Source organism: Triturus cristatus, chromosome 2_1 (assembly GCF_964204655.1).
Source record: "Triturus cristatus chromosome 2_1, aTriCri1.1, whole genome shotgun sequence".
NCBI lineage: Eukaryota > Metazoa > Chordata > Amphibia > Caudata > Salamandridae > Triturus > Triturus cristatus.
The window spans coordinates 72575867-72864224 of record NC_140581.1 but is presented as its reverse complement, the minus strand read 5'-3'; positions in this window follow the sequence as shown (position 1 = coordinate 72864224).

The following is a 288358-nucleotide window of genomic DNA, read 5'->3' as shown; positions in this document are numbered from 1 at the left end:
AATGACCCTTTTTTGGAAAAATGACTAGCTGTAGTTTTTGAACCCTAGCTCTGCGGGCACCTTGGGAAACCTAGCAAACCTATACATTTTTGAAAACTAGACACCCAGGGGAATCCAGGATGGGGTGACTTGACTGCCTCCCACCAGGGTCTGTTACCCAGAATCCCTTGCAAACCTAAAAAATTGGTAAAAAAACCACATTTTCCACACATTTCTGTCGTGGAAAGTTCCGGAATCTGCGTGGATCCACAAATTTCCACCCACCCCGCGTTCCCCAAAGTCTTACGAGAAAAACGGTACCTCACTTGTGTGGGTCGGCCTAGTGCCCGCGACAGGAAACGGCGCAAAAAGCAACCTGGTCACACCTCAATTTCGCAGTGAAAAAAGACCCTTTTTTGGAAAAATGACTAGCTGTAGTTTTTGAACCCTAGCTCTGCGGGCACCTGGGGAAACCTAGCAAACCTATACATTTTTGAAAACTAGACACCCAGGGGAATCCAGGATGGGGTGACTTGACTGCCTCCCACCAGGGTCTGTTACCCAGAAACCCTTGCAAACCTAAAAAATTGGCAAAAAAACCACATTTTCTCCACATTTCCGTCGTGGAAAGTTCCGGAATCTGCGTGGATCCACAAATTTCCACCCACCCCGCGTTCCCCAAAGTCTTTCGAGAAAAACGGTACCTCACTTGTGTGGGTCGGCCTAGTGCCCGCGACAGGAAACGGCGCAAAACGCAACCTGGTCACACCTCAATTTCGCAGTGAAAAATGACCCTTTTTTGGAAAAATGACTAGCTGTAGTTTTTGAACCCTAGCTCTGCGGGCACCTGGGGAAACCTAGAAAACCTATACATTTTTGAAAACTAGACACCCAGGGAAATCCAGGATGGGGTGACTTGACTGCCTCCCACCAGGGTCTGTTACCCAGAATCCCTTGCAAACCTAAAAAATTGGCAAAAAAAACACATTTTCCCCACATTTTTGTCGTGGAAAGTTCCGGAATCTGCGTGGATCCACAAATTTCCACCCACCCCGCGTTCCCCAAAGTCTTACGAGAAAAACGGTACCTCACTTGTGTGGATCGGCCTAGTGCCCGCGACAGGAAACGGCACAAAACGCAACCTGGTCACACCTCAATTTCCCAGTGAAAAATGACCCTTTTTTGGAAAAATGACTAGCTGTAGTTTTTGAACCCTAGCTCTGCGGGCACCTGGGGAAACCTAGCAAACCTTTACATTTTTGAAAACTAGACACCCAGGGGAATCCAGGATGGGGTGACTTGACTGCCTCCCACCAGGGTCTGTTACCCAGAAACCCTTGCAAACCTAAAAAATTGGCAAAAAAAACACATTTTCTCCACATTTCCGTCGTGGAAAGTTCCGGAATCTGCGTGGATCCACAAATTTCCACCCACCCCGCGTTCCCCAAAGTCTTTCGAGAAAAACGGTACCTCACTTGTGTGGGTCGGCCTAGTGCCAGCGACAGGAAACGGCGCAAAACGCAACCTGGTCACACCTCAATTTCGCAGTGAAAAATGACCCTTTTTTGGAAAAATGACTAGCTGTAGTTTTTGAACCCTAGCTCTGCGGGCACCTGGGGAAACCTAGCAAACCTATACATTTTTGAAAACTAGACACCCAGGGGAATCCAGGATGGGGTGACTTGACTGCCTCCCACCAGGGTCTGTTACCCAGAATCCCTTGCAAACCTAAAAAATTGGCAAAAAAAACACATTTTCCCCACATTTTTGTCGTGGAAAGTTCCGGAATCTGCGTGGATCCACAAATTTCCACCCACCCCGCGTTCCCCAAAGTTTAACGAGAAAAACGGTACCTCCCTTGTGTGGATCGGCCTAGTGCCCGCGACAGGAAACGGCGCAAAACGCAACCTGGTCACACCTCAATTTCCCAGTGAAAAATGACCCTTTTTTGGAAAAATGACTAGCTGTAGTTTTTGAACCCTAGCTGTGCGGGCACCTTGGGAAACCTAGGCAACCTATACATTTTTGAAAACTAGACACCCAGGGGAATCCAGGATGGGGTGACTTGACTGCCTCCCACCAGGGTCTGTTACCCAGAAACCCTTGCAAACCTAAAAAATTGGCAAAAAAAACACATTTTCTCCACATTTCTGTCGTGGAAAGTTCCGGAATCTGCGTGGATCCACAAATTTCCACCCACCCCGCGTTCCCCAAAGTCTTTCGAGAAAAACGGTACCTCACTTGTGTGGGTCGGCCTAGTGCCCGCGACAGGAAACGGCGCAAAACGCAACCTGGTCACACCTCAATTTCGCAGTGAAAAATGACCCTTTTTTGGAAAAATGACTAGCTGTAGTTTTTGAACCCTAGCTGTGCGGGCACCTTGGGAAACCTAGGCAACCTATACATTTTTGAACACTAGACACCCAGGGGAATCCAGGATGGGGTGACTTGACTGCCTCCCACCAGGGTCTGTTACCCAGAAACCCTTGCAAACCTAAAAAATTGGCAAAAAAAACACATTTTCTCCACATTTCTGTCGTGGAAAGTTCCGGAATCTGCGTGGATCCACAAATTTCCACCCACCCCGCGTTCCCCAAAGTCTTTCGAGAAAAACGGTACCTCACTTGTGTGGGTCGGCCTAGTGCCCGCGACAGGAAACGGCGCAAAACGCAACCTGGTCACACCTCAATTTCGCAGTGAAAAATGACCCTTTTTTTGAAAAATGACTAGCTGTAGTTTTTGAACCCTAGCTCTGCGGGCACCTGGGGAAACCTAGCAAACCTATACATTTTTGAAAACTAGACACCCAGGGGAATCCAGGATGGGGTGACTTGACTGCCTCCCACCAGGGTCTGTTACCCAGAATCCCTTGCAAACCTAAAAAATTGGCAAAAAAAACACATTTTCCCCACATTTCTGTCGTGGAAAGTTCCGGAATCTGCGTGGATCCACAAATTTCCACCCACCCCGCGTTCCCCAAAGTCTTTCGAGAAAAACGGTACCACACTTGTGTGGGTCAGCCCAGTGCCCGCGACAGGAAACGGCGCAAAACATAGTGAGGTGACATCAAAATTGCCTATCTCAAAACCACCTGGTTTTGCAAGGGGGGTCTCTTGGCTTTTTGGCCCGGGGCACGGCGGCCATCTAGGGAAACCTACCAAATCCATACATTTCTGAAAACTAGACACCCGGGGGAATCCAGGATGGGGTGACTTGACTGCCTCCCACCAGGGTCTGTTACCCAGAAACCCTTGCAAACCTAAAAAATTGGCAAAAAAAACACATTTTCTCCACATTTCCGTCGTGGAAAGTTCCGGAATCTGCGTGGATCCACAAATTTCCACCCACCCCGCGTTCCCCAAAGTCTTTCGAGAAAAATGGTACCTCACTTGTGTGGGTCGGCCTAGTGCCAGCGACAGGAAACGGCGCAAAACGCAACCTGGTCACACCTCAATTTCGCAGTGAAAAATGACCCTTTTTTGGAAAAATGACTAGCTGTAGTTTTTGAACCCTAGCTCTGCGGGCACCTGGGGAAACCTAGCAAACCTATACATTTGTGAAAACTAGACACCCAGGGGAATCCAGGATGGGGTGACTTGACTGCCTCCCACCAGGGTCTGTTACCCAGAATCCCTTGCAAACCTAAAAAATTGGTAAAAAAAACACATTTTCCACACATTTCTGTCGTGGAAAGTTCCGGAATCTGCGTGGATCCACAAATTTCCACCCACCCCGCGTTCCCCAAAGTCTTTCAAGAAAAACGGTACCTCACTTGTGTGGGTCGGCCTAGTGCCCGCGACAGGAAACGGCGCAAAACGCAACCTGGTCACACCTCAATTTCGCAGTGAAAAATGACACTTTTTTGGAAAAATGACTAGCTGTAGTTTTTGAACCCTAGCTCTGCGGGCACCTTGGGAAACCTAGCAAACCTATACATTTTTGAAAACTAGACACCCAGGGGAATCCAGGATGGGGTGACTTGACTGCCTCCCACCAGGGTCTGTTACCCAGAAACCCTTGCAAACCTAAAAAATTGGCAAAAAAAACACATTTTCTCCACATTTCCGTCGTGGAAAGTTCCGGAATCTGCGTGGATCCACAAATTTCCACCCACCCCGCGTTCCCCAAAGTCTTTCGAGAAAAACGGTACCTCACTTGTGTGGGTCGGCCTAGTGCCCGCGACAGGAAACGGCGCAAAACGCAACCTGGTCACACCTCAATTTCGCAGTGAAAAATGACCCTTTTTTGGAAAAATGACTAGCTGTAGTTTTTGAACCCTAGCTCTGCGGGCACCTGGGGAAACCTAGCAAACCTTTACATTTTTGAAAACTAGACACCCAGGGGAATCCAGGATGGGGTGACTTGACTGCCTCCCACCAGGGTCTGTTACCCAGAAACCCTTGCAAACCTAAAAAATTGGCAAAAAAAACACATTTTCTCCACATTTCCGTCGTGGAAAGTTCCGGAATCTGCGTGGATCCACAAATTTCCACCCACCCCGCGTTCCCCAAAGTCTTTCGAGAAAAACGGTACCTCACTTGTGTGGGTCGGCCTAGTGCCAGCGACAGGAAACGGCGCAAAACGCAACCTGGTCACACCTCAATTTCGCAGTGAAAAATGACCCTTTTTTGGAAAAATGACTAGCTGTAGTTTTTGAACCCTAGCTCTGCGGGCACCTGGGGAAACCTAGCAAACCTATACATTTTTGAAAACTAGACACCCAGGGGAATCCAGGATGGGGTGACTTGACTGCCTCCCACCAGGGTCTGTTACCCAGAATCCCTTGCAAACCTAAAAAATTGGCAAAAAAAACACATTTTCCCCACATTTTTGTCGTGGAAAGTTCCGGAATCTGCGTGGATCCACAAATTTCCACCCACCCCGCGTTCCCCAAAGTCTTACGAGAAAAACGGTACCTCACTTGTGTGGATCGGCCTAGTGCCCGCGACAGGAAACGGCGCAAAACGCAACCTGGTCACACCTCAATTTCGCAGTGAAAAATGACCCTTTTTTGGAAAAATGACTAGCTGTAGTTTTTGAACCCTAGCTCTGCGGGCACCTGGGGAAACCTAGCAAACCTATACATTTTTATAAACTAGACACCCAGGGGAATCCAGGATGGGGTGACTTGACTGCCTCCCACCAGGGTCTGTTACCCAGAATCCCTTGCAAACCTAAAAAATTGGCAAAAAAAACACATTTTCCCCACATTTTTGTCGTGGAAAGTTCCGGAATCTGCGTGGATCCACAAATTTCCACCCACCCCGCGTTCCCCAAAGTCTTACGAGAAAAACGGTACCTCACTTGTGTGGATCGGCCTAGTGCCCGCGACAGGAAACGGCGCAAAACGCAACCTGGTCACACCTCAATTTCGCAGTGAAAAATGACCCTTTTTTGGAAAAATGACTAGCTGTAGTTTTTGAACCCTAGCTCTGCGGGCACCTGGGGAAACCTAGCAAACCTATACATTTTTATAAACTAGACACCCAGGGGAATCCAGGATGGGGTGACTTGACTGCCTCCCACCAGGGTCTGTTACCCAGAATCCCTTGCAAACCTGAAAAATTGTGAAAAAAAACACATTTTCCACACATTTCTGTCGTGGAAAGTTCCGGAATCTGCGTGGATCCACAAATTTCCACCCACCCCGCGTTCCCCAAAGTCTTACGAGAAAACGGTACCTCACTTGTGTGGATCGGCCTAGTGCCCGCGACAGGAAACGGCGCAAAACGCAACCTGGTCACACCTCAATTTCGCAGTGAAAAATGACCCTTTTTTGGAAAAATGACTAGCTGTAGTTTTTGAACCCTAGCTCTGCGGGCACCTGGGGAAACCTAGCAAACCTATACATTTTTGAAAACTAGACACCCAGGGGAATCCAGGATGGGGTGACTTGACTGCCTCCCACCAGGGTCTGTTACCCAGAATCCCTTGCAAACCTAAAAAATTGGCAAAAAAACCACATTTTCCCCACATTTCTGTCGTGGAAAGTTCCGGAATCTGCGTGGATCCACAAATTTCCACCCACCCCGCGTTCCCCAAAGTCTTACGAGAAAAACGGTACCTCACTTGTGTGGATCGGCCTAGTGCCCGCGACAAGAAACGGTGCAAAACGCAACCTGGTCACACCTCAATTTCGCAGTGAAAAATGACCCTTTTTTGGAAAAATGACTAGCTGTAGTTTTTGAACCCTAGCTCTGCGGGCACCTGGGGAAACCTAGCAAACCTATACATTTTTGAAAACTAGACACCCAGGGGAATCTAGGATGGGGTGACTTGACTGCCTCCCACCAGGGTCTGTTACCCAGAATCCCTTGCAAACCTAAAAAATTGGCAAAAAAAACACATTTTCCCCACATTTCTGTCGTGGAAAGTTCCGGAATCTGCGTGGATCCACAAATTTCCACCCACCCCGCGTTCCCCAAAGTCTTACGAGAAAAACGGTACCTCACTTGTGTGGATCGGCCTAGTGCCCGCGACAGGAAACGGCGCAAAACGCAACCTGGTCACACCTCAATTTCCCAGTGAAAAATGACCCTTTTTTGGAAAAATGACTAGCTGTAGTTTTTGAACCCTAGCTCTGCGGGCACCTGGGGAAACCTAGCAAACATATACATTTTTGAAAACTAGACACCCAGGGGAAGCCAGGATGGGGTGACTTGACTGCCTCCAACCAGGGTCTGTTACCCAGAATCCCTTGCAAACCTAAAAAATTAGCAAACAAAACACATTTTCCCCACATTTCTGTCGTGGAAAGTTCCGGAATCTGCGTGGATCCACAAATTTCCACCCACCCCGCGTTCCCCAAAGTCTTACGAGAAAAACGGTACCTCACTTGTGTGGGTCGGCCTAGTGCCCGCGACAGGAAACGGCGCAAAACGCAACCTGGTCACACCTCAATTTCGCAGTGAAAAATGACCCTTTTTTGGAAAAATGACTAGCTGTAGTTTTTGAACCCTAGCTCTGCGGGCACCTGGGGAAACCTAGCAAACCTATACATTTTTGAAAACTAGACACCCAGGGGAATCCAGGATGGGGTGACTTGACTACCTCCCACCAGGGTCTGTTACCCAGAATCCCTTGCAAACCTAAAAAATTGGCAAAAAAAACACATTTTCCCCACATTTTTGTCGTGGAAAGTTCCGGAATCTGCGTGGATCCACAAATTTCCACCCACCCCGCGTTCCCCAAAGTCTTACGAGAAAAACGGTACCTCACTTGTGTGGATCGGCCTAGTGCCCGCGACAGGAAACGGCGCAAAACGCAACCTGGTCACACCTCAATTTCGCAGTGAAAAATGACCCTTTTTTGGAAAAATGACTAGCTGTAGTTTTTGAACCCTAGCTCTGCGGGCACCTGGGGAAACCTAGCAAACCTATACACTTTTAAAAACTAGACACCCAGGGGAATCCAGGATGGGGTGACTTGACTGCCTCCCACCAGGGTCTGTTACCCAGAAACCCTTGCAAACCTAAAAAATTGGCAAAAAAACCACATTTTCTCCACATTTCCGTCGTGGAAAGTTCCGGAATCTGCGTGGATCCACAAATTTCCACCCACCCCGCGTTCCCCAAAGTCTTTCGAGAAAAACGGTACCTCACTTGTGTGGGTCGGCCTAGTGCCCGCGACAGGAAACGGCGCAAAACGCAACCTGGTCACACCTCAATTTCGCAGTGAAAAATTACCCTTTTTTGGAAAAATGACTAGCTGTAGTTTTTGAACCCTAGCTCTGCGGGCACCTGGGGAAACCTAGCAAACCTATACATTTTTGAAAACTAGACACCCAGGGGAATCCAGGATGGGGTGACTTGACTGCCTCCCACCAGGGTCTGTTACCCAGAATCCCTTGCAAACCTAAAAAATTGGCAAAAAAAACACATTTTCCCCACATTTTTGTCGTGGAAAGTTCCGGAATCTGCGTGGATCCACAAATTTCCACCCACCCCGCGTTCCCCAAAGTCTTACGAGAAAAACGGTACCTCACTTGTGTGGATCGGCCTAGTGCCCGCGACAGGAAACGGCACAAAACGCAACCTGGTCACACCTCAATTTCCCAGTGAAAAATGACCCTTTTTTGGAAAAATGACTAGCTGTAGTTTTTGAACCCTAGCTCTGCGGGCACCTGGGGAAACCTAGCAAACCTTTACATTTTTTAAAACTAGACACCCAGGGGAATCCAGGATGGGGTGACTTGACTGCCTCCCACCAGGGTCTATTACCCAGAATCCCTTGCAAACCTAAAAAATTGGCAAAAAAAACACATTTTCCCCACATTTTTGTCGTGGAAAGTTCCGGAATCTGCGTGGATCCACAAATTTCCACCCACCCCGCGTTCCCCAAAGTTTAACGAGAAAAACGGTACCTCCCTTGTGTGGATCGGCCTAGTGCCCGCGACAGGAAACGGCGCAAAACGCAACCTGGTCACACCTCAATTTCCCAGTGAAAAATGACCCTTTTTTGGAAAAATGACTAGCTGTAGTTTTTGAACCCTAGCTGTGCGGGCACCTTGGGAAACCTAGGCAACCTATACATTTTTGAAAACTAGACACCCAGGGGAATCCAGGATGGGGTGACTTGACTGCCTCCCACCAGGGTCTGTTACCCAGAAACCCTTGCAAACCTAAAAAATTGGCAAAAAAAACACATTTTCTCCACATTTCTGTCGTGGAAAGTTCCGGAATCTGCGTGGATCCACAAATTTCCACCCACCCCGCGTTCCCCAAAGTCTTTCGAGAAAAACGGTACCTCACTTGTGTGGGTCGGCCTAGTGCCCGCGACAGGAAACGGCACAAAACGCAACCTGGTCACACCTCAATTTCCCAGTGAAAAATGACCCTTTTTTGGAAAAATGACTAGCTGTAGTTTTTGAACCCTAGCTCTGCGGGCACCTGGGGAAACCTAGCAAACCTATACATTTTTGAAAACTAGACACCCAGGGGAATCCAGGATGGGGTGACTTGACTGCCTCCCACCAGGGTCTGTTACCCAGAATCCCTTGCAAACCTAAAAAATTGGCAAAAAAAACACATTTTCCCCACATTTTTGTCGTGGAAAGTTCCGGAATCTGCGTGGATCCACAAATTTCCACCCACCCCGCGTTCCCCAAAGTTTAACGAGAAAAACGGTACCTCCCTTGTGTGGATCGGCCTAGTGCCCGCGACAGGAAACGGCGCAAAACGCAACCTGGTCACACCTCAATTTCCCAGTGAAAAATGACCCTTTTTTGGAAAAATGACTAGCTGTAGTTTTTGAACCCTAGCTGTGCGGGCACCTTGGGAAACCTAGGCAACCTATACATTTTTGAAAACTAGACACCCAGGGGAATCCAGGATGGGGTGACTTGACTGCCTCCCACCAGGGTCTGTTACCCAGAAACCCTTGCAAACCTAAAAAATTGGCAAAAAAAACACATTTTCTCCACATTTCTGTCGTGGAAAGTTCCGGAATCTGCGTGGATCCACAAATTTCCACCCACCCCGCGTTCCCCAAAGTCTTTCGAGAAAAACGGTACCTCACTTGTGTGGGTCGGCCTAGTGCCCGCGACAGGAAACGGCGCAAAACGCAACCTGGTCACACCTCAATTTCGCAGTGAAAAATGACCCTTTTTTGGAAAAATGACTAGCTGTAGTTTTTGAACCCTAGCTGTGCGGGCACCTTGGGAAACCTAGGCAACCTATACATTTTTGAACACTAGACACCCAGGGGAATCCAGGATGGGGTGACTTGACTGCCTCCCACCAGGGTCTGTTACCCAGAAACCCTTGCAAACCTAAAAAATTGGCAAAAAAAACACATTTTCTCCACATTTCTGTCGTGGAAAGTTCCGGAATCTGCGTGGATCCACAAATTTCCACCCACCCCGCGTTCCCCAAAGTCTTTCGAGAAAAACGGTACCTCACTTGTGTGGGTCGGCCTAGTGCCCGCGACAGGAAACGGCGCAAAACGCAACCTGGTCACACCTCAATTTCGCAGTGAAAAATGACCCTTTTTTGGAAAAATGACTAGCTGTAGTTTTTGAACCCTAGCTCTGCGGGCACCTGGGGAAACCTAGCAAACCTATACATTTTTGAAAACTAGACACCCAGGGGAATCCAGGATGGGGTGACTTGACTGCCTCCCACCAGGGTCTGTTACCCAGAATCCCTTGCAAACCTAAAAAATTGGCAAAAAAAACACATTTTCCCCACATTTCTGTCGTGGAAAGTTCCGGAATCTGCGTGGATCCACAAATTTCCACCCACCCCGCGTTCCCCAAAGTCTTTCGAGAAAAACGGTACCACACTTGTGTGGGTCAGCCTAGTGCCCGCGACAGGAAACGGCGCAAAACATAGTGAGGTGACATCAAAATTGCCTATCTCAAAACCACCTGGTTTTGCAAGGGGGGTCTCTTGGCTTTTTGGCCCGGGGCACGGTGGCCATCTAGGGAAACCTACCAAATCCATACATTTCTGAAAACTAGACACCCGGGGGAATCCAGGATGGGGTGACTTGACTGCCTCCCACCAGGGTCTGTTACCCAGAAACCCTTGCAAACCTAAAAAATTGGCAAAAAAAACACATTTTCTCCACATTTCCGTCGTGGAAAGTTCCGGAATCTGCGTGGATCCACAAATTTCCACCCACCCCGCGTTCCCCAAAGTCTTTCGAGAAAAATGGTACCTCACTTGTGTGGGTCGGCCTAGTGCCAGCGACAGGAAACGGCGCAAAACGCAACCTGGTCACACCTCAATTTCGCAGTGAAAAATGACCCTTTTTTGGAAAAATGACTAGCTGTAGTTTTTGAACCCTAGCTCTGCGGGCACCTGGGGAAACCTAGCAAACCTATACATTTGTGAAAACTAGACACCCAGGGGAATCCAGGATGGGGTGACTTGACTGCCTCCCACCAGGGTCTGTTACCCAGAATCCCTTGCAAACCTAAAAAATTGGTAAAAAAAACACATTTTCCACACATTTCTGTCGTGGAAAGTTCCGGAATCTGCGTGGAACCACAAATTTCCACCCACCCCACGTTCCCCAAAGTCTTACGAGAAAAACGGTACCTCACTTGTGTGGATCGGCCTAGTGCCCGCGACAGGAAACGGCGCAAAACGCAACCTGGTCACACCTCAATTTCGCAGTGAAAAATGACCCTTTTTTGGAAAAATGACTAGCTGTAGTTTTTGAACCCTAGCTGTGCGGGCACCTTGGGAAACCTAGGCAACCTATACATTTTTGAAAACTAGACACCCAGGGGAATCCAGGATGGGGTGACTTGACTGCCTCCCACCAGGGTCTGTTACCCAGAAACCCTTGCAAACCTAAAATATTGGCAAAAAAAACACATTTTCTCCACATTTCTGTCGTGGAAAGTTCCGGAATCTGCGTGGATCCACAAATTTCCACCCACCCCGCGTTCCCCAAAGTCTTTCAAGAAAAACGGTACCTCACTTGTGTGGGTCGGCCTAGTGCCCGCGACAGGAAACGGCGCAAAACGCAACCTGGTCACACCTCAATTTCGCAGTGAAAAATGACCCTTTTTTGGAAAAATGACTAGCTGTAGTTTTTGAACCCTAGCTCTGCGGGCACCTTGGGAAACCTAGCAAACCTATACATTTTTGAAAACTAGACACCCAGGGGAATCCAGGATGGGGTGACTTGACTGCCTCCCACCAGGGTCTGTTACCCAGAAACCCTTGCAAACCTAAAAAATTGGCAAAAAAAACACATTTTCTCCACATTTCCGTCGTGGAAAGTTCCGGAATCTGCGTGGATCCACAAATTTCCACCCACCCCGCGTTCCCCAAAGTCTTTCGAGAAAAACGGTACCTCACTTGTGTGGGTCGGCCTAGTGCCCGCGACAGGAAACGGCGCAAAACGCAACCTGGTCACACCTCAATTTCGCAGTGAAAAATGACCCTTTTTTGGAAAAATGACTAGCTGTAGTTTTTGAACCCTAGCTCTGCGGGCACCTGGGGAAACCTAGCAAACCTTTACATTTTTGAAAACTAGACACCCAGGGGAATCCAGGATGGGGTGACTTGACTGCCTCCCACCAGGGTCTGTTACCCAGAAACCCTTGCAAACCTAAAAAATTGGCAAAAAAAACACATTTTCTCCACATTTCCGTCGTGGAAAGTTCCGGAATCTGCGTGGATCCACAAATTTCCACCCACCCCGCGTTCCCCAAAGTCTTTCGAGAAAAACGGTACCTCACTTGTGTGGGTCGGCCTAGTGCCAGCGACAGGAAACGGCGCAAAACGCAACCTGGTCACACCTCAATTTCGCAGTGAAAAATGACCCTTTTTTGGAAAAATGACTAGCTGTAGTTTTTGAACCCTAGCTCTGCGGGCACCTGGGGAAACCTAGCAAACCTATACATTTTTGAAAACTAGACACCCAGGGGAATCCAGGATGGGGTGACTTGACTGCCTCCCACCAGGGTCTGTTACCCAGAATCCCTTGCAAACCTAAAAAATTGGCAAAAAAAACACATTTTCCCCACATTTTTGTCGTGGAAAGTTCCGGAATCTGCGTGGATCCACAAATTTCCACCCACCCCGCGTTCCCCAAAGTCTTACGAGAAAAACGGTACCTCACTTGTGTGGATCGGCCTAGTGCCCGCGACAGGAAACGGCGCAAAACGCAACCTGGTCACACCTCAATTTCGCAGTGAAAAATGACCCTTTTTTGGAAAAATGACTAGCTGTAGTTTTTGAACCCTAGCTCTGCGGGCACCTGGGGAAACCTAGCAAACCTATACATTTTTATAAACTAGACACCCAGGGGAATCCAGGATGGGGTGACTTGACTGCCTCCCACCAGGGTCTGTTACCCAGAATCCCTTGCAAACCTGAAAAATTGTGAAAAAAAAACACATTTTCCACACATTTCTGTCGTGGAAAGTTCCGGAATCTGCGTGGATCCACAAATTTCCACCCACCCCGCGTTCCCCAAAGTCTTACGAGAAAACGGTACCTCACTTGTGTGGATCGGCCTAGTGCCCGCGACAGGAAACGGCGCAAAACGCAACCTGGTCACACCTCAATTTCGCAGTGAAAAATGACCCTTTTTTGGAAAAATGACTAGCTGTAGTTTTTGAACCCTAGCTCTGCGGGCACCTGGGGAAACCTAGCAAACCTATACATTTTTGAAAACTAGACACCCAGGGGAATCCAGGATGGGGTGACTTGACTGCCTCCCACCAGGGTCTGTTACCCAGAATCCCTTGCAAACCTAAAAAATTGGCAAAAAAACCACATTTTCCCCACATTTCTGTCGTGGAAAGTTCCGGAATCTGCGTGGATCCACAAATTTCCACCCACCCCGCGTTCCCCAAAGTCTTACGAGAAAAACGGTACCTCACTTGTGTGGATCGGCCTAGTGCCCGCGACAAGAAACGGTGCAAAACGCAACCTGGTCACACCTCAATTTCGCAGTGAAAAATGACCCTTTTTTGGAAAAATGACTAGCTGTAGTTTTTGAACCCTAGCTCTGCGGGCACCTGGGGAAACCTAGCAAACCTATACATTTGTGAAAACTAGACACCCAGGGGAATCCAGGATGGGGTGACTTGACTGCCTCCCACCAGGGTCTGTTACCCAGAAACCCTTGCAAACCTAAAAAATTGGCAAAAAAAACACATTTTCCCCACATTTTTGTCGTGGAAAGTTCCGGAATCTGCGTGGATCCACAAATTTCCACCCACCCCGCGTTCCCCAAAGTCTTACGAGAAAAACGGTACCTCACTTGTGTGGATCGGCCTAGTGCCCGCGACAGGAAACGGCACAAAACGCAACCTGGTCACACCTCAATTTCCCAGTGAAAAATGACCCTTTTTTGGAAAAATGACTAGCTGTAGTTTTTGAACCCTAGCTCTGCGGGCACCTGGGGAAACCTAGCAAACCTTTACATTTTTGAAAACTAGACACCCAGGGGAATCCAGGATGGGGTGACTTGACTGCCTCCCACCAGGGTCTGTTACCCAGAAACCCTTGCAAACCTAAAAAATTGGCAAAAAAAACACATTTTCTCCACATTTCCGTCGTGGAAAGTTCCGGAATCTGCGTGGATCCACAAATTTCCACCCACCCCGCGTTCCCCAAAGTCTTTCGAGAAAAACGGTACCTCACTTGTTTGGGTCGGCCTAGTGCCAGCGACAGGAAACGGCGCAAAACGCAACCTGGTCACACCTCAATTTCGCAGTGAAAAATGACCCTTTTTTGGAAAAATGACTAGCTGTAGTTTTTGAACCCTAGCTCTGCGGGCACCTGTGGAAACCTAGCAAACCTATACATTTTTGAAAACTAGACACCCAGGGGAATCCAGGATGGGGTGACTTGACTGCCTCCCACCAGGGTCTATTACCCAGAATCCCTTGCAAACCTAAAAAATTGGCAAAAAAAACACATTTTCCCCACATTTTTGTCGTGGAAAGTTCCGGAATCTGCGTGGATCCACAAATTTCCACCCACCCCGCGTTCCCCAAAGTCTTACGAGAAAAACGGTACCTCACTTGTGTGGATCAGCCTAGTGCCCGCGACAAGAAACGGTGCAAAACGCAACCTGGTCACACCTCAATTTCGCAGTGAAAAATGACCCTTTTTTGGAAAAATGACTAGCTGTAGTTTTTGAACCCTAGCTCTGCGGGCACCTGGGGAAACCTAGCAAACCTATACATTTTTGAAAACTAGACACCCAGGGGAGTCTAGGATGGGGTGACTTGACTGCCTCCCACCAGGGTCTGTTACCCAGAATCCCTTGCAAACCTAAAAAATTGGCAAAAAAAACACATTTTCCCCACATTTCTGTCGTGGAAAGTTCCGGAATCTGCGTGGATCCACAAATTTCCACCCACCCCGCGTTCCCCAAAGTCTTACGAGAAAAACGGTACCTCAATTGTGTGGATCGGCCTAGTGCCCGCGACAGGAAACGGCGCAAAACGCAACCTGGTCACACCTCAATTTCCCAGTGAAAAATGACCCTTTTTTGGAAAAATGACTAGCTGTAGTTTTTGAACCCTAGCTCTGCGGGCACCTGGGGAAACCTAGCAAACATATACATTTTTGAAAACTAGACACCCAGGGGAAGCCAGGATGGGGTGACTTGACTGCCTCCAACCAGGGTCTGTTACCCAGAATCCCTTGCAAACCTAAAAAATTGGCAAACAAAACACATTTTCCCCACATTTCTGTCGTGGAAAGTTCCGGAATCTGCGTGGATCCACAAATTTCCACCCACCCCGCGTTCCCCAAAGTCTTACGAGAAAAACGGTACCTCACTTGTGTGGGTCGGCCTAGTGCCCGCGACAGGAAACGGCGCAAAACGCAACCTGGTCACACCTCAATTTCGCAGTGAAAAATGACCCTTTTTTGGAAAAATGACTAGCTGTAGTTTTTGAACCCTAGCTCTGCGGGCACCTGGGGAAACCTAGCAAACCTATACATTTTTGAAAACTAGACACCCAGGGGAATCCAGGATGGGGTGACTTGACTACCTCCCACCAGGGTCTGTTACCCAGAATCCCTTGCAAACCTAAAAAATTGGCAAAAAAAACACATTTTCCCCACATTTTTGTCGTGGAAAGTTCCGGAATCTGCGTGGATCCACAAATTTCCACCCACCCCGCGTTCCCCAAAGTCTTACGAGAAAAACGGTACCTCACTTGTGTGGATCGGCCTAGTGCCCGCGACAGGAAACGGCGCAAAACGCAACCTGGTCACACCTCAATTTCGCAGTGAAAAATGACCCTTTTTTGGAAAAATGACTAGCTGTAGTTTTTGAACCCTAGCTCTGCGGGCACCTGGGGAAACCTAGCAAACCTATACACTTTTAAAAACTAGACACCCAGGGGAATCCAGGATGGGGTGACTTGACTGCCTCCCACCAGGGTCTGTTACCCAGAAACCCTTGCAAACCTAAAAAATTGGCAAAAAAACCACATTTTCTCCACATTTCCGTCGTGGAAAGTTCCGGAATCTGCGTGGATCCACAAATTTCCACCCACCCCGCGTTCCCCAAAGTCTTTCGAGAAAAACGGTACCTCACTTGTGTGGGTCGGCCTAGTGCCCGCGACAGGAAACGGCGCAAAACGCAACCTGGTCACACCTCAATTTCGCAGTGAAAAATGACCCTTTTTTGGAAAAATGACTAGCTGTAGTTTTTGAACCCTAGCTCTGCGGGCACCTGGGGAAACCTAGCAAACCTATACACTTTTAAAAACTAGACACCCAGGGGAATCCAGGATGGGGTGACTTGACTGCCTCCCACCAGGGTCTGTTACCCAGAAACCCTTGCAAACCTAAAAAATTGGCAAAAAAACCACATTTTCTCCACATTTCCGTCGTGGAAAGTTCCGGAATCTGCGTGGATCCACAAATTTCCACCCACCCCGCGTTCCCCAAAGTCTTTCGAGAAAAACGGTACCTCACTTGTGTGGGTCGGCCTAGTGCCCGCGACAGGAAACGGCGCAAAACGCAACCTGGTCACACCTCAATTTCGCAGTGAAAAATTACCCTTTTTTGGAAAAATGACTAGCTGTAGTTTTTGAACCCTAGCTCTGCGGGCACCTGGGGAAACCTAGCAAACCTATACATTTTTGAAAACTAGACACCCAGGGGAATCCAGGATGGGGTGACTTGACTGCCTCCCACCAGGGTCTGTTACCCAGAATCCCTTGCAAACCTAAAAAATTGGCAAAAAAAACACATTTTCCCCACATTTTTGTCGTGGAAAGTTCCGGAATCTGCGTGGATCCACAAATTTCCACCCACCCCGCGTTCCCCAAAGTCTTACGAGAAAAACGGTACCTCACTTGTGTGGATCGGCCTAGTGCCCGCGACAGGAAACGGCACAAAACGCAACCTGGTCACACCTCAATTTCCCAGTGAAAAATGACCCTTTTTTGGAAAAATGACTAGCTGTAGTTTTTGAACCCTAGCTCTGCGGGCACCTGGGGAAACCTAGCAAACCTTTACATTTTTGAAAACTAGACACCCAGGGGAATCCAGGATGGGGTGACTTGACTGCCTCCCACCAGGGTCTATTACCCAGAATCCCTTGCAAACCTAAAAAATTGGCAAAAAAAACACATTTTCCCCACATTTTTTTCGTGGAAAGTTCCGGAATCTGCGTGGATCCACAAATTTCCACCCACCCCACGTTCCCCAAAGTTTAACGAGAAAAACGGTACCTCCCTTGTGTGGATCGGCCTAGTGCCCGCGACAGGAAACGGCGCAAAACGCAACCTGGTCACACCTCAATTTCCCAGTGAAAAATGACCCTTTTTTGGAAAAATGACTAGCTGTAGTTTTTGAACCCTAGCTGTGCGGGCACCTTGGGAAACCTAGGCAACCTATACATTTTTGAAAACTAGACACCCAGGGGAATCCAGGATGGGGTGACTTGACTGCCTCCCACCAGGGTCTGTTACCCAGAAACCCTTGCAAACCTAAAAAATTGGCAAAAAAAACACATTTTCTCCACATTTCTGTCGTGGAAAGTTCCAGAATCTGCGTGGATCCACAAATTTCCACCCACCCCGCGTTCCCCAAAGTCTTTCGAGAAAAACGGTACCTCACTTGTGTGGGTCGGCCTAGTGCCCGCGACAGGAAACGGCACAAAACGCAACCTGGTCACACCTCAATTTCCCAGTGAAAAATGACCCTTTTTTGGAAAAATGACTAGCTGTAGTTTTTGAACCCTAGCTCTGCGGGCACCTGGGGAAACCTAGCAAACCTATACATTTTTGAAAACTAGACACCCAGGGGAATCCAGGATGGGGTGACTTGACTGCCTCCCACCAGGGTCTGTTACCCAGAATCCCTTGCAAACCTAAAAAATTGGCAAAAAAAACACATTTTCCCCACATTTTTGTCGTGGAAAGTTCCGGAATCTGCGTGGATCCACAAATTTCCACCCACCCCGCGTTCCCCAAAGTTTAACGAGAAAAACGGTACCTCCCTTGTGTGGATCGGCCTAGTGCCCGCGACAGGAAACGGCGCAAAACGCAACCTGGTCACACCTCAATTTCCCAGTGAAAAATGACCCTTTTTTGGAAAAATGACTAGCTGTAGTTTTTGAACCCTAGCTGTGCGGGCACCTTGGGAAACCTAGGCAACCTATACATTTTTGAAAACTAGACACCCAGGGGAATCCAGGATGGGGTGACTTGACTGCCTCCCACCAGGGTCTGTTACCCAGAAACCCTTGCAAACCTAAAAAATTGGCAAAAAAAACACATTTTCTCCACATTTCTGTCGTGGAAAGTTCCGGAATCTGCGTGGATCCACAAATTTCCACCCACCCCGCGTTCCCCAAAGTCTTTCGAGAAAAACGGTACCTCACTTGTGTGGGTCGGCCTAGTGCCCGCGACAGGAAACGGCGCAAAACGCAACCTGGTCACACCTCAATTTCGCAGTGAAAAATGACCCTTTTTTGGAAAAATGACTAGCTGTAGTTTTTGAACCCTAGCTGTGCGGGCACCTTGGGAAACCTAGGCAACCTATACATTTTTGAACACTAGACACCCAGGGGAATCCAGGATGGGGTGACTTGACTGCCTCCCACCAGGGTCTGTTACCCAGAAACCCTTGCAAACCTAAAAAATTGGCAAAAAAAACACATTTTCTCCACATTTCTGTCGTGGAAAGTTCCGGAATCTGCGTGGATCCACAAATTTCCACCCACCCCGCGTTCCCCAAAGTCTTTCGAGAAAAACGGTACCTCACTTGTGTGGGTCGGCCTAGTGCCCGCGACAGGAAACGGCGCAAAACGCAACCTGGTCACACCTCAATTTCGCAGTGAAAAATGACCCTTTTTTGGAAAAATGACTAGCTGTAGTTTTTGAACCCTAGCTCTGCGGGCACCTGGGGAAACCTAGCAAACCTATACATTTTTGAAAACTAGACACCCAGGGGAATCCAGGATGGGGTGACTTGACTGCCTCCCACCAGGGTCTGTTACCCAGAATCCCTTGCAAACCTAAAAAATTGGCAAAAAAAACACATTTTCCCCACATTTCTGTCGTGGAAAGTTCCGGAATCTGCGTGGATCCACAAATTTCCACCCACCCCGCGTTCCCCAAAGTCTTTCGAGAAAAACGGTACCACACTTGTGTGGGTCAGCCTAGTGCCCGCGACAGGAAACGGCGCAAAACATAGTGAGGTGACATCAAAATTGCCTATCTCAAAACCACCTGGTTTTGCAAGGGGGGTCTCTTGGCTTTTTGGCCCGGGGCACGGCGGCCATCTAGGGAAACCTACCAAATCCATACATTTCTGAAAACTAGACACCCGGGGGAATCCAGGATGGGGTGACTTGACTGCCTCCCACCAGGGTCTGTTACCCAGAAACCCTTGCAAACCTAAAAAATTGGCAAAAAAAACACATTTTCTCCACATTTCCGTCGTGGAAAGTTCCGGAATCTGCGTGGATCCACAAATTTCCACCCACCCCGCGTTCCCCAAAGTCTTTCGAGAAAAATGGTACCTCACTTGTGTGGGTCGGCCTAGTGCCAGCGACAGGAAACGGCGCAAAACGCAACCTGGTCACACCTCAATTTCGCAGTGAAAAATGACCCTTTTTTGGAAAAATGACTAGCTGTAGTTTTTGAACCCTAGCTCTGCGGGCACCTGGGGAAACCTAGCAAACCTATACATTTGTGAAAACTAGACACCCAGGGGAATCCAGGATGGGGTGACTTGACTGCCTCCCACCAGGGTCTGTTACCCAGAATCCCTTGCAAACCTAAAAAATTGGTAAAAAAAACACATTTTCCACACATTTCTGTCGTGGAAAGTTCCGGAATCTGCGTGGAACCACAAATTTCCACCCACCCCACGTTCCCCAAAGTCTTACGAGAAAAACGGTACCTCACTTGTGTGGATCGGCCTAGTGCCCGCGACAGGAAACGGCGCAAAACGCAACCTGGTCACACCTCAATTTCGCAGTGAAAAATGACCCTTTTTTGGAAAAATGACTAGCTGTAGTTTTTGAACCCTAGCTGTGCGGGCACCTTGGGAAACCTAGGCAACCTATACATTTTTGAAAACTAGACACCCAGGGGAATCCAGGATGGGGTGACTTGACTGCCTCCCACCAGGGTCTGTTACCCAGAAACCCTTGCAAACCTAAAATATTGGCAAAAAAAACACATTTTCTCCACATTTCTGTCGTGGAAAGTTCCGGAATCTGCGTGGATCCACAAATTTCCACCCACCCCGCGTTCCCCAAAGTCTTTCAAGAAAAACGGTACCTCACTTGTGTGGGTCGGCCTAGTGCCCGCGACAGGAAACGGCGCAAAACGCAACCTGGTCACACCTCAATTTCGCAGTGAAAAATGACCCTTTTTTGGAAAAATGACTAGCTGTAGTTTTTGAACCCTAGCTCTGCGGGCACCTTGGGAAACCTAGCAAACCTATACATTTTTGAAAACTAGACACCCAGGGGAATCCAGGATGGGGTGACTTGACTGCCTCCCACCAGGGTCTGTTACCCAGAAACCCTTGCAAACCTAAAAAATTGGCAAAAAAAACACATTTTCTCCACATTTCCGTCGTGGAAAGTTCCGGAATCTGCGTGGATCCACAAATTTCCACCCACCCCGCGTTCCCCAAAGTCTTTCGAGAAAAACGGTACCTCACTTGTGGGGGTCGGCCTAGTGCCCGCGACAGGAAACGGCGCAAAACGCAACCTGGTCACACCTCAATTTCGCAGTGAAAAATGACCCTTTTTTGGAAAAATGACTAGCTGTAGTTTTTGAACCCTAGCTCTGCGGGCACCTGGGGAAACCTAGCAAACCTTTACATTTTTGAAAACTAGACACCCAGGGGAATCCAGGATGGGGTGACTTGACTGCCTCCCACCAGGGTCTGTTACCCAGAAACCCTTGCAAACCTAAAAAATTGGCAAAAAAAACACATTTTCTCCACATTTCCGTCGTGGAAAGTTCCGGAATCTGCGTGGATCCACAAATTTCCACCCACCCCGCGTTCCCCAAAGTCTTTCGAGAAAAACGGTACCTCACTTGTGTGGGTCGGCCTAGTGCCAGCGACAGGAAACGGCGCAAAACGCAACCTGGTCACACCTCAATTTCGCAGTGAAAAATGACCCTTTTTTGGAAAAATGACTAGCTGTAGTTTTTGAACCCTAGCTCTGCGGGCACCTGGGGAAACCTAGCAAACCTATACATTTTTGAAAACTAGACACCCAGGGGAATCCAGGATGGGGTGACTTGACTGCCTCCCACCAGGGTCTGTTACCCAGAATCCCTTGCAAACCTAAAAAATTGGCAAAAAAAACACATTTTCCCCACATTTTTGTCGTGGAAAGTTCCGGAATCTGCGTGGATCCACAAATTTCCACCCACCCCGCGTTCCCCAAAGTCTTACGAGAAAAACGGTACCTCACTTGTGTGGATCGGCCTAGTGCCCGCGACAGGAAACGGCGCAAAACGCAACCTGGTCACACCTCAATTTCGCAGTGAAAAATGACCCTTTTTTGGAAAAATGACTAGCTGTAGTTTTTGAACCCTAGCTCTGCGGGCACCTGGGGAAACCTAGCAAACCTATACATTTTTATAAACTAGACACCCAGGGGAATCCAGGATGGGGTGACTTGACTGCCTCCCACCAGGGTCTGTTACCCAGAATCCCTTGCAAACCTGAAAAATTGTGAAAAAAAACACATTTTCCACACATTTCTGTCGTGGAAAGTTCCGGAATCTGCGTGGATCCACAAATTTCCACCCACCCCGCGTTCCCCAAAGTCTTACGAGAAAACGGTACCTCACTTGTGTGGATCGGCCTAGTGCCCGCGACAGGAAACGGCGCAAAACGCAACCTGGTCACACCTCAATTTCGCAGTGAAAAATGACCCTTTTTTGGAAAAATGACTAGCTGTAGTTTTTGAACCCTAGCTCTGCGGGCACCTGGGGAAACCTAGCAAACCTATACATTTTTGAAAACTAGACACCCAGGGGAATCCAGGATGGGGTGACTTGACTGCCTCCCACCAGGGTCTGTTACCCAGAATCCCTTGCAAACCTAAAAAATTGGCAAAAAAACCACATTTTCCCCACATTTCTGTCGTGGAAAGTTCCGGAATCTGCGTGGATCCACAAATTTCCACCCACCCCGCGTTCCCCAAAGTCTTACGAGAAAAACGGTACCTCACTTGTGTGGATCGGCCTAGTGCCCGCGACAAGAAACGGTGCAAAACGCAACCTGGTCACACCTCAATTTCGCAGTGAAAAATGACCCTTTTTTGGAAAAATGACTAGCTGTAGTTTTTGAACCCTAGCTCTGCGGGCACCTGGGGAAACCTAGCAAACCTATACATTTTTGAAAACTAGACACCCAGGGGAATCTAGGATGGGGTGACTTGACTGCCTCCCACCAGGGTCTGTTACCCAGAATCCCTTGCAAACCTAAAAAATTGGCAAAAAAAACACATTTTCCCCACATTTCTGTCGTGGAAAGTTCCGGAATCTGCGTGGATCCACAAATTTCCACCCACCCCGCGTTCCCCAAAGTCTTACGAGAAAAACGGTACCTCACTTGTGTGGATCGGCCTAGTGCCCGCGACAGGAAACGGCGCAAAACGCAACCTGGTCACACCTCAATTTCCCAGTGAAAAATGACCCTTTTTTGGAAAAATGACTAGCTGTAGTTTTTGAACCCTAGCTCTGCGGGCACCTGGGGAAACCTAGCAAACATATACATTTTTGAAAACTAGACACCCAGGGGAAGCCAGGATGGGGTGACTTGACTGCCTCCAACCAGGGTCTGTTACCCAGAATCCCTTGCAAACCTAAAAAATTGGCAAACAAAACACATTTTCCCCACATTTCTGTCGTGGAAAGTTCCGGAATCTGCGTGGATCCACAAATTTCCACCCACCCCGCGTTCCCCAAAGTCTTACGAGAAAAACGGTACCTCACTTGTGTGGGTCGGCCTAGTGCCCGCGACAGGAAACGGCGCAAAACGCAACCTGGTCACACCTCAATTTCGCAGTGAAAAATGACCCTTTTTTGGAAAAATGACTAGCTGTAGTTTTTGAACCCTAGCTCTGCGGGCACCTGGGGAAACCTAGCAAACCTATACATTTTTGAAAACTAGACACCCAGGGGAATCCAGGATGGGGTGACTTGACTACCTCCCACCAGGGTCTGTTACCCAGAATCCCTTGCAAACCTAAAAAATTGGCAAAAAAAACACATTTTCCCCACATTTTTGTCGTGGAAAGTTCCGGAATCTGCGTGGATCCACAAATTTCCACCCACCCCGCGTTCCCCAAAGTCTTACGAGAAAAACGGTACCTCACTTGTGTGGATCGGCCTAGTGCCCGCGACAGGAAACGGCGCAAAACGCAACCTGGTCACACCTCAATTTCGCAGTGAAAAATGACCCTTTTTTGGAAAAATGACTAGCTGTAGTTTTTGAACCCTAGCTCTGCGGGCACCTGGGGAAACCTAGCAAACCTATACACTTTTAAAAACTAGACACCCAGGGGAATCCAGGATGGGGTGACTTGACTGCCTCCCACCAGGGTCTGTTACCCAGAAACCCTTGCAAACCTAAAAAATTGGCAAAAAAACCACATTTTCTCCACATTTCCGTCGTGGAAAGTTCCGGAATCTGCGTGGATCCACAAATTTCCACCCACCCCGCGTTCCCCAAAGTCTTTCGAGAAAAACGGTACCTCACTTGTGTGGGTCGGCCTAGTGCCCGCGACAGGAAACGGCGCAAAACGCAACCTGGTCACACCTCAATTTCGCAGTGAAAAATGACCCTTTTTTGGAAAAATGACTAGCTGTAGTTTTTGAACCCTAGCTCTGCGGGCACCTGGGGAAACCTAGCAAACCTATACATTTTTGAAAACTAGACACCCAGGGGAATCCAGGATGGGGTGACTTGACTGCCTCCCACCAGGGTCTGTTACCCAGAATCCCTTGCAAACCTAAAAAATTGGCAAAAAAAACACATTTTCCCCACATTTTTGTCGTGGAAAGTTCCGGAATCTGCGTGGATCCACAAATTTCCACCCACCCCGCGTTCCCCAAAGTCTTACGAGAAAAACGGTACCTCACTTGTGTGGATCGGCCTAGTGCCCGCGACAGGAAACGGCACAAAACGCAACCTGGTCACACCTCAATTTCCCAGTGAAAAATGACCCTTTTTTGGAAAAATGACTAGCTGTAGTTTTTGAACCCTAGCTCTGCGGGCACCTGGGGAAACCTAGCAAACCTTTACATTTTTGAAAACTAGACACCCAGGGGAATCCAGGATGGGGTGACTTGACTGCCTCCCACCAGGGTCTATTACCCAGAATCCCTTGCAAACCTAAAAAATTGGCAAAAAAAACACATTTTCCCCACATTTTTGTCGTGGAAAGTTCCGGAATCTGCGTGGATCCACAAATTTCCACCCACCCCGCGTTCCCCAAAGTTTAACGAGAAAAACGGTACCTCCCTTGTGTGGATCGGCCTAGTGCCCGCGACAGGAAACGGCGCAAAACGCAACCTGGTCACACCTCAATTTCCCAGTGAAAAATGACCCTTTTTTGGAAAAATGACTAGCTGTAGTTTTTGAACCCTAGCTGTGCGGGCACCTTGGGAAACCTAGGCAACCTATACATTTTTGAAAACTAGACACCCAGGGGAATCCAGGATGGGGTGACTTGACTGCCTCCCACCAGGGTCTGTTACCCAGAAACCCTTGCAAACCTAAAAAATTGGCAAAAAAAACACATTTTCTCCACATTTCTGTCGTGGAAAGTTCCGGAAACTGCGTGGATCCACAAATTTCCACCCACCCCGCGTTCCCCAAAGTCTTTCGAGAAAAACGGTACCTCACTTGTGTGGGTCGGCCTAGTGCCCGCGACAGGAAACGGCGCAAAACGCAACCTGGTCACACCTCAATTTCGCAGTGAAAAATGACCCTTTTTTGGAAAAATGACTAGCTGTAGTTTTTGAACCCTAGCTGTGCGGGCACCTTGGGAAACCTAGGCAACCTATACATTTTTGAACACTAGACACCCAGGGGAATCCAGGATGGGGTGACTTGACTGCCTCCCACCAGGGTCTGTTACCCAGAAACCCTTGCAAACCTAAAAAATTGGCAAAAAAAACACATTTTCTCCACATTTCTGTCGTGGAAAGTTCCGGAATCTGCGTGGATCCACAAATTTCCACCCACCCCGCGTTCCCCAAAGTCTTTCGAGAAAAACGGTACCTCACTTGTGTGGGTCGGCCTAGTGCCCGCGACAGGAAACGGCGCAAAACGCAACCTGGTCACACCTCAATTTCGCAGTGAAAAATGACCCTTTTTTGGAAAAATGACTAGCTGTAGTTTTTGAACCCTAGCTCTGCGGGCACCTGGGGAAACCTAGCAAACCTATACATTTTTGAAAACTAGACACCCAGGGGAATCCAGGATGGGGTGACTTGACTGCCTCCCACCAGGGTCTGTTACCCAGAATCCCTTGCAAACCTAAAAAATTGGCAAAAAAAACACATTTTCCCCACATTTCTGTCGTGGAAAGTTCCGGAATCTGCGTGGATCCACAAATTTCCACCCACCCCGCGTTCCCCAAAGTCTTTCGAGAAAAACGGTACCACACTTGTGTGGGTCAGCCTAGTGCCCGCGACAGGAAACGGCGCAAAACATAGTGAGGTGACATCAAAATTGCCTATCTCAAAACCACCTGGTTTTGCAAGGGGGGTCTCTTGGCTTTTTGGCCCGGGGCACGGCGGCCATCTAGGGAAACCTACCAAATCCATACATTTCTGAAAACTAGACACCCGGGGGAATCCAGGATGGGGTGACTTGACTGCCTCCCACCAGGGTCTGTTACCCAGAAACCCTTGCAAACCTAAAAAATTGGCAAAAAAAACACATTTTCTCCACATTTCCGTCGTGGAAAGTTCCGGAATCTGCGTGGATCCACAAATTTCCACCCACCCCGCGTTCCCCAAAGTCTTTCGAGAAAAATGGTACCTCACTTGTGTGGGTCGGCCTAGTGCCAGCGACAGGAAACGGCGCAAAACGCAACCTGGTCACACCTCAATTTCGCAGTGAAAAATGACCCTTTTTTGGAAAAATGACTAGCTGTAGTTTTTGAACCCTAGCTCTGCGGGCACCTGGGGAAACCTAGCAAACCTATACATTTGTGAAAACTAGACACCCAGGGGAATCCAGGATGGGGTGACTTGACTGCCTCCCACCAGGGTCTGTTACCCAGAATCCCTTGCAAACCTAAAAAATTGGCAAAAAAAACACATTTTCCCCACATTTCTGTCGTGGAAAGTTCCGGAATCTGCGTGGATCCACAAATTTCCACCCACCCCGCGTTCCCCAAAGTCTTACGAGAAAAACGGTACCTCACTTGTGTGGATCGGCCTAGTGCCCGCGACAGGAAACGGCGCAAAACGCAACCTGGTCACACCTCAATTTCCCAGTGAAAAATGACCCTTTTTTGGAAAAATGACTAGCTGTAGTTTTTGAACCCTAGCTCTGCGGGCACCTGGGGAAACCTAGCAAACATATACATTTTTGAAAACTAGACACCCAGGGGAAGCCAGGATGGGGTGACTTGACTGCCTCCAACCAGGGTCTGTTACCCAGAATCCCTTGCAAACCTAAAAAATTGGCAAACAAAACACATTTTCCCCACATTTCTGTCGTGGAAAGTTCCGGAATCTGCGTGGATCCACAAATTTCCACCCACCCCGCGTTCCCCAAAGTCTTACGAGAAAAACAGTACCTCACTTGTGTGGGTCGGCCTAGTGCCCGCGACAGGAAACGGCGCAAAACGCAACCTGGTCACACCTCAATTTCGCAGTGAAAAATGACCCTTTTTTGGAAAAATGACTAGCTGTAGTTTTTGAACCCTAGCTCTGCGGGCACCTGGGGAAACCTAGCAAACCTATACATTTTTGAAAACTAGACACCCAGGGGAATCCAGGATGGGGTGACTTGACTACCTCCCACCAGGGTCTGTTACCCAGAATCCCTTGCAAACCTAAAAAATTGGCAAAAAAAACAAATTTTCCCCACATTTTTGTCGTGGAAAGTTCCGGAATCTGCGTGGATCCACAAATTTCCACCCACCCCGCGTTCCCCAAAGTCTTACGAGAAAAACGGTACCTCACTTGTGTGGATCGGCCTAGTGCCCGCGACAGGAAACGGCGCAAAACGCAACCTGGTCACACCTCAATTTCGCAGTGAAAAATGACCCTTTTTTGGAAAAATGACTAGCTGTAGTTTTTGAACCCTAGCTCTGCGGGCACCTGGGGAAACCTAGCAAACCTATACACTTTTAAAAACTAGACACCCAGGGGAATCCAGGATGGGGTGACTTGACTGCCTCCCACCAGGGTCTGTTACCCAGAAACCCTTGCAAACCTAAAAAATTGGCAAAAAAACCACATTTTCTCCACATTTCCGTCGTGGAAAGTTCCGGAATCTGCGTGGATCCACAAATTTCCACCCACCCCGCGTTCCCCAAAGTCTTTCGAGAAAAACGGTACCTCACTTGTGTGGGTCGGCCTAGTGCCCGCGACAGGAAACGGCGCAAAACGCAACCTGGTCACACCTCAATTTCGCAGTGAAAAATGACCCTTTTTTGGAAAAATGACTAGCTGTAGTTTTTGAACCCTAGCTCTGCGGGCACCTGGGGAAACCTAGCAAACCTATACATTTTTGAAAACTAGACACCCAGGGGAATCCAGGATGGGGTGACTTGACTGCCTCCCACCAGGGTCTGTTACCCAGAATCCCTTGCAAACCTAAAAAATTGGCAAAAAAAACACATTTTCCCCACATTTTTGTCGTGGAAAGTTCCGGAATCTGCGTGGATCCACAAATTTCCACCCACCCCGCGTTCCCCAAAGTCTTACGAGAAAAACGGTACCTCACTTGTGTGGATCGGCCTAGTGCCCGCGACAGGAAACGGCACAAAACGCAACCTGGTCACACCTCAATTTCCCAGTGAAAAATGACCCTTTTTTGGAAAAATGACTAGCTGTAGTTTTTGAACCCTAGCTCTGCGGGCACCTGGGGAAACCTAGCAAACCTTTACATTTTTGAAAACTAGACACCCAGGGGAATCCAGGATGGGGTGACTTGACTGCCTCCCACCAGGGTCTATTACCCAGAATCCCTTGCAAACCTAAAAAATTGGCAAAAAAAACACATTTTCCCCACATTTTTGTCGTGGAAAGTTCCGGAATCTGCGTGGATCCACAAATTTCCACCCACCCCGCGTTCCCCAAAGTTTAACGAGAAAAACGGTACCTCCCTTGTGTGGATCGGCCTAGTGCCCGCGACAGGAAACGGCGCAAAACGCAACCTGGTCACACCTCAATTTCCCAGTGAAAAATGACCCTTTTTTGGAAAAATGACTAGCTGTAGTTTTTGAACCCTAGCTGTGCGGGCACCTTGGGAAACCTAGGCAACCTATACATTTTTGAAAACTAGACACCCAGGGGAATCCAGGATGGGGTGACTTGACTGCCTCCCACCAGGGTCTGTTACCCAGAAACCCTTGCAAACCTAAAAAATTGGCAAAAAAAACACATTTTCTCCACATTTCTGTCGTGGAAAGTTCCGGAAACTGCGTGGATCCACAAATTTCCACCCACCCCGCGTTCCCCAAAGTCTTTCGAGAAAAACGGTACCTCACTTGTGTGGGTCGGCCTAGTGCCCGCGACAGGAAACGGCGCAAAACGCAACCTGGTCACACCTCAATTTCGCAGTGAAAAATGACCCTTTTTTGGAAAAATGACTAGCTGTAGTTTTTGAACCCTAGCTGTGCGGGCACCTTGGGAAACCTAGGCAACCTATACATTTTTGAACACTAGACACCCAGGGGAATCCAGGATGGGGTGACTTGACTGCCTCCCACCAGGGTCTGTTACCCAGAAACCCTTGCAAACCTAAAAAATTGGCAAAAAAAACACATTTTCTCCACATTTCTGTCGTGGAAAGTTCCGGAATCTGCGTGGATCCACAAATTTCCACCCACCCCGCGTTCCCCAAAGTCTTTCGAGAAAAACGGTACCTCACTTGTGTGGGTCGGCCTAGTGCCCGCGACAGGAAACGGCGCAAAACGCAACCTGGTCACACCTCAATTTCGCAGTGAAAAATGACCCTTTTTTGGAAAAATGACTAGCTGTAGTTTTTGAACCCTAGCTCTGCGGGCACCTGGGGAAACCTAGCAAACCTATACATTTTTGAAAACTAGACACCCAGGGGAATCCAGGATGGGGTGACTTGACTGCCTCCCACCAGGGTCTGTTACCCAGAATCCCTTGCAAACCTAAAAAATTGGCAAAAAAAACACATTTTCCCCACATTTCTGTCGTGGAAAGTTCCGGAATCTGCGTGGATCCACAAATTTCCACCCACCCCGCGTTCCCCAAAGTCTTTCGAGAAAAACGGTACCACACTTGTGTGGGTCAGCCTAGTGCCCGCGACAGGAAACGGCGCAAAACATAGTGAGGTGACATCAAAATTGCCTATCTCAAAACCACCTGGTTTTGCAAGGGGGGTCTCTTGGCTTTTTGGCCCGGGGCACGGCGGCCATCTAGGGAAACCTACCAAATCCATACATTTCTGAAAACTAGACACCCGGGGGAATCCAGGATGGGGTGACTTGACTGCCTCCCACCAGGGTCTGTTACCCAGAAACCCTTGCAAACCTAAAAAATTGGCAAAAAAAACACATTTTCTCCACATTTCCGTCGTGGAAAGTTCCGGAATCTGCGTGGATCCACAAATTTCCACCCACCCCGCGTTCCCCAAAGTCTTTCGAGAAAAATGGTACCTCACTTGTGTGGGTCGGCCTAGTGCCAGCGACAGGAAACGGCGCAAAACGCAACCTGGTCACACCTCAATTTCGCAGTGAAAAATGACCCTTTTTTGGAAAAATGACTAGCTGTAGTTTTTGAACCCTAGCTCTGCGGGCACCTGGGGAAACCTAGCAAACCTATACATTTGTGAAAACTAGACACCCAGGGGAATCCAGGATGGGGTGACTTGACTGCCTCCCACCAGGGTCTGTTACCCAGAATCCCTTGCAAACCTAAAAAATTGGTAAAAAAAACACATTTTCCACACATTTCTGTCGTGGAAAGTTCCGGAATCTGCGTGGAACCACAAATTTCCACCCACCCCACGTTCCCCAAAGTCTTACGAGAAAAACGGTACCTCACTTGTGTGGATCGGCCTAGTGCCCGCGACAGGAAACGGCGCAAAACGCAACCTGGTCACACCTCAATTTCGCAGTGAAAAATGACCCTTTTTTGGAAAAATGACTAGCTGTAGTTTTTGAACCCTAGCTGTGCGGGCACCTTGGGAAACCTAGGCAACCTATACATTTTTGAAAACTAGACACCCAGGGGAATCCAGGATGGGGTGACTTGACTGCCTCCCACCAGGGTCTGTTACCCAGAAACCCTTGCAAACCTAAAAAATTGGCAAAAAAACCACATTTTCCCCACATTTCTGTCGTGGAAAGTTCCGGAATCTGCGTGGATCCACAAATTTCCACCCACCCCGCGTTCCCCAAAGTCTTACGAGAAAAACGGTACCTCACTTGTGTGGATCGGCCTAGTGCCCGCGACAAGAAACGGTGCAAAACGCAACCTGGTCACACCTCAATTTCGCAGTGAAAAATGACCCTTTTTTGGAAAAATGACTAGCTGTAGTTTTTGAACCCTAGCTCTGCGGGCACCTGGGGAAACCTAGCAAACCTATACATTTTTGAAAACTAGACACCCAGGGGAATCTAGGATGGGGTGACTTGACTGCCTCCCACCAGGGTCTGTTACCCAGAATCCCTTGCAAACCTAAAAAATTGGCAAAAAAAACACATTTTCCCCACATTTCTGTCGTGGAAAGTTCCGGAATCTGCGTGGATCCACAAATTTCCACCCACCCCGCGTTCCCCAAAGTCTTACGAGAAAAACGGTACCTCACTTGTGTGGATCGGCCTAGTGCCCGCGACAGGAAACGGCGCAAAACGCAACCTGGTCACACCTCAATTTCCCAGTGAAAAATGACCCTTTTTTGGAAAAATGACTAGCTGTAGTTTTTGAACCCTAGCTCTGCGGGCACCTGGGGAAACCTAGCAAACATATACATTTTTGAAAACTAGACACCCAGGGGAAGCCAGGATGGGGTGACTTGACTGCCTCCCACCAGGGTCTGTTACCCAGAATCCCTTGCAAACCTAAAAAATTGGCAAACAAAACACATTTTCCCCACATTTCTGTCGTGGAAAGTTCCGGAATCTGCGTGGATCCACAAATTTCCACCCACCCCGCGTTCCCCAAAGTCTTACGAGAAAAACGGTACCTCACTTGTGTGGATCGGCCTAGTGCCCGCGACAGGAAACGGCGCAAAACGCAACCTGGTCACACCTCAATTTCGCAGTGAAAAATGACCCTTTTTTGGAAAAATGACTAGCTGTAGTTTTTGAACCCTAGCTCTGCGGGCACCTGGGGAAACCTAGCAAACCTATACACTTTTAAAAACTAGACACCCAGGGGAATCCAGGATGGGGTGACTTTACTGCCTCCCACCAGGGTCTGTTACCCAGAATCCCTTGCAAACCTGAAAAATTGTGAAAAAAACCACATTTTCCACACATTTCTGTCGTGGAAAGTTCCGGAATCTGCGTGGATCCACAAATTTCCACCCACCCCGCGTTCCCCAAAGTCTTTCGAGAAAAACGGTACCTCACTTGTGTGGGTCGGCCTAGTGCCCGCGACAGGAAACGGCGCAAAACGCAACCTGGTCACACCTCAATTTCGCAGTGAAAAATGACCCTTTTTTGGAAAAATGACTAGCTGTAGTTTTTGAACCCTAGCTGTGCGGGCACCTTGGGAAACCTAGGCAACCTATACATTTTTGAACACTAGACACCCAGGGGAATCCAGGATGGGGTGACTTGACTGCCTCCCACCAGGGTCTGTTACCCAGAAACCCTTGCAAACCTAAAAAATTGGCAAAAAAAACACATTTTCTCCACATTTCTGTCGTGGAAAGTTCCGGAATCTGCGTGGATCCACAAATTTCCACCCACCCCGCGTTCCCCAAAGTCTTTCGAGAAAAACGGTACCTCACTTGTGTGGGTCGGCCTAGTGCCCGCGACAGGAAACGGCGCAAAACGCAACCTGGTCACACCTCAATTTCGCAGTGAAAAATGACCCTTTTTTGGAAAAATGACTAGCTGTAGTTTTTGAACCCTAGCTCTGCGGGCACCTGGGGAAACCTAGCAAACCTATACATTTTTGAAAACTAGACACCCAGGGGAATCCAGGATGGGGTGACTTGACTGCCTCCCACCAGGGTCTGTTACCCAGAATCCCTTGCAAACCTAAAAAATTGGCAAAAAAAACACATTTTCCCCACATTTCTGTCGTGGAAAGTTCCGGAATCTGCGTGGATCCACAAATTTCCACCCACCCCGCGTTCCCCAAAGTCTTTCGAGAAAAACGGTACCACACTTGTGTGGGTCAGCCTAGTGCCCGCGACAGGAAACGGCGCAAAACATAGTGAGGTGACATCAAAATTGCCTATCTCAAAACCACCTGGTTTTGCAAGGGGGGTCTCTTGGCTTTTTGGCCCGGGGCACGGCGGCCATCTAGGGAAACCTACCAAATCCATACATTTCTGAAAACTAGACACCCGGGGGAATCCAGGATGGGGTGACTTGACTGCCTCCCACCAGGGTCTGTTACCCAGAAACCCTTGCAAACCTAAAAAATTGGCAAAAAAAACACATTTTCTCCACATTTCCGTCGTGGAAAGTTCCGGAATCTGCGTGGATCCACAAATTTCCACCCACCCCGCGTTCCCCAAAGTCTTTCGAGAAAAATGGTACCTCACTTGTGTGGGTCGGCCTAGTGCCAGCGACAGGAAACGGCGCAAAACGCAACCTGGTCACACCTCAATTTCGCAGTGAAAAATGACCCTTTTTTGGAAAAATGACTAGCTGTAGTTTTTGAACCCTAGCTCTGCGGGCACCTGGGGAAACCTAGCAAACCTATACATTTGTGAAAACTAGACACCCAGGAGAATCCAGGATGGGGTGACTTGACTGCCTCCCACCAGGGTCTGTTACCCAGAATCCCTTGCAAACCTAAAAAATTGGTAAAAAAAACACATTTTCCACACATTTCTGTCGTGGAAAGTTCCGGAATCTGCGTGGAACCACAAATTTCCACCCACCCCACGTTCCCCAAAGTCTTACGAGAAAAACGGTACCTCACTTGTGTGGATCGGCCTAGTGCCCGCGACAGGAAACGGCGCAAAACGCAACCTGGTCACACCTCAATTTCGCAGTGAAAAATGACCCTTTTTTGGAAAAATGACTAGCTGTAGTTTTTGAACCCTAGCTGTGCGGGCACCTTGGGAAACCTAGGCAACCTATACATTTTTGAAAACTAGACACCCAGGGGAATCCAGGATGGGGTGACTTGACTGCCTCCCACCAGGGTCTGTTACCCAGAAACCCTTGCAAACCTAAAATATTGGCAAAAAAAACACATTTTCTCCACATTTCTGTCGTGGAAAGTTCCGGAATCTGCGTGGATCCACAAATTTCCACCCACCCCGCGTTCCCCAAAGTCTTTCAAGAAAAACGGTACCTCACTTGTGTGGGTCGGCCTAGTGCCCGCGACAGGAAACGGCGCAAAACGCAACCTGGTCACACCTCAATTTCGCAGTGAAAAATGACCCTTTTTTGGAAAAATGACTAGCTGTAGTTTTTGAACCCTAGCTCTGCGGGCACCTTGGGAAACCTAGCAAACCTATACATTTTTGAAAACTAGACACCCAGGGGAATCCAGGATGGGGTGACTTGACTGCCTCCCACCAGGGTCTGTTACCCAGAAACCCTTGCAAACCTAAAAAATTGGCAAAAAAAACACATTTTCTCTACATTTCCGTCGTGGAAAGTTCCGGAATCTGCGTGGATCCACAAATTTCCACCCACCCCGCGTTCCCCAAAGTCTTTCGAGAAAAACGGTACCTCACTTGTGTGGGTCGGCCTAGTGCCCGCGACATGAAACGGCGCAAAACGCAACCTGGTCACACCTCAATTTCGCAGTGAAAAATGACCCTTTTTTGGAAAAATGACTAGCTGTAGTTTTTGAACCCTAGCTCTGCGGGCCCCTGGGGAAACCTAGCAAACCTATACATTTTTGAAAACTAGACACCCAGGGGAATCCAGGATGGTGTGACTTGACTGCCTCCCACCAGGGTCTGTTACCCAGAATCCCTTGCAAACCTAAAAAATTGGCAAAAAAACCACATTTTCCCCACATTTTTGTCGTGGAAAGTTCCGGAATCTGCGTGGATCCACAAATTTCCACCCACCCCGCGTTCCCCAAAGTCTTACGAGAAAAACGGTACCTCACTTGTGTGGATCGGCCTAGTGCCCGCGACAGGAAACGGCACAAAACGCAACCTGGTCACACCTCAATTTCCCAGTGAAAAATGACCCTTTTTTTTGAAAAATGACTAGCTGTAGTTTTTGAACCCTAGCTCTGCGGGCACCTGGGGAAACCTAGCAAACCTATACATTTTTAAAAACTAGACACCCAGGGGAATCCAGGATGGGGTGACTTGACTGCCTCCCACCAGGGTCTGTTACCCAGAATCCCTTGCAAACCTGAAAAATTGTGAAAAAAAACACATTTTCCACACATTTCTGTAGTGGAAAGTTCCGGAATCTGCGTGGATCCACAAATTTCCACCCACCCCGCGTTCCCCAAAGTCTTACGAGAAAACGGTACCTCACTTGTGTGGATCGGCCTAGTGCCCGCGACAGGAAACGGCGCAAAACGCAACCTGGTCACACCTCAATTTCGCAGTGAAAAATGACCCTTTTTTGGAAAAATGACTAGCTGTAGTTTTTGAACCCTAGCTCTGCGGGCACCTGGGGAAACCTAGCAAACCTATACATTTTTGAAAACTAGACACCCAGGGGAATCCAGGATGGGGTGACTTGACTGCCTCCCACCAGGGTCTGTTACCCAGAATCCCTTGCAAACCTAAAAAATTGGCAAAAAAACCACATTTTCCCCACATTTCTGTCGTGGAAAGTTCCGGAATCTGCGTGGATCCACAAATTTCCACCCACCCCGCGTTCCCCAAAGTCTTACGAGAAAAACGGTACCTCACTTGTGTGGATCGGCCTAGTGCCCGCGACAAGAAACGGTGCAAAACGCAACCTGGTCACACCTCAATTTCGCAGTGAAAAATGACCCTTTTTTGGAAAAATGACTAGCTGTAGTTTTTGAACCCTAGCTCTGCGGGCACCTGGGGAAACCTAGCAAACCTATACATTTTTGAAAACTAGACACCCAGGGGAATCTAGGATGGGGTGACTTGACTGCCTCCCACCAGGGTCTGTTACCCAGAATCCCTTGCAAACCTAAAAAATTGGCAAAAAAAACACATTTTCCCCACATTTCTGTCGTGGAAAGTTCCGGAATCTGCGTGGATCCACAAATTTCCACCCACCCCGCGTTCCCCAAAGTCTTACGAGAAAAACGGTACCTCACTTGTGTGGATCGGCCTAGTGCCCGCGACAGGAAACGGCGCAAAACGCAACCTGGTCACACCTCAATTTCCCAGTGAAAAATGACCCTTTTTTGGAAAAATGACTAGCTGTAGTTTTTGAACCCTAGCTCTGCGGGCACCTGGGGAAACCTAGCAAACATATACATTTTTGAAAACTAGACACCCAGGGGAAGCCAGGATGGGGTGACTTGACTGCCTCCCACCAGGGTCTGTTACCCAGAATCCCTTGCAAACCTAAAAAATTGGCAAACAAAACACATTTTCCCCACATTTCTGTCGTGGAAAGTTCCGGAATCTGCGTGGATCCACAAATTTCCACCCACCCCGCGTTCCCCAAAGTCTTACGAGAAAAACGGTACCTCACTTGTGTGGATCGGCCTAGTGCCCGCGACAGGAAACGGCGCAAAACGCAACCTGGTCACACCTCAATTTCGCAGTGAAAAATGACCCTTTTTTGGAAAAATGACTAGCTGTAGTTTTTGAACCCTAGCTCTGCGGGCACCTGGGGAAACCTAGCAAACCTATACACTTTTAAAAACTAGACACCCAGGGGAATCCAGGATGGGGTGACTTTACTGCCTCCCACCAGGGTCTGTTACCCAGAATCCCTTGCAAACCTGAAAAATTGTGAAAAAAACCACATTTTCCACACATTTCTGTCGTGGAAAGTTCCGGAATCTGCGTGGATCCACAAATTTCCACGCACCCCGCGTTCCCCAAAGTCTTACGAGAAAAACGGTACCTCACTTGTGTGGATCGGCCTAGTGCCTGCGACAGGAAACGGCGCAAAACGCAACCTGGTCACACCTCAATTTCGCAGTGAAAAATGACCCTTTTTTGGAAAAATGACTAGCTGTAGTTTTTGAACCCTAGCTCTGCGGGCACCTGGGGAAACCTAGCAAACCTATACATTTTTGAAAACTAGACACCCAGGGGAATCCAGGATGGGGTGACTTGACTGCCTCCCACCAGGGTCTGTTACCCAGAATCCCTTGCAAACCTGAAAAATTGTTAAAAAAACCACATTTTCCACACATTTCTGTCATGGAAAGTTCCGGAATCTGCGTGGATCCACAAATTTCCACCCACCCCGCGTTCCCCAAAGTCTTACCAGAAAAACGGTACCTCACTTGTGTGGATCGGCCTAGTGCCCGCGACAGGAAACGGCGCAAAACGCAACCTGGTCACACCTCAATTTTGCAGTGAAAAATGACCCTTTTTTGGAAAAATGACTAGCTGTAGTTTTTGAACCCTAGCTCTGCGGGCACCTGGGGAAACCTAGCAAACCTATACATTTTTGAAAACTAGACACCCAGGGGAATCCAGGATGGGGTGACTTGACTGCCTCCCACCAGGGTCTGTTACCCAGAATCCCTTGCAAACCTAAAAAATTGGCAAAAAAACCACATTTTCCCCACATTTCTGTCGTGGAAAGTTCCGGAATCTGCGTGGATCCACAAATTTCCACCCACCCCGCGTTCCCCAAAGTCTTACGAGAAAAACGGTACCTCACTTGTGTGGATCGGCCTAGTGCCCGCGACAGGAAACGGCGCAAAACGCAACCTGGTCACACCTCAATTTCCCAGTGAAAAATGACCCTTTTTTGGAAAAATGACTAGCTGTAGTTTTTGAACCCTAGCTCTGCGGGCACCTGGGGAAACCTAGCAAACCTATACATTTTTGAAAACTAGACACCCAGGGGAATCCAGGATGGGGTGACTTGACTGCCTCCCACCAGGGTCTGTTACCCAGAATCCCTTGCAAACCTAAAAAATTGGCAAAAAAAACACATTTTCCCCACATTTCTGTCGTGGAAAGTTCCGGAATCTGCGTGGATCCACAAATTTCCACCCACCCCGCGTTCCCCAAAGTCTTACGAGAAAAACGGTACCTCACTTGTGTGGATCGGCCTACTGCCCGCGACAGGAAACGGTGCAAAACGCAACCTGGTCACACCTCAATTTCGCAGTGAAAAATGACTCTTTTTTGGAAAAATGACTAGCTGTAGTTTTTGAACCCTAGCTCTGCGGGCACCTGGGGAAACCTAGCAAACATATACATTTTTGAAAACTAGACACCCAGGGGAATCCAGGATGGGGTGACTTGACTGCCTCCCACCAGGGTCTGTTACCCAGAATCCCTTGCAAACCTAAAAAATTGGCAAAAAAAACACATTTTCCTCACATTTCTGTCGTGGAAAGTTCCGGAATCTGCGTGGATCCACAAATTTCCACCCACCCCGCGTTCCCCAAAGTCTTACGAGAAAAACGGTACCTCACTTGTGTGGATCGGCCTAGTGCCCGCGACAGGAAACGGCGCAAAACGCAACCTGGTCACACCTCAATTTCGCAGTGAAAAATGACCCTTTTTTGGAAAAATGACTAGCTGTAGTTTTTGAACCCTAGCTCTGCGGGCACCTGGGGAAACCTAGCAAACCTATGCATTTTTGAAAACTAGACACCCAGGGGAATCCAGGATGGGGTGACTTGACTGCCTCCCAACAGGGTCTGTTACCCAGAATCCCTTGCAAACCTAAAAAATTGGCAAAAAAAACACATTTTCCCCACATTTCTGTCGTGGAAAGTTCCGGAATCTGCGTGGATCCACAAATTTCCACGCACCCCGCGTTCCCCAAAGTCTTACGAGAAAAACTATACCTCACTTGTGTGGGTCAGCCTAGTGCCCGCGACAGGAAACGGCGCAAAACGCAACCTGGTCACACCTCAATTTCGCAGTGAAAAATGACCCTTTTTTGGAAAAATGACTAGCTGTAGTTTTTGAACCCTAGCTCTGCGGGCACCTGGGGAAACCTAGCAAACCTATACATTTTTGAAAACTAGACACCCAGGGGAATCCAGGATGGGGTGACTTGACTGCCTCCCACCAGGGTCTGTTACCCAGAATCCCTTGCAAACCTAAAATATTGGCAAAAAAACCACATTTTCCCCACATTTCTGTCGTGGAAAGTTCCGGAATCTGCGTGGATCCACAAATTTCCACCCACCCCGCGTTCCCCAAAGTCTTACGAGAAAAACAGTACCTCACTTGTGTGGGTCGGCCTAGTGCCCGCGACAGGAAACGGCGCAAAACGCAACCTGGTCACGCCTCAATTTCGCAGTGAAAAATGACCCTTTTTTGGAAAAATGACTAGCTGTAGTTTTTGAACCCTAGCTCTGCGGGCACCTGGGGAAACCTAGCAAACATATACATTTTTGAAAACTAGACACCCAGGGGAATCCAGGATGGGGTGACTTGACTGCCTCCCACCAGGGTCTGTTACCCAGAATCCCTTGCAAACCTAAAAAATTGGCAAAAAAAACACATTTTCCACACATTTCTGTCGTGGAAAGTTCCGGAATCTGCGTGGATCCGCAAATTTCCATCCACCCCGCGTTCCCCAAAGTCTTACGAGAAAAACGGTACCTCACTTGTGTGGGTCGGCTTAGTGCCCGCGACAGGAAACGGCGCAAAACGCAACCTGGTCACACCTCAATTTCGCAGTGAAAAAAGACCCTTTTTTGGAAAAATGACTAGCTGTAGTTTTTGAACCCTAGCTCTGCGGGCACCTGGGGAAACCTAGCAAACCTATACATTTTTGAAAACTAGACACCCAGGGGAATCCAGGATGGGGTGACTTGACTGCCTCCCACCAGGGTCTGTTACCCAGAATCCCTTGCAAACCTAAAAAATTGGCAAAAAAAACACATTTTCCCCACATTTCTGTCGTGGAAAGTTCCGGAATCTGCGTGGATCCACAAATTTCCACCCACCCCGCGTTCCCCAAAGTCTTACGAGAAAAACGGTACCTCACTTGTGTGGATCGGCCTAGTGCCCGGGACAGGAAACGGCGCAAAACGCAACCTGATCACACCTCAATTTCGCAGTGAAAAATGACCCTTTTTTGGAAAAATGACTAGCTGTAGTTTTTGAACCCTAGCTCTGCGGGCACCTGGGGAAACCTAGCAAACCTATACATTTTTGAAAACTAGACACCCAGGGGAATCCAGGATGGGGTGACTTGACTGCCTCCCACCAGGGTCTGTTACCCAGAATCCCTTGCAAACCTAAAAAATTGGCAAAAAAAACACATTTTCCCCACATTTCTGTCGTGGAAAGTTCCGGAATCTGCGTGGATCCACAAATTTCCACGCACCCCGCGTTCCCCAAAGTCTTACGAGAAAAACGGTACCTCACTTGTGTGGGTCAGCCTAGTGCCCGCGACAGGAAACGGCGCAAAACGCAACCTGGTCACACCTCAATTTCGCAGTGAAAAATGACCCTTTTTTGGAAAAATGACTAGCTGTAGTTTTTGAACCCTAGCTCTGCGGGCACCTGGGGAAACCTAGCAAACCTATACATTTTTGAAAACTAGACACCCAGGGGAATCCAGGATGGGGTGACTTGACTGCCTCCCACCAGGGTTTGTTACCCAGAATCCCTTGCAAACCTAAAAAATTGGCAAAAAAAACACTTTTTCCCCACATTTCTGTCGTGGAAAGTTCCGGAATCTGCGTGGATCCACAAATTTCCACCCACCCCGCGTTCCCCAAAGTCTTACGAGAAAAACGGTACTTCACTTGTGTGGGTCGGCCTAGTGCCCGCGACAGGAAACGGCGCAAAACACAACCTGGTCACACCTCAATTTCGCAGTGAAAAATGACCCTTTTTTGGAAAAATGACTAGCTGTAGTTTTTGAACCCTAGCTCTGCGGGCACCTGGGGAAACCTAGCAAACATATACATTTTTGAAAACTAGACACCCAGGGGAATCCAGGATGGGGTGACTTGACTGCCTCCCAACAGGGTCTGTTACCCAGAATCCCTTGCAAACCTAAAAAATTGGCAAAAAAAACACATTTTCCCCACATTTCTGTCGTGGAAAGTTCCGGAATCTGCGTGGATCCACAAATTCCCACCCACCCCGCGTTTCCAAAAATCTTACGAGAAAAACGGTACCTCACTTGTGTGGGTCGGCCTAGTGCCCGCGACAGGAAACGGCGCAAAACGCAACCTGGTCACACCTCAATTTCGCAGTGAAAAATGACCCTTTTTTGGAAAAATGACTAGCTGTAGTTTTTGAACCCTAGCTCTGCGGGCACCTGGGGAAACCTAGCAAACCTATACATTTTTGAAAACTAGACACCCAGGGGAATCCAGGATGGGGTGACTTGACTGCCTCCCACCAGGGTCTGTTACCCAGAATCCCTTGCAAACCTAAAAAATTGGCAAAAAAAACACATTTTCCCCACATTTCTGTCGTGGAAAGTTCCGGAATCTGCGTGGATCCACAAATTTCCACGCACCCCGCGTTCCCCAAAGTCTTACAAGAAAAACGGTACCTCACTTGTGTGGGTCAGCCTAGTGCCCGCGACAGGAAACGGCGCAAAACGCAACCTGGTCACACCTCAATTTCGCAGTGAAAAATGACCCTTTTTTGGAAAAATGACTAGCTGTAGTTTTTGAACCCTAGCTCTGCGGGCACCTGGGGAAACCTAGCAAACCTATACATTTTTTAAAACTAGACACCCAGGGGAATCCAGGATGGGGTGACTTGACTGCCTCCCACCAGGGTCTGTTACCCAGAATCCCTTGCAAACCTAAAATATTGGCAAAAAAAACACATTTTCCCCACATTTCTGTCGTGGAAAGTTCCGGAATCTGCGTGGATCCACAAATTTCCACCCACCCCGCGTTCCCCAAAGTCTTACGAGAAAAACAGTACCTCACTTGTGTGGGTCGGCCTAGTGCCCGCGACAGGAAACGGCACAAAACGCAACCTGGTCACGCCTCAATTTCGCAGTGAAAAATGACCCTTTTTTGGAAAAATGACTAGCTGTAGTTTTTGAACCCTAGCTCTGCGGGCACCTGGGGAAACCTAGCAAACATATACATTTTTGAAAACTAGACACCCAGGGGAATCCAGGATGGGGTGACTTGACTGCCTCCCACCAGGGTCTGTTACCCAGAATCCCTTGCAAACCTAAAAAATTGGCAAAAAAAACACATTTTCCCCATATTTCTGTCGTGGAAAGTTCCGGAATCTGCGTGGATCCACAAATTTCCACCCACCCCGCGTTCCCCAAAGTCTTACGAGAAAAACGGTACTTCACTTGTGTGGGTCGGCCTAGTGCCCGCGACAGGAAACGGCGCAAAACGCAACCTGGTCACACCTCAATTTCGCAGTGAAAAATGACCCTTTTTTGGAAAAATGACTAGCTGTAGTTTTTGAACCCTAGCTCTGCGGGCACCTGGGGAAACCTAGCAAACCTATACATTTTTGAAAACTAGACACCCAGGGGAATCCAGGATGGGGTGACTTGACTGCCTCCCACCAGGGTCTGTTACCCAGAAACCCTTGCAAACCTAAAAAATTGGCAAAAAAAACACATTTTCTCCACATTTCTGTCGTGGAAAGTTCTGGAATCTACGTGGATCCACAAATTTCCACCCACCCCGCGTTCCCCAAAGTCTTACGAGAAAAACGGTACCTCACTTGTGTGGGTCGGCCTAGTGCCCGCGACAGGAAACGGCGCAAAACACAACCTGGTCACACCTCAATTTCGCAGTGAAAAATGACCCTTTTTTGGAAAAATGACTAGCTGTAGTTTTTGAACCCTAGCTCTGCGGGCACCTGGGGAAACCTAGCAAACATATACATTTTTGAAAACTAGACACCCAGGGGAATCCAGGATGGGGTGACTTGACTGCCTCCCACCAGGGTCTGTTACCCAGAATCCCTTGCAAACCTAAAAAATTGGCAAAAAAAACACATTTTCCCCACATTTCTGTCGTGGAAAGTTCCGGAATCTGCGTGGATCCACAAATTTCCACCCACCCCGCGTTCCCCAAAGTCTTTCAAGAAAAGCGGTACCACACTTGTGTGGGTCGGCCTAGTGCCCGCGACAGGAAACGGCGCAAAACATAGTGAGGGGACATCAAAATTGCCTATCTCAAAACCACCTGGTTTTGCAAGGGGGGTCTCTTAGCTTTTTGGCCCGGGGCACGGTGGCCATCTAGGGACACCTACCAAATTCATACATTTCTGAAAACTAGACACCCGGGGGCTTCCAGGGAGGTATGGCTTGCGTGGATCCCCCAACGTTTCCTTACCCAGAATCCCCTGCAAACCTCAATTTTTGCTGAAAAAATCACTTTTTTCAAACATTTTGGGGTGGGAAAGTAGTGGCATCACCGGGCTCACACAAATTTACCAACACCCAGCGTTCCCCCAGGTCTCCCGGTAAAAATGGTGCCTCACTTGTGTGGGAGGCCCAAGTACCCGCCGCAGGCAAGGGCCCAAAACGCAGTGAGGCGACATCAAAATGGCCTGTCGCAAAACCACCTGGTTTTGCAAGGGGGTCACTTGGGTTTTTGGCCTGGTGCTCGGCGGCCATCTAGGGAAACCTACCAAACCCATGCATTTCTGAAAACTAGACACCCGGCGGCTTCCAGGGAGGTATGGCTTGCGTGGATCCCCCAACGTTTCCTTACCCAGAATCCCCTGCAAACCTCAATTTTTGCTGGAAAAAATCACTTTTTTCACACATTTTGGGGTGGGAAAGTAGTGGCATCACCGGGCTCACACAAATTTACCACCACCCAGCGTTCCCCCAGGTCTCCCGGTAAAAATGGTGCCTCACTTGTGTGGGAGGCCCAAGTACCCGCCGCAGGCAAGGGCCCAAAACGCAGTGAGGCGACATTAAAATGGCCTGTCGCAAAACCACCTGGTTTTGCAAGGGGGGTCACTTGGGTTTTTGGCCCGGTGCTCGGCGGCCATCTAGGGAAACCTACCAAACCCACGCATTTCTGAAAACTAGACACCCGGCGGCTTCCAGGGAGGAATGGCTTGCGTGGATCCCCCAACGTTTCCTTACCCAGAATCCCTTGCAAACCTCAATTTTTGCTGGAAAAATCACTTTTTTCACACATTTTGGGGTGGGAAAGTAGTGGCATCACCGGGCTCACACAAATTTACCACCACCCAGCGTTCCCCCAGGTCTCCCGGTAAAAATGGTGCCTCACTTGTGTGGGAGGCCCAAGTACCCGCCGCAGGCAAGGGCACAAAACGTGGTGATGCGACATCAACATTGCCTATCCCAAATGTTGCATCACTACGTTTTGTGCCCTTGCCTGTCGCGGGTACTTGGGCCTCCCACACAAGTGAGGCACCATTTTTACCGGGAGACCTGGGGGAACGCTGGGTGGTGGTAAATTTGTGTGAGCCCGGTGATGCCACTACTTTCCCACCCCAAAATGTGTGAAAAAAGTGATTTTTTCGGAAAAAAATTGAGGTTTGCAGGGGATTCTGGGTAAGGAAACGTTGGAGGATCCACGCAAGCCATACCTCCCTGGAAGCCGCCGGGCGTCTAGTTTTCAGAAATGCATGGGTTTGGTAGGTTTCCCTAGATGGCCGCCGAGCACCGGGCCAAAAACCCAAGTGACCCCCCTTGCAAAACCAGGTGGTTTTGCGACAGGCCATTTTGATGTCGCCTCACTGCGTTTTGGGCCCTTGCCTGTGGCGGGTACTTGGGCCTCCCACACAAATGAGGCACCATTTTTACCGGGAGACCTGGGGGAACGCTGGGTGGTGCTAAATTTGTGTGAGCCCGGTGATGCCACTACTTTCCCACCCCAAAATGTGTGAAAAAAGTGATTTTTTCAGCAAAAATTGAGGTTTGCAGGGGATTCTGGGTAAGGAAACGTTGGGGGATCCACGCAAGCCATACCTCCCTGGAAGCCGCCGGGTGTCTAGTTTTCAGAAATGCATGGGTTTGGTAGGTTTCCCTAGATGGCCACCGAGCACCGGGCTCAAAACCCAAGTGACCCCCCTTGCAAAACCAGGTGGTTTTGCGACAGGCCATTTTGATGTCGCCTCACTGCGTTTTGGGCCCTTGCCTGCGGCGGGTACTTGGGCCTCCCACACAAGTGAGGCACCATTTTTACCGGGAGACCTGGGGGAACGCTGGGTGGTGGTAAATTTGTGTGAGCCTGGTGATGCCACTACTTTCCCACCCCAAAATGTGTGAAAAAAGTAATTTGTTCAGCAAAAATTGAGGTTTGCAGGGGATTCTGGGTAAGGAAACGTTGGGGGATCCACGCAAGCCATACCTCCCTGGAAGCTGCCGGGTGTCTAGTTTTCAGAAATGCATGGGTTTGGTAGGTTTCCCTAGATGGCCGCCGAGCACCGGGCCAAAAACCCAAGTGACCCCCCTTGCAAAACCAGGTGGTTTTGCGACAGGCCATTTTGATGTCGCCTCACTGCGTTTTGGGCCCTTGCCTGCGGCGGGTACTTGGGCCTCCGACACAAGTGAGGCACCATTGTTACCGGGAGACCTGGGGGAATGCTGGGTGGTGGTAAATTTGTGTGAGCCCGGTGATGCCACTACTTTCCCACCCCAAAATGTGTGAAAAAAGTGATTTTTCCAGCAAAAATTTAGGTTTGCAGGGGATTCTGGGTAAGGGAACGTTGGGGGATCCACGCAAGCCATACCTCCCTGGAAGCCGCCGGGTGTCTAGTTTTCAGAAATGCGTGGGTTTGGTAGGTTTCCCTAGATGGCCGCCGAGCACCGGGCCAAAAACCCAAGTGACCCCCCTTGCAAAACCAGGTGGTTTTGCGACAGGCCATTTTGATGTAGCCTCACTGCGTTTTGGGCCCTTGCCTGCCGCGGGTACTTGGGCCTCCCACACAAGTGAGGCACCATTTTTACCGGGAGACCTGGGGGAACGCTGGGTGGTGGTAAATTTGTGTGAGCCCGGTGATGCCACTACTTTCCCACCCCAAAATGTGTGAAAAAAGTGATTTTTTCAGCAAAAATTGAGGTTTGCAGGGGATTCTGGGTAAGGAAACATTGGGGGATCCACGCAAGCCATACCTCCCTGGAAGCCGCCGGGTGTCTAGTTTTCATAAATGCGTGGGTTTGGTAGGTTTCCCTAGATGGCCACCGAGCACCGGGCCAAAAACCCAAGTGACCCCCCTTGCAAAACCAGGTGGTTTTGCGACAGGCCATTTTGATGTCGCCTCACTGCGTTTTGGGCCCTTGCCTGCGGCGGTAACTTGGGCCTCCCACACAAGTGAGGCACCATTTTAACCGGGAGACCTGGAGGAACGCTGGGTGGTGGTAAATTTGTGTGAGCCCGGTGATGCCACTACTTTCCCACCCCAAAATGTGTGAAAAAAGTGATTTTTTCAGCAAAAATTGAGGTTTGCAGGGGATTATGGGTAAGGAAACGTTGGGGGATCCACGCAAGCCATACCTCCCTGGAAGCAGACGGGTGTCTAGTTTTCAGAAATGTGTGGGTTTGGTAGGTTTCCCTAGATGGCCGCCGAGCACCGGGCCAAAAACCCAAGTAACCCCCCTTGCAAAACCAGGTGGTTTTGCGACAGGCCATTTTGATGTCGCCTCACTGCGTTTTGGGCCCTTGCCTGCGGTGGGTACTTGGGCCTCCCACACAAGTGAGGCACCATTTTTACCGGGAGACCTGGGGGAACGCTGGGTGGTGGTAAATTTGTGTGAGCCCGGTGATGCCACTACTTTCCCACCCCAAAATGTGTGAAAAAAGTGATTTTTTCAGCAAAAATTTAGGTTTGCAGGGGATTCTGGGTAAGGAAACGTTGGGGGATCCACGCAAGCCATACCTCTCTAGAAGCCGCCGGGTGTCTAGTTTTCAGAAATGGTGGGTTTGGAAGGTTTCCCTAGATGGCCGCCGAGCACGGGCCAAAAAGACAGTTGACCCCCTTGCAAAACCAGAACGTTTCGACATTGTTTCTACAACGTGAGAATTTTGGAACAATATTGCATGGACAATGTGATCTATATTTTGAGGTTTGCAGGACATTGAGATAAAAAACCTTTTTGAAATTCACAAGAGAGACATCACCATGAACTCCCATGGGTTTACCACAATATCTACAGTCGGTGGGTTATTTTTACATGGAACATACACTTTGGCAGAGAAACTAAAAAGACAAAGAATCCTGCACAGCCACCTATTCCTCAAACACACACACATACTGGTTGGATTTGGCACGAGGGCGAGTGATGGTTCAGTATATTAAATTTTATTAACAAGAGATTTCACAAAAATGAAATGCACTGTCAATAATTCAATGGAGAAAAAACTGAACCAATGACTCGCAGCTCGTGAGCTGTAAAGCCACGGCAAGGCACCAACCGCTTTACAGGCCATTCACACATCTTTCATACGTGATACACACAAGACCATTCACACCACCAGGCACAAAAAAAACACATTTCAAAATTCACAAAAGGGACAAGGTACACCCTGCTTCAGAAAGGCAAATATTACTGCACAGCCATCTAATCCTCAAGCACACACACATACTGGTTGGATTTGGCACGAGAGTGAGTGATGGTTCAGAATATACAATTGTATTAGCAAGTGATTTCACAAAAATGAAATGCACTGTTAATAATTGAAAGGGCGAGAAACTGAACCATTGACTCACAGCTCGTGAGCTGTAAAGCCACGACAAGGCACCAACCTCTTTACAGGCCATTCATACACCTTTCATACACGTGAGACATACAAAACCATTCATACCGCCAGCCGCGGGCCCATCACATAACAAAACTCCCACCAGCACACAGCGCCATTCAAGGGCCCATCACTTTCACACGCCCACATTCCTGACACAGCAACTACACAAGCAGATGGATTGCGTGGAGTGGCACTCAGCTAGCAGTGTGTGTAGTGACCAGCAGCAAGTCACTACTCACACAGCCAGCCGAGCGCCAGTCCACGCACACCGCTAGCCGAGCACCAGTTCACGCACACCGCTAGCTAAACACCAGTCCACGCACACCGCCAGCCAAGCACCAGTCCACGCACACCGCCAGCCAAGCACCAGTCCACGCACACCGCCAGCCAAACACCAGTCCACGCACACCGCCAGCCAAGCACCAGTCCACGCACACCGCCAGCCAAGCACCAGTCCACGCACACTGCCAGCCAAGCACCAGTCCACGCACACCGCCAGCCAAGCACCAGTCCACGCACACCACCAGCCAAGCACCTGTCCACGCACACTGCCAGCCAAGCACCAGTCCACGCACACCGCCGGCCAAGCACCAGTCCACACACACCGCCAGCCAAGCACCAGGCCACGCACGCCAACAGCCAAGCACCAGTCCACGCACACCGCCAGCCAAGCACCATGCCACGTACACCGCCAAAGAAGTGCCAGTCAACACACACTGCCAACACATTTAGGATTTTTTTAGACAAAAATAAAAACACAAACAAATCACAAATAGATAAAAATCTACAAACACAAAATCAGAAACTTAACACATTGCACTAAAGCCAACCTTGAAACAGAATCACATTTTCCAAAGAAAACAAACCAATCAGTTAACTTTACCACTCATGATTGCTCCCAAAACTTCTTTTGGGTATGGTACGCTCTAAAACAAGCAGGGACACACAGCCCAGGTTTAGATGGACAGTCGGAGCAGTACATACGAGTCTCCTTCCGCTTATCTCTTCGCCAACAGACTCTACATCTCCTAGTGGGAAAATCTTTTGCCGATGTGGGAGGGATGAAATCCGGAAAGTGGCGATCTTTCAATCGAACCACATCCTCCACCACTCCAAATCTAGGAACACTTGCCTGTTCCACAACAACAAGGCTAGCTATCACAGAGTGCTGAAACTGAATAAATGTCAACTTTGACGCAGGAGAACACTCCTTGAACACAATAAAAGCATTGAACATTGCTAATTTGAAGAAATGGATGGCCAACTTCTTATACCAAACATAAGCCTTACGAATAGCAGAGTAAGGTTCCAACCTCTGATCTACTCTGTCAACACCACCCATGTGCTTATTGTAGTCTAGAATGCACACAGGTTTGCGCACTTCAGCAACCTGACCCCAAATAGCCACAGGTGAAGTACTCTCATCATGGATGGTAGTCAGCATGTACACATCCCTCCTGTCCACAAATTTCACAGCTAGTAGTTCATCACTACGCAAGGAACTGCACTGACCCCTCTGAAGTTTTTTGCAAACAAGCTCTTTCGGATAAGCTTTACGGTTAGAGCGGATTGTGCCACATGCAAAAGTGTCCACTTTATACAATTCCTTAAATAATTGCACAGCAGTATAGAAGTTATCAAGGTACAAATGGTGGCCTCTGTTAAACAGTCTCCTAGCAAGATCCCACACAATTTTCTCTGCAACTCCAAAAGTGGACGGACATCCTGGGGGGTCAATGGCAGAATCTCTACCAGTGTACACACGAAAATTAAATACATATCCTGTCCTACTCTCAGACAACATATACAGCTTAATTCCATAGCGTGCCCTCTTGCTAGGGATGTACTGCCTAAAAACCAAACGGCCCTTGAACAAGACCAAAGACTCATCAATAGATATTTCTTTCCCTGGAGTATAGATCTCAGAAAATGGATCCACAAAGTGATCAAGAACGGGCCGAATCTTAAAAAGACGGTCACAGTCAGGGTGATCTCGTGGCAACGCCATTGAATTATCAACAAAAAGCAGCATACATAGCAAAAGTAAATACCGATTACGAGTCATAACTGCAGGAAATATGGCAGTTGCAAACAAGGGGCTAGTAGACCAATATGAAGCCAAGGTTGGCTTCCTTACCACACCCATCAATAAAGTCAAACCCAAAAACTTCTTAATCTCTTCCAGATATGTGGGAGTCCACCGGGTAGCTCTAGACTGGGGCCTAAGTTTGTCGCTGTTGATCCTCAAAAACTGTTCAGCATACAAATTCGTCTGCTCAACAATCTCACCCAAAAATACATCATCCATAAACAACTGAAAAAACTGAATAGGCAAAAAGTTTTCACAATTCACTGTACACCCTGCAACACCACTAAAGGCAGGCAACACCGGCTGCACCATGTTTGGATCAACCCAAAGTCCAGCACTTCCAGTAGGAAGCCTAGCAGCCTCAGACTGCAATCCAGATGCCTCTTGCACCATCGGCACAGCAGTTTCCTCCTCTAAGACAGGCACTTCATCCGCACTGAGAGTTGCTTCATCCACACCAAGAGTACCTTCATCTGCACTGAGAGTACCTTCATCATCCGATGATTCCATGTTGAGTGAAAACTCACTGCCAGAATCTTCCCCTCCCTCCTCTCCCTCAGACGCACTGTCAGTCTCATAATCATGATCAGAGGAAGATTCAAGAAGCATACCGACCACCTGTTGAGCAGTCATTCTACGGCTAGCCATATTGCTTACTAATAAATGTAACTTGTCAACAACAACAAACTCTTTGTAAAATAAGTAATAAGCAAAAAGCACCTTTATCAAAAACTCAAATATACTCCAAAACAATACCACTCACTTGCCAGAGGCAGCAAAACTACTCACCACCACCAACTCTGTACAGACACAGTATGGATCAACAATATCCCACTAAAAAAGAAAGAGAAAAACAATTACACATAAGACTATGCAAAACACATCGCAAAGATTTTCATGCTCAAACCACTAACTAAATATGCCGCCATTATGACATCACTTACAAACAAATTCATTCGGACATTATATTATTACTCATTTGGTGTAAATACAACAACAAAAAATTTCTTACCAACACAATGCAACTACACAAAACTGCAGAACAGCCACCGTTGAAAAGCTTTAGTCTAGAAAAAAAAGAGGAAAAAAAACTTTATTGTAACATATGCATATAATGCTCTAGACCATCACGTACTGCGCAAAATGTATTGCTTGACCCTCCCACTTTCAAAAAGGAAAGATTGATGGCCCAATCCTTTACAAGCAACGCGGCGAGATTCTGGAACTGAGCCTCAGCTCCGGACCACCCCCTCCCTCTTCCCAGTCCTTCAAAACTAACCTCAAATTTCTCCTCCTGCAAAGACACTTCCAAACTTAATTCACACCCTCTCTATTGTGTGAAGTAATTCTTTACATTATAGGAAATTCTGTTCTCCATGCCCGTAGAAGTGCCTACCCAGTGTGTTCCTGTGTTTTGCGTGTCTGCCATTTATTGCACTTTTATACCTCTACTTGTACTTTGTACTCTTTGTAAGTTGACACCACTACATTACACCTGCTTGTGCTAAGACATCAAGCCTTCTAAGGTCCAGTGGGGCCTTCTACGGTGTACCATGGGAATGCGCTCCCTCAGTACAGTGGTGTGGTGGACTGGTCATGAATGCTGAACCCGGTTCCCCATTTCCAAATTCAACAGCTCCGGCCATAGTGCCACATCCCCACTGAACGCCATACTTGCCCACTGAGAGAAACTCGCACTGCCTTCAGCTATAACCTAATTGTGCCCGCTACAAACACTTGGATGTGGCTCAATTCAAATTATGCACTTGATAAGAGTAATACGCAGACAAAAAAAAAAAACTCCTAGGGAATGCCAAGCATGTGAAATGTAAGCAGAAACAACATGGTTACCTAAACGATCTCTCACTACCTATTCAGAAATCAGCGAGTGGTTTCACCGGAAAAGTTATGGACATGACTAGAGGGCCCTGAAGGGAAACGTTTCACTGTCCATTGCTTACATCCTTACAAAACATAAGCAGTATGGTAGACCACATCCATAAACACAGAACCATGGTGCACATTGTGTTTTCCAATTCACCCATCAACCAGGTATTGCAGTACCTACAGAAATGGTAACCTCTCCCACCCTAGAAACAACAATGCTGTTCAAAGGAAGACGAGAAAACGAAAGTAGCAATACACTGGCAAACTCTGACGCTGGTGTACTTGGATGCAAATGAAATCAATCTGGCCACTTTGCAACCCCTCTGTCTTACATTATTTCGCCCCCCCTGGAAACAACAATGCTGTTCAAAGTTAGATGAGAAAACGAAAGTAGCAATACACTGGCAAACTCTGAAGCTGGTGTACTTGGATGCAAATAAAAACAATCTGGCAACTTGGCAACCCCTCTGTCTTACTTTATTCGCTCCCCCCCTGGGAACAACAATACTGTTCAAAGTTAGACGAGAAAACGAAAGTCGCACTGCACTGGCAAACTCTGATGCTGGTGTACTTGGATGCAAATGAAATCAATCTGGCCACTTTGCAATCCCGCTGTCTAACTTTATTTTGCCCCCGGGGAACAACAATGCTGTTCAAAGGAAGACCAGAAAACGAAAGTAGCACTTCACTGGAAAACTATGTGATGCTGGTGTACTTGGATGCACATAAAATCAATCTGGCCACTTTGCAACCCCTATGGCTTACTTTATTTCGCCCCCCCTGGGAACAACAACACTGTTCAAAGGAAGACAAAAAACCGAAAGAAGCACATCACTGGCAAACTCTGATGCTGGTGTACTTGGAAGCAAATAAAATCAATCTGGCCACTTGGCAAACCCCTCTGTCTTACTTTCTTTCAACCCCCTTGGTACAACAATGCTGTTCAAAGTTACACGAGAAAACGAAAGTCACACTGCACTGGCAAACTCTGATGCTGGTGTATTTGGATGCAAATAAAATCAATCTGGCCACTTTGCAACCCCTCTGTCTAACTTTATTTCGCCCCCCCTGGGAACAACAATACTGTTCAAAGTTAGGCGAGAAAACTAAAGACGCACTGCACTGGCAAACTCTGATGCTGGTGTGCTTGGATGCGAATAAAATCAATCTGGCCACTTTGCAATCCCTCTGTCTAACTTTATTTCGCCCCCCCTGGGAACAACAATACTGTTCAAAGTTAGGCGAGAAAACTAAAGACGCACTGCACTGGCAAACTCTGATGCTGGTGTGCTTGGATGCAAATAAAATCAATCTGGCCACTTTGCAATCCCTCTGTCTAACTTTATTTCGCCCCCCCTGGGAACAACAATACTGTTCAAAGTTAGGCGAGAAAACTAAAGACGCACTGCACTGGCAAACTCTGATGCTGGTGTGCTTGGATGCAAATAAAAGCAATCTGGCCACTTTGCAATCCCTCTGTCTAACTTTATTTCGCCCCCCCTGGGAACAACAATACTGTTCAAAGTTAGGCGAGAAAACTAAAGACGCACTGCACTGGCAAACTCTGATGCTGGTGTGCTTGGATGCAAATAAAATCAATCTGGCCACTTTGCAATCCCTCTGTCTAACTTTATTTTGCCCCCCATGGGAACAACAATACTGTTCAAAGTTAGGCGAGAAAACTAAAGACGCACTGCACTGGCAAACTCAGATGCTGGTGTGCTTGGATGCAAATAAAATCAATCTGGCCACTTTGCAATCCCTCTGTCTAACTTTATTTCGCCCCCCCTGGGAACAACAATACTGTTCAAAGTTAGGCGAGAAAACTAAAGACGCACTGCACTGGCAAACTCTGATGCTGGTGTGCTTGGATGCAAATAAAATCAATCTGGCCACTTTGCAATCCCTCTGTCTAACTTTATTTCGCCCCCCCTGGGAACAACAATACTGTTCAAAGTTAGGCGAGAAAACTAAAGACGCACTGCACTGGCAAACTGATGCTGGTGTGCTTGGATGCAAATAAAATCAATCTGGCCACTTTGCAATCCCTCTTTCTAACTTTATTTCGCCCCCCCTGGGAACAACAATACTGTTCAAAGTTAGGCGAGAAAACTAAAGACGCACTGCACTGGCAAACTCTGATGCTGGTGTGCTTGGATGCAAATAAAATCAATCTGGCCACTTTGCAATCCCTCTGTCTAACTTTATTTCGCCCCCCCTGGGAACAACAATACTGTTCAAAGTTAGGCGAGAAAACTAAAGACGCACTGCACTGGCAAACTCTGATGCTGGTGTGCTTGGATGCAAATAAAATCAATCTGGCCACTTTGCAATCCCTCTATCTAACTTTATTTCGCCCCCCCTGGGAACAACAATACTGTTCAAAGTTAGGCGAGAAAACTAAAGACGCACTGCACTGGCAAACTCTGATGCTGGTGTGCTTGGATGCAAATAAAATCAATCTGGCCACTTTGCAATCCCTCTGTCTAACTTTATTTCGCCCCCCCTGGGAACAACAATACTGTTCAAAGTTAGGCGAGAAAACTGAAGACGCACTGCACTGGCAAACTCTGATGCTGGTGTGCTTGGATGCAAATAAAATCAATCTGGCCACTTTGCAATCCCTCTGTCTAACTTTATTTCGCCCCCCCTGGGAACAACAATACTGTTCAAAGTTAGGCGAGAAAACTAAAGACGCACTGCACTGGCAAACTCTGATGCTGGTGTGCTTGGATGCAAATAAAATCAATCTGGCCACTTTGCAATCCCTCTGTCTAACTTTATTTCGCCCCCCCCTGGGAACAACAATACTGTTCAAAGTTAGGCGAGAAAACTAAAGACGCACTGCACTGGCAAACTCTGATGCTGGTGTGCTTGGATGCAAGTAAAAGCAATCTGGCCACTTTGCAATCCCTCTGTCTAACTTTATTTCGCCCCCCCTGGGAACAACAATACTGTTCAAAGTTAGGCGAGAAAACTAAAGACGCACTGCACTGGCAAACTCTGATGCTGGTGTGCTTGGATGCAAATAAAATCAATCTGGCCACTTTGCAATCCCTCTGTCTAACTTTATTTCGCCCCCCATGGGAACAACAATACTGTTCAGAGTTAGGCGAGAAAACTAAAGACGCACTGCACTGGCAAACTCAGATGCTGGTGTGCTTGGATGCAAATAAAATCAATCTGGCCACTTTGCAATCCCTCTGTCTAACTTTATTTCGCCCCCCCTGGGAACAACAATACTGTTCAAAGTTAGGCGAGAAAACTAAAGACGCACTGCACTGGCAAACTCTGATGCTGGTGTGCTTGGATGCAAATAAAATCAATCTGGCCACTTTGCAATCCCTCTGTCTAACTTTTTTTCGCCCCCCCTGGGAACAACAATACTGTTTAAAGTTAGGCGAAAAAACTAAAGACGCACTGCACTGGCAAACTCTGATGCTGGTGTGCTTGGATGCAAATAAAATCAATCTGGCCACTTTGCAATCCCTCTGTCTAACTTTATTTCGCCCCCCCTGGGAACAACAATACTGTTCAAAGTTAGGCGAGAAAACTAAAGACGCACTGCACTGGCAAACTCTGATGCTGGTGTGCTTGGATGCAAATAAAAGCAATCTGGCCACTTTGCAATCCCTCTGTCTAACTTTATTTCGCCCCCCCTGGGAACAACAATACTGTTCAAAGCTGGGCGAGAAAACTAAAGACGCACTGCACTGGCAAACTCTGATGCTGGTGTGCTTGGATGCAAATAAAATCAATCTGGCCACTTTGCAATCCCTCTGTCTAACTTTATTTCGCCCCCCCTGGGAACAACAATACTGTTCAAAGTTAGGCGAGAAAACTAAAGACGCACTGCACTGGCAAACTCTGATGCTGGTGTGCTTGGATGCAAATAAAAGCAATCTGGCCACTTTGCAATCCCTCTGTCTAACTTTATTTCGCCCCCCCTGGGAACAACAATACTGTTCAAAGTTAGGCGAGAAAACTAAAGACGCACTGCACTGGCAAACTCTGATGCTGGTGTGCTTGGATGCAAATAAAATCAATCTGGCCACTTTGCAATCCCTCTGTCTAACTTTATTCGCCCCCCATGGGAACAACAATACTGTTCAAAGTTAGGCGAGACAACTAAAGACGCTCTGCACTGGCAAACTCAGATGCTGGTGTGCTTGGATGCAAATAAAATCAATCTGGCCACTTTGCAATCCCTCTGTCTAACTTTATTTCGCCCCCCCTGGGAACAACAATACTGTTCAAAGTTAGGCGAGAAAACTAAAGACGCACTGCACTGGCAAACTCTGATGCTGGTGTGCTTGGATGCAAATAAAATCAATCTGGCCACTTTGCAATCCCTCTGTCTAACTTTATTTCGCCCCCCCTGGGAACAACAATACTGTTCAAAGTTAGGCGAAAAAACTAAAGACGCACTGCACTGGCAAACTCTGATGCTGGTGTGCATGGATGCAAATAAAATCAATCTGGCCACTTTGCAATCCCTCTGTCTAACTTTATTTCGCCCCCCCTGGGAACAACAATACTGTTCAAAGTTAGGCGAAAAAACTAAAGACGCACTGCACTGGCAAACTCTGATGCTGGTGTGCTTGGATGCAAATAAAATCAATCTGGCCACTTTGCAATCCCTCTGTCTAACTTTATTTCGCCCCCCCTGGGAACAACAACACTGTTCAAAGGAAGACAAAAAAACGAAAGAAGCACATCACTGGCAAACTCTGATGCTGGTGTACTTGGATGCAAATAAAATCAATCTGGCTACTTTGCAACCCCTCTGTCTTACTTTATTTCACCCCCCCTGGGAACAACAATGCTGTTCAAAGTTAGATGAGAAAACGAAAGTAGCAATACACTGACAAACTCTGATGCTGGTGTACTTGGATCCAAATAAAAACAATCTGGCCACTTGGCAACCCCTCTGTCTTACTTTATTTCGCCCCCCTGGGAACAACAATACTGTTCAAAGTTAGGCTGAGAAAACGAAAGTCGCACTGCACTGGCAAACTCTGATGCTGGTGTGCTTGGATGCGAATGAAATCAATCTGGCCACTTTACAATCCCTCTGTCTAACTTTACTTTGCCCCCTGGGAACAACAATACAGTTCAAAGGAAGACAAAAAAAAGAAAAAAGCACATCACTGGCAAACTCTGATGCTGGTGTACTTGGAAGCAAATAAAATCAATCTGGCCACTTTGCAACCCCTCTGTCTTACTTTCTTTCGCCCCCCCTTGGTACAACAATGCAGTTCAAAGTTACACGAGAAAACGAAAGTCACACTGCACTGGCAAACTCTGATGCTGGTGTTTTTGTAAGCAAATAAAATCAATCTGGCCACTTTGGAACCCCTAGGACTGACTTTATTACGCCCCCCACCCCCATCCCACGCTAGCAGCACCCCCCAGGTGAAAAACGACAAAGAAACGAAAACGAGCGTTTTTTTTTTTTTCACAATTCACATAAAATCGCCTGCGCTTGGACGATCCAAGCGCAGGAACAAAGCAGAGTTTTCAAAAACCCATTTCCTCCCCCCCCAACATTGTGCCCCCACCCTACCTACCGCACAGATCCACTAATACCCCCTCCCCAGCCACAAAACTGACCTTTACTCTCCGACGCGCAGGAAGCAAATGACTTCCAGCGCCTCGGAGAGCAAAGGGGAAGCCTCCGGTGACGTCAGCGCGGCTCCCGCGCTGACGTCATTGATGACGCGGGTGGGGGGGGGGTGGGGGGAGGCAGGGGAAGGTCTTCCCCTGCCTCCCCAGCAAAAAAAAAAAAGATCGCGGAATCACGGGGGGAGCGCCAGCGCTTCCCCCAAGGGTGGGTCCCATGACGAGCTGGACTCGTCATGGGCACAGCGCGACTGTGCTCCATGACGAGTCCAGCTCGTCATGGGCACTGAAGGGGTTAATGAGTTCTTGGCCCCAGTTATTGCTTTGGCCATCCCAGTGGGATATACAATAGCAAGGGCAGACCGTGAAGTAGAAAGAGGAGGAGGGGTAGAAGTAGTGTTTAGGGATACTTGGGTTTTCACGCAAGGTGAGACTCAGGGCATCGATGAGGGGGAAGCTCTCGACTTCTCCTTCACCATATCCCCTCACTTTACGTTGGGGTCTCTCTGGTTTATTGTCCCCCTGGTCCCTTTGGCGCCTTCTTGAAGGCTTTAGATGAAGTTATTGTGCTCAGGGCCCTGCCCTTCTCAAATTTTTTACTGCTAGGGGTCTTTAACATTAATTTGGACTGTGTTGAGGCCAACGACACGAGGGAATTATGCAACTCGTTAAATCTGACTCAACTGTCCCAATGGATCAGTTCCCCATCTCATACAGGGGGGGCATACTTTAGACGCAGTCTGCTCTAATTTCCCTCTATGTGTTCAGAAACCTCTTCCAGTCTCTTGGTCTGATCATTTTTTAATTCACTTTTCGTGGACCATTCAGGTGCCTTATCCTTATCCTATCTCTTCAGGACAGACCATCTCCAAGAATAGAGCCTGCTTCATTATGCAGAGTCCTGTCCAAGGATTTGGCGGGCGCTGTAGGGAGCTTTAATAACTAGATCTCACAGGCTTTGGAACATCTTTCCCCACCTCTCACCTATAAGCGAGTGAGAAACACACCTTCCAAACCTCGGTTCACCAGACAGCTCAAGGAGCTAAAACAACCCTGTAAAAAACTGGAACGCAGCTGGAGACAGGCCTACTGCCCTTTAGCTAAAATAGTGCTAAGGAAATCCCAGAGTACTATGCTGCTATGAAGAAGGCTAAAGGCAACTTCTATACACAGCACATTGTTCAGTTAAAAAATAACTCAAAAGAAATCTTTTCTATCGTACAGAGTTTTCTGAATCCTTGTGCCGAACATTTTGCCTTTCCTGCCTCCAACTCTTGGTGTGAGAAGCTATCTGGTTTCTTTATAGATAAGATCCAAACGATCTAGGACAGTTTCGGGACGATTATTCAAGGGCAGGCAGAGCATGTTACTCAGATTGCCCTGGTCTCTGATTCAACCCTCACCTCTTTGACGGGTTTCTCTCCCATAGCCCTGTTGGATTCTCTGTCCATTCTCAAATCCCTGAAATCGGGTTTACCAGCCGATCCTTGTTCGGCCAGGCAGTTAGCAGCAGCTGCTGAGGTGGTCAACTTCGAAGTTAATAATATTATTAATATATCGCTTCAGACCGCCACAGTGCCATTCGAGTGGAAACAGGCTAAATTGCTTCCGCTGTTGAAAAAGCCCTCTTTAAAACCTGCTATGTTAGCTAGCTACCGACCCATCTCACTCCTCACGTCAGTGGCGAAAGTGTGTGAAAAGGCAGTCTATAACAACTTTCCAAATTTGTTGAGACTTTCGGTGTCCTCCACCCAGCCCAGTCGGGATTTAGGGCCACATATAGCACTGAAACAGCCCTTGTTGAGATGTCGGAGGCTATCAGAGAATGCTTGGATGCAGGCGGCAAAGCGGCCCTGATTTTATTGGATCTCTTTGCCGCCTTCGATACAGTGCATCATCGTCATCTCTTGGCCCGTCTCTTTAATATTGGAATCTCGGGCTCAGCATGGGATTGGATTAAATAGTTTTTAGAGGACAGAACACAGTAGGTTTGTCTGCCCCCGTTTTCCTCAGCCCCTAGAAAGGTGATTACGGGAGACCAGCAAGGCTCCACTCAGAGCCCCCTTTTCAACGTATACATCACGCCTCTAATCTACCTGTCGGAGGAGCTGGGAGCTAAGATCCGGGATTTCCATTGGCTCCCTGTGGCGCAACGCATTTTGTTCAAGGCCCTCACCCTGGCCCACGGGGCCCCATATGGGCCACCATATCTTAGGGGACGCTTTGACTTCTATGCGCCCCGAAGACATCAGCGATCAGCAGCACAATGCCTTGCAGTCATCCCCCATTTTCGTCTTGCTCGAAAGGGGGGGTAGGTCTCTCTCTTTCAAGGCGGCCAAAGCTTAGAATACCCTCCCATATGAACTGCGAAACACTCAGGATCTCAGGCTTTTTAAGAAGCAGTTAAAGACCTTGCTTTTTAACTAAAGTAGAGCTTTTCCTAACGCCTTTTTCTCCAGTCTCCTGTAGTTGGCTCTCGCGCCGGGACACTCTCGAGTATTCATGCGCACTATAAGTGCTGTATACCATAACATACCATAAATGTCAAATCTGCAAATTCGATCTCAAAGAAACCTTTAGGGAGCAACTGGGTCCTAGGAAATCCTGAGAAGACCCGATAGAAAACGTGGAGAGGCAGGAGTCAAGGAGGTAGGTCTTATGTGTGCTTCTTGACACAAGATCTTTGATAATAAACACACATATAAGTTTGCTGTTTTTATGAAGCAATACAATCCAGATCTAGTTTTTCTTACAGAAACTTGGACTGACAACTCCTCTGACCCTGACCTAAATAACGCAATTCCCACTGGCTATATTATCGAACAGATGGACAAAATAGGCAAGAAAGGGGCTGGGATTGCGATTGTGTTTCGCAATTCAATAAAGGCAAATTTTCAGGCAATGCTCCATCTGGATTGTGAGGCGCTTGGATTTGCATTAAAACTAGATAACAAAGTGACCTTCTAAGGCCTATTGATTTATCGCCCGTGAGGCCCAAAGGCAGATTTTATTCATGGAATACAGGATTTTATGGAATCCTGTATAAATTACCCTAGTTTTACGCTGGTAGGCGAAATTAATTTACATTTGGAGTTGCAGAATAATTACCAATGTTACCCTATGGAAGAAAAATGAGTTATCGGCTTTTGGGTAAGAACTCGACTGGCAGAGTTAAGGTTCTGGGCATAGACTCAGGGGTCTCCCAGGGTCAGGTAAGTACAGTTGTTACACCCTCAGCGGCACTGGGGCAGCCGGGTGCATAGAGAGTTAGGCCCAATGTTATCCTATGGCGGGCAGGGGGCCTTTGGTTGGTGGTTACTGGCTACCAGGCCACGCGGCTGTGGGTATGGGCTCCTGCTCACTTGCTCTGGGCAAGTGGGGAAGTGAGATAGAATAGAGGTTGCACTCTCAGGGGCACTCCGGCAGCTGGGTGCAGGGTGCTTTTGAGCCGCCGGGCGCTCAATGTTATTCAATGGGAAAGCTGGAAGTTGAACAAAGACCGCAGGCTCGGGACGGAGATTCTTCAGGTGCGATCACCACTTCGAGAGGTAAGTTGAGAAGCTGGAGGAGGGGTGGACACCCAGAAGTTGGACACCGGAGGCCGTGGGGCGCCGGGTGCAGGGGTGTCCTTTGGCGTCGGGGAATCTTACCCTCAGCTAGTTGCGGTAGGGGGGTCCCTGGTTGTGATGCTGCAGGCGTCATCCGGGTCATCGCAGTGGGTCCTTGGGCACTGAATTTCAGGTCACAATCGCCGTGGGGATGTCCTCGTGGGGTTTGTCCACTTAGGCACAGGCCAGGCTTGGTGGGTTCAGAGTATGCAGGGTTAGTGGTTCCGGGCTGGTGCCAGGGACTGCTACTGGTTGTTTGAGCAGGACCACTGCACGTGGGGGTCCCTGAGTCTCTAGGCAGTCAGGTCCTCCGGGGTTCTTAAGGTTGCTGACTACTGGATCTACCGGGGCTTAGCAGGAGCAGGTTTGAGGGTTGACAGGCCTGTAGGGCTGAGGCCAAGTAAGTTGGTGTTGTCCTCTTCTTAGCAGCTGCACGGCAGATTTTCTTATTTCTTGATCTTCTTGCTGTTTTTGGATCAGGATCTGAGGAAGGAAGGTTAAGCGTGCTCCTAAATACTACATTTAGGGGTGTTACAGGTAGGTAAAGGGCAGGGACCAATGGATCCCTTCCCTGGGGTGAGTACACCCCTTTCCTGCCACTCACCTGTGGGAGGGGGGCAGTAGCCTAGTGCTGATTGGCAGGTCTTCCCATCTTCAAGATGGCGAATGCCCGGAGATGTGCTTCACCTCGCTTCCCCCACCTGAGGGGTGGGTTTGGCAGAGGCTGGCACACCCCCTTTCCTTCCTTGGGGTTTCCCACCAGTCTCCCCACCAGGGTCCATTTGCTGAGTACAGCAAGTGGCCTGGAGAAGCTCACAAAGGCGGCATGCCTTTAAAGCTTCCCTTGCCCATTCTGGGGGGGAGACCTAGCACCTTGCCCAGGATGTGCATTGTTGCAGGCCCAGGAGAGCGGATGGCTCCCTGCCCAGGGGCCCAGCAAAATGTCTGTGGTGTGGCTGACTTGACAGCCCCTCAGACAAGACGTGGATTGTAGGTTAGGTTCAGGGGAAACTTTAAGTTGTCCTCTGTCGTGCATTTTACAGTGGATCCCACACTGGCATCAGTGTGGGTGTTTTGTGCTGAGAAATTTGATACCAAACATGTCAGTCTTCAGTGTAGCCATCATGGTGCTGTGGAGTTCGTGTTGACGACCTCCCAGCACCATATACTCTTAATGGCAGCACTGCACTTACAGTGCCCAGGAATGGACCTGGGTACTGTAGGGGCAAAGGGCTCATACACCTGTGCCCACACCACTGGCTTAGGGCACCCAGCTAGAGGGGTGACTGAAGTATACCAGTGCTGTGTGTGTTGTGGGCATGGCACACAGGGTTTTGTGCCATGTCGACTCTTTGTTTAGTTCTGCACCAAGACACTCAGTCTACAAAGGCAGTGTGTGGGTGTCAGGGTACAGGGCCTCTAAGGGTGGCACAATATTTGCTGCAGCCCTTAGGGGCCTTCTCTGGTCACAAGGTCCTGGGTACCTAGGGTAACATTTACCAGGGGCTGACATGTGGCCAATTGGGTTTAGGCTGTCATGCAGTTCTAGGGTAGGAACACAGGCCCTGGGCACCTGATTGGCAGGAGCCCAGGGCACACTCAGTCAAAGTACATCAGCAATTCAGCAAAACGTGGGGGCATACTATGCAAGAAAGATGGCACTTTCTCATACGATCCCCCCGAAATGAAAGGTGATGAGACTAACCTTGCCCTATGAAGTCTTCATTGTCTAAGTGGAAGAACCCGGAAAGTCCATCTCCATTGGAATGGCAAGTCCCTGTTCGGTGTTCCACTTCGAAGTACATTCCCTGTAGGGAGATGGACCACCTCAGTAGTTTTGGATTTTCCCCTTTCATTTGCATTAGCCATCTGAGAGGTCTGTGGTCAGTTCGAACCAGGAAGTGAGTACCAAACAAGTATGGCCTCAATTTCTTCAGGGACCAAACCACAGCAAAGGCCTCCCTATCAATGGCACTCCAATGCTGCTCTCTGGGGAGAAGCTTCCTGCTTATCAAAGCAACAGGTTGGTCTTGGCCTTCATCTTGGTCTGGGATAGGACCGCTCCTATCCCAAGCTCAGAGGCATCAGTCTGCACTATGAACTGCTTGGCATAATCTGAAGCTTTTAGAATTGGTGCTGAGCACTTTGCTTCTTTCAAGGTGTCAGAAGCCTTTTGGCAACTAACTGTCCAGTTAACCTTCTTGGGCATCTTTTTGGAGGTAAGCTCTGTGAGGGGAGTCACAATGGACCCATATCCCTTCACAAACCTCCTGTAGTACCCAGTTAAACCAAGGAATGCCCTGACTTGAGTCTGGGTTGTTGGAGCTGCCAAGTCCAGGATGGCTTGGATCTTGGGCTGTAAGGGTTATACCTGGCCTCCACCAACAAGGTGGCCCAAGTATACCACAGTGCCCTGCCCTATCTGGCATTTGGATGCCTTGATAGTGAGGCTTGCTTTTTGCAGAGCCTCTAGAGCCTTCAGAGCCTTCCCAAGGCGAATCAGGTGATCCTGCCAGGTGGAGCTAAAGACAGCAATATCACCAAGATAAGCTGCACTAAATGACTCCAACCCAGCCATGACTTGGTCCACCAACCTATGGAAGGTGGCAGGGGCATTATTTAACCCAAAAGGCATCACAGTGAACTGATAATGCCCATCAGGTGTGGAGAATGCTGTTTTCTCTTTTGCTCCTGGGGCCATGCCAATCTGCCAGTACCCTGCAGTTAAGTCAAAGGTACTGAGAAATATGGTTGCTCCCAATTTGTCTATCAATTCATCTGCTCTTGGAATAGGGTGAGCATCTGTCTTGGTGACAGAGTTGAGCTCTCTATAGTCCACACAACACCTCGTTTCTCTCTTTCTACCATGTGGGTGAGGTTTAGGGACCAGGACCACTGTGCTAGCCAAGGGGCTCTCAGAGGGTTTAATAACCCCTAACTCCAGCTTCTTGCTGACTTCAGCTTTGATGCTTTCCTTGACTTGGTCTGACTGATGATAGATCTTGTTTTTGACAGGTGCACTGTCACCAGTGTCCACATCATGGGTACACCACTTTGTCAGACCAGGGGTCAGGGAAAAGAGGATAGCATACTGTTTCAAGGCTTGCTTTCAGTCAGTCTGCTGTTGGGCAGATAGGGTGTCTGAAAAGACAACCCCATCTACTGACCCATCTTTTGGGCTGCAGGAGAGGAGATCAGGGAGAGGTGCACTCTCTGCTTCCTGTTCCTCATCCGTCTCCATCAGCATGGTGATGTCAGTCCTGTCATTGTAGAGCTTAAGGCGGTTCACATGGATGACCCTTTTGGGTGTCCTGCTAGTGCCCAGGTCAACCAAGTATGTGGCCTCACTCTTTTTTTCTAGGATAGGGTAAGGGCCACTACATCCATCTTGGAGTGCCCTTGGTGCCACTGGCTCCAAAACCCACACCTGTTGTCCAGGTTGAAATTCAACCAGTGCAGCTTTTTGGTCATACCAGTGCTTCTGAAGCTCCTGGCTGGCCTCAAGATTCTTGGAAACCTTTTCCATGTACTCAGACATTCTGAACCTTAGGCCAAGCACATAGTCCACAATGTCTTGCTTGGGTTCTTGGAGAGGCCTCTCCCAACCCTCTTTTACAAGATAGAGTGGTCCCCTCACAGGATTACCAAACAGAAGTTCAAAGGGGGAAAACCCTACTCCTTTCTGTGGCACTTCCCTGTAAGCGAATAGCAGGCATGGCAACAGGACATCCCATCTCCTTTTGAGTTTTTCAGGGAGCCCCATGATCATACCTTTCAATGTCTTGTTGAACCTCTCAACAAGACCATTGGTTTGTGGGTGATATGGTGTAGTAATCTTGTACTGCACTCCACACTCCTTCCACATGTGTTTCAGGTAAGCAGACATGAAGTTGGAACCTGAAACCACCTCCTTAGGAAACCCCACCCTGGTGAAGACACCCAGGAGGGCCTTGGCTTCTGCAAGAGCTGTAGTAGTCCTAAGTGGATTAGCCTCAGGGTACCTAGTAGCATGATCCACTACTACTAGAATTAATTTGTTCCCTGAGGCAGTGGGAGGTTCAATTGGACCCACAATGTCCACACCTACCCTTTCAAAAGGCACTCCCACCACAGGCAGTGGAATGAGGAGGGCCTTTGGGTGACCACCTGTCTTGCCACTGGCCTGACAGGTTACACAGGAGCTGACAAACGACTTCACCTTTTGGTGCATCTGGGGCCAGTAGAAGTGACTAACTAGCCTTTCCCAGGTTTAAGTTTGCCCCAGATGTCCAGCTAGGGGGATGTCGCAAGCCAAAGTTAGGAGGAACTCCCTGTACTTCTATGGCACTACCAACCTCTTGGTGGTTCCAGGAGTGGGGTTTCTTGCCTCAGCATACAGTAATCCCTCTTCCCAATAAGCTCTGTGGGTACCACTGACATCTCCCTTTGCTCCTGAAACAGCTTGCTGCCTTAGGCTTTCAAGAGTGGGACAGTCTTGCTGACTCTGGCACAGCTCTTTCCTAGTGGGTCCCCCTGGGCCCAAGAGTTCGACCTGTTAAGGGTCAAGCTCCATGGGCTCTGTTCCCTCTGGGGTATCCAAGTCCTCTCCCTGTGGAGAGGGATCCTGAGTGGTTTGATGTACAGAAGCTGGTTCCCCAGTCTTCTTACCTTTTCTCTTGGTTGGTTGGGCCATACTTTCAGGCTCCAAACCTACTTGTTCACCGTTCCTCTTGCTCTGGTTTGCACACACACCAATTCAGGGATACCCAGCATGGCTGCATGGGTATTTAGCTCAACCTCGGTTTCCAGATCATTCCCTAGGAGACATGCAGCTGGTAGCTTTTGAGAGACCACTACCTGTTTCAGGCCAGTAACCCCCCCAGCCTAATGTCACCATAGCCATGGGATGACTAGTGGTAATACTGTCAGTATTGGTGACTGGGTAAGTTTTCCCAATCAAATATTGCTCAGGGGAAACCAGTGCGTCTCTCACCATAGTGACACTGGCACCTGTATCCCTCAGAAGTTCTACCATAGTCCCATTCACCCACGGTTATTGCAAATACCGCTTTAAGCTGGGTGGCCACACAGCTATAGTGGCAAACTCAACTTCCCCCATTGAAACTAGACTTGCTGCAGTGTGTGCCCAGATTTGCTCAGGGCACTCTTCTGATCCTAGCTGTAGACTTGCTGCCCCAGAAGTAGCTGTACTGGGTGCCTTAGGAGCCTTGTTGTGGAGGCAAGATTCATCTACAGTTAAGTGTCCCAACTTCTTACAGTTGTTACACCAGGCCTTTAAAGAATCATAGTTCGCCCCCTTATAAGGTTGAGGTGAATAGGGAGTAGTTTTGGACCTACCCCCCTGAACAGGTTTTTGGGGCTCTTTGGAAGACTCAGACTTTTTATCTTGGGGATTCTCACCACTTTTCCCCAGGGGAGGTTTTGTAACCACCTTCTTCTGGTCACCCCCAGTGGTTGTCCTTGCCACCCTAGTCTTGACCCAGTGGTCTGCCTTCTTTCCCAATTCTTGGGGAGAAATTAGACCTAGGTCTACCGAATGCTGATGCAACTTTTCATTTGTGCAATTACTTAATATATGTTCCTTCATACACACATTGTAAAGTCTAGTAAAATCATGTACATTATGTCCAGCTAACCAACCATCCAGTGTCTTTACTGACTAGTCCACAAAGTCAATCCAGGACTGCGTCTGGGTCTTGTGAGCCCCCCTGATTCTAATTCTATACTCCCCAGTAGTGAATTCAAATCCTTCAATCAGAGTCTTCCTCATGAGGTTATAGGAACCTGCATCTGGCCCAGAGAGGGTCAGAAGCCTTTCTCTGCAGTTACCAGAGAACAGTTCCCACAGGAGTGCCCCAGAGAGGTTTTTTTACTCTTCTTATTTCACAAGCCCTCTCAAAGGCTGTGAACCATTTAGTAATGTCATCACCTTCCTCAAATTTAGGGACAATCCCTTTTGGGATTTTAGGTTCAGAAGTTTCCTCCCTATCCTTATTTTTGGTATTGCTGCCACCATTGATGGGTGTTAAACCCATCTCTTTCCTTTCTTTCTCTAGAGCTAGGAGTCTGGACTCTAGATCCAATCTTTTGGCCAGCTTTGCTAGAAAGCTGTCCTCTTCACTGGGGGGTCCCCCAGGGAACTCTCTGGTACCTTGTCCACCTATGTGGTCTCTAGGTTCCCACATGCTGATTCTTGGATTCAAGGGTATGGGGGCCCTTTCCTCCCTAGGGATGACTGGAGGGGGTTCATTATCCTCGTCTTCCTCTTCCCTCTCCTCATCTGACTGGTCATCACCATGTTCAGATGGGTGGCCCTTTGCATAACAGAAAATGAGGTGGGAGGTAGAGGCTAACACAGAAAATGAGGGGGGAGGTAAAGGTTAAAGGGTTATAGGTTCAGTATTGATTAAGGAGGGTGGCCCTTTGCATACTCAGCCAGGAGCTCCTGAAGCCCTTGTTTGGTTGGATGCAGGCCCATTGGTATACTTTTTAGTTTGCAGAGGGACCTCAGTTCATTGAAAGACAAGTGTAAGTAAGGTGTGAGGTTGAGCTCCTCCACCAGGCCCTTCATGGTATTACTTTCACTAATAGCTGGGTTTCTTTGCGTCATTCTAACCTGACAGTTCTAATCCTCTACCCTTGACTATAGTGACTTTTACTTTTCTGAAATTCTAATGGGACTTAAGCAAGGCCCTGACAGGACTTATAGTGTTTTGGAAAGACCAATCAGAATTCTAAAGGCAATTTTAGGAGTTCTGTCGTGTGATCAGATGGTAAACAAGTAGTCCAACAAATGCAAGTTTGTATCCTACGCTCATCCACTTATGTAAGAAAGTGGCTTTGTATATACTGTTCCCAAATAGGTGAAGTGTGCACAGTCCCCAGTGGTTTGGCAGAGGCTAAAGTTAGACATAACCTTACTCTCTTAAATTGGTAGCTTGATCGAGCAGTAAGGTAGTATCAGAGGGCAGTGTAAAGCATTTGTTGTACACACTCAGTCAGCAAATGGTCTCACACACTCAAGAACTGAACTCTAGGCCAATGGTTTGGCATCAAAATATATAGTTGTTTTATTTTAGAACCAACAATTGATTTCAAAATATATACTTTCTCAGAATGAGATGCTTTGGATAAATACTTTCAATAGGTAATAAGCTTTTGGGTATAATAGTTACAGTGGTTGCAATAGGCAACACAATTTCAAACACAATAATACATTGAACTCAAAGGGAATTTCTTGTTATATGAAATAGAATTCTTTTAGGATTTGTTTTGTAACCTCAAGACTGGATCCTGGATTCAGTCCTGGGACATCTCCTGCAAACAGTTGAGTATAAACATTTTTGGTTACAGTAGTGATTTTTAAGGAATTTATTGTATTTTAAAGGTTGACAATTACAAACTTTTTCACACAAAATCACCAATGTTATCCTAAGGAAGGAAATTCACTTAGCAGGTAAGTGGGGTTATGGTTACTTTTTCTAACTCAGTGTTGGATCCTAGATCCAGCACTGGGGCACCTCCTGTAAACAGTTGAAAGAATGTGTTTTTGTTATACAGGTGATTTTTAATGAATATTTGTAAGTTTGCAAAATCAACACAGAAACTTTTTCAGCAAAAACCAGGCAATGTTATCCTATGGAAGGAAATTCAAGTTACCGGTAAGTACAGTTATGATTACTTTTTAGGGTCAGTGCTGGGCACCAAGATCCAGCACTGGGATCTCTCCTGATAACAGGTGAGTAAATTCGTTTTCGAAGTTTGGCTGATTTTAGATGAATATTTAGTTTAGAAACTCCATACTTAGAAGAATGTCCAAGTGAACCCATTCAATGTTACCCTAAGGTAGAAAAGTGAGTTATTGGCTCTTGTGTAAGTACTCGACTGGCAGAGTTAAGGTTCTGGGCATAGACTCAGGGGTCTCCCAGGGTCAGGTAAGTACAGTTGTTACACCCTCAGCGGCACAGGGGCAGCTGGGTGCAGAGAGAGTTAGGCCGAATGTTATCCTATGGCGGGCATGGGGCCTTTGGTTGGTGGCTGCTGGCTAGCAGGCCACGTGGCTGTGGGAACTGGGCTCCTGGTCACTAGCTCAGGGCAAGTGGGAAAGTGAGATAGGATAGAGGATGCACTCCCAGGGGCACTCGGGCGGCTGGGTGAAGGGTGTTTTTGAGCCGTCGGGCACTCAATGGGAAAGCTGGAAGTTGAACAAAGACTGCAGGCTCGGGGACGGAGATTCTTCAGGTGCGACCACCACTTCGAGAGGTAATTTGGGAAGCCGGAGGAGGGGTAGATACCCAGGAGTTGGGCACAGGAGGCCGTGGGGTGCGGGGTGCAGGGGTGTCTTGTGGCGTATGGGAATCTTACCCTCAGCTGGTCGCGGTAGGGGGGTCCCTGGTTGTGAGGCTGCAGGCATCGTCTGGGTCATTGAGGAGGGTCCTTGGGCACTGGATTTCAGGTCACAATTGCCGGGGGGAAGTCTTTGTGCAGTTTGTCCACTTAGGCACAGGCCAGGCTTGGGGGTGCAGAGTATGCAGGGTTCACGGTTCTGGGCTGGTGCCAGGGCATGCTACTGGTTGTTTGAGGAGGACCACTGCTTGTGGGAGTCCCTGTTTCGCTAGAGTCACCAGGCAATCAGGTCCTCTTGGATTCTTGAGGTTGCTGACTACTGAAGTCGCCGGGGTTTAGCAGGAGCAGGTTTGAGGGTCGACAGGCCTGTAGGGCTGTGGCCAAGTCAGTTGGTGTTGTCCTCTTTGTAGCAGCTGCGCGGCAGGTTTTCTTATTTCTTGATCTTCTTGCTGTTTTCGGACCGGGATCTGAGGAAGGAAGGTTCAGGGTGCCCCTAAATACTAAATTTAGGGGCATTACAGATAGGTAAAGGGCAGGAACCAATGGGTCCCTTCCCTGGGGTGGGTACACCCCCTTTCCTGCCACTCTCCTGTGGGAGGGGGACAGTAGCCTAGTCCTGATTGGGCAGGGCTTCCCATCTTCAAGATGGCGAATGCCCGGAGATGTGCTTCACCTCGCCTCCCCCACCTGAGGGGTGGGGTGGGCAGAGGCTGGCACACCCCATTTCCTTCCTTGGGGTTTCCCGCCAGTGAAGTACTGGGTTTTTAAAACCCAGCGGTGCAGGGGAACACACCCTAAGACTTTGAGTTCTTCCTGTTTCAGACCCACTGAAACACAGAGTCTTCTAGGTGAAGTCAAAGATGTTGTTTATTGGCTGCAGACCAATTACAGGTGTCCTGCCTCCTACGCGGTCCCAAATTTTAAAGTACCACACCAGTCTTCCCACCAGGGTGGGGGTCAGAACCGGTAAGGGCCAGTTGCTGAGTACAGCAAGTGGCCTGGAGAAGCTCACAAAGGTGGCATGCCTTTGAAGCTTCCCCTGCCCATCCTGGGGGAGAAAACCTAGCACCTCGCCCAGGATGTGCATTGTTATAGGCCCGGGAGAGAGAATGGCTCTCGGTCCAGGGGCCCATCAACATGTCTGTGGTGTGGCAGCCTAGGTAGCCCCTCATACAAGACGTGAATTGTAGGTTAGGTTCAGGGGCAACTCAAAGTTGCTCTCTGTTGTGCATTTTACAGTAAATCCCACACTGGCATCAGTGTGGGCTTTTTGTGCTGAGAAGTTTGATACCAAACTTGTCAGTCTTCAGTGTAGCCATCATGGTGCTGTGGAGTTTGTTTTGACGACCTCCCAGCACCATATACTCTTAATGGCACCACTGCACTTACAGTGCCCAGGAATGGACCTGGGTACTGTAGGGGCACAGGGCACATGCACCTGTGCCCACACCACTGGCATAAGGCACCCAGCTAGAGGGGTGAATTAAGTATGCTAGGGCACTGTATTTTGTGGGCATGGCACACAGGGATGTGTGCCATGTCGACTCTTTGTTTAGTTCTGCACCAAGACACTCAGCCTGCAAAGGCAGTGTGTGGGTGTCAGGGTACAGGGCTTCTAAGGGTGGCACAATAAGTGCTGCAGCCCTTAGCGGCCTTCTCTGGTCACAATGCCCTGGGTACCTAGGGTACCATTTACCAGGGGCTGACATGTGACCAGAGATGCCAATTGGTTGTCATGCAGTTCTAGGGAAGGAACATAGGCTCTGGGCACCTGATTGGCAGTAGCTCAGGGCACACTCAGTCAAAGTACATCAGCAATTCAGCAAAAAGTGGGAGCATACCATGCAAGAAAGATGGCACTTTCTCACAGATAGGTACCAATTTTCACTGATACCTCTTCTGTCAAAGGGTTTGTCATTCTTTTGTTGGAGACTCCTACAACTTGGATCAATTTTCCTGAAAGGGGCAGGATTGGGACTACTGCAGATCTCACAGTAGAACGGGTGGCACCAGTATCAACCAAGAATGTAATGGGATGACCATTTACGTCTGCTTCTACATATGGTCCATTCTGGTCTACCTCTAGAACTGCACCATGTGTACAATCTTCCCCCTCCTTCAGGCATTGTCATTAGACAAGTCCTGCTCAAAGCCATCCAGAGCTTCCATTAAGGGCATCTGATTTTAGGTTTGATTACCCTGCGAGATTCTTGGAGGTTGAGGCACTTGAAATGAATGAAATGAAATGAATGAAATGAAATTATATTTATATAGCGCGTAGCTACCCGGAGGCCTCCTAGCGCTTAAAGACGGCGATTGGAGCAGAAAAAGAAAGGGTTACTGAAAAGTTGAAGGAAAGAGGTAGGTTTTAAGGTGTTTGCGGAAGAGACCAATGTTGGGTTCGCTACGGAGCGTGAGTGGGAGAGCGTTCCACAGATTGGAAGCATTCAGAATGAAGGACCGTCCGCCCCATTTTGCTCTACGGACTTTTGGGGGTGCGGTAAGCAAGGTATTACTGGACCGAAGAGCCCTAGTTGGTTGGTAAGGTACGATCAAGGATTGAAGAATTTGAGGGCCATGTTTCCAGAAAGCTTTGTGTGCCAGACACATGGCCTTGAACTGGATCCTAGCACGGATGGGCAGCCAGTGTAGGGACCTCAGGGCAGGTTTGGCTGACTGTCTACGAGGGATCTGTGCCAAGTGACGTGCCGCACAGTTTTGGATCACCTGTAATTTATTTAAGGTAGATTGGGGAGCGCCAAGATAGAGTGCGTTCCCGTAGTCTAGGCGGGATAAGATTAATGCTTGGACCATGATTCTCCTGGCTTGAAAGGGAAGTAAGGGGAGAATTTTTCTGATCAGGCGTAACAGACCGAAACATGTGGCTGAGAGCTTCGTGGTCTGATAGTTGAAGCTGAGAGTATTATCAGGCCAAATGCCTAGACTTTTGATTTGGTGCTTTGGAGGTGGCAAAGGTCCCATGCAAGGGGGCCAAGTGATGGGGGAAGAGGGAGAGGGTGACTTTCCCAGGAACATGAGTTCAGATTTTTCCCCATTTAATTTGAGGTGTGAACGGTGCATCCAATGTGCAACTGCCTCTAGGCAGAGGCCAAGAGTGTCCGATGAGCCCTCCGGATGGTTAAGAGCCACCACTAGCTGGGTATCATCGGCATAGGTGATTATTTTGATGCCGAAGGGAAGTACTACCTCAGCTAGAGGGGCCATATAAGAATTAAAGAGGGTGGGACTAAGAGAGGACCCCTGGGGGACCACGCACTTAAGAGGCCATTGCTTGGAGGTGGTTGTCCCTTCAAATACCTGATAACAGCGGTCCTCTAAGAAGGATTGAAACCAGGTATGAGCATTTTTCCCAATCCCCAGATTGGATAGCCTATCGAGCAAAATGTTGTGTCGAAGGCGGCACTGAGGTCGAGCAGAATGATAGCTGCTGATCCGCCCTGGTCAAGAAGTTTCCTGGCTTCTTCCGTAACAGCCAGTAGCGCAGTTTCTGTACCTCGCTGAGGACGGAAGCCTGTTTGGGAGATATGCAGTAAGTTGTTAGATTCAAGGTAGTTAACTAAAGTGGAGTTGATGTGGCGTTCGATCAATTTGCTCAGCCAAGGAAGAAGGGAAATGGGCCGATAATTGGCCAGGTTTGAGGGATCCAGATTAGGTTTTTTTATAAGCGCTCTGACCTGGGCGCATTTCCACGCGCGGGGAAATCTACCAGAAATGATAGAAGAGTTCAGTATATTCAAGATGACCGGGCCAACCATGTGTAAGACCAGGGATAATTGCTGAGGGGGGGCAGGGTCAATAGGAGTGCCAGAAGTAACACTGGAACAAAGAGTGTCCAGAGTTTTAGCGTCAAGCAAGGGAAAATTCTCCAGGGTTTTTGACGACTTTAAACTAGGGCTGGGGTCTGAAAAGTCAGGCACATAGGGCGAGAAAGACTGGCGAATGATCTGAATTTTTTGGTTAAAATATTCCGCCAGCTTGTTGCAGTGGAGAGAGTGGTCCTTGATTTTAAGAGGTTCCGTAGGAACGGATGAGAGGGATTTGGCAATTTTGAAAATTTCCCTGGGAGCGGAGGCGGCGGCATTGATCTTCTCCGCATAGAAGCGTGTTTGGGTGGATTTGACCTCTGATTTATAATGTTTTATTGCTTCTTTATAATCATGTTTCCTGTCAGCCTCATAGTTCTGTCTCCAGCTTCTTTCTAGGCGTCTACATGATTGCTTTATTTTCCTCAGACTAGGGGTGTACCAAGGCGCCGATTTCTCCCTAACTTTTTTTTGGGCTGGAACCTTAGGCAGGAATGAATCTAGCGAGTTACAGATCCAAAAATTAAATTTATCATTCGCTAGCTCAGGGTTGGGGTCATGGGTGGGTTTGCTGATGGCTAGTTTAGTGGACCAAGTAGTGGTCGAGAGCTTAGCCCATTGTCTCTGCAATGTGTTTATCGGTGGCTGGGGGGGGTTGGATTTCGCGGGCTCCCAGACCATAGGCACTAAGAAGTGGTCAGACCACGGGAGTGGGATGGGAGTAGCCACATACAGATTATGTACATTGCTCAAAACAGGGTCAAGTAGGTGGCCTTTATCGTGGGTTGGACACAGACTCTTTTGAATAATTTGTTAGGCAGAGAGGCCAGTAGCCAACTCTATAGTAGTCGAGTTAGAGACATCATCCAGATGAATGTTTAGGTCACCGAGCATGGTAAAATTTGAGATATTTATAGCCCGTTCTGCCACAAATGATGGGTGGGACGAGAGAAATTGACCCAAAGGGCCGGGGGGTCGGTAGATCAAAAGGCCGGAAAAGGTGCATATAGGGGAGAATTCCAAGGCGAACTGCATACTTTCGCAGTCGGGAAGGCCGTCTGAGGGGAAGTTGCGGCAGCTTATATATGCTTTATATATTATAGCTAAGCCTCCGCCTTTGGCAGTTTTCCGGTCCAACCTGCAAATACGATAGTCCGGGGGAAGAGTCTGGACAATATCCGGTGCAGAGTTGTTGTGGAGCCAGGTTTCGGTTAAAAATAAGACGTCAGGTTGACGGTCTTCTAGAAGAAGGTGGAGTTCTGTGGAATGTCTGGGCAAGGAGCGGCAATTTAGCAAAAGTAACGTAAGAGGTGGGGTGGGCATGTGTGATTTTTTGAGGAGGGATAGCAGTGAAAAGTGACAAGAGGAACAGGTGTACTGTGTGGCACTTGCACTTACTGGTTCTGATTCCCTTTAGCGTTAAGCGATCTCAGCCTAGTCACCTTCTGTAACTGATTTGTTCCATTCTCTACCTGCACGAGTTCTCCTCCCTGGACTTGATTTGCAGGATTAAGACAACACTCATGCTTCCAATGTCTGATATTGTGTCAAAAATGAAAGGCAGTGGTCTTTTTCAGGGTTTCAACATCTACCCCTGTATAAGAATCTATTGGGGCACTTCTTCCTCTTCCCTGTCCGCTCGACCCAGCGACTATTGTCACTTGGACACCTCCTGTAACATTCCCTTGGGAGCAACAGTTCCCATTCTTGCCTGCACTTGCTCTCCTTTCAGTGCATTTTTTACATTTGAACCAGCATCAATTTCTCCCTTATCCTCCTATGCTTAGAATGAACCTCATCACTGCAGTCCCTGCATACCATAAGATCTCATCTACGGATTTGTTTTGCCAGATTAGTGCTGTTGGATCATGAGGCTGATCTCTGTCCTCAATCCAGTAACAAATTTGAATACAAATTGCTTCATGTCTTAGGGTTGAGCGTATTTAACCCACTGTACTGTTTAAAGGCTGGTAAAGGCCTCTCCTAGTTAACATGTACTGACTCTTTAGGTTCTTGGATTTTTCGATCTATCTTAACCCAATCAATGTCTTGAGGGGCTATTTTGTACTGAACCATGTGATGATCACCTGATTGTACTTCTTCATCACCAATTTCGAAGGACCATGAGTTACTGTTTCCTTCTCTGGTTTAGGCCACCCAATAGAGATTTTGCAAGCAGACCATAGGTCACTATGAACCTCAATTTCAAACAAGGTATTTAAATCAATCCACAGCAATTTTGAGATTTTAACAAAGTGATCGACCACTCAGCTGGCTTCTTCCTCAACCTGGGAAAATCATTTGTGAAGACAGCTAGGTCACCTCTACTCCAGGGAACATGCACAAACCCTCCACCGGGTACTTCCTGTAATGGATATGCCTCACTCCCTGTGTTCCCACTCCTAGAGGTGGTGTCTCTCCTGTTGCTATTCTTACACTCTTCTTTGACAATCCCTCTTTCCACTTATCCGGCATACTCCAAGCCTTTATTACTATGACCAACTCTTAGATATGGATTTTCCATCAGCTCATGATTACTGTAGATATGCCTATGATTTCCCTGTAACATTTTAGTTCAAGACAGGTCTACTCCATGCCTCTTAGCTAACTCTGACAACTTCTCATGTGCTCGTCTTGCTCTACGGGTCAATCAATCAAAAAGTCAATCAATCAATCAGGAGATTGTATAGTGAGGCTACTCAGCCGTGAGGTTCTCTAGGAGCTGGAGGTGGGGGGCAGGTGGTCACACTGGTTGGAGGATCATTCAAAGAGCCAAGTCTTGAGATCCTTCTTGAATTAGGTCAGCAACACTGATTGACTGAGGTGGAGGGGCAGGGTGCTCCAGGTTTGAGCTGTGAGGTAGGAATACAAACTTCCTCCAGTTCTGGACTTGTGGATCCTGGGGACAGAGGCTAGGGCAAGTTGGGAAGAGCTGAGTTTTTCACACAGGTACGTGGAATGCAAATTAGTGGTTCAGGTATGCTGGTCCTTCGTCATGTAGTGCTTTGTAGGCGTGAGTGAGGAGCTTGAAGGTGATCCCCTTGTTGGCTGGGAGCCAGTGGAGTTGTCAAAGGTATAAAGTGATCTGGCTGCAGCAGGGGATGTCGAGGACCAGTCTGGCTGCAGCATTTTGAATGTCCTACAGTTTCTTGAGCTGTTTGTGAGTGGCGCTGGCATAGAGTGTGTTTCTGTAGTCGAGTCTGTCGGTGATGATGAGTGCATGGGTAAACATTTTTCTGGATTCTGTGGCGATCCTTCTGAATGTCTTTCAAAGCAGGTGGAGCATGAGGAAGCAGGCTGAGGAAACTGTGTTGATTTGGCAGTTCATTGTGAGCAATGAATCCAGTATGATGCCAAGGTTACATGCGTGGTCCGTTGGGGTGGGGGATCCCAGAGCAGCTGGCCACCAAGAGTTGTCCCAGGCTGAAGGGGTGAGTCCCAGGATGAGTACTTCGGTCTTGTTGAGTTGAGCTGGAGGCAGCTGTCTTTCATCCAGGGAGCAACGACCTACATTCCATTGTAGAAGTTGGTTCTGGCAGTTGTGGGTTCATTTGTAAAGGAGAAGATTAGCTGGGTGTTGTCAGCATAGGAGACAATGTTGAGTCTGTGCCCTCTGACGATGGCTGTGAGGGGGGATATGTAGAGGTTGAAGAGGGTGGGGCTCAGGGAGGAACCCTGGGTGACTCCACAGCTGATCTCTGTGGATTTTGAGAGGAACTGTGATAGTCTAACTCACTGAGTCTGGCCGGTGAGGAAGGAGTAGACCCAGTCCAGTGCCTTGTCGTGAACGTCGGCGTCATGGAGTCTCGTAATTAGGGTGCGATGGGAGACTGTGTCAAAGCAGCTGAGAGGTCTAGTAGAATGAGGGCTGCCGTCTCGCCCTGGTCGAGGAAGGAGCAGATGTTATTGGTGATGGTGAGGAGTGCAGTCTCCATGTTGTGGTTGCTTAGGATGCCAGATTGAGAGATGTCCAGGAGTTGGGCATTGATGGCCTTCTCGATGAACTTGGTTGGTAAGCGGAGGAGGGAGATGGGTCTGAAGTTCTTGAGGTCCGTCGGGTCTGGGAACGGTTGCTTCAGCAGGGGGATTATCTTGGCGTATTTCCAGTCGTCGAGGAAAGTGGCGGTTTCGATAGAGCAGTTGATGGTGCGGCAAAGCTGGCGGGTGATGAAGGTGGCTGCTCTGTGGAAAATGTGGTACGGGCAAGGATCCGTTGGGGATCCTGTGTTGATGTTCTTCATGGTCTTGAGTATGTTCTCTGTTGTGAGCATCGTCCAGCGGAGCAAGGTCTGCTGGGGTTCGCTGTGGTTGTGTGCGATGGTGGCAGGCATAGTAGCCAGGTCTAGGGTGTTGAAGTTGTTGTATATCTTCCTGATCTTGTGGTTGATGAAGGTGCTATCCTTCACTACAAACAACAGGTCATCTGGCTCATAGGTCTCCATTCTGTCCAATGGTAAATTCCCACTAATGATCTTGTCTACCTCAGATTTCAGCCTCACCACATCCAATAGTTTTGCCTTCACCACAGCCTTGATGGTACCCTGACTCGATGTACCACTCTGACACTCCTTGCTGGTATTATGGTCTCTCAACCAGGAATCCAAGTCCGCAACATCCAAGACATTTTGGTTTCCAGAGGCTCCCTGACTTGTGCTTGCTTCTAAAACCATACCAATTGGGTTTGCCACCAGAGTTTCCCACATCTGTAGGTTTGAAGTAGTGCTTGATATGGGTATAGACAGTACAGTGCTAGAACAGTACAGTGCTAGGTCTGCTGGGGTTCGCTGTGGTTGTGTGCGATGGTGGCAGGCATAGTAGCCAGGTCTAGGGTGTTGAAGTTGTTGTATATCTTTCTGATCTTGTGGTTGATGAAGGTGCTATCCTTCACTACAAACAACAGGTCATCTGGCTCATAGGTCTCCATCCTGTCCAATGGTAAATTCCCACTAATGATCTTGTCTACCTCAGATTTCAGCCTCACCACATCCAATAGTTTTGCCTTCACCACAGCCTTGATGGTACCCTGACTCGATGTACCACTCTGACACTCCTTGCTGTTATTATGGTCTCTCAACCAGGAATCCAAGTCCGCAACATCCAAGACATTTTGGTTTCCAGAGGCTCCCTGACTTGTGCTTGCTTCTAAAACCATACCAATTGGGTTTGCCACCAGAGTTTCCCACATCTGTAGGTTTGAAGTAGTGATTGCTATGGGTATAGACAGTACAGTGCTAGAACCAATACGTATTCCAGAAGGATCAGCAATAGCTGCTAAAGGGGTACTAGATTCCATAGGCACTAAAGACAGACAATTCCCACTCATGCTCTCTGTCCTTCCCAATCCTTTTCCTTCAGCCGTACAGCCTGTCTCTGACCAAGACTTCCCACTGGGCTCGGGTCATACACAGGAACAACAGGACCAGTAGTGACCAGTACTGTAAGTGCTTCTGGCTATCATGAAGCAATGTTAACCCCATTCTGTTCCATGCCTTTCCGAGGCGGACGCTCCTGTCTCTCTTACTCCTACTTATATCCTTTCCATGAGCCCCAAATCAGGGCCTACCTGAGCTGTTACAGTTCCAACATTCTCTGCATCTCCCGAGACTCACCCCCGTCCCCTGTCTGCAGACTGCAAGGTGGAGGATGCTCAGATAACAATCCATCCAACAAGCTATCTTCATTGTCACTACTGTCACTCCCATTTGTCTTTTTACTCCTATCCTGGGATCCTCCCTCTCCTACCAACACTGGGTTCAACCTTTGTCCCTCAATAGTATCCACACTCCATCTCTTAAGCTATGTGTCCCCTTGTGTATCCTGATATGCCCTCACAGCTTTCCGCAATCTCACTTGATATTTCTCCCTCTGCTTAGCATGAGCTGCACGCACCCATTCATCTAACACTTCAAACTGTGTTTTTCTTGGCAAAGGTCGCAATGCAAACATCGCTCCTCTGAGCTGATGCAGTACATCCAACCAAAATGAACCAAAGCATAGAAATTACACCTCACCCTCCTTTTCAGTGATGGTATGCCAATTTTGAAGCCAAAATAAAGTATTTTTTGTCTTGTGAAATATTTTTATTGGTTTTTGTATAATTTAAAAACACAATAACGTCGCATTCATAATGGACAGCAACATTATGATCATTTCAGCCTTTTGCTGTAGATGAACACTGATTAATTATCTCCCTTTGCGATACCACTTTGAGTGTGAGTGATTCTTGTAGCAAACAACCTTCTAAGGGAGCATATTCCGGAAGTGTGGACTTGTGAAGCTGAAAGTCAGTGCACAGGTCAGATAAGGTTTTGAGGTAGCCCTGATGATGATGTCCCACACTGTCCAAATTCCCGTCAAAATTCCCAGGGTGTCCCACGGGACAAATCCCCTCAGTTTGCTAAGCTCCTTTAGCCAGTTCTCATCCCAGAGCGGGGTCACTCTGGTAATCTTGCTTTCCCAGCCTAATGTTCTGGATGCCCTTTCCCAGGCCAGTAGAGTAGTGCAAGTGGCTGAGATTAGCCTATGTTTCTCTTTTCTCCCATAGAGGTAGTGCGTAAATGTGTGAGGTACCAGTGTTTCCCATTCTAATCTATATGTGGGATGGTCTCCTGCCACATGTATCCAGTCATTAATGTGCATATGGTGTTCTTCCCAATAATACACTACAATGTCCGGTAACACCAACCCCCCATTGTATGGGTTTCTTTGCAGTGTGCGTAACGCAATCCACAGGTGTTTCCACAGCCACAACAGTGTGCGTAGTTCGGCATCTATCTCTCTGGATATAGTGCATGGAAGGGGGTAGTAGGTATTCTGCAGTACTTAGAGAAACTGGGGCAAGGTAATCATTTTAAACTTTGCAGCTCAGCCCATAATCGTAAATGGTAGGGTTTTCCATCTCTCCACCTGCTCTTTAAACTGGCTTAGTATTCATTGTACATTGTGTTTATAGGACAATCCCTCATCAGTCGTAAGGAATATACCCAAATATTTAAACCCTGCCTCTACTACCTTTAGGTCTCATGGCAGGGGCGGCCAGGTTCTTATGGGTCTGGGGCTGTAACCAAGTGACTTGTGCCAATTTATCTTGCAGCATGAGTGTCATCCATGGTCTTCTATAGTCTGAAAGAGTAGGGGGATCATGTTGTCAGATTCCGTTATATACAGTAGGATGTCGTCTGCATAGAGGGCTATATTTTCCCCTTATTCGTATCTCTCTGAGTGATCCTGTAACCCGGTGTTGCCTAACACGGCATGCTAGTGTCTCTATCGTCAGTGCAAACAGCAATGGGGACAGGGGGCAGCCCTGCCTGGTCCCACGTCGAATAGGAAGTCCTGTGATGTTCTACCATTTACCCTTACTGTCGCCCTGGGGGAGCTGTTCAGCAGTGCCACCCACTTTCTGAACTTCGGACCGAAACCAAACTTAGACAAGGTGGTTTTCAAGAAGGGTTGGTGTACCACATCAAATGCTTTCTCTGCGTCAAGGGACAGGAATATGTGGGGAGTGTCTCGATCTTTAGTCTGCATTAACCAATTGTGGGTTCTGCATAGATTCCATTGGCGTTGCCCCACCAGGCATGAATCCCGACTGGTCACAGTGTACCAATGTTGTTATGACCTCCAATAGACTTGTGGCCAGGATGGTCGCGAGGACCTTTACCTCCAATTCAGGAGGGATAACTGGCAGTAGACTCGCACCAGTCCTTTGGCTTGCCCTCCTTGTGGATTGTGACTATTGTGGCCCTATGTAAATCTGGTGGGAGAGCCAATTCATTGTATGCAACAAGGAAAAGGTTCAGCAGATGGGGGCTGAGGAGGTCTGCACACATTTTGTAAAACTCTGCTGGCAGGTCGTTTGGGCCAGGGGTCTTACCTGAGTAATTGTTTCGTAATTGCTGCCTTCCCTTCATCCAATGTCAGGTCGGCATCCAATGCCTGTGTGTCAGTCTCATCTAGGATATGAGTTTGTATTTCAGTCAAGTAATCCTCTTTCTCTGGGGTATCACTAAGGGGTTTGGCCATATCGAAGCCTCTAAAATGTGTAGCGAACATCGTCGCTATTTATTCGTCCATGGAGTGTACCAGTTCTTGCGCATCTACTATTGACCAGACCCATCTGCTCTCTATTTCCTTTTTACTTAGCCAGCCTAATACCTTTTCAGCCTTCTCACCAACATCATATAGATGATGGAGGGCGGCTGCATTTTGCTCCCTTGCTGCGTCTCGTGCCAAGTCCCTGTATTCCTGTGTTATATTTTCCAGCTGTTGAGTGGTTTGTGGGTCTGGCCTCACAACATTCTTTTTCTCCAACATTTGGATTTGTTTTTCCAGATTCACTATCTGTTCAGAGCCTTTTTTCTTTGCCCACGTCAGTTGATCTTGCGCCCTGTCTCTCAACATCGTTTTCTACGCCTCCCAGAGTGTTGGTCCAGATTTCACCGTTCACCCATTTTCTCTAAAGAAGATATCCGTGTCTGCCCATATTCCCTTGATAAAGTCTCCCTTCTGCAGATCCCATGCCGTGAGTCTCCATTGGGGTTAGGGTTTCCTGGCCCTGCCTCCTATTTGTGTCCATAATGGTGAGTGTTTGTATTAATCAAAAGGGGGGAGACACTGTTCCAAAAAAAAGGAGGGAATAAAGAAAAACCCAAAAGGGTTTTAGGGAGATAAAGTCCTAGGCTATTATTGGGCCCAATTACGAGAAAGGGGGAAGCAGAGCTTAATTTCTCTTGTTGCCCTCACACACCCCGTAGGATGTCATGCTTCATCATTGGGCGTTTTGCTCCTCGTCGGGCCGGCGCTGCAATGCCCTACGGGTCCCCCGTAGGGTCACTTTACCGGAGATCTTTTAAGAGAAAAACGCCGTTTGGTGCATGCGGGTGTGTGAATTGGATCCTAATAAAAGGCAAAAAGTGATGCAATATGTGACGTGGTGAGTTAAAAATGTCTAAGGGTTGCTTGTAGAATGAGCTTTAATAAGACAAAAAGGGAATGGCACCCTTGACACACTAAAAAAACCCGTGGGTTAGGTGTTACCTTAACGGTAATAATGTTCCATCAGATAACATAAAAAGTGGTCAAAATAGTTGACATGTTTCGCGCCCTGGCGGTCCAGAACGGATCCGTGGCGCTTCCTCAGGACCAACTGAAGGTTAAGTGAATTGTGAAAATGAACTAGGGGATAGTACCCACAGTATATATCCGGGCGTCCAGGGTATAAGTGGCCCTGCTCTCTGTAATGTCAGAGTGAGGTTCGCTCCTGGATATAAGCCTAAGTATGGGGAGAACGATGCTCCATAGACTAGGGGACGAGCGTACACACCTTCTTGTGGGTTTTGCTCCGGTGTGATCTCTCACACACCTACCCCAGCCGTCCTCCTGTCTGGTGAGTGGTCAGATAATCCCCTTGTTACTTATTCTGCCTCAACTATCTCTCCTAATTCTTCTGCTGGGATGAATATGTTGTCTAGACATGAATGGACTCAATGTGCACTGGAAAAGTAGGAGTTTTGGTTGGTGTGTGGGTTTCATTTCCTCCACACATCGGTCAGGCCCAGTGTGTCCGTGAATTGTGCCAATAGGGTGGTAGTGACTGAATGGCAGTGATCTCCGGTAGAGTCTCTTGACATGTCCATTACATCATTAAAGTCACCTCCCATGACATGACGAGAGTTTGGGGATTCTAACAGAATTTCTGTTATTTTGGTCAGTGTGTGTGCCTGTATCCTTGGTGGTGTGTATACACACATCAGGGCCAGTTTCATTCTACCCCACATTCCTGACGCCTTGGCATATGTACCATTTGAATCCACCCACATGTGCGATATCTCAAAGGGATGTGTTTTTGTTTTCATGACCACTACTCCTCTGGCTGCGTCAGCCTATACCCTTTATACCCCTCTCCCTAGAAACCAACATCTAGTTCCTTGTAGGTGTGTCTCTTGAAGCATCACAAAGGTCCAGGTATAATTGTTTAATGAAACGCAAGACCAGCCCTCTTTTAATCCTGTCTCTCAGGCCATTCATGTGCCATGTTAGGCATGTTAGAGCCATAGTGTCTAAGGGGGTCGACATGGTTATGATATTTTCCCCACATGCTAAGAGTGTGTGTGTCATGTACCTAGGTTTCCCTTTCAGGTTGTAATGCCACTGCCCGTCGAGTCTGGTGCTTTATATCTGCATCTGAAGTTGCAGAACAACATTTACAGGTCCCTCCTGACCTGTCCCCCACCACCCCACCCCCTCAAATCCTTCTCACATCACTCAACCTCCACAACATTCTGTTTACGGGCATAAGAGGAGAAGGAAGGGTCTGTCGACCCTCTCAAACTAATAGAACCTTATGCTATGAGTTCAAACTTTTTCTGCATGCAAACAAATAAAAATAGAAGGAAAAAGAAAAAAACAACAACTGCAATAGTTCAGTCTTTTAAGGTCCTTCTCTGGTGCAATCCCTTGTTATTCGGGTTTTCAGCATCAAGGGGGGTGGCCAGTGTGCTATTCCTTCCATGGCCACAGCATCAGTTATAGTTTGTTTCCATGATTAGGTTGTTTCTACAGTTTCTTCTTTCTACGATGGATGTTCTGGTTCTGTGGTGCATTCCATTGTTAAGATTTCAGTGAATAATGGGTGCGGGGCTTAATTTTCCGAGGACATCTATCTCGGGGTTGTCAGAATCAGAGATGGAGTCTCTCAAGCTAGAGTAATCAGTTGTTTTTGGTTTCCTCTTGAGGGGGAGGGTTCTCCATTAATTTGTTATCTTTTCCACTACTTCCTCATCCCCGTAGCATGTATGGGGTGTTTCCTATGTTTTGCCTTATTTGGTGTTTCCTATGTTTTGCCTTATTTGGTGGTCCAATGATGCTTCCCACTGGGCCCAATAAAAAGCCTATCGGATGGGCATGTTTGAGCACATCGTTTCTCTGGTGGGCATAGGGACGGCCTCTCCTCCTCCCATGCTCATGCCTCCTCTGGAGATTGAAAAAAGGATGTTTTCCCCATGAAGATGACTTCAAGCTTTGCTGGGAAAAGGAGCATGTATTGTATTTCATGAGCCCTGAGTTTAGCCTTCACTGAGTCAAAAGTGCTCCGTAGGTGCTTCACCTCGCGGCTGTAGATCGGAAAGATAATTTTTTAGAGTTTTCGTGTCTTATCTCTACCCAATTTCCTAGCTTCTCTGAGAATCATGTCTCTGTCTATAAAGATCAAGATTTTTGCTATTATGGGCACCTGGTGGGGGTCTCGCCGTCAATGTCCGGTGTGCTCTTTCAATCACAAAGCATACAGAGAATTTGTCCTGAGAGATTATGTTTCTTAGTCATTTGGTCAGAAAGTCTGCTGTATTTCTGTCCTCGACTCCTTCTGGGAAGCCCACGAAATGCAGGTTATTATGCCGTGCCCTTTTTTCTGCATCGTCAATACGCCAGAGAGCATCTTTACCGGATTCCCGCAGCTCCAGCCATCCTGGTGCATAGATCTTTTAGTGTCTCCTCAGCTTTAGTGATGTGGATTTCGGCCGTAGTGACTCTTTCCTCAACATTTCACAGTCCTTGATGCAGTAGGGTCACCTGTGAGTGGACTTCCACGATTCTGTCTTCCAGTACCGTCCTCAAGGATTGTATCGCCTGCAGCAGTGTGGCCATATCAGGCATTGGGGGTTGTGTAACTTCCAGTGGTGAGACCGGTTTTGTATAGAGATCCATTTTTCCTTGTCTGGGAGGTTTGGGATTCTTGTCTTTTCTCATCCTTGGATACCAGTAGGGGATGACAATGAGATCTCTCCCTTGCCTCTGGGTGTGACTCAGATGTTTCCAGTGTCTCCTGCCTCTTTAGCCTACAATGTCATTCCCACCTCTCGATGTCCCCAGTGCAGGTCCTTCAGTCTTCTTATGTACGCTAGTTGGGCCTGACCTGATTGCATCCACTTGGTATGCCTCAACCCGGTCCAGTGGCCGGCGCACCTTTTGACTTGTTTTGTGGTGTCTCTCTCCTCCACCCCTGGGGACCCCTTCCCTTTTGCGAGTGAATTACCACCCTCTTGAAGAGGGTGGTAATTTGTGAGTGTTTTGCGCCCGCAATTGTGGACGCAAAACATTTTTACGTTGGGTTGCACTCACTATTAGGAAGGGAACGCTTCTACCTAATAGCAAGACCCAAAACCCTATTTTGCGAGGCGCAAAAAATTGAGGCTTGTAAAATAGGATTTGTACATTCCCCATCCTGTTTTTGCATGCGCAAACAGGTTCGCAAACCCATTTGCGCATGCAAAAATGGTCGTACATCTGGGCCTAAGATCATCTAATTTTCATAATTTCTAATGAAAATGCTTCAGGTATTACAGTTTTGATTGCATCAAGATGACGTTAGGCATGCCACAATGATGTTTCTTAGGCAGATGTCAGGGGCACAGACTCAAGATAATTGAGGGTTAGGAGGAGGGTGCAGGGGCAACAATTTGACCATGCTGAGCAGGTGTTACGGGGAGTGGCAGAACAATAGACCATGGAGAGAAGTAGAAAGGGGGGCAGGGACAACAAACCAATCAAGTAGACCAGAGAGGTTATGGGAAGATAATAGACCATTGAGGGCTGAAGGTAGAGGCAGTGGCAGTTGAACAATACATGGCAACAGTCCCAATTTGGACACGAGACCTCCGGTTTTTTTAAGCCCAAGAGGGATTTATTTTATCTGACTAGTGCTTAAAATCTCCTCTTTTTGAATGTAAGTAAATGGGGAAAATCAATTCCTCATCTTTTTTCAAAATCTCCCTCTTACCACGTTCAAAATGTTGGCAAGTATGGTACATTGGATCACCGAGGGCAGGATGAATGAGGTAGGGACATGGACTTGGATAAGAGAGGGCAGCAGTGAGATGGGCAGGGCCACCAAAACTGACCTTACAGGGCAGGCGTCGCAGCAGCACAACAAACCACACAGGGCAAGTAGGACAGCAGTGCAGCACAATGACAATGGAAAGCAATAGGGAGGGGACAAGGCCATGAATATGGACAACAGGGGGCAGAAGGTAAGAGGCAAGGACAACAAGCTGACCATACCGTACAGAAAGGAGGGACAATTGCAGCATAACAGACAATGAAGGTAAGGAGGGAGGGGCAGGGGCACAACAATGTACCAGGCAAGTCAGGAGGGATGAGATAGGGGCCTGCACATGGAAATGGTAGGGCAGGTGACAAGGGGCCAGGGCTGAGCACTGGAACCACAGCACACCATGGAGGGCAACTGTAAGACTATAATGGCAACACAGAGACAAAAGGAGGAAGGTGAGAGGGGGTCCGGGAAGAAAGCTGACCACAAAAGGTAGGTAGGAGGGGCTATGGCAGCACAGAAGGCCATGCATGGCAAGCAGGAGGGTCACTGGCAGCACCATAGCCATGGTGGACAAGAGGGAAGGGTAGGGGCATGCACAAAGGACCATAGGTGACAGAATGGCTGAATAGGGGCTAGACAAAGACAAGACAAGGCAGGGGTAGGGGCTTCACAACAGACCACATGGAGTAGGCAGTGGAAGAAGTTGCAGCACAAAAGAGCATGGAGGGTAGAAGGGAGTTGCACTAAAGTGAACAGTGGAGGACCACCCAAAAACCCATACACACTCTAAACCGTAAAACCTTTTTAGAAACATCAACATGTGACTGTCATCTCCGCACTATTCCTGGGTTCATATGTCTGCAATGAAAATGTGTCAACATTTAGAAACATTTACAACCTTTTTTTTAATAAATGATACAAATGTCAGGGTTTGCTAAAAATATATAAAGTTCCTTAACATAATTTCACAGAACATGTAACATTGACATCCTTTATTAACAAGCAACATTTTGAAGTGTTTATTATTTTAACTACAAGAATGTTTAAATAGTAAATTTTAAATGTATTATTTACACATTTATTTTTTGGTATTTTTTTAACCATAAGTCCATCAACGGAAGTGTGAACAACACCAAACAACTATCGCATTTCACCACAGTTATACATAAATATATATATTTTTTAATAAATGAATAAGTTACTTGAGTATTATGCAAATATAAACAAAGAAGTCAACATTTTGAGTGGTGGTGACACACTACACATTGACTAACACACTATTTGACCATCTAAAATAGCAAGAGCCTGACCGCGCCATCAGGACATTTGGAAGTAGGCAGCCGTGGCATAAGTTGACCACCTAGTGGTTGTGAAACTCCACAATGGACACCGTCATAGGCTAACATGTGTGAAAGCAACATATATGTGTCCATGACTGTTGTCGATCACGTCAATTTGTATGTTTGCAACATTGCAAAGAAAGCTCACTTGCCTTCCAACACTGCAGCCACCAAGGCCTCCCCAATGCTTGCTGCTGTTTCTGAACTCTGGGAGTCACGGTGCCAGGCAGAGCAGGTGACAGGTCCCCAGACTTCTTGCCAGAGGAGCTGAATTTGCTTTCAACGGAGGGCAGGCTCTCTGCAAGCAACTATATGGCGCACTGGAGGAACAGGTACACAGTTAAAATTTCTTTGTGAATCTATGTAAGTGGTTATTTAAAAAAGCACATGCCAGAATGACCCTTTGATTTCCTGAGTGAAGTGTAGTGATTGAAGTGGTGTCAATGAACTGGAATGGCATGGAGAGCAAAATACGATGGATTTAGGCCCAGATTTCTGTACTGGGGTGAAAGTTGTTCAACATTCTGTCCATCAAGTGCTCTTTTTGCATATTTCACCCCCAGTGGGGTGGGTATGCCCAGACGTGGGTTCCGTACTCTCCATGCCACTGGAGTCAAGCTAGCCTGGCTAAAGAGGGATGAAACCCCGATACCGATCCCAGGATCCTGGTTTCCGGTCCAGTGAGAACCTGGACTGACAGTTCAGCTGGACTGCTCCCATGGGTAGCAGCATCAAAACTGATTTGCATATGTTGGGTTTAAACTGGAATGGCATGCATGGGGAGCAAAAAAATGGATTTAGTTCCAGATCTCTGCACTGGGGTGAATGTTTGACATTGTTCAACATTCTGTCCATCGATTGTTCTTTTTGCATTTATTTTTTACATGACATTAAACAATGATGGTGTGAATTTGTAAGCTCATTATGATTTGAGAAAACTACATTAGTATGTGCTGTGTGTTTTGAGCCCTACATTTTATTTCGTGGGAATTTGAGATATATCCATGGATATGTATGATTTGCATGTGAAATGTAGAAATTTCACATCATGTAAAAATAGGAAACACATTATATCTTATTTACAACTGTACAAATATAACTTTTCACATGCCAAATAAAAATGATGTTTGCTATGTGTGTTATCCCACATATCACTCTCCAACTAGATGTTCAGTAACCCCCAGTAACTCCCAAACACATTCAGAGTAGCTCACTCCCTTGAGTAATTGTGAAAATGAGAACAATGTATTATTTTTGCATCAGAGTTAAGGGAAGGATGTGTTCATGTGACATCCTAATCACCAGGTTGCAGATAGCAGGGTCTGACAATGAGCAATGCTCAGTCAGATATTTCGTCCAGGCTGGGGCTGAGTCACAGAGGTGAATGACTGAAGCACTGAGGTACTGTACTCTTAGAAAATATTCCATGTTAACTCAAAATTGGAGAACTGAACAAAATGATTCTTTTAAATGCTTTTAAATTGAAAAATATAGAAATTAAGAGTTATTAGCGGGCAGGCAGATCTTGATTTCCCCGGCAGACAACATGGCTGTACTCCCTCTGACAGCCGCTTTTGACAACAACTCGTCAACGCATGACAACATATATGGAAGAGTCGGTGGCACTCCGACGGTCTTTCATCCATGGACCCATCAGCATCTATATAGAGTGGACAGGGAGTTGACCAAAAAGTGATGGTGGGACAATTACCGTCAAGATCTAAATCAGGCCCTATATCTTCACATTGGATTTAGCGTCCCAGTTTGTAGTCGAGGGAGAGTATGTCCTTACAACATACTATGACGCGGAGGCTCAAAGCCATCAAGGGTCTCTCACGGTAGATTCATGAGATCTTTGGAATGTAGCCCACACTATATCATCAACACAGTGCGCTTATTATGTGGTTGCATCATGTTACATATAAGACTGAGAGACTTGCTTAGAGCCTGAAGGCTCCCTGATGAAAAGAGACATGCTCAAGAGAAAGGACAGTGCCTAATCTCCTCAGCTCCTTTTTTGTTTCAATTGTTGGATTGGCTGGATTTTGACTCCTAACTTTTGATGATTTTCATTTTCTTTATACTTTCTGTTGTCTGAGTATTCCCCTTAGCCCAAGTGCTGTTAATTCCTTATTTGTATCCTGATCAGAATCATTGACTTGACATATATTAAAATCTATCACTGAGCCCAAACTACTCCTTTTCTTAAACCTCATGCCCAATATTACCAGTGGGTTTATGCCTGTATAAAAACCCCACTGCTATTAATGTATGTCTCCCAGTAAGTTCCTAATGCATCCCTACCACTCTCATCCATGGAGCAGGGTACCATGAGTGCTCTTTCCTTTAGTGTTTTTCTATTCCAACATAGTAGGTATCAGATTTTTCCTAATATCCAAACCCCATATATAACATGTTCAAAGAAAGGCCAACAACGATCTGCTTTTGTTTGCCAATAGCTTACAAAAATGGACTGATGCCTTAAGATGAAGTGTGTCCTCATTCCTCTGCCCCACCATTCCCCTAGATGTCAGCATGAGGTCACAGGGCTATATGCTTGCTTGTTACATGCTGCTTTAAGTTGCCCAGATCATGAATAGATAACAGTCCTTATCCCAGAAAAGCACCTCATGTGATAAATTAATCTGTAAAAGAACCACCAGCTTTATGTGTTCCTATTTACATGTCCTTCATAATCAATCTCTACCTTCTGTAAAAGCTTAAGTATCTTGATACTCTTTGGAGCTGAACCTGAAAACAAAGATGCAGGGTCAATAGACAGAGCTGCGAAAGTGTTAGTGTCAGGAGGTTTAAAGAGATTTAGAGGGGGTATAACCAAATCTCGTAGGTATGCAGATGTTGCGTGAAAGCTAGTCGATGTATGTAAGAGAAGGGAAATTCCAGTAACATGGTAGGTGTAGGAAAGGAAGCTGTTGTAGGATCACAAAGCAGAGGTGTTCAAGACTTTTCAGGGAAGCTAATGAACTGAAAAGATAAATTGGTCTGAAAAAGATCGACCCCAGATGTACTAATCCTCTGTATTGGCCTTTAGTCACATAAGTTGATGGAAGGCAATGCAAAGGTGTAAGTAAGACTTACTGAGACATGCAAGGGGCAATTTGCACTGCCTTGCGCAACTTTGGAAATAAATGTAATGCAATGGAGCAACGTGTGCCGATTTGTGTTATATTTCATATGAGTACTTGATACAAACCCAGATTTAATAAAATCAGTAAACCTGAGCTAATTAGTAAACCTTGGCTCCATAATGGTACACCACCTCAGCCATGGTGTATCAATGAGAAATATGTTTATTTCTCCCTGTTATGTCCTCTTTCTATGCATGATGCATTTCAAAGGGTAAGGGGAGGATGGTAAGAACATTTCTGCAGATGGAGAAATGCATGTCAAGCGATAAGCAGAGTGGAAACTTGACCATGATATAACCTATTGACTCCTATGAGACACAGTGGAATGTCTATGAACCCACCACCTTTGGCTTTGCTTAGGTGCTATTCAGCTATTTTAACTGGAAGGAGAGGAACAGCTGCATTGGTATTTGCTTAAGGGCTGTTTCTTTGTTCAAATTTGCATTAATAAATACTTATAACCAGAGGGGATCTCCACCTGTCACTTATTTAGCTGGAAACATACCATTCAAAGAACATGTTGCGAATTGTGAGCAGCTGTTACAAAACTGTGATTCCACTTGTAAAAGGTAAGAGATGTATGAATCTGTCCTGTCATTTTTCTCATTGTGTTGCTCCATGACACTTGTCCCAGCACATAAAGTCCCCAGAAAATGACCCTTCATCAGTCTTCTGCTGCTCATTCACTATTGAGTCTCACCTTCAGCATGTAATTCAAAACACATCTGAGTTAAAGCAAGGGCTACACACAGCAGAGATTAGAAGCATTGGACAATAACTGCCTCTTTGTGTTTCTAAGCTCTACTCTCAGCATAACATGAATTAACTTAAAGATATTTTGAGTTAATAGATGCACTCAAGATGAGTAAAAGAAACAAAACAAAAACAGCACCAATCTCTGGTCACTGTTTCCGACTTGTTCTGATTAAATTTCATACATTAACTCAGAGAAATTCAGAATTATATGTTTGAATTTAGCGATTTCAGATGCAGAAACAGTTGTAATGCGGTCAGTCAGTGAACCGGATCATGACACGATCCTATGTATCGAATTGTAGCCATACATGCAATAGAAGCACCTCTTTAAAGACTCCTCATCAACTAAGTAATTGCAACTACTTGTATGTAGTTGCAAATAATTGTTAACACAATATTGTGGTAAAAAACATCTTTAACAAAAATCTTGTGTCAAAAATATTTTTATGACAAAATATCGGGAAAAAATATAGTTGACACTAATATCATCCAAAAATATACAGAAATATAGATTTTTTAAAATATAAATAAAATTGAAAGCAGTGAATGCTAAATATATTAATATATGCATACAATATAATGTAATAAAAAAAGGCGTAATACTATGTATAAATATATATTATAAACTCACATTCCAGTCTGTCCAACAGTAGGGAAGGCATAGAATATCAGATGGGTATAGATTTATTATCCCCACTCCAAACAGCACAACAATATGGAAGGTGTTAGACTTTGGAGGTGTAAAATATACTATTTTCACTCCAGTCTGTGCAACTGTGCTAGCTGGGAGGAGACTTCATGTTTGTACTCACTTAATGGGAGCTTTGAAATTGCTTCTGGCAAGCAAGAGAAAGCACAGGTTTCCCTACATGTGCCATTGTGGACAGGGGGTGGGACCCCAGGACATAGCAGGAGCTGTCCCTGGGGGATGGGATCCCCAGATTAATAAATGTCTCCAGGAGGGGGGGGGTCACGTGGCACTCATCCCCTTTATTATTGCGACCATGCCCTGGGGGATGGAGTCCACAAGGCTGAAATCAACCGGGGTAGGGGGCTGTACATCCCTCTTACCCATTACAAACACAGCATGGCCCCAGGGGATTGGGGACCCGGGGCTTAAATCGGCCCGGGAGTGGGCTGGATGGCCTACTAGGCCCCAGGGGATGGTGTCTTCGAGGCCAACATTGGTCCAGGGAGGGGGGCCTTGTGCATCCCCCTCCCCCATAATAATATATGGAATTACCTCTGGGACCTGGCTCACCTGGGAGGCTAATTAAAAACAAGCACAAGAGATAGCACTTGTTCTTAAAAAAAATATTACAGATCCTCCACAAATTTGTGGCAACATTTTTAATAAAGAAAACGTTTTTGGCCTCCAGCGGGTTGAGTCTCTATATTGCTGCCACCATTTCCTGGATGAAGTGGTGGCAGTCAATCTCTCAACATGAGATCTGTTGGATCCACGGACCTTCCACATCCCTGCATATAAATAAATACATCTTCTTTTAATGAGTTAAAAACTACTGAATGGCTTTAAACTAAATTACAAAAAGAGATTTTTCTGGACCCAATTTCAAGTAATTTTCCGCTCATCTGTTCAGGCTGCAGTTGTGTCTAAAATCCAGATAAGAAATTGCTTGGGGAAAATGCATTTTGGGACCTGCCCTTTTTCTGGGCCCCCACTTGACGAATCACCCCAACACTTTCAAGACAGCAGTTGAAGTGAGAGGTAAACTAGTTTTGACAATTTCATGAAGATTCATAAAACAGTACCAAAGTTATTAGCAAAAAAAAAAAACATTTCCTATGGAAACTAGGTCCTAACTGTAAATACCTACCAATACATGTATTACCTTCTGGTGGTCACCAGTAGGTAGTTCGATTTAGGACCTAGTTTCAATAGAAAAAGCATTTTTTGATTTCCCTTTGAGGAATCCGTGTGAAATTTTTCCCAAAATGTCTCATAGTGGGTCTTGTTGTGTATTGGAAAGTTCTGGTGTGAGCAGTTAGGCAGGGGCCGAGAAAAAGACACGGTTCAAAAAATATGATATCACATGTTCATTTCCATAGGACCTTTGAACATGACTACAGCCTGAACCGCTGGAGGGAATTACACCAAATTTGTCAGGAATGTAGATTTTGGTTCACTGATCACACTTTCAGTTATTCGATGTAAATATGTTCAGTAGTTGTTGAAGAATTTAAGGGAAAGCAATTAAGGAGTTCTCATGGTCATCACTTCAACCAGAAAGTGATAGCAGCTATCTTGGGACCAACATACATAATTGCACAGCAGGTTTTGAGGATCACAAAAAGGAGGACATATAAACTATTTTAGCAGATTTTAGTTACAATATAAATTGTTTGTTGCTTAGGTAATTATAGTAATCTGCTAACCTGCTTGCATTAACTGTGATGTCATCTTACCAGCTATGGACTTTTGTGGATTGAAATCCAGGGTCTGATGTCACAGTTCCATGGAGGCTGTGGAGATGAACGGACAGTCATTAAACCTAGTGGTTGTACACATTCCTGACTATGTGTACTTATTTCAAATATGGCGACAAGTTGGTCTAACCGTTCAAGATGTCCATCCATGCGTGCAGCAGCCCTGTCTGGTTCCAGTGGAGCAGCAGCCCTATCTGGTTCTAGTGGTGTAAAGATCACAGTATCAGAAGTTTCCTCGTTATTCTCATTGAGGTGTCTACAAAGGGTCATTTTTGTTTTGTTATCAGTGGGATGTCGGTCTTGGTGTCTTAAAGATGAACCCCTTAACGGTTGTAGAACTGTGGATTTGAGCTGCGCACCTATGAAAGCCTCGTAAGACTCCGTTCCACTTGTGTGTTAAAAGAGTCTTGTATCCTGCTGTACAGCCCTTCTCTGATTTTGTTGGGCGTTGTTTTCATGCAGAAGAGGGAAGCAAACCTGGAACATTACTGACGTACTCTTATTTGTTGTGTCTGAAGTGTTTCTGCCTTTTTCTGTCGTCCCTCGATCTTTCCTCATCGGCACCCAGCTACCTTTGATGACATATTGGAATGTTGTTCTGCATGCCTAACATGTGACGTGTAGTCAGCGTCCTCCCGGCAGAGCGTGGTGTGTTTCCCTAACAACCAGTGACTTTAACTGTCACGTTTGATGTTTCTGAGTTTTCTGTCAAAGTCTTCGCCTCTCCGGTGCACCGGTAGAGTGAGTGTGTGAACACAAATTGCTGTGGGGTGACTGATACCATGTAAGAAGGTTTACAAGAGCGGCAAATTCACTAAAGGACCTGTTCACAAGTACTTTTGCTTATCATTTGCTGCACAATGTATTTGGTTTCGAATGTGAGATCAGCTTTTGGTTCAAGGCATTTGTTTCCTTGTGGAAATACGTGGCGTGTAACTATTTTTAGTCAGAGTATTTTTATTATTATACTTAATGTTTACCATCTACATTTATTAACAAACAGTGACATTGCAATTTGTTTGGACATTTTCTTTCATGTTGTGCATTTTTTTTACAGGGTAACACTGGTGCTCGCTTATTCCGCCTCATTGATGGTTTTTACTTAGGACAGTTACATGTTGTGTGGTTTATAATTTATAGTACAGTCTTATTTAACATGCTTAGTGTCCAAGCTCCTCCTCCATTTTTACAGCTTCCAGAAGACCCTCCGGTGAGATGGAAAGTTTGGTATAGAGCATTCACAAAGTATTTAGGAGCTATTGGGGCTTTAGGTACAGAGCAGAACGAAGGAGGTTTATTCTAGAACACAACCTAGTTTTAGAGGAACAAGCTGTTTTAGAACACTTACCTCCATTGGAAGTTCCTGAAGGAGAGGAACCACTCTATGTTAGAAGTATAGCATTGTCTCAGTTAGCTTCTAAAGAACTGAAACCTGATAAAATGAGTGTTGGGGTGGTAAAAGAACACAAAGAGCAAACGGAAAAACAGGTTAATGTAATGCATGGTAACAAGAACACTTCTTACAGACCAGAGAAGAGGTTTAGCTTACAAAAGAATGTGTGCATGAAATGTGGTTGTCCTTCACACTATCTTAATTCTTGTATTTGCCCAGCTAAAAATGCTTTGAGTTGCAAATGCGGGAAGATTGGGCATTTTGCCAAGATGTGCATGTGTAAGGGTAATATTGTCAATAAGTTCATGATGATGAAGACAAAGGTGAACAGAGTGAAATGGTGAGTTCCTTGAGGGATCCTATTGTTGCTAAAGATGATGTTGATGAGTGTGTCGATCCGGTCGTGGAGGTAATTGTTGATGGAATGTCCATTCAACTCTTGGTCGATTCAGGGGCGTGCATGACCATGATCACAGAAGAATTATTCGAAAGTGTTTGGCAAGAAAAACCTTTGGAAGCTCCTGTAGGAATCTTATATCATATGAAGGCAGGAAAATTGAGCTTAAAGGGTTTTTTAGAAACTAGTTTGATTTTCAAAGGGAGGTGTATTTCTGGGAAGGTGTATGTGGCAAAGAAAGGACTCAACATTTTAGGGTGATATCACCAGGGACTATTTGGTATGACGCTTAGACCAGGAACAAAGGAACAAGTGTTGGTTGTGGATGAACCTGTACAGGATGAGTGTATGGTGGAGTGGTGTGACAAGTTCAAGAGTGTATTTGATGACAAATTGGGGTGCATTAAAGGATTTAAACACTGTATTAAGGTGAAGGATCAGGCTATCCCAGTCAAGCACAAACTGCATAATGTGCCGTACAGTGTGAGAGATGATTTGTCGGATGAACTTAAAAGGTTATGTGAGTCAGGTGATATCGAACCTGTGGAGTCTTCCTTAATGTTATCTCCATTGGTCGTGGCCCGAAAGAAGAATGGAAGTCTGAGGGTGTGCATTGATTTGTGCAGTCTTAATAAACAGATTTGGGTTGACTCCCATTCTCTTCCTCAAATTGATAACATTCTTGCCAAATTCTCTGGATGTAAGTTTTTTTTTAAAATAGATCCTTCATCCGCCTATCATCTGGTGGAGTTGGACCTGAATTGTAGGCATGTGACTGCGTTTGTTTCACCTATTGGCACTTTTCGGTTTAGGAGAATGAATGTTGGGCTTGCTTCCACTGCATCAGCCTTTCAGCGCATTATGGAAAGTGTTCTTGAGGGTTTGCAGGATACTGTCGTCTTCCAAGGTGACATTCTGGTTTCTGGCAGGTGTAAATATTCTCATGACAGACAGGTTTATAAAGTGCTACGTAGGTTACAGGAAAGAGGTATTGTAGCCAACAAACTTAAATGTGCATTCAGTCAAGAGTCCATAGAGTACCTGGGGCCTTGGATTTTAGGTGAAGGTATTCACCCAAGAGAGGGGTTGATTGAGGCCATTCGGAATGCTCCTTGTTCTAAATCAAAAGAACAAGTTTCTTTATTCTTGGGTGTATGTGAGTTCTATTCCAAATGTATTGCAGCCGAGCCACCCTGAGACGCACCCATGGACCCTTCACCTGCCAAACCTTCAAATTCACCTGTATCCGGACCTGCACCGCACCCGCCAAGCCGAGCACCAGCAGCAACCACCTGAAGTGCATCCTGCTCAACACCTGCTCCGTCCACAGACACGCCGTGGAACTCTGGAACCTGCTCGACACCACATCCCCAGACGTTGCCTTCCTCACGGAAACATGGATGAACGCCTCCTCAGCGCCCAACATCGCCATCGCCATCCCGGGCGGATACAAGATCACCCGGAGGGACCGCGTCAACCAGACTGGAGGAGGCATCGCCATCGTCCACAAGAACACCATCCGCATCACGACCAACTCCAACGACACCCTCACAGCCGCCGAACATCTGCACTTCCAGATACACACCGACCCCAAGACCACACTCAGAGGCACCCTCATCTACAGACCCCCAGGACCTCGCACACAATTCAGCGAAGACATTGCAGACTTCATCAGCCCGCACGCCCTCTCCTCCGCTGACTACATCCTCCTAGGAGACCTCAACTTCCACCTGGAGAACAACAATGACAGCAATACCGCCGCCCTACTCGGACTCAAGCAACTGGTGAACACCCCCACCCACTATGCCAGCCACACGCTCGACCCCATCTTCTCCTCCAGCAAGCACATCTCCTTCAGCCACTCAACCGGACTACACTGGACAGACCACAACTGCGTCCACTTCAGCTTCAGGAGAACCACGACCCACCACCACCCGCAACAGGTTTCCCGCAGGAGCTGGAACAAGATCACCACCAACCAGCTCACCACATCCCTGAGCCAGAACCCTCCCCCGAGCAGAACGTACCCCAACCAAGCAGCCAACAACCTCACACAGTGGATCGCCAACAATGTGGACGACCTCGCACCACTGAAAAACCATCCCAGCAGGCCCGGCAGTAAGATAGCCTCTTGGTTCAACGACGATCTCAAGAACTCCAAGAAGAACTGCCGTACCCTTGAGAAAGCCTGGCGCAAAGACCCGACTACAGACAACATGAGTGACCGCCCTCAAGCACGCCACCCGCAAACACCACCAGCTGATCCACACCACCAAGAAGACAGCATTCAAGGAACGACTAGACAACAACGCCCACAACAGCAAGGAACTCTTCAGCATCGTCAAAGAGATCTCCAACTCCAGCGCCGGAAACAACGACATCACTCCCTCACAAGACCTCTGCGACTCACTCGCCTCGTTCTTCCACAGCAAGATCGCCGACATACACAACAGCTTCGGCACACAGACCACGCACCCAACCGCCGAACCGACACCCCCCACTACCATCCTCCGTGCCTGGACGCCGGTCAGCACTGAAGACACCATCCACACGATGAACACCATCCACTCCGGATCACCAACCGACCCATGCCCCCACCACGTCTTCAACAAGCAGACTCCGTCATCGCACCCCAACTCCGGGACATCATCAACTGCTCCTTCAACACCGCCACCTTCCCGGAGAGCTGTAAGCATGCCGAACTCAGCGCCCGCCTGAAGAAACCATCAGCGGACCCCACCGACCTCAAGAACTACCGCCCCATCTCGCTCCTCCCTTTTCCTGCCAAAGTCATCGAGAAGACCGTCAACAGACAGCTTTCTGCCTTCCTCGAGACGAACGGATCCCTCGACCACTCGCAGTCCGGTTTTCGAGCAAACCACAGCACCGAGACCGCCCTCATCGCAGCCACTGACGACATCCGAGCCCTGCTCCACTATGGGGAAACAGCGGCCCTCATCCTCCTGGACCTCTCCGCAGCGTTCGACACTGTCTGCCACCGCACCCTAGTGCAGCGCCTCAGCAACGTCGGAATCCAAGAGAAGGCACTGGAGTGGATCATCTCGTTCCTCGCCTGAAGAACCCAGAGAGTCCGCCTCCCCCGTTCAGATCCGAGGCCACCGAAGTCATCTGTGGCGTACCACAAGGATCATCACTCAGCCCCACTCTCTTCAACATCTACATGAGCCCCCTCGTGGCCATTGCACGCCAACACAACCTCAACATCATCTCCTACGCCGACAACACCCAGCTGATCCTCTCCCTCACCAACGACCCCGACACCGCCAGAACCAACCTGCACGAAGGGATGAAAGAAGTAGCCGAGTGGATGATGAACAGCCACCTGAAACTGAATTCAGACAAGACGGAAGTCCTCATCCTTGGATCATCACCCTCTGCCTGGGACGACTCCTGGTGGCCCCCTGCCCTGGACAGCGCACCCAAACCAACGGACCACGCACGCAACCTGGGCTTCATCCTTGACTCCTCCCTCTCGATGACCAGACAAGTCAACGCCGTGTCATCGTCATGTTTCAACATCCTACGCATGCTCCGAAAGATCTTCCAATGGATCCCCACCGAAACCAGGAAGACAGTCACCCAGGCACTCATCACCAGCCGACTGGACTACGGAATCACCCTCTACACCGGAACCACAGCCAAACTCCAGAAAAGACTCCAACGCATCCAGAACGCCTCCGCACGACTCATCCTGGACATCCCCCGACACAGCCACATCTCCGGACACCTGAGAGACCTGCACTGGCTCCCCGTCAGCAAGAGAATCACGTTCCGACTCCTCACCCACGCACACAATGCCCTCCACGACCTGGGCCCCAGGTACCTCAACGACCGCCTGACCTTCTACACTCCCACCCGCCAGCTACGATCGAACAGCCACGCCCTCGCCGCCATTCCACGCCTCCGAAGAGCCACCACGGGAGGAAGATCCTTCTCCTACCTGGCAGCCAAGACTTGGAACTCCCTCCCCATCCACCTCCGTCTGACCCAAGACCACCTCTCCTTCAGTTAGCAACTCAAGACCTGGCTGTTCGAGCAGTAGCGGACCCCCCTCCCCCAAGCGCCTTGAGACCCTCCGGGTGAGTAGCGCGCTATACAAATTTCTTGATTGATTAATTGATTGATTGATTGATTGATTGATTGATTCCCAATTTTGCAGCTAAAACGGTTCATCTGCATGAGCTTCTGAAGAGAAAGGTTATTTTTGTGTGGGACCAGGTGTGCCAGGACAAGTTTATCCGCATCAAGGAAGAAATAGGTATGTGTAAGATTCTCACACCTTTTGATCCACTATTCCAGTTTATTGTGTCAGTGGATGTGAGCTTGGATGGTTTGGGTGGCATGATTACCCAAGTAAGACAAGGTAAGGAGCATACTATTGGGTTTGCTTCTCAAGCTTTGCGGCCAAGTGAAAGGAACTACTCGGTCATAGAAAGGGAGTTGTTGGCTTGCTGCTGGGCCGTTGAAAGGTTTAAGTGTTTTCTTTGGGGAAAGTCTTTCAAATTATTAACGGACCACAAGCCACTTATTCCTATTCTTAATGGTCACATTGTCAAGGAACATACACCAAGGATAGCAAGATTGAGTTCCAAGTTATTACAATACAACTTCGATGTAGAGCACATCCCAGGAGGAAAAAATACTAGGGTGGATTTCCTTTCCAGATCACCTATTCCTCTGACAGTAGAGGAGTCGTCTGTCTGTGATGATGATGAGGAGGGTTTGATTGCTGCAGTTGATGTTTGTGGTGTGGGAGGCTTCTCCGAGAAAGAGTGATTTGATGCCATGCAATGTGACTTGGTTCTCAAGAGAGTAAATGAACACATTGTTTTAGTTTGGCCTAAAGGGATGCATCTAGAGGCTGAACTTCAACACTTTTCCAAGATTTCTGTTTAACTCACTTTGGAGGGGGTAGAGTTAGTTTTGCGTGGTGACAAATTTGTACCACCTGAATCCTTGAGGTCACGCATAATTACATTAGGTCACAAAGGTCACTTTGGGCAAACCAGCACTAAGAGAAGAATTTGCTCTGTCTATTGGTGGCCTTCGATGGACAAGCAGATTGATGATGTTGTCAAGGGGTGTGTGATTTGCTGCTTGAGTAATAAGGTTATTAAGATTGCTACACCTCCTGTTCAAGTTGTGGTACCACCTACTGAGCCATGAATGAAGCTTGCTGTAGATTTTGTAGGTCCTTTTAATGCTCTCCTGCACAGATACAAATTTGTGTAAGTTGTGGCTGATTATCATAGTAAGTGGTGAGATGTCTATTTTATGGTTGATCCCAATACAAGAGAGGTCATTAATTTTTTTCAAAGCCTGTTTGCCAGGGAAGGCTTTTCCAAAGTGATTGTCTTGGACAATGGTGCGCAATTCACATCGAATCAAATGTCTGAGTTTTTATTCCAGTCTGGCATAGGGCACTGCCGTGTGACCTTATATCATCCCCAGGCCAATGATTTCATTGAGCGCATGAATTGCATTCTGGTTGAGTGTGTGCTATGGGCTTTATCTAATGGTGTTGACATCAAGGAAGCTGTCCAGAGTAGGTTATGGGCTTATCGCACAACTCCTAACCAAGCTCTGGAAAAGAGTTTGTTTGATTTGTTGCTTGGAAGAATTGCAACGTTTGACATGTGTCCAGCGAGTATGAGAAAGTGGGGTTTCCATTCAAGGGTTGGTGGATCGGACAGTGCTATGTTTGCTTGCTGATTCGGGTTTGGGTGCTAACAGTACCACATCTGGTGCAGCTAGTAATTTGATCAAGAATGTTTTTGATTCCACATCTGGTACATCTAGCAATTTGATCAAGATTGCCTTTGATTCCAAGATTTCTGTTGGTGATTGGGTTAAAATCAAGCTTCCAATTAACATGCCCAAAGGGTTGTCCTCCTGTTAAGGTGGATGCCATTTCACGTTTTGCTGTAAGAGTCAATGGAAAGAAGTGGTGGAATTGGTCCAGGATTTACAAGATTCCCCAAAAATTGGTTCTCAAACTGGGACTTGAGAGTGGTGTTGGGAAAGATGGTGAAATGGGTCAAACTCAATCGAATTCTCCTCTGTTAAGCAGGAGTTTTAGGAGAAGTGTTCCTCCTAAACGCATGGATTTGTAGATGTTTTCAGTTTTGCTGATGATTTGGAAATTCACTTTTTCATACCAATTCGTGTTTAGTATGATATGTTTTTTTTTCTTGTTTTTCTCATTTTATTATTAATTTTTGCATAGTTATCTTTATTGTTCTCTTTCTTCTGCTTTCTCTAATACTTTTGCAATTCTTTATGAAAGAAGGGACATGTTGTAGTAATCTGCTAACCTGCTTGTCTTAACTGTGATGTCATCTTAACAGCTATGGAATGTTGTGGTTTGAAATCCAAGGTCTGCTGTGACAGTTCCGTGGAGGCTGTGGAGACGAACGGTAAGTCATTAAACCTAGTGGTTGTACACTTTCCTGACTACGTGTACTTACTTTAGTAATTTTACCCTGTTAAAAATCCTTCTGCTGTGATTTCAAGAATCATGTTTGAGAGAAAAGAGTTTTCTAATAGACCTTATAGAAGATACTCTAGAAGCTGAACTGAACGCATATTTTTTATAATTTCTCACAATGTTTCTCAGCCATATGAATATGAAATCTGACATTCTCAGTAAAAAATGTACTTCCAACAGAATAAGCCTGTCAATTGATTCCCTTGTTTTCTACTGCAGCATCCCAGGGTGTTCTAAAGAACAACTAGAATGCTAACAGTCTTACTTATGACAAATGTGTTGCACACCGAAAGCTATCTTGATTGAGTCAAACTGGTAAAACTTAAAACATTTAATTTAGAAAGGAGCAAAATAAGCTGGTTCATTTTTTCATAAACATTATGGTTAGTGCTATAGAAAGAAAACATAGGACACTGTAAAGTGAGTTCTCAAATATTTTCCTCTTCTATTTCTTTAAAACATTTTGACATGCAGACTGAAACATGCACTTTCAACACCAGCAGCCGATTGCCAGTTAACTCCTTGTTGATCAGCAGTTTACTACAGTGTTCTGATGAGCAACTAGAGTGCTAAAATTCTGAATTTATGTCAAAAGTGTGGCACATCTGCCCGCCATCTTGATGGAATCAAAGTGGAAAATTGAAAGCATTTTCTATAGAAGATACTGCAGTAAATGAGGAGATTAGGAAATAGATAGGCCTCCCAATATGACCAAAAGAGAGTAAAGAGCCCAAATGTAGCACAGATATCACCCAAATGTAGCTCAAGTATAGCCCAATGTCAGATGTGCATAAAACACTTAATTAAATTGTTTGTTTGCAGTTTTATATAGCACAGACTTGACCCAAAGATATTGGAGTAGTTTACATGAGTATCAGTTACATTACACAAGGACACATTTCTATTGGCCTTAAGGCATTGAGAGACTGAGTGATTTTCCCAGAATCACAAGATGTCGAGCTGAGGCTGAAACTCAAACCTGGTTCTCAAGTTGCAATGTCTGCACCTTTCGCCATAACACCACACTTTTTCACATAAGTGCAACATATCCACTGGATAAAAAACATCAAGACAGCAAATAATTTAAAAGTGCTTTGTTGCTATCTGACAACTCAGAAAATATGTTCCCATTTTAGTTTTTTAGAACACTAACCATAATTTCTATCGGAATAAGATCCTCTCCTTGTTACAATTTCTAAAAGAATTACAGATTTGATTACATTAAAATGACGTCAGGCGTGCCACAAATTTGTAAGAAATATAGAATGTTAGCAATCTATTCGTTGATTAGAATACTGTGGGGAGGCAATTGTCAGAGGCACAGACTCAGATAATCGAGGGCATGGAGTAGGGTGAAGAGGCAAAAAGTTGACTACACTGGACAGGTGGGAGGGGCAGTTGCAGCATAGTGGACCATTGAGGGGGAAAGAAAGGGGGCAGGGGCAAAAAACCAACCAAGCAGCACAGGCAAGAGAGGCTGTGGGATGATGACAGAATAGTGAGGGCAGAAGGTTGAGGCAGTGGCTTTACAACAATACATGCCAACAGATTTGATTTAGGGAGGAGACTCCTGATGTTTTTAAACCAAAAGGGATTTATTTTTTCTGTCTCCTGTCTAAAATCTCCTCTTTTACAATGTGAGTCAAGGGAAAAATCAATTTCCCCATTTTCTGTTCAAAATCTCCCTCTTACCAAGTTCAAAATGTTGGCAAGCATGGTACATTGGATCACTGAGGCAGGAGCAATGGGGTAGGGACATGGACTTTGATAACAGAGGGCAAGAGGGAGATGGGCTGGGGCACCAAACTGAACTTACAGGGCAGGCGTCAGGGGTTGCAGCAGCACAATACACCACACAGAGCAGACAGGATGACAGTGCAGCCCAAGGGACTATGGAAAACAATAGGTAGGGGACAGTGCCATGCACATGGACAACAGAGAGCAGAGAGGAAAGAGGCAAGGGCAGTACGCTGACAATACCATACAGATATAAGAACAATTTGACCATGGAGGGTAGGTGAAATGTGCACTGGAACTACGACACACCATGGAGGGCAACAGTGAGACTATAATGACATAAACACAGACAACAGAGGGAAGGTGGTTGGGTGAGAGTAGATCAAAGCAAGCTGACCAACAGAGGGTAGGTGGGAGCAGCACAGAAGGCCATGTGTGGCAAGCAAGATGGTTGGTGCAGCACAATTTCCATGGTGGGCAGGAGGGGAGGGACAGGGGCTTACCCAAAGGATGGAGGACAGGAGAGATGGGTTGGGTCTGGAAACAGGCAAGAAATGGCAGGAAAAGAGGCTTCACAAAAGACCACATCTAGTAGGCAGGAGGAGAAGTTGCAGCAGAGCATGGAAGACAGAAGTGTGTGGCAGCAAAATTAACCATGGAGGAGAGGAGGGACGGGATAGGGGCATGGAACTCGGACAGGCAGAGTGGAGGTAGCAGGGGCTGACAGTGGTCATCTGACCATGCAAGGCGGATGGGAGGAACAGTGGTAGCTCACCAGAACACTCATATTACATAGGAGGAGCAGTGACAGGTCCATGGAACATGGTGAGTAAAAAGCAGGGAGCATGGGTAGGCAAACAGACATCGGTGGGTGGGGAATGGAGGGTAGGGGCAGCAAGCTAAGCACAGAGGCTAAGCAGGAGGGCAATGATGGGACATAGAATTGGGCAATGGAGGGTGGAAGGAGTGGGCAGGGAAATAAAGCTAAATGGAGGGAACAGCTGGTAGGAAGGAAGTGGATGGGGCATCAAGCTGACTGTTCATGGCAAGTGGGAAGGGGAGTAGAGGAACAACAACAACATAAGACTGTGATGAGTGAGCAGGGGCATGGACTTGCTCAATGGATGGCAAGAAGGTGGGGACATAGGAGCATCAAGCTTGGGTAGGGCATCACAATGCCAGGCCAGGGCTTGCGTACAATGCCACCCCCCACCATGCTTTGCGATGGGCATTTTACTTGACGTTAGAAAATTCACGGAATAAACCAAAGGTAACATGAACGTTATAGTTAGGAAATGGAATCAAAATAAACCTTTGAAATTCACCAAAAACACCAAATGTTACAAGGAATTTATAGTTAGGTTCCTATTTCACACGCACAAAACCATGGAAATCCAGCTGTTCGAATTAGAGCTATTTTTATACCTATATTTTATATATGTATAGTAACTATAAATTGTGCCCTGAGGTAACTATAACTCTCGCCCTCGCCATCCTCTGCTTATTACCCCAAATATTACATCACTCATGACAAGTTCTATGACATCTTCTATGTCATCATTGATAAAATCACTGTCACATTTGCAGTAAAATTATTGATGAGAAAACTGTGCATACCAAATCCAAACCTTAAAAAAAGCATCCAAAAATCAATACCCACCCTAAAAAATCCCTTACCTCGTAAAACCCAAACCCACTCTGAACCCTAAAAAAACCCTTGCGACACAAAAACCCATAATCAACCCAAAACCCTAAAAATTCTAGGCCCAGTCGGTAAACTCTGCTCAACTCGCAGAATTTGTAGAATTCAGGCATTCCATGCTCAATGGAGGAGCACAGCGCTCATGAACTCTGCATTCCAGGGTGCAAAGCAGAGTTTTTTTGTGTGTTCAGGATTTGTTTTGGTGCTGGCTCTCGAGCACCACGATAATGCTGGGCCGCTAGCGAGCTCATGCGATTCTTCTAACTCGCTTGCATGCCTTCCGGCCGTGGCTGCACCAACGTAGTGGCGGTCGCCGTCACGTAATGCCCCGCTCAAGCAGGTTTTTTGCTCAAGAAGCATCAGCAAGACTTTTCAAGTAGATTTTCTTTTCCAACTGGCCTTTTCTTTTTTTATTCTTTTTTCCAACAGGAAGGAAATGCCCCAAAGACTCCAACTGCCGGTTCTCTATGTTTTGTAATACGTTTGTAATATTCATTTAATTCACTATGTGTCCTAGTCTGCCAATGGCTTTCCAGCCAGTAGGCCCGGTTCTAGTCATGGGTACATAAACCAATATTTATGTGGAGTCTGTTGAATTGTAACATCACATAGGCCATGGATGACAGTGCTAGTGCTTATATTTTTTATTCTGCACCTCCAATAGGTTTCTTCTCACCCTCCCATATAAACATTAGCATTTATTAATGTTTTTATTATATATATATATTTTATTTAACATTATATAATGACATTTTAATTTCACTTATTTTAAATTATTTAAATTTATTTTGTAAATTTCTTTTTAGTCTAATGTTTTTTTTAGATTTTTACATTTCAATTGTTTTGAATTGTTTCTAATTTTTAATTTTTGCATTTGTATTTATTTTTTAAAATTTCATTTCTAAACATTTCTTTCCCGTTTTGTCTCAGTCGATCCACCATCCATCCATCCATCCCCTGGCTGCTGTGCACTTTAGAAATTAATTGGGTTAATTTGTTAAATGTCTTTTTTGGGGTATTTCACATTTTTGTTCTGCAAACAGTGTATAGATGGGAAAATATATTTGATGCCTTTGGAGGATGTGTGTTGTAAATTTATTTAGCCCAGTTAATTTTCATTTTTGGCATTGCTGAATTAATGCTGTTTTCTTCTCTGTTACCATGCCTCCTTTGTCTGGCCAGTGTGTGAGTGTATTTGCCATATGCCATTTGTCTTTGTTCCCCATGCCATGTGTCCAGGACCCCTTTATTTATATAGTCAGTGTGCTTTTGCCATAGGCCTGCATGTCTTCTTTGTTGTGGCCAATCCTTCTTGCTGGTTGTTGTTCTGACCAAGTGGCTGGAGGCCATTTTGTGTAGCCAGCTAGTGTGAGTTAGCCATAGACCTGCATGTCTTGTTTGATGGGGTCATGGCTTCTTGCTGGTTCTGGTTGTGACCATGTGGCTGATAACCATTTCGTGTAGCCAGCCAGTTTGATTTTGCCATAGGCCTACATGTCTTGTTTATTCCACATGCCTCCTTGCTCAGTGTTATTGTTTGACCATGTTGCATGGGCTGGCAGCCATTTTGTGTGTCCAGGCAGTGTGCCTTTGCCATAGGCTAGCATGGATGGATGAGATATCATTTTAATAGTATGCTTGAGGATAATTATAGCATAAATATTAAGAATAAGAATTTGATGAGACCCTTACCGGTGAATAGTCGCTCTTAATTAGTCACTGATTGATTGATTGATTAATTGATTGATTCATGAACAGTGCTAGTGCTTATATATATATATATATATATATATATATATATATATATATATATATATATATATATATATATATATATATATATATGGTTACTTGATACTTTGGTTATGTGGCAGCAACGTTCATTCCTACAAGTCCCAGGATACCCTCAGACTGAATACAGATCCAACCCACCTGGGGGCAGTCAACTACTACTTAACAGGGGCTTGCCGAGATGACGTTATCACCGCCTCCAACCAGCCGGTCCGTGAACAAGAAGCAGGAGCTTTGAAACGCGTTGGACCTTTTTTGCATAAATTGAAATGAAACCCGGTTTGCGATGAAATAAAGGACCTTCTTGAAAGCCATGGGGGCCCGCTTTTGTCTCTTGAGTGCATCTCCGACCATGTGGCAATTTTTATGGTAATATATTACGGCCAGCCTCGGTCGTGGAGCTTGCACCACCACATACATAATGGACTGTAGCGATATACTTGCATTTCGCTTAACACAGAAGAGACAAAGTCATGCTTTAAACTTAAACCGAATTTCATCTCTACCTACTACAGGAAATACTTGATACTTTGGTTATGTGGCAGCAACGTTCATTCCTACAAGTCCCAGGATACCCTCAGACTGAATACAGATCCAACCCACCTGGGGGCAGTCAACTACTACTTAACAGGGGCTTGCCGAGATGACGTTATCACCGCCTCCAACCAGCCGGTCCGTGAACAAGAAGCAGGAGCTTTGAAACGCGTTGGACCTTTTTTGCATAAATTGAAATGAAACCCGGTTTGCGATGAAATAAAGGACCTTCTTGAAAGCCATGGGGGCCCGCTTTTGTCTCTTGAGTGCATCTCCGAGCATGTGGCAATTTTTTTGGTAATATATTACAGCCAGCTTCGGTCGTGGAGCTTGCACCACCCACATACATAATGGACTGTAGCGATATACTTGCATTTCGCTTAACACAGAAGAGACAAAGTCATGCTTTAAACTTAAACCGAATTTCATCTCTACCTACTACAGGAAATACTTGATACTTTGGTTATGTGGCAGCAACGTTCATTCCTACAAGTCCCAGGATACCCTCAGACTGAATACAGATCCAACCCACCTGGGGGCAGTCAACTACTACTTAACAGGGGCCTGCTGAGATGACGTTATCACCGCCTCCAACCAGCCGGTCCGTGAACAAGAAGCAGGAGCTTTGAAACGCGTTGGACCTTTTTTGCATAAATTGAAATGAAACCCGGTTTGCGATGAAATAAAGGACCTTCTTGAAAGCCATGGGGGCCCGCTTTTGTCTCTTGAGTGCATCTCCGAGCATGTGGCAATTTTTTTGGTAATATATATATATATATATTACATGCATTTTTTTATTCTGCACCTCCAATAGGTTTCTTCTCACCCTCCCATATAAACATTAGCATTTATTGATATTTTTATTATATATATATATTTTATTTAACATTATATAATTACATTTTAATTTCACTTATTTTAAATTATTTGCATTTATTTTGTAAATTTCTTTTTAGTCTAATGTTTTTTTTAGATTTTTACATTTCAATTGTTTTGAATTGTTTCTAATTTTTAATTTTTGCATTTGTATTTATTTTTTAAAATTTCATTTCTAAACATTTCTTTCCCGTTTTGTCTCAGTCGATCCACCATCCATCCATCCACTGGCTGCTGTGCACTTTAGACACAACAGTATAATTCATTTGTGTAATGATGATTATTCCATTTTCATCTAGAACACATTGCCTGCAATAGGCTCACATTTTTAAAAAGATCACTATTCCATTTACCTATGCAGTTCCCTGAGTGCCACAGGTGTTTCCTTTTGAATATATGGATATAAAGGAAGAGCTCTGTCATTCTGCATATTGTGTGTTATTCTGATGGGAAAATACATTTATGGTATGGTGGTGTGGTTTCAGATTAAAGTGGTAATATTTACCTAAGTAAGCGGATATTAGCGCTGCCGCGGGACAAACCCCAAAGTCCTTTGCCGCCATTCCCGGTGAGCCCACAGGCCACGCCCCTTATGAGAGGCCACGCCCCCTGACTCCACTATTTAAGGACGTTGATTGCAAGCGCCACTTAAAGCACTGAATCTCCTGAGGCGGAAGCCGGGAGCACGACCGTAAAAGCACATTTTTTAAAATTTGAGTGTCACGATTATATTGTTTTTAATCCTACCTGCACTCTGTTTTCGGGGCTCTACCACGCTCCTGTCACACCCACGCGGCGGATATTAGCGCTGCCGCAGGACAAACCGCAAAGTCCTTTGCCGCCATTCCCGGCGAGCCCACAGGCCACGCCCCTTACGAGAGGCCACGCCCACACCGACCCTCCCCCTCTCTGTATAAAAATGTGCATCTTCCGGAAGCGCAGCGGACGAGCGCAGCGGGAGCGCCGTTTGCGCGCCGAAGGCGCACCAAAGGAAAGCCCGTCTGCGCCCGTCCGTGCCAGGCCGGGCCCAGGGCCCGTAACCCCTGGAGGAAACTCCAGTATAGTTAACATCTATACGCCTGAGCTGCTACATTCACTGCGACCCCCTGTTAAACATAACTGTGAAATCTTACCCAACTATAGGAACACCTGTATTGCATGCCCTGCATGCAACTTTCAACCTGATGTCCCGCAGCTCTGTCGGCCCGGATCCAATGGCGGTAAGTCGGCACACACATGCCGTCTTGGTAGCCTGAACTGCAGGTCACTCAGCAAACACAAAAGAGATATATTTGACCTCCTGTCCGACAACTCACTAGACGCCCTTTTCCTCACTGAGACATGGCTACACGTCAGCTCTGGCCCAGACATTGCTGAAGCCCTACCATCGAATTATGCAATCATCCGAAAAGACCGAACCACCGGCAATGGAGGTGGGATAGCAGTCATTTTCAAAAAATCGCTGCAATGTACTTTGGAACCCATTCCCTTAACCGCCTGTGAGATGGCCCTTTTTAAACTCCAACTCCACCCAAATTTCACCTTCACAGGTCTCCTGATTTACCGTTCACCTGGCCCTATACAACCTTGGTCCACCCAACTAGTGGATTGGACCGCTTCAGTAAGGGTAAACAACAACAACCTATCTATCGTAGGCGACCTGAACATTCATTTCGACGACCCAACAAACAAACCAGGAAACAATTTAGTTCATGACCTGGCCGCCATGAACCTCACCTTATGGAACTCGGGCCAAACACACAAAGGGGGCCACCTCCTGGACCCTGTTTTTTCCAGCCTTCCCCTGCTACTCTGCCAGCCTGCTCTGCCCCTAGACTGGTCAGACCACTTCCTAATAAAATTCAACGTGGATGATCATACGACTTCTAGCCTTCCGAGCGGGACAAGCAAGTCCTTCACATGAAATTGGAAAAAACTGGACATAAACCAATTTGCGTCCGTCCTAATCGCTGCCCCTCTGGATGAAATATTTGACACCGAAGACATAGAGATCGTAGCCACCAAAATTAACAAATGGCTCCTAGGTGCCCTAGACATTTGCCTGCCCCAAGCTCACAAAAAATCCACCCCTCATATTTCCCCTGCCTTATGGTATAATGAGCAACTGAAGGCTACAAAATCCAAATGCAAACGCCTAGAACGCCTTTGGAGGAAAGATTACTCCCCGGTTGCCAGCTCGAACTATAGAAATAAGCTCAAGCTTTATCATAAAGCCTGTAACACGGCAAGAGCCAACTATGTAGCCAAATCTATCTCTGAAGCTACAAACAAATCTAAGACTCTTTTTAACCTTGTAAAAGAGTTAGCAGGCTCTAATACATCAGCCAAACCTCTTCCTCTGAACAGTTTCCAGTGTGAAGAACTAGCGAAATATTTCACAACGAAGATTGAGACAATCTACCAGGAGATATTAAAACAGAACCAGGTTCATGCTAAAAGGGTGCAAATCCCCGGCCCTAACGGAGAGGACATCTCCTCTCAACCTCATCCGTCCTATGAGCCACTTACAGTGTGGCCCGGGATCGATGTTCAGGGTCTGCGAGACATCTTAGGGAAAGTAAAATCTGGTTCGCCCGCCGACCCCCTCCCGATCTCAATACTCAGACTCCTGGACACCCCACTACTTGCCGTGATATGTCAAACATTGAACTTATCCCTCTCCACAGCTAAGGTCCCGTCATCCTGGAAACATGCCATGGTCTCACCTCTACTCAAGAAACCATCGGCTGATCCAAAAATCCAGGCAAACTTCCGTCCAATATCCCTCCTGCCCGTCTTCTCCAAAATCTTGGAGAAACATGTCCATGAACACCTCGCAAGGTTTGCGGAGGCTAACGACATCCTGCACCCCTCCCAATCGGGTTTCCGCCCCGGTTTCTCGACGGAGACAACACTACTCGGAGTGATGGAAAATCTCCTCCTACTGGTCGATAATGGGGACTCAGCTGCGCTGATTCTACTCGACCTCAGCGCAGCGTTCGGCACCATCTCTCACAACATACTACTTGCCTCACTCTCCAACATGGGCATTAAATGTAATGCACTAGACTGGATCGCATCTTTCCTGACTCTCAGGACATTTCAAATCTCCTCCAGCAGTGCGGCATCTAATGTGCATCTTTCCCCCTATGGAGTGCCACAAGGATCGGTGTTAAGCCCCCTGCTTTTTAACCTCTATGTAACCCCGCTCGCCCAGATCGCTGAAGCAGCTGGTCTTAAAATGTTCACATACGCCGATGACTCACAAATTGTATTTTCCCTTTCTAATAGTGAGAACGATTCCCCCTCCCTCCTGCAGACAGGCCTCAGGAACATCGCCACCTGGATGAGCACTAATATGCTTAAACTCAACGGCAGCAAAACAGAGGTCTTAATAGTGGGTCCTAACCAAAACCTCTGGAATTCTAGACACTGGCCATCTGAAATGGGCCCCTTACCAACCCCGTCGCAACAAGTCCGTAATCTTGGCATTACCATTGATAATGGCCTAACTATGGAGCCCCAGGTCAACAACCTCACAGCTACCTGTTTTACAATTCTGGGATGGCTCAGAAAAATCATTTGGATGCTCCTGGACGATACACAAAAGACTGTGGTCAACGCACTAATCACCTCCCGTTTAGATTACGGTATTGTCCTCTATTTAGGGGTATCACAGGCAGTCATGCGACGCCTCCAACTGGTACAAAACGCTGCAGCCAGACTGCTATGCAAATGCAATAGGAGGGAACGCATGTCCGGTCACCTTAAAGCGCTCCACTGGTTAAGAATCGAAAATAGGGTCAAATTCAAAACTCTTAGCCTCATGCATAGAATAAAATGGGGCAATGCCCCCGGATACCTCCAAACCCTTGTGCACACTTACACGCCTGCTCGATGCCTGAGGTCCTCCACTCAAGGCCTTTTCTGTGTACCCAAAACACGCCGAGCGAGGATGAAAGGAAGATCCTTTTCCCTTCTAGGCCCCAAGCTCTGGAACTCCCTCCCGCAACCTCTCCGTTTGGAAACTCGCTATACTCATTTCCGCAAAGCCATTAAGACCTGGCTTTTCAACCAGTAACCTGCTCCGGTCTCTTTCCTGAGACTTTCTCTTGCCTTTATGGTTCAGTATCTTCTAGCACCGGGAAACCCTTTTTGGGCAGCTGTCGCGCTCAATAAGCCCAATAAATAAAAAGAAAAGTAAACAACCACACTAATATTGCATTTGTCTGTACTAATTCAAACTTCAAACTATGCCACATTTCATACTCATTGATTTTCTTGCTTGTTTGCTTTTAGGTACACAAGAGAACAGACATCACCTGCAGTGCTGCCAAAAAGAAGGCCTGTGCAGTCACACATCAGTCCTCCATTCTCTTCCACTTTTGCAGCTTAGTGCAACTGCCAACTCAGAGCTTCAGATGTCCCCAAGAAAGATACTTCCAAGAAAGTGGTCAGTGAAAAGAAGCAGCTTCCCACCAGTGGCATGTCAGCCCAAACTGTTTTTGGACCACCACATTGTGTGCCTGCTGCACAGTCCTCTGGGGAGTATGTGGAGAGCAGCAATCCCACATCAACAGCTGCACCCCAACCTAAGCACAGGACCATGTCTGTCCCTCCAATCCTGATGACGCCGATGAACAATGACAATGAATTTGATTTGTCCCACTCGTGAAGTAGTACCCAATCATTTCAGGAAACAGAGCAATGTGGACAGCAGCCACTGACAGCAATAATACATTTTCCTGATGTTGGAGCAGAACAGGAGGTTGAGCTTCCTTCCCGAACAAGAACTTCCTCTGTTAAAATCATTGGCTCCCAGATCTCCAGCAAGAAAAAGGAAGACTACTACTCCACCATATTCGTCAAGCACCACTTCAGATCATGGTGATAGGGACATGGAGGGTATCTCGGCAGAGACCAGGAGACAACTGGAGAGGCAAGGGAAAAGAAGAGTTCCAGAAAGCCTTATACTTATGGAATGGGATGAAGAGGAGGATGACACAGTCACATTGGAAGGTTACACGGAGAAGACTGACATTGCTATTCAATCCTGCTCATTCCTGGGAGCAAAGCAGTGTTTATTTCCGTGTGTATGCTCGAGATTTGTTTTGGTGCTCACTCTCAAGTGCCGCAATAATGTCTGGCTGCTAGCAAGCTAGCGTGATGCTTCTCACTCACTTGCATGGCTTCCAGCGGTTACAGCACGAATGTAGTGCCAATTGTGATCACAAACGCACTGCTCGAGCAGATTTTGTGCTCGAGAAGCAGCTGCAAGGCTTTTCAAGGGGGTTCTCTGTTCCAACTGGTCTTTTCTTTTTTTATTCTTTTTTCCAACAGGAAGGAAATGCCCCAGTGTTGTGTAGTTCCTATAAATCTATATAGGATCTGCGCATGTAGACAACATAAACTAGGGGATTGGTGTCCAGACTAATTCAAGACACCTCAACAGGATATGTTAGTCTGTGAACCATATAGCTCACAGTGCCCCCATAAGACCCTCACCCTTACCAGGGAGTGAATAGTTTCTGGCATTTATTGAACATGACAACCCTGACCCCTCGGGGATCATGGAAACAGTACAGTACATTTCGCTCAGTCGCTCATACTCATTTGATCTCAGAGAAATATATATAATTTACGGTGGGGACATTTTTAATAAGTATTCACTGAAACATGTGCTACAACAACCACTAGACATAAACAGATGTATACAGTTATAAGCACCAACAGAGTAAAGAAAAGGCAGAATTCTACCATGGTGCTTGAACAATGAATATATGCAGACATATAGATACATAGCAATAACCATGAGTACTCCTAAGATGCAAATCCTAATTAGATGTACATAAGTGTACCTAGCATTTAGGTAGATGTATAGCCAAAAATCCCATGTAGGTGGGTGTATAGCCAATAATCCACCTAGGAAAGACTCCACGAGGGATGTCAGACCACTGCTTGCTGGAGTGTCTGCGTGCAGGTGCTGCAGATCAGAGCATATAAATTCTCCCTACTTCCACGGACAGAGTAATTCCACAGTCATACGCACATACACTCACCATACGCTAGGGCCCATCACACTAACATTCATTCTATTACTCTATCCACACTGAATATACGAGAGAACTCCTAAATCAATCTGCATCTAATTTGAGGTCAATGCAACCTAATTGAATTGTCTCGAGTCATGATTTAAACAATAAGAACACATTTGAGATCTCAATAAAATGACAAAGAAATAATCACCCGACACTGAAATTCAAACAAAAGTTATTTTATCTAAATTAGTTCAAATGAAAAGTCATCCAATAGCAAAATCATTATTCTCATAGTTACCTATTCAAGCTAAATGTCGTATTTAGGTCAGGACAGATCTCTCAAAGTCTCTTGAGTCGCCGTCCTCTCAATCAGCATCAATCCTCTTGAGCATAAGTTCAGGAAGAAGTGGCCTCAGACCCTCTCTAGTCTAACAATATTTATACCAAAACTTACACATTAAAAGTTACAAACAAGCTCTAAGCGTCCGTTGAGCAGAGCGAGCAGGAAAGGATGTTAACTCGTAACATTAGAAAAATCTCCGCTCTTGAATATCTCAAAAATAAAAACACGGAAAAAGGAAGCACAAACTAAATTCGCAACATCCATGGATGCTCTTCTCCGGAATTATAGTGAAGCCACCGCAAGTTTATCAAAATGTTCATTTGTGACAATTGTTCTCCTCCAAGGATATCTGGCGACCAGCCCACGGCTGCTGTCCTTTCATAACTTTTAGCTCAGTCAGAGGCTGAGGTCATATTTTCAACCGTATTCAGCAAGGCCTCTCTTCGTATTTCATCTACTCAAATGCAGGCTGTAGATGTCGGCCATTTCCCAATAGGCCAAAAATGGACAACTTAATTAAAAAGAAACACAAAACAACATTACTACATCGTATTGATTATACAGTGTTAATTCCCACTAATACCCTTATGTGTATGTAATTATCTAGCCATTTGCGACATAAAGAAGCGTTAAAGCATATTATTTTAAAGCGCAAACACATAACAAATAGCACTTTAGCCACACTTATTTAATTAATTTGCTCACCAACTTAGTTCACTTATTAATTAAGCCATGCAATTGCATTCCCACGTGTAATTCTTTCATTAGTAAGGTTGATTAATTAAATCACTCGACAAAAATTAATACTTAATAATTAATTCTTAGTAATTTTAATTATGACATATAAAAATATAAACTGAAGTTTGAGTTTAAATAGAAAACCCTGCTCCAGCAATCCCCCTTTGGTGATATATCATCACCACAAAAATCCAACCCAAAAATGTAGTCCCCTTTTTCTTAGGAGAAATTCAAATGTCTTTTTGCATTTACATTACACACCAGTTTCTCTTTCATCATCTCTTTTAGTTTCTAAATACATGCTCTCTCTAAATTCTTCCAATTCTATTTCTTGTGGGTCTCTTTTTGACCTCTTTTGTCTCTTTTCAACATTTTCTTCTATCATTTTCTTTTTACCTCTCCTGTATCTACAACATAAACACCCTAATCTAAGAATCAAAAAAGCAACAATCACACATGTCAATGGAAATAATATCTTACCAAACATGGTACTACCTATCTTAGCTATAAAATTCTTAACAGCAATCATCTTATTAGCCATTTTAGTCCAGATACTTCCAGCTTCCAGTGGTATTAATTCCTCATGCAAATCAGTAATATTTTTGATATAAACCTTTAGATCCTTGCTTTCATCAGGAATGTAAGTGCAACAATGTTGAACTTTCAGCATTCCACAGACTCCACCCTCCTTTGCCAATAGAATGTCAAGGGCAAGTCGATTTTGCATAGACATGGCGGGTAAGGCAACCATTTCTGTATTTACCAATAGAAACCCTCCAGCGGTGCTTGTCGATAAGCGATCCACCACTGTTGACAGTTTCCGAATTCCATATGCATTTAATGAAATTTCCACTGCTGGTATCAATGCTCCAAAAATATCTCCTACAATTTCTGTCCAAGTTTCTCTTTTAAAGCGTGTTAGTAAATTAATTTGTTCTGCATCTTCTATTCTATCCATATGGAAAATCTTTGGAAAGACCAGGCCAACATAACATGTGCCATACCAATGATCAGGCAACTTGTAATAAGCCCTATTCCCACAAATATAATACACTCCCGGGAAAACAGGATCTTCTCCTCCCTTGAATCCCCATCCTGTTGCAATAAAGTATGTATCATGACACTCACTAGTCCCAACGAAATGATTATCATATTGGGATTTCCTTCTGGTAATGCATAGTTTACCCTTCTGTGGTGCATCTAAAGCCAAAGTTGGACTGGCCCCATTTTTCAACTCCTTTCCCATCTCAATGTCTCACACTGTCTTACTCATTTTATATCCTCCTGCCTTTTCATGCATGCTCATTCTCCTTTTCTCTACCATGTCTAGAAAAGCTTTTTCTTCTTCTTTCAAACTACATGTTAAATTGTTTCTAAAAATGTAATCTAATGTTAATTCTTCTGTTTCAATAAAAATCTCACCAAAAATGTTAGCTTCTTTAGCAGGATTCAGTTTCTTATTCATAGGCAATTGCCCAAAAATGTTATCCTTATTAGACATCTCATAATCTATTTTCCCTAACAAATAAAAAACACTACTCAACACACTACATGAAATCCCATACGTAGCCGGAAGATGATGATAAGTAACTCCCTCTGAAACGGATGCAGGTAATTGCATACAGGCGTAGCAATCCATTACCTCCATTGTCTTTACGTATTCATACAACAATTTTGAAAAAACATTGCTAGAAAAATCATTAATTGACCTATCCTTATGTATGTATATATTACTAATTCTAGTTGGTACTACTTTCTGTGAACTCTTCCCTATGTTAGTCATATTCTCAGTATATATTCCAAAAGTATCTATTGTAACTCTAAAAGTAACCAATAAAGCAAGCACACGCCATAGTAGCATCAATAGTCCTGTACAGCAGCAGCACATTCTGCACCATCTTTTCAGAAAGGTACATCTACTTTGATTATTTTCTGTGTTAGCCATTTTACTACTTTGACTGTGTCTTTTGACTTAGCCTCTACTACTCCACTATTGAATCTCTAGAACACTAGATTATTACAATCTGTTAATTTTAGTTTCTTCTTCTTCACTCTTCTCCAAGTGACTTCTCTAGTTCACTCAATTTGGATTTTCATCACGTTTTACTTCTTCTTCAGCAACATCAAATTGTATCAAATCCTGAACATCTGTCTCTTCTCCAATGTCAGTCAAGATAACTTTCAGGATTCCAACAGTTTTCTCCTCCTCAACCACTCTCCGTAACGTCCCCTCTGGATTTCCTTGACTTTCTGCCTCTTCTTCTTCTTCAGACAGTGCCACATACGTCCATTCCGGTGACCTATACTTCTGGTTGGGTTTTCTGATTCTTTTGATCTCCTCTGGTTCCTTTGGTTCTTTTCGTTCTTCTTCTTTTGCCTGATTTTGACTTGACACCTCGTTCACCTGTTCAGCTTTCGATGAATTCACTCGTGTCAGTCGATATCTCAGCCTCTTTATCTTGTTAGGCCAAAGATCTCCTTTTACACTTCTTTTCTGTTTCACTTCTCTATTGTTTCTTTCTCCAATCCAAGTTCTCTTTCTCAGAACTCGACCCTCTGGTATCTCATTCTCACTCTCATCCGATTCTGTCTCATTTGCCTCTTGTTCATCAACAATTTTCTCTTTTTCCACAGTTTTCTTCTCAACCGATTGAGATTTCCCTTCTATTGTCCCTCCTCGGGTCTCCGACACGCGATCTTCTTGCTGTCTACTTGTCCCTTCACCTAGCTTATCAGGAATGTTCCCTACACCTCCTCGGGGGTCTTCCGCAATCTGTCCCTCTCTATCTTCTTCTGACCCTACTTCTTCAGAAGTTATCTCAGGTGGATTTCTCTCAATCTCTTCATCTGACTCAGGTGTAGTCTCTGTGAAATTGTTCTTTTCTTTTCTTTCTTTATTTTTATCTTTTTCACTGTTCGTTGAAACTTCAGGCACTTTTCCAGAATCTGAACTCTCTTCCGAGGTTCTCAATGTTCCTCTTGAAGCCTCTCCTGGTAAGAAAAAAGAATCACCTGACTCTCTTTCTGACTCTCTTTCCCCCCTTTCAGGATTCTTTTTTCTTCTCACTGTTTCAGTGTCTGTATCATCACTGGAATCTGACTCTTCAAAGTACTCTTTCCCAGTCCCATCCTTTGGATTTGGAACTCTCAGAGTATGACTTGCATGATCCCAGTTCTTCACTCCAGCACACTTCACAGCAGTCGTTGTAGTCAGAATGACTTGTCTTGGCCTTCCCCACCTTGGAACGAAACAATTTCTTCTTCTGTGCACTTTTATTCTCACCCAATCCCCTGGACTCAGATCATGGGCTTGCTTCTTTTCAAGTGTAGTGGCGTCTTCTCCAACCTGGTGAAAGACAGAATGAACTGCGTCAGCCAGGCCTTTACAGTAATCCAAAATCATGTCATCAGTTATTGTCATCAACTTGTTGACAGGCACGAATGCATGTCTCATTGCACGTCCCATCAATATTTCATGTGGACTCAACCCCGTAGTTCTATCTGGAGTAGATCTAATAGTCATTAGCACTAGAGGCAAGACATCAGGCCATTTCATTCCAGTAGCTAAGCACATCTTGCCAATTCTGTTTTTGATTGTACCACTCATCTGTTCAACAACGCCAGAAGCCTCTGGCCTGTATGCACAATGTAGCTTCTGCTGTATGCTCAATTCTTCACAAATTAAACTCATGAGCTCATTGTAGAAATGCCCTCCTCTGTCTGACTCAATTGTCACTGGGAACCCGTACCTAGGAATCAACTCTCTTAACAGCAACTTGGCCACTGTTATTCCATCATTTCTCCTTGTCGGATATGCTTCCACCCACCTTGAAAACAAACAGACTACCACTAAAACATACCTCAATCTATTCACCTTGGGCATTTCAATGAAATCTATTTGCATTCTGGTAAAAGGACCTCCTTCTCTGCCTATTGTTCCTAGACTCACCACTGTTTTCTTACCAGTATTGAACTGCTGACAAATCAAACATCTTTGACAGATGCTCTCTGCAATCAGTCTGAACTTTCCATTGTACCAGGTCTGTTTAAAGGACCTAATCATAGCATCCCTCCCCAGGTGTCCCTGGCCATGATACATTCTTGCCATTGTTGACAACATAGAATTTGGCATGACTGGTCTTCCATCTCTATAAATCCAAACATGATCTTTTTCTCTTGGTGCACAACCTGCTTTGATCCAATCTCTCATTTCCTCATCTCCTGCTTCATCCTGCAACTGCCTCACCTCATCCCATGTTTCCAGTACATTAGTCAACATCACAGTACAAAAAGACATCTCCTTCTCTTTTCCCCTGTTAATCGAATGATTGTTCTTTGCACAATACTGTACTATGTCATTTGCAAATCGATTACCAAGAGTAACAAAATCATTTCCCTGTCCATGAGCAGCACATTTTACAACTGCTAGTTCTTTAGGCAGCTGTATCGCCTCAAGCAATTTCCCAATCACTTCAGCATTCTTTATAGGAGTTCCACTCGAAGTCAAGAAACCTCTCTGTAGCCAAAGCTGGCCGAAGTCATGAACCACTCCAAATCCGTACTGACTATCAGTCATTACAGTCACTCTCACATTTTTCCCAATCTTGCAAGCTTTTGTCAGTGCCACCAATTCCGCTACTTGAGCAGACTTAACTCCCTTCAAAGGTGAAGCTTCCATAACTTCTGAAACTTTGCACACTGCATATGCTGCATTCAGCACACCTTCTTCTGTTCTCAGACAAGATCCATCAACAAACAGCACATGATCACTCTCAGGCAGTGGCAGATCTCTTATGTCTTGTCTCGGTTTTGTACAGTAATCAAGCACATCCAAACAATCATGATCAACATCATCTCTCACACTCACATTTTCAGCATCTGGCAAAAGTGTCGCTGGATTCACATTTACACATCTATCAAGAGTCACATTTGATGCTCCCAGAATGATTTTCTCATATTTAGTCAGCCGACTATGTGACATATATTGAGATCTGCTTCTTGTCAAAAGAATTGCCACATCATGTGGTACGAACACCCGTACAGGATATCCCATTATTCTACCCTCACTCTGTTCCAAGCTTCTGCATGTAGCAGCTACTGCTTTCAGACAACCTGGTAAACCCACAGCTACTGGGTCAAGTGTGGATGAGAAGTATGCAATTGGCCTTCTCAGACGTCCATGTTTCTGGATCAACACTGAAAGTGCATATCCATTCCTCTCACTACAGTACAGTTCAAACTCCTTCTCATAGTCTGGCATTCCTAGAGCAGGAGCTGCACATAATCTGCTCTTTAATTCTTCGAATGCTGCCATTTGTTCTGCATTCAGTTCCAATGGGTCTTTCACCTCACTTTTGGTCAATTTAATCAGTGGCTTTGCTATCAGGGAAAAGTTACTTATCCACTGATGACAATAACCCACCATTCCCAGGAACATTCTTACTTCTCTCTGGGTCATTGGGGCTCTCATTCCTCTGATAATTTTGATCCTATCACTGGTCACTTTTCTTAGACCCTTCTCAATATTGTGTCCAAGATAATGTACTTCTTTCTTACAAAATTGCAACTTGGCTGGAGATACCTTTAACCCTCCATCTGCCAGATGATTCAGTAAAGCTATGGTATCTACCTCACAGGCTTCACGTGTCTTTGATGCCACAAGTAGGTCATCAATATACTGTACTAGTAAAGAGCTTTCAGGCATAGTCAGACTCTCCAAAGAATTTTTCAGCAACTGATTAAATATTGAAGGGCTCTCTGTATACCCCTGTGGGATTCGGCACCATGCCAAAATACGCTGTCCAAACCGAAATGCAAAAATCGGCTGGCTGTCATGATGCAATGGAATTGAAAAGAAAGCATGGCACACATCAATTACTGTGTACCATTCAGCATTGTGAGGAATCTCATACAAAATCACTGATGGATTTGGCACAATGGGACAGCATGATACCACAATTTTGTTAACTTTTCTCAAATCTTGTACAATCCTGAACTTCCCATTAGGCTTCTTTAGCCCCATTATTGGTGAATTACATGGGCTACTCAGTAACTCTCTCAAAACAGCTTGCTGAATCATTTTATCAATTATAGGTGTTATTCCTTCAATGATCTCTGGTGTCAATCTGTATTGTGGGATATTAGGGTAAGTGATTCCCTCTTTCACTGTAATCTTTACTGGATCTATATTATTCATCAATCCCACGTCCTCTCCAGTAAAATCCCAAACTGCTGCCTTTACTGTGTTTCTCAACTCTTGAGGCAAATCATCTGGATTAAATACAGCATATGTTCCAACAATTTCACTTTCTCTATTATCTAGAGTCATCCTGTATAAGACATCCTCATCCGGTGTCTCAAAGGCTATTCCATCCGGAGTACAAAAAATGGTGCAATTCATTTTACACAATAAGTCCCTACCTAACAAGTTCACTGGACTAGTGTCGCACACCACAAATCGGTGCATATCTGAAAATTTCCCTATCCTTACCCTTACTGGTTCAGTAAGACGAGTCTTAATCTGTGTATTAGCTACACCAACCACTTGGATTGCTTCGTCCGAGAGAGGAAGATTTCTTATATCTGCTGACCTGACAGTTGATCTCGTCGCTCCTGTGTCCACTAAAAAAGTAACACTTTCCCCATTTATTTTCCCATCTACAAATGGTCCTGCCTGGTCTATTTCTAGAGTTGCTCCAAGTATGCACTCTTCCTCCTCTCTTCGGCACCGTCAATAGTCCCCTTCAGACTCACTCCCCTCATTCTTTAGCCAGTATTGTTGTACTGAATTAGTACGTCTCGGTTTGTTTACCTGTTCATCATTGTAGAATCCTGAGTCCTGGTTATATTTCTGAGACCCTCTGTTCTGTGGCAACGGCGGTTTCGGCTCTTGATTCTGCTGCTTAACAACCTTCTGCTGTTGCTGCTGATGATTACACCCCTCGTTCTGCACCTGTTGATTCAAGGATTTATTTTCATTACTCACTAATGGTGGATTCGTACACTCGGATCTCCAGTGCCTCAATTGTCCGCAGTTGTGGCACGGGAATTTTTTCTTCGCCTCTTCCATGTTCCCCTCTCCTTTTCCTGTACCATATCTGGGCCTATTTCCTGGATTATTCGCTTGTTCAACCAGCTGTGCTTCTTGTCTTTCTGCAACTTTCACCTGTGCCCACATTGCTTTCTCCTTCAGCTTTCTTTGTTTTGCCTCAATTTCATCACTGAAGTACTTCGCATGTCTCAAGATCTCATCAATCTTCTTACTCTGCCAATCAACTGTGTGCTCACGAATCATTTCACTGATTTCAGGTCTCAAGCCATATACAAACATGTATACAAAATGACTCAAATCCTTATCACCCAGATGTTCATCTCCACTGAACTGTTTAAAAGCCAGTATCAACCTCTCATAGAAAGCATGAACTGATTCTTTTACTTCCTGATGTGTTCGATCTATCTTAACCCAGTCTGTCTCTTTAGGGGGTACCTTATTCTTCAGGAACACAATAACCTGTTCGTATTTTCTCATAACCTCCGGGTCTGGACCTCCTGTTTTCTGATCTCTCGGGTATTCCTTAGCAGGCCAATCTACAACTATTTTACACTCTGCCCACAAGTCTGCTGGAACAATTATATCAAACAGACTATTTAGATCAATCCACAGCACTTTTGACAATTTCACAAACCTATCTACCTGCCTATACCACTCGACGGGCTTTTCTCTCAGTCGAGGAAAATCATTCGTAAATGACAAAATATCCTGTCTAGTCCATGGGACATGTACATATCCTCCTCCAGGAATCTCTCTCATAGGATAAGCATCCACTGTTTTTACTTTTTCTCTCATGGGAAATGCTGAGTAAGTCCTGTCCACTGAATCTTCTCTTTTCTTATACCACCTATCCTTCCACTTTTCCACATCACCCCAATTTCGCAATAAGGAAATCATTTCTTTAATTTGTACTGTTCTGCCAACATCATTTAGATTTTCAATGTCCTTGTCAGAAAAATCCACTCTGTAAGGCTTCTGTAAAGCTTTCACCTTGTCCATGTCAACTCCCATTTCACTCGCTATTCCCTTTAACCTGTCATGTGTACTCTTAGCCCTCCAGCTGATACTCTTACACATAAATAACAACTCTCCATCATGATGATTTTTCAACATTTCTGTAGGAATTGTTCCCGCTATAAGCTCCTCCAGTTCTATACGCAACCTAGCTACATCAATTGCCTGAGAATCTTTATCCTTCTTTTGAAGAACTTTCAACCAATCATTCAAATCCTCAGCCGTTATTTCTGTAGACTTTTTCACTGTACTCACTTTTTCTGCCATCCTCTATGGTTCCAAAATTGATCCTCCCACACAACCAGTATTCAATCCTGAATTAGGCTGTACATTTGACTCTTCATCACATATATCATGCCTCAACTGTCTCAAATGACTCTCTTCCGTCCTCATTCTTGACTCTGAACTAACTAGTCCATTTCCCACATATGGAACTGTCAAACCATTTTCACCCATTCTTTGCTTTTCAAAAATAGGCATAACCGGACCTATGGTTACAGGCACTGTAACTGCTTCTAGATTCTTGGTCAATTCCCTAATCTTCTCTGTCAACTCAGATGTGGTTCTTGCTAATTCTCTTGTTTTCTCATCCCCGATTGCATTCTCTCTCTCTCGCTCTCTCTCTCTTTCCCTTTCCACGAAAGAGCTACCACTTTTCAAATCAGGTGTCGCAACTTCTGTTTTAATAATTTGCAAAGTATCTCTTATTGGAGTAGCAACTGGTGTTCTCACTTCTGGTTCTGGTCTATATGGAGGTGGTCTTTTGTAAATCATGTCATCCAAGACTTCATCCTCATATTCATTAGCCCCATACCTTCTCAATTCATGTACCTTTTCCGTACCTTTCCTCCCTTCCGTTTCTTCAACAGTTCTCATAGGATACAATCCCTCTGACATACTAGCATCTCGCCATCTCCTCATTCGATCATGATGAGTTTCACGATCATATTTCCTCCCAAAAATATACCTATAGTAACCTCCACTCCTCTGCTTTTCTCGCTCATGCACCTCATCTTCCCATTCTACCAATGCCTCAAACTGTGTCGGCCTTGGTCTAGGCTCTAGACACATCATCTTTTCCCGTAAATTTCTCAACACGGCCAGATTAAATGAACCATGTTCCGGGAACGCTAAAACACCATCTTCTCTAGTGTACTTAGCCCAATTGTCTAACCAGATACAGGTATGATACCCATATTTCGCAACCATGAAGGATGCAGGGGTTCTTGTCGGAGGTAGTAACTCACCCTCTCTAGTTATTATGTCCTTATCCTTGTCAAACCACTTTTTAATTTTACTGAACAAGGATTTCTTCTTCTTTTCCTCCGTTTGGTAATACATTTTTTGCGTTTACTACAACCCTCTAGTCCTTTCCGCAACTATATGATCTTTTGTCCAATAACAGCGCGACTCACACTAACGCACCAATCCCGGAGCGTCTACGTCACCCTGTACTTCTTCCAATCCCTGCGCGGCTCACACCAACGCACCAATCATAGCGCCTTTGCTGTTCTAACCCACTGTCCAATCACAGCGCGGTCTTTCTGACGTCAGTAGTCGCTGCAGTCGCTTCTACCCCTGTCTCCTGTCACTCGTCTACCCCTCCTTTACAAAGCCTTCTTAGTAGACTCTGTTTCAGATTCTAAAAATCTATTAGTTACAACATAAAAACATCTCCATCGTTTGCTTCGCTAACCACAGAATAGTAAAAGACCTTTCCCACGAGAATCCCGCTTCTCTCTAGAACAGCGCTTACCTCTGCTCTACTACGGAATTATTACTTTCGTTGACACAGTAGCACATCCCTCTACTCTGCCCTTCTAACATGCATCCATTAACTGTTTCCTCCCAGAATACTCCAAAGAGTTTCACAATCAACTAAATGCTCATACATTCACACACTTTCACACCAGAAAATGTAGTACATCTACACAGAATCCTGCCTTTCCCGAGAACAGCGAACAGTCTGTCCTACTACAGAATTATAGCACACGTTAACCAAGCAGCTCCTACCTCTGCCCAGTCCTTCAAACAAGCTCAGAGAATACCTATTACTTCTCCAGCGGTAAGCTTTAACGGCGAACCTTAGGGATCCCTGGGACTTAAGACCAGAGTTTCACAGATAACCTTTGCTACCATACACACCTCTTTTACACAGAAATACGTCTCTAGTAGTAACACACGGCGATGTCATTGAATCCGAACCCAGACAATGCGACGCGCAACTTCAATTGTCACACGCTTTTCCCTGCATTCGTACAGGGCCAACAATCCCATCTTTCCCGAGAGCAGCACTCACTTCCCTCTGCCCTACTACGGAACCGTCACCGACTCCCTACGTCCCAGAAGCCGTACACACTACATATAACTCAATACGACAACTTCAACATTTAGTGTTAGTACATGTATCAACATCAATCAATAAATCAATAAATCCAAAGCCTATGTACAAGCAATTTATCAGATCAAGACAATAATCAAAACCATTATACTGCTACCAGGAAACTGAAGTTTATCAAAATGTTCATTTGTGACAATTGTTCTCCTCCAAGGATATCTGGCGACCAGCCCAGGGCTGCTGTCCTTTCATAACTTTTAGCTCAGTCAGAGGCCGAGGTCATATTTTCAACCATATTCAGCAAGGCCTCTCTTCGTATTTCATCTACTCAAATGCAGGCTGTAGATGTCGTCCATTTCCCAATAGGCCAAAAATGGACAACTTAATTAAAAAGAAACACAAAACAACGTTACTACATCGTATTGATTATAAAGTGTTAATTCCCACTAATACCCTTATGTGTATGTAATTATCTAGCCATTTGCGACATAAAGAAGCGTTAAAGCATATTATTTTAAAGCGCAAACACATATCAAATAGCACTTTAGCCACACTCATTTAATTAATTTGCTCACCAACTTAGTTCACTTATTAATTAAGCCATGCAATTGCATTCCCACGTGTAATACTTTCATTAGTAAGGTTGATTAATTAAAACACTCGACAAAAATTAATACTTAATAATTAATTCTTAGTAATTTTAATTATGACATATAAAAATATAAACTGAAGTTTGAGTTTAAATAGAAAACCCTGCTCCAGCAATGGGACTTCAGCATCTTGCGTCAGTGTGTCAACATGGAAGCTTGTTCTCCTCTGGTTTGCCCAGTGAAGAGGTGATGTTGATATACCCAAAAGGTACCCTCAAGGGCTTTCCATAAATGTGTCATTGTACTGTGGGCATTTTGGCTAAGGATGACATTAGTGATGACTCTTATACAGAGTTACTATTCAGACGATGGTAATCCTGCTGTGATACTAAGAATCCTCATGCATAATAAATGAGACTAGTTTTTGGGAGAAAACCACACACCATTTATTCAGCACTTAACTAGGTAAAAGGTCAGAGCCAGAACCGTTTGCAGCACAATGTAGGACAAATGTAGGTAAAAGGTTGTGCAACTACCTAGGCCTATATTGGGGTACTTTGGACTAATAACAGCCACTCCTCATCCAACTGGATGACAAATTACCAAATGCTAATACATGCCTGTTAAAAATCATAAAAGACTTTGTTAGAAATATGAGTATGAAAACATCTAAAAACATGTTATGTGTTAAAAATGATGTGAAAGCAAAAAAGTTCTGAAAGTCTTCTAAATAGTCAATATACTGTTAGACTAAACAAGCACTCAGAAAGCCATAGTGCTCAGTGAGAAACACATTAAAAAAAATGATGTTGTCATATTCCAATTTGGGTTGTTTTGGAAAAAGGCCAAATTGGTCCCAGCACACTGATAGCCGAAATGTTTATATTTCCTGTGTGGGAGACGCAACATAACTGTTGCTTGCTTTAACGGATGATGTTCCCGGTAACACCTCTTTGATCAGGTCAATAGAGCAAAGGTAATCTTCTCCAGTTCGCACAGCCGTTGCTGAGTAAGTACTTGTAGCCTGTGAGAACCAGTGTCAATTCCGACAGGAGCTAAAGCATCCTGGGGTGACTCTAAGAATGCTGACATTAACATTATGAAGTACTGGGTTTTTCAGAACCAACCCAGCGGTGCCAGGGGACACACCCGAAGACTTTGAGTTCTTCCTGTTTCAGACTACAGAAACACAGAGTCTTCTAGGTGAAGTCAAAGATCGTATTTATTGGCTGCAGACCAATCACAGGTATCCAAGAAGTACAACACAATGTATGTTCTCAGGAGACTGCCCCCAACCAAAAACCAGTCTTTTCTTATATACAGAATATTACGCTCTGGGCAACACCGCCCCCATTTTACAAGTGGTCATTCACATATTTTCGCTTCAAAGAAACAGCAAAGTCATGATGACAATCCCACATTTCAGCTCGGTCAGCCCACAATTATTTACCCAGCGTGGCTCAGAACCTTCATCAGATTTCAACAGACCCCAATAAACGGGCACCTCCTTGTTGCCGTTACCACTTGTAAGGCCACTGCGCTCAATCCACAGGAGCGACGAGAATGCCCCACACTCCCAAAGCCCTTCCCTGGATGAGCCCTAGGCAAAAGAAAACACACCCACAGGAGAACCCTCGGAGATGTGGGGCGGAAATGTGAAGGCAGCTACACTTCGGAACCCCCAGTTGGTTGTAGTCTGAAGGAACAGGATGGCACAACCTACAGAGGAAAGAATGAAGAGACGTTAAAGATATCAGTCCCTCCCTACGTTAGAGACCCACCCACCTCGGTTAATTACTTAATGCTGGCGTTATGTCTGATACACAAAAACCATGTCCCTTATCAACTGACATCTCCTTTAGGCATAGGGGGATCTGGAGGACACAGCAGGCATCCGCAGGTAAGACTTCTAACAGCGTGCACAAAGGAACCACCAGCGTGGACTTGAAACAGGCATCAAAAGGTAAGCCTCTAACAGAGTGCACAAGGAACAACCAGCGTGGGCTTAAACAAAAAAGGCAACACTGCCCCACTAAAAATATAACTGGATGCCTCTGAGGGTACTGCGCCACAACAGTGTTTAACAACAATAGAATCCAAGTAGGGCTAAGGGAAAATAGACCCTGCTGATTTCACACACAAGAGGGAAACATAAATACACAGGAAACTCCTGCAAATCTGGAGAGCACAACACTCGCTGTACTATTTCAGTGGCAAGGGTCAAAAGAAACGCGACCACAATCTGGGTAAGATTACAGTCGGCTAATTTTAGGCTAATTTTAGGAACAGTGAACGCCAAAACTGCGCTCTCCTATGTCTGTACAGAGAACGGGGAGAAGACGCCGAAGCACGGCAGAGGGAGAGATCAAAGGCTCACCAGGAAGGCGGGGCGGCAGACAAACGCGGATCTCCAAAGCAACCCGGTTCGTAAAGTCACCGCCGTAAATTCTCACTGAAGGGGAAAGCCTCACCCAATCATACACGGGACCAAACGAGGGCGAAGGCAGCACTAGAACCAACAGGAACAACAACTTCTCAGGAATCAAAGGGGGCGTGGACTAGGGTCGGAACTCCGAAAGCCAAGCACCGGCTTCGAGTTACATCCGGGTTTATATGGAGGCAACTAACGAGACTCCACCTCCTCAAGGGACCATCATAAAATTATGTATCAGCAAAAGGCCAGCAACCGATTCTTTACTTGCCAGTCGATCCCCAATAAAGAACCGCTCAAGAACCTCTACCTCTAACAGTTCTCCCACCCAAAGGCCGACTGACAGGGCGAGGTTTAGTAGGATGGAGGGCATGAAACCTTCGGACCAAAACAGGGGCATGTACATTTTCAGCCGGTTCCCAAGAGCGATCTTCAGGAGAATAGCCCACCCAGTCGATTCAATACTGTAATTTACCCCTATATCTACGGGAATCCAGGACTCGATTTACTTCGTATTCCGTGTCCCCACCCACTAGGATAGGAGGAGGAGGCTGTTCAGTATTCAGAGAGGGTTTGTATGCTTTGAGTAAGGAGGTGTGGAATACAGGATGAATCTGCATGTCTTCGGGTAATTCAAGTTTAATGGACACAGGAGTGATAATCTTTATGATTTTATACGGACCCACATAACGAGGTTGTAATTTTTTATGACCCGCTAACCTTAAATTCTTGGTGGACAACCAAACCTGATCGCCTACTTGATAATCGGGAGCAGGTTTGCGATGTTTGTCAGATTGTGTCTTCATAGCTTCCTTGGTCTTTTGTAATTCTCTGGTTGCAGTTTCCCATATCTCCAATAGGGTGTCATGATGTTGTTGGACAGCAGGAATATGATCTAAATGACTGGTTACTGAGAAAGGAAGAATTCTAGGATGATGTGCATGTGCAAAAAAGAAGGGAGATATCCCTGTAGAGGAATGTGTAGAATTGTTGTATGCGAATTCAGCTAAGGACAGGGCCTGTACCCAATTGGACGTGATAGAGGCTAGTAAGCATCTAAGGAATTGTTCCAGTGTCTGATTGGTTCTCTCGGTTTGCCCATCAGTCTGGGGATGATAGGCTGTAGACAATCTGTGATCTATGCCTAAGGTTGAACATAATCCTTGCCAGAAACGGGAAATGAATTGTACTCCTCTATCAGTGATTATCACCGACGGTATTCCATGCAACTTCCCTATGTGGTCAATAAACACTTGTACTAATTCCTTGGAGGACGGCAATTTCCTTAAAGGAATAAAGTGAGCCATCTTGGTGAACAAGTCTACTACCACTAGAATAGTGGTGTAACCCTGCACAGGAGGCAAATCAGTAATAAAATCCATACTAAGGGTATGCCACGGAACTGAAGGTATGGGGATAGGCTGTAACAATCCTGCAGGAGCAGTGTGTGATGTTTTTTGTCTGGCACACACAGGACAGGAGGAAACTTAAGCCAGCACATCTTGATTTAAACCTTTCCACCAAAACCACCTCTGACAAAGCTGTATGGTCTTTTCACCCCCAGGATGACCTGTTAATGAGTTATCATGACACCATTTGATGATTTGTTGTTGCAGAGGTGTTACAGGCACATAGATCTTACTATCGTGCAGATATAATCCATCTTTGATCGTGTTTTGATGCTCTTTCATCCATTCTATTGGTGATATATTTTCATAAGCTGTCATCAAGTTAGTTAAAAAACAAGTGGTTGTTGGAACCCTATCACTGACTCCCACAATCTTATGGCAAGGAATGAGAGGAGGGGGTTCACAATTCACAATTCTTTTGTCAGCTCCCAAACGAGAAAGTGCATCCACTTTCCCTTGTTGTGGTCCGGGACGATAGGTAATTACAAAATCATATTCACTGAAAAATAAAACCCATCTCATTTGTCTTGGTGTTAAGGCTTTAGCGGATTTGAAGAACTGTAAGTTACGATGGTCTGTGTAAATTGTAACTGTATGTGGAGAACCCAATAAATAATGTCTCCATTCTTGAAAAGCAAGTTTTATAGCTAGGAGTTCCCTTTCTCCTATAGTATAATTCTGTTCCACAGGGAGAAGGGTTTTAGAAAAATATGCAACAGGATGTAATCTACCAGTTGCGGGATTTCGTTGAGATAAGACACCACCTACTGCATATTGGGACGCGTCAGCCTCTACATAGTAAGGTTGTGTGCTGTCGGCATGCCTAATGATAGGCGCTGTAGTGAACCTACTCTTTAGCTGAGAGAATGCCTCTTCCGCCTCAGCAGACCAATGAAAGATAGCACCTTTACGTAACAATTTGGTAATGGGAGCAATCAGGTCTGAAAAATGATCAATAAAGCGTCTCTAAAAATTCGCAAATCCTATGAAGGATTGGACCTCCTTTACAGTAGAGGGACTAGGCCAATGGAGCAATGCCTCTATCTTTTTTGGTTCCATATGTATTCCTTCAGGGGAAATGACGAATCCTAAAAAGTCTACTTTCTTTGTGTGGAAGGTGATTTTATCCAATTTCGCGAATAAATGGTTTTCCTTTAATTTTAGCAAGATCTTTTTCACATGTTCCTCATGTTCTTGTTCTGAATTAGAAAAAATCAGGATATCATCTATGTACACTATTACGAAGAGATCCAAATATTCACGCAGTATGTCATTTATGAAAAATTGAAAGGCAGCGGGGTCATTGCAAAGACCAAAAGGCATGACGCAGTATTCGAAGAGACCGAATTTAGTTCTAAAAGCGGTCTTCCATTCATCTCCCTCCTTGACTCGTATCAAGTGATACGCCCCTCTTAGATCGAGTTTGGTAAATATTGTGGCTCCTCTCACTTGATCCAATAGGACCGAAATGAGGGGTAACGGATATTTATTTTTGACGGTTACTTTGTTTAAGGCGCGATAATCTAGGCACGCTCTTAACCCTCCTTCACGTTTAGGGATGAAGAAGAGAGGGGATGAAACAGGAGAGGTGGAGTGTCTGATAAACCCCTTCTCTAACATCTCCGAGATGTATTGTTGGAGATATTCTGTCTCAGGTTCAGTTAAGGCATATACGCGACTCACTGGCAAATCGGCCCCAGGAATTAAATCAATTCTGCAATGATAACTCCTATGGGGAGGTAAGGCCGAAGCCTTTTCCCGGTCAAAAACTTCACGAAATTCACTATACATGGTAGTGACGCCCCTTTCGGCTGCTTCTATTACACAACACAAAGGGGTATCCCACTCCTGGGCTTCTTGATAGCAATGTAGCATGCAATATGCAGATTTCAAAGTGATTTTCCTTGCATTCCAATCAATATGTGGATTATGAACCTGTAACAAAGGCACCCCAAGGATTGCCCCGAAATTGGGGGTGTCAATTAGATCCAATACTATGTCCTCTGAATGCCCATTGTTACAAACCATGGTCAAAGCAGGAGTGTGGTACGCTATTAACCCAGAGGACAATTCAGTTCCATCCACCGCTCGAATGGGCTCCGGTTTGCTCTTAGGAATAAAAGGTATTTTCAATGTCTGAGCCAAATGTATGTCAAGAAAGTTACCTGTAGCGCCTGAGTCTAGCAGAATGGGTAGTGTCTTGCGACCCTGTGCAGAGACTATCAAAGTAACAGAGATAGTAAAATGGCGAGCTACAGGAGACGTAACGCTAGCTATGTCAAAGGAGACCCTTGTTTGTGAACAACTTGGAAAAACGGTCTCTCTATTCTCCAAGTTCCCTAGTTTCCCTCATGGTACTCAGATTCCTGACAAAGGGCCACCACCTTAGAACTTGGACAGGTCTTGGCAGGACAACTTCTGGCATAATGACCACTTTTGCCACACTATAAACAAAGATTTTGCTTTCGTTGTCTCTCTTTTTCTTCGCTAGTCAATGGATTTCTCATACCGCCGATTTGCATCGGTTCACTTGTTTCTTTATGGTCTTTAATTTCTTTTTTCTCTCCCCTAACCACCCAAAAGCGAGCTGGGGTTCCTCTACCTTTATCTCCTTTCCGTTCTGATACCCTGTGATTCAGCTTGACAACTAAATCTATGAAAGCATTACATTCTTCAGGTGGATCTACTATGTGGGAAAGAATATCTTTCAGATCGTCATTTAATCCTCTATAGAATAAGGATGTCCTTTTGTCCTCTGGCCATTGTGTCTCAATTATTAGTCTATTGAACTCTGTTACATAAGTGATTAGATCTTTGTTCCCTTGTTTCAAGTTAAGTAACTCACTGTCACTAGCTTGTACATAGGCATGCCGAGCAAATAACCCTTTCAACTTATCTTTAAACAGTGTAAAATTATACAAAAGAGGGTCATTACTCTCCACTAAAGGAACAGCCCAATTTGCCGCATTACCTCCTAAATAGGAAATCACAAAGGCTACTTTAGCAGCATCGTCGGGGAACGTCGAAGCCTTACAAAGAAAATGAAGTTGACATTGATTAAGAAAAACGTTAAATTTCGCGCTATCACCGTAAAACCTTTCAGGGACTGACAACGGGACAGGAATCTGTGTCTGTACGGACACCTGAATAGCTTGGGGATTGAGTGTACTAGTCCCTGGATTTTCTACTGAGGCAGAAGGAAGCGTAAAGCGAGCAGGTTGTATGTATGTGCGCTTATATGTTTGTGGTGTTTCTCCTACCACTCTTCTATCGCCGTGCCGATACCTTTCTAAGTCGGTGTGAAGATGTAGATTCTCACCTCTAAGTCTCCCTACTTCTCTTTGGAGATCTATAATAGCTACCCCCAACTCCTCTACCGTGGGACTATGCAACTGAGTCTCTGGGGAGGGAGTAGCCCCTTCAGGATTCATCGTCGCTCGGGTGGAACGAATTCGTGGGCTTGGCTTTCTGTTGCCGTTACCACTTGTAAGGCCACTGCGCTCAATCCACAGGAGCGACGAGAATGCCCCACACTCCCAAAGCCCTTCCCTGGGTGAGCCCTAGGCAAAAGAAAACACACCCACAGGAGAACCCTCGGGGGGTGTGGGGCGGAAATGTGAAGGCAGCTACACTTCGGAACCCCCAGTTGGTTGTAGTCTGAAGGAACAGGATGGCACAACCTACAGAGGAAAGAATGAAGAGACGTTAAAGATATCAGTCCCTCCCTACGTTAGAGACCCACCCACCTCGGTTAATTACTTAATGCTGGCGTTATGTCTGATACACAAAAACCATGTCCCTTACCAACTGACATCTCCTTTAGGCATAGGGGGATCTGGAGGACACAGCAGGCATCCGCAGGTAAGACTTCTAACAGCGTGCACAAAGGAACCACCAGCGTGGACTTGAAACAGGCATCAAAAGGTAAGCCTCTAACAGAGTGCACAAGGAACAACCAGCGTGGGCTTAAACAAAAAAGGCAACACTGCCCCACTAAAAATATAACTGGATGCCTCTGAGGGTACTGCGCCACAACAGTGTTTAACAACAATAGAATACAAGTAGGGCTAAGGGAAAATAGACCCTGCTGATTTCACACACAAGAGGGAAACATAAATACACAGGAAACTCCTGCAAATCTGGAGAGCACAACACTCGCTGTACTATTTCAGTGGCAAGGGTCAAAAGAAACGCAACCACAATCTGGGTAAGATTACAGTCAGCTAATTTTAGGCTAATTTTAGGAACAGTGAACACCAAAACTGCGCTCTCCTATGTCTGTACAGAGAACGGGGAGAAGACGCCGAAGCACGGCAGAGGGAGAGATCAAAGGCTCACCAGGAAGGTGGGCGGCAGACAAACGCGGATCTCCAAAGCAACCCGGTTCGTAAAGTCACCGCCGTAAATTCTCACTGAAGGGGAAAGCCTAACCCAATCATACACGGGACCAAACGAGGGTGAAGGCAGCACTAGAACCAACAGGAACAACAACTTCTCAGGAATCAAAGGGGGCGTGGACTAGGGTCGGAACTCGGAAAGCCGAGCACCGGCTTCGAGTTACATCCGGGTTTATATGGAGGCAACTAACGAGACTCCACCTCCTCAAGGGACCGTCATAAAATTATGTATCAGCAAAAGGCCAGCAACCGATTCTTTACTTGCCAGTCGATCCCCAATAAAGAACCGCGCAAGAACCTCTACCTCTAACACTCCTCCTCGTAAAGTAAGCCATAAAGTAGGAAACAGAGTCAGGTGTGAAAGAGATTAGTCAGGGTTCGTGTGGGAAGAACGACTTTATGATGTGTCAGGCCCTGATGCTAATCCCATTTGGCCGCAGTAAAAGGAACCGGCCGGACATGAATGACCTCGGGCATTGGAGTCAGTTCGCACAGGTCACAAAGAAGTCATCAGAAGGTGTACGTGTCCTTTAGGCCTAGGCATGGCCTTAGTGCACAGCCTATGTGAGGGCAACCATAAAATGGCTACCGCTCTAAAATGGAACCCGAGGGTACGATATATAGTATCGTATACACGGTGAATTAATCGGTAAAACATGACGAAAACACTCATACATACCGCGTTTGTCATTTGCGGTTCGCTGATACCAAAATCGGCATGGTGGGACCATGCCACCAACATGGTTCCGAAATTTACAGTACCACAATTAGAATACGCCGAGAACATTACAATACGTGGGTCCAGTAGTACATCCACGTCCTGTTGCTCAACCGATGGAAGTGTTAGACATATATCCAACATGCATTTGTATTCACAGAAGAGGCAGCGGAGCACAGGAAAGACGCAGTCGACCCAAACTGATCTGAACAATAGGAACCAATGCTCACTTAGCTCCTGAAGCCGAGGTGTGGCCAGCTGGAGTACCATGCGTCCACGGCCAGCATCTCACAAGGAGTGCATTTGCCATCTCTTTGGAAACTGGGACATCCATTGCGTAGCAGGAAATTTAAAACCAGTATACTCACTGCAAGTAGTAGGACCAGCGGTGTTGAAAATTGAAATAACGATGTGAGTAAGCATTCACTAAAGACATGAATTCCCCTTATATGACCGAGTTTCTCCCGTTATGTTGACTAAAGTCTGGATTCCATTTTGTCTTGTCATGCCTCCACGTGCGTAGCACGAGGAGAGTCCTATCTTCGAGTTAGTTGCTCTTGTAATCTGCCTAGTAACAGTCTATAAATAGCTCCTTTGTCCGTCTGGCGCATGCCCAGACTTGACCACATCTGTTATCAGTTAGTCCTTGCTTGACCATGTTTTCGTGGGCTCAGGAAATTAGTTACTCCGCCTACATATTGATTCTGTATCGAAAATGACCATAAAAGGTAATACTCTTTGCCTCATGTTGTATCCACCCACTTATGAGCCCCTCTGTTGTGTATAAAAGGGGACCGTGTACGCAAGTTCTGTGTGCTACCCTATGCAATACTGAAGAGTGTTGTATGGGTTGTAGGACCACCCTTAAGGGTTAATAAACTTTGTCTTTGTACTTTGCAGTTTCCGTGCCAACTTCCTTGTAGATTCCATTTGCAGGAGAGCGAACCCTTGTGTCCTGCTGGCCTAGCTGGGGCCTATACTCATCAATTGGCGCCCGTCACGTGGGGCTCATCGGTGACTCGGATGCCCGAAGGACTGGTCGTGACGAAGGTGAGGAATTTGGCCGAAGATGTGATCACTGCCAGAGGCACTTTAGTCCTGGCATCCCGAGGTTTTCTTCCTCCCCTTCCGAGCTGACCATCTGGGTGGCGCCGGTCCTCGACTGAGACCTCTTCCGTCGGTCCTGCCGTGACAGCCGTTTGGGCGAATTTTGGAGCTTGGCAGTTGGAATCTGGACACTCTTGATTGGTAAGAACTGCTGTACGGTACTTGCTCCGAGTTTTTGAAGCCTGGTTTGGCTATTTGAGTTTGATTTGTGATGACCGGTCATATCTTGTATTGATTATTGTGAGAATATATGCGTTGCAACACATATAGGCAGGTAATGTGGAGATATTTCTCCGAAGTTGTGTAAATTTTAACGGCACAACGTTTAAGTGCCATTTTTGATAATACTGCATATTTTGCATTATTCTTGAGCATGCCTGCTTTTAGCGCACTCCGTAAGTGGTGCTGCTGCTTTGGAAACCAGTTAAACCTCGAGGAATCTGCTCCAGCTCCCCCAGAGGGGACTCCTAATAGGGACATGTATGTGAAGCATGGTCTTTCCTCTATAATGTACAGCACAATATGGAGGAAATACACCAAGAAGGATCCTGAGTTACGATGGCCTTTGTATGGATCATTTGATATGCGTAAGATTGAGTATGTGGAACAGTGTATGTGTAAACGGCGTGCTCGGCAAGACATGTTTGAATGTGTGCGATTATGGGTGAAGGAAGTACGTGAGCGAGAGAAACGTGAGAAAGCGCTGTTTGATAAAGAGCAACGGAAGAATGATCATGTGCGAGCACAGGAAGCGAAGCGTCGGGAGGAAAGAGAACAGACGGAGAGACAAGAGAAAGAGCGTAGGCTGCAAGTCTCGGGTCAATATGCTGTCCGCCAGCCACTTTATCCTGTCCTTACTAATCTTGACGATGATTTTTATTTGCTAGATCGCTCTCCGCCCCCTTATGTTGGCGCGTCTGCCCCGAGGCCACAGGATTCTGGATCGGCATCGGGTAAGGTAGACACGCGGTCCATGTTATCGGTTGACCGAATGGGTGAGCTTCGGCAAGTTTCCTTTCGTGCACTTAAGGGCAAGTTATCCCTCGCTGAATTGTTGGACTCTTGGGAAACGTGGCAGGATAGAGAGAAGTTGTATTTTTTGGGCCACTTTTCTGATGAAGTGATTACTGTCTTTCGGAAATATTCAGCAGTTTTTGAGCCTGATGATGTAATATTAGATGCTAAAGCATTGCGTAACGGTGTTTTTTTTCCCTCTAAGGCGCCTGATGCGGCTCGACGGCTGTTTGCATTACGGGACGCGGCGAGTGACCTTAAAGAGAGGGCGCGCCAAAAAGCAGAGGAGGAAAAGCAGTCGGATTCGCGTACCGGTGATGACCAATCATCTACCTCCCACTCAGATAAGAGCGACCTAGTGCATGCTAAACCAATGCGAGAGGCGGCACCTTTGTATGTTCCTCCTAAAGGAGCGGGAACCAGTGCGGATATTACCTCCGCTGATGCTAAGGGATATTTTGTGTACAATTGGGTTTATACTCCCTGGCATAGGGCTGATGTTATGGCATTAAAGAATGCGTTGCCTGATCCCCGCAAGAATCCAGCGGCCTTTTACGAAGAAGTCGAGGGGGCCTTGAATTCTTGTACTATGACCTTAGCAGATATAGATCTGTTCGTTGGGCTTATTTTACCACCGGATATGTGGCGATCCGTGCGGAAGGTGGACGATGTTGCCGCTTTTAAGGCTCGGTGGTCTGAACTTGAGGATGAGGATAGGGAGAGGAAGCCCGCGCAGAAACCACCTCAGATTATCCTAGATCTCCCCGCTGCTATTTTGACCAAGTTACAAACAATCATTCCCCCTAAAAAGATTGACTGGAATATGTTAGCTTCGTGTAAACAGAAAGTTGATGAATCAGTTGCAGATTTCTTTACGCGCTTTGAGGAGACATTTCATGATTTTAGTGGTCAGTCACTTACGGATGATACGGGTCGACACCTCTTTGCTGATAAATATGTGGCGAATTTATTACCGGCAATAGCAGCCCGCCTAAAAGCGAGTGAAAGTTCTTGGTCCACCGCGTCTCCGACAGCCCTCCTGACTATAGCTCAGTATTATGAGCGTCAGGAGCAAGAAGCGAAGGGGCAGGAGGAGAAGAAGTCGAAAGATTTAAAAACGAAGGTGATGTTAGCGCAAGTGTATGGTCCGCCTCGTCGGGGTATCAATAGAGGTAGGGGAGGATCTTATGGTCCTCCTTTGGGCCGATCTGATTTGAATAGGAATCAATGTGCGTATTGTAAACAATCGGGACACTGGGCCAGAGATTGCCCGGCGTTGTATGCATCGCGTCAGGGGCATAATCAGGGTGGACCGAGAGGTAGAGGGGTTTTTTCGAATTTTAGAGGGAATTCTAATGATCACGCTCGTTTTGAACCTACCGGGCAGCAACGAAATAGACCTAATGTCTTTGATCGACAGAACCAGTACCAAGTGTCAGGGACTGACCGCTCTGGGTACCATGATTCACAGCATGCATAGGAATGCGTTGGATGGGGGTTAGAATCAGTTGAGGTGCCGGTTGATCAGAAGGGTCCTTATGTATCAGCGGAGGTTTTGGGTTCTACTGATCAGTTCCTAGTAGATACAGGAGCGACTCGTAGTGCGCTGTCTAAACAATTGGTTCCGAGGGCTCCCCCATCTGGCTTAATGGTTACATCGGTAGGGTTTGACGGTACACTCTCCCGAAGCCCTCTTTCTCGACCCCTCACATTTCAGGTTGATTCTTTTTCTGAACCCTGTCCGTTTTTGCTTGCCCCGAACACGCCGGACAACATTATGGGTCTTGATATGCTCAAGCACTTCAGAGCTACGATCCGCTGCTCCCCCGCTGGTGTGCGTGTGATGTTAAATGATAATCACCCTCTGTCTGAACGGATGTGTGTGGTTGCAGAGGATACCGTGTTAGCAACTCTCCCTCGTACTTTGTGGGCCACTTCGGATACCGATGTGGGACAGATGGTGATTCCGCCTGTTCACATTAGTGTCCAGGAGGGGGCGGTGTTACCACGCCTCCCGCAGTATCGTATTTCCCAGGAGGGGGAGGAGGCCCTTATACAGATTGTGCAGGATTTGATTAAGGTGGGAGTAGTGGAAGAAGTTCCCTACAACGTCTGTAACAGCCCGATTTTACCCATCTTGAAGAAGGATACGGATGCCAAAGTTTATCGGTTTATAATTGATTTAAGGGAGGTGAACAAGATCGTGATACCTCAGTATCCAGTGGTTTCTGATATCACGACGCTGCTCACTTTGGTCCCGCCAACGGCGACCACGTTTTTGGTTATTGATTTGAAAAATGCTTTCTTTTCGATTCCTATTCATCCCGATAGCCGATACCTTTTTGGTTTCACTCTGAATAATAGGTCTTATCGATTTTGTAGAGTTCCTCAGGGCTACACAGAAAGCCCTAGCATTTACAGTCAAGCTTTGAAAAGACAATTGGACTCCTTTGTTCTGCCCGAGGGTGTCGCCCTCATTCAATATGTCGATGACATCTTGTTGGCGGCTGACACTCCGGAGCTGTGTGAGAAAAGCACGTTATCCTTGCTTTCCTTTTTGGCATCTCACAATCACAAAGTGTCGAGGAAAAAATTGCAGTTCTGTAGACCAAAGGTGACTTATCTGGGTCACCTTTTGTCTAAGGAGGGGCGTGCACTCACACCAGATCGTATTCAAGTAATTTTGGACACGCCAGTGCCTTCCACGCAGAAAGACGTGCGTGCATTTTTGGGTCTTGTTTCTTTTTGTAGGCAATGGATACTAGGGTCTTCACACATAGCCAAGCCATTGTTAGCCCTTTTGACAAAAGACACACCTATTCCGCTTCCTTGGTCAAATGAGTGTGACACTGCCTTCCAGAAATTGCGACAGGCCCTTTGTTCAGCACCAGTGTTAGGGACCCCTGATTATACAAAACCCTTTTCGCTGTATGTGCATGAGAAAGATGGATGTGCATTATCAGTTTTAGTGCAGATGCATGGCGACAAGCAGCGCCCTTGTGCGTATTTTTCAGCTGTACTTGATCCTGTTGCCCGAGCATTGCCTGGTTGTTTTCGCTCGGTGGCGGCGACAGCTGTGTCAATACGCCAAAGCGAGGGAATTGTGTTATCTCATAAGCTGTTGGTATTAGTCCCCCATGCTGTTGATGCCTTGCTTAATCAGACAAAGACGCAGCATTTGACCAGTGCCCGTTTAACGGGATATGAGCTGACGCTTTTGGCTCCTCATCTTACGTTAAAGAGGTGTGTAACGTTAAACCCGGCTACATTGTTGCCGTTCCCGGAAGCTCAGTCTGAGGCACGGAAAGCACATGATTGTATTCTTGTGACTGAGGAACAGACAAAGGGTCGTATTGATCTCCAAGATACGCCCTTTCCAGATGTAGATGGAGAATTGTGGGTGGATGGATCATGCCTGAAGCTACCAGATGGTACGACTTCAGCAGCGTATGCAATTACCACATTGCAGACAATAGTGGAGACAGCACGCATACCACAGAAATCAGCTCAAGCAGCGGAACTGATAGCATTAACAAGAGCATGTGAGCTCAGCACAGGATTGTGTGTGAATGTTTATACAGATAGCCGCTATGCTTTCGGAGTAGCGCACGATTTCGGCCTACTCTGGAAGGAGAGAGGGTTTCTAACGTCGCATGGAGTACAAATAATGCATGGAGAGTTAGTTCACAACCTTTTGACTGCATTGACATATCCGAGGAAAATTGCTATCATTAAATGTAGTGCCCATAAGAAAGTGGTTGATAAAGTCGGAGAAGGGAATGCTTTGGCAGACCGGGTGGCACGGGAGACTGCGATGCAGCCCGGTGCTACTGCCATGTATGTAGTAAAGTCGCAGGTAGAGAGATGGCACGATGCGAAAAGAGAGGTGCTGGAAATACAGAGGACCGCTTCTGACAAAGAGCGGGAGCAATGGTCCAATGATGGAGAATTGGATGATGAGGGTTGTTGGAGAAATAAGCAGATGGATAGATGGAAGCTACCCACAGCTTTTGTACAACCTATGGTTCAGATGGCACATGGGCTAGCACATGTTGGAGCTTCCGCAATTGTAAAATTGCTTACTCAAGTCTGGGAGCATCCAGAGATTGCTAGCACGGCAAAGAGGGTAGTGCAGACCTGCATGATTTGCCTAAGGTACAACCCAGGAAAGGGTACTCGAACTCCAGCAGGAGGATTTGCGACACCTGCTGCACCCTTTGAGGTTTTGCAGATGGATTACATCCAGCTTGAGCGCTGTAACAATTTGAAGTATGTTCTAGTAGTGGTATGTGCCTTTAGTAAATGGGTCGAGGCATACCCTACGAAAGATAATACTGCAATGACTACCGCCAAGATGCTATTGAAGGAGTTCTTCCCCCGATATGGTGTTTGTAGACTGCTGTGGAGTGATAACGGACCCCACTTTATAGCGGATGTTATAAAGTATGTTCTGAAGGGTCTGGGCATCACTCAGAAGTTCCACGCAGTGTTTCACCCTCAGTCTGCAGGACTGGTCGAGAAGTATAATGGTACACTGAAGCTCAAGATCGCTAAGATCCAAGCTTCGACTTCTTTGACTTGGCCAGATGCTTTACCGCTGGCATTATTGTCAATTAGATCAATACCGCACTCTCGAACTGGTCTTACACCGTACAAGATTGTTTTTGGACGCCCAATGAATATTTGGGGTCCACCATGACCTAAGGCTGTGTATGATGTACCTTGTGTAATGATGAATGATTATCTGGCACAGTTAACGGATAACTTGGTTTCTATTCATCAACAGGTCCGGGAGGCGCTCCCTGATCGGTCCACCAGCGAAGGTCACAGTCTCCGACCTGGAGACTATGTTATGGTGAAGATTTTTGAAAGGACGAACAGCTTGGAGCCGAGATGGGTTGGTCCTGAGCAAGTCCTACTTGCAACGAGGACGGCTGTGCGGGTTTCCAACCGAAAGAATTGGATCCATTCCCTGCACTGTCGCAAAGTGCCGCCCGGATTGGTGGAGCCTGCTGTATTGACCGACCATCGAGAAATTCTGACTGCAGAGAAAGGCCGTGCTGTGGAACCGAACGACACTAAGGAGCTCTTTCCGGACCACGTGATTCCTGGAGGAAGGCGATATCATCTCAGACCAAGGAAGTGAATTCTTCAGTTTCGGGACACGTTGTCAGAACGGCCCTTGGGTTAGTGAAACGGAGAGCCAATGAGGCAAGGGGGGGGGATCAGCCCTGCATTAGTGTAGCGACACCCGTCTTGGCCCGCTGGTGAAGAAATCAACCGCTGCCTAAGCGGAAGAGTTTTGACAACCTTTTAGTTTCAGGAAGATATTGATTTTTCATTCTGACATGGAGAAAAAGAAAATCCTTTGTGCATCAAGTTTTATGTTTACAGTAGCTATTGTTGGGATAACCACATGGTTTGTGGAGGATGTGACTCCTGCTCGAAAGTTACTCGTGTTGACTACTCCAGTGCCTGAGGAGCACTACTTTTATACACTACCGTATCAAGAGTTGAAGCATCGCCAGTCTTATTTCAATAACACTTTCATCCAGATATTGCATCACACCCATGTTGCCACCAATGCTACGAACTGTTGGATATGTGGCATGATGCCAGCTCACCAGAAGAAAGGAGGAACTCCGTTCATACCCCTTCCTTTCTCTCATAATGGCTCCTGTAGTTGCTTTTTGCCACCCGGAAACCTACAGTGGGACGATTACTCTTCAGACTTAATAGGGAATGTCATCAGGATAAAGATGGATACCGCAAGCGAATGGGAAAATTTGGGAATGGGAAGAGTATCGACCAGACAATGAATCGATTCCCTATATTTTCACGAACTCCAGAGACACGGTGGGGGAAGACCGATTTGTGATTCAAGTGGCAAAAGCTCAAGCGGACCTGTGTGTCCAGAGTGTGGGTTATATTCCTGTTGGTGTTAGTGATTGCATCACTATTTTAAATATCGACGGGTTGAATAACAGTACCTTCTTAGCATCCCATAATACATACTTCGTATGTGGAAATAAAGGTTATTACCGTTTGCCAGCCGGTTGGTCTGGAGTATGTTATGTAGCATTCCTATTACCCCCTGTATTCTTGGCGCCTGCATCTTATCATAAAGATTTGAAGTTGTTGAATAATGTGACTGTAAATAGGTATAAACGTACTCTATCGATTGATGACGTGGACCAGACTGACACCAGTCTGCAGCAGTATATTGATTTTAATTTAGGATTGTTTTTCTTTGTTGGAGCTGCCCTAAATAGTAGGAAAGTTCGAAGGTTAACAAGAGTGGTAGAGGCTGTGACAAATCAAACCGCTGCTGCTCTTGGGAATCTTACGGAAGAATTACAAATTACTAGAATTGTTGCATTGCAGAATCGTATGGTGTTAGATGTTATGTTAGCTGACCGCGGTGGAGCTTGTAAAATTATCGGAAGTAGTTGTTGCGTGTTTATTCCTGACCACACGCCATCAGTTTATAATGCTATCAATAAATTGCATAAAATTGCAGCTGAAATCCATACAGAAAATGGCGCTTGGACCTTTTCTGGATGGTTTTGGGCGTTGATCACCACATGGGGGTGGAAGGTCCTAACTGGTCTCTGTATCATTGTGGCAATTCTGTTCTCTTGTTGCATTTGTATTCAATGTGGTCCTTTACTCTGTTCCCTATGTGTGTCACTCTGCATTCCTGATAAGGAAGCTATTGCCAATGTCACTTACCAGAAACATCTGACTAAAGAAATAGAAGAAATGATGAAGATTGATATATACGATGATTATTCTAATAAACCGGATGTCTTCAGTAAATGCTGAAAGGGTCGTCTGTTGAAAATTGAAATAACGATGTGAGTAAGCATTCACTAAAGACATGAATTCCCCTTATATGACCGAGTTTCTCCCGTTATGTTGACTAAAGTCTGGACTCCATTTTGTCTTGTCATGCCTCCACATGCGTAGCACGAGGAGAGTCCTATCTTCATGTTAGTTGCTCTTGTAATCTGCCTAGTAACAGTCTATAAATAGCTCCTTTGTCCGTCTGGCGCATGCCCAGACTTGACCACATCTGTTATCAGTTAGTCCTTGCTTGACCATGTTTTCGCGGGCTCAGGAAATTAGTTACTCCGCCCACATATTGATTCTGTATCGAAAATGACCATAAAAGGTAATACTCTTTGCCTCATGTTGTATCCACCCACTTATGAGCCCCTCTGTTGTGTATAAAAGGGGACCGTGTACGCAAGTTCTGTGTGCTACCCTATGCAATACTGAAGAGTGTTGTATGGGTTGTAGGACCACCCTTAAGGGTTAATAAACTTTGTCTTTGTACTTTGCAGTTTCCGTGCCAACTTCCTTGTAGATTCCATTTGCAGGAGAGCGAACCCTTGTGTCCTGCTGGCCTAGCTGGGGCCTATACTCATCAGCGGAAGCCCTCCAAAAACAATTACTAATAAGGAGTGTGTAAATGCTGGAATAATTCTGAAGATCGTTTGAAAGGTACTTAATAGTCCAGAAGATATGCTCTTATAGTAGGTGTAATATCTTACTCGTATGAGACGTGTTAAAGTTACGATGTACTATTTCTCCAAAATGGAGTGGGAAATTCGTTCTGACTAATGCATGTATCTCAGCCGAAGACCTTGCAACCTGGAGATCAAACGTCGCTCAGGCTGAGGTTAAGACCACATCCTTCTGTAAAAGTATGGCTTTCAGTATGCTCAGAGAATCAAACCATATAAGGGAAAAATGTAATGAAGGCCATTGTAGTGCCTCTCTGTGTGTGTGGGTCAGTGGAAACCATACTTGCATACAACAATTAACCCTTAAACTTACTGAGACAAGATATGTGATGCCTGAAAGCATCCCACAACAACCTTAATCATTCAGCATCAAATAACTCCCATTCAAGAGCAGTTTGAACACTGGATAAATCACGTCATCTGGTGATCCTTTTAAGTGACATGGTAAGTTTGCAACCAAAGCATTACAAGCTTCATGAAGCATAATATCCTGGCAAATTAGAGACCCACTTAACAAATTCTCACAGTCTAAACTGATGAAAAATACTTGTGTCTAGGCCTGGGCGGCAAATTCCGCTCCGCTTGTGGAATTTGCGGAATTTGGGTAATTTCGCGTTCCGCGGAGAACGCGAAATTGCCCAAAATTCTGCTTTCCGCGACTTCGTGAAATTTTTTGCTTGTTTGCGTTCTCAAAATGCGTGTTCGCGAGATATATCTCCCCGAGCATGCAAACAGCGATTGTGAACAGGAAAAAAGCATCGCGAACAAGCAATTCCGCGTGTTCGCGGAATTTCTGCGTGTTCGCGGAGATTTTTTACCATTTCGCGGAGATTTGCGTAACGCGATTACGCAAATTCCGCCCACCCCTACTTGTGTCTCTATTCCTGCATCTAAATCTGTACGTTAATTCCCAAGATTCATGGATGTATTACCTACCCAACACTTCATACCTGCCTACTTGGGGTACTGTAGATAATATTGAAATTGGAATGTTGTTACTGGCAATGTTGAAAGGTAATGGTTCCATTTTTTCAATGTGCAGCATTGTATACTTTGCCTCTAGTCTCTTTGTGCAATAGTTGTCTGCCTTTCTGTTAGATTATAGGCAGAAAACAGAGACGTACTGTTGATATATCATCAGGGCACATGACCAGAGAGCAATGATTGTAGAGTCCAGCCTAATAATAGAATGGATCGTAACTGTGATTGCCCATGATGAAGAAAGGACAGGTCCTGTTCTACTATATCTATTGCAGAGGATACAATGTTGCCCAGTGAATTAATCCTGGATGTTAATGTGGTCATGCCATTGTCGACCACAGCCAAAGCATTTTCTAAGTTAACTCTATCAATGTCACACAATTTCTCCGCAGCTTCCTGTTGAGAGATCTTCCATACTTTGTTGTAAATAAGATATAAGAAGCAATTACTACGTGGTTTCCTGGGACCTAGCAAAAAATCCCTTAGATCAATTGCGTCTGAAAGTAAGGACAAGTGTTGTTTCCCCTGGGACAGTGTTGAGGTTTTCAGCGAATCTAGGCATAACTTTCCAACACTGTAGGGTGTCACCACCCCCAGATGTTCTTATTGTACATAGCGTTGGTCCGGCCTATGGATACTAAACCCTTCCGTGATACCCTTGAATCTCGATTGACACCCATTTGTGTTGATAGGTCAAACTAACCATCCCTTCCAATTGGGGTTTCATGAATTATATGAACCATCAGGTACAATGTCATTTAGTGTATCTTCACTATGTTGTGTATAGTTATGCCACCCCTCAAAGTGTGTAAGTAAGGAAATCCAAGGTGTGTTCAAGTCTTTAATCTTGGCTGTCGCTCAGAAAATTAGTTTGCTGTAACTTTTTAACAGTGAACCCTTTTTAATATTTCCATGCTGGTACCGCTTTATGGGAGTGTAGAGTAGCCAACCACCACTCATCTATTCTTAAGCATATTTTACCTTATTTTATCTCACTAAGGGCCTTCTGACTCTCCGTTCCGCCGCAGTGTTTCCTGGCCCATTTGTGCAGAGAGAGTGTGGGTTGTGGCTCTTTCTCCTTTCCAGGTTAGACTGCCGTAATTTTCCTGCAGTTAGAGGTCTAGTTGCTCTGGGGTCCTGGAAGGATTTCTGGGCAATTTAGGCATAAATTGAGTATGGGAACTCAGGCGCGCAGCGGACACGCGCATTGGGAGCGCCGCTGGTGCACCGAAGGCGCGACAAAGGCAAGCCTGTCTGTGCCCTTCCATGCCTGGACGGCACCAGGTGCCAGTATAACTGCTCAATGGATTAAATATAGGAGGGATGACCTTTTAGCAATTCAGAAAAAGAGTAAGTTGCCCCTTTTTTTCATCCTCTCTCTCTTTCCCCTCAAAACGTAGGCGCGCCTAAGGCAAGCCCGTCTACACCTGTCAGTGTCCCTGAAGCGGCCAGCGCCAGCCATGCTGTCTGTTTCTCGCTGGAATTGTCAGACGCTCACATGACCCTTAGACGTGCTGAACTCCTGACTATTGGCTCTCAGGTGGGTAAGTGTGGGAGACACTGAATGGTTCTCTACAACTTTCACAGAATGTGCAATCAGTGCAACTTCAGTTTCAGCACTGACCTGGTAGCTAGTGTCTCTCCTAATCCCACCCCCATAGCTTCTCAGAATGCCCAGTACATACGAGCTGCCCTAATTAATGCCTTCTCCATGGTAAAACATGCCCCGGACATCTTTGAGCTCTTATCGGACATTCAGTTGGATTTATTATTCAAAACCGAGACATGGCTCAATGAGTTCTCGGCCCCAGTTATTGCTTTGGCCATACCAGTGGGATATAAAATAGCAAGGGCAGACCGTGAAGTAGGAAGAAGAGGAGGGGTAAAAGTAGTGTTTAGGGATACTTGGGTTTTCACGCAAGGTGAGACTCAGGGCATCGATGAGGGGGAGGCTCTCGACTTCTCCTTCACCATATCCCCTCACTTTATGTTGGGGTCTCCCTGGTTTATTGTCCCCCTGGTCCCTTTGGCGCCTTCTTGAAGGCTTTAGATGAAGATATTGTGCCGAGGGCCCTGCCCTTCTCAAATTTTTTACTGCTAGGGGACTTTAACACTCATTTGGACTGTGTTGAGGCCAACGACACGAGGGAATTATGCGACTCGTTGAATCTGACTCAACTGTCCCAATGGAACAGTTCCCCATCTCATACAGGGGAGGGCATACTTTAGACGCAGTCCGCTCTAATTTCCCTCTATGTGTTCAGAAACCTCTTCCAGTCTCTTGGTCTGATCATTTTTTAATTCAGGTGCCTTATCCTTATCGTATCTCTTCAGGACAGACCATCTCCAAGAATAGAGCCTGCTTCATTATGCAGACTCCTGTCCAAGGATTTGGCGGGCGCTGTAGGGAGCTTTAATAACTAGATCTCACAGGCTTTGGAACATCTTTCCCCACCTCTCACCTATAAGCGAGTGAGAAACACACCTTCCAAACCTCGGTTCTCCAGACAGCTCAAGGAGCTAAAACAATCCTGTAAAAAACTGGAGCGCAGCTGGAGACAGGCCTACTGCCCTTTGGCTAAAATAGTGCTAAGGAAATCACAGACAGAGTTCTATGCTGCTATGAAGAAGGCTAAAGGCAACTTCTATACAGAGCACATTGTTCAGTCCAAAAATAACTCAAAAGAAATCTTTTCTATCATACAGAGTTTTCTGAATCCTTGTGCCGAACATTTTGCCTTCCCTGCCTCCAACTCTTGGTGTGAGAAGCTATCTGGTTTCTTTATAGATAAGATCCAAATGATCTTGGACAGTTTCGGGACAATTTTTCAAGGGCAGGCGGAGCATGTTACTCAGATTGCCCTGGTCTCTGATTCAGCCCTCACCTCTTTGACGGGTTTCTCTCCCATAGCCCTGCTGGATTCTCTGTCCATTCTCAAATCCCTGAAATCGGGTTTACCAGCCGATCCTTGTTCGGCCAAGCAGTTAGCAGCCGCTGCTGAGGTGGTCAACTTCGAAGTTAAGAATATTATTAATATATCGCTTCAGACCGCCACAGTGCCATTCGAGTGGAAACAGGCTAAATTGCTTCCGCTGTTGAAAAAGCCCTCTTTAAGTCCTGCTATGTTAGCTAGCTACCGACCCATCTCACTCCTCCCGTCAGTGGCGAAAGTGTGTGAAAAGGCAGTCTATAACAACTTTCCAAACTTCCGGTGTCCTCCACCCAGCCCAGTCGGGATTTAGGGCCACATATAGCACTGAGACAGCCCTTGTTGAGATGTCGGAGGCTATCAGAGAATTCTTGGATGCAGGCGGCAAAGCGGCCCTGATTTTATTGGATCTCTTTGCCGCCTTTGATACAGTGCATTATCGTCATCTCTTGGGCCGTCTCTTTAATATTGGAATCTCGGGCTCAGCATGGGATTGGATTACATTTGTTTTAGAGGACAGAACACAGTAGGTTTGGCTGCCCCCGTTCTCCTCAGCCCCTAGAAAGGTGATTACGGGAGACCATCAAGGCTCCACTCTGAACCCCCTTTTCAATGTATACATCACGCCTCTAATCTACCTGTCGGAGGAGCTGGGAGCTAAGATCATAGCTTTCACTGATGATGCTCAGCTCCTCTTTACGTGGAAGGAAAAAGATTTGTCCCTGGACTTAGCCAAAAATTGTCTTTCTGGCATATTTATCTGGCTTGCTAGGGCTCGGCTTAAATGCAATGAGGACAAGTCTGAGGTCCTTCTACATGGGCCTTTTCCTTCCCATTTCAGGGAAGACCTTTGGCCTGCAGACTATCCTAGGCCGAACTCATCGAGGAGTCCGGTGAAGAATCCCGGGGTCTGGTTTAGTGAGGACATCAGATTCTCACAGCAGATAAAAAAACTGGCAGGAGTGTGCTTTGGCAGGAATCACTTAGAAAATTCCTGCCACTGCTGCCCAGATCAGCTAAGGAAATGGTGCCTCGTGCCCTCATTTTGTTGCGTATTGATTACGCCAATGCATTATATATTGGTCTTCCCGGATACCAGCTAAAAAAGCTGCATACTATTCAAAACGAGGCAGCAAGGGTGCTGCTAGGCATCCCGGGCAGATCAAGTACAAAGCAAAATCTCCGGGATTTTCATTGGCTCCCTGTGGCGCAACGCATTTTGTTCAAGGCCCTCACCCTGGCCCACTTGGCCCCATGCAAATCTGGGCCACCATATCTTAGGAGACGCTTTGACTTCTATGCGCCCCGAAGACATCTGCGATCAGCAGTACAATGCCTTGCAGTCATCCCCCGTTTTCTCCTTGCTCGAAAGGGGGGGGTAGGTCTCTCTCTTTCAAGTCGGCCAAAGCTTAGAATACCCTCCCATATGAACTGCGACACACTCAGGATCTCAGGCTGTTTAAGAAGCAGTTAAAGACCTTGCTTTTTAACTAACGTAGAGCTTTTCCTAATGCCTTTTTCTCCAGTCTCCTGTAGTTGGCTCTCGCGCCGGGACACTCTCGAGTATCCATGCGCACTATAAGTGCTGTATACCATAATATTCCATAAATGTCAAATCTGCAAATTTGATCTCAAAGAAACCTTTAGTGAGCAACTGGGTCCTAGGAAATCTTGAGAAGACCCGATAGAAAAATTGGAGAGGCAGGAGTCAAGGAGGAAGGTCTTATGTGTGCTTCATGACACAAGATCTTTGAAAAAAAACACATATAATTTTTCTTTTTTCATGAAGCAATACAATCCAGATCTAGTTTTTCTTACAGAAACTTGGACTGACAACTCCTCTGACCCTGATCTGAATAATGCAATTCCCACTGGTTATAACATCGAACAGATGGACAAAATAGGCAAGAAAGGGGCTGGGATTGCGACTGTGTTTGCAATTCAATAAAGGCAAATTTTCAGGCAATACTCCATCTGGATTGTGAGGCGCTTGGATTTGCATTAAAACTAGATAACAAAGTGACCTTCCAAGGCCTATTGATTTATAGGACTGAGGGACATACACTCTAATTCCTATCCAGGTCTTTAATGGCAACCCGAATAATACAGCGGTGACTTATACTCAGTGGCTAAACTCAGCCGCACTAAAATTGGTCTCAGAAAAGACAGTGAAAAGCTAAAGAAAGTACCCATCTGCTTCAAGGTTTTCATTGGAGCTCAAGGTCTTTCAAGGGAAATGCCGGATGCAAGAGCACCAATGGAGAAAAGAATATTGTATAAACAAGTGGGTTAAATATCAAGAACTACTGAGGCAATACAGGGGCCTATTAAAAACTGCTAAAATGAAATTCTTTTCGGAAAGCATAAGTAAAGCAAAAAACTTTTTTAAACTATTATTTCCCTGTCTAAACCAAACACTGGGTGCTCTGGTAGTCCAGATGAGGCATTTTGCAATAAGCTGGCAATCTTTTTCCAGTTTACAGTCAACTCTATCTATCAAGATTTTTTGTGTTCTCTTAACTAATTTGGCGTAGATGATTCTTCAATGCACATGAAGGAGTCTGACCTGCAACAAGATATTGTTACCTCCCCAGAGCCTCCTCATTTTAATGGTTATTCCATTTTTACTAAGAAGAAAGTCTTTAAGTTCATTATTTTTTTTTAAGTCCTCATTCACCTCAGAAAGGTAGATAAAGCAAGGAGTCCATTATTACTGCCTTTATTTTAAAGGAGGGGGGATGCTGACCATTAAAGGGCATACTATGAAAGACACCCGCCCCTCTACAACTTTCTCTCCCACACGGTGTAAACACCGGAACTGCTTATAATTTTAGATGTTTGACCAGACCCTATAGCAGTCAGAAGAATTTTTTTGATGGTGTAATCACTGGACATTATTTCAGATCTTGTATATATAATGTGTGATATTAGAAAGTTACTTATAGCGACCATCCTGTGGTTTCCAACCATAGTTGTAATAAATTCCAGAACGCTTTCTTTTTTGACTTTTTTCTGGATATATATATTAGAGACTCCAACCATTCTGCGTGTTGGGGAGGTATATTGCTTACCCACTTTCGGCACATCTCTCTCCTGGCTAAAAGCATTGCATAGAACAACATGTCTCTAGTACTACTCGTGTATTCATCAGCGACTACAAAAATAACCAGGAGGAGGCTTGCCTTGATATGTCGACCCAAAATACCTGATATTGTAGTTTTCACTTTGCTCCAGAAATCGCCAACTGCGGGACATTGATAAAACATATTTATATCCGAGGCATCTTTGAGCCAACATTTGGCTCAGGTGGTTCGACTTCCTTTCCCCATCTTTGATAACTTCTCCGGTGATATGTATGCCCTGTGAAGTGAAAATAGGTGATTTCTTCTTCAAAAAGCAGGTTTAACTATTTGGCAAAGTGTGCGCATAGATACTTGCCAGATATTTTGCAGCTTCTCTCTCGGGAAGTAATTTCCCCACAGTTGTTCGGCTAAGGTGAATTCTCCATAGTGTCGTGTAGGTGCCAGTACCATAATGCTACTTCCTTTTTTCCTATTGGTTTATTTACCAGTTTATCTTCTAGACAATGTCAATTTTTTGCTTAGCTCCCAGCTTTTCAGTTGCAGATATTTTAATTTGAAAAGAGTTCCCGGCATTATCTCATTTAAGTTGTGCCAAGATAATAATTTGCCGTCTTGTGTCAAGTCGCTCCAGATTTTAAAATCAGCGACTTTGCTTGGTGTTGCCATTTAATCGTTGACACACTCCTGGTGATTCCCAGATGGGGGCAAAGTACGAATAATAATCCAGTTTCATAAGACGTCTGATTTGATACCACATTCTAGCCATTGACTGTAGGACCTTCAATGTAACTTTTTTTTAATCCTAGGATCACCAAATTTAAACAGAAAGGCGTCAGAATCTATCTGGCTCTCTTTTAACATGAATTTATACATTCAACCTATCATAGATGTATCCGGCGTTTTTTTAAGCATTCTAGAATTCTTTAATTGGAAAGCCCAAGCATAATATTGGATGTCAGGCAGGGTTAAGCCTCCCTTCTCCCTTCTCCTCCACAGCTTTTTCCAGGAGATTCTAACCCCTTTATTAACCCAGATGAATGAATTTATATCCTGCTGTATTTTTTGTATAGTTATTTTTTCAAAAAGGAGAGGTATGGAATCGAATATGAAGGTGAGTTTTGGTAAAATAGACATCTTAACTAAACTAACTCCACCTAAGATGGTTAATGGGAGATGTATCCAACTCTTCATTACTTTAGTCACTTCCTTAGCTACCCTTTTAAAATTATTTTCTGCAATTGAATTGATATCCTGAGATATCCTAATACCTAGATATCTTATCTCTTTTTTATTAAGGGATTACTTCCTACATGGTTCCATATCATCACTTCTATCTTGTTTTGATTCACTGAATACCCCGACATTTCCCCAAATTTTGTTGCTATATTTAAAATTGCTGGTAGCGCTCTATTCAAATCAGAAGAGTAGACCATAAGGTTGTCCGCATACAATGCGACTTTCCTGACCGAGTCTCCCTGTTGAAATTGTGGAATATCAGATGTATATCTAATTTTAAAAGCAAAGGGCTCCATATAAAAATTAAACAAAAGAGGGGAGAGAGGACAGCCCTGTCTCGTGCCTCTAAAAATGTTAAAGGGAGAAGATAAACTTTCATTTACCAGGACCTGTTCTTCATAGATTGGCCTAATTGCTCTGCAGAAATTATCTCCCAAGTTATATCTCCCACCTTATCAAATGCTTTTGAGGCATCTAATGTAACTATAGCTAAAGGGGTATCTAAAGTTGTTGCAAAATTGATAGCACCTATAAGCTCATGCGTGAGCTCGTGAAGATGTCTTCCCCTTACAAAACCTCTCCGATCTCCATGAATTACACTACTTGCAATTTTTGATAGTCTATTTGCTAAAAAATTTGTGAAAATTTTGTAATCAGAGTTTAAAAGAGAGATCGGTCTATACGACTCGCATATTGTTGGATCTTTTTCAGGTTTTAAAATAAGGGAGACTGTAGCCTCATTCCATGATTTAGGCAGTTTTTTTACCTGACCTAATATCTCATTCATCACCACTGTCAACAAGGGAGACACTTCCTCTATTAAGGATGTATACAGTTCTGTTGGTATACCGTCTGGACCTGCCGCTTTACCACTCTTGCTAGTTGAGATGGCGTTAACAACTTCCTTCTGTGTAATTTCTTGGTTGAGGCTATTTTGTTGATTACCCTTTATAGGCTTTACAGATTTCGAGAGCCAACCCTCTATCCCTTCATTTACTAATTTCTCATTTCCCTCCTTATATAGGTTGCCAAAGAATTCTTTAAAGGCCTTTAAGTTCATTGATATCATCAAATCTGGGGCTCCATCATATACATGTCCACCACTGGTTCTCAAACAAATTGCTAAGGTGGTTGCTGGCCCGCTTATGGAATTTTTTTATGAGATACTGTTCTCAGGGCAGTTTTTAGATATATGGAAAAAGGCCTCCATTATACCACTGATAAAGAAACCTTCCATGGACCCAATGAAGAAGGAAATCTATAGGCCTATATCCTGTTTACCTTTCCCAGCTAAAATTCTTGAGAAAGCATTGAATGAGCATGTCCTAGCATTCCTGGATGCTAACTCTTTGCTCTACCCCTCACAGTATGGCTTTAGAGCAAACAACTGTAGGGAGTCGGCCCTGGTAGCAGCCTCAGAGGAAGTTAGAATGGTTAGAATGTTAGTTGACAAGGGTGGAAAAGTGCCACGGATCTTATTAGGTATCTCTTCTGCTTTTGACACGGTCCACCATTCACTCCTCGTAAAACGTCTCCATCAGCTTGGGTTTAGAAACTCAGCTTTGACTTTACTAAGCTCATTCTTGAGCAATTGACAGCAACGAATGAAGATTGGGGATGTGAGTTCAACTGCCTTCTCTGTGCCCTGTGGTGTTCCTCAGGGGTCCCACGCTGTATAATGAATATGTTAGCCCTGTTACTAAGCTCATTCAAAGTCAAGGACTAGCTGTGTTATCCTACGCCAATGATACACAGATAGTGGTTTCCATCTCATCGGACGCGGATAAAGAGGCTAGAAATTTCACAACTGTATGTCCCAAGTGGCATTGTGGATACATATTAATTGTCTGAAATTGAAAACAGACAACACGGAAGTGCTGCTTTTTGGAAAGGAAACCTCTTTCTAGAACGACTCATGGTGGCCACTTAGCTGAGGCACGTAACCTAGCCCGGTCCAGAAAGTTAAAAATTAGGAGTTATATTCGATACTGGGCTATCATTTTCCAAACAAATAAATTCTATTACCTCGTTTGCTTTTTTGGTGCTGATGATTCTAAAAAAAGAATTCTATTTATCCCTATGACCTTCAGAAGACAGTTATATCAGCTCTTATTTTCTCTAAACTGGATTACTATAATGCCTGGTATCTGGGTGCTCAAAAGTGAGTTATACGGAAGCTGCAGGCTTTACAAAATGCAGCAGCAAGAGTACTTTTAAAAATTCTTAATTTTAGCTCTGTGTCTGAATCACTACAAAATCTGCACTGGCTCCCAGTGTGGAAAAGGATTATCTTCAAGGCCATGTGCGTGGTTCACAAGGCCCTTTATCTGACTGGGCCAAAGTACCTACAAGAGCGTTTCTCCTGGTATATGCCAAGTAGTAACCTTAGATCCAGCTCTTTACACTTTGTTAACACTTTCAGAGTTAACAAAGCTAGATGGGGGTAGGGCTTTCTCCATATGTGCAGGCAAATGGTGGGCCCTACTCCCTCTCTCGCTGCAAGGCCAAGCATCCCTGATGCAATTTAGGAAGCAGCTGAAAACTTGGCTGTTCCCAAAAGTAGTAGAATAGGCTGCTGTACATACCAGGCTTGGTCCTACTGACTTTATAGTGTTCTATTTTTCCGCCCTCTCTTTCTAGTATCTTGCTCTTTTTCTTTAGCGCTACAACACGCTCATGTATGTGCATACTTTATAAGATTATTTTCATTCATTTCATTCATGTGAGGCATGCTCTAAATAGGGCCTCATTTCCCTGAACTTGCCAATCATTATTTCTCCAGACAGATTTTGTGTATATGGTGTACTTCCAATAGTCACAACCCTGTAAAGACAGCTGGGAAATAAAGGAAGTACAATATATTGTTTTTTTGTTGGTGAGCATATTTTTCTTTGCAGGTGTAGGCTCAATCGTATAATAATAAGATGTTGTGTCTGAAATGTTAAACCCAGAAAAATAAGCAAACTTCTGTGCAAAAATGTGTGAACTACCTTTTGGTGGTGTCGAGCAATGTTCCCATTGATGAAAAGTGAAAACATCACGTGGCATACTTGTTTTGTGCAAGAAATGATGACCATTGTGTTGGTAAAAATCAGATGTATCATCATATAATTTGTTAGTGGAAAATGCAACAGATATTTCTAAATCAGACAGCATAGAATTTACAGTTTTGAAATCCCAATCATCAGAGAAAGTACTGGAGGTGATGATATCATTGAAAGAAATTTTGAGCAAATGTAGTATTTAAAAAAGTTCAGTAGGACCAAATACATCATATAAAACCCAATCCCAAACTATTTCTTCAGGAATGGGAAGTGCTGTAATGTGCACAAAGAACAGTCTCTTTGTTCACGATGAGATGATGTATGTGGTTTCAGTACCATGTTCACATGTGGTACTGTGGAGCGTTCTGGAAGATATTGTGTATTCTAGACCAGGAACAAGACAGACACTACACCTATCCAAAGGACTAGGAAAAGTAGACCAATTGCAATCCAGAGCTGTAGCCAGGGAGAAACATAGTAATACTTTTTCAGCCAAAGGTAGAGATCATATTTTTTTTCTTTGTGGGAAGCTGGCGGTGACTTAGGTTCACTCGGATCCAGAGAAAGTGTATAAAAATCGATGAAGTAGCCAGATGCTGTTTGATCTATCTTTGGCAGCTATGCATGTTTTGTAGAACTGGCAGATGACTCGTTGCAAGACATATTCCCATAGATATTGGTATTAGGCCGAATTGAGATTTGTGTTTCATTTGTGTTTTGTTGCTGTTCAATTTCTAGAGACAAAAGTTCCATTCCATTGTTGGTAACTTCATTTCTTCGTATAGTAGAATCTTCAAATGTTATTAGTCTTTCTGTCTGAACTTCCTGTCTGGTAGCGAGAGTAGATCGGCGTCTACCCAGGAGTCCACAGGGCCTGCTATTCAGTATCAGCTACATAGTTTGGTTTGATCAGATCAATGGAGACGAATCTCTTTTCTTTCTTGCCGCCAAGAGGTGGAAGAAGTGCTGTTCTTGTTCCTTCAACAGCCAGGACATATACAGGCGCTCTGTAAAATGGCCCAAATTCTTTTTGTCCACAATCTTTTCTCTGACCAGATCCCCAATCTTTGGGACCCAGACAGGTCTTGTGGGAACAGCTTTTACTTCCCCATTGGCAGTGCGTTTTACTTGGATGTTATTTTATAATGCCAGGAATTAATTGAGTTCCTGTAAAACAGCCAAATGATCATTGATGTCAAATGTTTTTTCATCTGCCACTGTGCTGCCACAATCTCGGTCAGGTATCCACATTCTTCTCCCAAACAGGACCTCATGTGAACTTCTTGGCATGGTATTAAGAGCCTTTTGGACCCCATATAGGTGATTGACCCAACTGCCACCCAAACCAAATACTCTTGCTCTTAAGGATTGCTTTAATGCCCGGTTTTTCCTCGCTACAATTGAATTTCCCTTGGGATGATATAAAGAGGAGTACCCCAAGACCACAACCAAACTTCCCATAACTTCTTTGTAAGCCAGAGAGGTAAGCTCAGGGCCATGGTCAGAATGTAATGTGACAATTGCATATGTCCCTATGAAGACTCTCAAATCTTTCTATAACAGTTAAACCGTCAGACAAGGCCCCTCGTGGCGGGATGCCTGGCTTTCACCTTGTGGATGCCCTGCTGGGTTATCTCACAGGGGAATACCAGGACGGGTTCCCTAAGCAAGCGCTTAGAGACCGGTTGGTGATTTGCGCTATATAAATATCTGTACATTTACATTTACATTTACAAGCGCTAGGGCCAAACCCACAGGAATCTAGAGAATTAATCCACTGCCACAAGATGTACTTGTAAGCCCTGTCAGATTGTAAGGGGCCGCAGTGTTCCAAATAGAAACATACAAGAGGTCTGTCTGATATCAGTAGATATGCCAGTGGCGGATGTGCTATGGTAGAACCCTTCTATTGTTGACAGATGTTTCACTTAAGGATAAAGCCCTTGGTCAGTGTAGTAAGACCTGGCCGCAAATAACGTTGTTTCAGTAGTGAAACCATTGCAGTAATGCCTGCCTGTGCTGAACCCAGACCCTCATGTGCAGCTAGGATTAAACCCAATCTGTGATCCATGTTTGGTATTACTCCATCCCGCACTCCTTGAAATTGAGCATACGGAATATTTTGTGCATCTAACTTGTTGGAGTACTTGAGTGGAAGACCTTTTGGCAATGCAAAGCTGTTATTACACATCGCGTTGACTGCTACCATTATCTGTCCGTGTATCCTCGAGCTAAAATCAGTGATTGCAGCAACAGCAGCAGTTCTCACTGTCACCTTGGTGGCTTCATCAGACAATGAATTCCCTTCAATGTGCACACCAACATGTTGATGACTCAGCATATGAATCATGTGAGCCCTCAGCAAGTCTTTCTTCAGCTCTGCCACTTGTTACCAGAGCAACCTGTGCTATATTGTACAACCTTTTGAGTCTCTAAAATGATTTGTATGCAATTGGTACATTTTCACCTTCATTGAAGGTGTGGTAAGTGTACCCCAATTGAGCCCCAATTGAGCCGCTATTACACAAATCACCGAATCACCAAATTTGTGGTATTTACACATGTGTAATTATGTGGAAGCTGTCAGCTTTTAGGGAACGTAGTATTTCCATGTGTTCCTGTGTCCAATGTGAAACTGAGAAATCAGGTCTAATTAAGTCGTAGAAAGGTTTTATTTTTTCTGCGTAACCCAAAATGTATGTCCTGCCAAAATTTAGGAATCCTAAAGTGGACTGTAAGTTTGTCAGAGTCTTTGGAGGTTGGAGGAACACGCATTTTTCTAAAAAAAAATAGCTGCTAGGCTTTTTCCTTCACTTGCTAGCTCATATCCCAAAAATTGGACATTGAAGTGGGCAATTTTTGATTTTAGAAAGTTAAATTTGTAGCCCTCATAAGCGAATCCCATAATTATGTTGTTCATCCTGTTCAAATGATCCAATAATTCATCATCTGTCAGTTAAATATCATCTACACAGGACATTGCCTCCTCATCAAAATTTTGAAGTAACTCTTTCTAGGAATTCTATCAAATGTCTGCTTTCAGGCGCTATATTTTGGCAAAAGAATCCATTTGAGATGTCTAGTGTTGTTTTGTATTTCTTCCACACAATTTTATTTATGAGTGCGGCACTGTGTGCATTCTGTACTGCAAATGTTTTTGTGCATGTGTTTAAATGCCTGTAGTCCAAAGCTAGACAGTATGAATTGTCGGGTTGCATTATGGTAAACAAAGAAATATTCATGGAAGAGGTGCAATTTTCAATCACATATTGATATTCAAGTTGATCTTAGATCTCCCTAACTTGTTTTTTTTGCATCATGTTTTATTGGGTACTCCCTCTGTGGAGTTGGGGTAGCTTTTATTGGGATTTCATGGTGATTTGACTCAGCATCCCACCCTACAGGATTGTGGTATAATGCGGGAGCTAGTGAAACTGCCCACTTCTGCCCGTATGCATGTTTTAGTGATTCTGGAATGAGGTCAGAGAAAGCTGGTAAAATTACAGTTTCTCCTTTTGGGACATGTTCGAAATGGGGGTCTCTAGCTGGCAGAGGTAGGTACCTTTGTCCAAGTAAGGACCCTTCTTCGTAGTCAGGGTAAGGGGTATACCACTTCTACAATAACCCCTGCTCAACTTGGCAGCTGGGCACAATCAGTCAGGCTTATCTTAGAGGCAGTGTGTAAAGCATTTGCACATAACCAACAGTAATATAATGAAAACATTACAAACGGACGCCACACCAGTTTTAGAAAAATATCCAATATTTTATATATTTTATATACTTAAAACAAGACCAAATCAATAAAAATCCACAATACAGTACTTAGAAATCTTCAGTTATCAAAAGAAACTTGAAATATAGTTTAGTATAGTATAGGTTGCGGTGCGGGATGAAGACGGTGCGTTGTGTAACTTCCAAGCAGTGCCCTTGAAGCACGGTGCAAGCAGTAGCGCCGCTGTCTGCATGGAGCAGCGTCATCGGGGATACCAAAGTGACGGCGTGAAGTGAGACGGTATGGAGTGCGGTGCCCACAGGTCATGGTGCAAGCAGCGGCTCGGTGGTGGCATCAGAAGGTGTCATCAGTGAGACCAGGGTTGCGGTGCTGCATTGCGGCGGCACCCTCTGCAGTGCCTTTAGGACACAGAGTCTGCAGCGGCATCGTAGATGGCGTTGGGTTGCTTTTTCTTCTGTTGCAGCACAAAACACATTTCTGGTGGCAGAAGTACTTGAAGTCTTTGCTGTTACTGAGACTTCTTGAACAGGGAAAAAGCTCTACCTCAAGCCCTTGGAGAAACTCACAAAAAGGAAGTTGCCGAAAGTTCAGTCCAGTACTTTCACTGCCCAAGACAGAAACAACCACTGTAGGCCAGCACAGCAAAGCACACAGCAAAATGGTAGTCCATCCTCACAGCTTCTTCAGCTCTTCTTATTGGCACTCTTCTTGGTTGCAAAAGAGTTCTAAAGTATAGGGGTTTGGGCCCCATTTTTTATAGACCAAAATCCTCTGTTCTCTGGGGGCAGCGATTGTCTATGCCCAACCAGACCAGTTCTGTCCTCTCTGGTGCAGCTTTCTGTCAGAGGCAGACCAGGCCCATTCAGGTGAAAGGAAATCTCCTCCACCTACTCTAAATGCAGTCCAGGTCTATTCAGCCCATTCCTGACCCATCTAGGCTCTCTAGAGCAACTGCTCCTCCCCAGCCCCTGCCATCCCAAAGCCGGAGAGTCAATCCACAAACCCAGCAGAGGCGCAATGGATGGTTAAGAACGAAAATACCTACTTTCTGAAAGTAGTATTTTCAAACACAGAATGTAAAAATCTACTTTACTAAAAGATGCATTTTAAGATCCTGAATCCAGGCATACTAAACTTTAATTTCCTACCTTGTTCCCAGGGGTAGTTATGTTTATAAGCTGTTATAAACAAGCACCCCATTCTGTCCTATTGGGACAGGTAGCCTTGTAATAGTGAAAAACGAAATTGGCAGTAATTCACTATCAGGACATGCCACAAACACCAGGGCATGCCCTACATTTCACATGCACTGCTCTCTGCCCACATGTTTACCTTTAGCCAACATTAGGGGTGACTGATACGTAAGAAAAGGGAAGGTTAGGGCCTGGCAAGTAGGTACACTTGCCAAGTCGACATGGCAGTACCAGCCAGCACACTCTCTGCAATGGACGACCAGAGTTACATTTACAGGCTGCTTGTGTGGGTGGCACAACCAGTGGTGCAAGCCCACTAGCAGCATTTTATTAACAGTCCCTGGGCACACACGGTGCACTGTATTAGGAACTGACTAGTAAATCAAAGCAGCCAATCATGGAAACACCAATCCATAATAACAATTTACAGCAGGAGCACTTGCACTTTAACACTGAACAGCAGTAAGAACGTGAGCAAAGAAACTAAACCAGCAAAAACAGAGTCAAAACCAGGAGGTCATAAAGCAAAAAGTCAGGGGAAACATTCCAAAAGGTGCAAAGTCTAACAGGCAGCTCATTACAAACTCAGGTGGCCAATCCTTTTCAGCCAAAAGGGTATTGTATCTAAACGTTTGGTTCTCCCAAAAGAGACTTTTCACTTTCCTCAGTATGTCCCCCTCCATATGGAGTGTTGCTTCATGTTACTGATGTGGGGCACTTATCCTTCTATAAGGTGTTTCCACCGTAATATGTTCATTCAATGCTGCTGTCGCCAGAAATTCCATCAGGCTCTGATGAGCTATTGTTACTTCTGCTGCACTGTCTAAAATCGTCAAAGCCCATTCCCTGTTCAGAATTTGAGTCCTTAGCAGCATGGGTATTTCTTATTTGAAGGCCAGCTACTTTCTTCGTTTAAATTGAGGTTTATTTTTAAGGTTTATCTTCTTTTTTGATATTGTAATCTGAAGTGTATTGTGTATTTCGTGGTTTTGCCCACTCTTCTGATTTGTGTTCTGACCGCCTTTCCCTCTGGGAGTTTTTTGATAAATCCTGAAAAGAACAAGAGGAACGTGTATCAGTACCCTGATATATGTCCGTTTTTTTTTATATAGTCATGATTTCTAAGGTTATATTTCCTCTCACGGGGCTCGTGTTGCGGAGACCCACCCCTTGATTGATTCTGCTTATTTTTTGATTGTTTATTATCCCATTTCTTTTTAAAAGATTTAGGTGCTTGTTTGGATTATCCTTTTCTGGATTACCCATCAATTGTGGTTTCACAGGTCTAGCTCCCAAATTATCTCCACCCAGTGAAGCATAGATCTCTTTGATAGTTTTAGGCATTCCCTCAGGCGTTGGCATATAGCCACCACTGCTGCCTCCCTTTTTATATTTGCTGACATAATTGTAGATACCTGGGTAAAATTGCCAACCAATTTCAATCTGAAATCCAGGACAGGTTCTGCCCCAATTTCATTCTGTATTTCTGTTAATACTTCTGGTATAACTGCTATTTAGGGGCTACCATGAGTCCAGGTATAGATGGCAGTAAAGACTGTACCCCAAGTGGTATAATGCTCTATCTGGGGAGCTAGCCCCATTGGCAAGCAAATCGACAATATTCTATGTTTTTCTTGCTGGCCTGTGTGTGGAAACACTGCCTCAAGCTGTGCTATTTTCTGTGCTATCCACAATGGCATTTGTTCACGTTTAGCGGGCATTCTCCCCATAATCGTGTTCAGCATTTGTGGGGTGGTTTTTATCACAGTCCCTTGTAGTTGACCTGCTGGAGTGACCCTTGTATGGTGAAATGTTAGTGTTCTCATAACAAACGGTGTAAGATTTCTGTATAGTTTTATTTTTTCTTTGCGAAGTGGATGTAAGTCTGCTATTGGCAATGTGTCAATCTCTGGATGTGGTGTGTAAGCCGCTAGGACCAGCCAAGCCACTTCATCTCTACTAAGCAGACAGAGTCTCACTTTATCTGTGGTATGGGGGAGGGTCACTTTAAAACAATTTATATGCTCTCTGTATGAGAGCAGAACTTCTATGTCCTCATATGCTGAGTATTCTTCCGGTGGATCTTACGGAGTGGAATAATTAAATATTTGTGTTTGTATCTACAGGTGGAAATTTAACCCAGGAATAGGGCACCTCTGTTCTGTATACCTCCTGTGCCTCAATTACGAAGGCAACATCGCACCTAATAATGACAGGCCAAATCCCGCTAATTTTAATGTAAGGGCATTTCTGCAATTTTCTGATATGTTCAGAGCTCCTTCAAGCTCACCTACCTCCACTCCTGCACTACTCATACTGGCATTTCCAGTTTTTAACGGTTAAATAAGAACCAAACCAAGTTGGTGGTTCCATGTCATGTAGTTCCTATAAAACCAAATAGGATCTGCACATTTAGACAACTTAAACTAAGGAATTGGTGTCTAGAGTGATTCGGGACACCCCCACAGGATATGTTAATCTGTAGAACAGTTAGCTCACATTGCCACCATTAGCCCGCCAAACTTACCAGGAAATAAATAGTTTCTGGCATTTATCGAGCAAGACAACCCTGACCTCCAGGGAGGGTGAAAACAGTACTGTACTTTTTGGTCAGTCACTCGTGCTCATTCAGTCTCAGGGAGATATACAGAATAAACAGTGGGGACATTTTCAATAAGTATTTATTGAGCCAGCATCAATCTAGTATAAAATATGTGTGCTGCAACAACCACTAGACATAAACAGATGTATAGGGGTATAAGCACCAACAGAGTAAAGAAAAGGTAGAATTCTACCATGGTGCTAGAACAATGAATATATGCAGGCATATAGATACATAGCAATAACCATGAGTACTCCTAAGATGCAAATCCTAACTAGGGATCACTGACAGAATATCGACAACACTAATATCGACCTACAGAAATATCTTGACATAAATATTGTTGTCAAAAATATCGACCTCCAATCTTTATAATGGTAAGTACAAAAATATCGAGAAAAACAATATTGTTGTTAAAAATATCAAAATACAAAATATAGTTTTTTTTATATGAATAACAAATAATGAAAAATAAATTAAGAAATACATTTAATTTAAATTTGTTTAGATTTATTTGTAAATTTTAACAATTATAAGTGATACATGTAATTTAAAAATAAATTAAACATGAATACATGAAATGTAAAATATGTATATTTATTTAAAAATAATTAATAAATAATAATTTTTATCAATTATAAAATGTTAGAAATATATAAAAAAAAAAAATATATATATATATATATATAGATGTATATATATATATATATACACACACAATGGATCATTTGAAAAGTGGCTGTTACAGTTTGCAGTGTAAAGGCATTTGAAAATGACATTTAGTCGAAACGCATAATGACAGCTTTGCGGAATTAAAGGTTTTATTCCTGGTCCCCTGTTGTGTCCCTTTGGTTTCCTTGGAGTGGTGAGAAGCCTTTTCATGGGTATTATGCACACCGGCCCTGGGCGTGCTGGAGGGACACACTTCGTTTGAGGCAAGAGCATCAAGGGTACAGGCTGTGCTTGAGTACAGTCATCGAGGCTTTCAACCAAGGTACTGGTTTGCTGTGGCCCACATATCCAGGAACTGCGGAGTTTCACTGCAAACTGCAGTCCGTGACTGCACGGAGGTTTAAGCTCATTTCAGTTTAGTCCCCGATCCCGCAACATCTTGGAGTCATGCGGAGAGACGTCGATGGGGGACGAGGAGAGAAACTTTGGACTGCAGGGACACTGAGCTATTCTATAACTGCACCACACACGCTTGTTCACCGATCACCAGCACTCACCACAAGTTTTCACAAGGCAATAGAAACGCTTACCTGATGGCCGGGATGGTGCCTTCTTCGAGCTGTGGTCTGCCGATGGAGACTACGAGAGGGCGTTCTAACAACTAATTGCCTTTGCTGGACTTCCACCAATGGAAGCCAAATGGATCATTTGAAAAGTGGCGGTGATAGTTTGCAGTGTAAAGGCATTTGAAAAAGACATTTAGTCGAAACGCGTCATGACTGCTGTGCGGAATTAAAGGTTTTCTTCCTGGTCCCCTTTTGTGTCCCTTCGGTTTCTTTGGAGTGATGAGAAAACTTTTCGTGGATATTATGCACGCCGCCCTGGGCATGCTCGAGGGACCCTTCTTGTTTGTGGCCAGAGCATCAAGGGTACGGGCTGTGCTTCAGTGCAGTCATCGAGGCTTTCAACCAAGTTATTGGTTTACTATTCCCACTCCAGTGAGTGCAACAGTAGGAAAAGTGTTGGATAGCAGAGGTGATAAAATTATTATTCCCACTTCAGAGAGTGCAACAGTAGGGAAAGTGTTGGATAAGGGAGGGGTAAGAATTACTATTCCTGCAGAACAAAAATCAATTTTAAAAACAAACAAAATAATAATTAAATACAAAACATAATAAAAAAACAAAAAGCAATACATATATAAAAATGTCAAAATTAACAAAACATAAACAATATTATAATGTAGCAAAAATTTTAAATTGACATAAAAACATTTTAAAAATGTAGCAAACTTTTTACAAACAAATAAATATTTTGTAATGGAAATTAATTTTTATACAAAAAAACCAACATATTACATACATTTAATATTTATTTTCCTACCCTAAAACAACACACAATTTACATCAGACATCTACATTTTAAAAGTAAAAAGTGTACCTCCATAAAACACAATTAATTATCAATTAAATAAATATATATATTAAAAAAACACATTTAAAAATTTAAACATTATTGTACTAACCAAATGTTAAAGCTATTGAACCAAATAAAATAAAAACTAAACAATTACCAAAAATATTTATCAACTAATTAATGAATATTAATGATCAAGTAATAATTAATTAATTTAAACTAAATTACTTTGCACCCTCTACCCCAATAAACACCCAAAAACACAACTAAAATATTTACACAATTTAAATGGTAGAAAGTAAATTTTTTAAATTAATACAATAATTCAAATTAACAACATATAGGGGTCGATTCCGATCCTGTACTTTTTTTTTCCCGTACGACTCATATCCGTATTTTTTTCCGTACGAATCGTGCAAGTCACGTCCGACCCGTGAAGTACGATCTGTACGGGAAAAAGTACATACGGATCGACCCGATCCATACGAATCGTAACAGGAAAATTAGTACGAGACGGACCCGGACACTTCTCCGTACAAATCGTAAAAATGAAGTCCGACCGTACTAGTACGATCCGGACCGGCGTTACAATTTGCGATTTGTGCGGAAAACGTCCCGTACACGTGGAATGACTTTGCTTGCTATGAAGCAAAGGTTGTGTGCACCGTACCCCCAGCGCGAATGTATGGTGCGTACCCCCAACGCGTAGGTACGCACCGTACCCCCAGTGCGAATCTACGGTGCGTACCCCTCGCGCGTAGGTACGCACCGTACCCCCAGCACGTAGGTACGCACCTTACCCCCCGTGCGAATGTACGGTGCGTACCCCCAGCGCGTAGGTACGCACCGTACCCCCAGCGTGTAGGTACGCACCGTACCCCCCGCGCGTAGGTACGCACCGTACCCCCAGTGCATAGGTACGCACCGTACTCCCAGTGCGAATGGACGGTGTGTACCCCCATCACGTATGTACGGTGCGTACCCCCAGCGCATATGTACGCACCATACCCCCATTGCACATGTACAGTGCGTACCCCCAACATCGCGAATGTACGGCGGATGTTGCGGGTACGCGATGTTGCGGGTACGTACCGTACATACGCGATGGCGGTCTACGCACCCGCACCGTACAGAAGCAATGGGGTGTTCGCACCGTACATAGCGATGTCCGTGTACGCACCTCACATCCACTAGCATGGGGGGGTGTGGCTGTACGACTCGTACCCCTGTATCGTACTGAACCACGGACACTGTAAAACAGCACAAGGAGGGCCTATTCAACTCGCACAACACCACAAAACATGTCTACACTGCACAAAAAATGAAAAGGACTGACCTGGACACATCCAAACAGGCAAACAGAGGGGCAACCTCACAACCACCCCTTATAACACACCCACCAAAAATTCAAACTGAGCCCCACCCACAAATGGACCAATAAAAAGGGACCACACACACAAACCATGAGCCTTTGCAACAGACTCACTACTGCTACAGAGCACACACAAACCACTGCACCATCCACCTTAACATATACACCTTCACACACACCCCTTCACACATACCCCCTCTCCACATTCACACACACACCGTCACATTCAGACCCACACACACACAACCATCCACACCCTCACCCCGCACCATGCCCACCGACAAGAATCCAAAGTTCACAAGGGAGGAGCTGGACATCCTTGTCAACGAAATCATCAGAGTTGAGCCACAGCTGTTTGGAACATTGCTCAGACAGACGAGCATAGCTGAAAAATCACACCTGTGGTAGAGGATCGTCGAGAGGGTGAATGCTGTTGCACCCATCAGAAGGACCAGGAATGAATGCCAAGCCAGGTGGTACGATCTGCGAAGGGCGGTCAAGAGAAAAATGAATGAAAAGTACGCCGAGACCAACATCACTGGAGGTGGTGCGCCCCGCAGACCAGTACATTACCATCCCTGGGAGGAGAAGGTGATGGCCATGCTTCCGCCGGTGGGAGTACATGGACTCCAAGGACCTCCAGAGCCTGGTGAGTACACAAACAACTTACGTAACATGGGAGTAATGGCATCCACACCCTAACTACACAAAATGCACGCAACTACCCCCAAGCCCTCACCCGCCAGAACTACAGTCACAAACAACGTGAATGCCAATAACATGTGTATGCCCCATTGAGAAAACAAGGCCATGCTATGTCCCATGCTACACGAAGCACGAACCCAAGAATGGATGTCCGGTATGCTGGGAGGGTGGGTGCACCAAAACGCATGTTTGAATTCCAAATCAGACACAATTTCCCTCATCCCATATGGCCCAGCTACATACCCATGCACCATGCACAATGCCCAGGGATTGGGAAAGTACTGACAAGAGAGCTCACACTTGGCCCTGGTGTAGGCAGCACAAGGCCCTCCTGTGACCAGTGCAAACACAAACACCAACACAACAAGGTCAGATATCTAGGACAGGAACTCACACTCACTGTCATGGCAGCATGCTCCATGGCGGGACAGCTACATCACCTGGGAGCCCCATTGCCAAATCACACTACACCCACCAGCAGGCCCTGTCACACACACCCCTTACACAAGCAGACACCACCAGGACAGGCAATGGATTTACCCACTGCCACAATGGACATGTAACACAACAACACCAATACATAGCCGAAGAATCACCCAAGCCACAAATGGACATGTCAAAGACTCAGGAGAACATATCAATCTGTCCTCCGCAACATACACATACACAAGTGAACATTGAGGAGAATGCTAGGCACATACAACTACCTGGAGGAACAGTGCCAACTTGAATGTGAATGAAACATGCATGTTGCATGAAACAGCATTAACATTGTCTCTCTCTCACACACAGGGCAACGTGATAAACATCCCCCCAACAATGGGGGGGGAAGAATCACAGTCACAGGCTCGGGAGGAACCGGATCCCACCAGCAGCGACGCCTCTCAACACTCCGCGGATGACCCCAACCGACCTGGACCCTCTGGTGTCCAAGCCCCTGCAGCACCTGGTTCAGGAACATCTGTGCCAACCACCACCCCCATTCCTGCCACATCACAGGAGACACCCAGGAGCCCTGCCCGCAGTGAACAGAGCCAGTCTGACCAGGAGGGACAAGGTGCGGCGGGCACCCAGGAGGAGGCAGATAACACCGCCACTGCCATCCCTCTGGGGTTCCGTCGACCCGATGTGCCCACAACGGCAGGCATGGCTCGTGTGGGCAGGGGTGGTGGGAGAGGAGGCAGGCGGAGGCGAGAACCTGACCAGCCAGCTGAAGGAACCGGTGTGACACCAGGGAGATCAGCCAGGTAGTGGTGACCCTCACAGAGATAAAAAACCAGCAGGCCGAGCAACATGCCAGTCAACATCAACACTAAGGACGGATGGAGGCAAGACTGGCTGAGCTCCTGGCGGTGCAAAGGGACATAAGCCACTCACTCCATCGGATCGCCGACAACATGGGCAACCCTCCCTGTGACACCAGGTGCAGACCAGCACAAGCCACAGGGAGGGAGGATGAGGAGGATTCATCCGACGGAGCGTCCCAAACATCGTCAAGGCCTGCATCTAAGGGTCCCAGAGGAAGGTTGGTCGTCCACGGAAAAGACCGTGAGAGGCAGTGGGCCATCCACATCTCCCAGGTCACCTGGCCTGGCACCTGGCCTTCATGTACGACAGCATCACCTCATTGATTGACATCATCTGCCACACGGACTTGCTGGTCACAGTCTGACCAATGATGCCAAACACTGTGGGCTGGACTCTGATGACTTCAAATGGCAAGGATCCCATCTCCCCCAGTGAACTTTGGATTCTATGGTCCCTGCATTTCCCCATTTTCTGCGCACAAATCACGCCCCAGAGCTCGAAATTAAAAAACTTAATAATTGAAATTTGCAGTCATTTAGCATGAGTCCACAACATACGTGGGGGATATGTCAAAGTATGCCTGAGTGTGGAACTAACTCCAGCCATCCATACACTAGGATCTGAGTCCGGTCGAGGACACAAATGGCTCACAATGTATCACAAAATACAGACATGGAGCCCAACACTCACCTGTGATGGCCTCAAGCTGCTGAGGGGGGGCTTGCTATATTGCTCTGACAGACCAATTTGGAAGAGTTACATGAAGGTGTAGAGGGCATGGGTCATGTTGATGTGCCTGGGGAGGGAGTACCAGGTCTGTTTGGCGAGGTGGGAGAACTATCTCCTGCATGCAGATGTTATGTGGATGTGATGAATGGTGGCCAGGGCAAGGTGGGCTGCATGGAGTAGGGCCAACAGGGTGTTTGAATGACACACGTCCAAGGTGGGTTCGGGTCTGGGGTTGTGGACTGCCTCCTGAGTGTGGTTGATGAGTCTGAAGGTGATCCTGCAGCACACAGTGAGCCATTGTACCTCTCTCAGGTGGACGGTGATGTGGCTGGGGCGGGGGATGTTGCAGATGAGGTGTGCGGATGCACCGTGGATGTGGATAATTTCTCCTGCGTGTTTGGTGTTGTCCTCTGTAGAGGCCGGTGCTGTATTTGAGCTGGCTGGTGTCCTGGACCAGGGAACGGTCTGTCTTGCCTTGGAGTGGATCTATCTGAGGGTCATCAGCAGCATGTGGAGGGTGTTGCAGCATGAGGTACAGATGTTGGTGAGTTGCATGTTAATTGTGAGAGATGGGTCCATGATGAACACCAGCTTGCCTGCGTGGCCACTGGGTGCTGGTGCACATGGTGTAGAATGCCGTTGAGAGGTCAAGGGTGGTGGCCTCACTATTGTTGAGCAGGGCAAAGTAGTCGTTGGTGGTGGCAATGATGACGGTTGCAGTGGTGTGATTACTGTGTAAAACGGTTTGGTGCCGGTTGGCTGGAGCTGGTTGCATGTAGGACATTGGTAAGTTTCTTGTTGAGTGTCTTCCTGGTGACATTTGCTGGGTAGGGAAGTAGGGTGATGTACCAGGAGATCCTGCGGTACTGCCGTCCATTGTTTAAGAAGGGCCTGGGGCTCTGCATGCCTCCTGCAGCCATGGAATGTGGCTAACTCAAAGGAGACATTCATGACGCGCAGGACGTGGGCTTCAAGGATGGCGAATGATGTGGTTGAGATGTTGTGTGGGAAGGGGCCTGATGGAGAGCCAGAGTGGATGGTGCAAATGATTCCGGTTGTGTACTTGCTGCTGACGGGAGTCCATGACCTGAGGGGGGTTTGTCCAGCGGATAATAGTGCTGTCTTCCTCTGTGTGCCAAGGACATGAGCTTGTAGTGGTGCAAAGTTACAAGGGATGGGATCTGCCTTGCAAGGGTGGGGTGTCTTGGATGGAGATCTGCTGTCAGTTCACTCATAATGCTGATGAGCTCCTTGATGTCATGTGTTTGGGTGTCTCGGCACTATCTGAAGGATCTCCATCTGTCCCTGCTGATGATATGGTGATGGCTGTGTGTGGTGTTTTCCAGGGCTGTAAGGAAAATGATGGCTCTTTGTGTTGCAAGGTTTGCACAAGAGTCCGCCTAGGTCTGTAGGAGTCCAGTAGGTCTGCCTTGTCCCAGGTGCCTTAACTGTTGTTGTGCTTCACAGGAAAGTCCGTCAATGTGGCAAGATTGTTTGATCAGTTGCTGATCCAGTGTGTGAGTTTGCAGGGTGTGGCAGTGGTGTTGTTTTGAGTGTCCCACACAGCTTGCCTGTGGCGACTTACATCAAGCATCTTTGAGGGATCGGTAGCGGGGTGTGTGGCACTGTGTTGCTTGTTGGAGACGTGGATTCAAATGTTGATGGACAAATGATGGATGGTGGTGTGTGTCCCGTCCAGCAAGAAGTGACTGGCCCCTAGCTACATGTAGCCTGTGGAGGTGAGGGCCTGCATGCAGATGTACGTGTTGATGGCTTAGCGGAATTGTGGATGTAGGCCTGCAGATCTGTAGATGAGTGTTACTCCGAGGGTTGCTAGGGAGTTGCTGCGAACCCGGACTTGTGACTCTGAGGGTGTACTTGTGAATAATTAGCAATTCAGCCCCCGGCATTGGTGTTGGCGTCCCTGCGGGTGATCTTGGATCCGTCTGAGACGGCAATGAAGACGTCATGTGCTGAGGTTGCTTTTGTCCAGGTTACTGTCAAGAAGGTGATGTGTGGGGCTGTAGTGTTGAGGAGGTAACAGAGTCCAATGGCGTGCTGGTGGATGGAGCGGGTGTGGAGTAGGAGGCACATAACCTGGTTGTACTGACAGGGTCTGGTAGGCTGGGCAGCGCTGTGTAGGCAGTTGGAGTAGAACACTCAGCATGCGAAGGTGTTGTGTGTGTGCTTAGGGGTTGCCTAATGGCAGGAGGATGATTGTCACGAGGACATTGCTTGGAGAGTGGCTGCAGCATGAGCCTATTGTGTGACATGGGTCATGCAAAGACTAGAGGGTCGTGCACTGTGCATGTTGCAGGCGCAGACGGTCCGGCCTTTGGCACGCCGCTGGGGCTACAGTGGCACAGAAAAGCTGCTGGCTGCATTTCAAATGGATGGAGAGGGAAGGGCTGAGCATTTTTGAGGCGTGGGGGTTGCAGAATCAGGGCACTCCGCAGGTGAGGCAGCAGAAGGCGGAAGGGGTTAGAAATCATGGACAAATCAACACACAAAGACAAGGATGTCTGCAAGGCACAGTGCAACAGGTGTATGTCAAGGAAGGAGTGTCAGCTCACTCATGGGTCACTCCCAGAAAGTGTATGATCAATCACCATAAATTACAGCCACTGTGTCAGGCAACAAAATGCGGAGATGTGCAAAGGAGACACACCATCAGCAGGAATTCACGTCCCGTTGTGGGCAGCAAACTGCACAAACACATACACAACCAGTTACTTCATGCACAATAGAGACCATTAGCCATGAAGCACTGCATGCATGTTGCCAAAGTACACATACACTCATATGCTCAATCTTTGTCAATTCTGCCATAGATGACGCATGCAAACTGGTAAGAGATCTGCAGTGACCGAGATGAGGCAGTTTGGATTGTGCTGAACACCTTTATTCCACATACACACACAAAGGGATATGCATCCATATTAACAGACGCACAGGTCAGTTGACAGAACATGTGGGACATACGCTGGACCCCCCCTTCACAACACGGATGATGTCAATCCCAATGAACTGGCACACAAGGTAAGAGGATGAGCAAAAGACATCCTGCTGCACACGGAGAGGCTGCAATTCCCCATAGAGCCTGTTGTTGTGATGTCCCACACTATGTCCACCCATAGCATCTGCAATGTTTCAGAGCCAAGGTACACACACATTGATGCCTTCATCAGATGCCATATTCTACTACAGATGACTGTCAAGAAGGCTGACTATCATGTCATGGGAGTGATGCTACATGTGATATGCTCCATGGTGAGAAGACATGTATGCATGGTACCACAACATGCACAGAAGCAGTCACCACACATTCCCAACCTGTACCACCACCAAAAAGCTTTGCTGCAATACTTACCCAAAGTGACATTTCCACATGTCCGTGCATCGAACACTGATTCAACACACGTTGCAATACACACGAGGAATAGCAGGAGGACAACGATGACACGACCAGACAACAGGTGCAAAATACCTGGGAATGACAGACACACGAGAAGTCACCTAAAAAAATTCTCTACGCACACATGGAAGTGTACTAAACATGAACAATGTTGGACACATGTAAATTGCCAATCAAGTCTCTCCGCAAAACTGTGTTGCATGACATCATCACTCGAGTGACACATCAGAACACACATCCAAGTCCTCATCATCATCATAAATACTTTATTTCGGTTCTTTTATAAACCATAAAAGTACATATAGAATATAAAATACATGTTACACATATAAACACATTTCAAGTAAAGTGCCAAATTGTTAAGTAGTTGGACATTTTATCCTCAAAATACAACATTACTGGAAAATAAAAACATAAGATAGTGCAAAATACGCTGTGAATCATTACTGGTCCATACCAATTCTCAGTTTGACAGTTAATTTTAAAAATTCCTTCATTTGGAGGATACAATCACTATGCAAGAGTTGTAAATACATTAGTGCCGGTCTGATTTGAATAAAACCAAGTTTTTTTTAAAGGGTCACCAGATAGCGCTTGCGGGGGAACTCATAGAACTTACATAAAAATATAAAATGCAGCATATCCTGTGGAGACTTTCCGTCGCAGCCGCAGGGTGCTGCCAATTTATTAAAAATATCTGTTTTTGGTCTAATCAGCAGGTGATGAAAAACGTTTAGCCTAAACCTTGTCAGCGAAAATGTTTCATGGGTGGTCAATGAGCCAGTCAGGTACGGTTCTATTGATTCACAAGTTTTCAGCATGACAAATTTCCTCACGCTATGTTTCTGGAGCTCCACCCCTTCCCTACGGGACCTCCTGGCCATAAGGAAGGCCCGTTTGATGAACTCCAGGTCCCCTTGTACAATTTTACTCGGATGTTCAAACAACTAGTCTGCCGAGCCTGGAAAAATTTAATTTCAAATATTTAATCCACGGGGTACTCATTACCTTATCACGGCCCAAAAAATCCCTCAAGATCAGATGTGTTAATGGTATATCCTGGTTTAACCATAATTTAAGCCAACAGGTCAAAGGACGTAGGGAGAACAAATCACTTAAGTATTGCGCCCCTAACTCTTAATGCACTGCAAAGTTAGAGGTCCCTGTAGGTACACATAAAAGACGCTTCAAAAAAGAGTTATCGGCAATCTGCAGATGCTCACCGTCAACATAACCCCAAATTTTGCTCCCATAAATTGCAGTTGCCACTGACTTTGCATTATACAATTTAAGCATGGCACAGATGGGTTTTTTCCCAATTTTGGCAGCAAAGTTAAAAATTGAGGCATTAACCCTTACAAATTTTCCTTTCTTTTTTGCAAGATGAGGGGCCCAGTTAAGTTTAGTATCAAAGAGAACCCCAAGATAGGAGAAAGTTTTTGTTAACGGAATTATAGCTTCATCAATTTTAAATGTGAAAGTCCTCCTTGGTTGCTGTCCTACTTGCATGACAAATGATGTAGTATTATTAACCAAGAGATCTCTATCTGTCATAAATAATTTAAAAGCGTCTCGGAGAGATTGAAGGCCCTTCTCCGTTCTCGAGATTAGAACCGCATCATCTGCATACAGTAAAATAGGAATTCCCGCCTGCCGACTCTAGGATAGTCAGCCTGAACATTCTGTAAAACGCTATCTAGCTCGTTGATATAAAAATTAAAAAGAAAGGGGGCCAAAATACATCCCTGGCGTACAGCTTTTCTGATTTTAAAATCATTAGATACAAACTGTTCTTGGGAATATCTCACATTAGCTCTGGTGTTGTTGTGTAAGTCAGTCAAAAAATCAACCACACCACTATCCACCCCCTTCTCCCTCATGGACTGCCACAGCTTTCCCCTGTTTACACAGTCAAAAGCTGAGGACAGATCCATGAAGGCGAGGTGGATGGTGCCCTTCTGTACTATAGTATACTTACTTAGTATTAGAAAAAGGTTAAGACACTGAGTTATTGTGGAACGGCCTCTACAGAATCCATACTGTGAAATGGACATAATATTATTCCCCTCTGCCCAATCAGAAAGTCGCTGCAATAAAATACTGCCTACAATTTTGACCATAGAATCTATTAATGAGATAGGTCTGTAACAATGTGGACTGCCTTTGTCCCCCTTCTTAAAAACCGGGACAATTGTAGAAACATCCCATGATTGAGGACACCCATCTTTCACAGCAGCATTAAAAACAGATTCTAGTATGGGTGCCCAAAAATTAGGCTCAGACTTGTACAGGTCCAGAGGGATCCCATCTGGTCCTGGTGCCTTACCGGCTGTAAGCCCCACAATACCCTCGATAACTTCACCTTGGTTAAAGGTAATTGTTTCACCCCCAACAGAAGTGACAGAACTAGGAGGCTCAACTTCCGAGCTACAGTACAGTTTCTCAAAATGTGCTTCCCAGGCCTCCTTAGGAATATGACATTCCAGTCCATCACCCGGCTCCTGGGCCAAGAAAGGTCTCCTCATTACTGCCCAGAATCTAGAGCTACACTGCAGAGTAGATGGGTCAAGTAACTCACTCCATGCCTCTTCCCTAAGAAGGTCCTTCTGTCGGGCAATAGCGCTTTTATATGTCTTTCGACAAACCTGAACTTCTGACTTTACCCTAGGTTTAGCTGCCAGAGCTGTTTTTAAGTTTCTAGCAGCTTTAGAACAATCATGATTGAACCATCTAGGTCCCTTGGTCTCCAACTTCTTTGTTGGAGCTGACAGCAGCTTTGAAACCTTGTCCACTAAACTTTGGAAGGCATTAAGGACATTATATGGCTGAGCACCATCTTGCATACAGACCATAATCTCATCTGCACATGCAGCTTTAATCTCTTTGGACAGCAAATCTGGGGTGATCTTAGACCATTTTAGGTGACGTCTGCCAGCTGTCGTACTCACCCTACCTAAAGAGGTATTAATACCTTCTTTCAGTGACCACGGACCCCTCATATGAACAGTGAGGGGGTTATGATCACTGAACTCGCTGCCTTCAATGGTAAAGGAACCCACAAATGACTGCATTAATGATGATATTAGAACAAAGTCAATGAAGGTACCCCTTCTATGACCCTTAAAGGTCGGTATCTCAAAACACATAGTAGGGTCAGTCAGAGCCATTGTCGCCATTAAGTCCAGGTCATTAAGCATGTCATTTAAATGTTCCCCCTCATTTGTGTGTTCAAAGTGAAAATCGGCGGATCGTTGACAGTTCAAATCGGTAATACTTTTAAAAAGAGGATCCTTACAAGGATGAACGTTAAAATCACCCATAATCAGAAGGTTATGAGCACAGTCCTTCATGGAGTTACTAACAAAGTCATTCAGTACAGCTATCTGACTATGAGCTAAGCAAGGATTAATAGCATTGTAAGAATTAACCAGACCGGCCCGACAATTTTCCCCCATTAAAACTAGACCAATAATACCAGTACTACGGGTTGAGACTCTACGTACTTTACAGGATAATGCAACCGAAATGAATGTAACCATACCCCCTTTGGGCCTGCCCCTTGCTGTTGCTAAAGCGGGGACATAATAAGCCTTATACCCTTCTAGGAAATTATTACAGTCAGTAGACCAAGACTCCTGCAAGCAGATGATTTGGTACTGCTTTATAAATCTAATCCAATTGCAATCCTCCATCTTGGCACCCAAACCCGCAATATTCCACGAAATGACATTGTTTTGACTTCTTTTTGTCCAAATTGGCTCAGCACGACCCATACTCCCATTTTTCTAGCCCACAAGTTCCTCACGTCAATCACAAGATTCTAAACCTGAAAGGGTGTCAAATCTGTTATGTGTTACAATGTTGAACCCTGGTCCACACTGGTTATCAACATTGTACAAAAGTGCACCATTGGAAATAGATGGCTGAGTAGGAGTAGGGGATCGAAATGGCCCAAAAAACGGCGGAGCTTTAATCAAGTGGGTATAAAAATAACCTAGGGGACGTACACTTATACGATTAGCATTATGGACTAGGGAAGCCGCTCTTAGTAAAACTGTGGCAACATGCTGTGGATGCTTAAAATTGACTATAATACAGTCACCAATTGTTGATTTCCTTGATGTGCCAATCCAGCTCACCCTCCTAGTAGACAATATTTTGTCAGCAAATATAACTGGGAACCCACAATTTTTGTTCAGCCATGATACAGTTCTATTTTTTAGTGAATCATGGGATTCCTCAGTTGCCTGACAAGAAAGGCGCTCAAGGGGTGGAACATTTGTAAGAACAACTACATAAGGAGCACAATCAGGAGGAAGATTAACATGACAATTTTTCTTTACATGCGTAAAAGCTGGCGGACTCTCAGAAGCTACTGTGGGCTTTTTATGCTGAGTGGTTATGGAAATAGACTCTGGTGGAACTGAATCAATTACAGATAATGATTGGGTAATTTGTTGTGAGTTTACTCTACCAGAGCTCAGTATTTAAACTCTTATTCACTACCTTAGATCTTTCTTCCACTGAGGCCATATGTGTTACTAAAAGCCCACCCAGTCTCTCCTCTTCTGATGCCACCTTATCTAATTTAAAAATCAAGGGTTTCATCAACTCCATAACTTTAGCCTCTATCTTAGCTTCTATGGAGCAAATTAAAAGGGCAAATTGCTCCATATTTAAATTAGAATTTGTCCCTACCATATTTAAACTTTCCTGGCAATCTATAATAGCCCCAGAACTGTTTAATTCCGAGTGACTTTTTTCTACTCTTTTTTTGCTGGTCTTCCCCCCACGTTTAGTTTGTGTTTTTCTACATAGGTGCACTGGCCTAGGGGACGTTGGTATCTCTTGTACAACTGATTCATTACTTATATCAGATAAAGCAACATTAACATCAACATGAGCTTGTGCTGCTGTCATGAAGCTTCCCCTGTCACCCTCCCCCCGAATGTCAGGTGCAGCCCGGACCGGTGAAGAAAAAGGCACATTCTCGTGTACACCAAGATGGTCTCCTTTACCTAGTGAAGCCCTGTGCCATTATTAATTTGATTCACTTTTTTAACCAAAAAGTTATCCATAGTTCCTAATCCGGATACAATTTTATCGTTTTTAGATTTGGCCATGAACCAGCTTGCCTATGTCTCTCAGAGCACCACAAATAGCCAGCATGCACACGCAGTGGCAATGTACTCCACTCACAAATATAGTGGACTCACTGTACTCATCAAATTGTCCAACAGTACCAAGGTCCGTGGCCCGGCCCGGCCTCCTCTGGCCTCTGAGGGCCACAGAGGGCCCGCCCTTTGCCTGGGCTTAGCCCGGCGATACCCGCGCCCGATCCCGCGACACGGGGGCTCTCGTCTTCCTAAATGCGCCTCCGAGCACGGGAGAGGCGTGTGCAGCTTCCTGCCGCTGGGAATGATGGGGAATGTAGTTCTCCCCTCACTGCGGCCGCGCCGAGGATCGAGAGTGGCAGCGGCAGCAGGGGAGACAGGCGTCAGGGAAGAATACGTGCAGGTATGGCAGGGTAATCACGTTGGCCCAACAAGCAAAAGCCCCCGCTCTACCGGGGCTCTCGTCTTCTTAAATGCGCCTCCGAGCACGGGAGAGGCGTGTGCAGCTTCCTGCCGCTGGGAATGATGGGGAATGTAGTTCTCCCCTCACTGCGGCCGCGCCGAGGATCGAGAGTGGCAGCGGCAGCAGGGGAGACAGGCGTCAGGGAAGAATACGTGCAGGTATGGCAGGGTAATCACGTTGGCCCAACAAGCAAAAGCCCCCGCTCTACCGGGGCTCTCGTCTTCTTAAATGCGCCTCCGAGCACGGGAGAGGCGTGTCCAGCTTCCTGCCGCTGGGAATGATGGGAAATGTAGTTCTCTCCTCACTGCGGCCGCTCCGAGGATCGAGAGTGGCAGCGGCGGCCGGGGAGACAGGCGTCAGGGAAGAATACGTGCAGGTATGGCAGGGTAATCACGTTGGCCCAACAAGCAAAAGCGCTTTCCTCTAATACTGGTGCGCTGCATATGTACTGCTGTACTTTATTTCTTCAATAAAGCCTTCATACCATTACCGGTGTCCCCGTTCTTTAAACCTTAGTGTTAACTTCTTTCTGTAGTTACGATCATTTGTTTTCGTTTCGTATTAAGGCCATCGTTTATTTTCCTCGTTTACTTAACATGTATTTGCATTCATTAGACTCTCCCGTAAGGCTGTCATCGCTCGTTTACACATCCAAGTAACTTTGCATTCAGTCAGCTGGACACACACATTGCAACACATGACAATCAATGCTACAAGCTTGCACACTCATAGCCAGTGACTTATCATTATGAGAAGAAGTTGCGTATGAGCTGACTCCGGATATCATCCCCCTCCTCCTCATCATCACTAGCCTCGTGACCAAGCCCTTGATCCTCCACGGGTGGATGCTCCTGCTCCTCTGGGTCCAGGATGAGTGCCACTGCCTTCTCAACTGCCATGTTGTGCAGCATGCAGCACACAATGAAGATTTTGCAGATCTTCTCCGGGGCATAAGGGAGGGACCCGCCTGTCTTGTCCAGGCACTGGAATCGGCTCTTCAGGAGTCCAAACGTCCTCTCAATCACTCGACTGGTCTGGCCGTGTGCATCGTTGTACCGGTGATCTGCAGCTGTTCTTGGGTTGCGGAGAGGTGTCAGCAGCCATGGCATGTTGGGATAGCCAGAGTCCCCTACATGGAAACATCATGTAAATAAGTGGGTCACAAGATGCCGTAAGAGACAAAGATACGGCAACACATAGGACAAAAAGACTATACCCACCAACAAGACATGCTCGTTCGTTGTGCAGCCGCAGCATCATTTCTGGCACCCTGCTACGCCTCATGATGTAGGCATCGTGTGCTGATCCTGGGAAAAGTGCACAGACATGTGAAATCAGCATGTTAGCAAGACACACCACAAGGGCATTTATCGAGTGGTAATGTTTGTGGTTGCGATAGGCTTGTTCCTGTGCCTGTGGTGGTACAAAAGCCACATGTGTACCATCAATGGACCCAATTACATTGGGCATCCCACCCAGGGCATAGAAATCCCCCTTGACATCCCTTAACCCCTCTGAAGTCGGAAAACTGATGAATTCATCAAGGTGCTCCAACATGGCTGCTAAAACATCACACAGGACACGGCTGAACATAGTCTGGGACAATTGAAACGTACCTGTGCCAAAAAAATGTAAGGCTGCCATCACCTTCATCTTGGGGGTCAGCGCAGTAGGATACCTCTGTTGCGGTTGGAAGTGTGGTGCCAGCCTGTTTGTCAGGTCCTCAATCAACTGTTGAGTGAATCGGTAACGGCGGATGCAGGCACGTTCCCTCATGGCACCCAAGTCTGGCATTAGTCTTGGGACAGGTGGTGCCCTGCAAAACATAGTTTTGAAGAATGAAGATTGAGAGTCGGCAAACATCAATGTCAATGAACATAGCACATGCTACACTGCTAATACACATCAGGTAACTATGGAGTCGGGTGTGTGCAATACATCCAGGACACAGATGACAGCTTGCTGGCACTCCTACAAAAAGCCTGATACACCTGTTGATTGTCAAGTCAACATGACATGCCCTGAAATGATTTGGGGGCCAGTCTGAGTGAAGAGCCACAGATATCACCAGAGTGACACACAACCACATAGCTGCATTTGAAGGATGTCATCTCATCCAGACAGCTGACTGCAAGGCACACACACAGGTCACATGGAATGTCAAATGTACATATCAAACACAGTGCGATGAAGGGGTACACGAGACAACACAAAAACACAGCCATTGAGACAACAAACACATGTATGACTGAAAATATATGATGTCTCATGCACACAGACCCTACAGCCTTGGGAATCCCCATGTGGCATGGTGTGCGCAGATGTGTTACATGCCCAACTCCACACAGACCCCTGTTGGATGCACCAACAGCAGATGCCGTTGACGGGACACTGACATGAAGCTCATGGGAACACATGACACACACCCGACATAGTACCAAAGGGGCACGCTGATCGTGACAGGTCAGCTGATAAAGTGTCCCTGTCCCTGGGATCAGGAGACAGGTGCGGGTGTTGATGACTGTGCCACCCACTGCTGCTATGCATGACAAAGTTGGACTACAGACACACATGTGGCAAGTGTCAAGGTGATGTGTGCCACATCGTGCCCCATCACACATGACATGTGTCCACAGGTCAGAACACATCAATTTTGCAACTAGATGAGAGGACCTGTGCAATATCACTGGCTAACACACCTAGGGCCTGCACATGAAAGTATGCAATGACAAGTACTTGATGGACATCCATGTGCGACTCGTAGCCCTCCATTCCTGGCATGTGTACGGCTGTATTACCATTGTAAGCGTGTGAAATGCGTACCCGTACATGTATGCACTGGTAGTACACATACGTGTACTACCAGTGCGTACACGTACGTGTACAACTAGTGCGTACACGTACGTGTACAACTAGTGCGTACACGTACGTGTATGCACTGGTAGTACACGTATGTGTACTACCAGTGCGTACACGTACGTGTACACGTAGGTGTACTACCAGTGCCTACACGTACGTGTACAACTAGTGCGTACACGTACGTGTACGCACTGGTAGTACATGTACATGTACGCACTGGTAGTACACATATGTGTACTACCAGTGCCTACACGTACTTGTACACGTACGTGTAGGCACTGGTAGTACACGTACATGTACTACCAGTGCGTAAGTACGTACACGTACGTGTACAGGTAAGTGTACTACCAGTGCCTACACGTAAGTGTACAACTAGTGCGTATACGTACGTGTACGCACTGGTAGTACACGTACGTGTACCACCAGTGCCTACACATACTTGTACACGTATGTGTAAGCGCTGGTAGTACACGTACGTGTACTACCAGTGCATACACGTACATGTACAACTAGTGCGTACACGTACGTGTACTACCAGTACTACACGTACGTGTAGGCACTGGTAGTACACATACATGTACTACCAGTGCCTACACGTATGTGTACGCACTAGTTGTACATGTAGGCACTGGTAGTGCACGTACGTGTACTATCAGTGCCTACACGTACGTGTACAACTAGTACGTACACGTACATGTGTGTACGTGTAGGCACTGGTAGTACACGTACGTGTACTACCAGTGCCTACACGTACGTGTACACGTACGTGTACTACCAGTGCCTACATGTACGTGTACAACTAGTGCGTACACGTACATGTAGGCACTGGTAGTACATGTATGTGTACTACCAGTGCCTACACGTACATGTACACGTACGTGTACTACCAGTGCCTACACGTACGTGTACAACTAGTGCATACACGTACTTGTACACTTACGTGTAGGCACTCGTAGTACACGTACGTGTACTACCAGTGCCTACACGTACGTGTCAAACGCACTGCGCAACTGGTGCTGTAGGGGTACATGTGAAACGCACCGTACCTGTGTGTGGCTTTCAAAATTACATAGGGGACACATAAGGGACAAGTATTAGGCCCTAAATGCATGCTGGTTGTCATGGATACCAAGTTTTCTCTTCAAATTTTTCCATCAGGTGTCCTAGAAAAGTCATTTGGCCACAAAATACAATGTTGTAAAGTGGTTGTTGACTTGACATGATGCTCTAAATTTGAACGATGCAAATGCTGTCACTGGTGTATGTTTAAAGGGATTGGAGTAAACGTAAGATGCAAATGATTCTGACCAATCACTATGTACTTCTCTAAATGAATGCCCCTCAGCAAGACAGATATAAGGCAGCCAGAAGCCATGAGAGGGCACTTGCCTGCACAACTTTCCTGTCGACAACATTGCTGCTGTCTCTGCTTCCCTGGACCATGTCTCGTGCTGTGGAGAGGACCCAGCCATTTACCCTGGAGGCGAATCAGGCCCTGCTGGATGTCCTCCTCCCACAGTACACCAGCCTGTATGGGAGACCAGGGGAGCAGGTGAGTGCTGAGTCCACTACCTTTGCCTATGCACCTGTTGTGTGACTGTCAATATTGTGTCCAGGTGGGACTGACATGCAATATTGTTCAGAGTGTGTCCCGGGGGGGGCATGCGTATGTCTCTCATGCAGTGCATCATGTAGTTCCTGTGTGCACTCCTCACTTGCATTGTGCTTACATTGACTTTCACTGCATAGTGCATGAGACATTCAGCCTGGCTAATCCTTGGGGGCTTTTATTCATGTTGTCCTGAGGTGATTTAGTGGCCCCCACGGTGTGACAGGTGACTGTACCCACAGATGTGTATGAGTTGGGTGGACCTGTGGTGAGAGTGTCCAAATGACGTGTACGACCTCATGGACATTGATGTGTGTGAATGTTCCTTGTCATGTGGGTGAGTGTCTATGTGAAGTGTTGCACCACTGCTGCATGTTGGAGGCTACTGATCTGACCATCTGATGTGACAAGTGAGCCGTGCTTTGTGTCTGACTTGCAGAGCTAGCACGACACCTGTGACTCCCCCCTGGCAAATGGCACATGTGCAGAGTGAGGGTTGTATCTTCTGTTGTCAATGACAGGCCAGTGATCAGTGGCTGGGTGTGTCTGTCTAGTCTGCTGAGGGTGCGTCAGTGGAGTGGGACATGTGACTGCATGGCACGTGCTGCCCATCAGCCTGCATGTTTTGCACCCCTCATGCCACCTGTAGACTTTCAATGCCATGTACTGCATTGGCGCTTGCACACAGGCCAATTGCATGTTGTGAATGAGGCTATTCATGTCAGCATCCTTTGCCCTGTTCAACATTTCAAAGATGTTCTAATGTGTGTGTCTGGGACATGGAGCAGGTGTATTGATGTTGTGTCACATTGTCATCCTGACAGGTAACTGCCTAAGAGAAGAGGGTCATCTGGACCAACGTCGTCAGTGCCGTGAGGACTGCGGGGAGGAGTGATCGGCAGCTGGCCCAGGTCCGCAAGAGGTGGCAGGACATCCGGTGCTGGACCCGGAGGATCGCCCGGGTCCAGCTCAAGCTCTCTCCACCTTGCCCCCACGGCGGCCGCCGACACCTGACCCACCACATGAAACGTGTCCTGGCGGTGGTCTTCCCTGACCTCGATAGGCAGTTAGATGAGAGACTGCAGCAAGGAGGGGGTAGGTACATGGCTTTTTGTTGTGTTATGTGTCGCCAGCTTTAGGAAGTGCTATTTTGCATGAATACACTCCCAGAGTTCATATGTGCAGTGCATGTTCTGTTCCCAAATGTCACCTGGGGATCTTTTTCCTCCCTTCCTCTCCTTGACATGTGTCCCCTGGTGTGTGTGTAATCACATTTGCACATGGTCATCTAGGGTGCCAGTACATCTAAGTGACATTGCTTTCTGCATCATGTGGGAGGGTGGTCTGTGACTTGTGTTGGTACCTTACCTGTGCCATGACCTGTTCACTATGTAGGGGGTCCATAGTTGTTGTCACTAATGCTGATTCTCAACATAGGAGTGTGAGCTTTCAACTGGACACCCTTGCAGCATGCATGAGCAATGTTGTGGCCTCAGACATGATGTGCATGAGTGTGAGATATGCATAGTGCCATGACGGTTGTACATGGTAGAGTCAGCTCATTCCAGGACCATGGAGCAGTGTGCCCACTACAGTCCCCTGAGACACCCTGACCTCCTAATCATGTGTGTCATCCAACACTGTGCACATTCTCTGTGTGTGCTGCATAGGTCTTCCTCTGTGGCATTGTTCCCTGGCCTAGTTTGGATTTTGTTAATGTGTGCTACATGTGTCCACTGGACAGGGATACGCCATTTTGCTTGTGCATACTCACACTGGCAGTGCCTGTGTGGCTATTCACAACAATCTGTTGATGGTTGTTTGTCACAAATATGTGTTGTCAGCCCCACGAGGAGATGTGGTGTCAATGAAGCAATTTTTCAAGCACAGTTGCTGTAACCCTGAATAAGAGGTGTCACTTCTTGATTTGTATAAATCACATTGACTCAGGTATTGGGGGGGTGGGGTGCGGGAGAGGCATACATGTGCAACTCTGATTTTTCATTGCCAGGTCTGACTTATGTGTGAGAATTGCCTGGACTAAAATACACTGGGCAGTGCCCCTGTGATGCTGGCCAGTGCTTAATGTACGTGCTTTGCAGCCTGTGTAATTTATTTACCAACAAGAATCCTGCTCATCCATTTTTGGCGCGTGTGTGGTTCAGATGCAACAGAGTTTGGACTTTGTGTGCTGACATCTGTGTGTACATTCTGGCTTGCCATGAGGGTGTCCCCACAGTACAGCTGGTCTTTTTTACCACCCAATTGCAGGCCCATTAGCTTATGCATTGTCCTGGGTGTGGACATGTGTGCAACTCCAGATGACAGGCAGTAGGTCATATTTGTAGCCAACTGTGTAATCAGGTGACGGATGGCCTGGTGACAACTGACATGACTCAAGTTCTTACTCTTCATGAATTGTACCTTGGCACTCACGGCACTTGTCAACAGTTGTTCATGTTTCACATGTGGAAATTTGATGATTTGTGTTAAGAACACTAATGTGCCTGCATGCAATATGTCGCACAAGGCAGTGCACACAAAAGTACATTGACACTGTCATGGACTAAGCTGGCACCTTTTCAAAGAAGCCACTGTTATAAATAAATGGTGTTGCAGATTCTCCATATACATGTTCCCACGGTGGTCTTGATTTTGTGAGACTCATTAGTTGTCGGTGATACAAACTAACGAGTGTCAAGACGTCAAGACCTCCTTGGGCCCATGTATATGTACTTTCTGCAACACCATCTATTTCTAACAGTGGCTCCTCTGAAAAGGTGCCAGCTTCTTCAATGACAGTGTCAATGTACTTTTGTGTGCACTGTCTTGTGCAACATCTTGCATGCAGGCACATCAGTGTTCTTTTCACGAAATGGCCAATTGGCACATCCCAAACATGTAGATTGGATAAGTATTGTGAGTCCCAAGGTACCAACATTTGTTCGTTTTTTGTTCCAAGGGACTTACAGGTCTCTGAGTGTGGTGACACCTTGAGTATTGAGGTGTGTTAGTTTACCTTGAGTGCACCACTCCTGTTTATTTCAGGGTAAACAAGAGGTGTCATGACTTCATTGTATTGCTGTGCTCACCCGTTCACAGACACTAGCTTCTCAGTGTATTGCTCATTCAAGTTGTTGCCTTTTTTGTATTGAGTTTCCTGGTGTCAAAGTGGCATGGGGGTCTACCAACTGGGCAGTACAGGGTTTACATATGTGCGGAGTAATCCAGCTGTTACTCATGATCCATTGCCTGATATGCACTGTGACCAATTGTTCTTGTGCTCATGTGTCAGATGTATACAGGTGACTGATGCTTTCTGGTTTCTTCTCCTTGCCCACAGCATCATCATCCACAGGCGAGGGAGACACCTGCATGGACCTTGAGGAGGGACCCAGCGACAGTGCCACCAGTGCTGTGGAGTCAGCAGGCGACAGTGGCACGGAGGGCGAGGGGAGTCAGTCGGAGGACCTGTCCGAAGGCGAGAGCATGTACGACACCGACGGGTCCCAGGCTGACATCCTTGAGGAGGTGGAGGATGCAACAACATCTGGCAGCGTCCCACCATCTGTACCTGCCTCCTCCATTGCTATCTTCACCCTCCCAGTTGCTCCCGTCCCTTATGTCCGTGCAGGGTCCCACCGTGTCTCCTTGGGACCAGGCACCGCAGCCCCTGCCCCTGTCACTCCTACTGCCCTCAGTGAAGAGTCTGTGGACACACTGCACCAGTTGCAGGTTGGTCAGGCATCGATGCTGCATGTCCTCCATGAACACACTAGACTGCTGACACAGTTGGTGTCGTTCGTGGAGGGCATGTCATCAATGATGAATGAGCAAAGCAGGTTTCTGCGGTCCATGGACTCTTCACTGACAGAAGCAGTGTCTCTCCTGCGGCGCTCCGTCCCCCCCTACCCCGGACCCATCCACACTGCCCTCTCCCATGCCTGTCCAAAGCACAAACAGACAGTCACTGGCACACATCACGACAGACACATCCAGCACACCCCCAACTAAGTGACAGCGCACACCTCCTGGCACGCACACTCAGGGGGATGTAGTCTCACCCACAGGGTCTGGGGGCAAATGGCAGACACGCAGCCACAGTCAGAGTCCGCAGTCCTCACGACCCACTTCCTCCAAATCCACTCCCCTTAGCTCCCCTGGCAAAAAGTCACCCAAAGAGAAGTACATGGCTAGTCTGTCCCTCAGCCCCACTGTGACACCACCCCACAAGCGGTTGAGGAAGTCTCCGGCCAGGGGAGTTGAGTCCCCCCCATGTCCACCACCTCCCCCGAGAGCGCTGCACCCCATCCCTCGGACATCCCCCCCTCTGTTGGCCCTGGTGTTCCTTCCGGTGCTGGGGTTCCCCTGGATGCCCTGGCAGCAGTGTGCAGCGAGCTGCTCGCCACCACCTTTGGTGCTGCCCCACCCCCTGTGGTGGATACGTCCAGCCCTGCACCCACCACACCTACCCAACCCACTCCTGTCCCTGCGGTGCCTGGTACTCCCACTGATAATGCCCCCCCCCCCGGTCGACAGACCTTGAGGTGACTTTGTGCAGGCAAGGTAGGGGTGGACACATACGTCCACCCTTGGACTCGAACTATGGACTGGCCATTGGCCTTTGTAAATATTGTTTTCGTACAATTTCTTTTTGGTGTGCTGAATAAAGCCTTTTCATTTAGTTTCCACACTATTGCATTTCAGGTACTTGATGTTGGTGATGAGGCCCATGAAGTTGGTGTTCTGGTAATGTGTTAGGGTTCTGAGAAATGTTTTAGTATGATGGTCATGAGGTGGACCATGGTATCTGTGTGCCATCACAATGTCTCTGAAAATATTAATTTGTAGTGTGTGTTCCTTTGGATTGTGAGACATTGTCCCAAGGAGTGTTCCTTCCTCTGTGGCACCTGACATGTTCCCTGCAAACAGTTGCACAATTGTTGTGCTGACCTGTGTCAACATATCCTTTGTTGGTGACGGATCCCTTCAACAATGGCCATGCATGCTCACCGATGTCTCCTGCTGAATCATCTGTGCCATCCTTGCCAGTCACTGTACTTGTGTTTTGTGTATGTAGGAATGGCATCAGGGACCAATTGCCCCTTTTCAGCACTATGCATGTGTGTAATCACGGCCTAACACACAAATGGCACATGTAATGCAGGGTATTTGGGCACCTGACTCACAATTGTGGGCATTGTATCTAGTCGCAGTGAACCCTATTCCTTACATGAGAGACATCATCTGGGTGGCTGGACCAGCACCTGGACATTCCTATCAATCCTGTGATGTGCGTGACAGTGTGTGTTCCCCTTGGCTAACTTATTTTAGTATGCATTTCCATGACTATACAGTCTGTTGGCAATAAATCCGGGTGTGTATTGTGGGGCATCCGCCATGGGTGGGTATACATGTGTTGTATGTCCTCACACCCACATGTGACATCCATCCTCCTGGGAGTGGGGCACTGCTGGGAGTCCTCTGCACCCACCCCTCATATGTCTGGGCACTGCTGGGAGTCCTCTGCACCCACCCCTCATATGTTTTGGGCACTGCTGGGAGTCCTGTGCACCCACCCCTCATATGTCTGTCCACTGCTGGTAGTGATATGCACCCACCCCTCATGTGTCTCTACACTGCTGGGAGTCCTCTGCACCCACCCCTCATATGTCTGGGCACTGCTGGGAGTCCTCTGCACCCACCCCTCATATGTTTGGGCACTGCTGGGAGTCCTGTGCACCCACCCCTCACATGTCTGTCCACTGCTGGTAGTGATATGCACCCACCCCTCATATGTCTGGACAATGCTGGGAGTCCTCTGCACCCACCCCTCATATGTCTGGACACTGCTGGTAGTGATATGCAACCCCCCCTCATATGTCTGGGCACTGCTGAGAGTCCTCTGCACCCACCCCTCATATGTCTGGGCACTGCTGGGAGTCCTCTGCACCCACCCCTCATATGTCTGTCCACTGCTGGTAGTGATATGCACCCACCCCTCATATATCTGGGCACTGCTGGGAGTCCTCTTCACCCACCCCTCATATGTCTGGGCACTGCTGGGAGTCCTCTGCACCCACCCCTCAAATGTCTGGACACTGCTGGGAGTCCTCTGCACCCACACCTCATTTGTCTGTGCACAGCTGGGAGTCCTCTGCACCCACCCCATATCTCTTTCCAGTGCTGGTAGTGATATGCACCCACCCCTCATATGTCTGTCCACTGCTGGGAGTCCTCTGCACCCACCCCTCATATGTCTGGGCACTGCTGGGAGTCCTGTGCACCCACCCCTCATATGTCTGTCCACTGCTAGGAGGCCTCTGCACCCACCCCCATGTCTCTGTCCACAGATGGTAGTGATATGCACCCACCCCTCATATGTCTGGACACGGATGGGAGTCCTCTGCACCCACCCCTCATATGTCTGGGCACTGCTGGGAGTCCTCTGCACCCGTCCCTCATATGTCTGGGCACTGCTGGGAGTCCTGTGCACCCACCCCTCATATGTCTGTCCACTGCTGGTAGTGATAGGCACCCACCCCATATATGTCTGAACACTGCTGGGAGTCGTCTGCACCCACCCCTATATGTCTGGACACTGCTGTTAGTGATATGCACCCACCCCTCATATGTCTGGGAACTGCTGGGAGTCCTCTGCACCCACCCCTCATATGTCTGGGAACTGCTGGGAGTCCTCTGCACCCACCCCTCATATGTCTGGGCACTACTGGGAGTCCTCTGCACCCATCCCTCATATGTCTGTCCACTACTGGTAGTGATATGCACCCACCCCTCATATGTCTGGGCACTGCTGGGAGTCCTCTGCACCCTCCCCTCATATGTCTGGGCACTGCTGGGAGTCCTCTGCACCCACCCCTCATATGTCTGGACACTGCTGGGAGTCCTCTGCACCCACCCCTCATACGTCTGGGAACTGCTGGGAGTCCTCTGCACCCACCCCCATGTCTCTGTCCACAGATGGTAGTGATATGCACCCACCCCTCATATGTCTGGACACTGCTGGGAGTCCTCTGCACCCAACCCTCATATGTCTGGGCACTGCTGGGAGTCCTCTGCACCCATCCCTCATATGTCTGGGCACTGCTAGGAGTCCTGTGCACCCACCCCTCATATGTCTGTCCACTGCTGGTAGTGATATGCACCCACCCCATATATGTCTGGACACTGCTGGGAGTCCTCTGCACCCACCCCTATATGTCTGGACACTGCTGGTAGTGATATGCACCCACCCCTCATATGTCTGGGAACTGCTGGGAGTCCTCTGCACCCACCCCTCATATGTCTGGGCACTACTGGGAGTCCTCTGCACCCATCCCTCATATGTCTGTCCACTGCTGGTAGTGATATGCACCCACCCCTCATATGTCTGGGCACTGCTGTGAGTCCTCTGCACCCTCCCCTCATATGTCTGGGCACTGCTGGGAGTCCTGTGCACCCACCCCTCATATGTCTGTCCACTGCTGGGAGGCCTCTGCACCCACCCCCATATCTCTGTCCACTGCTGGTAGTGATATGCACCCACCCCTCATATGTTTGGACACTGCTGGTAGTGATATGCACCCACCCCTCATATGTCTGTCCACTGCTAGGAGTCCTCTGCACCCACCCCTCATATGTCTGGGCACTGCTGGGAGTCCTCTGCACCCACCCCTCATATGTCTGGGCACTGCTGGGAGTCCTCTGCACCCACCCCTCATATGTCTGTCCACTGCTGGTAGTGATATGCACCCACCCCTCATATGTCTGTCCACTGCTGGGAGTCCTCTGCACCCACCCCCATATCTCTGTCCACTGCTGGTAGTGATATGCACCCACCCCTCATATGTCGGTCCACTGCTGGGAGTCCTCTGCACCCACCCCTCATATGTCTGGGCACTGCTGAGAGTCCTCTGCACCCACCCCTCATATGTCTGGGCACTGCTGGGAGTACTCTGCACCTACTCCTCATATGTCTGGGCACTGCTGGGAGTCCTCTGCACCCACCCCTCATGTGTCTGGACACTGCTGGGAGGCCTCTGCACCCACCCACGCACCCCCTTGGAGCTGTACACTGCAGGCCAGGACCTACACACACAACAATGTGGAGGTAACATGCTGGGCCAGTCCTCTATGCCCACATTCCTGGCATGTGTACGCCTCGTATCCAAGTTTTCTTGCTGCCGTAACGGGGTACGTGTGGTATGGACCGTACCCGCGCATGTATGCGTGGGTACGGTCCGTACCTGAGTACTCATGGGGCTGAAGGGGTATGCACCGTACACACGCATTAATACTTGGGTACGGTCCGTACCTGAGTACTCATGGGGCCGCAGGGGTACGCACCGTACCCACGCAATAATGAGTGGGTACAGTCCTTACCACTGTTGTCATGGTGCCGTAGGGGTACGTGTTGTACGCACCATACTCACGCATTCATGCATGGGTACGGTTCGTACCACTGTTGTCGTGGCACCGTAGGGGTACGTGTGGTACATACCATACCCACGCATTAATGAGTGGGTACGGTCCGTACCACTGTTGTCATGGCGCCGTAGGGGTACGTGTGGTACGCTCCGTACCCACACATGTTGTTCTCACCTTCTGCGGCGTGTGCGTCGGGTGCGGTGCACCAGGTCGTAGGCCAAGAGGACCGGGATGACACGTACGATGGGGTTCATGGCTGTACGTCACGTACCGGGGCTCCATGGTGTGGCGGTTCGCGTCGGACTCTGCTTTTCCGTGTTTGGCTCCCGTAAAAATAGAGCTGTACGGAGTGACGTAGGGACGAATCGTACTTGCTGGGCCGTAAAACGCTGGTGAAATACGTATGGACGTCGCGTACAAGAAGTTCCGGATCGGAATCGTGGGTATTTATTTGCTGTACGGTCTTTTGTACGATTCGTACAGAAAAAGGCTTTCTGTACGAATCGTACTTCTTAGGTTGTAGAATGAGTTTACCTGGTTCGAGTCGTACGGAGAAAACGCTCCGTACGACTATTCGTAGGGCCTTTTTACAGGATCGGAATCGGCCCCATAATGTATTAACTTTAAAGAATTTACTTTCTACCATTTACCACTATAAACCCCACAACTCACAAATATTTTTTTTACACAATTGGCATATTTAAATTTTAATTAATAAATTAGCATTAATTAACAAATAATTAAATTAATTATAAATAAATTATCTCCAACCATATTCCCTAATAAATGCCACAAACAATTTCGTAAAACATGACACAATTAACACAATTAATTAACAATTATTATTATTACATTTATTGTGTATGACGAGGTGCTGTGTGTGTGTGATCAGAGTGTGCGTCTGTTTTGGGATCTAATTAGCACACTGCACTTTATTAGAACAGATTTTTGGAGTCTTTAGAATCCACATTGCTTTAAAAAACTCATTGTTTTAATCCTTATTGCCGAACCCTCAATGCCCGTATGTTAGAGCGGGCCCGCAATATCCAGGGGTCAGCACTCTAGTTTTAATCATCCCTTCTATAGAAACTGTGATGGCGCGACCGTGCAGCGTGTATGACGAGGTGCTGTGCGTGTGATCAGAGAGCACATCTGTTTTGGGATCTAATTAGCACACTGCACTTTATTAGAACAGATTTTTGGAGTCTGTAGAATCCACATTGCTTTAAAAACATCATTGTTTTAATCCTTATTGCCGACCCGCCGTGCCCGTTGGTTAGAGCAGGCCTGCCGTGTCCAGGGGTCAGCGCTCTAGTTTTAATGATCCCTGCTATAAAAACCACACTGGTGCAACAGCACATTGTGAACGATGAGGTGCTGTGCGTGTGATCAGAGTGCGCATCTGTTTTGGGATCTAGTTAGCACACTGTTCTTTATTAGAACATATATTAGGAGTCTGTTGAACCCACATTGCTTTAAATACATCATTGATTTGATCCTTATTGCTGAACCGCGGTGCCCGTCGGTTAGAGCGGCCCATTGTGTCCAGGGATCAGCACTCTAGTTTTAATCATCCCTTCTACAAAAACTGCGCTGGAGTGACCGCTCAGCGGACGTGCTGCTGCTGTGCCAAAGGCAATCCTGTCTGCGCCACTCACCACCCGGAGTGCGCCTAGCACCAGAACCCTGGTCCTTTCGTGACCCAGAGTCTTACAAAAAGACAGCTACTTGCATTCAGGAGAGGTGAGTGCAGCGCACCCACGGTTTGTCATAAATGGAAAATACACAGCGATTTCAAATGCTCTAGCTGTCGTTTTCGCCTCCATATGGCACCTGGCACAGACCGCGTTGCTGTGGATGCCGCTATGTCATTGGCCAGCGGGTGGAATGGAGAGACTGCAGCCCCGCTTACGAAGGGCTCAGACACTTCAACCGGTAGTGTCAGCCATCTTGGCAGTACTGCTAGGGCGTTTCAAGATCAATCCCTTCAGTGTCTATTGCTTAACACTCGCTCACTGGTCAAACACAAATACCAGCTAGAATGTCTGCTACAGCTCTCTAATCCTGATATAGTATTCCTGACTGAGACCTGGTCTAATCTGGCTTCTGACCCTGATTGGAATTTTGCACTCCCAGCAGGCTACTCAGTAACTAGCCAAGACAGGGTAGGGATCAAATGGGGGGATAGCTATTATCATCATGCCCACATAAAAGTGCAAGTTGAATCCATCTCACTGCTACCGGCGCAGGCAATGCGTTTTATGCTTAAATTTAATAACATTTCTTTTTTCCAAGGCTTACACCTGTATCAGCCACTGGGTCCTAGAACTGCCTTCACTCAAGCCCTTGAGACCTAACTTGAATCTTGCTTAGAATCCCATTTTCTTACCATCTTGGGCAATTTTAATTTCCATCTGGAGCTAAATACTAATTCGGACACCAACAGGCTGCTTGATAACCTAGCATCCTTTGGACTAACTCAAATAGTATCTGAACCTACCCATATTGCCGGCCATACGCTTGACGGCATATTCACTAATGACCCTGATATTACGATGATTAAAATCACCCCACTACCATGGACAGATCATAAGGCTATATATTTTAACATTAAGCCGATCCAGCCGAATCAAGCTACCCCAAGCAAGCCGCCTTCCATGGTAAAAACCCGTACAATAAAATACAAGGGAACAAATTAGAACAGGCCCTAAACATCAGCCCTCCCCTATTGGTCACTGATAATAATGACGCAGTTCACCAGTTTGATAATTGGATCCGAATAGCCACCAATCATGTAGAGCCTGAAAAAACTGTTAGGACAAGAAGATCTCAGGCAACCTTGCCATGGTATGGTCCAGACCTTAAAAACATAATGGCCAAATGTAGGAGATTTGAACGAATATGGAGATCGAATTATAGTAAGGAGCACAACATAGCATATCATTTAGCCTTAGAAGAATACAAGAAGGCCATAATTAAAGCCAGATCTGCATATTTCACAGTAAAAAGTGAGGCGGCAAACAACTCCGCTATGGAGCTATTTAAATCTATCCAGTTGCTATCTAAGCTGCAGCAGACTAATCCGTTAAGCCTGACCTAGTCTTTTGTAATAAATTGGCTAATTTCTTCCAGACTAAGGTACAACTGATCTACAGCAACCTACTGAGTACAGCCTGTGTTGCAGACAACCGTAATAGGCCACCACTGGAGGGGAAGGCATCTCAGTGCCAACTAACCAGTTTTAGGTCCTTCACTCATGACAAAGTGAACAATATCGTTCTTGGCACTAAATCAGGATCACCAAATTATCCTTGCCCACCAGCCCTTATGCACCTGGTCTCTAGGAAGATTAGTCTACATCTTACCCCGTTATTAAACAAAGTGTTAGAGACAGGGATTTATCCATGTGCCTGGAAAATAGCATGTATTAGGCCGATTCTGAAAAGGCCTACCCTAGACCCTAGTGAGGCAAAAAATTATTGATCTATTTCATGCCCGCCAATAGCAGCCAAAATCCTTGAAAAATCACTCAACAGGAAGCTAACTCAATACCTAGACTCCAAAAATCTGCTGGACACAAGTCAGCATGAATTTTGCCCATGTCACTCTACTGTGACTTCTCTGATTATGGCCACGGAGGAGATCCGCAGACAGGTCGATGGGGGAGTGCTTATCCTCTTAGACCTATCAGCAGCATTCAACACCGTAAATTATACAGTGTTAGTCTGGCGGCTGAAGCATATGGGGATTGAGAACATGGCTCAAGCCCTTCTCTCTTCTTTTCTAGCCGGTAAGGAGCAAAACATATACTGGGAAAATATATAATCTGACACGTTTCATCTTCCATGCGGAGTGCTGCAGGGATCTGCCTTGTCACCGACTCTATTTAATATTTATGTTACTCCACTGACCAGAATCATCAGAGAGCATGGCTTTATTTTGGTCTCATATGCGGATGATTCGCAGATTATCATTTCCATGTCCAAGCAGCCTGAGACCACCGTTATCAGCTTTCATGCCTGCTTGATGGAAATCATGAGCTGGATGAGCCAAACTTTTCTTAAGATCAACACTGTTAAAGCAGAGGTAGTGGAGTTCGGTGATAGAGAAGCCCTGTGGAATCAATGCTGGTGGCCGACTGAGGCCGCTAAATGTCCTCATCCAAAAGCAAAGGCCAGAATCTAGGAGTGATCTTTGATGATAAGCTTAACTTCGCAGCTCAGATCAATTGTCTCTCCTTCACCTGTTTCTTCTTACTGAAGACCTTACGGAACATTTTCCCATTTATTCCTCAGGGACTTAGGAAGTCGGTGATAGTAGCCCTTATTATTTTTAAATATACTACTGCAATGCACTCTTTATGGGCATTAACGACACAGAGAGGACGAAACTGCAATCATTGCAAGATGCGGCGTCATGATTGCTACTAAACATTCCCAAAGGGCATCCCACCTCAGCTGGTAGAAGATCGCTACATTGACTACCAATCCACCAACGAGTAGAATTTAAGGTTCTCTGTTTGGTGCATAAGGCACTATATGGAGGCGTATCTGTGGATATCCAAAAAATGTTTTCATGGTACAATCCCACCAGAAATCTTAGATCCACTAATGCAGGCCCCATTCATGTCTCCAAAATTCACAGAGCAATATGGGGAGGTAGGAGTCTGTCACACTGTGCAGCTAGACTGTGGAATCAGTTGCCCAATATGGATGAGACTGCAACAGAACAGATTGCTTTTCAGAAAACTGCTGAAATCCTCTTTTTTACCCACAAACTTAGTCACCGCTGTCAACGATACAGTCCCTCGTCACACTCGTCAGCGCCAAGACGCCGCAGCAGTCGTGTGCTTTATAAAATTTTATCTTATCTTATCTTATGTTATTCACACAATTATCACTATAAAATGAAAATAATTAAATATTATATTACAAATATTAATAGATGTATTAAAATAAAATCACTTCCAACCCTACTCCACTATCAACCTACAAACCACAATTAACATAATTACCAATTGATTATTAATAATTAACAATCATTTAATAAATAATTAATAATAATACATTCCCACAATTAACAATTTAAAATATTAAATAAACCCATATTATTTAATAAAATATTAATTAATTAATTATAATTAAATTACTTCCCACTCTATTCCCCTATAAACCTACAACCCGCTCCTAAAACAATGACACAATTAACATAATTACCAATTAATTAGTCATTAAAAATGAACATCCAATTATTAATTAATTAATAGTAAATTCATTCCCACAATTAATAGTCCCCTATAAACTCACAACCAGCTATGAAACTAAAACACAAAATTTAATTAAAATAAAATTAATAACTTCTAAAAAGTTAACGCATATTTTTAAAACAAATACTTAGACAAAAAAATAGAGCATATACATTTAAAATACATACTAAAATACATAGCACTAACTAAAGAAACAATATTTTTAACAACTATATTTTTGAAAACGATATTTCTTACCTTAAACTTGATATTCTTGGCCACGATATTCTTGCAGTCAATATTTATGTATCTCGATATTTGCACTCGATATTAGTGCAAGCCGACATTTCCAACTCAATATTCTGACTCTTTACCCCTAACTAGATGTACCTAAGTGTACCTAGCATGTAGGTATGTGTATGGCCAAGAATGCCCCTCGGAAAGAGCCAACCCCATTACCTTTTTGAGAGAGAATGAATAACCTCGATTTGGACATCCCACTAGGGATGTCAGACCACTGTGTGCTGGAGTGTTTGCGTGCAGAGACTTAGCGTCTTGCATCAGTGTGTCAGCATGGAAGTTTGTTCTCCTCTGGTTTGCCCAGTGAAGAGGTGATGTTTATATACCCTAAAGGTACCCTCTGGGCTTTCCATAGATGGGTCATTGTACAGTGGGCATGTTGGTTAAGAATTGCTTTAGTGATAACCCTTACACAGAGTTATTATGCAGAAGATGGTAATTATGCTGTGATACTAAGAATCCTCATGCATGATAAAAGAGGCTAGTGTTTCGCAGAAAACCACATGACATTTATTCGGCACTTAACTAGGTAAAAGGTCAGTGCCAGAACCGTTAGGTAGAGCAAGGTAAGACAAAATGTAGGTAAAAGGTCGAGCAACTACCTAGGCCTATATTGGTGTACATTGGGACTCATAATACCAGAGACTCCAACTTCCTGTTCTCTATATTTTTAATAAGTTTGCAATATTCATTTAATTCCCTATGCAGCCTATTCTGCCAATGGCCTTGGAGTCAGTAGGCCCAGTACTAGTCATGGGTGCATAAAACAACTATTTATGTGGTGTCTGTTGAATTAAAACATCATTTAGGCCATGGATGACATTTGGTTAAATTACTAAATGTGTCTTTTTTGGGCTATTTCAAAAATTATTCTACAAGCAGGGTATGGATGGCATAATATATTTGACGCCTTTGGAGGATGTGTTGTTGTAAATATATTTATCCCAGTTATTTTTCGTTTTTGGCATTGCTGAATTAATGCTGATTTCTCCTGTGTTACCTTGCCTCCTTTGTCTGGCTAGTGTGTGAGTGTATTTTCCATAGGCCATTTATCTTTGTTCCCCATGCCATGTGGCCGGGGGCCATTTATTTATATAATCAGTGTGCTTTTGCCATAGGTCTGGTTGTCTTCTTTGTTGTGGCTGTGACTCCTTGCTGGTTGTTGTGATCATGTGACTGGTGGCCATTTTTTGTAGCCAGCCAGTGTGCTTTTGCCATAGGCCTGCATGTCCTATTTGTTGTGGACATGCCTTTTTGTGGCCATGCCTTCTTGCTGGTTGTTGTTCTGACCAAGTGGCTGGAGGTCATATTGTGTAGCCAGCCAGCCAGTGTACTTATGCCATAGACCTGCATGTCTTGTATGATGGGGACATGCCTCCTTGTTGGTTCTTGTTGTGATCATGTGGCTGATGGCCATTTTTTGTAGGCAGCCAGTTTTGTTTTGCCATGGGCTGCATGTCTTGTTTATTCCCCGTGCCTCCTTTCTCAGTGTTTCACCATGTGGCACTGGCTGGCATCCATTTTGTGTGTCCAGCCAGTGTTCCTTTGCCATAGGCTTGCATGGATGGATGAGATGACAGTTTAATAGTATGTTTGAGGATTATTGAAGCATAAATATTAAGAATGTGATTTTGATGAGACCTTTACAGGTGAGTAGTTGTGCTTTGCTAGTCACTGATTGATTGATTGATTGATTGATGAACAGTGCTTATATATATATTACATGCATTTGTTTCTTTTGCACCTCCAGTAGGTTTCTTCTCAGACTCCCATATAAACATCGGCATTTATTGATTTTTTTAATTACATTTTTTATTTTAAAATTTGTAAATGTAATTTTTGTTTTCATTTCACCTATTTTTTATTGTTTTAATCGTTTTTTTATTTTACATTTGTAAGATGAATGCAGAAGGTATGAGCGTCTCTGGAGAGTGGATTATATGAGGATCAGTAAAGACGCCTATAATCGGGCCTTGAACAAATACAAAGAGGCCATTCTGACCACTAAGAGAGTATATTTCACTCTGAAAATCCAGGATGCGAGGAACTCTGCTAAAGAACTGTTTAAATTCATGTCCTTTCTGGCCAAACCCCAGCAGGGTAGCCTGTTTAAACCCGATCAGGACTTCTGTAATCAGTTGTCAGTCTTTTTCCATAATAAGGTGCAGACAATATACGATGACATGGCCATTTAAATTTTTCATCAGGTACACAGCAGCTCCCCCGGGATGAGGAGACTGTGTTATGCAGATTAACCAGTTTTGGCCCTTTATCTGAAGAGGTGGTAATAGATATTTTAAAATCTATCAAATCTGGCTCAGCTTTTGACCCTAGCCCTCGCCAATTATGCACCTGGCGGCGGAGAGATCTGTGGTGGCCACTAGAGGCGGGGGAGTGTCCTCTACCAGTAAGAAAGGTCAGGAACCTCGGGGTGATTTTTGATGATAAATTGAACATGTCAGCTCAGGTGAACAGTTTAACCTCAGCCTGCTTTTTCCTACTCAAGACCCTGCGTAAAATCCTCCCCTTCATTCCCTGGGCACTTCAGAAGACGGTAATGGCTGCCCTCTTTATGTCCAGACTAGATTATTGTAATGTGATGTTCCTGGGCATCGATAAGCATCAGGTTAGTAAAATTCAATCACTGCAGAATGCTGCTGTTCATGTTATTTTAAATCTTCCCAAGGGCCACCCCACCTCCATGGGAAGAAGATAATTACATTGGCTTCCTGTTCAGCAGAGAATCGAGTTTAAGACACTCTGCCTGGTGCACAAGGAACGATATGGCGGTGGCTCTGTGGATTGTCAGGATAGGTTCAGGCTCTATAACCCTCCGCGAGACCTTCGATCGGCCAATCTTGGCCTTATCTGCACTTCCAGACACAGTTGGGCTAGATGGGGTGGCCGCTCATTTACCAGCTGTGCAATCCAACTGTGGAACAAACTACCAGTGGCCCTGCGACTTCAGCCGAATCTCTCCTCTTGCAGGAAAGCCCTGAAATTCCGGCTGTTTAACCTTGAGTAGCTATCAGTCTATCATTTTGCCTCACTTACACACACCTGCGCCAAGACGCCTTGGCATTCAAGTGCTTAATAAGCATCTTTATACTTATACTCACTTAAGTTTCTTTTTAATTATTTTTTTTAATTTTTACATTGTAATTGTAATTGTTTATAATTTTTAATTTTCACAATGGTGTTTTTTTATTTAATTTTTGAGATTTTTTTACTTTTATTTTTTATTTAATTTCCCATTTTTCCCATTTTGCCTTGGTCAATCCACCATCCACCCACTCGTCCATCTATCCATCCATCCATCCATCCATCCATCTATCCATCCATCCATCCTTCCACCATAGGCGCACAGCCACGCAACAGCATTCAGTTTTTGATGTAAATAATCCCCCTTCCTCCCAGACACCCTGGCTGCTGTGCACATTAGGCACATCAGCATCATTCACATGTGTAATGATGATTATTCCATTTCTCCCTTGACCACATTGCCTACAATAGGCACACATTTTTAAAAAGATTAGTATTGCATTTACCCATGTAGTTCCCTGAGTGCTACAGGTGTCTCATTTTGAATATATGGGCATTAAGGAAAGAGCTCTACCATTCTGTATATTGTGTGTTATTCTGATTGGGAAATATATTTTATGGTATGGTGGTGTGTTTTCAGATTAAATTGGTTCTAATTACCTAAGTAAACAACCACACTAATATTGCCTTTTTCTATACTAATTCAAACTGCAAACAATGCCATGTTTTGCACTAAATTCATTTCTTGCTTGTTTGCTTTTAGGTGCACAGGAGAAGAGACATCACCCACAGTACACCCAAAAAGAAGGCCTCTTCAATCACACATCAGTCTTTCAGTCTCTTCAACGTTTGCAGCTTAGTTCAACTGCCAACTCAGAGAGTTCAGATATCCCCAACAAAGATGCTTCCAAGAAAGTGGTCAGCGAGAAGAAGCAGATTCCCACCAGTGGCATGTGGCCCAAACGTCGTGTGCCTGCTCCACCAGCCTCTGGGGAGAAAGCTGAGAGCAGCAATCCACCATCAACAGCTGCACCCAAAACTCAGCCTAGGACCATGTCTGTCACTGCAATCCTAGAGACGCCGATGAGCAGTTACACTGAATTCGATTTGTGCCATTTGTAAAGTAATACCCAATAATTTCAGCAAACAGAGTAGAGTGGACAGCAGCCAATGCCAGCAATATCACATTTTCCTGATGTTGGGCAGAACAGGAGGTTGAGCTTACTTCCGAGCAAGAGCCTCGTCTTTTAGAATCATTGGCTCCCAGATCTCCAGCAAGAAAAAGGAATGGTACTACTCCACCATCTTCTCCAAGCACCACTTCTGATGATGGTGATAGGGACATGAAGGGTACCTTATCAGAGGCCAGGAGACAACAGGAGAGGCAAGGGAAAAAGAAAAGTTCCTGAAAGCCTTAGACTTATGTAATGGGATGATGAGGAGGATATTGATGACGAGGCAGTCGTATTGGAAGGTGAGACAGAGGAGTCGGACATTGCTATTCAACCTGCTCAGAGGGATGTGGCAAAGGTAGCACCACCAGCTCCCATATTTGTAAAGCCCCAGCTGAGACCTGCACCAACCCCTTCCTCAGGAGAAGTATTCACTGCATAGAGGCAATCGACAAAAAGCCCATCTACCTCCAGTTCTTCATCAGGCATTGGCAGTTGCACAGTAAAAAATTACTTTTCCCCAGTTTCGGACTTTTTACAGTAAACTAATAGGAGGAGCACATTGCAGTATGCAGCATTTGCAACACACATGTTTGTCCAGGTAAGCCTGGTACAAATTATTGTACTGGAGGCCGAACAACCCACATGAAAAGACATCACACAATCAAGTGGAAGGAGCACATGGTTGTGGTGGTGAGTAGAGCCGAGGAACATCAGCTACAGGTCCATTCATGGAGGGAGGCAATGATGAATAAGAATAGGGTGACATAATCATGCAAAGCTGCCCCATCCCCAGTTGTGTGCTAGCCGAATCACCCACCTCAGTGACTTCACAATTGCACAAAAGACTCAGAGTGAGATGGAGACACCACGGCATACAATGACTGCCCCACCACAATGCACATTGAGTCTACCACCTCCAACTTCTCAAAAATCGCCTGTGTCAGTGGCCCCAGAAAAAAAGAAAATCCAGGGTACTATTATGAGCATGTTTAGGCAGGAGGTGCCCTATGAGTGCAACCATCCAACTGCACATTAGTACAATGGGAAGCTGGCAACATTTTTAGCTCTGGACCTCCTCCCTTTTTCTTTTGTGGAAGGAGTGGAATTCTTAGAATTTGTGGCAGCCATCTGCCTGAAATGGAAGGTTCCTAGTCACACATATTTTGCCAGAGTTGCTGTTCCGGCCCTGCATCAAAATGTGCTGCACTTGGTTGGACAAGCTTTGCAGCAATGTGTTGTTTACACTATCAACCTGAGAACAGAGATGTGGATCATTTGTCATGTGACTGATTATATATGCATCACTGCATACTGGATCTCTTTTACAGGTGTAAAGCAAAAGATATCTGATGGTCTAGGCCCTGAAAGGTTTAAGAGCGTTTGGTGTCATGCAAAAGTGCAACAGTGGCCGTGTTTGCCATGGAAAAATCACATACCAATGTAAATGTCTTGGCAGAATTTAACAGCAAGGTATGTGAATGGCTGCGACCCAGAGATCTCAGAATTGAATTTGTTACAACGGACAATGGCAGTAAACATAGTCAGCAACATACAAACCACCTGCAGAAAATCTGTACTCCTTTAAGCCATTCTTTTAAAGCCTGGAAGCAAAGGCAGATTATTCAGCGTACTAATAAAATACCAGTTAAAGCCCTGATTAAGGAAATGCTAACACTTTGGAACTCAACCTATTACGTCTGTTTGAGTAGTACAAACAGTTCAATGACTATGTCATTCAAAGAGGAGGGGGTGCAGTTGGGATGAAAAAGCTGTGACCACGAATAAGGGCAAATGAGACCTTGTCAAATGCCTGACACAGAAGCTATTCCCGTTTGAGATTTTCACATTGGAAATTAGCATGGAGGACAGTATGATGGGCCAAGATATCCTATTGTTGCACCTGCTACAGGATCAGGTAAAGAAGATGTCAGAAAGGTTTGTCCCCACTGGTGTGATTGAAACAAGAGAAGTGCATGTCTTGGTTGAGAGCCTAATCCATTGCTTGGCTTGCAATTCAAGGTTGCAACATGATATCATTATATCCAAACAGTATATCTGTGTAACACTACCTGATCCTTGACACTTTCATTCCTTTTTCTGAAGGGGGTGTTTCAAAATACAAGAGGTGGATTGCTGAGCAAGCCGGATAACTTGAACAAGAATGGCAGGAACTTAGAGTCCCACCCCAAAGTTCTGGGGTGCTGCCGTGAACTGCCAGAGAGGGCAATCTTGTCTCACAGCAGCCAAAAACACTATCAACCAGAACACCGGCAACAACAGCAACATGAGGACAGGACCCAATCTCTGGGTTGTATTGGTTTCAATCAGCAGGGCTTAAGTCCAGTGCAGAGGCAATGGAAAAAGAGGTGGAGCAAGTGGCAGCACCAATGACCATCCACAGGATGTTCCAGGAGTATCTAGATGATCCAAAAGAGGTCTATGTGGATCAAAACCCATTAATGTATTGGTAGTGGGAAGATGCGCCAATGGTCAGAGCTCAGCAGGCTGGCAATAAAGTATCTGTCTTGTCCTGTAAGCAGTGTGTCTGCTGAGCATGTGTTTAGTGCAGCTGGTGCAGGTGTTTCAGTGAGAAGGACTTGTCTTTAAACTTGGAGAGATTGACTATGGTCAAAATTAACCAACATTTCATACCACACAATTACACCATTTCTGAATCAACAGGGGAGGAAGAGGATTGGTCAGATTCAAGTGTGTTAGCTGACCAACTTCTGGGTGAACGACCTGAGTTTGAAGATGAAGCAGGGTCCAGTTTTACCATATAGTGTCCCAGGCCCATTCTGTACACATCTGAAGCTTGAGAGTCTCAAATGCCCATGCCAGCCTAAAGCCATGGTTGTGTTAATTAGTCCACACTGTGAGTGTCTACAGAGGCAGTATGCCTCATGCTCTTCAATAACCTCAGATGTATATCTCCTGTGGATGTCAATAACCTCAGGTCAATGCCTTACTGATAAACAAGTCTCCAAGCCCCTATCCCTATCCTCTTTGCTCACACATTACTGTAAATTGAGGCCATGAAGAGATAGGATGTACCTGCCATCTAGAAGAACAAGATGGGCTAAGAGTATAGTTGTGGGCTAACAGCAACTTCCCAACTGATGTTTTGCTAGCATTGGAAACTAAGATAGTGACATGGCTCAAAATACCCTGTAACCTTTTGATAAACTTTGGTACCTTTTTGTCATTTCTGCTTTCTTAATTTTCCAAGACATGATGTACATTTTTTTGATAAAATATCCAGCTTTTGTTATGTTCTGTGGTCAAGCACCTGCTAATGCTTTAATTTTGCGATCACCAGTTCCTCAATTCAACTGTATAAAAGGACTGTCCACTGACCAACTCGTTGATCACCTCATACAGCGTCTTTCACAAAGAGGTGCTTCCAGCTAGCTGATTGATTTATTGATTGATTTTAGTATTAAATAAGGTTATACTATCTCATTGCATTTTGCTATTCAATTTATCTCTCTCTCTCTGAATTGCCGTATTTTAATATTTGCTATATTGTGTGTTTTTATTCTTGATTAGTACGTGTCTTTGATACTTGTTACTTACTTTTTTTAATAAAGTCCCACTCCTGATTCGACTCCTGTTTCTCAGAGTGTATCTTGTTAGTTCAGATAACAAAGTAAATGTTGTTTCCTGTTTGGTAAAAAAAAAACTGCACTACAACATTTGCCGACCAACAAAGGGATGTGCATAAGGATCTCCAGTCTCTAGAGACCGGGGCTTCCACGGCGCCGGGGTCTGTCCCCGCCGGCTCTTCCTGCCTGAACCACTGGTCATAAACAAGTAAGTCAAAGAGCTTTTTTTTTCCTCTTTGCCTTGCCCAGTGTGGTGTCTGGGTCTCAAGTTCGATTGGCCTGTGAGTGTCATACTCCTGCCCGGGTCCCCCAGGTCTTTCTGTCTTCATAGTCAAATAAGAGGAAGTACTTCTGTTTCAAAAGCTTCCCATGTCCGAGCAAGGCAAGGCACATTGTAGTTTTCTTTTCTCTCAAAGTTCAAGAGAAAGTTATTTTATTTCTATTTTCTGACTCCTCAGAAAGTTCTTTCTTTCATTCTGTCTCTGAAAAAGAATGACCATTGTACAGGTTAGAAATAATTGCGAGACATAATCCAGGAATGTAAAAAATTAATAAATTATGTGATTATTATTTAGAAGAATATAATAGAGGACTGTAAAATGTGTATATATTGTATGAGTATAGGAGTAGTTCACCCTGCCAGTTTGTGTGTGTGTGTGTATCCTATTGTTTTGCATGTTCTTTTAAAAATGATTTTTGGACCGTAGTTTCACGGTGACACATAATTAAGTAAATAACTGTGTGAACAGGGCTCAAAAAACTCTCTGTCATGTCGCCCACTAAGCCTTTGATAAACAGTCTAAATATTAAAATATCAAAACGTTTCAGCCATTAGCTTAAATACCCAATTCCTTTCAAAAAAGCCCTCTAGACAAACATTAAACAGACATGTTAGTCTGTGAATAAAATAAAGTCAATTTTTACTTAAAGAGGCAAAATAAATTCTGCTCCTAAATACAGCCCATCGCACCTAGACAGCCAAACTTTCTTTTCTATAATACATTCACTGTAAATTAAGGCAGGTAAACTGCCCTAAAAAAAGACAGTTTCTTATGAGTAATGAGAAGGGTAGAGAGAGGATGGAAGTAATTCTGCACATGTTACACAACAGACTTGTTGCCTTATTCAACAGCAAAACAGACAAGCTGGCACCAACTACCACACATGAAAGTGATATTCTGTCAACTGCCTGGGACATACAAGGATTAGACATATCAGCAACTCGAGTGGTGAGTATGTCATTCCTCAGATGGACAGGACTCCCAGTGTATCGTGCTAAGCACACACCCCAGTGCAAGTCCAGTATTGCTGGACTCTACCTGCCCTGACCTAGTTTGGCCAAATAGCTCAGTGGGTTCCTCAACTGCTGAAGACTCCTTGTATTCCCCCGTTTCCCCAACCAGGTCCCAAAATTGTTGGAACTCTACTATAGGATCCTACCATTGGGAGGGATCAGCAGAGGAAGCTCACCATTCAGACCACACATCCTCAGACACACAAACTACACCTACATATCATTCCGACAACACTGTAGGACAAACAAGATCCCAGGGTACAACTCACCAGACAAAAGGACTCAATCACAGGAAGAGGTGGAGGAGTCATTGACGAATTCAGAGCAACTTGATTAACTATATTGTCTCACGCCCTTCCACATCACCTGCAGGGTAGGACGCATTAAATGACATAGAAAGAGTCTTATAACATCTAGATGGCTGGGGAATGAACACAACATCAGTAGAGTACAAAGATCTTTGAAGCTCTGCCTCCATCTTAGAACACATACAGTTAGCTTATCCAAGAAAGATTTTGAAGCGTTGCTCATGAACTAGGACGTGAATGACACTGCACTGAAAGCAACGGAAGTTTCGGGAACAAAAGGGAAACAATAGACAGAAGGGAGGCATTAGCGAAAAAAGCCTGTTCTTCTCTCCTGATTTCAAGTGCACAAAACTCTGGAGATTAGATGGGAGACAAATCAGTGGAATGAAATGCACACTAACTACACATATTTTTTCCAAGGGCATTACATTTAAATATAGGACCAATTGTCTCTCAATTCACTCGGAGCTGGCCACATCTGATTTCCAGTTTTTAATGCATGAGGATACATTGAACACATAACATTTTCTGGCCCCAAAGACTCAATGGCACATATCCCCGATGAACGACAATGGACCCTACACTTAGTAGTATCGTCTTGGAAATGGTTGCTAAATTATGACAATGGCGTACATGTAAATATGGTTTGATGAAAATTCTGGATGAGAATAGGCCAAATACGGACATTTAGGAAGCTTAGTCAAGTACTTAATGGCTACTTATTTGGGTTACAAATACAAGTATCAATATTCCCTTAGACACGTGGCACTCCTGATAATTCTGCACATTGGAGAAGTCAGACATAGTCACTGAGCAATGTTCTGTCCAGCAAGGCTTTGGATATTACGAGGTATTGAAGGGTTCAAAGATTTTTCTTTTGGACTGCCTTTGTATTAACGCTCTTTGCTGGCCACAGAGGTTGGGCATTGAGCCCAGACCGAAACCACAAAATGCAATAATTTTCTGGTGGTTATGAACAGAACAGAAACACATAGTTAATGAGGCCTGGGTCCTCTTACAATTTTCAGTTTGTATAAAGTTGATAAACAATAGACAAAGAGAAGTGGGTGAACTGTACTGAAATAATAAGTTTGGCGCTTATGTTTTTTTTCCTAACATTTTATTTTCAGGGAAAAGTAAAATAAAACGTAGCAGAGGAGATGTTTGTTTTTCCTAAGTGTCTGTTTATGTTTTGTTTTTGGTGTGTTTGTTATCAGCTGATGCCCCTTTCAACAGATTATGTCAGTGAATTGATAAATATGATTCTTGTTGTAAGTAATGGTTTTAAAGCATGAATTTGGAGATACTGATTCTCTACCACTCCTTAAAATGCCTATGTTGAACTAAGAGTTAAACTAGAAAAGGAGAAAAAGATAAATAAATTGCCTAGGATAACACAATCTGGTAAAATGGGGAAGTCAGGATTAAATACAGGTTTGGTCAAATCCACATTATGCAGTTCAGTCACTGGCTATATATATATTGAAACCGTGGCGACCCTGGAGGAATTGAGACTCGGAGGTAGTACATACAGTCTGACAGAGGACAATACCTCTGACAGACCGGAAAACTTTGGGGTAGCACAGGTGGGGCCCCTAGTCCATTTAAACCTGTTTCAAGATTCTACCTACAGACACTGGTTGATGCTATTGATATTTTTCTGATAATGTGAATCACAGACACCGGTTGATGCCATTAATATTTTTTCTGATAATGTGAATAAAGATCTATTGGGACTGAGGTCGAAGAGAAGATCACCTCACAAATCGAATCTTTCATACAATCAAAGGAAAGCAATACAAACCTTGATAGATGACAAGACAATCATAATTAAACCATCAGACAAGGGTGGGAAGATCGGTCTGCAGATGAGAGAGAACTACTGCAATGAGGCCTTAAGACAATTCAAAGACAAGAACAACGACACTGCTGTGACAGAAATGGTTTATAGGTTGAGAGTACAATCATTCAATCAGATGATCGATAAGTGGCTCTGTAAGGGAATTCTGTCACGAAAAGAGTACCATTTTCTACAGAATAAACATCCAGAATACCCACATTCTACCATCTATCAAAAATTCACAAAGATGCCACTAGCCCACCGGGTCGACCAATAGTCTCCTCAATAGGAGGCTTGACCGAAAATTTATTGAGATACGTGGACCATTTTTTATTTCCTTTTGTACTGCAAATTTCCTTATAAACATGGGACACTAAAGACTTTTTGAAGCAAATACAGGGGATTGAATGGGAACCGGATTTTGTTATGATTGCTCTCAACATGTCAAGCATCTTTATGAGCATCAGACACACTAACATGTTGAAGAAATGTTTTGCATTTTGTTTGAACAGTAATATTTTTCTATTCCAGGAACAGAGGTACAAGAAGATTCATGGTGCAACAATGGGCACCTGCTTCGCCCCCAGTTATGTGAACTTGTTCGTTGGCTGGTGGGAGAAGATGGTGTCCTGGGCTGATACTATGGATGAGTGAGTGGACCAAATTGTTTGTTGGAGGAGATATATTGATGACTTCTTTATAATTTGGAGAGGGTCTATGGAATCAGCAAGTCAATATATCTCCTGCCTAAACAACAATAATTTGAATTTGAATTTTGCAGGACAGCTGAGCACCACACAGGTACACTTTCTAGATTTGAAGGATTTTGTGAGTGACAATAGGATACATACAGCCCTATATAGGAAGGAAACTGCAGGCAATTCTGTCCTGCATGGGACCAGCAGCCACTCACAAAAAATCGGATTCAGAGTATCCCCCGTGGGGAACTCTTACGAATCAAGAGGAACAGCTTGAGACAAGAAGATTATCTGCAGGCATAAAGTCAGAGTATGAATCGCCTCAGAGTGAGGGGTTACTCACTGAAAACAGCACAGCACAGACAGCACAGCTCAAAGGAGAAGTGAAGAATAGGATGGAACTAATACAGAGTGAAGGGAGACAGAAAACGAAAGAAACAACAAGTAACTTCAGAATGATAACACGCTATTCTCTTGCAGCAAGAGAAGTTAAAGCCATTATGTGCAGAAACTGGCAGATCATTAGGACAGATGCAGTAATCGGGAATGATCTGTCAGTGGAACCAGGGATAACATTTAGGATATCGAGATCTATAAAAGACCATTTGGTTGAAAGTCACCTCATGGAAGTGAAACCACAACAAGGCTTGTTAGATCTACATGGTTCCATTCCCTGCGGCAAGAGAATCACCTCATATGACATACCGGGGATAAAGAAAGAAAGGAAAATAGCAAAATTCATGATGTGCAGCACCACCTTTGTGCTATACTGCTTGGTCTGCCTGTGTAACTTGCGATATGTGGGTAGCACAGTCAATCAAGTAAAGATGAGAATCTTAGAACATGATAGGGCCATTGCTAGCAATGATGCCAACTACCCCGTTGCACGACATTTTGCGAGCCTCCATAAGACTGATAGGGCACTCTTGCAATACTTCTGCCTCGACCATGTACCCAGAGAAGTCAGAGGTGGTGAGAGAGAGAAAAGACTAAGAAGATTAGAGTCAAGATTTATCATAGACCTCTAATGCAAATCTCCAGGGGGTTTAAAAAGCTGAGAGGAACTCGCTGTTCACTTAGGAATCTGACAGTACATCTAGTACAGAATGGGCCATTTAGGGACATGTTAGTATGTAACAGCTTAGAAGCAGTTCATAGAATAGGCCCATCCTGGCAGGAAATTGCACAACACAGTAATGGATAAGTGTAATACTGTAGCACGCCTATTTACATAGATGGGTGTGGCATACAAAGGACATATAACCTATATGGGTAACTTCCCTCGAGTTAACATCAAGTTAATAGCCCATTCATGGCAGTATAAGCTTTTGGGTGACGATAGTTACCTGGTCATACCGCTTCAAGAAGCATTTTAACTGGTGTACCCCATATAGATGTGAGTAATAGGTCAGCGCGCTCAGTGACGATACTGTATATATGAACTGTGCTGTGTGTATATATTGTACATAGACAATGCATATAAATTGATTAACACCTTGCGCGCTGCACTCATTCCCCTGCTGTGCGGGCAAATTATTAAGTGGGCGAGATTCGGATGGCCCCCGGGTGTCCTCCACACATGCCCACCATGACGTTGGACGACCGGGGGGCGTCCGCAGCATGCAAGGGGTTAATTAAGGAATTCCAATGATGCATGATATGTTTATGATGAAATATACAAAGGCTGTTCAAAGGATTTGTAATGAATTTCATTAGTCCCAAACATGTTCCAAGATGGCGCCCATAGAAATGCATTATTTAGTTTTGTCCGCTTTCATTGTCAAGGCTAAATCATGTGTTAAATATCGCCATGACAACACAGTCCGCCGACATTGACAAAGGAAGGATTGCCGAAACACGTTTGTCCTTAATTTTTTCACTAATAGATCTACAATATGATTTCACTAACAAGAGTGCTGGTCCAATCTAATTTGTGTGAGGAGCAGGATATATATATATATATATATATATATATATATATATATATATATATACATACATATATATATATATATATATATATATATATATATATATATATATATATATATGTATATCAACCATTGAGAAACGCTTTTTATGTCTACTACCGTTGCATTACAAGATACCATCGGTGATTTTATAAAGCACCTTTGTCACTTTAAAAAGAAAAAAATGCACTTTGAAAAAAACTGAAAAAAATGTTTAAAAGCCCAGGTGAGACTGTTGTTAGCGTCATGTGATCAAGGGCCCACGGGCTCGAAACGCGTAATGGCTGTGCTATACTTCTGAGCGGAAAAATAAATACCTTTCAAGCACTGAATCGTGGTTTGGGCTCCTACCTGCAGCGGTAAAACGAGTGCGTGAAACGGGAGTTGAAGTAATATATATATATATATATATATATATATATATATATATACTATCTACTGGCGGTCGCCAGTAGATAGTTATAGTTAGGACCGAGTTTCCACAGGAAATCTCAAAATTCTATTTTGAATAACTTTGGCGCCGGTTGACAAATCCTCGCGAAATTTTCAAAACTAATGGGGCGCTCCGTTCAGCTCCTACCCTGAAAGTCTCGGGGTGATTCATCAAGCGGGGGCCGAGAAAAAAGGGGGGTCCCAAAACGCGTTTTCCCCATGCATTTTTCCATAGGACCTTTAGTCGAAGGTACAGCCCGAACGGCTGAACAGAATTACTTGAAATTTGGCAGAGAGGTAGTCCTCAGGTCAGGGAAGTGCCTTTTGCAGGTCTGATGTAAATCTGTTCAGTGTTTCCTGAGAAACTAGCATTTAAAAGCATATAAATATCTATACGCGCGCACCGTGCGTGCACTGTGCGCGCACGGTGCCGTGCGCGAGCGAAATTTTGATTGGTTGTTAGATGTCAGTAAACATTTGAATCGGTCGAAATCAGGAAGTGTCGGCTGCCATTTTGTCTCTCGCAGTCTGAGGCAGGGAAAAACAAAGGTGGAGAACGTGAAAATGGGGCAGGGTGGACAGTTCCTGACCCCCTAGCCTTTGTCAGGGGGTCACAGAAGGACCCCCAAGGGTGAAAAAAACATTTTATTTTTATTTTAAATCGCGAGGTGTGCGCACAGTGGGCGCACTCTATGCACAGCGCATCATGGGCGCGCGGTGCGCGAAGCGCACCGCGTGCCCACCACGCGCGCACGGTGCGCGCACGGTGAAAAACTTTAAAAAAAAATAATAATAATAAATACATAAATTAGCATTTAAAAAACCGTACAAATTCACTTAAAAACCATAGGTTTCACACACGTTATAGTTAGGAATTAGCATTTAAAAAACCTTGCAAATTCACTTAAAAAACCATAGGTTTCACACAGGTTGTAGTTAGGTGGACATTTCCCTCGTAAAAAACCAATGAAATTCCCCCGTTATAGTTAGTTCAGATAACTATAACTCGCGCGACCGCCAGTGTATCACAAGGATGATGTCATCAGTGATGTCATGAGTGATGCCACTGACCATGTCATGAGTGATGTAATATGTGACGTCATGAGCAGTGGATTGCGGGCGCGCGAGTACCCATGCAGTCCAGCAATCAAAATGTCTCTCTCTGTCCACTCCTCCATTTATCCAGCCAGTTGCATGTCCTTATCTAATCACTGCACTGAAATGCAAGCACTTATACATTCACCATGCTGTCAACTTCCAGCACTCTAAGGCCCCGATTCACAGAACTAACTTAAGAAAAAATTCTAAACGTACTACCATTTTGGTATTCACAGAATGCACTTACTACTTCTGGTATTCACAGAATGCACTTACTACTTTTGGCATTCACAGAATGAACTTACTACTTTTGCTATTCACAGAATGGACTTACGACTACTAACTTTACATCCGCACTCGGGCCGGAATTTCCGCCCCCAAAGCGGAGATTCCGCACCCGGAGCGGGAATTCCGCTTCCGGGCCAGATGCTCCGCTCCCGGGCCGGAATACACGAACTGTGGCCATTGATTATTTTAGCCAAGGGTAAACACCTGTCCAAGTACCTACCATCTCTCACCATGCATCAGCTGACACACAACAGCCAATCCCAGCCAACAGCTCCAGTTTGCCATGATGATGCAAGTGCCTACCACCCCCCACCACGCTCCAGCTGAAGCCAATTAACACTAATTGACCAGCACCAAAAAAGATATGAAAGCAGCACACATTGAAGGAACAGTTTTGGCCACAGAGAGTTTGTATTCACAACGCTGATACTGCCAGAGAAAAATGGAACTATTGAGGAGGAAGAAGAATTTCACTGCAGAGTAGACCGCCATGCTTGTGGAGTATATAGTGAGGCACCACAAACGCCTATATGGACTCCCACCCTACTGCACCAGTGGCACACAAGAGGCAGCCCTATGGCAGCAATTAGCCACTGCTGTCACAGCATTGAGGGAGGAGAGGCGCACAGTCCAGGACATCAAGAAGAAGTGGCAGGATGAAAGGCAGAGGGTGAAGGAGAAGTACTCCAGGATCAAAATAAACAGGATCCTCCCTGCTGCATACTCTGGACCCCGCATCCAACTCACCCCACTGGAGGAGGATATCCTTACCACAATACACCCCCACTTGGTCCTTGGGCTACCTGTTAGTGACATCCGCTACGTGGTACCAGGTAAATGGGATGAAAAGAAAAAGTGCATGAAAAGATTGTCTGTGTTGCACTGTCATTGTGAGTAAGGAAGTTGTCCAAAGAGTATATAAAAATTATAGTCAGTCAAAGACTCATGTGTCACCCTCTGTATGTAGCACCACAAGTCCCACAATCCTTTGCATTAGAAATGGCAAATCCCTCCCCCACTTTTGAAAACATGGGCACTGTACTGTTGCCGTAATACATAACCCTGCTAAGTAGCTATTGACAAATATTAGCAGGGATGCGCCAGTAACAATGTGACACGCAATTTAACTCTTGCACAACCGCGGATGCGTCACATTTACAGTGCGGTGCACTGTGGCGCAGGGATAGACAGATGTGTGTTGCATCTGATGGCATTAGGGGGGTACTTTGCTGGAGTAGTGTCGCAAGTGTGACGCAACTCCAACAATGTTCATGGACCGCTAATACCTAATGTTCTGTGCCACTCATTACGTGTGCTTCAAGCAGGCGTAAGGTTGCGTAGCAGCAGCCTATGAGTATTGACTCTGTGAAATCTCGTCGATTACACTGCATCACTTTTACGAGGCATATCCCAAAGAAATGCCCACCCTGCCTACATAAAAAGCTGACGCAGGTTTAATGTTTTCCAAGGGGCTTGTAAATCTGCCACAAATTATCCAATAATTAAATCATCCTGTGCCAGCCTAAATCACAAAGCAGAAGGTAAGAGAATCATCAGATCAAAATAGTAATACACCTATTCTGTTGAACATTTCCCACCCTGCCAAACCATTACATCCCCAATTCACCACTGCTCCTACCTGCCCAGTCTGCGGCAGTACTGCGCAACACAGTTAGCATGAAGAAGAAATGGGGAAATCCCAGAAAAGTTCCACAAGCACATTTCCCATTTGGTTACTTTTCTCTCTTCCCACCCATTGACACATTCAGCCAGAACACAGACAACTGCAGTAGCAGAGGTCCCTGCATCTACTGGGAGGAATCAACATCGTACAGAGAAAGGCATACCACCCTCACCAACTGGTAAGTCAAACTGGACAGGAGATGGTCAAAAAGCATAATCAATCAATCAATCATAGGCATTTGTATAGCGCACTGCTCACCCGGAGGGTCTCAAGGCGCTGGGGGGGGGGAACGCTACTGCTCGAACAGCCAGGTCTTGAGTTGCTTCCTGAAGGCAAGATGGTCTTGCGTTGTCCGGAGGTGGATGGGGAGGGAGTTCCATGTCTTGGCTGCCAGGTAGGAGAAGGATCTTCCTCCGGCGGTGGCTCTGCGGATGCGGGGGACGGTGGCGAGAGCGAGGCTGGCGGAGCGGAGCTGGCGGGTGGGCTTGTGGAAGGTCAGGCGGCTGTTGAGGAACTTGGGGCCTAGGTCGTGGAGGGCCTTGTGTGCGTGGGTGAGGAGTCGGAACGTGATTCTTTTGTTGACGGGGAGCCAGTGCAGGTCTCTCAGGTGTCCGGAGATGTGGCTGTGTCGGGGGATGTCCAGGATGAGTCGTGCTGAGGCGTTCTGGATCCGTTGGAGTTTCTTCTGGAGTTTGGCGGCGGTGCCGGCGTAGAGGGCGTTCCCGTAGTCCAGCCGACTGGTAACGAGGGCCTGGGTGACCGTCTTCCTGGTCTCGGTGGGGATCCACCGGAAGATCTTTCGAAGCATGCGCAGTGTGTTGAAGCATGAAGACGAGACGGCATTGACTTGTCTGGTCATCGAGAGGGAGGAGTCCAGGATGAAGCCTAGGTTGCGTGCGTGGTCCGTTGGCTTGGGGGTGGCTCCCAGGGCGGGGGGCCACCAGGAGTCGTCCCAGGCGGAGGGTGATGATCCCAGGATGAGGACCTCCGTCTTGTCTGAGTTCAGTTTCAGGCGGCTGTTCTTCATCCATTCGGCGACGTCTTTCATCCCTTCGTGTCGGCTGGCTCTGGCGGCGTCCGGGTCGCTGGTGAGGGAGAGGATCAGCTGGGTGTCGTCGGCGTAGGTGATGATCTTGAGGTTGTGTTGACGTGCGATGGTTGTGAGGGGGCTCATGTAGACGTTGAAGAGGGTGGGGCTGAGCGATGACCCTTGTGGAACGCCGCAGATGACTTCGGTGGCCGCTGACCGGAACGGGGGGGGCGGACTCTCTGGGTTCTTCCGGCGAGGAATGAGGTGATCCGTGTTGTTCAGGCGCTGTACCAGGGTGCGGTGGCAGACAGTGTCGAACGCTGCGGAGAGGTCCAGGAGGATGAGGGCCGCAGTTTCCCCGTTGTCCATTAGGGATCTGATGTCATCTGTGGCTGCGATGAGGGCGGTCTCCGTGCTGTGGTTGGCTCGGAAGCCAGATTGCGAGTGGTCGAGGGATCCGTTGGTCTCGAGGAAGGCGGCTAGCTGTCTGTTGACGGTCTTCTCGATGACTTTGCCAGGAAACGGGAGGAGCGAGATGGGGCGGTAGTTCTTGTGGTCGGAGGGGTCTGCAGTTGGTTTCTTCAGCAGGGCACTGATCTCGGCGTGTTTCCAGCACTCCGGGAAGGTGGCGGTGTTGAAGGAGGTGTTGATGATGTCGCGTAGGTGGGGTGCGATGATTTGGTTGGCCATGTTGAAGATGTGGTGTGGGCAGGGGTCCGTAGGGGATCCGGAGTGGATGGTGTTCATTGTGCGTGTTGTGTCTTCGGTGCTGACTGGGGTCCAGGTGCGGAGGGTGGCGGTGGGGGGCATCGGTTCAGTGGTGGGGTTCATGGTTGGTGGGCCGAAGCTGTTGTGAATGTTGGCGATCTTGTCGTGGAAGAAGGCTGCGAGGGAGTCGCAGAGGTCTTGCGAGGGAGTGATGTCACTGTTTCCGACGTCGGGGTTGGAGAGCTCTTTGATGATGCTGAAGAGTTCCTTGCTGTTGTGGGTGTTGTTGTCCAGTCGTTCCTTGAAGGCTGTCTTCTTTGTGGCGCGGATCAGTTGGCGGTGTTTGCGGGTGGCGTGTTTGAGGGCCGTCATGTTGTCTGTGGTCTGGTTGGTGCGCCAGGTATTCTCCAGGGAGCGGCAGTTCTTCTTGGAGGTGATGAGCTCGTCGGTGAACCAGGAGGCTTTCTTGCTGCCACGTCTGCTGGGGGGGTTCTTCTTCAGTGGTGCGAGGGCGTCTGCGCAGTTGGTGATCCACTGTGTGAGGTTGTTTGCGGCTTCGTTGGGGTCCGTTGAGCTGGTGGGGGGGTTCTGGCTGAGGAAGGTGGTGAGCTGGTCGCTGGTGATCTTGTTCCAGCTCCTGGGGGGGCTTGTTGAGGGTGGTGGTGGGTCGTCGTTTTACTGAAGCTGAAGTGGATGCAGCTGTGGTCAGTCTACTGGAGATTGGTGGAGTGGCTGAAGGTGACATATTTGCTGGATGAGAAGACTGGGTCAAGCGTGTGGCCGGCGTAGTGGGTGGGGGTGGTTACCAGTTGCTTGAGTCCGAGGTTGGCCAGGTTGTCCAGCAGAGCAGTGGTGTTGCGGTCCTTGTGGACCTCCAGGTGGAAGTTGAGGTCCCCCAGGAGGATGTAGTCGGTGGAATCGATGGCGTGCGGGCTGACGATGTCTGTGATGTCTTCGCTGAACTGTGTGTGTGGTCCCGGTGGTCTGTAGACGAGGGTGCCTCTGAGCGTGGTCTTGGGGTCGGTGTGTATCTGGAAGTGGAGGTGTTCGGCGGAGGTGAAGGTGTCATCGGAGTTGGTCGTGATGCGGATGGTGTTCTTGTGGATGATGGCGATGCCTCCTCCTGTCTGGTTGATGCGGTCCTTCCTGGTGATTTTGTAGCCTTCTGGGACGGCGATGGCGACGTCGGGCGCTGAGGAGGCGTTCATCCAGGTTTCCGTCAGGAAGGCGATGTCTGGTGCTGTCGAGTCGAGGAGGTTCCAGAGTTCAACGGCATGCCTGTGAACAGAGCGGGTGTTGAGCAGGATGCACATCAGGTGTTTGTTGCTGGGGCTCGGTTTAGCAGGTGCGGTGTTGGGTCGGAGGCCGGTGAAGCGGCAGGTCAGGCAGGTGAAGGGTCCGTGGGTGCGTCTCGGGGTGGCTCGGTAGCAGGCAGTGTTTCGGCCGGCGTAGATGTGCAGGGTGTGCTGGCGAGGGCGAGGACCAGGGGGTCTGGCGCTGGGCGCGGTCCAGGCGCGGACGGGCGCAGACGGGCTTACCTTTGGCACACCTTTGGCGCTCAATCGGCGCTCCCGCTGCACGCGTCCGCTGCGTGGTCGCTTTGGGGGCGTCATAAGTAAGGAGCCGGGAGGGAGGAGCAGCTGGGTGGCGGGAGCGGGGCGGCGAATGGAATCACAGGGGGGCGGGGCCGCAGGGAGGCAGCGGCAGGAAATTCCAAGAAGCAGCGGGCAGCGGGAAATTCCCAGGAGCAGCAGGAAATTCCCAGGAGCAGCGGGCAGCGAGCGAAGGAATCTGCAGCATACGTTGTCAGGAGTGACAGAGGGACACATAGTGCCCGCATATGACAGTCAACCAGAGATGAAAAAATAGCTGCATTACTATTGGAATTGTCAATGGACATCCACCTTTAGCAAATGATATTTGTGAACAGCGAAAGACAAAATATAACATGTCTTGGCTCATCATACCTTTGTAATTTTGGAACATAACATGTATTTCACCAACAGTCCCAGATCTGGGAATCCAATCCTGTAATCGAGTGCCACAACTAGTCAAAAGGGTGTCTCCACTATGTTGTAATAGTGTCTGTAAACCTAATCAAGAAATCCAATTTGCACAAATATGGTAATGATGAACAAGAAGGGAGATACCAGGGTCAGTAGTATGGACAAAGCATCCACTGTCCAACTTCGAATGTTTCCAATATAGATTAAATGCCCAGTCCACACAGCTGGTCATGCACCTCTTACATTGGCTGGTTTTTTTGTTGTCCATCAACAAAACACAATAGTGGACCTTACCTCGGGATTTGTAGACATGTCATTGTGATATAGGTTGCATCTAGGTAGTGGACCCATTCTAAGTTATATGTGGGATCACTCATGATATTAAGTATAACACACTTCTGCAACGCTGGTGCACACAACTGCTCATCCTTTGTGCCAGAAATTGTGTGCATCACTTGTGGCTGCAGAAATGTAAAGTTGCAAAACACACTTATCATTGTAGGTACAACGAGGTCCTCCCAGAATCAAAGACACACACTGACTTCTGCTACAAGGTTGGCTGTGACATCTGTTCAGGGACCACACACTGTTCTGGTGCTGGGCCAAGGGAAGTAATCCCAAGAATAAATCAGACGGAATTCTCATTAAATGTGCCTTTCACCTCCACCGTATGTTATATGTGTTGTACAACTCTGTTGTCCTGCATCACAATATGCTCACATATGGCATTTGAACCCATGCAAGATCAGACCCTATTGGCTAATGAAAGGATGACACAAAATGTAAGCCAAGTGAGTGCAGAATGGACATACAATAGTACAATGTGTCATATGAAGTGACCAAAACACAACAGGCTTGCAATTCAATGGTAGGAAAAAATCCCTAGCAAAATATATATGGTTAAATCATAATGAAATTGGTATGGCTGAGGCCAACACTGATGCCAGTTGTGTACCTTTGAGATGGATGTGGGGGCTGCTAGGGTGAATCTTCATGCAGTCACACCTGCAAAATAACTTGGTTGAAGAGCAGTACGCTAATCCAGTGCAGGCGGAAGGCATCAAAGCTTCTCAGCCTATCCGCAATGTGTGAGCATAACCAAATGTTACATTCTGCTTGCCTCCTCTCCTACCGTATTCACATGTTTAGTTGAGTGTTTGACATATGAGATTTGGATGTCTGCTGTACAAGACACCAATCGTTGTCAGCTAAGTAGTACCATGATGTTGGAAATAGAGTATGCAAAGAGAGGACACTCAAAGGATGGACATAAGGAATCTGTGTTCTGTCATTCAAAAATGAGCTGTGTGACTTCATGCGTAGGGAAGCACAAATTAGCAACATCATGTCCCTGACTATTGCACATCTCACACATGAACCCCTTTCTGACTTGCCAACAGACAACATTACACTCAGGAAAAAAGGTAAGTCTAAATGGCAAAGGTGAAATCAGTGTAATGCGAATGAGTCCGGGTCATTTATCCCCTTCCTTGAAATATCAGTAACCTTCTCATAAAAGTTTGTCTGTTGATGTGTCATCTTATTGATGTCAGTGCTGCATGGATGTAACAGTTGGCAAAGGCTGCATGTGAGCAGGTGCCAACATGTAAAGTCCATGAGGTAAACACGCTGCACATAGTCCTGGATTACCCGCAAATGGTTATTGAGAATGACATGTTGGCTCAGAGCTACCATCTGTCGTACAAAATTATGGACATGTATGTCTCATCACAGCTGCTGACAGGTTGACATCACAGCAGCGGACACCATCCCGGGGACTGCATGACATCCTGGCTGCAGCAGTGAAACCCTCGCGCACCTGTCCTTCAGGTAATTCTGACATGAGGTGTGTCTGTTGATGTGTCATCTTATTGAGGCCAGTGCTGCGTGGAGGTAACGGCTGGCAAATGCTGCATGTGAGCAGGTTCCCACATGTAAAGTCCATGAGGTAAACATGCTGCACATTGTCCTGGATTACCCGCAAATGGTTATTGAGAATGACATGTTTGCTCAGAGCTACCATCTGTTGTACAAAAATATGGACATGTATGTCTCATCACAGCTGCTGACAGGATGACACCACATCAGTGGACACCATCCAGTGGACTGCATGACATCCTGGCTGCTGCAGTGAAACCCTCGCGCACCTGTCCTTCAAGTAATTCTGGCATGAGGTGTGTCTGTTGATGTGTCATCTTATTGATGTCAGTGCTGCATGGAGGTAACGGCTGGCAAATTCTGCATGTGAGCAGGTGCCCACATGTAAAGTCCATGAGGTAAACATGCTGCACATTGTCCTGGATTACCCGCAAATGGTTATTGAGAATGACATGTTGGCTCAGAGATACCATCTGTTGTAGAAAAATATGGACATTTATGTCTCATCACAGCTGCTGACAGGATGACACCAAAGCAGCGGACACCATCCCGGGGACTGCATGACATCCTGGCTGCAGCAGTGAAACCCTCGTGCACCTGTCCTTCAGGTAATTCTGGCATGAGGTGTGTCACTAGCTTTGATTCTTAAGCCATGACAGAGATCAAGATCCCCCTCTGCATGGAATCAGCAGTTGTTGTTTACAAAGTGAAATACAAATCAGGAGTGTCATGTGCCTGTCTGTCAATTAGTGAGGCAGATCATTGAGAATGTTGTCACTTCCCTCTACAGCTGCTGGATCAGGGATAGCTATGTCTACAACAGCTATGAGGAGACAGGTTCAGCAGGTGACACTAGGGGGGAACGCGAAGGGACAGAAAGTTGTGGTTGGAGCTGGTGAGTTTGCTTGTATCATGTACGTCTCTGTGTAACACCTCAGTGCTATGGTGTGAGCTGTCATTTGTGGTGGTACCCTAAACAGGTCACATGATCCTCATCTGTTGATGCAAAGTTCAGTTAATACAACCCTTGTGTTGCACCATATGTAATACCAGGTCAATCACTAATACGGTTGCAACCTCTGTGTTCCAGGGGATGCTGAGGATGAGGATGACAGACCTATGACCAGTGCGGGACGACGGGGAATGAGAGGGGAGAATCCCCTGATCCTCAAAGCAGTTATGTAGGCAGCAAGTACTGCTCAAGAGGAGGAGGAGGAATTTCCTGAGGACGTCGACTTGGTGGATGATGATGACTACATGTCCATCCACTCCGGGGATGACGATACTGATGCCAATGAGAGCTATCGTGCCAGATTGCCAAAATCTGTCAGGGCAACACATCCTCCACCAAGCAACGTTCGTCAGCCTCCTCTCAAGTAAACTATTACCTGTCCCCAGCATCAAGCAAACCAGCCACTGCTCCCACGCATCCCAACACAGACATCACTCCCTCAGAGCCCTCACGTCCAGGACCGACATGGTGGTTCCCCTACCCGCTCTTCCCTATACAGTGTATCCCTGCCATCCTCTCCACTATCTGGGGGAAGTACCAGCCCTGTTGTGGTGCAGGTATCCCCTGGGCACCATTCTCCTGCCCAAAGGCTCCCACCTGCCACCCCCTCCCCTGCTGTTGGACCTGCTCGTCCCATCCATGGAAGACACCTGCAGAGAGGGCCTGCACCTGGCTATGATGGCCAGTGGGAGCAGGACTTCTTCCAATATCAGACAGATGTGAGGCAGGACATTTGTGCCATAGGGGCTACCCTGTCCGACAGGTCTGAGTCCCTGCAGGACATGGTCCAATTCCCTCAGGTGGTGGACAGGCTGAGCCAAGTTTTGGATAGGATGGACAGAACTTAGCGGGACATGTCCAGGAATATGAGAGACATGATATCCATCCAAAGGGAAGAGAGTGCAAAACACCATGCCTTGGCCATGAAGATAATGGAGGGCATGCTGAAAGTGATCCAAAGTCTCCCTTCACGGTCAACGCAGGGAGGGGAGCCATTCTATCCTCCTACTAGACCGCACATCCACACACCTGTACCACCAACTGCACAGCACCACAGCAAAGGTACACATCCACACCGGTGGCCTGAACAGGCACTCCCACCACCAACACCTGCACAGGCACTGCCACCACCTGCACAACCACCACCAACCCCTGTACAGGCACTCCCGCCACCTGCACAACCACCACCAATCCCTGTACAGACACTGCCACCACCTGCACAACCACCAACAACCCCTGTACAGGCACTGCCACCAATTGTACAACCACCACCAACCCCTGTACAGGCACTGCCACAATCTGCACAACCACCACCAACCCCTGTACAGGCAATCCCACCATGTGCACAACCAGCCCTTGTCCCGGCACAAACATCAAATGTGCATACACCATCTGCCCCAGCACATGTAGATCACCCTGTACATGCCCAAGGGCAATACCCACCGACACGCAGGCGACGAGCCAGACCTGACCCCTCCGAGCGATCATCACCCCCAATATTGCGATGTAGCAAGCACGATCGCCAGTGACAAGAACCCCAAGGCAAATTAACCACGTGAATATGTGTGTTGAAAAAATAAAGATCTACAAAACTAAGATTCTGATTAAGTGAAACAAGTTAAAGTAATTAGAATTCCTCAAAGATATTTATGAATGAACAGAAGAACAACCATCCGTTTGGAAGGGAGAAAGGAAAACAAAAGATGATTTTAATGCAGATGGAGAAGGGAACTTTGATTGGGGTGGGGCAACTAAAATATAACACGTCAGGGATCATCAGGGAAAACAGTCTATTTACAAGGGGAAAATGAAATAATTGTTCAGGACAACGTCTAAGTCAAAAGTCAAGTGTCCTTCTGGTCATCCTCTACTACCACAATGTCCAGATCCTCAGAGTCTGATGCAGGCACACGGCTGGCGGGTGCAGGAACAGGCACCACATGTGTTTGTGACACACAAAGAGTACGGGCGGAAACAGTGTGGGGCAACGGAGAGGGGGAGTATGAGAAGTTGGCCTGGCATATGCTGGTCACTAGTTAAAGTGAAACTTATAAAATTTTCCAAACAGAAGGCGCACTATTCCGTAGCACTATAAGGTGCTATACATGAATTCAAGAACTTCAAAATTTCAACAAAGATTTCTGAACGACATTAATACAATGACAGGTTTAATGTAGCACGTGATGCGATTATTATCTGCATGGTTTTCAAATGCCTCCATCTGACTATCAGTATGTTGTTGTTTCATTTATCAAACACATAATTGGCTGGTATATAGCTCTGGATGTTGAGCCTAAATATTGTTATATGTGCATATATGTGCAGCGCGTCTTACCGCTGAGACGTTTTGTATTAGACATTTGTTAATTTATTGTACTTTAAAAATGCATTATACACATGTATTATATATATGTACATACATATTTTGGCAGCATTCCCCTGACGAAGGTTTCCATACCGAAATGCATTGGGACGCCATGATGTTGTTTTGAAAGCACTTGTTTATTTGGAAAGTTATGGAATAAGAAAAATAAAGAAGATTTCTGACATTGGATTCATATACACTTTTGAAGTTATTCTTGATTAGCACCTACGTTTGTCATGTAACGTGAATTTACTTTTGATTGTGTAATCGCCATGTTTTCAATCAAGGATCACACTGTTGAATATTGTTTTGGACAAGTCACTGTTATTTATGGTTTTGATCACATTATCATATGAATGTCATTGTATTAATGTCGTTCAGAAATCTTTGTTGAAATTTTGAAGTTCTTGAATTCATGTATAGCACCTTATAGGGCTAGTGAATAGTGCGCCTTTGTTTTCAAACTTCTGTTTGGAAAATGTTATAAGTTTCATTTTTAAACCTGCTTGGGGGTTGATCAGGTCATACAAAGGCAGCACCTTTTGCAATTGGGAGATAAACGTTGATTTCCTTCTAAAAAATGTTTTGATACAGCTGGAGTGCAGGTTGTCACATCTAATTTTTGCCACTAGTTAAAGTGGCCACCTTGCACCACTCCAATTCGACTCTTATGGTAGATAGGTTTAAGACAACCTTTTAAAGAAAGCTATCCTAGTGGTAGCTGTGGAGAGCAGCCTTCAGGCTAAGTCTCTGAGAAATGTAAAGCAGCTTGTTTTACCTTATAATCTCTTGAATTACCAAATGAAAGGACACCACACAGGTATATATATAAAATATATATGTATTTATTACTAACACACTCTACTAATCTCTTTATGAGATTAGAAGTCAAGAACATATGCAAAAATCAACAGTTCGCAACAAGTTAAGCAATTATATGGCTGGGGCCCTAGGGGCGTACCAGACCATATACTAAAAAAGAGGTATAAGAAGATCGACGTGCGAGGGGACAAGGCCTAGGGCCTGTAGAAGCTCTGGGGCCTCACTAATCCACCCAAGGCAGGGAAGTAAAGGACCCACAGGAGAAGCATGCAGTGTGAGAACACAGCCGCAGATCCCAATAGACTTCAATGGAGCAAGTTGCGGTTGGAATTTTAAAGTTTTAGGATACTTCGGGAGAGTCTACAAGCTAGTTACTTCAAGGGTACGTAGTTCTAGAGCCAACACACACAGGAGCACCGTAGTGCTGGAGTTACCTCACCCAGGGAAGCAGGGTGCATAGGTGTCTATTGGTGTCGGGTAGCGGCGTCGTTTTCAATGGGAGCCAAAGAAGACTTGCTGCTTGTGAAGGAAGGAGAAGTGTCTGGTGTAATCCAAGGATGGATTCAGAAGGAAGAAGAACTGAAAGCAGAGGAGACAGTGTTCAAAGTCACTTGCCAGTGACCCGGGCCCAGGAAGATGGATGCCCACAGTCTTCGGGTGATTTCAGGTGATCACGGGTGCCTTGACTCTTCAGCCACTAGGTCCAGGAGGCGTACACGACAACCAGAAGCTGGATTCAGCATGCACCACGAAGTCTGCAGCTTACCGAGGTGTCGGCAACCAGATTGGAGCCAACAAGCCTTGGCAACAGCAAGTCTTGTTGAAAGTGAAGCAAGTCAGCGGTCCAGACCAGCAAGGTCTGAGGGACTCACCCAGCAAGGGTAGGTCAGGGCAGGAGAGGAGCAACCAGGGGAGCCCTTTTGTTCAGTAGAAAAGTCCTCAGGGGACCCAAAAGCCAGCCGGCAAGAGATGGCAAAGATGCCTCAGGAAGATTCCCTTCACAGGAGCCCACAGTCACTCGGAACAAGGTAGGCCTCTGATCTTCAGCGAAAATCCTGCTGGAGGATAGGACCACAAGTGGTCCAATGCACAAGTTCATAGAACATTGTGAAGGGATTTCACACAAAAATAGTGCACGGTACCCAGGTATTGCTGTTCCTCGTCACTCGTGGGGTCCACTTGCCTCAGCTTCACTGGGGACTCACGATGGCCTTGGGGAAGTCAGGAAATCCACTTTTGGGGCTCCAGGAACTTCGGACTGCGGCGGGAGCGGGAACGTTTGCGACCATTGATTCAAAGTTTTGGTGCCTGCCAAGCAGGGGAGTCACTCCTTGACTCCAAGGGAGATTCTTCAGTCTTCCAAAGGTAGTGGAATGTCGAAGGTCTAGGATTCTTTTTCAGAGCGTCGTCCAGGGATATCTAGTTTGCAATGGCAAGGGTTCCCTAAATTATACTAGAAGGAAGGGAGGGACTAGCTCTATGACCTCTCCTGTGGGAGGGTCGGGGGAGTGGGTGGCTACACCCACTTCCTTTTGTCCAGTTTCATGCCAGAGCAGGGGCAGGTAGCCCCTGAACAAGTTTGAGCTGGCATATGCACAGAGGAGCCTACAGCTCCCCCAGTGCAGGACTTCAAAGCACTCTAGGAGTGCACCCACACAGCCCCAATACACTAAATCCTGTCTGGAAGGTGGTTACACCTCCCTGTGACAGGATGCCTATTGTTGGGCCTCCTCCACTGCGAGTTTCGGTCAGAAGCAGGAGGGCAGCCCAGTGTCTGTGCTGGTGGCATCCATTTTGTGATGCCAGGGCTCTTTCAGGAATCTACCGTGTTTCCACAGTGGGTACATGTCTACTAGGCCTGGGCAAAAATTTCGTTCCGTTCGCGGAAATTGCGATAATTTGACATTTTTGCGTTCCGCGGAGAGCGCGAAAATGTCAAAAATTCCGGTTTCCGCAGCTTGGCGATAATTTGTTTCTTGCTCGCGCTGTAAAATGATACATTCTCGCGCGCGCGCGATCGCCTTACCTGAATCCCTGCGTTCGCCGACAAGTTTTCTTGATCCGGTCGCGTTCTCCATGAGATGTTGTATTGTTTTTAGCCATTTGCGCTGTCTCGCGACAGTTCGCGCCCGCAGTGACGTCATGCGTCGCGCGATCACGTCTTTCTTCTCGCGATCATGCACCGCGAGAACAACTCAAAACAAGATGGCCGCGCCCGCAAGCAGCCACATGGGTAAGTTGGCGACCCGCAACCATGCAGAAAATCGCGCGAACATGCCGGAAAAAAACTTCCGCATCTTCGCGATATTTCTGCTTGTTTGCGATAATTTTAAACATTCTCGCGATAATTTGCGAAGGTTAATTCCGCAAATTCCGCCCACCCCTAATGTCTACCCCTCTAGAAGGATGGGATCATACTCCCACACCAGTTACTGGTGTGGGGGTAGGATTTGACACCAAACACGACATGTTTTGATGCAGTCATCCCAGAGTTAGCATTTACCGTGAGGCTATAATGCACTTAAGACTATATGGTTTAACCACATCCACAAACAGCCACAGAGAATAGACTCTGAGAGCTGCAGAGGGGCCCTGCTTAGGCAGAGACACTCCCTCACATGGAAACCAAGCACCCTGCCCTCAGGATTGATAGGGCCTGCCTTAGGTTTGTATGTGTGTGTAAGGAGAGATATAGGGAACCTATATCTCAGTGAGGAGTGCTAACACTACCTCACTCAGGCTGCAGTAGCAGTCCTGTGGTGTCAGATTTAGTCTGCTTCCCAGGGGTGGCATAATACATGCTTCAGCCCCTGGTAGGCCTGTGAAGTACCTATGCCCTTGCTACCTAAGGTACCATATACTAGGGGCTCATACGGTACCACAGTATCCAATCACTAGTGCATCTAATATGCACTCCAAGTTGTTTAGAGAGAACAGAGAGGCTGGGGCCCTGATTAGCAGGGACCCAGCCAGACTATAGCCAGAAACCAGTGTTAACATCAGAAAAAAGTGGGGGCAAAATAAGTGCAGATCCTACTCTCCTACACAACCCCTCCCAAACGCAGGGACACTAAACTAACCTTGACCAGTTGAATCTTCGTGTTCTAAGTGGAAATACCTTGAGAGTCCATCTGCATTTGCATGTTGGGTCCCAGGTCTATGTTCCACGGTATAGTCCCTCCCCTGTAGGGAAATGGACCACCTTAAAAGTTTTGGTGTTAGACCTGGCACCTTGGCATGAGTCTCCCTTCCACTTTTTGTTGCTGTGCCTCATGTGTTTTGCTGGTGTTAGCTGCTCAGAGCGCTGTGCCACTGCCACCAGTGCCACAGTGCAAGTGCTCCCTGTATAAAATGTATATGTTGATTGGATTCCATGATTGGCTTATTTAGTTTACTGTCAGACCCCAGTAAATGCCCCAGGAGTGCCCAGGGCTTTTAAATCCAAATGCTGCTAGTGGGCTTGCAGCACTGGTTGTGCCACCCACAGAAGCAGCCTTGTAAAATGTGTCTAAGGTCTGCCATTGCAGAACCTGCGTGCAGTCTGGTACTGTCATGCTGACTGGGCAAGTGCACCCACTTGCCAGTCCCTAAAACCTTCCCTTTACTTCATGTGAGTCACCCCTATGGTAGGCCCAAGGGCAGGGTGCATTGTAAGCATAAGGTAGGACAAGCCCTGATGTGTGTGGCATGTCCTGATAGTGAATTACAGCCATTTTCGTTTTTCACTATTGCCAGGCTACCTTTCTCATAGGCCAGAATGGGCTGTTAGAATTGTTATATTCTATGATCCTAACAGACCCAGGGAACATGGTAGAAAGTCGAGTTTAGTATGCCTGAACTCAGAATAATACAATACATCTCTTAGTAAAGTTTATTTTAATATTCTGTGTTTGCAAATACCACTTTTAGAAAGCTGGTATTTGCTTGCCTAACCATTTCAGCCCGCCTCTGCTAATATGTGTATCTGCCTGGCTGGTTTGTGTGAGTGACAGGGATGGGGAAACCCAGAGGGGCAGGGCTAGGTAGCCTGGTGGTGAATAGAGAGATTTACATCCAGATGGGTCGGAGGAGTGCACCTGGACTCTGAATAGGGCTGTGCTCTGCCACCACAATGCTGGCTCCACCTCCTGTGCAGCGTCTGATATCTCTACCCTGCACACTGAATGGAAAGTCAGAGACATGTCAACAAAGTGCTCAGGAACTGGTTTTGGCTGGGCAAAGGCCCCTCTACCCCAGAGGAACAAAGGAATTAGGGGTATAAGTATTGGGACCCTGCTCCCAAGAAATTAGATCCTGCTTGACAAGAAGAAACCTCTGTTAAATCAAGGAGGACATTGTTCCGGGTTGGAGGTGAAAAAATATACTATTATAAACACCTGCTCAACAAGAAGATAGAAAGATCAGAGAGTAGAAAGAAAAGCGGGAAGAGGGAGAATGGAAGGGAAAGAGAAATGAAATGTGGAAGAGACAGAGAGGTATCCCCGGTATCAAGGACCCTGTCCCGAAGGGGAGGGCTCAATCTTGCCTCTCAATTGCCCTCACACACCCTGAAGGATGTCATGCTTCATCATCGGGCTTTTTTGCTCCTCGTCGGGCCGGCGCTGCAATGCCCGACGGTCCCCCGAAGGGTCTGTTTTGCGGAGATCTTTTAAAGAGAAAAGCCGATAGGTGAGTGCGAGTGTGTGGGGTAAAAAAGGGGGGGTTTGGTCAAAAAAATTGGTGGTTACGTGCGTGCAAAGGTATGTGGATAAAATTACCTAGGGGTGTCCAAATGAGGTTATTTAATATTGTGGGACCCCTGGTAGGATAAAAGACCCGGAGGCCAGTGAGTCACTAGTGGGCGTAATGTGCCCGTGTAACTCTAAATCAGGTCGACATGTTTCACGCCTATTCAGCCTAAAAATATCAATGGCGTTTCTTCAGGACCTAGCTGTTGTGGATGCTTGTGCACGGTGTTAGTGGGGGTTCCGGGTTTAGGTAAGGTAACCCGCGTGAGTATAAAGGTATGCTTGGGTGGAGACCGTGAGGTTCAATGACCTAATGCGCAGTGTATGTCTAAGTATTATTTCTTAGAGTGACCCAAGACTTGTGATACCTGGTAAGGATATAAAAAGGAGGGGAAGGGAGGAGACAAAAAGATGAAAATTAATTAAACAAAAAAAGGGGGGGGAAAGGGGGTTAAAATCGCGTATCTGGTGACGCATGGCAAGAACTGTCCATACCCCTAACTGCCATCCATAAAGTCCCAGCGGTACAAAAGGGGGTGGTGATGGACGGAGCATCAGAACCAATCAAATACTCACACCCAGTCAACAGATCCGGGTTTGATCCATCACTGCGGTACTTCAAATTTTCATGGCGCAAGTAATATAACAAAGAACTTGGCAAAGAAGCTGAAATATGAAAAGACATCTTTATTAACTCAATTGAGTGAGACTACGTCGCACAGAAGCCTTAGCAACTGAATGAGGCAGTCTCTAGAACAAAAACCAGTCTTCTCTTTTATACAGAATATTACGCTTTGTGCAACACCGCCCCTGTTTTACAAGTGGTCATTCACATATTTTCGCTTCAAAGAAAAGGCAGAGTCATGATGACAATCCCACATTCCAGTTCGTTCAGCCCACAATCGTTTAACCCAGCAAGGCTCAGAACCCTCATCAGATATCAGCAGACCCCAATAACACGGGCACCTCCTGCTCGTAAAACAAGCCATAAAGTAGGAAACAGAGTCAGATGTGAAAGAGATTAGTCAGGGTTTGTGTGGGAAGAAGGAATTTCTGATGCCTTTGGCCCTTATGCTTATCCCAGTTGGCCGCAGTAAAAGGAACCGGCCGGACAGGGCTGACCTCGGGCAGTGGAGTCAGTTTGCACAGGTCACAGAGAAGTCACAGAAGGTGTACGTGTCCTTTAGGCCTAGGCATGGCCTTAGCACACAGCCTATGTGAGGGCAATCACAAAAATGGCTACTGTTCTAATATGGAACCCGAGGGTTCAATATGTAGTATTATATATATATATATACGGTGAATTCATTATTTAGCAACTCTCTCTCGGGACACGTCTTCTTACACATGTAGTAGCACATAGGCCACATATGGCAGGACAAAATAAGGAATACCTCTATCTGTAGTGGGTGGCATAAGATCACACACCCAACAATTAGTGATGTTCACTACTAACTATTGTTGATGCAGAAGCTGTACAAAAGAATTGCTTACGAATTCTGATCTTATAACCTGCTCATGTTCAGGAAAAGGGTGAAAAGAGTGCACCGAAACAGTAGTAGGAAAAGACATATGTAAGCGGGTGCAGAAGTCAATTGAGTAGAGAAAAACAATCCCACCCATAAATGACAACGTCATGTTTTAAAAAGACACTAGAAAACACGTTATTAAGAACATATAGGCAACGGTAGAAAGTAGTGACCACTATTATAAATGAAATAATAATTTTTCACAACCCTAAGCAGAAAGCAAGTCCTAAAATTATCTAGTAACATTTTTAGGACTCCTATGCAATTCAGTTATTTCTTTTGTATGTTCAGGTGAAACAGTGGTGACCCTCATCAATGCTCTGAGGTGAAAAGGGATATTCTTTCCACAGAAAATTAACTTTATTCTGCCTTTTTCTAAACAGAATAGTACTTTAAAACAATGCCAGCAAAACAATCAGTCTCCTAACACCTAGTCTATACAATCACACGGAAACCTCTTGTGAAAGCAACTATGCCCAGAGTCCGTTCAAAAAGCCTCTCTGGCAGGCTTCTATTGTCCATCAAATCTTCTTCTGTTGTTTTCTTTCGCATGGGCCTCTCCATTCAAGCCTTTCATGAGAAAAGTACTGCTTAGTTGGAGTGCCCTCCTGGCAAACACCCACAGCTAACTCGAAAGGCTCAATGTCTCAAGGCAGTCTACCTGTGTCTCTCCTCTGCGGCAGACACTACAAATAATATGCTCTTCATTGGTCATGGGCACAGATCATCTTGTGCAGACCCGGGACCATTCTCAGTCTCCAACACTCATCATTCGGTGTCAGAGGACGCTCAGGCTGCCCTTTCATGGGCACCAGAATGTAGTGCCTTTTGTCAATCTTGGACCCGCCGGTGCACTGCACTTCCATTGGAGCAAAGGAAAAAGAGGGGGGGTGTGGCCAAAAACTCAGGCCAAGGGGCTCAAAGGACTGCACACTGTCAGAGGTTACCAGCACATGACAGGTGCTCTTTTGCACTGAAATTCTGGTTCAGTGGCAAAACCAGCTCCTCCTTCTTTTCTGATGTTGAACGCCTTCTGATGAAGCAGGTGCGATGCTTTAAACAGTTCGTTGTATAACAAGGGGACTGCAAACAGGTGGTCTGCGAGTTTAAAAGGAGTGGCCACACGCCATGGGACAATTTTGGTCTAGAATATACTGTCATTCTCAAAAAGCAATACAAATATAAAGACAGTAGGCAAAACAGTGTCTCTAATCTTTTCAATTGGGTTTCCGTGTGAGAGCCTCCATCATCTAAGGGTAGATAACTACACGAGAATTCTATCTAAATGGATGTCTTCACATATGGTGGCATTGTCTAATGGGGCAAACACATTTTTTTCTCAATGATTACATCTTATCTAGAACATCTCAATAGAGAAATCACATGGTACAGAATATCATGGGCATGTAGAAAACTTTCACATCAGGTGCAATATGCAATACACAGGCTAATAGTCAAATATGCAAACAAAAGACAAGAACTAGAGGGTCCTGATATTTGCATGATTAGAACACATCTGATCCCACCAAAAATTAAAGCAGCAGTGAGCAAAAGGGTAAAAAGCACATTAAAAATAGACATTGAAAATTCGTCATGTTCAAAAGGGTAAACGTAAGATATCTCCTATTGGTATGGAAAACTTGTCTTACTATAACCAGTCTATCGCTACCCTGACAGTCAGGCTGGAAAACATTGAAGCAGGCCTAAGGAAAATTCTTGGAAACCAGTCTGGCCATACAAAAGGGAATTATAAATAAACATGCAGTCTGGAAGTGTGTACCTGAACAATACACCTACAATAATAAATGGGCTGACTGGTGAAAGGAATACGGAAAAGGGAATTGGAACTAGGACACAACTAAAATCCCCAATAACTAAGCATGATGCGACATCAGTCAGGGGAGAAGCAACAAAAGAAAAAAAAAATCTATAGGAAGAACAAGAAGTTACTTGGGTGATAGTCAGGCATGTGACACAACACCAAGAGTACGGGTGATACAAAAAAGGCCAAAGTTACACAAATTTTAACTCTACCGCTGGTGACTACACCATATACGATACTCCTAGGTAATATTCCAGTTCCTTCTTCAGGAAAAAAAATGAAAAACCTGGTTTTTCTTTTAAGGAACAAGAGCCATATGCTACTTAGGAAACAGAACATCATAAACTAATGTAATATAGAAATTAGGCCACCTTGAGTCGCAGATCTATAATTTCATCCTTAGGTCCAATCAAGGATACATAAACGTAGGGCTGCCTGTTCCTTTAAAGGAAGGGGCAGTAACGTGACTAACTGCAGGCGACACACTTTGATCCTGTATATCTCTTTTTATTTTCTTTACCATTATAGCCAAATAGACATGCACTGGTGAAGTGTTGTCTCTCATGTTCACAGCATGAAATATCATTATCTGTGGAATTTAGTAACCAGAACAAGTTTAACCAACTGTTGCGTAGCGATGGGCATCGTCATGACCATCCCCTCACAACACAGGTAAACTTGTAATAGTAATAGTATCAGTTAAGAAAAACAGCAGAAAAAACACTTTTCTAACAAGACCACTTTAAAAATTTAGACACAGCACAAACCACCAAAGTGGATGTGTCGGACAGTAAAATACGCAGGGCGACTGTGTGATTGCGAGTTCCCAACTGTCTACAAAGTGGTCTGAGCTAATACCTCCGGGGAGAGCAAAAGTCAGGTCATTCAAAAAGAATATGTGCCACAGTCTCGACCCGCGTGGAGCAGAGGGCACAAAAGGGGGAGGGCCGGGGGGACAATTTCCACCGGGATATCAAATCACCTACAGGTAGGATCCCTACTCTGAATTTAAAATATAAGGCCCTATCAAAAGGAATAGAAATCATATTGAGATATGGTTCGTAAGCTACCACGTCTTTAATCCTCAAAAAGGCTACAGTTGACTTACATTGGCGTGGATCAACAGTAAGTTTAAACAAAACCCAATCCCAATACAATTTCTTTAGAGTGGCTTTGGGAGGGGCAGATCGAGTAACCCAAGCTTCACCTAGGCCCAACTCCCCCAAAAGATGTTTAACGTCCCTCAACCATTTAATCTTACACCAGCCCCCCATAGACATCACCTCGGACAGTCCCTCCGCATAGGAGGCTAGTTCAGGGACCCTCCACAAGCGGGCCCACAAGAGCAAGGGACGTAGTCGAGCTTGGTCCGCAATTGATCTACATCCTAAGTCCAACAAAACTGGAACTGTGGGTGTACTCGAAGGGAGAGCCATCAGATCTTTCAAAAATTTGCTCTCTGATTTTGCAAGCACGTCAAGATTGCCTATGCCCCACAACTCTGCCCCATATAAAGCAGCACTAACCCCTCTAGCTTTATAAATCTCCACAACTGGGGCAATAAATTGTTTTGTGGAAGTACGATGTTCCCTGAGCAAAGCACCACCCACCCTTTTGTGGTTAAGGAGCATCTTGTTGATGTGCGGAGTCCAACACATAGAGTCACTAAGGCGGATTCCCAGGTAATCAAACTCTGATACCCTCTCCAGGGAAGCAGAGTTCAACACGGGAGGGCGCCCCAGTTTCCCAGGTGGATTCATGATCAAATATTTGGTCTTATCGACATTGATCACCAATCCCCTAAGGGAACAAAACTCCTGGAAGTGTTTGAGAAGTTTTTGGAGGGCCTGGGGGGACTTTGCAATAAGGAGGGTATCATCTGCAAAAAGCAGTTTAGGCATCCGAGTGCCTGCCAGGGACGGTGCATCAGCAGGTTCTTGTAGCAAATACTCAACCACCCCATTCACATAAAGAGAGGATAGGGTGGGAGCTAACACACATCCCTGGCGGACACCCCTACTTACTGGAATTCTATCTGTTTTCTCCCCATTCTTACCCCACCGCACCTGTGCATAATTGTCTGTATGTAGTTTTATCAGAAGTGATAGGATATAGGACGGCACCCCCAAACCCTGCAAGACCCTCCACAGTTCCTCCCTAGGTACCAGGTCAAAGGCAGTCTTGAGGTCAATAAAGGCCAAATAGAGACTGCCCTTGCCCAGCACCACCACCTTCCAATACAAGAGGGCCAGTCTGAAGACTTGCTCGATAGTCCCGGTTCCAGAGCGAAAACCAGCCTGGAAATCAGATAAAATCTTATTGTCATCTACCCATTGGAGGATTCTCCCGAGAATCACCTTCCCTACCACCTTTTGGGATGAATCAATAAGGATTATGGGCCTGTAGTTGACGGGGTTGTCCCGGCATCCCGTCTTGAATATCGGGACAACCTACGCCCCTTTCCAAGATTCCGGTACAGATGCTCCTCCCATAATTGCATTCAATAGGGTGAAAACCAACTTCCCCCATTGCTTAGGATTAGCACGTAACAAATCACCGGGTAACCCATCAGGCCCAGCAGCTTTTAGGGGGACCAGGGACTTGATTACGGGCTCCACTTCTCTGTCGGTAAAGGGATACGCCTCAGTGTCCACTGCCTCAACCATCAGGGTAAAGGAGTCATTAAGAACCCCCTCGACAGGGGTATAAAGGGACAGGAAGTGGATCCCTAGATCTTACCAAACTCCAAAATCCGCTTGCATTCCTTTCCAGGTTTGCAGCCAGGAGGTCCGCCCAGAACTTCTCCTCCCCCTCTCTATTTGCTGCCTTTAAAGTCTGGGAGTAATCTTTCCTTGCAAGCCTGATAGCTACCTGGGATTTACATTTAACAGCCCCTACCAGCGCTTTTTTCTTGACTCTGCATTTTTTGTAAACCAACCCTGCGATTTCGGCAGCAACTTTCTGTTGTTAACACGGGAGGCCATGCTAGGGAGAATAAATAGGTTACTCAATGCCCTAGTTAAGTCGTAGAAAATCTGCGTAGTCTCCTCGGGCGATCGGGTCAGCGACTCTGACTTACACAGTGGTGCATCCAGGAGTGCCCCTATATCCGCCACTTTCTCTTCGGACATAATAAGCTTTGCCCACTTCAGCCGTCTACCACAATTAGATGGGAGAACCTCGTGGGAAATAGGTGCTGTATAGGATGATAATCCCCCCTTAGCAGTTAACCACTGGGAAAAAAGGGTGAGTGAGAGGATAATTTCATCCTTAGGTCCAATCAAGGATACATAAACGTAGTGCTGCCTGTTCCTTTAAGGGAAGGGGCAGTAACGTGACTAACTGCAGGCGACAAACTTTGATCCTGTATATCTCTTTTTATTTTCCTTACCATTATAGCCAAATAGACATGCACTGGTGAAGTGTTGTCTCTCATGTTCACAGCATGAAATATCATTATCTGTGGAAGTTAGTAACCAGAACAAGTTCAACCAACTGTTGCGTAGCGATGGGCATCGTTATGACCATCCCCTCACAACACAGGTAAACTTGTAATAGTATCAAAAGCAGCAACAAAAACAACGAAAACATGCAAAAAAATAATAAAAACGCACAAAACATCAAGCCATCAGATATACTTGCTGTATATCAAGCACAAAAAGCATAGACAAAACAATAGCATATGTGAGTAAGCGGTGACACACAAACACCATGTCATGTACTTTATGCACTGTAAAACTGCAGCCTAAAACCCAATATACGGGCCTGTTTAATTTGTCAGGTTTAAAATCTTTACCCTCCTTTTGACAGCAGATCACCAGGCAATGGAAATCTGCTGTCAAATATAACTTTACTGTTAATACACAAAAATAAATTTCCATTACTTAACTGCTACCCTCTTGTCAGTTACCTCGCAACATCAATGCTACCGTAGTTTTACCTTTCTAAAAGTAAAAATCGTTACATGACACTCCATATTAATTTGGCACCTACAGTTTCCACTGTGAAAAAGAAGTCTTAATTGGCAATACGTTCTCACTTAGGCATGTAGCCTTAAAAATTTTAGAATCTTATTCTCTAAGACTTAATGCAACACTTCGTTTCCTGTCAAATAACAGCAACTAGCAGGCATCATTTTATCTTTTTTTAGAGCGAGACACAAATGTATCAGTTCTGCAAAACATTTAACGTGATATTTGGACTTTCAAAGAAACCCCTTTTCTATATTTTCCCTTTGGAATTAAGTTCTTTAGTTTTAGTGATGTTGTTATGGAGAAACCAGAAACCCCACCTTTAGAGGCCCGTGTAGCAAGGTCATTCTGCATTCCACAGAGGCAAGGCCCTAATTTAAACGGTCATAAATGTCAACGTGGCAGCCTACTCCATTGTTTACGGGAAAACTAAAGATAGCATTGCAGCAGCGTAACTAGAGCCAGCCTCTGCAGCTCTCCTAGCACCCAGCTTCTGCCACTCTGAATTTGTCAAAGCCAGAAGGCCTTCCTAATTCCTCCTAACTTGCAATAATTCACTCTATTTTGAAAATAATTTCTCCTTTTTAGGCGCTAAAAAAATTATCTCTATTCCCAGATTATTAAACTACATGTACTGTGAATAATTCACAAAACTTAATGACACGCATACCAGTTTTTAGAATAAATGCTTGTTGCAATCCTATGCAATGGTACACATTTCATCAACCTCAAATGAATGAAGTCTCAGTAGGCCCAGCTGAAGTTAGAACCTTCAACCCTGATATTAAAACAAGCCTTTGTACTGGCACACTGACACAGTGAATCATAAGAAGGCACAACCTGTAAATATATATCAAACCTAAACGTATGCATTTTACTGAAGTCTGAGACACTTTAAAAAGTACTTTGAATGAAAGAAAATGCAGTTTAAACAGTGTTTTTACCCAAATTCGACTTTGATATTTTAGGAATTGAAAAATGAATATCCTACAATTTTCTTGCATAATATGCATTACCAGAATGTCTATTACATAACCCATGAGTCAGGCATTGGAAATAATAACTTATACTTTATAAAAATGAGCTTGTTTGCGCCTGCGCCAAGGGAAAATTGTACACGCGAATGCTTGTCATTTTAGTGATGCAACACAACTCAAATCAAATTTTAATGCTAGGAGGTCATAGTATGAGTATTAAGCTTTATAAATATTAAAAAACGATTTTGAAAAGCACTTATTTTTTTTTTTTTAAATAATTTTTCCATGATTAATAATTTTCTTTGAAAAAAAAAACATTATTCGTTTTTGTGATAATTCCATGTATAAAAAGCAAGCTGCATCTCTTGCCTATCATTTTGGACACATTAACTCACAAGCCTAAGCGCATAAGCCCAACTTGAAACGCGTCACATTTTTGCGCCACTTTCATTTAAAAGGATGGCTTGGCAGTTCGGGCTGGACTGTTCCCATGAGGCACAGGGTCAGACTGATTTGCATATGGCCATGTCTGAACTGGGGTGGCAGAGTGGGCTAAAGAACGGTGATGGATCAAACCCAGATCTGTTGACTGGGTGTGAGTGTTTGATTGGTTCTGATGCTCCGTCCATCACCACCCCCTTTTGTACCGCTTTGTTCGCCATAAGTTGGCAGGGTATGCTCAGACGTGAGTCCCTTGCTCACTTTGCCACTGTATTCAAGCAAGCCTGGCTGAAGACGGCTGAATGCCAGAAACCAGTCCTAGGAAGCTTGTTTCCGGTCCAGGGAAGGCATGGCTTGGCAGTTCGGGCTGGACTGTTCCCATGAGGCACAGGGTCAGACTGATTTGCATATGGCCATGTCTGAACTGGGGTGGCAGAGTGGGCTAAAGAACGGTGATGGATCAAACCCAGATCTGTTGACTGGGTGTGAGTGTTTGATTGGTTCTGATGCTCCGTCCATCACCACCCCCTTTTGTACCGCTTTGTTCACCATAAGTTGGCAGGGTATGCTCAGACGTGAGTCCCTTGCTCACTTTGCCACTGGATTCAAGCAAGCCTGGCTGAAGACGGCTGAAATGCCAGAAACCGGTCCTAGGAAGCTTGTTTCCGGTCCAGGGAAGGCATGGCTTGGCAGTTCGGGCTGGACTGTTCTCATGAGGCACAGGGTCAGACTGATTTGCATATGGCCATGTCTGAACTGGGGTGGCAGAGTGGGCTAAAGAACGGTGATGGATCAAACCCAGATCTGTTGACTGGGTGTGAGTGTTTGATTGGTTCTGATGCTCCGTCCATCACCACCCCCTTTTGTACCGCTTTGTTCGCCATAAGTTGACAGGGTATGCTCAGACGTGAGTCCCTTGCTCACTTTGCCACTGGATTCAAGCAAGCCTGGCTGAAGACGGCTGACATGCCAGAAACCGGTCCTAGGAAGCTTGTTTCCGGTCCAGGGAAGGCATGGCTTGGCAGTTTATGCTGGACTGATCCCATGAGGCACAGGGTCAGACTGATTTGCATATGGCCATGTCTGAACTGGGGTGGCAGAGTGGGCTAAAGAACGGTGATGGATCAAACCCAGATCTGTTGACTGGGTGTGAGTGTTTGATTGGTTCTGATGCTCCGTCCATCACCACCCCCTTTTGTACCGCTTTGTTCACCATAAGTTGGCAGGGTATGCTCAGACGTGAGTCCCTTGCTCACTTTGCCACTGGATTCAAGAAAGCCTGGCTGAAGACGGCTGAAATGCCAGAAACCGGTCCTAGGAAGCTTGTTTCCGGTCCAGGGAAGGCATGGCTTGGCAGTTCGGGCTGGACTGTTCCCATGAGGCACAGGGTCAGACTGATTTGCATATGGCCATGTCGGAACTGGGGTGGCAGAGTGGGCTAAAGAACGGTGATGGATCAAACCCAGATCTGTTGACTGGGTGTGAGTGTTTGATTGGTTCTGATGGTCCGTCCATCACCACCCCCTTTTGTGCCGCTTTGTTCGCCATAAGTTGGCAGGGTATGCTCAGACGTGAGTCCCTTGCTCACTTTGCCACTGGATTCAAGCAAGCCTGGCTGAAGACGGCTGAAATGCCAGAAACCGGTGCTAGGAAGCTTGTTTCCGGTCCAGGGAAGGCATGGCTTGGCAGTTCGGGCTGGACTGTTCCCATGAGGCACAGGGTCAGACTGATTTGCATATGGCCATGTCTGAACTGGGGTGGCAGAGTGGGCTAAAGAACGGTGATGGATCAAACCCAGATCTGTTGACTGGGTGTGAGTGTTTGATTGGTTCTGATGCTCCGTCCATCACCACCCCCTTTTGTACCGCTTTGTTCACCATAAGTTGGCAGGGTATGCTCAGACGTGAGTCCCTTGCTCACTTTGCCACTGGATTCAAGCAAGCCTGGCTGAAGACGGCTGAAATGCCAGAAACCGGTCCTAGGAAGCTTGTTTCCGGTCCAGGGAAGGCATGGCTTGGCAGTTCGGGCTGGACTGTTCTCATGAGGCACAGGGTCAGACTGATTTGCATATGGCCATGTCTGAACTGGGGTGGCAGAGTGGGCTAAAGAACGGTGATGGATCAAACCCAGATCTGTTGACTGGGTGTGAGTGTTTGATTGGTTCTGATGCTCCGTCCATCACCACCCCCTTTTGTACCGCTTTGTTCGCCATAAGTTGACAGGGTATGCTCAGACGTGAGTCCCTTGCTCACTTTGCCACTGGATTCAAGCAAGCCTGGCTGAAGACGGCTGACATGCCAGAAACCGGTCCTAGGAAGCTTGTTTCCGGTCCAGGGAAGGCATGGCTTGGCAGTTTATGCTGGACTGATCCCATGAGGCACAGGGTCAGACTGATTTGCATATGGCCATGTCTGAACTGGGGTGGCAGAGTGGGCTAAAGAACGGTGATGGATCAAACCCAGATCTGTTGACTGGGTGTGAGTGTTTGATTGGTTCTGATGCTCCGTCCATCACCACCCCCTTTTGTACCGCTTTGTTCACCATAAGTTGGCAGGGTATGCTCAGACGTGAGTCCCTTGCTCACTTTGCCACTGGATTCAAGAAAGCCTGGCTGAAGACGGCTGAAATGCCAGAAACCGGTCCTAGGAAGCTTGTTTCCGGTCCAGGGAAGGCATGGCTTGGCAGTTCGGGCTGGACTGTTCCCATGAGGCACAGGGTCAGACTGATTTGCATATGGCCATGTCGGAACTGGGGTGGCAGAGTGGGCTAAAGAACGGTGATGGATCAAACCCAGATCTGTTGACTGGGTGTGAGTGTTTGATTGGTTCTGATGGTCCGTCCATCACCACCCCCTTTTGTGCCGCTTTGTTCGCCATAAGTTGGCAGGGTATGCTCAGACGTGAGTCCCTTGCTCACTTTGCCACTGGATTCAAGCAAGCCTGGCTGAAGACGGCTGAAATGCCAGAAACCGGTGCTAGGAAGCTTGTTTCCGGTCCAGGGAAGGCATGGCTTGGCAGTTCGGGCTGGACTGTTCCCATGAGGCACAGGGTCAGACTGATTTGCATATGGCCATGTCTGAACTGGGGTGGCAGAGTGGGCTAAAGAACGGTGATGGATCAAACCCAGATCTGTTGATTGGGTGTGAGTGTTTGATTGGTTCTGATGCTCCGTCCATCACCACCCCCTTTTGATCCATAAAGTCCCAATCAGTCACATGATGGGTCAAAAAGTGAAGGAAAGAGCAACAATAATACCACATAGAACATAAGATATACATTTCCAAACGTGAATGGCAGAGATGTGTACATGAGTCAAATTGTGGGGGTATATATTGTAATGGTCACAGCATCTTCCCGGTCATGATGGTCGACCTTAATGGTCATAAGTGTGGCCAGTGACCATCGCCGGGTGCCATTCACATAGCGGTAATGGCCGAGATCCTAAAATGAGCAGTGCCATGCCACGTGATGTCGTGCTTAGTGCCCCAGTGGAGAGCGATGTCAGCACTTAGAAAGAATAAAGTAGTGACGGAATAGATGTAATCCATACATATACATTACACCAGCCCCGGGTAAGTCGGGGTATAAAATTGTGGTCCAGGTTACTGCTCCGGTTCGTGTATAAACTCTCTAGTGACCCCACGGAGGTAGAACATGAACATGCAACCGAACAGTTATGATCAAAAGCAAGGTTACAATTCTGCTTACCCTCTTGTGTATGATCGAGGGTTTCCTAGGCTAGACAGTTGGTTGCCCGCACCCTATTTGCTGGATAGGGAGAAACACAACATAGGGAGCAATTTTACCAATAGAGCCCCTGAGCATATGAATATTGCTCGTAGTTCTCGTGGATGCCGCTTGCGGGGTCCCACCATGGTGGGAGAGAGTACTCACGGTCGGGTGCCGGCTCATTCCGCACCTACCCTCTGCCAACGGCTGCCTGCAAGTAGTGTGGGTTGTGTATGACATCTCCCTAAAGTAGCTCCTTCTAAGGCGGCACCCATTTCCTGTTTCATGTGTGTATCGGGCTCAGTCATGGCCGTCAGGTGCTGCGCATGCGCAGTTAGAAGAGTCTCAATTTGACGCATGTGTGTCGGATGTGAAAAGATCATCTGCGCATGCGCGAAGGGTAACCTGCAGGTTTGAGGGCGGGACTCGAGTGAGCCTACGCATAGCGTCTGAGCTGTATGTGCAGTATCGTATGACCAATATAATTGGTTGGAATGCTACTGCCCCATGGGTGTGTTGTTAGTAAAGCTTTATCCAATTGTAAACAAATGAATAGAGTAAACTAAATGGGGGGCACATCTTTCTCTATATTGCCAGTTATAGGTGTCCCATACTCAGAGAGGTGTACAACAATGACCATAGCCCTTGAGAGGTGCGTGTGGTATATGTGTAAGTGTCTGTTCAGGGTCACGATCTGATAGAGTGTGCAGGATCAGAGTTCTATCCAGGGATTTCATCATTTAGTCCCTTGATGGGAGTGTGAAGACGGAACACCCAACGTTGTTCTTGTCGCAGGAGAGCTTGGGTGTTCCAAAAGGACCTGGATTCCAATATAGTCCATGTTAGTTGGTCACAGTTGTGTCCAACTTCCAAGAAGTGGTTGGTCAGTTTGGTGGCTGACCTCCCTCGTCGGATGGTACTTTTATATTCACTTATACGTGTCCTGATAGGGCGTGAGGTCATACCAATGTATCTGAGCCCGCATGGACACGTGATGAGGTATATACAGTTCTTGGTGTTGCAGTTGGAGTGCCCTCGTTGTTCCCAAATAAAGTTGGCCAGAGTCAGTAGTTTACTATGAGTCGTAGTGGAACAGGCATGGCAGTTTCCACAGGGGTAGTGACCTGTCACAGGAGGTAGACTCCACAGAGTGGTGTTCCGTGCGCTTATTCTTCTGTGCACTGGGCGTGTGTTGATAAGTGTATCTCGTAGATTGAACGTCCTTTTAAAAGCGAACCATGGTTGTTCCAGTTGTAATGTGTCGGTGTTAAGGATCTTCCAATTACGTTTAATGATCTTCTTGAGCCTATTGGTCAGAGGTGTGAATGTAGTCACACATGTGATGGATTCGTTAGGTACTTTTACTCTGGTTTCCAGAAGGGATTCTCTATGGTTGTTCCGGGCTCGTTTCCTTGCCTGAGCAACGACCCTCTTGGGGTAGTGTCTCTCCAAGAGGTTCTTCTCGAGGTGGTTGGCCTCGGTATCGAAGTCTTGGTTGGTGGTGCAATTGCGTCGTATCCGTAGGAACTGTCCATAGGGTAGATTCTCTCGTAAGGCCCTGGGGTGGTGGCTGTTGAAGTCTAGAAGACTGTTACAGTCTGTAAGTTTCCTGTGTAGTGTGGTTCTAAGAACACCGTTTTCCAGAATGATCCTGAGGTCCAGGAAAGGTATGGTTGATACACTCACTGTCCATGTAAATCAGAAGAAACCTCTGCCTGAGAAGCAGGAACTGGGAAAGCTGTAAGGAGGAGTACTGTCCCTGACCTGGGGGATTGGCCTGCAGTGGTTGCCTTGCTGCTGAAGGAGAGGAGAAAGAGTACAAAAAGACTTTGCTTCAACTTGTGCATAAAAGATCTCCAAGGGTCTGAGTAGAGCTGGCCTCCTGTTAAGAAGTCCCAGGAACAAAAGAAATTCAACCCCAGCTACCCCCTGAACTCTGCTGTGTGAGTTCTGCCCCTCCTAGAGAGCCTGATCCAACTGTGGGGCCTCTGGAAGTTGTGCCTGCTGTTGGGAAGCTGACCAAGAACAAAGAAGCCAAGGATCTCCACTTTTTCATGCACAGCCGGCTTAGCGAGAAAATTTCCGTTGCACCGCTCGTTAGCGTGCAGAATTTTATCGCTGCGAAAATCGTCGCAGAGCCAACTAAGATCATCGCTAGTAAAATTGCCACCCAGCTCGTTAGTGGGACGAATTTTGTCGCATCGTGCCTTAGCGAGTAAATTTCTACCAGAAAAGCTACGCCTTGAAATCTACACAAGTATCGCCTCACGCTCTATACAGACCGGATTCGTCGCAACGCCTGCTGCATGCCGCAGAGTTGTCGCGTCGCCTCCCCAAGTTCTCAGGACTGACGCCGCTACTTGTTTTTCGACGCCTAAGCGCCGCTACGAACTTTAATCGCATCACCAGGTACTGTTGGCTAAAATTGACGCTCAGTTGGAGGATTTTGTCGCTAAACTAAAAACTCTTTCTGAAGCCATATTCTTGAACTGTGTATGTCATTTTTGTCATTATTTGGTCTTGTGCTAAGTCTTTACATAAAAGATCACTATTTTTGATATAAATCTAGTGTGGTGTCCATTTGTGGTGTTGTCACTTAGTTACTGTATATGGTCACAAATGCTTAACCTATAGCGCCTCTGAAATAAGTCTTGTCTGCTCGAGCCAAGCTACCTAGAGGGTGAGCAGGGGTTGTTTTGAGAGGGTAATCCCCTTATCCTGACTAGAGGAGAGGGTCCCTGCTTGTACCTACCTGTGCCAACCAGAGACTCCCAAATCTAATGTTTGGGATTTCACCTTTCATCTGTTTGAGCCATAGGAGGGGCTTATGGTCAGTCTGAATTATGAAGTGAGTGCCAAACAAGTATGGCCTCAGCTTCTTCAGGGCCCACACCACAGCAAAGGCCTCCCTCTCTATAGCTGACCAACGTTTCTCTCTAGGGGTCAGCCTTCTGCTTATAAAAGCTACTGGCTGGTCTTGACCTTCATCATTCAGTTGTGACAGTACAGCTCCCACACCCAGCTCAGAAGCATCTGTTTGGACAATGATCTTTTTGGTGTAGTCTGGACTCTGTTAGATGGGGGCAGTGCATATGGCCTGCTTTAGGTCTTCAAATGCCTTCTGACAGCTAGCTGTCCACTGAACCTTTTTTGGCATTTATTTTCTTTGAGGTAGGATCATTTAAGGGGGTCACTATAGATCCATATCCCTTAACTAACCTCCTATAATACCCAGTCAGGCCTAAAAAGGCTCTCACCTGTGTCTGGGTGGTTGAAGCTACCCATTCCATGATGGTTTGGATTTTGCTCTGTAAAGGCTGAACCTGGCCTCCACCTTCAAGGTGGCCCAGGTACACAACCTGACTCTGCCCTATCTGGCACTTAGTGGCCTTGATAGTGAGGCCTGCTTTTTGCAGAGCGGCCAAAATATTTCTGAGGTGGACCAGGTGATCCTGCCAGGAGGAACTAAAGATATAAACATCATCTAGATAAGCTGAGCAATAAGTTTCCATTCCTGTCAGAACTTTGTTCACCAACCTCTGAAAAGTGGCAGGTGCATTCTTCAAACCAAAGGGCATCACCACAAAGTGGTAGTGCCCACCAGGGGTCGAAAATTCTGTTTTGGCCTTGGCATCCTCAGCTAACCTGATATGCCAATACCCAGCTGTTAAGTCAAATGTACTCAGATACTTGGCTGAGACCAAAGTATCAATCAGTTCATCTGCCCTGGGAATTGGATAGGCATCAGTCCTGGTGACTATATTGAGGCCTCTGTAATCTACTCAAAACCTCATTTCTTTCTTACCACACTGGGTAGGAGGTTTGGGCACAAGGACTACTGGACTAGCCCAAGGGCTATCTGAAGGCTCAATTACACCAAGTTCCAACATTTTCTGGACTTCAGTTCTGATACAGTCCCTGGCATGGTCAGGTTGCCTGTAGATTTTACTCTTGACAGGCAGACTGTCTCCAGTGTCCACCTCATGGGTGCACCAGGAAGTCTGACTTGGGGTCAGGCTAAACATATGTATAAACTGCTGCAGAACTTGTCTGCATTCAGTTTGCTGATGGTCAGTGAGGCTGCTTGCCAAAGCAACACCATCTACTGACACATCATCAGGGTTCTATGAGAGCAGGTCAGGAAGAGGGTCACTCTCCTCCTCCTATTCCTCATCAGTTGCCATGAGCAAGCCCATGTCAGCCCTGCCAACATATGGTTTCAATCTGTTGACATATAGCACCCTAAGGGGGCTCCTGGGAGTTCCAAGATTCACCAGATAGGTGACTTCTCCCTTTTGCTCAACAATTGTATAGGGGCCACTCCACTTGTCCTGGATAGCTGCTGGGGCCACAGGCTCCAACACCCACACTTTCTGTCCTGGCTGGTACACAGTCAGCACAGCCTTTTGATCATGTCAAGTTTTCTGTAGTTCTTGGCTGGCCTCCAGGTTTTTAGCTGCCTTCTTCATGTATTCAGCCATCCTGGAGCGGAGACCAAGTACATAATCCATCACATCCTGTTTGGGAGGTTTGAGAGGTAACTCCCAGCCCTCCTTCACCAAACATAATGGGCCTCTTACAGTATGCCCAACCAGATGTTCAAATCGGCTTTAACCAACCCCCTTTTGTGGAACCTCTCTGTAAGCAAACAAAAGGCAGAGAATTAAAAGGTCCCATTTTTGCCTAAGCTTTTCTGGGAGGTGTTTAATAATTCCCTTTAGGGTTTTGTTGAAGCCCTCAACTAACCCATGCATTGTGGGTGATAGGGAGTAGTGAATTTATAAGTTACACCACACTCCTTCCACATTGCTTTTAGATATCCTGACATGAAGTTGGTACCTTGTCAGATATGAACTCCTTTGGGAAACCCACTCTGGAGAAAACTCCAATGAGGGCTCTTGCCACCACAGGGGCTGTGGTGGTCCTCAGGGGAATTGCTTCTGGGTACCTGGTGGCATGATCCACTACCACCAGGATAAACCTGCGACCAGATGCTGTTGGAGGGTCAAGGGGACCAACAATGTCAATTTCTACCCTTTCAAAGGGTACCCCCACCACAGGTAGTGGTATCAGGAGGGCCTTTGTTGTTCCACCTGACTTGCCACTGGCTTGGCAAGTGACACAGGAGCGACAAAACTGCTTGGTGTCCTCTGACATATGTGGCCAATGAAAATGTGGAACAAGCCTGTACCTGGTCTTGTTTTGGCCCAAGTGACCTGCTAAAGGGATGTCATGTGCTAGGGTCAAGAGGAACCCCCTAAACTTCTGAGGTATTACCAACCTCCTGGTGGCTCCAGGGCTAGGGTCTCTAACCTCAGAATATAGGAGTCCCTCATCCCAATAAACTTTATGGGACCCACTAGCACTCCCAGCAGCCTCAGCAGCAGCCTGCTGTCTGAGGGGTTCAAGAGAGGGGCAGCACTGTTACTCCTTACTCAGATCTTCCCTAGAAGGGCCCCCTGCCCCCAAGAACTCAACCTGATCAGGTTCAAGTCCCTCTGGGGAAGTTCCTTCTTCAGGATCTGCTTCTCCTCCCTCAGGAGGGGAATCTGTGATCTGAGACAGAGTGGAAGGCACTACCTTAACCCTACTGCTCTTCCTCTTGGGTAGCACCTGGTCCATACTTTCAGGATCCAGAGGTGGTTCAGTTTGATGCATTTTGACCTGTGACCTGGTCACAGCTAATACCTCTGCAGGTATGCCCAACAACTCAGCATGAGTCCATAACTCTACTTCAAACCATGCTGAAGTATCTAGATCATTGCCCAATAGACAATCTACAGGGAGGTCTGCACTGACTACAACCTTCTTAGGGCCAGTTACCCCTCCCCAGGAGAATTTCACAACTGCCAGACTATGGTTGGTCCTGACATTGCTTGCATTGGTAACCTGGTATATTTCGCCCAGGGTGATCTGTCCAGGGTCCACAAGATCCTCTGCCACCATGGTGACACTAGCACCTGTGTCCCTGAATGCCAAAGCCTGTTTGCCATTTATTACAGGCTGCTGTTTATATTTGCCCAGATTACTGAGGCTCACTAGGAAGGACATATCAATGTCTCCATCACAAATCAGCAATGCCAGAGTGGGTACTCTGACTAGGCCAGAGTCTACTTCAGAACCCAGGGTCAACCCTACTACACCCTTATTCTGAGTACCACCTCCACCAGAAGCTGAACTAGGGGGGGCAGTTGCCTTAGGGGCAGGAGTGGTGGTGGTTTGGTCTTTGGACTTGTTACAATCAGAAGTCCAGTGCCCTTTCTGTTTACAGAATTTGCACCAGGGCTTCTTTTGGCCTTTTCCCTTGTTGGATTGTGAATCCCCACCAGCTGTAGATTTTTGGGGCCCTTGTGAAGACTTTTGGTCTTTTGACTTATCCCCACCTTTCTCAGAGCCTTTAGGATCTTCCTTCTTGGTGTCACCCGCTTGGTTCTGGGTTTTCTGCCTCACACTGGTTCTGACCCCATTTGTATGCCTTCTTTACCAATTCTTAGGGAGAGGTCAGATCAGAGTCCACCAGGTACTGATGCAACAACTGGTTCTGGCAATTATTAAGGATCTGTTCTCTCATCATAAGATTATACAATCCCTTAAAATCAGTAACTCTACTACCAACCAGCCAACCATCCAGAGCCTTGGTTGCACAATCTACAAAGTCAGTCCAGTCCTGATTCTGTGCTTTCTGGGTGTCTCTGAACTTCAACCTGTACTGCTCAGTGGTTAAGCCAGACCCATCTATCAGTGCACTCTTCAGAAATTCATAATCATCAGCATCCTCTTCTCTAACAGTGAGGAGCTTGTCTCTACCTTTATCTGAAAAGGAGAGCCACAAGATTGCTGCCCACTGCTTTTCGGGGGACCTGTTGTACTCTACTGGCCCTTTCCATAGCAGTTATCCATTTGTGGATATCATCCCCACTCTGGTAGGGAGGAACAACCTTGGACAGGTTCCTATGGTTTAGAATGTATTCTCTGACTCTAGGGACACTGTTGCTGCCACCAGGGGGTTCTAACCCCTCTCTTTTAGAAGCTCTCTGGAGCTCAAAGGCTTCTTTGTCTAGTACCAACTGCTTGGCTTTGAGGGCAAATCTTGCTTCCTCATACTGAAGCAGTTTGTACATTCTTTCAGAGGAGGTCTCTCTTCTATTAAAGTATGAATTCCTCTGCTGGACAGATTCTCTGCCAGAGTGATAGGAGTAGTCAGATTCCCTAGAAGGGGGCCTAGGCCTCTCCTCCACTCTATCAGCTCTCTTAGGGAGAATTCCTCTGTCCTTTTCAGATCCTTGTGGATATGGCCCTTCAACGACAGAGTCCAGGTCATCATGATTTTCATCATCTGACCCAGACACTGTAATTGACCCACCCCCTGATTCAGACGTATTAGCTCCTAGAGCTAATCTAAGATCATCTGCTGTCAGCAGATCTATCAGGTGTAGTGTGGCGGGACTCTGTCCTAGCTTCAGGTGCCTTGCAGCACACATGGCTTTCAAGTCAAAGAAAGTCATGTCCTTATACTGAGGCTGAGTGGACCTACTGGCTCCACCGTTTCAGGACATTCTAGTGTTGTGCAGTGTTGTACTACCTACACTAGTTTGTGGCTTACTGATCCTAGCTTGAGCTGTAGAAAGGGTGTGCTATCCCTTGACACACAGCTCTATGTTCAGTAGAACTTATTGATACTAAGCTTGACTTTATATGTACCTTCAGTACCTTTGCTGCTTGTGAAGACAGGAGAAGTGTCCGGTGGAATCCAAGGCTGGATTCAGAAGAAAGAAGACCTGAAAGCAGAGGAGACAGTGTTCAAAGTCACTTGGCAGTGACCCGGGGCAAGGAAGCTGGATGCCCACAGTCATCGGGTGATTTCAGGTGATCAGGGGTGTCTTGAATCTTCAGCCACGAGGTCCAGGAGGTGTCGACGACAACCAAGAGCTGGATATGGTGTGTTCCATGAAGTCTGCAGCTTACTGCCATGTCGGTGACCAGATTGAATCCAACAAGCCTTGGTAACAGCAAGTCTCGTGGAATGTGTAAAAATTCAGCAGTGCAGACCAGCAGGGTCTGAAGCACTCACCCTGCAACAGTAAGTCAGGGCAGGCCTGGAGCAACCAGGGGAGCCCTTTGGAATTGTTGAAAAGTCTTCAAGGGACCCACAAACCAACCGGCAAGGGATCGCAAAGATGCTCGGGATGGGGTAGGCCTCTGATCTTCAGTGGAAATCCTGCTGGAGGCTTGGACCACTTGTGGCCCAATGCACAAGTTCATAGAATGTTGTGAAGGGGTTGCACTCGAAAATAGTGCACGATACCCAGGGATCGCAGTTCCTCGTCACTCTTGAGGTCCACTTGCCTCAGCTTTGCTGGAGACTCACGATGGCCTTGTAGAAGTCTGGAAATCCTCTTCCTGGGCTGCAGGGACTTCGGACTCCGGCGGGAGCGGTAAAGTTTGCGACTGTTGATGTAAAGTTTTGGTGCCTGCCAAGCTGGGGAGTCACTCCTTGACTCCAAGGGAGATTCTTCAGTCTTCCAGAGGTAGTGGAACGTCGAAGGTCCAGGTTTCTTCTTCAGAGCATCGTCCAGGGATATCTAGTTTGCAATGGCAAGGGTTCCCTAACTTATAATACAAGGAAGGGAGGGACTAGCTATATGACCCCTCCTATGGGAGGGTCAGGGGAGTGGGTGGCTACACCCACTTCCCTTTGTCCAGTTTCATGCCAGAGCAGGGGCAGGTAGCCCCTGAACCAGTTTGAGCTGGCATATGCACAGAAGAGCCTACTGCTCCCCCAGTGCAGGACTTCAAAGCACTCTAGGAGTGCACCCACCCAGCCCCGATACACTAAACCCTGTCTGGGAGGTGGTCACACCTCCCTGTGACAGGATGCCTATTGTTGGGCCTCCTCCACTGTGAGTTTCGGTCAGCAGCAGGAGGGCAGCCCAGTGTCTGTGACTGGTGGCATCCATTTTGTGATGCCAGGGCTCGTCAGGATTTTACCGTGTTTCCACAGTGGGTACATGTCTTTCCCTCTAGAAGGGTGGGATCATACTCCCACACCAGTTACTGGTGTGGGGGTATGATTCCAAAGCGTTTGACACCAAACACGACATGTTTTGATGCAGCCATCCCAGAGTTAGCATTAAGCGCGAGGTTATAATGCACTTAAGAGTATATGGCTTAACCGCATCCACAAACCGCCACAGAGAATAGACTCTGAGAGCTGCAGAGAGGCCCTGCTCAGGCAGAGGCACCCCCTCATGTGGAAACCAAGCACCCTGCCCTCAGGATTGATAGGGCCTGCATTAGGGGTGACTGAAAAATTATATATGTGTGTGTAGGTAGAGATATAGTGTACCTATATCTCAGTGAGGAGTGCTAACAAGACCTCACCCAGGCTGCAGTAGCAGGCCTGTGGTGTCAGATTTAGTCTGCTTCCCATGGGTTGCATAATACATGCTTCAGCCCCTGGTATGCCTGTGAAGTACCTATGCCCTTGGTACCTAAGGTACCATATACTAGGGGCTCATAAGGTACCACAGTATCCAATCACTAGTGTACTTAATATGCACTCCAAGTTGTTTAGAGAGAACAGAGAGGCTGGAGCTTTTTGCGTTGTTGCACGGCGGCGCATTACTTTTTGACACATCGCTGTGTTGTGGCAGCGATACGTCACTTCTTGTAAATAAGGCCCGAGGTACGCATTTACTTGCCGGTACACTACTGCACCATGCATGCCCCTCCCGTGTCCTGGTGCATGATCAGTGGCTCCCTCCCAGGCTCAATCTGCCCTTAGGCCTCCCATTGTGGCCTGAGTCCAGCTCCCGACCTCCAATCCAAGCATCAGCAGTGCGTATGCTAGGCTGCCTTCTCCTTGCTGTTCCCTAGCCCATGATGTCACCGCTTCGATGGAACACCAGTGTTTTCAATAAGTCACGGAAGAGGCAGCTAGGGCCCAGGAGCAGCAGCAGACAGCAAGGCTCTGCTAACTCTTGTACACCCTTGCTTCACCCCCTTCCTTCCTCTATATTATGCGCAAGGCTGCAAGGTTTGTTTATTTGAAATGCTGTTCTCCCATCACACATAATATTTTTAAAAAGTTCAGAAACCTGAAACATCCATTCCTGCCCCTCCCTTTTCCCCTCATGCTTGGTGCTGATGTACTCTCCTTCAGGGCTCCTGCAGCCACCATGCAGGGACGGGTGGCTGACTCTGCACCCTGTTATCTTTCACCGGGGTGCCGTGCACATGGTCTAGCAGGTATGTGTATTTCCCACAGATGGAGTGAGCGTCACTTTAAAGAGTTTGTGCTATAACCTATTGTTGTTAGTTGGTGCATCTTCCTTATTCCTGTTCTGTCCCTTGGTGCTCAGCCATTAATGATGTCATTCGGAATGTTCGGTGGTGGGACTTGAAGAGATGTCAGTTGGAGAAGATGGGCTGAGCAGCAGGTAGGCTGCCCCTGGTGGGGCATTACATGGATTTTGTAACTTAACGAATAAACCTACAACTTGTTCTACATGACCTGTCTATGAGACAATCTTCATTTTAACACTGGCGACGATTTGGACGAACCTAGTGCTATTTCAATGGATTATGGATTATGAAACCTAAAGGATTTTCAAGTAAAAGGAACATCATGAGAACTTACCAGCTGCGTAATTTGAGTAAGCTGGCACTCAAGAGCCTCACCAGTGACCACTCCATCGGTCGCCCTAACATGTAAGTGCCAGTTCCTGTTTGACTTTCTTTCTTCTGTACCCTGCTACATTGAAACAATTGAAAAAGTCAACCTACACATTGAGGAAGGATGGTTGTGAATACCCTTTGACCTTCTACCCATTTTCAAACAGTTACTGTACCTCCCTCTAGAGTCTGTCGTCTGAGGGAAAAGATAGATTACATGCACAGCATCAGCTAAGAGATATGCGTTATTTAAACTGTTCACCACTAGATGGTACATTTACTCTACGTAATTGCCCAGCGAGAGCAAAGATCGGACCCTGTTCATATTTAATGCTGTTCGGCAGTGATGAGTGATACGTTATGAGGGGGCAAAGAACGAGCCTGGTGTTGTTCTATGGTGTTTCACACGCATGATTTACACTTTGAAATGTGTTAATCTGCACAGAAGCGGTATTTCAGTTTGAAGAGTCAACCACTCTACAGATTCATGCTTTTGAGTTTGGTGATCGAGGGCTAGTGTCGAGCCACGGTGAAATTTTTGGAATGATAACTCTCTACTTTGTGAAGTAATGGCAGAGTTTGTGCTTCAGCGTTAACTGGTGATTATCTGTGCAGTTAAAAAGAAAACTGCCAAGCAGCCATTCAACAATTCAAACTGGACACGCACCCCTCACCTCTTCAAGCGGAACAGCTGGAGAGTCTTATGTGACGTCTCCTGTCATTGCTAGGGAGATCTCATCATTGCCTTTGGAAGTCTTGCAACATAAGCGCGCCTGGAGCCACCCGGCAGGTGTAACATGAACGTGCCGCCATTTTGTTATTTCAGCACTAACTTTACTCTTTAGCTGATTTGCCGGGGTAAAGTTCTTGGCAGTTTGGATGAGGTATGGCTCACCAGGTGTGCGCAAACGGCTGACAGTTGTAGGAGGCAGAGTTCTACCATAGGGACGCTGTGAAGACTGGAATCACTGAGGTTCAGAGTGGTGAGTTTAAGTTTACCAAGCATGTGGTTCACTCGTTTTGCCAACCACGTTTTTCATGTTTTGCCAACCACGTTTTTCACGCTTTGCCAACCGTCATCTATGTCATTTGGAGATGTTGTAGTTTTGAAGCAACCAAATATTACAAGTTCTCGTCAGACTCTGTGATCTTCTATTAATGGGATCACCATTGTGACATTCTTTGCAACATATGAAGAATATGAACAGCGCTACTTAAGGCATTTGGTGCAAGATAGGAAGAATAAAAAAAAGAAAAGAAAAATGTATCGCCTGGTGTGTTTGAGAAAAAGGACTTTATTTTCAACAGGTGGACACTCTGGCATCCTGCGTATAAATGCTTTAAATATATTGCCTTTCTGGTGCTGAGCCATTAAGGTGTTCAGTGTTTATTTGGGAGGTGTATTCCCCAATAGGGAGGACAGGTTCCTATGGTTTAGAATGTATTCTCTGACTCTAGGGACACTGTTGCTGCCATCAGGGGGTTCTAACCCCTCTCTTTTAGAAGCTCTCTGGAGCTCAAAGGCTTCTTTGTCTAATGCCAACTGCTTGGCTTTGAGGGCAAATCTTGCTTCCTCATACTGAAGCAGTTTGTACATTCTTTCAGAGGAGGTCTCTCTTCTATTAAAGTATGAGTTCCTCTGCTGGACAGATTCTCTGCCAGAGTGATAGGAGTGGTCAGATTCCATAGAAGGGGGCCTAGGCCTCTCCTCCACTCTATCAGCTCTCTTAGGGAGAATTCCTCTGTCCTTTTCAGATCCTTGTGGATATGGCCCTTCAACCACAGAGTCCAGGTCATCATGATTTTCATCATCTGACCCAGACACTGTAATTGACCCACCCCCTGATTCAGACGTATTAGCTCCTAGAGATAATCTAAGATCATCTGTTGTCAGCAGATCTATCAGGTGTAGTGTGGCGGGACTCTCTCCTAGCTTCAGGTGCCTTGCAGCACACATGGCTTTCAAGTCAAAGAAAGTCATGTCCTTATACTGAGGCTGAGTGGACCTACTGGCTCCACCGTTTCAGGACATTCTAGTGTTGTGCAGTGTTGTACTACCTACACTAGTTTGTGGCTTACTGATCCTAGCTTGAGCTGTAGAAAGGGTGTGCTATCCCTTGACACACAGCTCTATGTTCAGTAGAACTTATTGATACTAAGCTTGACTTTATATGTACCTTCAGTACCTTTGCTGCTTGTGAAGACAGGAGAAGTGTCCGGTGGAATCCAAGGCTGGATTCAGAAGAAAGAAGACCTGAAAGCAGAGGAGACAGTGTTCAAAGTCACTTGGCAGTGACCCGGGGCAAGGAAGCTGGATGCCCACAGTCATCGGGTGATTTCAGGTGATCAGGGGTGTCTTGACTCTTCAGCCACGAGGTCCGGGAGGTGTCGACGACAACCAGGAGCTGGATATGGTGTGTTCCATGAAGTCTGCAGCTTACTGCCATGTCGGTGACCAGATTGAATCCAACAAGCCTTGGTAACAGCAAGTCTCGTGGAATGTGTAAAAATTCAGCGGTGCAGACCAGCAGGGTCTGAAGGACTCACCCTGCAACAGTAAGTCAGGGCAGGCCTGGAGCAACCAGGGGAGCCCTTTGGAATTGTTGAAAAGTCGTCAAGGGACCCACAAGCCAACCGGCAAGGGATCGCAAAGATGCTCGGGATGGGGTAGGCCTCTGATCTTCAGTGGAAATCCTGCTGGAGGCTTGGACCACATGTGGCCGAATGCACAAGTTCATAGAATGTCGTGAAGGGGTTGCACTCGAAAATAGTGCACGATACCCAGGGATTGCAGTTCCTCGTCACTCTTGAGGTCCACTTGCCTCAGCTTTGCTGGAGACTCACGATGGCCTTGTAGAAGTCTGGAAATCCTCTTACTGGGCTGCAGGGACTTCGGACTCTGGCGGGAGCGGTAAAGTTTGCGACTGTTGATGTAAAGTTTTGGTGCCTGTCAAGCTGGGGAGTCACTCCTTGACTCCAAGGGAGATTCTTCAGTCTTCCAGAGGTAGTGGAACGTCGAAGGTCCAGGTTTCTTCTTCAGAGCATCGTCCAGGGATATCTAGTTTGCAATGGCAAGGGTTCCCTAACTTATAATACAAGTAAGGGAGGGACTAGGTGTGATTCCCCTATTACGGTGTTCAGTGTTTCTTTTGGGAGGTGTATTCCCCAATAGGGAGGTGTGATTCCCCTGTTGCATTGTTTTAGTTTCAAAGGGAAATGTATTCCCCTATAGGGAGGTTTTTTTTCCCTATTACAGTGTTTTTTTAGTTACAGTGTTTCATAGGGATGTGTGTTTCCCCTATTACAATGTTCGGTGTCATTGGGAGGTGTAGTCCCCAATAGGGAGGTGTGATTCCCCTATTACGTTGTTTTAGTTTCAAAGGGAGGTGTATTCCCCTATAGGGAGGTGTTTTTCCCCTATTACAGTGTGTTCAGATTGGGAGGTGTTTTCCCCAATAGGGAGGTGTTTTTTCCCCTATTACGGTGTTTTCAGATTGGGAGGTGTATTCCCCAATAGGGAGGTGTTCTTCCCTATTACAGGTGTTCAGTGTTTCTTTTGGGAGGTGTTATTCCCCTATTACTATGTTTTTAGTTTCAGAGTTTCATAGGGAGGTGTGTTTCACCTATTACAATGTTCGGTGTCATAGGGAGGTGTATTCCCCAATAGGGTGGTGTGTGTTTACCCTATTACTGTTAGTTTGTTGGTGGTGAGTACCCAGCTAATTAGTTTCCCTAGGGAGGGGGATGGGGCTCATTCATTCATTTGCTTAAGATATTTTCTTGTATTCTTTTGCTTGCTTGTGGTATTTTCATGCATTCATTTATATAATGTATTTTCTGGATTCGAGTATTTTCTTATTTCGATTGCCTTATGTACATTCAATTGCTTAATGTATTTTCTTACTAATTCTTTCAAGATGTTTATTATTGTTTATGTAAGCAAAGTAATTTTGTTCTATCCTGCCTTAATGCATTTATATCTTTTTGCTTAGTTTTCCTAAGGAAGGGAGATGTGCTATAACCTATTGTTGTTAGTTGGTGCATCTTCCTTATTCCTGTTCTGTCCCTTGCTGCTCAGCCATTAATGATGTCATTCGGAATGTTGGGTGGTGGGACTTGAGGAGATGTCAGTTGGAGAAGATGGGCTGAGCAGCAGGGAGGCTGCTCCTGGTAGGGCATTACATGGACTTTGTAACTTAACGAATAAACCTACAACTTGTTCTACATGACCTGTCTACGAGACAATCTTCATTTTAACACTTTGCCAGTGAAGCACTACTTTCATTTTCTTGTCTTTCTTTCAGCAACATTGTTTTACCCAGGTGGGGAAGTGCATAATTCCTGGAGGTACTGCAATACCTGGTTAATATGTAGTGTGGAAAACATGTAATGTGATCCCTATCAGCTGTTTTCCTTATTTCATTTTATAAAATGTGTACCACAGCTCTATGCTAATGCGTCTGTGACACCTCCACTGCCTCCTCCTCAGCTCACTTGTCTATTGGCTGCTGCCTGGTTATCACTTTGATGTAGCACATCTCAGAACCCTCCCAGTTACCGGGGACTAGGGCATACAGCGTGGGTTTATTTAAGGGAGCCTTGCCCCTCCCCCACTCCTGGACCACTGTCTAGTTTAATGCATGCTAGATATCTTTCTAAGAAGTATGTCATGATATTATGCAGCACGGCCTATGCCTCAGACTTCAGTCACCATGCACCGGGGCTTCAGATCCTGACTTTTCCGTAAGAACGAGCTGTCTGCTGTTTGGCAGAACTTATGTCTAGGCCTGAGCGGTGCACTCTCATCTGTTCGTGGAGTTTGCAGAATTTTCTGCACTGCACGAGCAAGTTCCAAAAAACTTCATGGAGCTGAGTTTTTTCTTCACTCACGCTCATCAACATTAGGTTGGTGAGCGCGAGTGAGGAAAATCCAATACTGGACTGCCTCCCAGCGAGATTTCTCAACACGGGCATTTACGGATGGTCATGACGGCTCGTGTTGAGAAACCACATGTTCATGTTGAGGAAGATGCCGCTTGAGTAGAAAATCTAATCGAGTGACAGAAAGAAAGAGCACCCTCTTGCGCTGCACATGGTGCTGTTCACACTGATTTTCCAGCGTGGTGCAAACACCTGGCACTAAAAATCAGCACAAACGGAGCAACCTAATGCTCTCAGCCGCTTGCAGAACTCCACGTAGCACAAAAGAGATTTTTGTCCACCCAGGCCTACTTTTGTCCCTCTATCTTGGTTACCTTACATTATAAACCAAAATAGAGAGTGCCTAGTTTTATTATTAATATTAGTTTTAATTATTGATAGTGGTGAAGGCCTCTCACACTGCCATCCACCTCCCCTTCACACCTGCCTGTGAGCCGGTAACTTTAAGGGAATGTCTGCTTTTCCTTAGCATAACTATTCAGATTCCACTGTATTCTTTGAAAGAAGTAGGATTGGGTGTCAAGTTTATTGATCCATGGTGCTTATCCCAAACAATACTGGTATATTTCTGGTAGGCACAGCAGATTCATTGCCATGCTGTCTAATGTGCATGACTTTAACTCTAAGGTATCCTGCAGCATAGCCCTCCTCTCATTGGCACCTGTGGTATCATCCAAGTAACCTGAGAGACAGCCCAAGTATCTGATTGTTAAGAAAAATGGAGGCCATCTGTTAACCCTGTGCACACATCAGCAGAGCAACGGTGACATCAACTGTGCTGTGGCTAAAAAACCAGGCAGGCAGCAAGACAAGCCAAGAGCCATAAAGTTTGTTGATTGTGGCCAAATCAGGGTGTGTTGCCAGGATTGTGTACATGTGTATACATTTAGTGTGAATGAGAAATATGCCATGTTTATGCATGCATGGGAATTGCCACTTGAGTAGCCAAATGTAAATCTTGTGTTTGTATCTATCATGTGCGTACAGTTTATGTGCACAAATATAGTGTTTCTTGCCTGAGTGTATCTATATTATGTGTACATCTCCACTAAATTGATTAAGTTAGTAACTTTTACATTATGTGTTCCCAGCCAAACAGGATTTATTATTGATTGGAAAATGCCTTTTTTTGAACGCCCATTGCCCGTCCTCCCTCCCCTGCCCTGCCTTTTTTCTCTTCTCAGTAATGGTGAGACGTGCAGGCTGCCTTTAGCCAAGCTGCTCTTCATTTAATTACAATTTATGTCGCATTAGTGCTATTCCACCTCAGAACCAACTCAGCCCCACCTCAGCATCAGCGCAGCACTAGTCAGCATCACTGAGCACCACTTCTAAATCAATCAGCAGTGTTGCGGGGATTCTACACCTACACAGAACTATGTGCAGGAAAACAGGACCTCAGAATTTAGGTACCAACCTATCACCTTAGTACTCCAAATCCCCAAACCGACTGGCTGTAGCGTCTCATTTATTCTTCTCCAAAATCACAAAGCTACAAATGATTAGACAACCCAGAACACAACACTCCCGACTCTCTCAGGAATCGCGGTAGCAAGATATACCCTTTTGCTCGTTCATTCGTACTTGTCCACACTAAGAATTGGCAGAGTCACTGTTATAGTTTTAAATATTTATTTTAACTATTGTGCCCTACAGTATACGAGCCACTACCAGCAGCAAAATGCATAAACTTAAAACAATTAGCATTGTTACAGTTCCATAGAGTACAAAGGGGAAGTCATTATATACCAACAGTGGAAAAAGGACTATAAGGCCTAACCACCCTTCCCTTGACTGGAAGAAGTTTATCATATAGAAGAAGACCTCTGGGCTTTGTCAGCAGACCCCATACCTTAACCCCTTCTGTGCCCATGACGAGATGGTCTCGTCATGGAGCACAGTCGCGCTGTGCCCATGACGAGACCATCTCGTCATGGGACCCACCCTTGGGGGAAGCGCTGGCGCTCCCTCCGTGATTCCTCGATTTGTATTTTTTTTACTGGGGAGGCAGGGGAAGACCTTCCCCTGCCTCCCCCCGCCCCCCCACCCGCGTAATCAATGACGTCAGCGCGCGAGCCGCGCTGACGTCACCGGAGGCTTCCCCTTTGCTCTCCGAGGCGCAGGAAGCCATTTGCTTCCTGCGCGTCGGAGAGTAAAGGTCAGTTTTGGGGCTGGGGAGGGGGTATTAGTGCATCGGTGGGTTAGGTAGGGTGGGGGCACAATGTTGGGGGGGGTGGAAATGTTTTTTTGTACACTCTGCTTTGTTCCTGCGCTTGGATCGCCCAAGCGCAGGTGATTTTATGTGAAATGGCAAAAAAAAAAACGCTCGTTTTCGTTTCTTTGTCGTTTTCTATGTTAGGGGTGCTGCTAGCGTGGGATGGGGGTGGAGGGCGAAAGAAAGTAAGCATTAGGGGTTGCAAAGTGGCCAGATTGATTTTATGTGCATCCAAATACACCAGAATCATTTAGTTTTCCAGTGTAGTGCTACTTTTGTTTTCTGGTCTTCCTTTGAACAGCATTGTTGTTCCCCGGGGGCAAAATAAAGTTAGACAGAGGGATTGCAAAGTGGCCAGATTGATTTATTTTACATCTTGTGATCGGTGGGTGCTGGCAGGGGGGTGGGGGGTGAAACAAAATAAGTCAGAGGGGTTGTAAAGTGCCCTGTTTTTTATTTTTAGTATGCAAATACACCAGCATCACAGAGTTTGCCAGTGAAGTGCTACTTTAGTTTACTCGTGTAACGTTGAAGAGCATTGTTGTTCCCAGGGGGGTGAAATAAAGTGAGACAGAGGGGTTGCAAGGTGGCCAGATTGATTTTATTTGCATCCAAGTACACCAGCATCAGAGTTTGCCAGTGCAGTGCGACTTTTGTTTTCTCGTCTAACTTTGAGCAGCATTGTTGTTCCCGGGGGGGGCGAAATAAAGTAAGACAGAGGGGTTGCAAAGTGGCCAGGTTGATTTTATTTGCATCCAAGTACACCAGCATCAGAGTTTGCCAGTGAAGTGCTTCTTTCGTTTTCTTGTCTTCCTTTGAACAGTATTGTTGTTCCCAGGGGGGGCGAAATAAAGTAAGACAGAGGGGTTGCAAAGTGGCCAGATTGATTTTATTAGCATCCAAGTACACCAGCATCAGAGTTTGCCAGTGAAGTTCTACTTTCGTTTTCTCGTCTAACTTTGAACAGCATTGTTGTTCCCAGGGGGGGCGAAATAAAGTAAGACAGAGGGGTTACAAAGTGGCCAGATTGATTTCATTTGCATCCAAGTACACCAGCATCAGAGTTTGCCAGTGAAGTTCTACTTTCGTTTTCTCGTCTTCCTTTGAACAGTATTGTTGTTCCCAGGGGGGGCGAAATAAAGTAAGACAGAGGGGTTGCCAAGTGGCCAGATTGTTTTTATTTGCATCCAAGTACACCAGCATCAGAGTTTGCCAGTGAAGTGCTTCTTTCGTTTTCTCATCTAACTTTGAACAGCATTGTTGTTCCCAGGGGGGGCGAAATAAAGTAAGACAGAGTGGTTGCAAAGTGGCCAGATTGATTTCATTTGCATCCAAGTACACCAGCATCAGAGTTTGCCAGTGTATTGCTACTTTCGTTTTCTCGTCTTCCTTTAAACAGCATTGTTGTTTCCAGGATGGGAGAGTGTACTATTTCTGGAGGTACTGCAATACCTGGTTGATGGGTGAATTGGAAAACACAATGTGCACCATGGTTCTGTGTTTATGGATGTGGTCTACCATACTGCTTATGTTTTGTAAGGATGTAAGCAATGGACAGTGAAACGGTTCCCTTCAGGGCCCTCTAGTCATGTCCATAACTTTTCCGGTGAAACCACTCGCTGATTTCTGAATAGTTAGTGAGAGATCGTTTAGGTAACCCCCGCAAACCTCAATTTTAGCTGAAAAAAATCAGGGGAAATTGAGGTTTGCGGGGGATTCTGGGTAAGGAAACTTTGGGGGATCCACGCAAGCCACACCTCCCTGGAAGCCCCCGGGTGTCTAGTTTTCAGAAATGTATGGGTTTGGTAGGTTTCCCTAGATGTCCGCTGTGCCCTGGGCCAAAAACCCAAGAGACCCCCCTTGCAAAACCAGGTGGTTTTGAGATAGGCAATGTTGATGTCGCATCACTACGTTTTGGGCCCTTGCCTGTCGCGGGTACTTGGGCATCCCACACAAGTGAGGCACCATTTTTACCGGGAGACCCAGGGGAATGCTGGGAGGTGGGAAATTTGAGTGAGCCCGGTGATGCCACAAGTTTCCCACACAAAAAAGTGTGGAAAAAGGGATTTTTTCAGCTAAAATTGAGGTTTGCGGGGATTCTGGGTAAAGAAACGTAGGGGGATCCACGCAAGCCATACCTCCCTGGAAGCCCCCGGGTGTCTAGTTTTCAGAAATGTATGGGTTTGGTAGGTTTCCCTAGATGGCCGCCGTGCCCCGGGCCAAAAAGCCAAGAGACCCCCTTTGCAAAACCAGGTGGTTTTGAGATAGGCAATGTTGATGTCGCATCACTACGTTTTGGGCCCTTGCCTGTCGCGGGTACTTAGGCCTCCCACACAAGTGAGGCACCATTTTTCTCGTAAGACTTTGGGGAACACAGGGTGGGTGGAAAATTGTGGATCCACGCAGATTCCGGAACTTTCCACGACAGAAATGTGGGGAAAATGTGTTTTTTTTGAAAATTTTTTTGGTTTGCAAGGGATTCTGGGTAACAGACCCTGGTGGGAGGCAGTCAAGTCACCCCATCCTGGATTCCCCGGGGTGTCTAGTTTTCAAAAATGTATAGGATTGCGAGGTTTCCCAAGGTGCCCGCAGAGCTAGGGTTCAAAAACTACAGCTAGTCATTTTTCCAAAAAAGGGTCATTTTTCTCTGCGAAATTGAGGTGTGACCAGGTTGCGTTTTGTGCCGTTTCCTGTCGCGGGCACTAAGCCGACCCACACAAGTGAGGTACCATTTTTCTAGAAAGTTTTTGGGGAACGCTGGGTGGGTGGAAATTTGTGGATCCACGCAGATTCCGGAACTTTCCACGACAGAAATGTGGGGAAAATGTGTTTTTTTTGACAATGTTTTAGGTTTGCAAGGGATTCTGGGTAACAGACCCTGGTGGAAGGCAATCAAGTCACCCCATCCTGGATTCCCCTGGGTGTCTAGTTTTCAAAAATGTATAGGTTTGCTAGGTTTCCCAAGGTGCCCGCAGAGCTAGGGTTCAAAAACTACAGCTAGTCATTTTTCCAAAAAAGGGTCATTTTTCACTGCGAAATTGAGGTGTGACCAGGTTGCGTTTTGCGCCGTTTCCTGTCGCGGGCACTAGGCCGATCCACACAAGTGAGGTACTGTTTTTCTCATAAGACTTTGGGGAACGCGGGGTGGGTGGAAATTTGTGGATCCACGCAGATTCCGGAACTTTCCACGACAGAAATGTGGGGAAAATGTGTTTTTTTTGACAATTTTTTAGGTTTGCAAGGGATTCTGGGTAACAGACCCTGGTGGGAGGCAGTCAAGTCACCCCATCCTGGATTCCCCTGGGTGTCTACTTTTCAAAAATGTATAGGTTTGCTAGGTTTCCCAAGGTGCCCGCAGAGCTAGGGTTCAAAAACTACAGCTAGTCATTTTTCCAAAAAAGGGACATTTTTCACTGCGAAATTGAGGTGTGACCAGGTTGCGTTTTGAGTCGTTTCCTGTCGCAGGCACTAGGCCGATCTACACAAGTGAGGTACCGTTTTTCTCGTAAGACTTTGGGGAACGCGGGGTGGGTGGAAAATTGTGGATCCACGCAGATTCCGGAACTTTCCACGACAGAAATGTGTTGAATATGTGTTTTTTTGGACAATTTCTTAGGTTTGCAAGGGATTCTGGGTAACAGACCCTGGTGGGAGGCAGTCAAGTCACCCCATCCTGGATTCCCCTCGGTGTCTAGTTTTCAAAAATGTATAGGTTTGCTAGGTTTCCCAAGGTGCCCGCAGAGCTAGGGTTCAAAAACTACAGCTAGTCATTTTTCCAAAAAAGGGTCATTTTTCACTGCGAAATTGAGGTGTGACCAGGTTGCGTTTTGTGCCGTTTCCTGTCGCAGGCACTAGGCCGACCCACACAAGTGAGGTACCATTTTTCTAGAAAGTTTTTGGGGAACGCTGGGTGGGTGGAAATTTGTGGATCCACGCAGATTCCGGAACTTTCCACGACAGAAATGTGGGGAAAATGTGTTTTTTTTGACAATGTTTTAGGTTTGCAAGGGATTCTGGGTAACAGACCCTGGTGGAAGGCAATCAAGTCACACCATCCTGGATTCCCCTGGGTGTCTAGTTTTCAAAAATGTATAGGTTTGCTAGGTTTCCCAAGGTGCCCGCAGAGCTAGGGTTCAAAAACTACAGCTAGTCATTTTTCCAAAAAAGGGTCATTTTTCACTGCGAAATTGAGGTGTGACCAGGTTGCGTTTTGCGCCGTTTCCTGTCGCGGGCACTAGGCCGATCCACACAAGTGAGGTACCGTTTTTCTCGTAAGACTTTGGGGAACGCGGGGTGGGTGGAAATTTGTGGATCCACGCAGATTCCGGAACTTTCCACGACAGAAATGTGGGGAAAATGTGTTTTTTTTGCCAATTTTTTAGGTTTGCAAGGGATTCTGGGTAACAGACCCTGGTGGGAGGCAGTCAAGTCACCCCATCCTGGATTCCCCTGGGTGTCTAGTTTTCAAAAATGTATAGGTTTGCTAGGTTTCCCAAGGTGCCCGTAGAGCTAGGGTTCAAAAACTACAGCTAGTCATTTTTCCAAAAAAGGGACATTTTTCACTGCGAAATTGAGGTGTGACCAGGTTGCGTTTTGCGCCGTTTCCTGTCGCGGGCACTAGGCCGATCCACACAAGTGAGGTACTGTTTTTCTCATAAGACTTTGGGGAACGCGGGGTGGGTGGAAATTTGTGGATCCACGCAGATTCCGGAACTTCCCACGACAGAAATGTGGGGAAAATGTGTTTTTTTTTACAATTTTTTAGGTTTGCAAGGGATTCTGGGTAACAGACCCTGGTGGGAGGCAGTCAAGTCACCCCATCCTGGATTCCCCTGGGTGTCTACTTTTCAAAAATGTATAGGTTTGCTAGGTTTCCCAAGGTGCCCGCAGAGCTAGGGTTCAAAAACTACAGCTAGTCATTTTTCCAAAAAAGGGACATTTTTCACTGCGAAATTGAGGTGTGACCAGGTTGCGTTTTGAGTCGTTTCCTGTCGCGGGCACTAGGCCGATCTACACAAGTGAGGTACCGTTTTTCTCGTAAGACTTTGGGGAACGCGGGGTGGGTGGAAAATTGTGGATCCACGCAGATTCCGGAACATTCCACGACAGAAATGTGGGGAATATGTGTTTTTTTGGACAATTTCTTAGGTTTGCAAGGGATTCTGGGTAACAGACCCTGGTGGGAGGCAGTCAAGTCACCCCATCCTGGATTCCTCTGGGTGTCTAGTTTTCAAAAATGTATAGGTTTGCTAGGTTTCCCCAGGTGCCCGCAGAACTAGGGTTCAAAAACTACAGCTAGTCATTTTTCAAAAAAAGGGTAATTTTTCACTGCGAAATTGAGGTGTGACCAGGTTGCGTTTTGCGCCGTTTCCTGTCACGGGCACTAGGCCGACCCACACAAGTGAGGTACTGTTTTTCTCATAAGACTTTGGGGAACGCGGGGTGGGTGGAAATTTGTGGATCCACGCAGATTCCGGAACTTTCCACGACAGAAATGTGGGGAAAATGTGTTTTTTTTGACAATTTTTTAGGTTTGCAAGGGATTCTGGGTAACAGACCCTGGTGAGAGGCAGTCAAGTCACCCCATCCTGGATTCCCCTGGGTGTCTAGTTTTCAAAAATGTATAGGTTTGCTAGGTTTCCCAAGGTGCCCACAGAGCTAGGGTTCAAAAACTACAGCTAGTCATTTTTCCAAAAAAGGGTCATTTTTCACTGCAAAATTGAGGTGTGACCAGGTTGCAATTTGCGCCGTTTCCTGTCGCGGGCACTAGGCCGACCCACACAAGTGAGGTACCATTTTTCTCGTAAGACTTTGGGGAACACGGGGTGGGTGGAAAATTGTGGATCCACGCAGATTCCGGAACTTTCCATGTCAGAAATGTGGGGAAAATGTGTTTTTTTTGACAATTTTTTAGGCCTGCAAGGGATTTTGGGTAACAGACCCTGGTGGGAGGCAGTCAAGTCACCCCATGCTGGATTCCCCTGGGTGTCTAGTTTTCAAAAATGTATAGGTTTGCTAGGTTTCCCAAGGTGCCCGCAGAGCTAGGGTTCAAAAACTACAGCTAGTCATTTTTCCAAAAAAGGGTCATTTTTCACTGCGAAATTGAGGTGTGACCAGGTTGCGTTTTGCGCCATTTCCTGTCGCGGGCACTAGGCCGACCCACACAAGTGAGGTACCGTTTTTCTCGTAAGACTTTGGGGAACGCGGGGTGGGTGGAAATTTGTGGATCCACGCAGATTACGGAACTTTCCAGGACAGAAATGTGTGGAAAATGTGTTTTTTTGGAAAATTTTTCAGGTTTGCAAGGGATTCTGGGTAACAGACCCTGGTGGGAGGCAGTCAAGTCACCCCATCCTGGATTCCCCTGGGTGTCTAGTTTTCAAAAATGTATAGGTTTGCTAGGTTTCCAAAGGTGCCCGCAGAGCTAGGGTTCAAAAACTACAGCTAGTCATTTTTCCAAAAAAGGGTCATTTTTCACTGCGAAAGTGAGGTGTGACCAGGTTGCGTTTTGCGCCATTTCCTGTCGCGGGCACTAGGCCGATCCACACAAGTGAGGTACCGTTTTTCTCGTAAGACTTTGGGGAACGCGGGGTGAGTGGAAATTTGTGGATCCACGCAGATTCCGGAACTTTCCACGACAGAAATGTGTGGAAAATGTGTTTTTTTTTACTTTTGTTTAGGTTTGCAAGGGATTCTGGGTAACAGACCCTGGTGGGAGGCAGTCAAGTAACCCCATCCTGGATTCCCCTGGGTGTCTAGTTTTCAAAAATGTATAGGTTTGCTAGGTTTCCTAAGGTGCCCGCAGAGCTAAGGTTAAAAAACTAGAGCTAGGCACTTTGCAAAAAAAGGGTAATTTTGCATTGTGAAAATGTGGTGTGACCAGGTTGCGTTTTGCGTCGTTTCCTGTCGCGGGCACTAGGCCGACCCACACAAGTGAGGTACCGTTTTTCTCGTAAGACTTTGGCGAACGCGGGGTGGGTGGAAAATTGTGGATCCACGAAGATTCCGGAACTTTCCACGACAGAAATGTGTGGAAAATGTGTTTTTTGACAATTATTTAGGTTTGCAAGGGATTCTGGGTAACAGACCCTGGTGGGAGGCAGTCAAGTCACCCCATCCTGGATTCCCCTGGGTGTCTAGTTTTCAAAAATGTATAGGTTTGCTAGGTTTCCCAAGGTGCCCGCAGAGCTAGGGTTCAAAAACTACAGCTAGTCATTTTTCCAAAAAAGGGTCATTTTTCACTGCGAAATTGAGGTGTGACCAGGTTGCGTTTTGCGCCGTTTCCTGTCGCGGGCACTAGGCCGATCCACACAAGTGAGGTACCGTTTTTCTTGTAAGACTTTGGGGAATGCGGGGTGGGTGGAAATTTGTGGATCCACGCAGATTCCGGAACTTTCCACGACAGAAATGTGGGGAAAATGTGTTTTTTTGACAATTTTTTAGGTTTGCAAGGGATTCTGGGTAACAGACCCTGGTGGGAGGCAGTCAAGTCACCCCATCCTGGATTCCCCTGGGTGTCTAGATTTCAAAAATGTATAGGTTTGCTAGGTTTCCCAAGGTGCCCGCTGAGCTAGGGTTCAAAAACTACAGCTAGTCATTTTTCCAAAAAAGGGTCATTTTTCACTGCGAAATTGAGGTGTGACCAGGTTGCGTTTTGCGCCGTTTCCTGTCGCGGGCACTAGGCCGACCCACACAAGTGAGGTACCGTTTTTCTCGTAAGACTTTGGGGAACGCGGGGTGGGTGGAAATTTGTGGATCCACCTAGATTCCGGAACTTTCCACGACAGAAATGTGTGGAAAATGTGTTTTTTTTGACAATTATTTAGGTTTGCAAGGGATTCTGGGTAACAGACCCTGGTGGGAGGCAGTCAAGTCACCCCATCCTGGATTCCCCTGGGTGTCTAGTTTTCAAAAATGTATAGGTTTGCTAGGTTTCCCAAGGTGCCCGCAGAGCTAGGGTTCAAAAACTAGAGCTAGGCACTTTGCAAAAAAAGGGTAATTTTGCATTGTGAAAATGTGGTGTGACCACGTTGCGTTTTGCGCCGTTTCTTGTCGTGGGCACTATGCCTACCCACACAAGTGAGGTACCATTTTTATCGGGAGACTTAGGGTAATTCAGATTTGTAAAGGAACTGTTATTATCTATTGACTTTCCATGCATTTCTGCTTTCCAAATGAAAGATATTGTGTAAAAAAGAAGTCATTCTAAAAAATGACTGATAATTCTCATGCTAGTATGAGTATTCCCAATTTCAGAAATGTGCAAATATCTACTGTTTCTAAACTCTATATTTTGTTCCTATTTCAGAAATACATAGGTGTCTTTCATACCGATTTTTCCATGTACACTTTTTTACAGAATAATTACTATATACCCGGTACATAATAAAAAACCATTGCAAGTTACTACTCAGTTTTTGGCTCTGGGTTCGTCGGGTTCTTGGTGAACCTACAAGTCCTATATATCCCCACAACCAGTAATGTCCAGCGGATGCAACGGTATATTGCTTTCAAAGAGCTGTCATAATTAGAAGAAGTTACAGGTGAAAACGTTGACACAAAAGGCTGTTTTTTTCAACTAAATTTCAATTCATCCTACATTTAACTGTTTGTTTCTATAAAAAAACCTTGATGGATCTACACAAATTACCCCTTGCTGAATTCAGAATGTTGTCTTCTTTTCGAAAATGTATTGCTTTCCAGGATCCACTATTGCTTTTGTACCCATTTCTGCCACTAACTGGAAGGAGGTCAAAAGCACAAATAATTGCAAAAATAGGCTATGTCCCAGAAAAATGCCAAAACTGTGTTAAAAATGTTGGGTTTCTGACAAAAGTCAAGTATCCCCGAAAAGCTGGGAAAATGGTGATTTCAACCCCACAAACCCTTTTTTGATAACATTTGCAGGGAAATACCCAGATGCTTTCATTTGCAGCCCGTTTTTCCAATTTTTCCAAAAAAAAACAACATTTTGCTGTATTTTGGCGCTTTTCTGTGACCCCTCCAGGGGAATCCACAAACCCTGAGTACCTTTAGAATCCCCATGATGTTGGAAGAAAAGGACGCAAATTTGGTGTGGCTACCTAATGCGGTCAAAAAGTTACAGGGGCCTAAGCGCGCACTACCCCAAATAGCCAAAAAAAGGCCTGGCACAGGATGGGGAAAAGGCCTGGCAGCGAAGGGGTTAAAGCCTAGATAGAAGGTTTACATCATGGGCACAGCATAGCTCTTCTCCATGGAAAGGGCTCTCTCCAAGTGTGTGTTAAAACAACATGCAGCCCTGTAATATCAAATCACGAGTCTCCAGCAGCACAGCTGTGTTTAGCATGTGTTTTCTAGGTGCTAGGGACTGACCAGAAAAGAATAACAATGGGCATTGTTTATCAGCCTTGCACATCGTGTTCAGACTAAAGCCCAGGAACAGCAGAAAATGTGGAAATAAGACAGTTCTCAAGTGAAAGACATAAACAGAGTCTTGCAAAATAATGTCATGTAGTAACATGCGCAAAAGCAGCATCATGGCAGCAGAGCTCATGCTAACTTAGCAATGTGGAGAATGACCCTAATGGCCATGTAACAGCAGAACCACCTCAGCATCACTCAGTCCCAGAGGAGCACCATCTGAGCACAGTGCAGCACCACCTCAGCACCAGCACAGCACCATCTGAGCACCGCCTCAGCCCCTGGTGCAGCATCATCTTGGCACATGTGCAGCACCAGCTCTGCACCAGTGCAGCACCACCTCACTACCAGTGCTGTTTATGTCCCCTCCATAACAAAAAAAAGCTATAACAAACAGCAGTAGAATAGGCAGGAAAAATTTACTAGCATTGTAAGAATAAAAAACTAGAAGACATTTTTTTATGTAATATTGATTTAATAGGGTCGTTCAGTTGTACATAACACTTTTTTATTCTAACTTTCCAACATGCTGCACAGATGCCACACTGCTCTACACCATATCTTAAAGACATTGGCAAAGACAATAGCTCTGGCTAAACACTTATAAGGTCCCAAAGGCAAGACCTATTGGCTATGCCACTGCTTGTTTAAACCACTACTGCCTAAGCAACACCTAATATTGCATCTGCATTGGTGCTGCTTGTTTATTTATTGATACTGTGGATGCTCAGCAGGTCTGTAGCCAGAGTGATATATTTTGGGAGGCCAGGCCCCAGAAGTAATAATATAAGAGGAATGCTTGAAAGCAGAAAATCTTTGGAAAAATGTCTGCATTATGGTGAGAAGTTAAAGAATGAGTATCTTTTTTTAAATTTTGGTATTTAATTTTTACATAATTACCAAGCAGAGGCAAAGCCAATAGGTCTAGCTATAGTCAGTGATAAGTTTTGGCACTTAACAAGTCATCCTACATGCATTCAGTCGCTCATCTGTGCATTCAAGCATCGGTTCATGAAGCCACTGACTCATTTTTCCATTTGCCCACTTACACAATCACAGTAAAACACATGCACAATTTATGCAACATAAAATAAAAGATGACAAGTAGAAAAAAGAACACACAATGCTGGTAACCTTTGCAAGAATATACTTGCATTAACAAATAAAATTAAACAAAGCATCAAGTGGCTTTATGAGAATGTTATTGTGCATAGTGTATCTTCGTTTTAAAAATCCAGCATGGCCGCCACGTTTCGAAACAAAGTAATATCCCTCTATGGACAATACTGCAGTTGGTGGTGTTTTTACGAAAAAAAGGAAAAATGTGAAAATAATACATTAACAATGTATTATTTACACATTTAAAAAAAACATTTACTCGCAATAGATGTGAATTTAAAAAAATGTTTATATTTAAGAAAAGATTCTGTATAAGTATTTATTTAACTATGTATATATATTGAAAACTAGATGTGAAGTGTAGTTTAATTTGAAAATATGTTTACAAACATTTCCAATATTTTTTTTTTCATTGCAGATATATTAACCCAGGTAGAGCACGGAGACAACAGCCTCAATTGTTTCAACCATTTCCAGACCTTGCCACCATGGAAGAATGAGATATTAACAAAAGATTCAGATTCAATAGGCAAACTTTAGTGGGTTTATGTCATCAGCTGGAGTCAGATCTTCAGCCTCACAATAGAAAAATCCCACATCTATTTCACCAATTGTCAAACTCATGACAGTACTTAATTTTATGGTCAGAGGATCATTCCAATACACTGTGGCAGTATTTGGTGGAATGCCACTACCAACGTTAATTGGTGAGCTACAAGAAGTCCTTTTTTCAACAGCTTCATCCAGATCCCATACTATGAGGATTTTGAAAATGTGAAAGGAGAATGTTATGCTTTGGGTCGTCTACCACATCTGGTTGGAGCAAATGATGGCACACATATTGCCGTAGCGCCACCATACGCCAGGGAATAAGTCTATCTAAACTTTTATTCAATCAATGTGCAAGTTGACTGCTTACCTGATTTGTACATCACAAATGGCTGTGCTCATTTCCCCGGATCAACCCATGATTCCTTTGTACTATGGAAAAGCAGCATACCCCTGAAAATGTCACAAGTTGAACCTGAGAGGGCCCGGTTTGTTGGTAAGTGCAATGTGTCAATATATTGTTTGGTTGATTTCAAGTTTCATGATCTACCATAGTAATGTATTTTTCCCTCTGTTTCTGTCATTTGGGAGACTCAACTTATCCTAATCGACCATAGTTTTTGGCACCGCTGAGGAATCCAACAATGCCACGGGAAGTCCACTTCAATGAAGCTCATGGAAGAACATAGAGCCCAGTGGAACCAGCTTTTCACCTTCCGAAAGACCAGATTTAACTGTCTGGACAAGACTGGTGGAGTCCTGCTCTACTCACCCGATAAGGTGTGCCAAATCACCTTGGCCTGCTGCACGTTGCACAACATAGCCCTGAAAAGGAACACCCCATACATCGGAGAGGATAGAGACCATGAAGATATACCGGGTGAGGATGTTGAAATGTCAAATGAAGATGACAGAGTTTAAGAGAAAAGAATTGACTCATGTCAAGATGTTTTTGACAGCTTCCTCACATGACAGTGAGTATATATTTACAGTTTTTGAAAATAATTGTTACACAAACCTTTAATCTAATAGGGATGACAATCTATATTGGGCTTTTTTTAGAAAGGGCAAGTTAAGGAAATTCCTGGGCAAGGATGTTTGTTGTTCAAAGTCCAGACATATTGATTACTGTGATCATGTACATTGTGTATATGTGATTGTCCTCAGATAGCGTGTTCTCAATACAAATCATTTGATATGTGAAGATTTTGTAATGTAATAAATGAATTTATTTTTCTTCAAAACTGTTTTAGGTTCCTTCACAGTGTCATCTTGATTTGGACATTTCAACATTGTGACATTTGCTGTTGCATGCTGTTGTTGCGAAGTACAAGGGGACCATGGGTTGATCCTGTGAAAGAGACACACTCTTTAGATGTACTTATCTGGTAAAGAAACAATTTGCACAGTGAATGAATGGAACGTTTTTTAGATGGCATTGGATTTGTTTTCTGTTGAGTGTTGTTACCAATGCAATATATGCTGCTTAAATTGAGCGAACTACATGTGGGAGCCCACCCGAAGCATCCTAATCTCCCTTCATATAGGCAGAAATCCTCATTTTTTTATTACTGTCTCACCATTGTAGAAACGGACTTCTTGTAGCACACGACTGAAAGTTGCTTGTGACATTCCACCAGATACTGCAACAGTGATTTAGAATTATTCTCTGGTCAAATAGTGCAGTACTGACATGATGATAAGCATTGGTGTTATTGATGTGGGATTCCTATTGTGAGTCAAAAGATCTGGCTCCAGCTGATGACATAAGTCAAGAATAGTTTGCCTCTGGAACCTGTGTATTTTTATTTTAATGATAACGCATTCTTCCAAGGTGGCAAGACTGCTGTCTTCTCCCTCTCCATCAGATCCTATGTTGCAATGTTTTTGGAACAGTATAGCAAACAAATCACTGTTACAAGTGAATAAAATACTAGTTTGGGATTTGTGAGTTTTGTTGTTTTTTAAATATCTTTTCAAAGAAGTGAAAACCATTACCTACATGACATGTATTTATGAATAAACAGTCGTTTTTAAATTAACATTTGAAATTTATGATGTGAGTATAACAAGTTAAGAAAGTGAGAGAAGAAATACAACATCAGAGTTTGACTTTGACTTTGTTATGTTTTGATTTTATTCATCAAAAAAAAATGAACTGAAACAGGATGAAAAGAAGAAAGCAACTAATCAGTCATGAGTATTGAAACATTTGTTGAAAAGCCACAACTGTTTGAAGGACAGGGTACTAAATACAACTGGCAGCAGAAAGGTACATTTGTGTGGAAATTAGTTCACAGAGTGAATGCCAGTAGTAGTCACACGCTGGAGGAAATTAAGTTCTGCGTCTCATGCTGCTACTGGTAGAGGTCTTGCCATCCTCTCCTGCTAGTCTGTATGTACGTGCATATTGTGTGGGGCTGGTGGATGCACAGTTGCAGGGACTGATGCGGATGTAGGTGTTTCCTGTTTTGGCAGGGCCTTATTTTCTGTGGCTGAGGCAGATGTAGTAGTGCCAGATGCTGCTGAACCACAGATAGGGGAAGATATTGCTAGGCTGAACTCTGCTCTCTTTGCGGAGTTTGCAGAGTATTCTGCATTCTGTGGAGCTCGCGGAGTGCAAGAAACTCCACTCGAAATAGCGCAGCAGAGTATTTTCACGCTCGCGAACCATAAGTTGGCGAGCGTGAGCTGCCACTCGGGTAGAATCAGCACAAATGGCAGTTCGCGCCGCACTCAGCTACTTGCAGAACTCCATGGAGTTTATTGTCACTTTGCAGAGTTCCACGTAGCGGAACTATGCGAACTACGCTCAGGCCTAGTAAAAATGTCCTGCAGCACCCCAGTCAGAGAGTCAAAATCTGTACATTGTGCTCCCTTTGCAATGGCTTCATGTCCTGGAGCTCTGTCATAACCCTGTCCATCATTTCTTGGGACTGATGGAGGGATCCCAAGACTTGGTTGGTGGTCTCCTGGGTGACAGTGAACCCAGTGGCCTCAACTTTCTGGCCCACAGGTTGCCTCTCATGAACCCTAACCCCAATAGCCTGTGACCCTGTCCCAGTGTGTCCCATCATGTTGGTTCCTGGTTGATCCTGAGGTGGTTATGTTGTATGACTAGCAGCCAGGATTGAGGTTCACAAGATTGGGGTGATGGTTCTTTGGACACAGGAAGTGGATGTAGACATGGCCTGAGATGTGGTAACAGCTGGGGGGTGAGATATAGGTGTGGGCAGAGTGCCACTCACTGGAGCCATCTGAGCAGGTGAGCCAGATGGGCCAGCAAGCTCCACATCATTCAGACTTGCAGAAATGGGTCCTCACTGATGGCTTGCTCCGGTTATGGAGTGGAGGTATCCTAAGTGGCAGGTGTTTGCCCACGTACTATCAGTGTTGGACCAAATATGAATGAAAAAAGAAATTGTTAAAAGCCTGGATAATACAACCAATGTGTTTGGAGCTCAAAAAGAAACAACCTAAAAGGAAAAAGAGAAGTACCATAATGATAAGAACTTTCAGTGGTATTATAATCAATGACAAAATAAATTAATTAGAAAGTATACAATAAATATATCACACATTCAAAACAACAGAGTAGAGAGGAGAATGTGAAATAAACCATATAGACCTAGCAGGCAAAAAATCTGACTATTACACAAACTAGTATTACATATTGCATTATTCGTTTTATAAACATTGCAGAGTAAACGGTCTATGAAAACCACTTATATTCAGCACACAATTTTACATACCTTACAATTTTGAAATCAACAAACGTAGCTTTTCTGAAACAAATTACATCAATTCCATAGCATAACAAGGATAGGACAACATAGATATTTAAAGCTTGCAACATTTCAAAACTTAGCATGGACTAGGGATTGATAAATGCATTACACTTTAACAAATGGGAAATTTTGTAGAAAAGAGAGAATGAGCACAATAATATTGCAATCTTTTTTTATAATAACCAAATCAGGGCATCATGGTAGTTGTAGTTATTTCAATTGTATATTGACAAAACTAAAACATACCTACTGAAAATATACAGTAAAAAAATAACAGACATTTACTACATAGGATACATATATGAAATATGTCATTTGTTGTCATAACACGTACATCATGGGAAATGTAATGGAGGTTGAACTCTGTAATCTTAAGTAAAAGAATATACAATGAAAAAGACAAACAACACATAAAAGCGATTGATACAATTCTATATAGGGTTCTATATAGATGTGTTGTGTGCTAAAGCTAAATCAACAGTTCTAAGGACATTTAGGTTTAGTGACACATTCAGAAATGTAACTTACCAGTCCCCACTTCACCAGAGATTCCTGTCAAGCCTTCAGGATGTAGGATCTGCAAGACCTTCTCCTCCAGGGAAAAAAGTTGTAAGGGGATAAATAAATATAGAGAAAACAAAAAAATTAAACCAACAGTTGAGCTTCCGTATGTTTTGCTTCAGTGGAATGGCAAAGGATCATGGTCTGAAATGGAGTGTGTCTTATAGGCTGGTATGCAGGTGAAAAACATTAGCCAAAAGATATAAGGTGTTTAAGGGTAGCATCAATCCAATGGCCACAGGAATACTACAATGGTGAATGTGTACCACAATGGAATCCCTCCATCAGCAATCCGTCACTAAAACACCGTCAGCACTACTGTGAAATCTAAATAGGCTCAGTGCAAACCCCACAAGCTAATGACAACCGTACTGTTCATCAGTAGACAAATCTGTCGCGTGGGCAACGGTGAGTTGCATATGAGACGATAAACACTCTGTAATCCACAAATATGCGTTGCCCCTGAGCCAACAATCTTTCCTTTGTGTCAGCTGTCTGAACTGCAGCCAGTGTTTTTTTCAGTTGATGCTAAATTTATTTCAGCATTATAACATAAATGTGATTTATATACAATCAGTACTGTGTCACCCTCCTTGACAGTATCATCTGTATAGCCAGTGGACCCCGCAACTATGTGGATAACCAACTTTGTTTTATTGACACAAGTGTGTAAGTGTCTGGATGCATGCATGTCAGTTTGCAATGTTCTGAGAATGTGTGTACGTTTCGATTTCCAGAGTTTAATGGAGAAGGCAGGACAAATTCATTTGTATAATGGTTAGATTCATTGTGCATAATCTGATATGTATCTTCTACCAAAAGTGAGAAAGCCTAAAAGTAGCTTTTTAATCGTGATTGGTGGTTGTTAGAGAACTTATTTCGCTAAGAACAGTGCTGAACAGGTTTTGCCTTCATTTGCCAATTTGCATGCCAGAAATAGGACAAAAAGAAAAGCAATTTTTGGAAATTAAATTTGTAGCCATGTTCAGCAAATACCAAAACTATGCGATATACTCACTAAGTGTATATATAAAGCATCATCCGTGAGGTATCTGTTATCAATGTAGGACAATGCTTATGAGTCAATTTCATGTAGAATTGATGTTACTCAGGCAGAAAACAGATCTGTGCTGTTCTTATAGGATAGGATAGGATATATGCTTGTAAAGCACTCGATTGCCGTGGCATCTTGGCGCTAGTGTATGTGAAAGGGAGTACAGCCTACATTACCAGGAGAACTAGGTGGAGGTAAACAGCCATGTTTTCAGAGCCTTCCTAAAAAGCTGCCCATTGGATTGAAATCTCATGGCCGTTGGCATTTTGTTCCAAAACTTTGCTGCACAATTCGATGAAGTCCTACCACCCCATCTTGACCGTCTGATTTTAGGAGTCTGGATAATGCCCAGATTTGTGGACCTAAGAGATCGAGAAGGGGTGTAGGGTAAGATAATTTTTTGGATGTCCTCAGACCCACCACCATAAAGTGCCTTATGCACCAGGCATAGGGCCTTAAATTCCACACGTTGCTGAATGGGAAGCCAGTGCAGTGACTTGATCCCTGCCTAGGTAGAATGTCATTTGGGTATATTTAGAAGTAGTCATGCTGCAGCATTCTGTAGAGACTGCATTTTCCTCATCTGGGTCTTGTCAATGCATGGGAAAAGGGCGTTGCAATAATCCAATATGGACAGGAAGAGAGCCACTACCACCGCCTTTTGCAGTTCTTGTGATATAAAAGGAAACATTTTTTGCAGGGTTTTTCATAAAAAGAAGCAGGAGGAAGTGAGATTGTTGACCTGGGCAGAAACATTCAGCTGGTCGTTGAAGATGACCCCAAGGTTCCTGACCTTTGAGACCGGGCCCTTGCCAAACTCTACCACCTCTGTTTTACTGGTGTTAATTTTCAGGAAACTATGGTTCATCTAGGTCATGATCTCAGTGAGACAAGCATGAAAACTGACGGCTGTGGTCTCAGGCTGGTTGGATATAGAGATCACAAGCTGAGAGTCATCAGCGTAGGAGACCAGGGCAAAACCATGCCTCTTGAAGAGTCTGGCCAACGGAGTGATGTAGATGTTGAACATCGTCAGGGACAGGGCCGATCTCTCTGGGACCCCGCATGGAAGATGGAAGCTATCAGATTGCAGACTCTGCTCCCTTGCCTCCAAAAAAGAGGAGAGGAGGGCCAAAGCTGTGTCCTCGATTCCCACGTCCTTTAGCCGCTGCACTAACACCATGTGATTCACAGTGTCAAATGCTGCTGATAGGTCTAGGAGGATGAGGACCACTCTGCCCCCTCCATCCACTATTCTCCGAATCTCTTCAGTTGCAGTAATCAGGGCTGACTCGGTGGAGTGACAGGACCGAAAACCATGCTGTGTAGAATCAAGCAGGTTGTTAGCATTTAGATAGTTAGTCAACACCTTATTAATTGGCTTCTCCAGAATTTTGTCTACTATCGGCAAGCCAGCAATTGGGTGGTTGTTCTTACGTTCAGTAGGGTCCAGAGTCGGCTTTTTGAGAATTGGCCTGATACAAACTCTTTTCCAGGCCACCGTTGAGTTGAGGGAGTGGGCAGAATCTTCTCTGGCTCACCAAGGCGGTGAAAGCAGTTAGATCCCTGTTTCAGACTCTATGTTTTGGCAGAAAAAGCCATTGGAAATATCCAATGTTGTTTTGTATTTTTTCATGACAATATTGTTCATTAAAGCTATACTGTGCTAATTTTGTACTCTAAGGTGCCGATTCCGATCCGTCAAAAATAATTTGCGTACGACCAGTATCCGTATTTTTTTACATAGGAGTCGTCCAAGTACCGTACAAACGGCCAAGTACGATTCGTATGTGAAAAATAACTACGAATAGCATCGGGAAAAGTGTACGAGAGTGCGTCGGAAAGTTTTTACGTCCGAATATCGTCGGGAAAAGTGTACGAGAGTGAGCCAGACATTTTTACGTGCAAATCATAAAACACAAGTCCGAGCGCGCAAGTACGATCCCAACCGTCCGTCCGAATACACAATCACACGTAAAATGGCCCGTACAGAGCCAATGCAGTAGCACACATGTACACGGGTAAACTTATGCCCGTGTACGAGCCCTACAGCCCCCTCACCCCCAAATATGTCAGCACCGTACACCACCCTGTCCGCACTGTACCCCAGCCCCGCAACTGTCCGTGCCGTACCCCCCATGTACGCGCCATACCCCCCCATGTATGCGCCTTACTCCCCCTGTCCGCACTGTACCCCAGCCCCACACCTGTACGCGTCGTACCCCCCATGTACGCGCCTTCCCCCCATGTACGCGCCGTACCTCCGCATGTACGCGCCGTACCCCAGGCCCGCACCTGTATGCGCCGTACCCCCCATGTACGTGCCTTCCCCCCCATGTACGCGCCGTACCTCCGCATGTACGCGCCATACCCCAGGCCTGCACCTGTACGCGCCGTACCCCCATGTACGCGCCTTACCCCCCCGCATGTACGCGCCGTACCTCCGCATGTATGCGCCGTACCCCAGGGCCGCACGTGTACGCACCGTACCCCTACCGCATGTACGCGCCGCACTCCAACACCGTACCCCAGCACCCTCACCCAGCATCGCGTATGTACGGATCGTACCTACGCGAAAAAGACTCCTACAGAACCAGGACACTGTAAAACAGCACAAGGAGGGTCAATTCGACGCGCACAACACCACAAAACACGTCTACATGACAAAATACATCTCAATGACTGACCTGACACATCCAAACAGGCAAACAGAGGCCCCAAATCAAAACCACCTCTTATAACACACCCACCAAAATTCAAACACAGCCACACCCAAAAATGGACCAATAAAAAGGGCCCACACACACAACTCATGAGCCTTTGCAACAGACCCACTGCTGCCAGACCCCACAGAGAAACAACTCTACATTACTCATACCTTCACTACACCTTCACTCACACACCTTCACACAACCTCCTTCACAAACATCCCCCTCTTCACATTCACACACACACGTCACATTCACACCCACACACACACAACCATCCACACCCACACCCACACCCCACACCATGCCCACAGACAAGAATCCAAAGTTCACAACGGCGGAGCTGGACCTCCTTGTCCACGAAGTCATCAGAGTCGAGCCACAGCTGTTTGGAACATTGGTCAGACGGACCAGCATAGCTGAAAAATGTGGCAGAGGATTGTCGATAGGGTGAATGCTGTTGCGCCCATCCGAAGGACCAGGCATGAATGCCAAGCCAGGTGGTACGATCTGCGCAGGGCGGTCAAGAGGAAAATGAACAAAGAATATGCCCAGAGTAACATCACTGGAGGTGGGCCGCCTCGCAGACCCGTACACTACCATCCCTGGGAGGAGAAGGTGATGGCCCTGCTACCGCCGGTGGGAGTACACGGAGTCGAAGGAGTCGCAGAGCCTGGTGAGTACACAAACAACTTACGTAACATGGGGGCAATGGGGTCCACACCACATATACACAAATGCACACAACTTCCCCCAAGCACTCACCGCACACAACCACACTCAAAAACCACGCTCATGCCACTAACGTCTCCATGCACCCTTCACAAATCATGGCAAGGCCATGTCCAAGGCTACAACAACCACAAACACAAGACTGGATGTCCGGGAGGCTGGGAGGGTGGGCCCCACACAACACATTGTAAAAATGAGACGCAGACACCAATGCCCTCAGCCCATACGGCATAGGTACATACCCATGCACAATGCACTGGGACTGGCAAAGTACTGACAAGGTAGCTGACACTTGGCCCTGCTGTATGCAGCACAAGGCCCTCCTGGGACCACTGTACACTCAAACACCAACTCCACAAGCACTGGTATCTAGCACAGGAACTCACACTCACTGTCATGCCAGCATGCACCATGAGAGGACAGACACATCACCTGGGAGACCCAAAGACAACTCACACTACACAAAACAGCAGGCCCGGTCACAACCCCCCCCCCCCCCTAACACAAGCACACACCCCCGGGGCAGGCAACGGATTTACACACTCCCACAATGGACATGTGACACAACAAGACCAATCCGTAGCCAAATAAGCATCAGAGCCAACAATCTACAGGTCAAACAATCAGGAGAACATCCCAATCTGTCCCCCGCAACATACCCATCCCCAAGTGGACATTGAGAGGAATGCTAGGCACAACCAACTACCTGGAGGAACTGTGTCAACTTGAATATGTATGAAACATAGATGTCGCATGAAACACCATTAACATTGTCTCTCTCTCACACACAGGGCAACGTCGTCGATCTCCCCCCAACACTGGGGGGGAAGAATCACAGTCCCAGGCTCCGCGTGAAGATGATCCCACCGGCAGCGACGACTCTCACCACTCCGTGGATGACCCCGACCAACCTGGATCCTCTGGTGCCCAAGCCACTGCTGCACCTGCGTCAGGTACATCTGTGCCAACCACCCCCCTATTCCTGCCACATCCCAGGACACACCCAGGAGCCCTGCTCGCACTGAACAACAGAGCCAGTCTGACCAGGAGGGACAAGGTTCTCCGGGCACCCAGGAGGAGGCAGGCAACCCAGCAAATGCCATCCCTCAGGGGTCCCGTAGACCTGATGTGCCCACAAGAGCAGGCCAGGCTCAAGTGGGCATGGGTGGTGGGAGTGGAGGCAGGCGGAGGCGCGAACCTGACCAGCCAGCTCAGGACACCGGTATGTCACACATACGCAACATCCTGGACTCATACCGGCGTGACACCAGAGGCATCAACCAGGTCGTGTCGAGACACTCAGAGATGCAGTGGACCCTCGATGAGATAAAGAACCTGCAGGTCGAGCATCATGCCAGTCATCAACAACACCAAGGATGGATGGAGGCAAGACTGGCTGAGCTCCTGGTGGTGCACAGGGACATGAGCCAATCACTCCATCAGATCGCCCAAAGCATGGGCAAACCCTCCCTGTGCCACCAGGCGTAGACCAGCACCAGACACAGGGAGGGAGGAGGAGGAGGATTCGTCTGACGGAGCATCCCAAGCATCGCCAAGACCTGCATCTGAGGGTCCCTGGAGGAAGGTGGGTTGTCCACGGAAAAGACCGTGAGAGTCAGCGGACCATCCACATCTCCCAGGTCACCTGGCCTGGCACCTGGCCCTCTGGCGCAACAGCAGCACCTCATCCAATGACATTCCCTGCCACATGGACTTGCTGGTCACAGTCTGACCAATGATGACCAATACTATGCCCTGGACTCTGATGACTTCCAATGCCAAGGATACCATCTCCCCCTGTGAACTTTGGATTCTATTCCCCCGGTAGAGCACCTAATTTCATCTACCAAAACACGTACCCCACCGCAAATAAATATATTACTTTGGTCATGAGACGTTCCTGTCATTTTGCATTATTCAACGACATATGTGTGTGGAAATGTCAAACTATGCCTGAGTCTTGAACTAACTCCAGCCATCCATACCCTAGGATCAGAGTCTGGTACAGGACACACATGGGTCACAAGGTATCATTCAATGTAGGCATGGAGCACAACACTCACCTGTGATGGCCTCTGGTTGCTGAGGGGGTGCTTGCTAAACTGTGCGGACAGACCTATTTGGGAGATTATCATCAAGACGTAGAGGTCATGGCTCATGTGGAGGTTCCCGGGGAGGGAGTCCCAGGTATGTGTGGCCAGGTGGGAGAACAATGTCCTGTATGCTGGAGTACGGTGGATGTGAAGAACGGTGGCCAGGGCAAGGTTGGATGCACGGAGATGGCCCAACGGGATCTAGGATGACAGACGTACAAGGTTGGTTTGGGGTTGGGGTTGTGGACTGCCTCCTGAGTGTGGGTGGGGAGTGTGGAGGTCATCCTGCAGCAGACAGTGATCCATTGCAGCTATCTATGGTGGACGGTGAGGTGGCTGGGGCACAGGGTGTTGAAGCTGAGGTGTGCAGATGCACCCTGGATGTGGACAAGTTACCTGGGAGTTTGGATGTACTTGCTCCGTAGAGGGCAGGGCAGTATTTGACATGGATGTTGTCATGGACCTGGGGGATGGTCTGTATTTACTTGGAGTGGATCTATCTGTGGATCATGTGCATAATGCAGAGGGCGTTGCAGCATGAGGTACAGATGCTATGGACTAGCATGGCAAATGTGAGCGAGCCAAACATGATGCACACCATCTTGTGTGTGTGGCCACTGGGTGCTTGTGCAGGGCTCTTGCGGGTGGGACACAAGCACTTGACCCAGCTGGAAGGGGACAATCCTCAGATGATCACCTCAGTCCTGTACAAGTCCAGCCTCAGGTGGCTCGTGTTCAGCCATTCATCAATGGATCTCATGCATACTTGAATAATGGAACTACCAATATCTGTGTCTTTGTTGAGGGTGAGGAGCACCTGGCTGTCAATGGCATACGAGCTGATGATGAGGTGCTGTGCGCATGTGATGGTGGAGAGGGGGGTCCTGGACACTCTGTAGATTGACATGCTGAGAGATGATACCTGTGCCATGTCCCAGACGATGACACCATACTACATGCTGAAGCCTTGAGTCCCACTCCCATGCCCTTGCTGGGCTACAGTGCCGGTGGGGAGTATTAGGGACGTGACCTGGTTGGTGTGACAGGGCCTGGAAGGCGGGGCAGCACAGTGTAGGCAGTTGGAGTTGCACACTAAGCATGCAAAGGTGTCGTGTGTGTGCCCAGGGTATGTCTGACAGCAGGCGTTAGATCTGCGGATGGACATAGCTCAGAGTGTGGCTGCTACATCAGACTGTAGTGTGATGTGGGTTATGCAAGGACAGGATGGTGGTGCAATGTACACCTTGCATGTGCTGAAGGTCCAGCCTTTGGCACAGCGTGGCAGCAACAGTGGCATAGACAAGCTGAGGACAGCCAAATGAATGGGTGGAGGGAGGAAGTGAGGAGCATCTTGGAGGCGTGTGTGTTGCCAAATCTGGATACTCTGTGGGCCCTTGCTGCAGGGGCCGCAGCAGCAGGTGGCATCTCCTTGCAAAATGCCAGAATTTGCACACAAAGACTAGGATGTCAGAATGTCAACTGCAACAGGCGCGTGTGTAAAGTAAGGAGTGTCCAGTGTCACATGGCACACCCAGAGACAATGCATGCACAATCACCAAAGAAGCATGACACCGGATCAGGAAACTGAAGGCCGACCTGCGCACAGGAGACACACCCTCAGCAGCTGTTGATGGCCCATTGTGTGGACCAACATGCCAAAAAACATACATGACCATGTACTTCATGCCCAATAGGGAGCCTAATCCATGAGCAACTGCATGCATGTTGCTAAACTACACATGGACTCCTATGCATAATCTTCCACAACTATGCCAGATATGCCGCATGCAAAGTGGCAAGAGACCTGCATTGACAGAGATGAGGCACCTTGGAGTGTGACAAACACCTTTATTACTCAGCCTCACACTAAGGGAAATGCATCAATTGGAACAGACTCACATGTCATTTGGCTGACCATGTGTGACCTACACAGGACACCCCCTTCAACACACAGATGTGGTAAATCCTACTGAGCTGGCACACAAGTTAAGGGGTTGAGCCTAACACCCCTTGCTGCACACGGAGAGTCTGCAATTCCCCATTGAGCCTCATATGGGGATGTCCCACACTATGTCCACAATTAGCATCCCGTATGGTCCTGAGGGACGTTATACACGCATTGATGCCTTCAACAGAATCCACAAACCATTACAGGTGACTGTCAGGAAGGTTGACTATCAATTCATGGGAGCCATGCAACACGTCTTGTGGCCCAGTCGACATGTATGCATGGTAACACAACATGCACAGGAGCAGTCCCCACATATCACAAACACGTACCACCCACAAAATGCCTTGCTGCACTCCTTACCCAAAATGACTTTTCACCATGTCTGTGCATGTAACTCTGACCCAGCACACGTTGCAATACTCATGAGGAATAGCAGGAGGGCAATGATGACATGAGCAGATGACAGCCGCAAGAACCTGGGGAGGACAGACACTCAACAAGTCAGCGAAGAGCTAGTAATCCGCAGACATGTACATGTACTCTACAGGAATGGGTTGTCACCATGCTCTTAATAAATTTAGTGGCCCAGCTAAAATGTGTGGAATGACATCATCACTTGAATGACACATCAGAACACACCTCCAAGTCACTTAGCACACAGTCAGCTGGACACACACATTGCAACACATGCCACACAAGGCTCAAAACGTGCACACTCAGACACAGGGACTCACCATCATGAGAAGAAGTTGCGGATAAGCTGACTCCGGATGTCCTCATCCTCATCCTCATTGTTAGAAAGGGTAGTCGGACCGGGAGGGTCGGCCGGGGTCAGGAGGAGAGGTCTCCGGGGAGAGCCGTCTCCAGCGATCGTACAGACAAGTAACTTCCCCCCCACAGACGGATACCACACACGGATAAGGTTCAGGGTTCTTTATAAGCACTTCTTAGGGTACGGTTGAATGGTACAAGGAGGTCTGGACTCAGGGGTCCCCTCGATTCAAGTCTCTCAAAGCAGGGTAAGGGGTAGCGGGACAGTCTGTCTACCAGTCAGGTAGTTCGGATGAGATGATGACTAGCTCACAATCCCCGAGCTTGGTGGTTTAGTTGGTACGGGCCGCGGCAGCGCCAGCAGGTCCCGGTTGAGATGGTCGGTACACGGTCCGCGGCAGCGCCAGCAGGTCCCGGAAAGATGGTCGATGTACGGTCCGCGGCAGCGCCAGCAGGTCCCGGTGAGGATGGTCGTTACAACGGGCCGCGGCAGCGCCAGCAGGTCCCGACGAGGATGGATGTTGCAGAAGGCCGCGGCAGCGCCAGCAGGCAGGACGATGGTTCACAAGAGCGGGCTATGGCAGCGCCAGTAGTCCGTCAAGGCTGAGTTCTCTCGGTGTCTCTCGACTCCAGGATACAACTGCCTTCCTGCTCCGGAGCTGCCCCAGTTATAGGGCAGGCGCCCTTTGATGTCCGGACCCTCGCACTTGGAGGTCGGAGGGCCCGGGATGAAGGTGTCCAGACACCCAGCAGGGGTTGGAGCCAGCTCCTGGGGGAGCTGGAGGCGATCGGCACCTGGCGGGGGAAGAGCACTTGACACTCCGTTCCCCCATTGACCTGCCAAGTGGTCCGCTCACCTCCTGGGTGGAAGGTGGTGCCGGGATGTCGGGGCCGGCCAGGCCCGGGGTTAGGGTCGGGCCGAGGCCACGCGGCCTCGTGGTGCAGGACCCAAGATGGCGGCTTGAACCGGCCGGGGGAGCCGGTGGGGCTGGGCCCCGGGATGAGTAGAGGTCCGAGGGCAGAAGATCCGTCGGGAGACGGGGTACAGGTGCTTTTCGTGGGTTATGCCTGGCGGGCCGGAGCTCGGGCCCTGTCGTGCGGGGAGGGAGCAAGCCCTTCGTGTGGCCTGTCCAACATGCGTCCCCCCCAGCTGAAGGCGGGGAGAGTCACCCATCTCCTTGGGGACTCTCTTCGTCGAGGCGGAAAAAGCGGGACAGGCCATCCGCGTTGGCGTGGTCTTGGCCGGGCCGGTGCTCCACAGTGAAGTCCATTCCCTGCAGGGAAATGGACCAGCGCAAGAGTTTTGGGTTCTCTCCCCGCATCTGCATCAGCCACTGCAGGGGTCGATGGTCGGTTTGTACCCGGAAGTGGGTACCGAAGAGATAAGGCCGGAGCTTTTTGAGGGCCCACACCACTGCGAAGGCCTCCCTCTCAATGGTGCTCCAGCGCTGTTCTCGGGCCAGGAGACGTCGACTGATGAAGGCCACCGGCTGGTCATGACCCTCGGGGTTTAACTGAGAAAGGACGGCTCCGATGCCGTGGTCGGAGGCGTCGGTCTGTACCACGAATTCCCAACTGTAATCGGGGGCCTGGAGCACAGGGGCGGTGCACAGGGCGGCCTTCAGCTTTTCGAAGGCCGCTTGACAATCGGGGGTCCAGTTAATCCGCTTCGGCTGGTTCTTGGACGTGAGACCCGTGAGGGGCCCCACGATGCTGCCGTAGTCTTTCACGAACCGCCGGTAGTAGCCGGTGAGCCCCAAGAAGGCTCGGACCTCGGTCTGGGTGACGGGGGGCTGCCAGGACTGGATGGCAGCAATCTTAAGTTGTAGTGGGGCCACCAGCCCGCTTCCCACTTGGTGCCCAAGGTAGGTCACAGACCCTTGGCCAATTTGGCACTTGCCGGCCTTAATTGTGAGGCCGGCCCGCTGGAGGGCCTGTAGGACCTCGTGGAGGTGACGGAGGTGGTCGGCCCAGTGGCGGCTGTATACAGCGATATCGTCCAGATAGGCAGCGCTGAACTCTTCGAGCCCCGCCAAGACCTGGTTCACGAGGCGTTGAAACGTGGCGGGGGCATTTTTCATGCCGAAGGGCATGACCTTGAATTGGTAGTGGCCATCGGGGGTAGAGAAGGCTGACCGTTCCTGAGCCCTGGGTGTGAGGCCGATCTGCCAGTAGCCCGCTGTTAGGTCGAAGATACTAAGGTAGCGGACGGCCCCCAGCCGGTCGATCAGTTCGTCTGCTCGGGGAATCGGATGAGCGTCGGTCCGGGTGACAGCGTTCAAGCCCCGGTAGTCGACGCAGAATCTCAGTTCAGGTGCGGTGCCGGGGGCAGCGGCTTTGGGAACCAATACCACCGGACTGGCCCAGGGACTGTCCGAGGGCTCGATGACCCCGATTGTGAGCATCTTGGCCACTTCCTCCTGTATGTAGGCCCGTACCCGATCTGGTACGCGGTAGGCCCGGTGTCGGACAGGGGGGCTGTCCCCGGTGTCCACGTCGTGCAAACACCAAGGGGTGACCCCGGGGGTGAGGGAGAACAGCGTAGCGAACTGCCGCAGGAGGTTCCGGCAGCCCTGGCGTTGCTCCGACGTGAGGGCGTCAGATAGCCGGACCCCGTCCACGGAGCCGTCATTCTCCTGAGTCTTCAGAAGATCCGGAAGGGGTTCGGAGTCTTCCTCTGCCCCACTGTCCGTAGCCATCAGGAGGCTGAGTTCTGAGCGCACGAAGTGTGGTTTGAGTCGGTTGGTGTGGAGGACCCGGAGGGGGTTCCGGGAGGTCCCCAGGTCGATGAGGTAAGTGACGGGGCTTTTGCGCTCGACCACTTTGAAGGGCCCCGTCCACTTACCCTGCAAGGCACATGGTTCGGTGGGGGACATCACCCATACTTGTTGCCCAGGCTCGAACTCAACGGAGGAGGCATTGTGATCATACCACCTCTTCATGTCCTCCTGGCTGGCCTCGAGGTTCGCCTTGGCCATCCCTCTGAAGCGCCGGGTCTGATTGAGTAGGGCCAGGATGTATTTGAAGACGTCTGGAGGGGTCTTTAGGGGGGCCATCTCCCAACCTTCTTTTACTAGGCTGAGGGGCCCTCGCACCGGGTGCCCGTACAGGAGTTCGAAAGGGCTAAAACCGAGGGACTTCTGGGGAACTTCTCGGTAGGCGAAGAGGAGGCACGGGAGTAGTACATCCCACTGGCGACGGAGGGGCTCTTCCAATCCCCCAATCATCCCCTTGAGGGTGCGGTTAAAACGCTCCACTAGTCCGTTCCCTTGGGGGTGATAGGGGGTCGTGAATCTGTAGGTAACCCCGCATTGTTGCCAGAGGGACTTCATGTATTTGGATATAAAGTTCGTGCCTCGGTCGCTGACGACTTCTCGGGGGAAGCCTACCCGGGAGAAGATCCCCATTAGGGCCCGGCCAACCACCGGAGCTGTCACGGTCCGTAGGGGCACCGCCTCGGGGTAGCGGGTGGCATGGTCCTCCAGTACTAAGATGAACCTGTGTCCTTGCGCCGTGCGGGGGTCCAGAGGCCCCACAATGTCTATCCCCACCCTCTCGAACGGGGTGGTGACCACAGGGAAGGGTTGCAGAGGGGCTTTCAGCTTCCGACCACTCTTACCGCTGGCTTGGCATGTGGGGCAAGATCGGCAGTGGTTCAGGACGTCGTTCCTCATTTTCGGCCAGAAAAAGTGGGTCACTAGGCGGCTGTATGTTTTATCCTGGCCCAGGTGTCCAGCCAGGGGAACATCGTGGGCCAGGTTGAGCAGAAAGTCTCTGAAGCGGAGAGGTACCACCAGTACTCGACCGGCCCCCAGCTCGGCGATTCTTTGCTCGCTGTATAGCAGGTCGTTATCCCAGTAGACCCAGTGAGTTCCGGTGGAGTCCCCTGCGTTCTGGGCGCTGGCTTGTTGGCGGAGTCCCTCGAGGGAGGGACAGGTCTTTTGTTCCTGGCGGAACTGTTCTTGGGTGGGCCCCCCTTCTTGACGCCACTGAGCCAGGTCAGGAAGGTCCTGGGGTTGCGCGTCCCCTTCGGTCGTCGGGTCTGGGAGGCTGGCCTCGTCGTTGTCTTCTACTGGGGCAACCGGGGGCGGAGGTGCTGGCCATTCTGGTTCTTCTGATCGAGGGACGGCACGGGCGGCCATGGACCGGGTGGTTATGCAGGCCCAGTCCGGAAGGCCCAGCATCCCCAGGTGCTCTCTTCTCTCAACGGTGGCCCACGGGGAACTCTCGAGGTCATTCCCCAGGAGGCAGTCCACGGGGGCATCGTCCCGGACCGTCACCTTCAACAGGCCGGAGACCCTCCCC